Raw genomic sequence first — 285,841 nt, forward strand, 5'->3', positions numbered from 1 at the left:
TGATGGAAATGGGGATTGTTAGAATGCCTTCATAGATATTTTGGCAATATCTGTTCAAATAAAAGAGTGCATATGTGCACAATGAAATTTGTATAGGCATATTTACTGCAGTATTCTAAAAGCAAATTCATGGGCACTAAATACCCATTAAGGGGATCAGCTGAATGACACATGCGTGTCATTGAAGACTACATCCATTAAGAAGAATGAGACAGATGTATATACTGATAAATTATTTTTGTGTGTACCATAGAAAACCAGTTATGTAAGGAAGGCTACCATTTTTTCTGGGGATGGAGTGGTGGTGTAGGAAGGATATACACAGACCTATCTACCTCTCCAAAGGTGCTTTAAACATTTAAACTATCTCTGGAAGACCACACAAAATAGTTAATAATATTTTTCAGAAGGTAAATTTGGGGACACAGGAGGTAAACTTACTTTTCACTCTATTCCCCTTTGTACTTTTTACATTTGTTACCCAACTGCTCATATTACCTTAAAAAATATATATATTTTTTAAGTAGGCTTCACACCTAGCATGGAGCCCAGCGAGGGGCTTAAATTCAAGACCTTAAGATCAAGACCTGAGCTGAGATCAAAAGTTGGATGCTTAACTGACTGAGCCACCCAGGTGCTCCCCGCAAAATTTGTTTTTCCAGCCACCTGCTTATCACCAAAACCCTGCCCCAGCCCACAGTCCTTCTCCAGGGCCTTGGTTGGCGTTGGCAGCTCATCAGTGATTTCTTCAGCAAGAAACTGCTGTACTTGTGGTTTAAGGTAGGCATGAGAAGGATATGAATAACCCAAGGAGAGGGGTCACACAGGTGGACATTTACTTTTTACTCTGTATCTTTTATGTTTTTGCATATCTGATCATGTGCTTGTAGTGTTGTGGGATCATTGAGCATGATGGTCAAGAAAGAATTCTTGAGACGTTTTACGGTGCAAATTAGTAAGTTTATTTAAATGGCATGGGGAATAGGGCCTGTGGGCTGAGAGATCTGCACTTTTGCTGTATGAAGCTGGTGGTTATATGCTTAGTGATCAAGGGGGTCAGGATGTGCAGGGAGTTTTAGATCATTAAGGTTTTCTTCAAATTTCTACTCATAAAACTATTTTCAAAAGATTTCTCTGGTGCTTATCATTCAGCTTGATATTTAACTATTGGTGAGCTATACAGGCAGTCATGAGACCTTTTAAGAATATAGCAACCAGTTCGCATTTCATCCTTATTGAAACTCTGCAGGCTGTAGATCAGCCTTCTGGACTAAAGGTGAACATTTTTCTGCTTCTGTCCCTCATCAATACCATTTAAAAACCGGAGAATTTGTTTATTTAAAGACATCCCCAAACCCCTTCTCAATCCCTCCCCTCCCCTCTCTGGACCCCGACAAACCTCTAGTTGAACAGCCGGTCCTTCTCCAGCGGGAGAGTCCAGGGCCTTCTGCTCTAAGGGAGGGGACTGAGAGGTGGAGATCGCCCTGGAAAAAAACGTGTTTTGTTGATGGGGAATTGAGGTTTGGAAGGATAGCGTTGGCTTTTTTTTTTTTTTTTAAGATTTTATTTATTTGACAGAGATAGAGACAGCCAGCGAGAGAGGGAACACAAGCAGGGGGAGTGGGAGAGGAAGAAGCAGGCTCATAGCAGAGGAGCCTTCTGTGGGGCTCGATGCCATAACGCTGGGATCACGCCCTGAGCCGAAGGCAGACGTTCAACCGCTGTGCCACCCAGGCGCCCCGGCTTTCCTTTTAATTGAACAGGGATACAAATACATTTACCGGGCAGTAGGTAAGGGGGAAATAGGCCTTAAAAACCCCAGAATCATTGACTGTGAAAGAAACTTAAATTGTAATCGTTCTCGTTTGAATAGGGAGCGCGCGCGCTGCATGCCGGGATTTGTAGTCCCCTCCCGGTTGGCCCGTATTGCGGCTGTGCAGAGCAGAGCCGCTCTTCCAGGCGCATGCGTGCGGCGGCGGCGGCAGGACTGACTGTGCCGAAGTGGGGGTAACAACGCGGGCCAGCGGGAGCTCGCAATGGCGGTGGCTGCGGCGGCCATGGGGCCCTCGGCGCTGGGCCAGAGCGGTCCTGGCTCAATGGCTCCCTGGTGCTCAGTGACCAGCGGCCCAACACGCTACGTGCTAGGAATGCAGGAGCTGTTCCGCGGCCACAGCAAGACGCGCGAGTTTCCTGCGCACAGCGCCAAGGTGCACTCAGTGGCCTGGAGCTGCGACGGTCGTCGCCTAGCTTCGGGGTCTTTCGACAAGACGGCCAGCGTATTCCTGCTGGAGAAAGACCGTTTGGTAAGCTGTCAGGGACCGGCCCAGGCCAGAGGGGCTGTGATAAAGCGAGGTGTGGTAATGAGGGAGAGAATGGGGGTGGGAGGGGGGGTGGAGGCGAGGAGCAGGGAGCGTTGTGGGGATAAGGGAGTTGTGTAGTGCATGCTAGAGGAGTGCGGGAGTAACAAGGGTGGTGGTTAGGGATCTGGTGGGGGTGTGGTGGAGAGGAAGATGGTGGTGGTAAGAGGGAGGTGGGGGTGCGAGGGAGTGTAGCAGTAAGGAGGTGTAAAGATGAGCGGGGAGTGGAGGCGAGGAGAGGATGAAGACTGGTGGCGAGGAGGATAGATGGGACTGGAGTGAGGTGGAGGTGTATGAGAGTGGTAGGAAGGAGTTGTGTGGTGGTGAGGAGTGGCTAGGGGCTGTGGTGGTGGGGTCCCTATGGTGTGAGGAGGGCCCCTTTGAAAATGATAGGGCTTCCTGTGGGAGTGAGCAAGAAGATTGGGAACCTTGGCGGTAGAGTAAGTGTGGAGAACCAGAAAGGAGGAGGAAGGCTACAGAGGGCAAAAGAGTAAGGGCATTGATGTGGAATCCAAACCTCAGAACAATTCAGAGTGATTGGAGAGGAAGGGAGGGGGTATTGGGAAGAGTTTCGGGGAAGGGGTGTTGAAGGATTTTTTTTTAATTGTCTGGATCTTTGTTGGCCACAAGGTACCTTGGTGTTTGAATAAGGTTAAGAAGTTACGCGTGGAGGCAGGTACTTATGTGTGAAGTGACATTTGGATTCTGTTCTTTCAGGTAAAAGAAAACAATTATCGGGGACATGGGGATAGTGTGGACCAGCTTTGTTGGCATCCAAGTAATCCTGACCTCTTTGTCACAGCATCTGGAGACAAAACTATTCGCATCTGGGATGTGAGGACTACAAAATGCATTGCCACTGTGAACACTAAAGGTGACTCTTCAGAGAGAGGGCAATAGGAAGATGAACTACTTATAGTCATTCAACAAGCATTTCCAAATATCTTCTCTAAGTGTGGCCTTGTGTTAGGTATGGGACATCCTGGGCTGAATAAGACAATCTCCAGCTCCCAGGACCTGTACTAGGTTTAGTGTAGGGAGAGAGACGTGTGTTAAAAAAAAAACCAAACCAAAAAACCTAACATAATATGATAGGGTTTATCTTTAGTAGAGAGGTCTATCAGATGGATACCTAGAATGGAAATGCTCAAGTCTGCCTTGGGGACAGGCAAGACCTCACAGAATTTGAGCACAGGGAGAGAGACGTGTGTTTAAAAAAAAAACCAAACCAAAAAACCTCACATAATATGATAGGGTTTATCTTTAGTGGAGAGGTCTATCAGATGGATACCTAGAATGGAAATGCTTAAGTCTGCCTTGGGGCCAGGCAAGAGCTCACAGAATTTGAGCACAGGGAGAGGGATGTGTGTTTAAAAAAAAAAACGAAACCAAAAAACCTAACATATATGATAGGGTTTATCTGTAGTGGAGAGGTCTATAAGATGGATACCTAGAATGGAAATGCTTAAGTCTGCCTTGGGGACAGGCAAGACCTCACAGAATTTGAGCACACACTTAAAATAGCTAATAGGGATTTAGTGGTCAGGGTATAGTGGGTGCATGAGGGGTCGGGAGCAGCTCTAGGAGGGAGCTGCATGTGCAGATATATGGAGAATTTGGGAAACTGCTGATAGGCTGAATGGCTGTCTTGGGAATGGATGGTCTTGGTGGTCTGGGAGAAAATGACCTGGAAGTTGTGCATTACATTTGTAGAATCTGTTCTTCACCAGGTATTGTCCTGTAAACCTTGAGGCCATTTATTATATTTTATTGACTAACGTGTCATGATTATAAGATGCACCAATATTTTATGTGTTGCTAGGAAAGAAAATAAAGTTTCTAGACAGCCATGATACACCAAAAATTTTGAGATGCATCCTGATGCATTTTAAGATACATTGTAGAGAATAAAGTGTGAAAATATATGCATCATAGAATTGATAAAGTTGATGAAATTTTTAATCGATGTGTTCACTGTGGGTCACTGGACTTTGCTGACAAGACTTGTCCCTAGAGGTGGAATGTTGTAGTGCTTTCTCCAAGTAGACAACTGGTGATGTGTGAGTGATTTAGGCGGTAAGGGGATAAACATTTAAAACTGGCTGTGTATATATTTTAATGCCTACCTGAAAAAAAGAACTAGCCCATAGAATTTATTGCTAAATGGGAAACTAAATTTATTTAACTAAAATTTTTTGAGTCAATTGTAAGAAAAATCTTGAGTAAAGAAATACAGCTATTAACATGGATAGGACAAAAATTGTGAAAGTAGCATGTGAATGACTGGAGTTTGGGAAATGCCGGTATAAGACTAAGAGGCTTTGGAGTCAAGTCTGGTTTAGATCTTGGCTCTATTACTTCATGACTTTGACACTTTGGCTCATCACTCATCTCTTCCATATCTTCATATGTAAAATGGGGATAATAAAGTGTCCCTTAGAGAATTGTGAGGACCCACAGGGGGAAATTTGTAGATGAAAGTACTGGACTCATAATCGGCGAGTAAGTAGTCATTCCCTTCTATTGACTAGGACCTTAGTGAATGAGGTTTGGAGATAGCTCTGGTCTTTGTAGGATTAAAAAAAAATAAACTTCTGCAGGATTATGGGCAAACAGTATCTTGCTGATTATATCTGGGTTTCCAGGGGAAAACATTAATATTTGCTGGAGTCCTGATGGGCAGACCATTGCTGTAGGCAACAAGGATGATGTGGTGACCTTTATTGATGCCAAGACACACCGTTCCAAAGCAGAGGAGCAGTTCAAGTTTGAAGTCAATGAAATCTCCTGGAATAATGACAACAACATGTTCTTCCTGACAAATGGCAATGGTTGTATCAACATCCTCAGGTGAGGGGGTTCTAGCTTAGGGACACTCATACCTTTCTTTGGGTGCTGTGGATACAGAGATGAATTAGATGTGAGTCTGTCCTGAAGGACCTTGAAGAAAAATGGGAATAAAGAGTCCTAACTTCTGTTGAACACCTTTGAGCCAGGCACCTTATATTTACGGAGTCCTCACAGAAATTCTGTGGGGTTGTTATTTGAGTCTTAGTTGACAGATGAGGATCTGGGGTTCAGAGAGGTTTAATCACTAGTCAGCTGGTGAGCACAAGAGCTGGATGCACCTTGAATTATGGCTTAATTTGTACCCGTAAAGTCTCTGCTTAAATTTCCCTCCAGGGAAGCCATCTTCATTACTTTCCTACCTCCCCAGGTTAGAAGCTTATTTTATGTACTTCCTGTTGGAAGCATTTCTCATTCTATATTATAATTACATGGTTTTTTTTTTTTTTAAGATTTTATTTATTTACTTGCCAGAGAGAGTATTTATGTACAAGCAGGGGGAGCAGCAGAAGTAGAGGGAGAAGCAGGCTCCCCACTGAGCAGGGAGCCCAGTGCAGGGCTTGTTCCCAGGACCCGGGATCATAACCTGAGCCAAAGGCAGACGCTTAACTGACTGAGCCACCCAGGCGCCCCTATAATAAATGTTTACCTATCTATATCTTCTAAACTACAAATTCAGTGAAGGTAGGGACCACGTGTAACTTGTTTACTGTTGAATCTCTAGTGCCTACCTTAATACTTACTACACAGAGTTAGGATCTCTGTAAATATTTATTCTTTCTGTGAATGAATGAAATGTTGGGATTGAAATTCGGATCTATCGACTCCGTTTCTGCTATTCTGGGTGGGCAATGCAGGGCAGTGTGAAATAGGTTGTTTTAGAGAGGCTCTGAGTTTGCTCTGGAATCCCAGGGAAAGAAACTTATATTGACTGTAGGAGTAGGGGATTGAAGGAGGCAGCTTCTGAGCTTGACCTTGAAAGCTGAGTAGAATTTTAAGAATCAGCAAAAGGGAACCATACAATGGACAAAACCGGTGTGAATGAACATGGCCTATATGGAGAGTAGTTGGTAGGTCAGGGTTGCTGGGAATGGTGGCAGATAAGGTATCTGAAGAGAGGGCCTGAAAATGGGAAGATAAAGTTGAAACACAATCTGGGACCAGATTATATAAAAGGCTGGAAATCTGTGCTTAGCAACTTGAATTTTATTCAAGTTGGGATTCTATAGCTTTTTTTTTAAGCCTTTATATTAGAAAATAAAACATATATAGAAAACTGCTTAAAACAACATATAGCTTAATGAACTGTTGTCTGTGTAACCCCACCCAGGTCAAGAGCTAGCAATTTGCTGGCCATCCCAGAAGTCCATCCATGTACTTTGTCTTAGTCATAACTCCCTCTCCTCAAGAGGAAACACTATCTTGATTTTTATAGCATTTCTTTATAGTTTTAGCTACCAAGTGTGCTTTTCTAGATACTCTAGTTTTGTCTGTTTAAAAAAAATTTGTTGTCTTGTAAGTGTGTTAAACTACCAAGGTACTCTTCATCCTTCTTTTACTTACAGTATAGCTGTTGGAAAACTAGACTGTAAATCTACAGAGATTCACCTAGTCTGGATTTTGCTGATTTTGAATGCTTACTTCGTTGTTGGAATACAAGATGCTTCCTCTCATTTCCTAATTGGTTACTTAAGAATGTAGTTGACTTAGAAAAGGAAGGATAAGTGCTTCTTTCCCTTTGTCATCAGATAATGAATTAGTTCTCTATCACCTCCAAAGATGATCAGCTAGGTTTTATTTTTAAGGCTTATTATACACTCGTATTTAAGCATGGTAGATGTGTTTCAGTCTGTTGGAGTAATTATCCTTATGGAAGCTCAAATTATCCCATCTTTAGCTAATGGGAGCCTTTTCAAGTTGATTCCTGAGTCATTTTTTTTTTTTTTTTTTTTTTTACATAATCCTAGTGGTCTTCAGTTTGTTGCTGTCTGGTACAACAAGATATCCCAAGTTCATCTTGTATGTTTCCTGCCTCAGACCTTTAATCAGAAAATTCTCTAAGAATCCCTAGATTCTTTTTCTGAGAAATGATATTGGAGCTACGGATGTCCATATTGCTGGTTTGGTCATATTTCTAGACCTTTCCAGTGGACAGAGCGAGGACATATATGTGTATATTTTTAAAGATAAAATATGTGAATTGTGAATTTATATTGATAATTTCCAAAATCCAGGACTAGTGGAATTTTACTAAACATCTTCTATATTATAAATAACTCTTTCTTTCCAAACTGAGTATTTGAGTATTCTGGTTCTCAAGGATACAAAGAATTACAGAATTAGAATATTCCAGTTATTTACTACCTTTTTCCATGTTACATGTAGGGATATCTCAGAATAACAGTATTACCACTACCACCACCAGTGTGATTACTAAAATAGTAAATTTTGCTTTTTGTGTTGCTTTCCTCATTTTTCTTCCATTAAAAAAATAGTTAATACTATATATATTATCAGAGTATAGAGCTACTACGTACAATGCCTTTCTTTTCCATCTACAGTTTCTACAAGAAGCTGTATATGTAATACTCATCACGAGTCCCATGCTAATAAGTCTGTGGTCATTTTGATTGTCAAAGTTCATTCTTTAGATTCCTCAGGAAGGGTTCATGGAACAGTATTCTCTAAGTTCATACTTATTATAACTTACATACTTATAAAACTTACAGATATTTAATTGTGCTTAGTATTTGAGCCCTTTATAATTGATAGTCAATTTTGCTAGATATAAAAATTCTTGATTCCTATTTTCTTGCTTGTATATCTTAAATATATTACCCCATTTTCTTTTGGCATAAAGTCTTAATGTCAGAAAGGTCTGATGATAATCTAATTTTGTTTTTTTTTTTAAGTCCAGGAAAGTTTGTTTGAATTACAGTCTGATATTTGTTTTGTTGTCTTCGATTTTCTTCTTCAGTGTCTCCTGTTGCCGTCTTAGTACCATAGCCCTCTTCCCATAGTTTAATTGCTGTCTGTCTTGTTTCTCAGCTACCCAGAGCTGAAACCTGTGCAGTCCATCAATGCCCATCCTTCCAACTGCATCTGTATCAAGTTTGACCCCATGGGGAAGTACTTTGCCACAGGAAGTGCGGATGCTTTGGTCAGCCTCTGGGATGTGGATGAGTTGGTTTGTGTTCGGTGCTTTTCCAGGTAAGCAGCTCTGCCAGCACTTTCCTTGTTGAAGAAATTAATTTGATTTTATTTTGGGTGAAATTGTGCTCTACTCTTACTGGGTTATTTCTAACGTGTCCTCCGTCCACTCTGTTATAGGCTGGATTGGCCTGTGAGGACCCTCAGTTTTAGCCACGATGGAAAAATGCTGGCATCAGCCTCGGAAGATCATTTTATTGACATTGCTGAAGTAGAGACAGGTAACAGAAACCCTCACTATCGTAATGAGTCTTCTGTCTGTCATCTTTGGCCATCAGGACTTTTCCTGTCATGTGTTTTCATCTTCACATTACTACTTCACCTGCATTAGCATAAGTGAATTTTCTTCCTAAGACATCTTTGTTTATTATGACTGTTACAGTCAGGTCATGAGGGGGCAAAGAGTTCGGAAAGGGGCAGATCTGAAAGAAAGTGATTTAGGAAAATATTTTACATTATATTAATTTTTAATTCTTCTATTATGATGAAATTTTTAAAATACGGAAAATAGGAGAAAGAAAAAAGTGTTACCTGTGGTCCCACCTCTAAATACAATCTCTTTTTGTGTTGTGGTATACTTTTTTCCCTATATTTTGCCTGTATGTGAACTTAAAAAATACCTATTTTTTAAATAATCTTAGGAATTATCAAAATACATGTGATTTGCTTTAAAAACAACCAATAGAATTTGAAAATAGAAAAATGGGAGAAGAATATTCATTTCACAGAAGAATTTCCTCAGCTTTACTTATTTATTTTTAATTAATAATTTTTTATTATTGAAGTGTAGTTGACATATAATGTGGTGCTAGTTTCATGTATGACATAGTGATTTGCATTAGTCATTGATCACAATAAACGTTATCACCATCTGTCACCATACAACATTATTACAATATTATTGACTATATTCCCTTTGCTGTACTTTATATCTTCATGACATGTTTTTTTATAATTGGAAGTTTGTACCTCTTAATCTCTTCACCTATTTCACCCATCATCCCAGCCCTCTCCCCTCTGGCACCCAGCAGTTTTCTGTATTTATGAATCTGTTTCTGTTGTTTGTTTACTTGTTTCGTTTTTCAGATTTCATGTATAAGTGAAATCATATGGTATTTATCTTTTCTGATTCATTTCACTTAGCTTAATACCACTTAGGTCCACCCATATTCTCGCAAATGGCAAGATCTCATTCTTTTTTTATGACTGATTAATATTCCATTGTGTGTGTGTGTGTGTGTGTGTGTGTGTGTGTGTGTATGTATATATACACACACATCTCACATCTTTTTATCCATTCATCTATCCGTGGAGACTTAGGTTGCTTCCATATCTTGGCTCTTGTAAATAATGCTGCAATAAACAGGGATGCACAGATGTTTTCAGATTAGTGTTTTTGTTTTCTTTGGGTAATTACCCTGTAGTGGAATTACTGGATCATATAGTATTTCTATTTTTAATTTCTTGAGAAAGCTCCATACTATTTTCTGCGGTGGCTACACCAATTTACACTCCCACCAACAGTGTATGAGGATTCCTTCTTTATATCCTCACCAACATTTGTTTTTTATTATCTTTTTGATACTAGCTATTCTGATGGGTGTGAGGTGGTATCTCATTGTAGTTTTGATGTGCATTTCCTGATGGTCGGTGATGTGAGCGTGAGCACCTTTTCATGTTTCTTGGTCATCTATATGTCTCCTTTGGAAAAATGCCTATTCAGGTTTTCTGTCTCTCTTTTTTTTAAATTTAAAGATTCATTCACCCATTAGAGAGAGAGCACAAGCGAGCGTAGAGGGGCTGAGGGACAGAATCTCTAGCAGACTCTCTGCTGAGCACGGAGCCTGACTTGGGGCTCAATCCCAGGACCCTGAGCTGAAATCTAAGAGTTGGATGCTCACCTGACTAAGCCATCCAGAAGCCCCATTCTTTAATCAGGTTTTTTTAATTTTTTTAATTTATTTTTTTTATTTTTTGGTGTTGAGTGTATAAGACACTTACTGGATATTAACCCCTTATTGGATTTGTTATTTGAAAGTATCTTCTCCCATTCAGTAGGTTGCCTTTTTGTTTTGTTGATGGTTTCCTTTGCTATGTAAAAGCTTTTTATTTTGGTGTAGTCCCAGTGGTTTATTTTTGCTTTTGTTTCTCTTTGCTTGAGGAGACATATCCATAAATATGTTGCTGAGGCTGATGTCCAAGAGATTGCTGCCTATGTTTTCTTTTAGGAATTTTATGGTTTCATATCTCACATTTAGGTCTTTAATCCATTTTGAGTTTATTTTTGTGTATGGTATAAGAAAGTAGTCCAATTTCATTTTTTTGCATGTAGCTGCCCTGTTTTCCCAGCACCGTTGAAGAGACTTTTTTTCCATTGCATGTTCTTGCCTCCTTTGTTGTAGGTTAATTGATCATGTAAGTGTGGGTTTATTTCTGGGCTCTCTATACTGTTCCATTGATCTGTCATCTGTTTTTGTGCTGGTGCCATGCTGTTTTGATTACTATAGCTTTGTAATATATATTGAAATCAGGGATTGTGATACCTCCAGCTTTGTTCTCCTTTCTCAAGATTGCTTTGGCTGTTCAGTCTTTGGTGGTTCCATACAAATTTTAGGATTATTTGTTCCAGTTTTATGAAAAATGTTGGTATATTGATAGGGATTGCTTTGAATCTGTAGATTGCTTTGGGTGGTGTGGACATTTTAATAATATTAATTCTTCCAGTCCATGAACATGGTATATTTTTCTATTTGTGTCATCTTCAATTTCTTTCTTCAGTGTCTGATAGTTTTTAGAGTATAGGTCTTTTCCCTCCGTGGTTAAATGTATTCCCAGGTATTTTATTCTTTTAGGTACAGTTGTAAATGGAATTCTTTTCTTAATTTTTCTTTCTACTACATCATTATTAGTGTATAGAAATGCAACAGATTTCTGTATATTAATTTTGTTTCCTACAACTTCACTAAATTCATTTATTCCAATAGTTTTTTGTGGAGTCTTTACAGTTTTCTATATATAGTATCATGTCATCTGCAAATACTGACAGTTTTACTTCTTCCTTACCAATTTGGATGCTTTTCTTTTTTCTTTTTTCTTTTTTTTCCTTTTTCTTTTTCTTGTCTGGTTGCTGTAGCCAGGACTTCCAGGACTGTGTTGAATAAAAATGGTGAGAGTAGACATCCTTGTCTTGTTCCTGATCTTAGGGGAGAAGCTTACAATTTTTCACTATTGGATATGATGTTGTTTGTGGGTTTTTCATATATGATCTTTGTTATGTTGAAGTCTGTTTCCTCTAAATCCATTTTTTTGAGAGTTTTTATCAAGATTGGATGTTTATTTTGTCAAATGCTTTTTCTGTGTCTTTTGAAATGATCATATAGTTTTTGTCCTTCCTCTTATTGATACGATGTATCACATTGATTTATTTGCAAATATTGAACCATCCTTGCATCCCTGCAATAAATCCCACTTGATCATGGTGTATGATCTTTTTAATGTATTGTTGAATTTGGTTTGCTAATATATTTTGTTGAGGATTCTTGCGTCTATGTTCATCAGGGATATTGGCCTGCATTTTTTTTGTTTTGTTTTTGTTTTGTTTTTGTTTTGTTTTTGGTAGTGTCTTTGCCTGGTTTTTGGTATCAGGGTAATGCTGGCCTCATAGAATGAATTTGGAAGTTTTTTTTCCTCACCTATTTTTTGGAATAGTTTGAGAAGAATAGGTATTAACTCTTCTTTAAATGTTTGATAGAATTCACCTGTGAATCTATCTGGTTCTGGACTTTTGTTTATTGGGAGTTTTTTGATTACCAGTTTAATTTCATTACTAGTAATTTGTTCAAATTTTCTCTTTCTTTGTGATTCAGTTTTGGAATGTTGTATGTTTATAGGAATTTATCCATTCTTTTAGGTTGTCCAATTTGTTGGCATATAATTTTTCATAGTATTCTCATAGAACCCTTTGTATTTTTGTGATATCAGTTATTATTTCTTCTTGTTCATTTCTGAATTCATTTATTTGAGTTCTCGCTCTTCTTAATGAGTCTGGTAAAGGTTTATCAAATTTGTTTATATTTTCAAAGAACCAGCTCTTGCTTTCATGGATCTTTTCTGATGTTTTTTAGTATCTGTTTCATTTATTTCTGCTCTAATCTTTTTTTTTTTTTTCAAATTTCCTTCCTTCTACTAACTTTGGGCTTTGTTCTTTTTGTAGCTCCTTTAGATATAAGGTTACTTTGTTTATTTGGGATTTTTCTTGTTTTTTGAGGTAGGCCTATATTGCTATAAAGTTTCCCATTAGAACTGCTTTCGCTGCATCCCAAAGATTTTGAATTGTTGTGTTTCCATTTTCATTTGTCTCCATGTATTTTTTTATTTCCTCTTTGATTTATTCATTGATGTGTTGGTTGTTTAGTGGCATGCTGTTTAGCTTCTGTATCTTTGTGTTTTTTCCAGTTTTTTTTTTCTTGTAATCGATTTCTAGTTTCATACAATTGTGGGTCAAGAAAGAGGCTTGATAAAATTTCAGTCTTCTTAAATTCATTGAAACTTGTTTTGTGGCCTACCACATATATGATCCATTCTGGAGACTCTTCCATGTGCACTTGAAAATGATGTGTATTCTGTTGTTTTTGGATGGATTGTTCTGTGTGTATCTGTCAAGTCTGCCTGGTCTAATGTGTCATTCAGAGCTACTGTTTCTTCATTGATTTTGTCTGGATGACCTATCATTTGATATAAGTGTGGTGTCAAAGTCCCCTGCTCTTGTTGTATTACTGTCAATTTCTCTTTTTATGTTTGTTAATATTTATTTTATGTATTTAGGTGCCCCTATCCTATGTTAGGTACATAAATTATAATTGTTACATCCTTTTGTTGGATTGATCCCTTTATCATTATTTAATGCCTTTCTTTGTCTCTTACTACACTCTTTGTTGTAGAGTATATTTTGTCTGAGAATTTTTTCTTTTTCTTTTTTTTTTTTTGGCGAGCAGCAAAGCAAAGTTTATTGAGTGATAGCAAAGTGATTGTACAAAGCTCCCGTGGAGGGAGGGGACCTGAGAGGGTTGCCCTTGTCTGATAAAAATACTGCTATCCCAGCTTTTTTTTCCCACTTCCATCTGCATGGAATATCTTTTACTGTCCCCTCGCTTTCAGTCTGTGTGCGTCTTTAGGTTTGAAGTGAGTCTTGTAGGCAGCATATAGTTGGGTCTCGTTTTTTCAGCCATTCAGTCACCCTGTGTCACTTGATTGGACCATTTAGTCAATTTTAATATAAGTAGTTATTCATAGGTATATATTTGTTGTCATTTTGTTCATTGTTTTCTGTTTTGTAGTTCTCTGTTCCTTTCTTCTCTTGCTTTCTTCCCTTGTGGTTTGATGGCTTTCTTTAATGTTATGTTTGGATTACTTTCTCTTTATTTTTTATATGTCTATTACAGATTTTTGATTTGTGGTTACCATGGGGTTCATATATAACATCCTATGTGTGTAGCAGTCTATATTGTTAGTTGCTTAAGCTTAACACATTGTAAAAAGCACTGAATTTTTACTACCCCTCTACATTTTATGTGTATGTCATATCTTTTTATTTTGTGTATCCCTTGAGTAATTTTTGTAGATGTAATTGATTTTACTGCTTTTGTGTTTCAACCTTCATAATGACTTTATAAGTGATTAGTCCACTACCTTTAATCATGTTTGCTTTTGCCAGTGAAGTTTTTTTCCTTTCATAATTTTCTTCTAATCATGGCCTTTTCTTTTCACTTAAAGAATTCCCTTAAATATTTCTTGTAAGGCTGGTTTAGTGGTGATGAACTCCCTTTTGTTTGGGAAACTCTATCTCCTTCAATTCTGAATGATAGCCTTGCCTGGTAGAGTATTCTAGGTTTTTTTCTTTCAGCCCTTTGAATATAAATGCCACTCCCTTGTGGCCTGTAAAGTTTTTGCTGAGATCAGCCTATAGCTTTATGGGTTTTCCCTTGTATGTGACTGCTTTTCTCTTGCTGCTTTTAAGATTCTCTCTTTATTTTGAATTTTTGTCATTTTAATTATTATGTGTCTTAGTGTGAACATTTTTGGGTTCATCTTGTTTGGCTTTCTTTGTTTCCTGAATCTGGATGTGTGTTTTCTTCCTCAGATTCAGGAAGTTTTCAGCTATGATCTCTTCAAATAAATTTTCTGCCCCCTGGGGCGCCTGGGTGGCACAGCGGTTAAGCGTCTGCCTTCGGCTCAGGGCGTGATCCCGGCGGTCTGGGATCGAGCCCCACATCAGGCTCCTCTGCTGGGAGCCTGCTTCTTCCTCTCCCACTCCCCCTGCTTGTGTTCCCTCTCTCGTTGGCTGTCTCTATCTCTGTCGAATAAATAAATAAAGTCTTAAAAAAAAATAATACATTTTCTGCCCCCTTTCCTCTCTCTTCTTCTGGGACTCCTGTAATGCAAATGTTATCATGCTTGATGATGTTGCAGAGGTTCCTTCACCTATTCTTACTTTTATTATTCTTTTGTCTTTTGCTGTTCATCTTAGTTGCTGTTATCCTGTCTTCAAGATCTCTGATCCGTTCCTCTGCATCCCCTAATCTGTTATTGATTTCCTCTACTGTATTTTTCATTTCAGTTACTGTATTCAGCTCTGACTGGCTCTTTTTTACATTTTCTATCTCTTTGTTGAAATTCTCACAGAGTTCATGCCCTGTTTTTTCAAGTCCAGTTGAGTATCTTTAGGACCATTTCTTTGAACTCTTCATCAGGCATATCATTTATCTCCATTTCGTTTAGTCCTTTCTCTGTGATTTTATCTTGTTTTTTCATTTGGGACATATCCCTAAGCCTCCTCATTTTGTCTAACTCTCTGTGTTTGTTTCTGTGTGTTAGGTACTAGGTCAGCTACATCTCCTGACCTTGAAAGTAGTGACTTTATGTAGATGAGGTCCTCTGGTGTCCTGTATGCTGTCTGCCCTGGTCACCAGAATCAGGCACACTAGGGCTGTCCCCTGTATGGGCTGTGTGCACCTTCCTGCTGTGGTTGAGCTATGATTGCTATGGGCATGCTGATGGGTGGGGCTGGCCCTCAGCCCAGCTGGCTGCAGTGACCCGCTTTCCCTGCTGCAGGCGCACTGGGCGGGGTTTGCTTTCCGTGCTGTTGAGAGGCCTGGCTGCAGCTGCCATGGGCTCAGTGGTCGGTGGGGCTGGCACTCAGTCTAGCTGTGTGTAATTAGCCTGTATGACAGCTGCAGGTACACGGAAGGGCAGGGCATGTTCTTTGTGCAGCCAGCCAAGAGGCCCAGCTGTAGGAACTGTGGGCAAGCTGGTGTGTAGGGTTATCTCCCGTACCCCAGGGCAGGAGTCACTTTGGATGGGTGCTGGATATGGCAGGGGAGGAGCTACTTTGGAGGGGTGCCTGCGGAGGCCAGTGGCTTGGGTAGGGTGGGTGGTAGGGTAATGCCGGGGTGGGGCATGTGTGCTAACAAGGTAGATGGAGAGTGTTAGAATTGGCTTCTGCAAGCATCTAGCTATCTAGGCTCATGGAGGGCAAGAAAAATGGCACCTGCCAGCGCTTTTTTATTCCTGGAGAAATCTGCAGATGTTTGCCTTTCCTACACACACCCTAAAATTAGTAAATCTCTTTCATGTATACCCTAGGCGCTTTTCAAGCTGCTGCTTCTGCTTAGTAGTGTGCTGGCTCTTTTGCCCTTCAGTTCAATTGGAGTTAAGCCCTGCTGATTTCTAAAGCTCCTGGAGTTAAGCCCTGCTGATTTTCAAAGCCAGACATTACGGGAACTTGTCTTCCCAGTGTAGGTCCTTAGGGCCAGGATTGCCCTGTGTGGGATCTGATCCCCTCAATCCTCCATGCTTGTGATGGCTCTCCTGTTCGTGGTTATATGCACCAGGGGTTTGGTTCCTGGCCATGTCTCCACCCCTTTTACCCTTTCAATGTGTCTTTCTCTCTATGATTAGCTGTGGAAGGTCTCTTCTGATCGTTTTCTGAGTTAATTGCAGTAGATATACTTGTGGCCTCTGTGTGTCTGTGGGAGGAGGTGAGCTCAGGATTGTCCTTCTCTGCCATCTTCTCTCATCACCCTCAGATTTATTTTGTAATGTAGCTTTACTGTTTTTGGAAATACATGATACTTGAGTAAAAGAATTTAAACTGTATAGAAGACTTCAAAGAATAAAATAAAAAATTGCAATTCCACAATTTAAAAATGGCCGCTGTTGCTGACATTGTGCTAAGTGTTGTCTAGCCATTCAGATGCGCAGCTCCTTTATGGACCCTTGTTTGTGTGATGTATGGGTACTGTCCTGCTCCAGGCCGTGCCTGCCTCACCTGAGGATGTTACAGCTTCTTAACATGGCGATGGCTCCTGTGCTCTCCTGCCACTTCTAATGCAGTCTGGAATTCCACTGAATATGTCAGTGTATTCTTCAACTGCCAGCGTATACGTATATATGCCTGTACGTACCTCAGTTGCCCAGCTGTTTGGTGGTTTCTCATCTTTGTACCGTTATAAATGATAGTATGAGAAATATTCCTTATGGACTTCAGTTTAGGTCATCCTTTTGGGTAAACCAGTGAAGTGGGATTGCTGACTGAGTCCAGGGGGCTCACATTTTGTGAAGGACCACACCACTTACAGAAAGATTACCATAGTGTTTGTTCTTTTTTTTTTTTTTTTAAGATTTTATTTATTTATTTGACACAGAGAGAGATAGCCAGCAAGAGAGGGAACACAAGCAGGGGGAGTGGGAGAGGAAGAAGCAGGCTCCCAGCGGAGGAGTCTGATGTGGGGCTCGATCCCATAACACCGGGATCACGCCCTGAGCCGAAGGCAGACGCCCAACGACTGCACCACCCAGGCACCCCCGTAGTGTTTGTTCTTAACAGTGCATGTGTGTGCATGTGTGTGCATGTTTTTTCTGTGTCATCTTTGCGCAGATTTGTCTACCTCACCTAATACATATAAAATATGATTTATTTTATTCTTTTATTTTTATTTTTTAAAAGATTTATTTATTCATTAGAGAGTGTGAGCAAGAGAGAGCACGAGCAGGGGGCGGGAGCAGCAGAGGGAGTGGGAGAAGCAGACTTCCTGCTGAGCAGGGAGCCTGACATGGGGCTTGATCCCCGCACCCCAGGATCATGACCTGAGCCGAAGGTAGATGCTTAACCAACTGAGCCAGCTAAGCATCCCTGATTTTTTTATTTGTTAAGATTTATTTATTTACTTTAGAGAGAAGGTGCAGAAGCAAGGGGGCGGGTAGAGGGGCAGAGGGACAGAGAGAGAGAGAATCCTCAAGCAGACTGCCGGCTGAGTGCGGAGCCCACCACGGGGCTTGATTCCAGGATCCTGAGATCATGACCTGAGCTGAAATCGAGAGCTGGCTGCTTAATTGTCGGAGCCACCCTGGTGCCCCTAAAATATGATTTAGTTCACATACAATCTTTCAGGAATATATCAAATATGGCTGTATTAATTTTTCTAAGTGGTTCAGACAAATACTTCTAACATGTTTTCTAAAATTTTCTCTATAACCCAGGCTAAAAATTAAAAGAGATTATCAGAGGGAAGCACAATTATATTTATAGCATTGTTTTATACATAAAAGGGAAATAATCTAAATTTTCATTATGAATGACTAATTGAATAAGTTGTGATACATCCATATTACAGTGTGCCAAGAGAAAAACATAGCTCTATATGTGTTGAAATGCAAGATTGGCAAGGCATTTTACTGAATGAGCAAAGCAGATAGCCAATTAATGCACATGATGTGTTCCCATTTAGGTAAAGAAACTAAAGCTAACTTAGTAGAAAGACTTTTGAAAGAATTTATTTTAGACTTAGAAGATTGGGAGAAGATAAATTTTACTTTAAATTATAATTTAAATATTATTACTGAAACCAATTAAATGAAATGAAAAATTCAGTTCCTCAGTTACCCTAGGCTCATTTTACGGACTATAGTAGCCACACGTGGCTGGCGGTTTCTGTATTGCATAGCGCGGATGTAAAATGTTTCCATCACAGAAGTTTCTGTTTCCCAGTACTGCTCTGTACCCTGGTACTGTTTGAATTTTATGCAGTAAGCATGTCTTGTATGTTAGTTTGTAAAATAAGAGTATATGCGCAGTATAGAATATTTGGAAAATGCTGACAAATATAAAGAAGAAATTAACAGTCACACATAGGTCCATAATTTGGAGATAGCCAGTTCCTAACATATTAGTGTATTTCCTTCCAATCTTTTTTTCATATGTAGATACATATATATTTATAAAGATATTTATATATCTGTATAGATGTTTTATATGTGGACATCTATTCATCTGTGTGTGTGTATACACACACTATATTATGTATAGTTGGAATCATATATTAAGATTTTGTGTTTTACATATTTTTAATGGTTAGATGTAAAACAAAGTAAGAATCCATTTTATTTCTGATAATCCACTTACTTCAGCTTTTTTAGACACACCATACATATTGCACCAGGTCTTTTAGAACTTCAGTGGTCTGGAGTAGTGATGTCAGTCTCACCCAGACAGCACCTTATTTATCATTCAGAGATTAAACTTTCCAATAAAACGGTCAAGGTGTTAAAGTTTATGAAGCCGCGTGGTTATTTAGGAAATGTTTTAGAAGGCCTCTTCATATCTACTCAGGTTTTCTTGAATTGTATAAATTTCTTTATCTTAACTAATCCCAAATGACTGACAAATGATGGAGTAAAGGCCTAAAGAGAAGTAGAAGGGGGGTAGCAGCCTCTGAAACTATTCTTTATGTTTGTTTAATATAGAAATTTGCTCAGACATTTAGCCAGACTGCCAGGTACTAGCATCATGGAGAGTGGTTAACTCTTCCTGAAATAGGATCACTTAACAAAAAGAATACCTCTTTCTTTCTCTCGCCACACACACATGTGTGCATATGTATATAAATATATATATTTTTTAAATAAGTTCATCGAAATGTAATTTACTTACTGTATAGTTAACAACTTTGAAGTATATACTTTAATGTATCCTGCATCTTTAAAATTAACACCACATTGTTAATATTATATTACATTAATCTTAACACTAAGGTTGAAAAAAAGTAAGTGGGACTAAAGGAATAATGGCTTTAGAAAAATCATGTTTAATTTCAAGTAGGAAGAATGACATTTTTGGGGAAAAAGAATCTATTTGCAAAGCATTGTGATTTCGCAGAAAGACCTGTGGCTTTGGCAGTAGACTCACTTCATGTGCTGACTCTGCTGCTTCCTTGAGGTGTGACTTAACTGTCCAGTCACCTGTTCCTTTATAAAATGGGGTTTAAAATCATTACTTACCTTGCTGCATTGTCATTATACTTTTATACTTTATTAAGATAAAGTATAATCCATCTGATTCCTAAGGGGTGCTCAACAAATATTAACTGCTTTTACTGTTTTCCTAGGGAGTACAGAATAGGTTTAGATCATAGGCTCTGCGTACAGATCTTTTTCTGTCACCTACCGGCTTGTGCTCTCTCTGTGCCTCGGTGTTCTCTGTAAAATGGGGTAATGATTGTACCTGTCCTGTAGGGTTAATAAGTGATTAAATGAGGGGTGCCTGGATGGCTCAGTCAGTTAAGTGTCTGCCTTCAGCTCAGGTCATGATCTCGGTCCCGGGATTGAGCTCCATGTTGGGCTCCCTGCTCGGTGGGGAGTCTGCTTCACCGTCTCCCTCTGCCCCTTCCTCACCCCCCACCCCAGTCTCATGCTCTCTCTCTCTCAAATAAATAAATAAAATCTTTTTTTTAAAAATGGATTAAATGAGTAGTACTTAATGAATGTGGCTTCTTCGTATTAACATATTGACTGGTTTCTCTATATTGATTTTTATAGGAGACAAGCTATGGGAGGTGCAGTGTGAGTCCCCGACTTTCACCGTGGCTTGGCACCCCAAAAGGCCTCTGCTGGCATTTGCCTGTGATGACAAAGATGGCAAATATGACAGCAGTCGGGAAGCGGGAACTGTGAAGCTGTTTGGGCTTCCTAATGACTCCTGATAGGAGGACCTCAGGGAGAGGAGACGCTGGCAGAGGCCTTCCTTTGTGTATTAGTTTGGTCTCTTCTTGGAGTTTGTGGGCACCTAAAGTATTTGTAAATTGGTATAAATTATACAAGTCTTTGTCGGTCTGCCTATTCCAGTTCCCTTCTTGTTATGTGAGCTCTTCCCATTCTCCCCCCCCCCCCCCTTGCAGGAGGGCTCTGTGCGATAACACCAGCATATCTTGTGCTCTGGGGACCTCCTGTCTTCCCTGCTTTTGGATGTGTGGTAGACTTTGTTGGGGTTGCTTCTGCTTGGACAGTACCTACCTTGGGGGGGGGGTGAGTGAAGAAGGGTGAGATGGGGGTGGAGATTTTTTATAGTAAAAAGAAATGTATATAATTTTGAGAATTGAGCATTTAATAAAACTGACTTTAATTATGGGACTGCTAAGACTTCAAAAGTTATGGTATTTTTGTTATTGTTGCAGGTATTGGGAGATGTTGCAGTTTTACATTAAAAAAAAATTTCAGATTGGATTTAGAGGTGGTAATTCTATCATTTAATGTCCTAACCGGAATTCTGTGAAATGCAGGGACCCAGCATGAAGTGTATGGGCAATAGCAATCAAAGTCTTCAGCTTAAGTGTATGTATACCTTGCCTTAATCTACAAAGGATTTGTAGACAGTAAATTTATGATAAACATTGAGAAAAGCAGTAAAATATAAAGAAATCCAAGATCAGGATAAGACATATAGATTAGAATAGAAGGTTGAAATTGGGGAAATTAAAATAGAAATATGCAAAGAATGAGGACCTGACTGAATGATTGAACTAAAATTTTGGCTGTGCCCCCTGGTGGCAAAGTGAAGAAGGGAGAAGTCAGTTAATTCTTAATGAAAAGCAGAGTACATGCCAGTTTATGAGGGAAAGCAGAACTTTTGTTAGTTCTTACCTCCAAAAGAATTGGCTTATATAGGAGATTACCTGTGAGCAATGTCTTGATTTTCATTGTATTTTAATGTATTTTGGCATTAAAAATACAGAAATATACCTCAATAAATGATATTTGTAGAAAATTTTGGAAAAAGCAAGTAAGTGAAAAGAAAAAAATTGTGTTTTTCTTCCCAAGAAATACTCACTGTTAGCATTTTTGTGTGTATCCTTTTAGGAGTTTTGCTATGCTCATATTTATGTATAGAAACATGTTTATGCAGTCTTGCAGAGTAGACAAACCAAGTATGACAAGGTAGAGCATGCGTAGTGCTCAACACCGTGTTAGGCAGTATTATAAACACTCAGTAAGTCTTAATAGAAATTTTTAGTAATTAGGCATTCCTTAGGCTTGGTACTGTAATGAGCACTTTACTCAATTCTCGCAACAGCCTTCTGCAGTTGGTGTTGTTATCATTTTACTACTTCAGGGAGTTTAACTCAGTGTTACTCATGAAGTGACCGTATTCAGATCTAGGTTCGCTTAGAGATCCATATGCCTTCTGTTTGTAGTGACTATTTTCTCTCTACTTGCCATTCCCATTTTACAGAGGAGTAAACTTTGGCTCTGGGAAGTTGACTTTTGGCTCAAGTTAATGAGTGATTGGTTGAGTCCAATCTTCAGTCTCAGTAGTGTTTCCTTCAGCCTCCAGAATAGCCTCTGCCTGCATCCTTCCCTGAAGATGGTCTTTTTAGTTGCAAACCAGCATGCCACCTCATTCTGTCAGAAGTTCAGTGTTGTTCATGTCACTGAGAGTAAACTGTGGCACACTGATTCTTATTTTTATGGTTATCTGTCATTCCTGTGGTTGCTGCTATGTTTTTCTATATATCCTCCTTAGTATTGGAATCAGACACCAAGGTTTAGTCTAGATCTTAGTATTTGATCAGTTCCTTCCTCTTTAATCCATGTGGATTTTTTTCCTCTGGGTGTGTGTAGTGATCCACTCAACTTTTCACTGAGAGATTTGTTGCTTTCAGCTAGGTTTCACCTTTAGCAATAGGAAAACCTTTATTATCTGTGAGGAAAGAGCTCAGGCTTGTGGCAGCTTTTGCTGACTGTCAAGGTCTTGCTGATAACATTTCTGTGCATTGACTTCAGAGTCCTGGCGAGGCTTAGAAGTTGGGTCCCTCTTGGAGAAATGCGTAATTTGTCCCAGAACTGATGTTCCTATGGTTTGAGTGAGTTGTCTAATTCAGAGCAGGAAGGGACCTATTCACAGTCACCCAGCAATTGATGTATTCAGTCAGTCCAGCCATGTCCTACAGTTACTGCTCCAAATACTAGCAAGTCAGAAGAGGGTGGTGAGTTCTGCTCTGAGCTAGGCTGTAGTTGGTAAAGAAAGTTTGGGATTTGCTATGCCAATGACCCGTTGCTGTGTAGACTTGAGTTACAAGTCAGGCTAAGAAGTAGGTAGTGAAGATTATAGTATGTTTTGTGCTAGGATTCTGGTTTGTCTATGGCTCAAGATATAGGGAAGGATGAAACGTGCCAAATGTTAAGCTTGTGTAAGGTGTATGTGTGTGCCTTGAGGATTATTCCCCCCGCCCTAAGCTGTGTCCTGATGGAGTGGAATAGGAGGCTAGTGCAGGGATTTTTGACCAGAGGCAATTAGATCCAAAAGAGGGAATCAGGAAGAGGCCAATTCTGTGAGGTCCACTGTGAAGACTCTGTGTGTGTGTGTGTGTGTGTGTGTGTGTGTGTGTGCGTGCAATGAGCTGGTTGGGTGTGATGTGTCAGTGGTCTTTTATTTTAGAATGTCCAGGAATGGGTAGATAAACCCTTACTCTTCCTGTTCCAAAGATGTATTTTACTCCCTAAGGGTTTTAATCACAAAAGGGACCACGGAATGTCTTCTTTCTTTGGAAGGGAGAAAGCCCACGAACAGGGTTAAAAGGTAAGTCCTATCTTCCAGAAGGGGAGTAGAGATCGTACCCCTAGAGGTGCCTTGCCCACGCAGAAACACCTCTGTGTGGGCAAGTATTGCCGCCTTTGCTCCCTCTGAGCCTGCGATGCAGTGAAAAGAAGGCGGGCTTCATAGGTGAGCGTACTGGGCTTTGAATTCCAGCTCCAGCCGTGATGGATCTGAGCCCCCTTTCCTCATCCATAAAGTGCAGGTGATAAATCCTCCTTTCCTTGGGTTGTTTGGAGACTCAGAGGACGTAACATGTTTGGAAAGGGTCCAGCACAGCACCTGGCGCGGGAGACGCTTAGCATGTCCGTTCTCCTGGAGGAGCAGCTTCTAAGGAGAACACAGAGGCTGGCCGCAGGGACGCGTCAGCGGTCTGTCAGCTTTCTTGGCTCTGAATGCTGGAGCTGAGCGAGCCCCGTTCATCACGGACTCTGCAATGAAGAGAATGAAGAGAGGAGACTTACCTGTCACCCTCGGGCGTGGTGGGGGTGGAGAGGAGAAACACGGCATCTGCTTTCTGTGGCAGTCCATTGGGGGCCGTGATGGGTATGTGTGCATGTGGACAAGGGGGGCCTCAGTCAGAGCCGTGCACACCAGCGGGGGAAGTAAGAGGAGGAGGGTAAGGCTCCTGTTAGCGGAGAAGGCTGGGAAAGGACCGGAGGGAGAGGAGGTGGACTCGGTGCGAGTCCTGAATACAGAGGGTGTGACTGTGGGGGGAGTACAGGTGGGGGGAGGACAGGTGCTGCAGCTTGGAACAAAGCAGAGGAGGCGGCCGTGTTCTGGGCTGTGGAGAAGGTGGTCAGGTGGAATGTGGGGTGGGGTTGGAGAGAAAATGAGAAAGGGTGTTGGGCTCTGGTATGTCAGTTTGTACTGGTTAGTAGTGCGGCCTGCTGAGTAGGCCAGACTTGGATAGACCTGGGTTCAAATCCTTGTTCTGCTGTCACTGGGAGACTTAGGCCAAATCACTTCCCTTCCATGAGCTGCCATTTGTTTATAATGTCCATAGTAACAATAACCTTATGAGGGTTAGATGACTTGCTGCATGTCAAATGCCTGGCACATCATGGATGTTGAATAAATAGCTATTATTGTTATGTAGGTGTTAAATCTGTGTGCAATATACAGCTTCACTATCTCCTAAGCTCATCACATTTTGTACATTAAAAGGTGGGGAGTGCGATGGGGTGGGGTTTAGAGACGATGAATATTTAGCAGTTATTTATTATTATTATTATTATTTTAAGCAGGCTCCACGCCCAGTGTGGAGCCCAGGGTGGGCCTTAAACTCACGACCCTGAGATCAAGACTTGAGCTGAGATCAAGAGTCAGATGCTTAACCGACTGAGCCATCGAGGTGCCCCTTAATAGTTATTTTTAAATACCCATTTATAGAGCTAAGGACCTGTGGCATTTAGGGATATTAAATTGAGAACTATTCAACCAATTATTGCAAATTTACCAGCAGTTTACATGTTTGAAATTGTTGTCACACGGAGCCCCGAACTGATGAACTTCAATGCATCCAGCTTCTCCCTTTGGCAAAGTAGGCAGAGTGAAAACATGCCTGTCCAGCCAGCAGTGTCATAGCACACTGGGTGTAACTTACCATGGCTGGAATGCCGTTGGGGACCATTGGGGCCACCATGGAGTTGCCAAGAACAAGTTACTAAGCTCACCTTGTTTCCTTTTACCTTCTTGGTAAGGCTGCTAGGATACAGATCAGGCAATGGCACAGGTAGGGCAAGGAATCTGTCAGAACATCTCAGGATGTCCTTGAGGATCAAAGGAGATCTGGGCTAGGTACAAGCCCATTTGTAACTGGTCATCAGCTGTACCCAAAATGGGGATTAAAGTCAACTTGGAGAAAAGTTTGTCTCCTGAAATGAGATAACACCATGGAGTTCGGGTTGAAGGTGATCAGGCCTATGCTTATTTATTGAACATTTATGATGGGCTGCATCTCCATGATGGTGGCTGAAGTGCTTTGTTCAACACATGGTAGAGTTCTTGCCCTCTCACCCTGTTTGTAGAAAGAAATCTTTGTTGGATTGACCAAACATCTGAGCTTCCTGTGAGTGCTGGGCATTGTACAAGAGAGAGAGGGGGAAATCACACTACTATACCTTGGACCCATTTTACAGATGAAAGCTGAGGTTCAGGGAGGTTAGGGAACTTGCCCAGGGTCACCTGGTGAGTACATTCATTTGAAGCCCTGCACATGGGTCCAAAATTCCAACTGTTTAAGTTCCGTCCAATCTAGATGTCACTTACCAACCACACATAGAAAGGCTTGGGAGTCTTAGAAGATTGTCCACCATCAACATTGGATTTCATGTGGTTCTTTGTGGCAAAGCTGCCATGATACTGATAGGCAGAAACTAGATGAAAGGTTTGGCTTGGTGAACCAAAAGAAAATAACATATGAGGGGCAAGGAGGTTCATTTAACCAGCCACTCAGCACCTATCCTGTGGTAGGCCTAGGCTGAGTGCTGAGGGTACAGATGTGAAGATCAGCCAGTCTCTGCCCCCAGGAACCCACAGCCTGGTGTGGAGATGGTGACAATTCAGTGTGGTTTTGTAGAAGAGTAAGTCAGATCGTGCCTCTCCCTTGCTGAAAACAGTGCAGTGCCTTCTCTTTGAACTTTACCCAGATCCAGTCATTTCAGGCTGTGTTCCCTTCTGTGTCTAGGTCTTACTTTCCCTCTTCTTTTAGGTAGCCTTGCTTTGTCCCATTGCTCGATCTGTTCTCACTTGTTTTACTTTCATTCAGAGTACTTTTTATTATACAGAAGTCATTCATTTGCTTGTTTTGTGACTATCACCTCAGCTAATCTGTCAGTGTCTTGGGACCTTTTCTGACACATTCATTGCTGAATCCTCAATCTCTAGCATGGTGCCAGGTACTACCAAGCAGATGCTCAGTAAATTTTTATTAAATAACCACTGATGGGAAAGTAGTTTGGGCAGATGCCAACCAGGCTGTTAATACTTGCTTTTTTGAAGGGCGGAGTCTGTGGGGAGAGCAGAGGAGGGAAAGGAGCAGGGTCATGGGGAGCTAAGAAAGTTAAGTCCTCATTTAACCCTCACAGTGACCTGGAGAGGTGGGTGGTGTAACCCCCAATTCACAGCATATGAAACAGGTTTGGAAAGGTTAGTTTCTTTGCTCAAATGGTATAGCTCTGAGGTGGCGGAGCAGGATTAAAACCTCTGTGTGAGACTCTGAAGCTCGGGTCCTGCCCATTTAGGTCAGTTTTTCTGGTCCCTGGCTATACACTAGAACCAGCTGATGTTCAGGCCACACCCCCAGCCAGACTCCCCAAGGAACTCTAACATCCTGCTTGGTTGAGAACCACTGCCCTAGGTCCTGTGGTTTCTTCGGACTACAGGAAGGTGGGTGGTGTCAGAGGAATGGCATAGGCGTGCCTGAAAGTGTGGACGAAGAAGGCTTCCTGAAAAAGGTACTTGAGTTTGGTCCTAGAGGAGTGGGTAGCATTGGCCAGGCGGCCCTTGAACAAGGTTTGAGGCATGGAGACATGGACCATTCTGGCCTGGTGTGGCTGAGAAGGAGCCTGGGCAGCAGTGGGGGACTGTGGTGGGATGGGCTTTCCTTTAAAAGTCCTTGCGCTGAGGAGAAAAGGCTCACCTAACCTTTGGGCTGTTGTGCTTTGTCTGTCATGATCTAACTCCTCTCTTCTGAGTCTGGTTACGTGAGGGTCCTGTCAGGGCTTTGGCCTTTTCAAGCTCCTGTCCCACAGTTATTAGAGTCACAGAGAAGGAGGTCAAGACTGGGGTTTGCCCATGAAGTGTTTTTGGGTAGAATGAGATAGACTTTGGCCTCGTAGCCCCATTAAGTGAAGACCAGAACCTGTATGGGAAGCCTATACCCATTCAGACATCAGAGCCTCCAGCATGTGGCCACAGCCCGGCTCCCTAACCACTTTGGTGCCATCTGACTTGGAAGTGCCGGGTCTGTGGTGTCAGGTAGCCCCGGGCTCTTATCTGCGCCTTGCTACTTGCTGGCGGCATGAACAGAGGCACGTCTTGACACTTCTCTGAGCTTGTTTCCCCGTTTTGGGCACTTTGATTTTCCTACAGGCGAGGAGTAAGTATCATCCTGTATGCTCAGTACTAGGGGAGAGCTTGCACATAACACAGAGGGTGCTTGATCAGAGTTAGGCCTCTGCCTTGCTCCCCTTCTTTGTATTTAAGGAAAGGGTGACAAGAATGGGGCTAGAAAGGTAGATTGGGGCCAGCTGTGAAGGGGCCTAACTGCTGTCTAAGGAGAGACCAAAGACCTGCCAGTGCGGTTTTAAGGGCTTAAAGCAGCTGAGAGTTGTGTTTTAGGAAGACGTCCTTGGGTGGTGTGGAGACTTGATTGAGGGAGAGTTCCTTGAAGCAGCATGGTGTAATGCAGAGGAGTCCCCTGGAGGATCTGTTAAAGCAAATGTTGCTAGGTCCCACCTCCAGAGTCTTAGTTCCCTGCAGTTGGGGACCTGAGAACTTGAAGCTCTAAGATTCCTGGGGCCTGCTGCTACTGCTGGTGAAGCTGTAAGTTACCTGGGCCCAGCCCAGGGTGCTGCTGGGTTTGAAGCCCAGGTCTTCCCCTTTGTACAGCCATATGGCCTGGGTCAAGTCCTCAAACTTGTGTGAGCCTCTGGGTGTTTCCTCATCTCTAGGCGGGACACTGCCCGCTTCCAAAGGGTGTTGTAAGAATTCAACGAGATAATGTGTGTAAGTGCTCAGCACAGTGCCTGCAGTCAGCATTCCCTAGGCTGGTTATTACTTTTGTTAATACCAGTGAGGAGGTTGTCTCAGAGGTGCTAGGGAGAGGTGAAGGAGAGCCTGAACGAGGCCAGTGGCTGAGGGATGGAGAGGGGGGGATCTGGTTTGTCTGAGAGGCTCCAAGCCCTGTGATGCTCCCTCCCTGCAGCCCAGTTTTACCTCCTTCCAGCCCTGGGAACTCCGTTGAAACCCGCGGGTGTGTCCCGCTCTGGCCACTAGAGGGCAGTGGAGGCAAGGCCGCACGGAGGGAGGTGGGCACCCAGAAGGTTGGCGCTGGTCTGTGTGTTCAGCCTTTATTCGTGCTCTGAAGCCTAATTGTGTGTTTGCATTGTGCTGTCCCCTCCCTCCTTGCTCTGTGTGTTTGCTGACGTTTTTGGAAAACACTTCGCATCGCAGGGCACCTCTGAGTTCCTGCTTGTCTTGTGGCTGAGCATTAGCCACAGCTGAAGCGTCCTGTTCCCTGGCAGCTGTGTTTATTTCTCAAGGGCACAAGCAGAACAGAACATGGGGGCCTGGGCCCTGCAGCTCAGGAGAGCCTAGGATGAACCACAGTTGTTCTTCTGCCAGTTCAAAACTTGGCCTGTTCCATCTTGCATTCCTCCCCCGCTCCCCAGCCCTTGCCTGCACCCTTTGATCCTGTGGGTGGAGAAATAAAGGGAATTCCAAATCCTTAATCAGTTTTGAAGGCTGGCTGGAAGCAGGGCTTTCTAGGGGCCTGGTAAACAGCACTGGTTGAATCATTTCAGAGAAGTGTGGGTGCTCTTTCAAGGTCATAGAGTGTGATGAGGGAAGGAAAAAACTAGAAGCACATTTATAGTATTTGATGGTATAGCTTGTGCCAAACCCTATACATTGATGAGTTGCTTTATTCTACAAGAATAATAAAAGGTACCAGTGACAGCAGTCTGCTCTTACTGATTGTGCTAAGTGATATTCACATATTTGCTCTCTTAACCCAGAGAGCTGCCCATGAGGTAATCCTGAAGACACAGACTTAAAGAGGCTACAGTGGGGTACATTGGGCCAAAGAATGGTGCTATTAGAAATTCAGACTGGTGTGTCTCACTCCAGAATTCAACTCTTTCTGTCAGCAGTGTTGGGTATGGTCAGTTCTACTTTTAGCTCTTCCCAGAAGTGGGGTATATAGGCATTAGGAAGGAGAAGGCCAGGCTTATGACAAAACAGCCTACTAAGTACTCATGATCCCACAGCATAATGGACCAGCAAAAGTAGGGATTTGGACCTGGGTTCAAATCCTGGCTCTGCCACTTATTATTCTATGACCTTAAGCAAATTCTTTGACAGCTGAGCCTTACTTTCCTCACTTGTAAAATGAGGGATAATAATAGTAGCTAACTCACTAGTGTGCTCTGAGGGTTAAATGAGTTAGTACATGCAAGATGCTCAGATCAGTGCCTGGCACAAAGTAATAAATAACTCAGTAAATGTTAGCTCTTGTTATTGCCATTACTTTTAACCATCATGCTGTATTCACCTCTGTATTCTTGGTGCCTGGCATATCCTAGGGTTTGGTGTATGTTTATTGAGTGAGATGAGCCCTTGGATTCAGGAAATATTTTCTGAGCTCTGGAGGGTGCCAAGTACTAGCTTGATATATAAATGATTCCATTTTAGACCCTGTACTCAGGACTTCTCAGTTGGGTGAAGAGGTCAGTCATGGGCACTCATTACTGCACAAGGTAGAAACATTCCATGGAGGTTCTGATGTGGGTAAGAGCACTTTTGAAGTGGGATAGGGCTGTGGGCCAATTTCAGAGGAGACAGCCTTTGGATTAGACCTTAAAAGATGGGTGGAGGAGGAGGGAAGAATGGGCCAGGCCAGAGAAATCAGTCTTCTTGGGCCCAGAATGCCTCCAGTTTCACAAAGGATCATCAAGCCAAGCTGGGTTTTTATTCATTCAACAAATATTCATTAGGCATGCTTGGAGTCAGGCACTGAGACACAGTGGTGGCCTTGACCCAGTCTCTGCCCTCAAGTGACATGGGTCTAACCAGTCAACAGCCAAGGACACAAGTGCTGATAGTTCAGTGTGATGAAGGGGCTGTACTGACTCAGGGCCTCTTAGCTGCACGTGAGAGACACTTGACCCCAACTGGTTTAAGTAGAAAGGCGCCTCATTGGACTCATTGTACCTGGAATATATTCAGGTGTGGCTGGATCCAGGTATCAAAATAAGTCCTTAGAAAATTGTGTCTCCCCATCTCTTGTCCCTGTTTTTCTCTGTGTTGGCTTCACTCTCTGGTGGGCTGTCCCTTTGTGATGTCTCAGGTGGCCCTTGGCAGCTTCTGGCTTCCCTTTTACCAACTCAGAAATCTCCATGGAAAGAGGGTGCCACTTTCTCAATGGTTTGCTCTAATGTCATGGGACTTAGTCTCCTTGGACATCTTTGGTCGTATTCATTGGGACCAAGAGGATCATCTGCCCACCCTGCATGGGGTTGGAAAAGTACAGGGCATATAGTTCTGCCCAAGTAACAGGGACTGTGTTGGTAGCTGCTGGGGTATGGGTGTGAATCCCCAGAGAAATTCAGATGCTGTTACCAGAGGTAGGTAGAGTGGATGTTTAGGGAAAATCCCCAGATGTCCATTCCAGCTACCACATGGGACTAGATTAATTGACTAGTTAGGAGCCCTGGCCCACGACTCCAGTTCCCCAAGAGGGAATCCCGGATTCACCCGTACAAGTTGTGCGATCGTGGCTGGCTCACTCACCTGTCATTCTGGGTCTCAGTGTCCCCACCTACACAATGGGAGTGATGGATCATCACCGTAGGCTTGAATCCATGTCTACACACATGGAAGCACATGGCAAAGGGATCAGGCAAGCGCCAGCAGGTGTCACTGCAATTTGGGGTGGCATGAAGTCTGAAGTCTCTGCCTCGTTACCTGACCAGTTCCAGGGCAGCTGTCCACAGACAGGCAGCCAAAGTCCTCTGGGTTCAAGTTCTCAATCTGCCACTCACTGGCTACAATCTGCCACCTCCCTGAAGTGAGGACCATCGCTCTTGCCTCCCCGGCTTGTTGGGAGAAGTGATGAGGGGATGCATAGACAGTCCTGGCACATACCAGTCTGTAACTAATGATAGATGTGCTCTCGGCACAGTTAGTACTCCAGAGCATGTTAGGAGTCCAGGTGTGACTCTGGCAGGACAGGCCACGTGCTCTGTGACCAAACAGCCATCCTTCTGGATAGAGTGCATTTGGCCATCAGCCAAGGGCCTTGGGAGGCCTTGTGTAGCCTGGCCCTTCCCTCCTTCCTTTCAGCTTGGGGAGGGTACACCCTCACAGAGGCTCACGTTTCTCTCTTAATTACCCCTCAGGCTCTATTATCAGCCTGTCTTCATTTCCACCACAAGGCTGTCAGCCAGACAGTTTGAACAGAATCTAATCTGGAGTGTGCTAACTTTTCTCTGCCATCGTTGGCAGGGATCTGGAATCGGCTGTGCATTAGGACAAGTTGTAAATAAACACATTTGCTTAACTGTGGCTCCTCCTCCTATCCCATAGCCTTGTCTTAGATTTGGGCAGCTTCAAGTCGGGGAACACAGAGTGTTTGGAAAAGACCTTGGAAGTCCTTTAGTCCAGTCTACCCATTTTACAGAAGAGTAAATTGAAGGTATTTAGTTAAGTTGCTCATGTTCATACGAATAACTTGATACAGGTAGAGCTAGAGATCAGGTCTTCTGACTCATAGTCCAAAACTTTACCACAATAACCTGGTGCTTCAATCATTTACTCACTCCTTCAGCAACACAAATTGAGCATCTGGCCCTATTCTAGGCACTGTGCAAATGAATTGAATAAAAAACAATCTCTGCCCTTGAAATGCTTATGATCTCATCTATCCATCCGTCCAGCCATCCATTATCTGTTCATCTTTCTGTCAGTCTCCGTTTCTCTCCACCCAGCCACGAATAATACATCTGCTTATCTCTTTATCCATTCGTGTAGCCATCAATGTGTCTATACGGTCTCCAGTCCTGTGCTGGTGCTAGGGATCGAGATAAGTAGAAATTGGATAAGTAAAAATCTGTAGGCTTTCACATATTGTGGAGGAGGACACAGAAAGCTGCCTCAAAAGTATGTGTGATGGGCTCGGGTTGTATACAAAAGGGAACTTGCAGTTCTTCCTGTTACTTCGGAGAAGGCTCATTCTGAGGGTAAAAATAGGGCTGCACCTTGGGTTGGAGTTTCCTAGTAGGGAAGATGGGAAAAAACCTTCTAGGCTGAGGGAACAACAGGGGTAAAAGCATGAGGGATGCCTGGTGGGCTTTGGACAGGGAGGACTTCCATTTCATTTGATGCCTCCTTCAAGGAGTGAACTGGCTGGCTAATAGTCAAGAGAGGATGTTGAAGGCTGTTTCAAAAGGACCGTGAATATCATACCTGAAGCCACAATGTCACCCTGTGGGCATTTGGGAACCACTGCAGTTTTTAGGAAGGAAGAAGTAACTTAGGGCACTGGGCACCCGAGGCAGTAGGGTCAGGGGGTGAGACTGGAAGTACAGGACTGGTTAAGGCCTGTTCTGACAGCCCTAGGAGAGTTGGCATCAGGGCCTGAATAAAGATGTGGACAGCGGAGATGGGACCTAAGGGGTGGGGTTTGAAAGACACAAGGAGGAAGAGTTACCAGAGCTTGAATGGTCTCTTACTGTTTGTGGACGCTAAGAGAGGGAGGAGTCAGAGAAGACTCTGAGATGTCTGATGTGTGATAGGTGACAATGCCGTTTGCCAAATTCAAGAGGATTTTTTGGGGGTGCAGGGACAATTATGCATTCATTTTTAGTCATGCTGCTTTTGAGGCATCTGTGAGATAGCGGGGGAGACATGTCGGATGCAGTTAGCTGTAGGATCTAGAGCTAATGAGAGATGGAGCTGGGGGTAGAACCATGGTGAGCTGTCTGGAATGTGGAATATTGATTGCATACAGAGCAGCATAGAGCTGGGGGCTGGGGCCTAGACCTTCTTACCAGGGAGGACTGGTCTGTTGGACTGAAGCGGGTTGCCCAGAGAGGAAGAGGGAGTGACGAAGTTGTGTGCATTTTGATAACTGTACCATGCTTATGTAAGTCGTTGACATCAGGGGGGCTGCGTGAATGATATTTGGAAACTATCTGTGCCATTTTTGCAACTCTTCTGTAAGTGTAAAATTATTTAAAAATAAAAGTTAAAATGAAAAAGACCTGAAGTGAATTGTACTGAATGTAGCAGTGATCCGTTATATATGCATTATCTTTTTTTTAAGCAGCTTTTTTGATGTACATATTGCTATACAATAAGCTACACACATTTGAAGTGTGTAGTTTGCTAAATTTCGGCATATGCGTTCTCTGATGAAACCCATCACCACAATCAAAGTAGTGAACATACTCTTCACCCACAAACAGTTCTTCATGTCACTTTATCTCTGTTCTCCAACTCCCTACCAAGGGACCACTGATCAACTTTGTGGCATTATAGATAAGTTTGCATTTTCTTTTTCTTTTCTTTTCTTTTCTTTTCTTTTCTTTTCTTTTCTTTTCTTTTCTTTTCTTTTCTTTCCTTTTCTTTCTTTCTTTCTTTCTTTCTTTCTTTCTTTCTTTCTTTCTTTCTTTCTTTCTTTCTTTCTTTCTTTCTTGATTTTTCTTTCAATTATTTGAGAGAGAGAGACAGAGAGAGAGGGGGAGAATGAGTGCACAAGCAGTGGGGAGGGGCAGAAGAGAGTGACAAGCAAACTCCCAGGGAGCCTGATGCGGGGCTCTATCCCAGGACCCTGGGATCATGACCTGAGCTGAAATCAAGACACTTAACTGACTGAGCCACCCAGGTGCCCCATAGTTTGCATTTTCTAAAGTTGTATGTAAATAGCATTATATAGCTCTTTTGTTTTGCTTCACTCAAGCAACATAGTTACTTTGAGATTTAGCCATGGTGTTCCTTGTATAAACAACATCCCTTTTTGTGGCTAAATAGTATTCCATTGGATAGATGTAGCACACTTTGTTTATTCATTCACTTATTGATGGCCATTTGCTTTGTTCCCAGTTTTTGGCTATTCCAAGCAAAGCTGCTATGAACATTTGTGTATAACTCTTTGTATGGATATATATTTCCTTTTCTCTTGGGTAAATGCTTAAGAGTGGAACGACTGGATCATAGGGTAGGTATATGTTTAACTTCACCAGCATGAGAGTTCTGGTTCCTCCACCTCTCCACCAGCACTTGCCGTGGTCAGTCTTTTTAATTTAAGGCATTCTAATGGGCATGCAGTAATATCTCGTTGTGATTTTAATTAGCATTTCTCTAATGACTAATGATGTAGATCATCTCTTCAAGTGCCTATTTGCCATCTGTGTATCTTCTTTAGTTAAGAGTCTGTTCAAATGTTTTGCTCATATTTTTAAAGATTGGGTTGTTTGTTTTCTTACTGTTGAGTTTTGAGAGTTCTTTATTTATTCTGGATAACAGACATATGCTTCACAAGTATTTTCTCCCGGTGTGTGGTTTGTTTTATTTTCTTAAAAGTGTCTTTCAAAGAACAGAAGTGTTTAATTTTGATGGAGTCCAATTTATCTTTGATCTTAATGGTCATGCTTCTGGTGTTAGATCTAAGAACTCTTTGATATGCACGTTACCCAGCGCCATGATTTCCCCCATGCTTTCTTCTAGATACTGTGTAGCTTTAGGTTTTAACGTTTAGATCTGTGATCCATTTTTTAAAAATTGAGATATAACTGACATACAACATTACATTAGCCCCATGTGTACAACATAATGACTTGATACCTGTATGTATTATGAAATGTTCACCACAATAAGTCTAGTTAACATCCCTCACCAGACGTAGTTACAAAAATATTTTCTTGTGATGAAAACTTTTAAGATTTGGTCTCTTAGCAACTTTCGCATATACAGTACAAAATTATTGACTGTGGTCACCATGCTGTACATTACATTCCCATGACTTATGTATCTTACAACTGGAAGTTTGTATCTTTTGACTCCCTTTTCCCATTTTGCCCACCCAGGCCTGTCTCTGGCAACCACCAATTTGTTCTCTGTATCTGTGAGCTTTGGGGTGTGTGTGTGTGTGTGTGTGTGTGTGTGTGTGTTTTAAATTTTTTTTTAAGGTTTTATTTATTTGGGGGAGAGAGAGAGAGCACAAGAGGAGGAGGGGTAGAGAGAGAGGGAGAAGCAGACGCCTCGCTGAGCACAGAGCCCAACGTGGGGCTTGATCCCAGGGATCCCTGGGATTATGACCTGAGCAGAAGACAGACGCTTAACCAACTGAGCTACCCAGGCACCCCTGTTTTTTTTTTTTTTTCTAGATTCCACATACAAGCGAGATCATACAGTATTTGTTTTTCTCTGTGTGATCCATTTATGAGCTATTTTGTAGATGGTAACAAGAATGGATTGACAATTGTGTTTTTTTTGTATATGGATATCCAGTTGTTCCAGTATCATTTGTTGAGAAGGCTATCTCTACTGCATTCCCTTTGCACCTTTGTCAAAAACCCATAGATGTGTGGGTCTATTTCTTGACTCTTTTCTGTTCCACTCATCTATGTGGCTACTTTGATGCCAATACCATGCTATCCTGATTAATGTAATAATTCTTGAAATCAGGTGGTCTTAGCCCTTCAACTTTCTTCTTTTTTTTTTTTTTTGATTTTTATTTATTTATTTGACAGAGATAGAGACAGCCAGCGAGAGAGGGAACACAAGCAGGGGGAGTGGGAGAGGGAGAAGCAGGCTCATAGCAGAGGAGCCTGATGTGGGGCTCGATCCCATAACGCCGGGATCATACCCTGAGCCAAAGGCAGACGCTTAACCGCTGTGCCACCCAGGCGCCCCTCAACTTTCTTCTTTTTCAGTTTTGTGTGTGTGTGTGTGTGTGTAAATTCTAGTTCCTTTACAATTCCATATGAATTTTGGAATTAGCTTGTCAGTTTATACAAAAACTTCCTGATATTTTGATTTGGATTGTGTTGACTATATGCATCCATTTGGGGAGAATTGACAGTTAATAATATTGAGTATTCCAACCCAGTAACAAGGTGGTATATCCCTAGGTTTACAGTTTTTTCCTTTAGTACTTTAAATATGTTGTCCATTGTCTGTCTTCTTGATTGTATTGTTTCTGATGAGAAGTCTGTGTTCTTCTTATCTTTGTTTTCCTATATGTGATGTGCTTTTTTCTCTGCATTCAGATTTTTTCACTTTACTGGTTTTGACCAATTTTATTATGATGTGTCCTCATATGGTTTTCTTGATGTTTCTTGTACTTGGAGTTTGTTGAGCTTCTTGAATCTGTGTTTTCATCAAATTTAGAATATTTTGATTGTCATTTCTTCAAATAGTTTTCTGTCCATCCCTGTCTTCTTCAGGAATTCCAGTTGCACATATAAATATAAATATGTATATATACATATATGTATTTATGTATATAGTCATTTATTTACTTATCTATCTATCTATTTATTTATTTAGAGATTTTATTTATTTGACAGAGAGACACAGCAGAAGAGGTCGGAACACAAGCAGGGGGAGTGGGAGAGGGAGGAGCAGGCTTCCTGCTGAGCAGGGAGGCTGATGTGGGGCTTGATCCCAGGACCCTGGGATCATGACCTGAGCCGAAGACAGAGGCTTAACGACTGAGCCACCCAGGCGCCCCTATATATATAGTCATTTAAAGTTGTTCCAGAGTTTGCTGACACTCTTTTCATTATTTAAAATTAGTTCTTTGGGGTGCCTGGCTGGCTGAGTTGGAGGAGCATACAACTCCTGATCTTGATGTGAGTTCGAGCCCCATGTTGGGTGCAGAGATTTTTTTTTTTAAAGATTTTTATTTATTTGACAGAGAGAGAGACAGCCAGTGAGAGAGGGAACACAGGCAGGGGGAGTGGGAGAGGAAGAAGCAGGCTCCCAGCGGAGGAGTCTGATGTGGGGCTCGATCCCAGGACCCCAGGATCACGCCCCGGACCAAAGGCAGACGCTTAACGACTGAGCCACTGAGGCGCCCCGGGTGTAGAGATTACTTAAAAACAAAATCTTTTAAAAAATTATTTTTTCTTTGTGTGTTTGATTTTGGATAGTTTCTATTGCTGTGTCCTTAAATTCACTAATATTTGCTTCTGTAATGACTGAGTTGCTGTTAATCCCATTCAGCATATTTTTCATTAGATACTGTAGTTTCCATTTTTAAAAATTAAGGTCTTTTAAAAATATATTTAAAAAATTTATTTTCCATGTCTCTAGTTAACTTTTTGAAAATATGGACTATTAAAAATATATATATATATATTATATCAAATACATTATGTTAAATATATTTTATATTTATGTTACATATAAATATATAAGTATAAATTATGTATAAAATATAATATATATTTTAACATAATATTGAATATTATAAAGTATTAATATACATAATGTTATGACATATTAAAATATAATAATTGTTTTAATGTCCTTCTTTGCTTCTTCTAACATTTTTGTCAGTTCTAGATTGACTTTGATTGATTTTTCTCTTCATTGTGGGTCATATTTTCCTGCTTCTTTCCATGCCTATAAATCTTTTATTGGATGCCAAACATTGTGAATTTTGCTTTGTTGGTTGCTGGCTATTTTAATATTTCTACAAAAACTCTTGAGCTTTACTTTGGAAAGCAGTTGAGTTACTTGAAAACAGTTCATTTTTTGTATCTTGCTTTCAAGATGACTGCATGGGACCAGAGTGCGTATTATGAAGGGCTAATCGTTTCTCATTAGGAAGGCAGGACTGTGAGTGTTCTACCCAAACTCTGCGAAACTTGAGGCTTTACAGACTGGAAGGTAGGAACCCGCGCTGTTCCCAGCCCGAGCAAGGACCCGCAGCTGTCCCTCTAACACCATCCCAAGACGAGTCTTTCCCGTCCTCAGCTAGTTTCCTCACACACTCATGTGCACTGCTCAGTGCTCTGCTAAAGCTCCAGGGGCCTCCAGAGTTTTCCCCACATGCTCACTCCTCTCTGGCATTCTGCTTTCATCCTGTGGACACCTAGTGTCTCCCAGCTCTCAGCTTTGTCTCCTCAACTTGAGCTGTCTGCCAGCCTTTGTCTCCCTGCTCCCTGTACCACAGCCTGGACTCTCCCTCCAGGCAGTAAGGTAAGGCAACTGTAGGGCTCATTTCATTGGTTTTCTCTTTCACACGGGTCATTATCTTTTGTTGCTTTATGTCCATTGTGTTGAAAATGGTTATTTCATATTTCATATATTCACTGTTTTGTTGTTGTTGTCAGATGGGAGGTTAAATCTGTTCCATTATTCCAGCTTGCTGGAAGCAGAAGTGTTCATTACCTTTTTATTCCATTATTTTGTTTTTAGAATCCATCTTAGAAGAAGCCTTCCTCTGTGATAACCGACAGCTTGACAAAGTGTGTTCCTATCTTCCTGTGATTGTTTTCCTTCTCAGAGCAAGCCTGTGAGGCGGGTGTCAGATCATTCCATCAGATGAAGGCATCTTGTTGCAGAGGGGCAAAGAGACTTGTCCAACATCACACAGTCTAGAAGGATTAAGTCTCATCCCCACTCACTGTGCTGCCCTCGTAGTTCCCAGGAAGGGAAACAGAGTCACATGAATTAAGGGTTGGTATTATTGTTTTTTTTAGAAATATTTATTAGGGGAGGGGGGCTAAATAGGTGGGCTCAGAGAGTATTATTTCCAAGGTCACAGAGCCAGTGAGCCTAGAGCTTGCAGAAGGTCAGGAATCTCAGTGAGTGGTCTTCCTACACCTCCCCTCAACCCACTTCAGAATGTCTTCTAGCTAACGAATCCTGCCAGACAGAAGAATTGGGCTTTTTGCCAGAGCTGTGGACCGGGGGTCTGAAACTTGGCCTGGCTTTGTGAGCCATCTCGGGCAGAGGGGAGGGGAAAGAGGTGGGGACTGGGAAGCACTGGTTGCTCAGTGTAGGAGTGATGGGGGGGGAGGCAAAGGGGGGTACCAGAAGGCCAGAGGTGGGCTTGTGGGAGCTGTGGGTAGGGGCATGGCACCAGGAGGCTGGGGCTGCGTCCGCCTGGCTGTCAGGGTCTCCTGCCTTGTGTGATTATCCTTGCTCCCACCTTTCTCTGAGTGGGAAAAGTGGGGAAATAAAATAATGAAGTAGTGAGGCGTTAGAGAGACAGCTTGACGGTCTGGGCAGCACAGATGACTGGAGGGTGGGGAGGGAGGTGTGGGAGGGGAATGTGCAGATCTGAACTCTCAGAAACTGGGGTGGAGGGGACTCAGCCTGGGTGTGCAGAGTTGTAGGTGGGGTGCTGGAGGGTGATTACCAAGGGACAGGTGCTCCCTGGGAAGAAGGTGATGTGGTCTTTTCTTGGCCATTGGGAGGCTTTGAAATGTTCTTGGACAATTATTTTTAGTGAGATTGCCTTTTGACTGGGCTTTTAAAAGTATAGAATGGAATGGAACGTAATAGTTACCATTTACTAAGTGGCTACTGTATGTTCAGAGCTCATTTCACATGTGTCAGTTCAGTTCCTGTCACAAGGACTTTCTGAGGTGGGGACTATTCACTAACTGCACCTGACAGCTCAAGAATCTGAGTCTCAGGGACATGGTGGCTCACTCCAGCACCTTCTGCTTTGATTCACTTATTTTACATGAGAGAGATGTGCATGGGGGAGCCAGAGCCTACTTAGACAGAACTCACCTGCGGGGTTTTTGTTTTGTTTTGTTTTCCCTGGACCTGCTCTTCAGCTTGACAAATTTGGAGCTGGAGGGCTAGGTGAGGGTGGGAATGGGTTGGGGAAGGAACTGATGACACGTTGGATGCCAAAGAAAAAAGAAAACTTCACGTACGTTCTTGCAACAACCCTGCCTTGTAGATATGATTGAGAGGATTCCTCTTACTTTGTCTACACAACCCAGCACCTGCCATAAGCCAAGGGGAGTGTGTGTTTGGCCCTAGCTGTGCCAGGCAGGTATTCTGTCCCCCTGGCCATGGTGATTGGGCCGTGGGGGAGCCTGTGACCGAAACCAGGCCAATCACATCCTATCGTCGGGTTTTGTTTTATTTTTTTTGAGTAGCACTGACAACCCTGTTGTTTACCCCCATAGCACAGCACAGCATAGCACAGCTATCACTTGACAGACACATTCTTTACCCTGTGGAGACACTGACTTGAAAGAATTAAGCAGACATGCAGATAGAAGCAAAGGAAAAGAGGAAGTTCTAACGACATTCCTCTTTCCCCCTTCTGAAAGCCTCATTTCTGCTTAGAAGACTGTGTGGCTGTGAACACATCGACTCCACTCAGCCCTCTGACACTGGAGGGGCCACTTGGCCTGAGCAAGGCCCGGCAGCATGTTCCCCTCCCCCCCCACAGAAATTGCCAGAGACGGGCAGTTGGTCTAGTCATTTTTACCTTAATCACCTCTTTAAAGGCCCTGTCTCCAAATACAGTCCCATTTCGAGGTCCTGGGGGTTAGGGCTTCAACATATGAATTTTGGGAGCCCACAATTCAGCTCATAACAACCTCCCAGATGGAATTTTTGGATACTATCTAAAGCACTTCATATGATTCTCCATGGCTTACTGTGTAATTCTAGGAAAGGGGAGACCTCAGATGCAGACATCAGCCTTCCAGTCAGTGTAGAGGGCTACTACTTCTCACCCCTGTTAGACAAAATGTATTCACTTCTGATTTTTGTCAGACCCCCATTTGTACATGTTTGGCCACCAGGATTCACCTCCTCCAAAATTTATTAACTTTTGATCAACTAAAAGGTCTTCTTGCTAGATACAGTAGGACTGGGCGAAGAGAAGGAGAAGGTCTTGGGGAAGAACACTGGCTGTCGAGTCAGGCAGACATGAGATCCAGTCTTGACATCACTCCCAATGCCAGCTGTGTGACTTTGGGCATACAAATTGCCTTCTCTGGGTCTCAGATTCTTCATTTGCAGAGGGAAATAATAATTGCATTGGTCACAGCTCTAGTTACAAGTGACAAAATCCTGAACTAACGAACTTGAGCAAAGATGAACTTCTGGTCTGACATGGTGGGTTGATCAGGTGCACATTCCTCTGCTCCCTCACCAAGGGCCCCTGAAGAAAGCTTTAAGGGGTATTCACTCACACTGACTAAAAGAATGGGAGAGGATATAACAGCAATAAAATTATGGATGCTGGAAAGAAACTGGTTGGATGGTAACTACCTTAGCAGACCAGAAGGAACAGAGAGCTAGGCCATCTGTGGGGGAAACCCAGAAGCTGGCCAGTTAGCACCGTCCATTTCCAGAGAGGCTCTGGGATTAAAGGCACCGAGTACCTCCATGCCTTCATCTTGTCGGCCAGCTCTGCAGCTAGCTGGGTAGTGGACGCCGCGTGCCTTTCTCGAATCCAGCTCTTCTTCCCGCTTTCTAACTGGAACTTCAGCCTCTAGGTGGGCATCAGGGGCTGGCTGAGCTGCCCACAGCAGAGGCCAGTCCACTGCAGCAGCCATGTGTCCCCTCTTTGTCACTGTGTGCTCTGCGCAGTTCCTCAGACAAGCGCATTACAGCAGCTGGCACTTTCGGAGCATCCTGGTACACACGTGGGGGTCTCCACGCTTCTGACATATGGGCCACCCCTCAGGACTTCCCTGTGGACACCTCTTTCTCCAAACCCATTTCTTGGGATTGTGGATGAAAGTTTTCGGTCATGGAGTGCCTACAGTGTGCCAGGCTCTGTGCTAGGCCAGTGGGAGGCAGAGGCAAGTCCGCCTGGCTGTAATCCCATGGTGAGAGGAGCTTTCTACACAGGAAAGTGGCACTATGAGAGGATTTGGCATAATGGGATTCGACCCGAATTATCCTTGAACTCCTTAGGCCTGGGTCTGTAGAGTGCTTTTTGTAGCTGAAATTGAAACAGTAAAACAATTTGTGGCACTCGGTGGGGATGTCTTGGGAAATGTTTCCAGGACTTTAGTGTTTCCTGAGGGCTTTCACTATTTCATTTGATCCAGTCTGTTAAATGAGCAATAATCTCATTTTCCTGGTGGGCGCAACCAAGACTCATAGAAAATAAGGATCTCAGAGTTACACAGGCTGGGACAAGGTCTCTTGAGTCCGTTTCCCCTGCTTGTCACACAGTGGCCCAGGTAGGCTGGGGCAGTGCAGATGGACAGTACGTGATCACCACATGATCATGCCGATATCCTCGAATCTGTCGTCAATCCTGTGAGGTCAGTCTCACTGTCCCCGCCTCAGTACAGTGACTGAAGCTCAGAGGGCTAAGGGGACTTGTCCAGAGACACAAACTAGGAAGCTCGGGAAGGCTACCAAAGAGTATCCAAGAGCTCCTTGTGGTCATCTGCAAAATGGTTTACGTTTGCACTTCTGTCCCATTTTCAGAGTGAAGGGCCTAAAACTTCCAAAAGATTCTCAAAGATCAGTGGTTCCAAAATGGTAAAGAAGCACTAACTAAACGTGAGGTCTTTCTGATTCCAAAGCCTGTGCTCCAAGGCCCCCTGTACTTGATCCTGGTGAAAAGAACATCCTTAGAAGTCAAACTGATGAGCTCTGGGACTATATCCTGGCTTTGCCCCCTACTACTTGTGGGACTTCATTTCCTTGTTTGTAAAATTGGGATTCATTTATTCAACAAAAATTTTATCAAGGCCTTGCTTTGACTCAGATACTGTTGTGGGCATCAGGGACACAATAGTGCATAAGAAACAATGTCCCTGCTGTCACTGATCTATTGTAGTGAACAAAGAAATACTTGGGAGGACTGCTCAGTGGGAAGCCTGCTTCTCCATCTCCCACTCCCTCTGCTTGTGTTCCCTCGCTTGCTGTCTCTCTCTCTCTCTCAAATAAATAAATAAAATCTTAAAAAAAAAAAAAAGAAATACTTCGGAGGAGGTGGTAAGTGCTATGGAGAAAAAGGAAGTGGGGTGTGGGGCAGGTGTGCTGGGGGTGGGGGGAGTGGAGCTACTATTTTATATAGGAGGTTCAGGGAAGCTCCTCTGATGACCGTTAAGCTGAGACCTGAATGGAGGGGAGCATCACATGGCCGTCAGGAGGGAGAGCCTTACAGGAAAAGGTGGAAAAAGTGTATGCCAGAAATTCACTCGTTTAAACTATACAATTCAGTGATTTTTAGTATATTCAAAGAGTTATGCAACCATCTCCACAGTCAAGTTTAAAACATTTTCATCACCTCAAACTCTGTATACCCTTTAGCTATCACCCCACAACTCCCCGTAATACCCCTCTTCCCCCTGGCCTAAGCAACCACTAATTTACTTTCTGTCTGTATGGGTTTACCTATTCTGGACTTTTCATATAAATGGAATTATGTAATATGTGGCCTTAAAGACCTCAGAGTTCTCTAGATGGTCTGAATACAAATTGTTCAAAGTCAGATGCATGATTTGCAAAGATACTCTCCCAAGTAGGTGGTCTTTATATTCTCTTAACAGTGTCTTTTGAAGAGCAGAAATTCTTAATTTTCATCATGTCCAAGTTACCAACTTTACTTGAGTCATTGTTTTAGTGTTATATCTAAGAAATCTTTGCCTAACCTATGATTGTGAAGATTTTCTCCTATGTTTGCTCATAGATGTTTTTTTTTTTTTTCCTAAAGGGAGACCAGAAATCTGTTTTTCATGTGAAAAATCTCAGTTTGTAAGTGTTTTTAAAATAAAACATGTCTATGGGCTAGAAAAGGACCACAGGCTACCAGTGTTCATACATTAGTTTATATTAGATGCAAAATTCTATTCCAAATATGTGCTTATATTTGGCTGTTTTTGATCTGTTAAAACAGGATTTTCATGTTTCAACTGAATGCTTTTTGCACATTGCTAAATTATAGGCAGCCAGTGGAGTCCCAGATGTTTGTGTGGTACAGTGGCACACCTTGATCTGTCCTTTTCTCCCTTCCTTCCTTCCTTCCTTCCTTCCTTCCTTCCTTCCTTCCTTCCTTCCTTCCTTCCTTCCTTCCTTTCATTTTATTTATTTGACAGAGAGTGAGAGAGAGGGCACAGGCCGGGGAGAGAGGCAGAGAAGCAGACTCCCTTCTGAGCAGGGAGCCCGATGCAGGATTTGCTCCCAGGACCCTGAGATCACGACCTGAGCTGAAGGCAGACACTTAACCGACTGAGCCACCCAGGTGTCCCTGTCCTTTTTTTTTTTTTTTTAAATTTTTATTTCTCTGGTCAAGTCCGTTGAGTTTGCTAAGCCATCCCTTTGAGATGAGGGAACCAGCAGCACCTGATGAAGTAGAGCATCTTGCCTGAGGACACTGAGCAGGGCTCCACTCAGGCAGACTGACTGTGAAGCTCAGAGGTCACCCATCGCTGTGCTCTTCAAAGCAAGGGCCTCCACAAACACACTTGAGCTTCACATTTTAAATATGTTTAACTGTTTAAACATTGTAATAAATGCAACAAGAACCTCAGATGTGTGGCATGCTAAATATTAACATTTCAGAGACGACCAGCATAGTTTCTTAAGCTATCTGTCTGTGTAGGCTTGACACTAAAGTTTCTACCTTTATTTCTGTTTGTGTAATTGAAAAGAATACTGAAATTGTAAAGCAAACTTTTAAATACCACTATTATGTCCAACTCCTATGCATTGCAGCCAGGGATTATCTTCATATTTACCATTTTAAAGAAAAGGCTTTCAAAAAGTCATTGCTGAGGTTGAAACATGACTGCATCTGTCATCATAATACCTAATTTCCTACTCTTTTTTTTAAACTTCTTTTTGATCCATTAAAAATATTATTGTTCTCAGAGACTGACCTTATAATAAGTAAATGTTATAGAGTTTGTGGCAGAGATACCAAAACTTGTGTCTTTTACTGGCAGAGGAAGACTACATTTCCCAGAGTCCCTTGCATTTGAATGGAGGCACATGACTGGGTGCCGAGGGCCACCAGGATGTGGGCGGAAGTGGTGTATACTCCTTTTCTTTTCCTTCTATAGAGGTCAGGGCTTTATCATGGCAGAATCACAGGACAGTGGGATGGTGGGTCACTGACGGAGGGAGCTGGGGGGATCTGCCACGAAGAGTTTCCTGAACTTCATGGAACTGTGACATGAGTAAGAAGCAAGCAAACCTTTGTGTGTTAAGCCGCTGAGGTGTTGGAGGTTGTTATTACAACAAATCCTGGTCTACCCTAGTGCAGGGTTAAACAAAGTTTCTAAGAAAACATAGCTCTTATCTCTTTTATATTGGGTTCTGTGTATTATTAATTGAAAAGTAAAAATTTCTGATGCTATAACAGATATACAAGTCAGTGATTGAGTCTGATGTCTGAATCTTACAGATGAGTCAGAGAGGAGCAGTGACTTGTCCAACATCACATAGATGAGGTAGGGCTAGAATCCAGTGTAGGGATATCTGTAATTTTAGCCTGCCCTTTCTTTTAGTGATGGCTGTTGAATTTCCCCATCCTCATACTCAGGTCATCTGCTTATGCAGGACTCATCCACGTCTCTCATGCTAATCTACTCAAGCCTCATTGATTAGCTTGATGATGGACATATGACCCAGTTGGGATCAATCAAAACTAATCCCTGGATTTTTGCTGATGCTACTGGAAAATAGTCACTCTTCATGGGTTGTTGAACCAATAGGATATGTCTTGAGTTGCTGAGGGCCATCTTAGCACATCAAGGTTGAGAATGAACCTAATACAGGGGAAAGCAGAGTTGAAAGATGGAGAGAGACAGATGATATTTGATAACGTTGTTTGAACACCTGGATCTAGCCATGCCCGAAGCCTGAGCTTTTAGTCACATGAGCCAATACATTTCCTTTTTTCTGTTTATGCCACTTTTGATTGATTTTCTGTCACTTGCACCTGAAATTACTCTGATTTATACAAAAATGTTTTGTGCTTTTTTTCATTAACAGACAGTAATTACTGTTTTTTTCTATTTTAATGGTAAGGAGGATTCAAGGCTTGGTGACTGTCTTTTGTCTTGGGAATGCCCCATATGGGAACTCTTCGTTGCCTCCAGTGCCCGCTTGAGTGTGGACAGACTTTATCCTAAGTCCCATGAAGTGTTGTTGAGCACAATATCCACCACAGCGTAGGTGTGCAAACATTGTTGAAATGAAGCAAAGACAGAACACCCCTACAAAAAAGTACCAAGTGTGAAGAGGCAGTTCACAGAAAAAGACGTACACACAACAAACACACACCTGAAAGATGTACAACCTCACTAATAATGAAGAAACACAAATAAACAGACACTTATTTGTGGGGGATGGGGAAACAGACACTCTCATGAGCTGGCACATGCCTCTCTGGAGGGTAATTTGGCGATGTCTGTTGAATGTGAAAATGCACGTGCTTCCTGCTTGAAACTTATTCTACAGGTAAACACCAGCAAATATGCAAAGATGCCAGGAAAAGACTGTTCTGTATGGTATTGTAACAGCAAAAACTGAAAACAAATGCCCATTAAAAAGGGGACTGTCTAGGGGTGCCTGGGTGGCTCAGTTGGTTAAGCATCTGACTCTTGGTTTCCACTCAGGTTATGATCTCAGTGTTGTGGGATTGAGCCCCACTGAGCACAGAGTGTGCCTGAGGTTCTCTGTCTCCCTCGCCCTCTGCCCCTGCCCCGCTAGCATGTACTCTCTCTACATAAATAAATAAAATCTTAAAAAACGGGGGACTGTCTAAATGAATCACAGTACATCCAAACTATGGAATAAATTTCAGCTGCTGCTAAGAAGAATGAGGTGGCCCTGGATGTGTGGGTGTGGAAAGGTGTCTGGGGTGTACCATATTGGTTGGGGAGAGCAGGATGTGTGGCACGATGCTGTTTGTGTTGAAACAAAACTGAAATCTTACCAAAATTGAGATGAAGTTCAGTTGGAAAGTAGGAATGAAGGATCAGGGGACTTTTATTTTCAACATATTCACTCTTCTTTACAATTAGATTTTTTAAAATTATGAACATATATTACTTTACAATTTTGTTTGACTACCTTTAATTTGACTACTGTTAATAATAATGCATGTGGAGGAAACATTCAAAAGGCACAAAGGGAGGTGTACAGTTACCCTCTCCAGCTACCTGATACAGAAGTAATGTGTTCTTAGCATGTATTTATTGTATTTGGAAGAGGGATGGAGGGCATTGGCTGCTACTCTGTGGCCAGGTCTAGGGGTGCCCTTCTCAGGGTCACTCACTTTCTTTGGCTTCCAGGCATCAGGCCCCCTGAAATCCCACTGACATGCTAGTGAAGACCTTCAGGGATGCCTTGGCTGTGGGCCTTCCGGGTCTGGGTCCTGCACTGCAGGGCCTGAGGGAGTGAGGTGCTGGGGTCCCCCAGGGCTGGCCCCCTCCCTGCCAGGTCCCCTTGGGCCAGCCCTGCCTAGCGGGTGCCCAAACACTCATTAGGCGAGATGGGGCTGTTGGCAAATATTTATCCCTGTGCAGCTGCGGGCTGAGTGGAGGCCGCAGGTGCTGGGCAGAGTCCTGTTTACCCAGCACTGAGCCAGGCAGGCACTGCCTATTTGCTGAGCTCTATTCCTGGCCTGGCTCAGGTGCCCCAGAGGAAGCTGGGGCAGCAGAGGATGTGGTAGGTGGTGAGTCAGGAGTGCCTCCTTGGCAGCCAAGCCCTGCACAGGCCTCAGTATAAAGTCCTGACTGGGCCCCAGGGTTGTGTGAGACCTGCTTCTTCCTCTCTCCTCTTGCAGACTTCCCATGTGCTGCTCACTGGGGTTCGGGGGGTGAGTCATTCTTTTCCACACTCTGCCCTGGGCTGACTCCTGGTCATTCTTGGGTCTCCCTGACCACCTCCTCCTCCAAGCTGGGTAGGTGTCTTGTTAGCTGTATCCATGGCCCCACAGCTCGTGAAAATCACCTACTCATTCCCCCACACTTTCCTGGTTGATGTTTGTCTTCTCTGATAGATGCCAGAGGAACAAGGACAGAGGCAGGTCTGTTCCCCATGGTTTTCCCAGTGCCTGCATAGCGCCCGGCACCTGGTAGGTACTCACTGGGTATTTAAGTGTTGGCCTGAGTGAAGCTGGGGTGGGGGGTCTCCATGGGCAAAGGCACAGAGGTGTGATGGTGGGTTGAGAGGTGGGGCAGGGGGGGAAGAGACTGGAAGCTGGGAAGTTATGTGGGGGCTGGGACTCTGAAAGGCCTTGAATGCCATGCCAAGGAGTTTGGTTTTATCTAGTCAGAAATGAAAAATGTTGGAAGGTAAAGGACATGCAGATAATACAAGGAAGAAAGTTGTATTAGTTGAACAGTATAAATTCTGAAGTTCTTATGATGGCCTGCAAGGCCCCCATCATCTGCTGTCTCAACTGTACCCCCTTTCCTGTCACCTTCTTCTCACTTACCCCAGCCACACTGGCCTTGCTGTTTCTTGAACACCAAAGGGCTACTCCAGCCCCAGGGCCCTTGCACTTGCTGTTTCCCTTGTCTGGAAAGCTTTCCCCTTGGAGTCATGATTTACCTCCTTACTTTGTTTAAATCTCAGCCTCCAATGCCACCTCATCAGAGAGACCTTCTATGATACTGTAGACAGAAGAGCCTCATTCCCCTGTGTCCTTCTGCTTCATTTTCTTCTGTAATACTTGTTTCTGTTTGCCTACTGTCTGTTTCCTCCATGGTGATGTCAGCTGCAGGAAGGCAGGGTATTATCTCTTTTGTTCACTGCTGTGTCTTCTAAAGCTAGAACTTGTACCTTTAGGCTGTGGAATGCTGAGTGAATGAATGAATGAATGTTTAATGTTAAGCCAAGCCACCCAAGTCCCATAATACTCCCATGGGCCAGCACTTTCCTGTTCCCAAAGCCCTCATGCAGCTGTTATTCCTTTGATCTGCCCATCAGCCATGTGGGGAGCACAGGACAGGCGTTAATATCTGTCCTAAAAAGTGGTTATCTATGGCAGAAGAATATCATGATCACACGGACAGAAATCAGAGAGAAATGCCTGCAGGCTCAAGACTTTAATAAATCAATGTTTTAAATTCAATGTGCAGGAATTGTAGCAAAGAGGAAAGAGTGCATTCTGAGGCCGGTCTTCCTTGCATTCAGTTCCCAGCATGGCTGTTTACTTCCTCTGCAACCTGGGACAAATCCAGCCCCTTCTCGGAGGCTTGGCTGCCCCTTCTGTAAATTGGAGATAAGATTCCCTCAAGGAGGTATGGTGCAGAGGTGTTTTAACACTGGCATTTCCTGGGCCACGCCGTCTTGTATGCATCCTTTTTGGAGGCTGTGTGGTATTCCACAGGCTTAGCCAGTTGACTGTTGCTGGACATGGTGATAGTATCTACCATTTATTGAGCGCTTGCTCCTGCTGGGGGCCGGGCCAAGCAGTGCATCTTCATTAGCTCGTGCAATCCTTCCTGCTACTCAGGTAGCTGTGTTCACTCTCCTGTTTTGCAGCTGAGGTTAAGTGGCTTGCCAAAGGCCACATAGCCTCTAAATGGAGGAGTTGGAATTGGAAGCCAAGTAATCAAACCTGAGAACTTTAAACTCTCTGTGCTCTAGTGGGGTTTTTGTCTCCATTTTATGGACGAGGAAAGTGAGGCTTGGGGAGGTCAACAACTTGCCCTGGGCAGAGCTGGGGTGAGACAGAAGCTCAGTCTTCCAATTCCTGACCTGTGTTCTCCAGCCCACCCCTCTGCACCCTGGGGCAGTGTCCATGTGTCTCATTCCTCCTGAACTGGGGACTAAGTGACTGATGAAAGAGTAGCCTTCTGGGGCGCCTGGGTGGCACAGCAGTTGAGCGTCTGCCTTCGGCTCAGGGCGTGATCTCAGCGTTATGGGATCGAGCCCCACATCAGGCTCCTCTGCTGTGAGCCTGCTTCTTCCTCTCCCACTCCCCCTGCTTGTGTTCCCTCTCTCGCTGGCTGTCTCTATCTCTGTCAAATAAATAAATAAAATCTTAAAAAAAAAAAAAAAAGAAAGAAAGAGTAGCCTTCTAGTTTCTGCCCCCATAATCAGCTGAAAACTTAAGGACGGGGTGGGCTTGAGAGGAGGACTCACTGGTAAGCCGAGGAAACTTGTTTCTACACTGAAGACCACTCTTCTCTCCCTTGCCCCCTCCTACTCCCCTCGCCTCCCTCCAAGAGCTCTCTACCAATTAATCAGCAGACATCCGAGGCTCCAGCTGGGACCAAGTGGGCTGGACTCATTAGTGCAGAATGACATTAATATCCAAAAAATTTTGAGACAAATGCAATGATTCAGGGCAGGCGCCTGTGTAGGGATGGCTCAGAAGTTGGTGTGGGCAAGGGAATTGTGGTAAGAGGCAGAGGGGGAAGAGTGCCGACGTGGTGGGAGGAGAGCCAGGCCAGGTCCTCAAGATGCCCGGTGGGAAGGGAGGAGCAAAGCAGCTCTAACTTGGGCAGGGTCTGTGCTCTTGTGCAATCTGACTTCTCCCTCCCTGGACTGTCCAACAAAGAATCCAGGGACTATAATGCCTCTTCCCTGATGGGCCATCGTAACTGCAGGCCAGTTGGAGAGGCAGCACTGCATGGTGGCTGGGTTCCAGCTGCATCTTCTCTCACTTCTCATGATGTGGCCTTCTGTACATTGTTCCATCTTTTTGGGTCCGTTTCCTCATCTGAACCAGGGGGTAGTGACAGCAGTCCCTCAGGGCTGGTGAGAGGCTCGTGGATGTGGGCGTGCTTTGTGGAGTGTGAACCAGAGGGAGGGGTTGGCGTATTCACCTTCTCCTTTTGCTTCTCTTTAGAGATTGTTCTTTAGTGGTGCTAAACAGCAATACCCTGTGCCTTTGGGGACAATGGGATCAAACCAGCCTCTGCAGGGAACCTTAGATATAGAACTGTGTTTCCTAAGTTATTCATTCCTTCTCTCAAATATTCACTCCATTCGTTCACTCACTCACACATTTACTGAGCGTTTCCCATGGGCCACCATTGACTAGGCACTGGGAGTAAAATGGTGAGTGGGACACGATTGCCACCTCGGCAGGGCGACCCCCGGTTGAGTGGGGATGCCAGTAAAGGGAGAGACCATTGCCATGAATTTGGGTAAGGAGGGTTGTTGATTTCAGGGACTCTGCAGGCTGGATTCTGTCCAAATATTCTGATTTCAAATCTACTGTCTCATGGTCCTTATTAACACATTGCTAATCTCCATCACTGTGGGTTTTGTGTGTGTGTGTGTGTGTGTGTGTGTGTGTGTGTTAAACACATTCTTTTTATTTAGGAAATGTGGCAACACACTGCAGTTCTTCGGTGCTGTGGGAGTAGTATCAGCCGGGACAGGCTAGGTTATGCTGTGGCAATGGGCAATCCAACCCCTGGGAGCTCCGGCGAGGGGTGACATCCTCTGCCTGGGGCACATGTGAGTCGTCAAGGAGAGCCTTTCAGAGGAGGGGACCTGGAGCTGTCCCTGCAGTTAGAGGAGAAATTGCCAGATAGCCTAGGGGTGGGACAACGGGGACATCATTAATTGAAACAATATTTATTGACACCTACTATGTGCCAGGCAGTGTTCTAAGCGTGGGGATACAGTTGTGCACAAAACAGACACACCTCTGCTTTCAAGGAAATGACTTTCTGGTGGGGGGTGACAGTGCTGTGGGGAAAGGCAAAGCAGAGCAGGGACGGCACTTGCTGTTTTGTGTGGAGTGCTCAGGCTAGGGATTGGTGACGGGTGCCGCTTGAGTAGAAGCCTGGAGGAGGCAAGGGAGTGAGCCAGATGGAGGTCTGGGGGAGACTGTAGGCAGAGGGAACACAGCGCACAGTCCCTGAGGTGGAAGAACCTTGCCGGGACCTGGGAGAAGCCTGGAGACCAGAGCTGCAGGGAGGGTGGTGGGCGTGCAGGTAGGGGGGAGCAGGGGCGGGCCTGTGGGTTTGGCTCCTGGACAAATGCAGAATGCCCAATTAAATTTGAATTTCATATAAACAAATAATTTTTCAGTAGAAGTATGAACCATGCAAAACTGCCTTTCTCCGAAATTCAAATTTAACTGGGTGTCCTGTATTTTCATTTGCTAAATTTAGCCACCCTCATGTTGGGCTTTCTCTGTAAGACTTTGGCTTGACTCTGAGATGGAAGCCGCTGGAGGATTTGGAGCAGAGGAGGGACAGGATGTGACCAGTTTTAAAGGGATCCTCCGGGTGCTGGGTTGTGATCAGACTGCAGTAGGCAGGGGCAGAAACTGGGGGGCCCACAGGAGGTGAGAGATGGGGGCCAGGGTGGAAGTGCTGAGGGGGTGCCAGACATGTTTGGAAGATGGAGGGGACCCCACTTGCTAATAGGTTGGTTGCAGGGTGACAGAGAAAGAGAGGAGTCAAAGAAGACTCAATGGCTTGGCAACTGGAAATAGTGCAGGAGATGTGTGTGCATGCCTGTGTGTGTGTGTGTGTGCGTGTGGGTGTGTGCATGTGTGTGTCCATGCATGTGTGTGTGTGTGTGTGTGTGTGTGTGTTTGGATACATTGTTAAGATGCCTACTTTGCAACTAGGAGGAGACATCCAGTACGTGGTTGGACACATGGGCAGGGCTTCTAAGAGAAGACCCTTGCTTGTCACTGTATAGATGTCATTGAAAGCTTTGTGCCTGGCTGGGAGTACTGAGGTGGAGTGTGGATGGAAGTCGCATCTGCAAAGGCCTGAGGCTTGAGAGTTTGGGGTGTGCTCAGGGTGCCGGGACGGTTGAGTGCCGATGGCCAGGCCAAGTTGGTGTGGAGAATGAGGTTGGCCCAGCCTTGAGGACCGGAAGCCACAGAGGGTTCTAAGCAGGGGAGCTCTGTGCCAGGGCTGTGAGTTGAATTTGGGGCAGGTCAGAGCTGGGAGGGCAGTGAGGACACTGAGGTGCCTATCTCGGCGAGAAGTAGGGAGGCCTGATCCCAGGACGGCAGCTAGGGGCCGGAGCCAGGGCCACAGAAGAGAGGGCAGGCTTGTGTGGGACTGATGTGGCCGGGTGACAGGCTGGATATGGAGAGTCAGAAGATGCATGTCCAGAGCCTCCGGGCTCTCACAGGGCTGTGGGGGCAGGGAAAGGAGTGCAGAGCTTGCTCCCCCACCCCCAGCACCCCACGGCCGCTGTGCTTGTTAGCAAGGAACACTCCTTAGAGGGAACATATGTGCTGTTATTTTTAGGTGATTAGCCACACGTCGTGGAGCGTTTGTTTGCCAGTCGTGGGTAAACAAAAGCCATTTGTCAAAATGAGATGTTCTAGCCTCGTCCTCCCCTCACAGGCCAGTTGCCGGCTGTGAATTCCTGTTGCATCAGCAGTGAAGCTAATTAGCTCTTCTGCTCCTGAGTAATAATGGCCGCATTTGCCGAGAGGTGTCTGCGTGCCAGGGGCCTTGCAAACGTGCGAACTTCGAACCTGCCTGGCAGGTAGAAAGACCCCTGTCGTCCATCACTGTTGTACCAACACACGTGCATCTTTATCGGCCCCATTTCAGAGCTGGGGAAACTGAGGCTGAACATCTGCCCTCCCCCTTTCCAGGAGGGGGGACTGGGCCATGCCACCAGTCACTCTGGGGCAGTTTAGGTAATTGGACTAGTGCTGGGAATTCCATCAGGACGCTTGCTCTGTGTCTGCCCTTCTGGGTGCTGAGTTTTGGGCCCTCTTGGTAAAAGAGCCAGAGGAGCTCTAGAGGAAGGAGCATGGCTGGGCTTTGGATGAGGACAGCCGTGGGTTTTTGGCTTGTCTCTGCCACTCAAGGGCCATGTATATCTTGGGCTGGTCTCTGCGATACAATATGTAGGGAATTTATTATAGGAAATGATCTTGAGATCAATATCTTTGGAAGGGAGGGGACAGATATAGGATGGGGCAGAGGAGGAAGCCAGCGTCTGGTGCTGTCTTCATGGAAGCTCGGCTGGCCCTGCACGGAGTTCTGAGGACGGGATGGCCCTTCAGGGCTGTTCTGAGCTGAGGCAAAAGGGCTGGACCTTTGCACCCCATGTTGATCTGTCATTGTATGTAGGCCACTCCGGGGATGGAGTGTGAGGGGCTGGCAACCATCTGCTATCAGCACACCCTGCAGTGGGGGGAATAAGTCCTTTATTCCTTCAGGGGGACCTGGGCGGTGCCTCACAGAGCCTACCACGGGCTACTCCTTGGGCTTCTTCTGGGAGAGGTTCCTCTTGGGGGAACTTGAAAAAGAAGGCTAGCGACTGAACTACAGCACCCCTTCCCCTTCCCGCTGCAGCTTTTGTGGTATCAGAGCTGCAACCAACATTCTTCAGCTCCCTTCTCCATTAGCCATGAGAGAGCCCTGTCACTCTCGTGATGTCACAGAGGTGACATCTCTGTGGGGACTGAGACTCTGGTCACCATGCCTGTTTTAGGCCCGGTGGCTGTACTTGTCAATTTATCATCAAAATGAGCAAGGAAGCACCAAGAGGCACCCAAGGGGATCACCTATGTGTCACCATATTCTTCCCTGTCCCCAAGTGTGGCTTCCTCCTGATGAACAGGGTCAATTGCTCTGACCAAGATGGTGACTCTTCCTGTTTGCTGGTTCCCTGACACAAGGAACCCGAAGTGCCTGGGAGGCAGCTGTAGCCTAGAATTTAAGGGACTTTTCCTGTGTCCACTGGCAAAAGTACTCTCCCTTTGGGAACAAGATGCCCACAGATCCCAGAGTTGAGAGATGGAGAGTATAAATTCCTACGTGGGTCACTGGGAGTGATGGTAAGCTGGGCCACTTCAGCTTCCTCCCCTTGTTTCTTAGGCCCATGTATCCTACCCACTGGGGACATGGTGCCATATAAGGTATTTGATTTAAACTGATACTGCCTCTTAGACAATGATACCCAAACATCATGATGTATTGTTTCTGAGGTGGCTTTTCAACTGTGTCTCGGCAGGCTGTTACACGGCTCCATCGGGCCAGCAGCTTTTGGGTAGTGGGTGCATGATGGCAGCCCACTCCCCCACCTCCTGCGTTATTGCTGTAAGATGGGTTGTCTGGTCTGACATGATGTTATATGAGTTCAAGTGTCTGTGGATCCAGCTCTTTGTATGCCTTTGGGTAGAAAGCTGTGGGCAAGGAAGGGCAATCTCTGTTTGGAACACGTCTCTATTCCTGGTCTTTCCAGGGCGGAAGGGTCCAGCATAGTCATCTGCCACATAATGACCCAAACCAATCTAAGTAAGGTTTTGTCCCCCTCTGTGCTGGGGGTCCAGGATTGCTGGTGGGGCCATTTGTGTGAGCTGAGGGTGCAGTACAACAGTGGTGGATGACAGGGTTCTTTCGCCCTGCTGTATGGCTTGCTGGTGAACTCATCATGATCGGGCACTCTGTCTCTGCCAGAGCCAGGAGCATGCCACAACCTGTTTTTCACAAGATGTATAATTCTTCACTACACGTGATATGCACTTGCTCCAGAATTCCCAGGGTCTCCACCGTGGTTCTCTCCCCGGAGCTTGCCCCACTTCACAGGGCACTTTTTCCTATCACTGTCCTACACGTCTAACACCGTACAGCCTGCTGAGCCGGATGGCCCAAGCGATAGGGCTGATGGTGCCGGCAGCCTGAACCTTCAGCGGAGTTCTTCCTTGCTCTGGGCCTTGGCAGCCCTTCATGTCACAGTACTCCCAGGTATGAAATATTTTGCTTCCAAATCTACGTATCAGGTAGGTACTGTGCTTTCTTCTTTACAAAGGGAGGTGAGAGATGAAATAATTTGTCTTTACTTTGAGGGTATGTGCCAGTCTTTATGAGACCGCAGGATTCCTAGAAATGTTGCTGACATAGTGGGCCCCTGAATCTTCATTAGTTTTCTCTCTCACCCTCTGGCCTCCAGCAAGCGAGGTACCTCTTGTTCATCAGCTCCATCAGCACGACGTCGTCCGTGTAATGGATTGGTGTGATGTTCTGCAGCGTGTCCGAATGGTCCTGATCTCCTTGGACTCCCGTGACAGAGCCCTGGTAAAAATGGTGAATGTGTGTTGTCGTCGGTTCCTTGTATATGTGTGCTGTCTCTTGATTGGGATGGAAGAGTATGCATTGAGCACATCTGTGGCTTCGTAACACGTCCCTGAGATCACAGCGATCTGCTCCCTGGCAAGACCACGGTTGGCAAGGGGGCTGCACTTGGGACTGCTATGGGTTTTTTCTGGTCATCTACGGTCCTTCTTTAGGATTCACCTGGTTTCCATGGGGGCCAGACCGGCGGATTACATGGAGCTTGGATAAGAATTACCAGCCCCTGCATCCTTTAGCTAAGAGCAGTGCTCGTGGTTGCCATCCTCCCAGGTTGTGATACTGGTTTTGATTGGCTAGCTTAGCCAGAGGGGGCAGTTTCAGAGGCTTGCATGTGCTCTTCCCCACCGTGACAGCACTTACCTCACAGGGTAACGGGAGCGGTGCCTGTTACTACGTATGTCTATTTCGAAACATTTGGAAACCACTGGGTGGGATGCAGTGGGCCTGCTGTGACCAGGGTCTGGGGTAGAACTCCATTTATCAGCTGGCCCCCTTAGCAGGGACCATGATGATGCTTCGAGGTTCCAGGGAACAAAGTGATCTTCAGTTCTCTAGCTGTCCTAGACACGCTTGAGTATTTCCCTTTCCTCAGTATTCAGTTACCTGAGTTACTCGGGGGAAGGACTGGGGAAATCATTGCTGTGTATTATTGCAGGGTCTTTCCTCCCGGGGACACGGGCTTTCCTTCAACCAATGGTTCCAGGTCCAAAAACCTTCTCAGGTATGAAACTGGGGAAGGGATTGTTACTTCTTATTGGGGTGACTATCTTCAGTCACCTGTGCTAGACTTCAAGACTTCACCTTCAGACTATCCTAGATTTTTTTAAAATTATGCAGAGTAGTACCCAGGTTTGCTGCCCATCTGTGTTGCTCCTAGGGATGCCATGTTCTAGTAACTCCATGACCCTCTGCAGTTCAGGCTCTCCTGACTGTCCCTCCACCTGCCCACTCATCACAAAATTGCATCTTCCTGCCTTCAGGAGGCTCCTGTGTTTTCAGCGCCCTATCATCCCCACTGCTATGAGTGAGCTGGTTTGCAATGGCGTCTCCTACCGCCAGCCCCAGCCTAGACAGAAGAGCCATCCTTGAACCCCCCAAGTGATGCTGGGACCATTCACCAGTGCACTCCTGACAGCCCTGTAAATGATATGTCGTCTGGGTCCTGTGTGCAACGTGGGCCTCTGGAGGGGGTTCTGGCCTTACATAGTATAGGACATCTCTCTGCCAGGCCCCCTTCTCTGAGCCTTTCAGTCCCTTCTTCCAACATGTGCTGGGGCGCTTCTCACTCCATGTCAACCACTGTTTTCTCCATGCTTCTGGGGGCCTTTGCAGTAGTGAGTTTGCACTATCTCCTGGGATACTTGGGAGGGTGTTAAATCCTGTGTCCTGAGCGGGTGCTCCCATGCTGAGAAACACTCCCTTTATCTGGCTTTGTGCTCTGGCCCTGTTGATCACTCACCCCCCATCCCAATCCAGTCCCGTGTTGACTAGGTGCTGCAGCCCCTTTGGGGTATTGCCCCCATCTTTCCGCATTGAGCCCAACGTGCCCACAGCTAGTTCATGTTGTGACTTCACCCCAGGTATTGGCCCAATGGCATCAGGAGAAGTGCGGCAGATCCTGAGCGTGGACATGTCTTGACAGGGAGAGGCCTCTGCAGTCCTCAGTGAGGAGAGAGTACTGGCCCCCTAGGCATAGCAGACATGTCTTGGTTGGAGTTGAGCCTGAGACAAGTTTTCATGTTTTCTGCCCTTCTGTGGCAGGAGATGACAACCTCTCTAAACACCGGCAGAATTGCTTTCACACTTAGCTTTAAATTGCTGATTAATGATGCTCAGCAGTTTGTTATCTTTTTCTGGTTCAATGAGGCTTAGCAATAGCTACCCAATTCGGTTGTCCTTATAGTTACTGATTCCTCTATATTTCTTAAACACATCACACCAGTTAATGGATTCCCTGTCCCGTCTTCCATCCTAGTTCATCGCTCAGCCAGCTGGGCGGCAGGTGATTCAGCTCCAAACTCCTATCCTGGTGTCTGCTTTCCTGACCCACTTTTGGTACCAAATGTATGGAACAAGTTGGGTTCTCAGAAAGCAGACTCTGCGACAGAATTCAGCATGTGAGGTATTTATTAAGAATTATTCTTAGGATCAACACCTGTGGAGGGGAAGAGACAGAAACAGGATTGAGCAGAGAGGGAGAAGTCAGGATGCCACATCCTGCTGATTGAAGCCTCAGCTTCAGCCCTGCAGTGAGGCCTTAAGGTGGCTGTGATCATTTAGAGGGCAGAAGGGGTTGGGGCAGAAGGCCCCGGAAGCCCTGGGAACAGGGCATCAGCTCAGGTGAGGTGGTCTTCTGCTGCTGAGGCAGTCCCTGAAGGTACTGATGGCTGAGGGCTGGCTGGCCGACGGATGTACTTTCTGCCGTGCGGGTGATAGGGTCTTTATTCCTATCACAGTATCTACCACAAAACCTGTGAGTTCACTTGTCTGTAAGACAGGGATAAAAAAGTCCTACTTACTGCTTGGCTAATTAATAAGGACTCCATAAATGGTAGCTCTTGCATACTTCATAGGTAGTTATTTGAAGGTATTTATAAGTGATAAAACTTCAACTCAAAGTAATTCAAGTAATGAAAGGAATTTACATGTTCCCATAATTGGCAACATACAATTAACTTCAGGAATGGATGGATTCAGAGGCTCAAAGGATTTCACACACACACATCTGTCTTTCCATCTGTAAGTCCTGAATTCCTCTGTGTTGGCTTTACTTTTGGGCAGTCTGCCCTTGTGGAGCTAAAGATGGTCCCCAACAGCTCCAGGCCCACATCCTGCCAGCTCAGGAATACTGGCAGAAAGAGGGGGCCAAACCACCCCTCCCTGTTGCCGGTGATGACTAGTTAGGATAAATCCCAGGGCTGACACTTACTGGCCAGACCTGGGTCATGTGGCCATCTCGAGAACTGGGAGGATGGGGTCAGCCCCTCTTGATGGGAGGCTGGGGATAGGAGGTATCTCAAAGGAAAACTGAGATGCTATGAGAAAATAAAAGGCAGCAGGTGCTGGTAAAAGAAGAGATATCTGCACCCTCTCCACCTTGGAAGACCTCTTTTATTCCATCTAGCAGTTGGAAGGGTTTCAGACCGATCTTGCCTATGTGGGGTCCTGTGCTAAGTTCAGGAATATGTCTCCCATGTGTACATGTGGCTGCCTGGAAATGCTGCGTGGCCCGCTAGCCGTGATTCTGAGGGGCACCAGGTGGTTTGAGAGGCAGCTTTCAACTCCAGTTTGTCTTCTCGATCATTCCCTCTGCCAGTCTTGCATCCATTCAATACACATTTATTAGCATCTACTTTTGCCAGCCCCAGTGCTGGGCCCTGGTGGTAGTGTCTGACAGCCTCTCCCCAGTGAGGACCCGGGGTGGCTGAGGACCCGGCCACAGTGTGTGCTGGGGACACGGCAGCAGGGAGCTAGATGGCTGAGGGGGGCCAGGCCCTGCAACCCCTGAACCTATCAGGCCCTCAACTATATTCTCTTTGGCCGACAAACGTTTTCAAACATTTATTTATATTAATATTACTGTATTGTCTCATCAGCTCTACTATGAGACTTATTGCGAAGTATGCCTCCATTTTATGTACCGTTAAGGGGAAAATGCTCATAAACTCTGACATGCCAATGATTGTAAGATGAACCCCAAAACCTTAATGATGTTAACATATGAAAAAAATGTGCTGCTGAGTAATGATGAAATATGGTAATTGCCAACATTTAGAAATGGGGCTGTTTCACATTAGACTCCTATATTCTGGTTTCTTCTGAATAATTGCAAATTCCCGCAACCCAGGGCCTGAACCTTTGCATGGCAACAGACAGCTGGAGATGAGTGGGACTTTCCCCTTTTGTTTTACATTTTTTAAATCTGTTTTAAATAGACAATAATACATTCTTAGGGTTCAATAATTAAAACAATACAGGACAGTATAGAATGAAAATTCTGACTTCCACACCTGTCGTCATCCACTCTGTTCTCAGCCCCTCACCACAAATAAAGCCCTGCATTGAATTCTCCTGTATCCTTCCATTTTTAAAAATGCAAATGCAAACAAATATGAATAGATATACCTTCAACTCTCTTTCATTTATAATAGGTTCTGCCTTTGTTTTGATCACTTAATGACGTGTCTAGCAGATATTTCCAAATCTGCAGAGAGATGCTGGCGCTCCAGAGGGGACAGGTTCCCCATTAACGGAAGTCTCCCTCTACCACCTTTCTTCCTTGTGGACCTAGTGGGCCCCTGGAGGCATTAGATTTCAGTCTTCCTTGTCTATCCTGCAGACACTCAGCAAATGCCAAGGCCTAAGACTGGGGCGGGGGGCGGGGTGCAAGCAGGTTGGGGGTAAGGGGGGCGAGATGAACAGGAGGTAGTACTTGTGGGTTTGGTGGTCAGCATGTGCATGGATGCTTTGGTCTGGCTGAAAGGTTCTCAGGTGAATGGATAGGGATGCAGGGTGAATAAGGTCCAGGAGTTCAGAGTCTTACTGGTGGCAGCAGGAGGTAAAAATGAAGCAAATGGATAATTATAAGAGCAAAGTGGAGGGTGTGATCTTGGTTGTTGGGTAAATGAAATTCTTTGGGTTTCTGATCTCTCATATGCAAAAACAGGCATATTTTAGTTCCTGTCTCTTAGGATTATTGTGCAGGTTAAATGCAAGAGCACCATGCCTGGCATACAGTAAACACCCAATCTGTATTATCTCTGTGGAGGCATCGTGGAAGGGATAAGACCGCTGGGAGGTGACTGTCAGTGGGGCTTTGAAGGCTAATAAGTAGAGTTCCCAAGATAGAAAGTGGGAATAGTACATTCTAACACAGGAAATAGTATGGGGTCTCCCAGCTTGCCTTCAGGTGTGAACTCCATTTCAAGGAGGTTGTAACTGAAACTCCTACGGGAGATGTGGCCTGCCCAAAATCAAGCATGCAGGAATGCAGAGCTCCATACCCAGTTCTGTCTGACTCTGAGCCCAGTGGTTAATGCTCACCTCAGAATGTGAATCCTGGCAGTCTCAGGACCCATTTGTGTTGCAGCTCAGGGCGGATAAGCTGGGTTGCTGTGGCATGCGGGGGAGCCTTGGCATTTGAAGGAAGAAAAACTGCCTGGTGCTCAGGGGCACAAACTGGGGAGCCATCACGCAGCTCTGCTTTCCTCTCTGAGCTCCCCTCCTGGGTGGGTTTTCCCGATGAGGTGGCAAGATAGCTGCTGGCAGCTCCACGCCCTCACTGGGCCAGGAGAGCCATTGCAAAGGAGAGAGGGAGTCTCTTTCCCAGTGGTTCCATCGAAAGTCCTAGGGAGGGCTCTCACTGGTCAGGCTGGGGTCACAAGGCCATCACCAGGCCATTCGATGGTTAGGAGAATGTGGTCTTCTCATTAATCTCACCTGGGTTATGTGACCATCCCTGAACCAATCAAGTGTCTAGGAGGATGTGGCCCTCTCCTTGGTCACACCTGGGTCACATGACCATCCATGAACAATTGAGTGGCTAGGGGAATGTGGTCCTCTCACAGATCAGGCGTCTCACATGACCACACCTGTAGCCAGGGTAGCCGGAGTTCCAGGAGCCTAGAGTGGAGGAAGGGTGGTCCCGAAAGTGATACTGGGGTCCTGCACCCAGAAAAGGGGGAGATGGCTGGCTGGCAAACTCTGGGTGTTCCTCACAGAGCGCAAGAGGATCCCCACAGCCTGGGCTGTGGAGAAAGACCCATCCCTTGGTCTCTTATGACCTGGGGCTGAGGGAAGTCTGGGGCACCTGAGCTGAGGGTCAGGAAAGCCTTTCTGGAGCCCTTTAGGGAAAGGCGTCTGGCCCCAGGCAGCAGCATGCATGGCAGTAGGATAGTCTCTGACAGTGGAGGAGCTGTGTCGGTGAACTGGTTTGGTCATGGTCAACTCCTTGGGTGGGGCGGGCAGTGTCCTATGCCCTCCTCACACTGTTCTGATTGCTGTTTGGAGTAAGGAGTTGTGATGGAAGCATCTGAGTCTCCACGATTCATGGGGCAGCCACCAACTCCCCCTGATGGGGCCCTCCAGGGCTTCTCAGTGGTTAAGCAAGAGGAGGAAAAGAGTTTTAACAAAGTACTACCACCCAACCCCTGGAGGGACAGAACCAGCCCAGAGGAACCCAGAGAGGGGAGTCCTGTCCCCACAGTGGCCACTAACCCTTTGTACAGAGAAACCTCGGTTTCCGGGGCAACCACCACATCCTGATTGGACACCTCACCTTGCCGAGGAGGGCAATTTGAAACATTCTGGCATATAATTGATTGTAAACATTCTGTACCTCGGTCCCTGTGTCAGGTGCTTTACGTATATGACCTCCTTTCATCTTCCCTGCGTGAGGTGGTATCATTGTCCCCATTTTACAGACAAAGGAACCAAGGCTCCAGGAAGTTAGGAAACTTCTCCCAAGGTCACATACTAGGAGGAAGTGATGCCCATTTGACGTCCAAGCCCTGGTTCTTCTGAGCTTGGGCTCCTTTGATGCTAGGGGCCAGAGACCCAGTTGCAACCCAACACCCCCAGAAACATGGCGGGTGGGCTGAGCTGCCTGTGTCCCACAGCTGTGCAGATGTTCCAAGGATGCTCAAAAAATGAGGCATAGGAAGGGGCTTCTCTTTCTGGCCCCAGACAGTTCCCTTGTGGCCTCTCCCAGAGCCCAGACCTCTCCCTTTCTCATCGAAAGCCCGGCAATTTGGGGCCCAGGTGGAGACCCTTAGGCCTGAGAGCTTTGGTGGGGAGGATGGGAGGTTTCAGAGAAGGACAGGAGGGATGGGAGTAGGTGGGGAGGGGTGGGGCTCAGAGCCAAGGCCTCAGAGGAGGCGGGAAGCAGGGAGGCAGCTTCATTAGTCTGTCCCCAGGGGACTTGGCAGCCAGTTATTAGGCGCTCCCTAGGATGGTGAGCTTGGCGGGTGAGGGAAGAAAACAACTGTGGGGGTTGTGGGGGGGGTGGGGTTGGTTCTGCCTCTTCTGGACCAGGGGACCCCTTCCTTTCACCATATGAAGGGAGGGCTGAGGTTGGGGGTTCTCCAGGGCCTAAACCTGTCACCATGGTGCAAGCCCCTCTTTGGCAGCAGGGATAGCATCATGGGCATCCTTGGATGCAGGCAGGGAGCTGGATTGACCGCAGCGCTGGTCCCTAGGGCCCCTCAAAGGTACACCCCCACCCTAGGGGCTTCTTGGCTACTATGGTGGCTGGGCCGGGGCTGTGGTGTCTATTGGACCCTCTCCCTCTGTCCTGTTTCTGAGAATCCCACCAGTTCTTCTTGTAGTCTTGAGGATGCATACTGCTGTTCCCATACTGTAGACCCATCTGCCATATCACTTTTCCTTTTCTCATGTAGAGAGAAATCTGTTAAGTTTCCCCCAGACTTCTTTTCTCCTTTCCCATCAGCCCCTTGGGCCATCAGCTTGTAGGGCCTTGAAGGTCAGCAGTGATGACCCAAAGCCTACCTCCAGCTCAGACTCCCTGCTGAGCAGCTCCCTTCGGGACGTCTCTTGGGGGGCCTCCAAGCTCCACAGACTCCACCTCTTCCCATCCCCCTGCCCTGCCTCTGTGGCATCCCATCTTGGAGAAGGGCTCCACTGTCTGCCCACTGGTGCAGACCAGAGCACAGAGTCACTGCTAACTCCATTCCTCCCCTGACTTGCCACAGGCAAGCCAAACCTTTGCTAGCTTTCCATTGTTTCCTTCTACTCCCTTCTCATGGCTGTACTCTGGCTCACACAGCTTTCCTTCTTTCCTGGAGTCTCCTTGTTGGTCTCCAAGCTCTTGGTTGACCCTCCAGGCTGCCTGTCCATATCTCTTTCAGCTTGAAATTCTCGGTAGCTCCCCAGCACCTGTGGATGAAGTCTGGGCTCCACGTGGCCTGGCCTCTACCGCGGCCTCTGCTTCCACACCCCCTCCAACCCTTTGCATGCTCCAGTTCCCACAATGTGTCATGTTCCCTTCCACTCAGAGCCTTTGCTCATGCTGTTCCCTCTCCCAGGAATGCCTCTCCCCACTTTTGGTTGTAAGCTCAGCTTTTGATTCCTCCAGGAGATGCTCCCTGAACACGTGCCCACCTTCAGGAAGTCTAGGTGTCTCTACTGTGGGCTCTCATAGCATCCCACATGCTTAGCGCTCTTCGTCAGAGTTGACTGCAGATCTGTTTCCTGCCCTCAGCTAGCTGTGGGAGCCTGGAGGGCCAGGGATGGGTGTCTTGTTGGTCTTGCTCTTTGTAGCGTCCAGCCCAGAGTCAGGCATATGATAAATGCTTAAACAGGGCTGCAGAAGAAATGAAATGTCAACCAGTCTCTCAAATGCCAACATCAGGGTCTTTCGATGTGTATATTAGTTTCCTATCTGTGCTGTAACAAATTGCTACAAATTCAGTAACAATGCAAATTTAGTTTCCTACAATTCTAAAGGTCAGAAATCTGATGGGGCTTAGTCTCACTGTGCCATCGTCAAAGTGTGGACAGGTCTGTGTTCCTTCTGGAGGCTCTAGGGGAGAATCTGTTTCTTTGCCTTTTCCAGTTCCTGGAGCCTTTTCTGCTTTCTTTGGCTTGTGGGTACTTTCTTCATCTTCAAAACCAGCAGTGTTGGGCTGAGTCCTTCTCATGCTACCATGTCTCTGGTTCTTTCTTCTGCCTCCCTCCTGCACTTTTAAGGACCCTGGTGATTACATTGACCCCAACTGGGAAATCCAGCATAATCTCCCTATTTTAAGGTCAGCTGATTAGCAACCTTAATTTCATTTGCAGTCTTAATTCCTCTTTGCCATGTAAGGTAACAACACATTCACGGGTTCCAGGGATTAGGACATGGACATCTTTGGGTGGCCACTGTCCTGCCCAGCACAATAAGAAAGAAGCTGGAGAAGCCAGTGCCATGTGGAGAGAGGCACCCCTCTGTGAGGCTGTACGAATGGAGGAGGACCAAGGGCACAAGGACAGTCGGGGTCAGAGAGGAAGATGATTTGATGCAGGTAAGAGAGTTTCGGGGAGAGCCAGAAAGGGATTCCTGTCTGTAACGGTTAGACCTGCAAGTGACAGAAGCCCAACAAAACTGGCTGTGAGCGCCAGGTGATTTACTGACCCATGAGACTAAAGTGCCACAGGTGAGAATTCCTCCAGGTACGGCTGGGTTGAGGGTCAAAGATGTCCCACAGCTCCATTTCCCTCCACCTCTCAAATCTCGCCTCCATCCTGGCTTGGCTTCATCCTCTGCCCACACGAGATGGCAACATGGCAGCAGCCACGGCCAGCCCTGGTCCCCAGGTTTAGGTGAACCAGAGCACCTGGCACATCTCAGCAGGCCTCCCTGCCCCGCCTTGCCTTGCCTAGGTCTTGGGTCTACCCTCCAACCAATCATGGGGCCCGGGGATCAGATTTCACCCAAATCATGGATAGAGAACAGAGGAAGAGTGGGTTCCTAGAGGAAATTCTAGGGGCTGTTTTCCCAGATGGGTAATGCTCCCTGTGTTCTCTGAGGGAGGCGGGATGGGGTAGCAGGGAGAGCGCTGGATTAAGAAGAGACCTGGGTCCTGATTCTGGTTCCACTGCTAACTTGCTGCTGTGTGACTTTGAGGCAAGTTACATATTAACCTCTCTGGGCCTGGCTGTAAAATGAAGGGGTGAGGTGGGATTCCCTCCAAGGGTCCTTACCACTCGGAGGCCTTTCCCATCTGTTTAGCCCATCTGTTTTCTTGTGCGTCTCGACACTAGTAGTAAAGATCCTTAGAAAACCCGGTGGTTTTTCTGTAGGGGAAGTTGCGCATAGTAAAGCCAAGTTTGGGATCTGAGGCAGGGCCAGGGAGGTGGGCGAGAGCACATGAAGTGCTGGCTTCTTGGGAGAATTGGGGGCCTGAGCAAATGGCAGGGCTATCGAGATTTAGGGCTTGTCTCTGACCGGGGTCAAACCTCACTCTGCTTGTGTCGGGCTTAGCGTGTGGCCACAGTTGGGGTTATTGTGTGAGTTGGCATCACTGTGTGGTTGTAATGAAGACTCGGTCTGGGTCCAGGCTGGGGATCAGAAGCTGGTAAGCAGTAAACAGGGCAGATGCTATCAGCTAGTGTATGGGGGACTGGCCACACGTGTGACTTCTCAGTTATTCTTGTCTAACATATGATATATTTCACGTATTCTTTTGTTTCTTGTCTACTTCCTCTGACTAGAATGTCAATTCCATGAGGACAAGCACTTTGTTCTCTGTGTTATCTCTAGTTCCTAGAACAGTGCCTGGCACATTGTAGGTGCTCAATAAACAATTGTCTGATGGATGCAGAGATATGTGCGTGCAGGTGAGGCTGATGCTGTGTGCATTGGATTACCAGTTCGCCAACCTTGCTGCCCATTCAAACCACCTGGAGAGCTTGAAAGAACTCCGATCCCCAGGATACAGCCCTTACCAATTGAGTCAGAAAGTCTGGGGGCCCAAGCCAGGCACCAGTATTCCTAAAAAATCCCCACTTGCTGCAAAGTTTGAGAGGCATTCACTGTATTAGACTGCGTGAAGTGTGGGGTGTGGGGGGCACGCTGCCTCGTGAGGACACACACAGCGGTTCTGGGTGGTAGGATGGAGACTTTTTGTCCTAGATCTCTATCACATTCTCCGGACACCCGCCACGGAGGTGATTACTTTGCTCTCAAAATGGATTTTGGCCGCGAGTCAAGAAGAGCTCTCGCTTCCCAGCTAAACGATGGCAAATCAGTTTGAGATCTCGGCTGGAGCTGCTGATTAGGGCTGGCAGCCAGGGAGCCCTCTGGCTGTCAGAGCCACAGCAGGACTCAGTCAGGGCTTTGAGAGGACGTGGCAGGCAGGAGCTGGGGGCCAGTCTTGGGGCCCAAGAGCCTAGCTTTCTCTTGGGGGGCACGGGAAACCAAGATGGGGCTGCTGCCCAGTTTGGAAGTGCAATCTCCATTTATTAGGGCAGCAGTATTAATGTAATAGTATTAGTCAGCATTTACTGAGAATTTGCTATGTGCTGGGTGCTTCAGTACATTTGTCGCAAAGCTGGGCAGTGCAAGTACTATTATCCCTTTGTATGGAGGCCCTGAGGGGTAAAATAATGTGCTCAAGGTCAAATGGCTTCAACATAACAAGTCAGGCTTGTAGCCAGGTCTGTTTGGGGGAAATCCCAGTGTTTTCTCATGATGCTCTGTTGTATGTTGGTGTACGTGCCTGGACTTTGAGCTTCCATGACCATATCAGATTCAGGTTTACAAGGCAGCCCCCAGGCTGGTGTTTGGCCATGGAGAGGTCCCCTGGGAAGAGTTTGCTGAAGAAAAGAATGAGGACGTGTTTGTTGAGTGGATGGATGAATGAAGGAGTATTTGCTGACTAGGGAGGGGCTGAAGGCGGGCTGAGGTATGCATTGTGAGGCAGGCAGCCTCCAAGATGGCCCCCAGCCCCCAGTGATCTTCCCTCCTGCTGTTCGTGCCCTGTGTAGTATCCTCCCACATTGAATCAGAGCTGGTCTGTGTGACCAACAGAATACTGCAAAAGTGACGGTGTGGCTTTTGAGGCTAGGTCATAGAAGACATTGCATCTTCCACTTTGCTCTCTTGGATTAGTCACTCTGGGAGAAGATTAGCTGCCGTATTGTGAGGACACTTAAAAAGCCCTTTGGAGAGGGAGCCTCCTGCCAATGTGACTGAGCCATCTTGGAGGTGGGCCTTGCAGCCCCAGTCTTCAGATGAGACTGCAGCCCCAGCTGACGTCTTAATTGCAACTTCATGAGAGACCCCAATCCAGAACCACCCAGTGAAGCCACTCCAGAATTTTTGACTCTCAGAAACTGTGAGAGAAAAATAAATGTATATTTTTCTGAGCCACTAAGTTTTGGGATAATTTGTTATACAGCAACAGGTAACTAATACACATTGCTAAGTCTCTTTTGAGCTGATGAGAGCTTCCTAGAAGAGGCAGTTGTTCCCTCCTGTCTCCCTTCTCACTTGCGACCCCTGCCTCTCAGCTTGTTTTGTATGTAATATGTGTAAAGACATGAGAGTTGGTTTTAAATCTACATTACCAGTTTACTATTTGGATGACTTGAGGATTTTTAAAAAAGATATATTTTAGAGAGAGAGAGAGAGCAGGAGTGGGGCAGAGGGAGAGGGATAGAGAGAATCTCAAGCGGACTCCTTGCTGAGCGTGGAGCCTGACTTGGGGCTTGATCTCATGACCCTGAGATCATGACTTGAGCTAAAATCAAGAGCTGGACGCTCAACCGACTGAGCCACCCAGGTGCCCCTGGAGGACTTGAGGATTTTTATTGAAATTAATTCATCTCCTTATCCTTTTCTGTCCTTCTCTCTCCTTTCCTATTCTCCTCTTCTTATTTGTCTTCATCACTCTTGACATAGTGATAGTAGCATTTTGTAACAATGGCTGTCATTGTTTAAGTGCCTGTTATGAGCCAGGCACTGTGCTAGGAGATCTACAGACATTATTTTATTTAGTTCCCTTAATGCTCCTGGTGGTGATGGTGGGGGGCAGTTAGGTATTATTATAGTCTTTTATTTTTATTTTTATTCCAGTATAGATAACATATAGTATATACTCATTTGTTTTAAATAGATAAGGAAACCAAGAGAGTCATATGCCCAAGACCAGACAGAAGGAATCAAGATTCCCAGCCAGGTTTGTCTGAAAACCAAAGCCTATACTCATGCCTATTATATGCCTCTACTTCTGAGCCCCAGTGTTGTCTTATGTAAAGTGGGCATAATCCTGACCTCACAGATTCCTGTAGGATGAGCAGAGATGGTTCCTTTCGGGCAACAACCCTGTTATGGTGTGGCGTGGGGGCTTAGTAAGTGGAGGCTTCCTTGTTCTTCTTCCCTTTTCTTCCTCCCCCCTTATGTATTGTAAGATGGGCTACCTTAACCTTCTTGTAGACAGGGTCATGGTCATTGTCTGTCACTGTAAGAGGAGCAGGGAGTTGGTGAGACCAGTGGGCCTGCCCCAGGATGGGGTGGATATCAGAACTTGGAGTCCAAGGAGATGGTAATACCAGCAGCTGTGGGTCTACCCACTGAGCCTCACCTCGTGCTAGCCCTGTGCCTGGGGCAGAGAAGAGCTTACCCCAGCTCACACAGAGATGAAGGAAGGGCTGGAACCTGCATTCAAACCCAGGTCAGTGCCTGAGAAGAGGCTGTTGTTTAGAGATGGCTCCAGCTGGAGAATCCCAGCTGAGAAAACATTGTCTGAGGGGTATCGAAACTTCTCTTAGATCAGGCAAGAAGCCCCAGTTAATTACAAGTGCTAAGTGAGTGGTCTGGAAGCAGAGTTTTGCAGTCAATTAAAGGAATGCTGGAGGAAGCTTCATTAACCCCTGCCTCCTGGCAACTTTTGGTTTAGGAGAAAGAAGGCCCTTGTCCGACTGTAATGAGCTCTCCCACACTGTGGGGAATGCAAGCAGAGAGTACCCTCTACCAAAGATGGCGCAAGGCGGACTCCTGGGTTGCATAAGAGGATAGATTCTTGACTTCCTCTGCTTTGATCCTTGTGGTAAAGAAAGTAAATGGTCAAGACATTGCTCCATTTGGGGGCCAGCCCATGCAAAGTACACTTAGTGCTTTTCCTGTCTTTTTATGGCGTGGACAGCAGACTGGCCACTAGACTGTCCCCAGGTGCCTCAAATCCAGAAGCCCCAAAGCAAACTCATTATCATCCCCCAAACTGGTCTCCACTAGCCTTCTAGATCTTGGAGAATAGAGCCACCCAAGATGGAGACACAGGCTTTTGCCTCGACCTCTTCCTCCTCCATGCCTCACACATCCAATCCTCAAGTCCTGCCAATTTGCCCTCTTGGGTAGCCCCCCAGTTTGTCCGCTTCTCCCACCCTTTGCCATTGCCTAAGGCCAGACCTCACCATCTCCAACCTTGACACTGTACCAGCTCCTTCCTGGAACCCAGTTCCTCCTCCTCACAGCCCTAATGATCTTCCTCAATCTGCACATCTGATCATGTCACAAGACCCTTCAGTGGCTCCCCATGGCCTGCAGGGAGAGCCCAAGCTCCACCTCCTGGCACCCTGTTGATGTTCTCAGGCTTTCAACTTTTCACCAAGAATGTAATAAGATCCTGCAGACGTCCCCTGCTTCTCCCTCCCTGACACCCACCACCCGTGTTGGACTACTTTTGTCTCCTCCCTGCCTTTGCTTGTGCCAGCGCCTCTGCCTAGAGTGCCCTCCTCTCCCACCAGGTTGACTTCTCATTTAAGTCGCATTTCAGGGGCGCCTGGGTGACTCAGTCGTTAAGCCTCTGCCTTCGGCTCAGGTCATGATCCCAGGGTCCTGGGATCGAGCCCCACATTGGGCTCTCTGCTCAGTGGGGACCCTGCTTCTCCCTCTCCCACTCCCCCTGCTTGTGTTCCCTCTCTCCCTGTGTCTCTCTCTGTCAAATAAATAAAATCTATATATAAAAAAAAGACCCATTTCAGATCTTGCCTCCTCCAGGGAGCCTTCCCCAAGCACCCTGATTTGCCTGTATCACCGCACATGTTATGGTGGCTAATTGGACTGTTTATCTGCCCGTTTCTTCCATTAGCAGGTAGATTCTTGGTGGAAGGGGCCGTGTGATTGGTGTTTTTGGTACTTAGTACAGTGCCTAGCAAGTGGTGGGAGCTCAGTAAGTACTGTTTAAGAGACGGTTAGGACTCTAAGGAGAAGACCTTCAGGACTGAAAGTAAGAAGATGCTGTCATTTCCCGACCAGGGCACAGGGCACTGTGGGGTGCCACTGAGTGGAAAGGAGCGGCAAGGCAGGCAGAGGAAAAGCATCCGAGTGTCTGGGTCTGGATTATTTACTGAGGGACCTGGGTCTTGGGAAGACAGTGTCTGGCCTGCTGAAAGAACACACATGGACTTTCAGGGAAGCCCAAATCCCTCATGTTCCATTGCTCTCCAATCTCCAGCCTTGGAAGGCCCTCAGAGCCCAGCCCCTGGCTCTGGGAATGGCTTCGGTCTTGCAGAAGCCCAGGGGGAGCCCACTGTTGGCCCTTATTCTGCTCTGACACACTTCCTCCACTACTTGGGACCCTGTGGTAGATGAGGTTTGGTTCTGGCTCCTCTGAGGCCCTGCTCAACTCTTGCTTCTTTGTAGAGAAGGGAGAAGTTGCCTCAGCCTCTGTTGGGGCAGACCCTAAGATGTCCCCCAGTGATCCCTGCCCTGCTAGTCACATCCTTGTGTAACCCTCTCCTTGTGTAGGCATGGGCAGGGCCTATGACTTCTAACCAATAGAATATGGCAAAAGTGATGGGATGTCACTTCCCCAATCAGTTTACATAACATTGAGCCTTCCATCTTACCAGCCGATGCTCTCTGTTGCCTTCTTGGCTTGTGTACTTTGATGAAGAAAGTTCCCATGTTGTGTGCTGCCCTAATGGAGGGTCCTACATAGTGAGATACAAAAGACAGCCACTGGCCAATAGTCAGCCAGGGATTGAGGCCCTTCAACAGGAACTAAATCTTGGCAGCAATCACATGACCTTGGAAGATGTCCTTACTGTCAGTTGAGACACCAGCCCTGGCCTGCACCTTGACTGCAGCTTGGCAAGAGACACTGAAGCAGAGGGGCCAGCTCAGTTGTGCCTGGCCTCCCAGGAGAAATTGTGAGATGATCAACATGTGTTGCTTTAAGCCCCCAAGTTTGTGGTGGCTTGTTATGTAGCAGTGGATAACTAATGCAGCCTCCCATCGCACACTGGGCTCCCGACTCCAAGAGTCTAGGAGACTACCTTTAGTGTGCTAGTCCAGAATGATGGGCAGATCTGGGAGAAAGGCAGGATGGGTGATGTTAGGGCATAGGACAGAGAGGGGTCAGGTTCTGCCTCCCCTCCCTCTACTACCCAGTAGGTGCAGAAAGCTAAAGGAAAAGTGACTGTGGCCACCAAGTAAAAGGGACGGACGTTGACCACTTGGACCCTGAGTCAGCATTGGGATTCCTGAGGACCCGCTGCTGGCTAGACTCTGCAGTGGGGGCTGGGAGGCATTGGGGCACCAGCCAGCATGGCACCTATAGAGACTCCCAAGTTAGAGGGAGACATTGCAGCAACATAAATTACCATAGAATTTGCAAGGTGCCATTCATTGAATGCTTGGCATGCAGCACTAAGAGTGTGAGTGCTCGACCTCATTTACTCCTCACAACTGTGAAGGTCAGAACAATTATTATCCCATTCTACTTGCGAGCAAACACTCAGAGGGGTTAAGTGGCTTGTTCAAGATCACTCTGCTGGGTGACGGAACCCACCAGCCATCCCAGTGCTGTCTGAGCACGCAGCTGTGAGGCTCTGTGTTGTGAGCACAGCAACAGAGTCTGCTGTGGGCGTGGGGAAGGGGCTTGTGTCAGGGTGGGCTTCACACAGGAGATGACGTCTTAGCTAGATCTTGAGAAGTTGAAGACGTATACCAGAGAGGGGGAGGGTACCATTCATTTCAGGCAGAGGGGACAGAGTCTGTAAACACAAAACAGCATGGTATGTGTGTGTGTGTGTGGGGGGGGAGGCTTGGCTCAGAGTTGGGTGTGGGTCTGACCTGGCAGGTTGGGGTCGAATCACAGAGGGCCATTTTGACGATTTCGATGTTATCCTATAGGCAGGTGCTTTCCTATGGACCATTGAATGGTGTTGGGCAAGGGAATGACATGGTTAAGTTTGTGTTTTGATGAGTCTCTTCTAGGTGGGGTGGGGTGGTGGGGAGAGGATGCACAAAGGGAAAATGTAGAAGCTGGGAGACCAGTGTGTGAGGAATGGGAGGTGCCTAGCCGAGTAGAGAAAAAAATGAGGCCCAGTTTAAGGCAGAGCAACGGTGGGGGCAGCCAAGGGTGAAAGGGGCTCTGGTTTTGTCCTGACTCAAGGTCTGGGAAGTGTCTGTGTCCAGCAGCAATGCTGAGTGGTATCCTGTCGGTGTGTCCCCAGCTCCCACACATGGGCTGGCAGACATTAGGAACTCCCTCAGGGTTGGTGGGATGACCAGTGACAGACCTCTGCCCACCCGTGGGACCTGGCTTCGTGTTGCTCTGCCACATCCCGAGGAGCTTTCAGAGAAGGATGGCCAGGGATGGGGTGTGGGTACTGCGACCAGGCTGGGACACCAGCTCCACGGGTTCATTGCACAGTTGACTTTGAAGGGCAGGAGGTGAGTGGCCCTGAATCTCTGGGGCCAGCCCTGACTCTGGCCTCAGTTGATTTCTGGAGTCATTTCCAGGGTCCCGGCCAGCAGTGAGGGTAAAGTGGAAGGTTTTCTGGGGCCTCTTGAGCACTGCAGCTCAGCTACCTCTCACCTCAGCTGATGCCCCATGTCGCCCTGGCGATGCCAACAGACAGAAGAGGACAGACAGACCAAGAGTTGCTGTACAAGGTCTTTTCTTTGTTGTCATGGTTGATTTGGTACATCTTAGCATCTGCGTCATACAAAGGGGGGAGCAACAGCCATGGCTTTTGGTCAGGTTCAGGGGGCATGAGGGGGTGCCCCTCCCCTCCCCCCAGGCACTGACACATTTAAAGAAAGCAGAGCAACAAGGACACAGCACAGATGTGGGAAAGGGGTTCCCCCGCAAGAGCAGGATGGTCGTCCTCACCTGGGTCTCACTAGGACCCCCACCCCAGGGCCAGCACAAGCACCTCCCAGTCTCTCCCCAGTGAAGGAGGAGGGCAGCAGGAGCAGCAAGGGGAGTAGGGACATATGGGAGGAGGCATGTTCTCAGGCCCAGGAGACATACCTCACCTGAGCCATCTGATCCCCAGCTGCCTGTCCAGTCAAGGGTGTGCAGGACCCTAGGACGGAGCAGCCGGGCGGTGGGGCTCTCAGGGCTGGGGGTCTGCCCATTCTACTCTAGCCAGAGCCTGTAGGGCAGCTTCATCGCCCACTAGCTGTCCCACCTGAGTGGGGCCTGGGCTGCTGAGATACTTCTGTTCTCTCTCTCTCCCTCTTCCCCTGCTACTTCCCTCCCTCTCTCTTTCCCTCTCTGTCTCTGTCTCTCTCTCACACACACACCCTATTTAAGAGGGTCTCTTGACTTCCTGCTTGCCTTTGGAGGGGACCCCACACAGTATTGCAGGTAAGGACACCTTCTAGGAGCTGAGGCTGTCTCTGTGTGCAGGTCCTGGCTCACGGCCAGCACCCAGCATGGGTGATCCAGAGAAGCCTTCTCCCTCCTCTCTGCTGGTGAGTTCCCAGGCATGCAAGTCTGGCCGTGGCCTTCCCTGGCAACCACGCATGCCCACATCAGGTGGTGCCCACTCCCTTGCATCTCATTGTTTTCACCATATACAAATGATTGCTCCTTCTTATTACCCTGGCTGGAGAGTGTCTCCCTGATATGTTGTAAGTGTGCGCTGAATGCTGGGACTGCTCCCCCCCATCCCAGCCTCCTAAGTATATCACATGCACACTGCCCCATTTATGTGTGGCACACCCATCCCCCTCCCATCCAGTGGGCCGCACACACTTCCCACCCCAGGTACGTCGTGTGAACATCCTTTCCCTGCTAGAGCATACCCCACACATATTTTGTTCCCTCTCTCCCTCCACATGAGTGTGTTGCACACAACATCTTCACTGGGTCACACGTTAGCTTCTTTCCACAGTCAGGTCTGTATCAGGAATGACAGTTATCATGTCCCCCCGGACCTGACAGTGATTACCTGGCAGTGGTTGGAGGCAGGTATGCCCCATGCTGAAATTCTCCCTTGCTCCCACCTCCAGGAAGACTTCTAGTCCTGCTTCTCAGGAGTAGGCCTGAGGAGTCTGGAGGAGTCTAGGCCATGCACCAGACTAATCCAGCCAGCTGGGAGGGTAACTCCTATGGGGAAAACCCTGAGCCCACTCTGGGGGTGCAGAGGGGCTGTGGAGACCACCAGGGACATCCTCTGAGGGTCTGGTATCCCTCACGACCACCTGGGATATCTTGCATGGCTGGGTTCCCCTGCTCATCTGAAGCTTCCTGAGGCTCACTCTGTACTGCCCATCTGGCATTCTCTATGCCCTGGCACTAGCTTTGAGATCTGTGGGCCCCTGTCAAGGGGGAGACCTTTTTGAACGCTTGGGATCCACATCTGTGTCTGGGTGGGGCTCACACACACGGTTTGGGGAGGCCTGGGGCCCCTGGACTGGGCCCTGCCTGTCTCTATCCCAGGACCCCAGGGCTCTAGAGAATGACCATCCTGCCCGGGAAAAGAGACACAGACAAACAGACAATAGGGGTGCGAGGTGGCTCCCCATCACAGACACAGGCACAGACACAGGCCCCCTGGGTGGGGGGCAGGACACGGAGGCACAGGGGAGGGGGCGGGGGCGGGGGAGAAGGGCAAATCCAGGGAGCTGGAGCTGCTGAAGCCCTGCTCCCTAGAGAAGGGACAGACCAGGGGATTTTTCTGGTTCCCTAAACATATGGATTGTTTTGTCTCGTCTTTAAAGTATTGCAGTCTAACTGATATGGCTTTAACTATTGGAAACGGACAGAGAAGACACATGTCTCTCTCTGAACTGAAAGCATAAATCCACTAAAATGGAAAACCTGCAGAATGCAAACTGGGGTCAGTGGGGCAGGAGCTTCAGGGACAGGCAAGTCGCCCCCTCCCTGGGCCCTGCTTTTGGGGTAGGCCCTGGTGGGGGCCCAGCATGGCTTCTTGGGGCACTGCCAGGGTCAGTCCCAGTGGGCTTCTGAGGACCTCAGGCAGGAACCCCCCAAGGGCGGGAGGACTCTAGGCCAAGGACAAGGTCTCCTGTTGGATGTGGCCACCCATGACCAATGGTTTTGGGGCCACAAGGGGGCATCTTACCTATGTTCATTTTCCCTAAGCACACATTCTGCACACAACTGCCTATTCAGAGCCACACACATGCGCACAACAGTCTCAGCACATCTGACATTCTCTCAAACACATACTTCCTCCACATCTAACACGTACCTTCTCTCCAGACACACATGCCATTTTGAAAACACATGCAGACACAAGCCGACATGTGCAAACTCTACCACAAGATGGCTAGAAAACAGAAACGACACAATCTCAATTCATACACACCTCCTCAAACAAGCACACATACACAAGGCTACCTACCATACCCGGTCTCTACCTAACACGGGGACGTGATTACACATGCAATCTCAAGACATGTACACTCTAATGACACACCTACAGGTACAGTCTTTGGACACACAATTGCTGGTGCAGTCTCTGCAACACACACTTTCCTCTCTCATTTGCTCCATGGCCCCCCAGTTCTTACACAACTGACTGAGCAGGAGGCCTTGACAGTTTGGGGTGTGTGTGGGGGGGAAGAAATGTCATTTTCACACATCCCAGAGGAGAGTTTGTTCTTGGCCAATGAGATGAATGGACAGATGCCTTCTGTCAAGTGGAAACTGGCTTCTCCCCAAAGCCTTGGGGCTTTGGCCAGGAAGGGTCCTCCTGGGGACCATGGGGCCCTGGAAGCACATGGACAGGATGGGGTGGGGAAGTGGGGTGGATAAGAATGGGGCAGCTTGGCTGTACCAATGGTGGGGTCCCATGGCATGGGCCATCGCTGCCCAATGGCTCCAAGTATTTTCTGGGGGTCCTGGGCAGCCCCTTGGCTGGGCAAACTGGGCCCAGCCTGGCAGTGGGGCCCTAGGACCCAAGTGGAGGAGGGGAAACAAGGGGTTGCTCTACCCTGGGGACTCTCCACAGATGAGTTAAAGTCCAAAGAGGATCCATTTGGAGGGACTGGCTTGGCAGGGGCTATACCTCTTCAGGTGGGGGTTGGGAGAGGAGTGATCCTGGGCTGGGTGTAATCTCGGGGAGGGAAGAAGGAGAGCCCCAGACTCCTGCCCAGACCTAGGCCTGGCCAGAATACAGCGGGGCCTCTCAGTGGGCCCTCACAGGGCAGGCTTACCCTGACTCCCTTCCTCAGAGCCAGGCCACTCAACGCCCCTGCCCTGACCTGGAAGCCCCCTGGGGGTCAGAGGCCAAAGGTCAGCATGCTGGGCAGGGCTGGAATGTGTCTTACTTTGGCTGGCTGGGGACAATGGTCCTCCTGGCAGTGGGGTGCATGAAGGAATGTATGGGGGTTACCACACTAGCATAGACCTTAGGCTTCTGGAGGGGGCCCTCAGTGCCTCTGGCACTGGGTTCAATGCCCCCTCCTGGGGGAAAGCTGCCTTCCCTTTTTCAAGCAACTTGGAAGTGAGGTGGGGGCTGGATACCCTGGGATGAAGGGGGTGTGAGGGAGTGCTGAGAGGGAGGAGTCCCTGGCCGGGGAAGGGGGGCAGAGGTCAACTGAGGTTTTCCCCTTCAGAATTGAGACTTAACTGAATAAAAAGAAAAGAAAGAATTAAAAAAAAAAAAAAAGGAAAAAGTGGAGTGGGAACAGGGCAGGAGGGCCGGTTACTTCTTGAACATGTCCTGCAGTGGCCCCGGGAGGTATTTGAGCACCGTGTCCAGGATGCTCTCCTCCTCTTCCTCCTCCTCATCCCCGCAGCCTGCAGGGATAGCCTTCTTGGGCCGGGTCAGGCTCCCCTCGCAGGGCTGCTCCAGGGCTGCCTTTTCCTCTGCCTCCTTCTCTTCCTTCTTCTTCAGCCCGTACTGGGGAAGAGGAGGGCAGACATGAGCATGAATGGGGCAAGGAGAGATCTGGGTGGGTCTCAAGGTCATGCAGGCTCAGCTGGGGCCGCTCATGGAAACTCCCCAAGCCTCAGCCCTCTCATCTATAAAATAGGGATAAGGATGCCTTCCTTATGGGATTGTGCCTGTCCTTAACAGGTGCCCCAGAAGAGTCCGTGCATAGGGTTTCCTTTAAAATTACTACCTGCCCGTAATAACGTCTCTGCTCTTCTGAAACCCCCCAGGATTTGACATCTCAAAGTCTTCCCCTATGATTTGAGCTAATGGGAGGCTACTTATAGCCTTGGTTTTTGGCAGTGGTGAGACTAGACATGTACTGAATTGTTTGGCAGAGGGCGGGAGCTGCAGACCCATTGAAAGTGACATGTAAGTGTAACAGGTGCTCCGGGCACTATGGAACTTTCCTAAAAATCCCAAATTCTGGATTGCAAACGTTTGGTCTCCAGTGTCTTCGGTACAAGACTGTGGGCCATAGCAGCAAACATTAGGGAAAACCTCTCATGAGCATTATCTTATTTAACCCCCATAGCGCTCCTTTGAGGGAGCTGTTCTGTGACACTCATTTTACCCTATGAGGAGAGTGGTGCTCAGAGCCAGGTCTAAAGTGAGAGCAGGGACTCAGGCGCTGACCTTATCTCGGATCTGCTGCCGGACCTTCTCGCGCTCTGCCTCCATGCGCGCATGCTTGGCCTTACGCTCCTCCTCCTGCTGCCGCAGAGCCTCCTGTCGCTCCTCCTCCTTCTTCTGCGCGTCTGGGTCCTTCTCCTCCTCTCCCCCCAGCATCTTCCCCATATCCTTGGTGGCCCCTACAGTGGGTGGTTTGGGGAGGGAGAAGGAGGGGGTAAGAGGGGGACAGAGCTGGGGATAGAGGGGCGTGGCGCTCTGCGGACCCCTCCCACCTAGGTTGGGACCCAGGTCGGGGAGTGAGGGGTGCTGGGCTCGGGCCTCACCTCCAAGGGCCTGCTTCATGACGAAGTCCATGACGCCAGCTCCAGTTAGCGTGCCCTAGCCCACAGCCGAGTTTGCATGCAGCGCTCCTGGCAAGGCCTGGCTCAGGGAGATGTGTCAACCTGCAAGAGTGGAGTCGGGGATCAAACGGGAGAGGCCTCTGCACAGACAGATGGCAGCCTCACCCTGGTTCAGGCCCCAGGCTCCACCAGCTGAAGCTAGGACCCAATGCCCTGGCACCCATGGAAAGGAGATGGAAAGGGGCTATTTCCTGAGTACTTGCTGCATGCCACACACATTTGCGTGGCCACATATCTTTGGATTCTGATTTTAAAACCTTCATCTTGACCTTATTGCTTTAATTTGGTTGAAGCCAGGAGTGGAGAAAGAACCTAGGAGTGCTCGACAAAACCTGGAATTCAGAGTCAGGCAGACAGAGCTGGGTTCTCATGCCTCCCTCATTCCTTATTTGCCATGTGACATTCAGCCAGTTACTGAACCCCCTTGAGCACCCAGTTTCCTTGACTATATGAAAGAATGGCAATGCCTCTTTTCCCAGGACTACTGTGGAGACTGGAGAAAATTTCAGCCTGGATCAATCCCTGGATGGAATGAGCACACTTAGGACCCCAGCAAATCAGAGGCCAGGTAAAAAGAGAACAGTCAGCTTGGATGAGCATATCTAGACTTATGAAATTAGACAAATGGAGAAATAAGTCACTTTTATTGCAACAAACATGTAAGTTTTTATGTTTTATAGCTTAATATTGATTTTTATTTTGAATTACACATGGGGGTTGGAGACATGATAATCTTCTTGGGACTTAGGTCCTTTAAATACCAAGCACGGGCCTTATAAGCACTCAGCTTATGTTAGTCCTCCCCTTCTCTTTAAATTACCTTCAGTTTTTATTGTATTTTTTATTCTTTTTTTTTTTTTTTTTGGCCTCCAAAGGTTTTCTCCAAATAAAATCTTAATGGAAATCTCCATATGCAAAATATGTAGAAATGGAACTATTCCAATGTCAGTGGGGAGGGGTAGAGAGCTTGGAGCTTCCCTCTACTGTTGACCTCCTTCTACCTTGTTCCCTCCACATCCCTGAGAATTTGAACCCTGATATAACTCTTAGATTTCCTTTCTATTTCCACCATTCAATTTCACTGATTTTTTCATAGACAAAGCCACCATATATCCCCCTTTGGGTGTGAATGGGAACATGCATGAACTATCCAAAGTGTGATGTAGTCACCTGGGGCCAGGCCTCCTTCCCCCAGGCCTGTCAGCCCACACAGCCTTGGGTTCTTTATGATTTGCTAGGAGGAAAAAGGGAAATGTTGGCAGAGAAGCAGGCTGGATATCACAACCAGGTTGAGTTCAAGGTCACTGGCTGTTTGTTGATGATGGATTTTCCTCATTTCTTTCAAAATGAGAAATCATATCAACAGACTGAGATCTTTCCATCAAATGGGGCCCAAGAGTTTATTTGAGGACTTCTATGTGATCATACCACCTGACAGGTTGTTTGGAGGAGGGCAAATCATGATGGAGTAGAAAAACATCGCCAGGGACTTTAGCATCAGACATACCTGCTTAGAAGTCTGGGCTCCAATACTCCCTGGCTGTGGTCCACTGGGAAAGCAGTGTGCTCCCTGCCAGTGAGCGGAGTATTAAGCCCACCCTTGTACTGGTGTTTGAAGAGGAGATACTGGTCAAGTGCCTGGCGTGTAGCAGCTGCTAGTTAATGTTGACTGTTGCTGACTGTGTATTTGTAAGGACATGCAAAAAAGGAGCAGGATTTCCAGGAAATGCAAGAGAGCCCACCCTGACCCGGAATTCTGAGTTTGAAGGCAGCTCAGCTCAGTCAATTAAGATGTTTTCACTTGATTCAAAAGCATTGCGAAGAGACTACATTTCTAAGAACAGGAAATGAACAATTTAATAATCATATGATTTCAGGAAACTATTGGGTTCCTCCTCTGTGTTTCCATGCAGCTCAAGGAATTGTCAGGTGGTGCTGGAGGATGCAGGACTCTAATGTGAGATGTCTCCAATTGGTCCACAGGGCTTTAGGTCCAGCCTCATCCCTAACTTGCTGCTCTGGCAAGTCTCTCTCTTGGACCAGATAATCTTCTGGGCCCTCTTCCCAGTGATTCTGTTGGAGCAGTCCTGCAGCATTTGAACCCCCGGCCACCCCATTGTATCCTCAAGTCCTTCTCCTGTCTTGGTTCTGTGACTCAGTTCTTTCCTCTCTCCCGTCTCCCACTGTACTCTCTCCTCTCCTACTGCTCCATCTCCCCTCCCCACCCCAGTTTTGCTGCCTCCTCTTGTTCCTTTCCTTTCTTCAGTAAGTGTGTTCCGTAGGACTCTGACTTCAGCCTGTTCCTCTTTCTCCTCTCTAATGTTTCCCTAGGGGAACTCATCCTTTCTTGGGCTTTAATGGTACCTAGGCATCTTCTGCGGTCTCTCAGACCCCTATATTCATTTATCCAACAATTTACAATTGAGCACCTACTATGTACCAGGCAGTGTGTTAGGCACTGGGGGTGTAACCGTGAACAAGACAGACAAAATCCTGCCCTCATGAAGATTACATTGTGGAGTGTGTGTGGTGTGAGTGAGTGTGTGTGTGTGTGTGTGTGTGTGTGCGTGCGCTTGTGTGTGTGTAGGGAAATAGGCAATAAATGAGTCAAGAAATACACTTGCCTTCCTCTTGAACATCTCCCTCTGGATAACCCATGGCACCATTCAGAGTCAACATGCCATCTCGCTGTCACCACACCATCTCCTTCTCCGGACTCTCCTGCTTCTAAGGATTCTTTCAGCAAACATTGATTACCACCCCTCCCCACCCCCCAATATGCAAAGTACATCTACTCAGTTGAGGGCTGAGTCTTCTGGATACTTACATCCCTGTCACTCTAGGTGCCCCCCCTTACTGAAGCCTGCTGGGATTATTTAGCAGCTTCTTGGGTCCACCCCAGAGTCCTGCTGCCCACTCCCAGCGTGGCTCTCTCAGCTCTCAAGTAACTTCCTGTTCATCCTGTTGAGGCTTCCCTAACCAATTTCTCACGGCCCAGTGTCGTCCTACCCTATCGCCTTGAACAGGTGACTTTCCTCCCACTTCATGTGGCGCATTGGAAGGCTTGTGGGCTCTGGATCAGGCATACTTGACTCTGATCCTGAACCTGCTACTTTTTAGCTCTGTGATGGTAATTGACTTAACTTCTCTCCCTTGTACAGTGAGGATTACAATACCACGTTGAAAGGTTAGAAATAATGTATGCAGTGCGTTTGACGCCTGAAAGGGGGGGGAGCTCAGTAAATGGTGACTGTTACCATTATCAAAATGATTGATGCCAGCTGGTATGAGCTCCTGCTACCTGTCTTCCCAGCTTCTGAAGATGAGGTCCCCCTCCTTCCTCCTGAAGTTAATCTATCTGCCTGTGCTGCAGATCTTCTCTCCTTACACCTCCTCTTTGAGCCTTTCATGCTCCCTCTTCCTCACATCCTCAGTCTCTTCTCTAGAAGTCTCTTTATCCCCTTCCTTCTCCAGCTCCTGCTCTGACCACCTTTCCCTTAATCTCTGCCTTCTACCTTTGTGATGAAGTGGTCTCCACTTGGTGTCTCCACTCCTTCACCTCTGGGTCAGCCCTGTGGCTCTGTGAGATCAGAGATGTGCTGCTTCTGCACTACCACCGGAATTGCCCTCGTCAGAGTCACCAGAGGCCTCCCGGATGCCAGACCCTGGAGTGTTTTCACAGCTTTCCAGCTCTCCCATCCCTCTGTGGCATCAGATGTCAACGATGACTCCTATTCTCTCCCCATCCCTCTATTTTTCAGCCCTCTTCTTGGATCTCCTGAATTCTATGACAGAGCACTCCTGTGGTCTTCAGACTCCTTCTCAGACAAGTCTTCTCTCTCCTTTGCTGACTTCTTTCCTTTAAAATGGAGATGTTCCCCCAAGCAATCTCTCTCCCTCTTCCCCTCCTGCTGTCCTTCCTTCCCCCACTGTCTCCCTTGGGACTATCACCTAATGCTATTGATTTATGCCCTTTATTCACAGACACCCCCCCCCCCAACTTGCACATTTAGTTTTCTGCTGGATATTGTCACATGGATAATCTCAGATTCAATCTGTCCGAAGATCAATCTCATCCTTGTTTCCCTCACCCAACCATCTTTTCTTCTAGTGTGCCTTGTTCCGACTGCCTGAGCTGAAAACTCTGGAGTCAGTGATTTCTTTATTCATTCACTCACTTACTCACTCACACTACCAATATTCTTTGAGCATCTACTCTGACAGGTACTGTTCTGGATGCTGGGCTGTGGCAGGAAACAAGGGAGTCACATTTGCTCTCAGAGCATTCAGTTAGGTGGGGAGATAGACACTGGACAAAAGACCACACGAGGAATTGGTGAGTTAAAACTGGAATGGGGTACTGAGAGAGAAGTCCGGAGACTGTAGCTTCATGATGCATCCTGCCTCCACACCCTCTTCTTCTACAGCTGCTAATGTCTTGGTTCAGGGCCTCGAGGTTCTGGATTTGTGTATAACCTCTACGTCTGTCCCTCCCTCAGTTCTCATCCATCCTCTACGTGGCTGTCCAATTAATCTTCATAAAGGGCAGATCTGCTCATCAAACACACTCTGCAATGGCTCCCCATGGCCTTGTTAAACTGACCACAGTCCTTGTGCTGACCTTCAAGTCCTGCACAGTCTAGCACCTGCCTGCCTTGCCATTTCTTTCCCATCCCTCACATGTGCCTCTGCTTCATCTATACCCCAACACATATTCTATTCAACATCCACTAGGCATTTGTTTGTGCTGTTTTTACAGCCTGGGAGCCTCTTAACCTCCTCTCTGCCAGTTCAGATCCTAGCTTCACTACTTACTAAGTGACCCTGAGCAAGTGGCTTAATCTTTTCTCATCTGTAAAATGGAGACAATAACACCCATGCTCAAGGCACGTTGTGAGCATTAAACGAGATAATGCAAATGAAGTGCTTAGCCTAGTGTTTGGCACATAGTAGGTGCTCAGTACATATTAGCTGTCATCATCACTGTTAGCAGCAGCAGCAGCAATATTAATTTTCAAAGCTCCCTTTCAAACATTGCTCCCTCTATGAAATACCCTGTATCTCTTAGGTGGATGTGATGGTGTCTTCCTCTTCTGAGATCCACGGTACTTTCTAGGGCAGCCTTGCTTGCCTCCAGCTCATGCGCTCTGTCCAGCTATGTGTCTTTCCCTTCACTCTGAGTTCCTTTCAGGGCAGGGCCTATATCTTGCTCATTTCCCTTATCCCAGAGTCCATAACATCTCCTGGTTCATGGTAGAGCCCCATGGCATATTTGCTGGATTGAATTTAATGTGTGTCAGTGAGTATGTGAGTATACGCATTCAGAGTATGATCCTGCGTGTCTGACTCTGAACTTAGGTATCGTGTGAGTCTGCGTGAGCGTGTGTGCAGGCGTGTGTGTAGATATTTTGCCATATGCCTGTAGGAGTGCTGAGGTCGGGCAGGTTGCATGCAGTTGAGGATTTTGGCCAGACCGCCAGGAGGCGCTCTTCAGCGGTTCTGCGGGAAACCTTGGTCTATCCCTGCGCGGGAAGGGTGGTGGTGGTTGTGGGGTGGTGGTGGTGGTGGTGGTTGTGATGCTGGGCTGGGGGAGGGGAGACAAAAAGGGGGAGAGGGAGGGGTGCTGCTGCAGCACATTTCCGTGCCTTTAGCGCATCCAGGACCTAGGACACATTTTCAGCTTTCCCTCCCGACTTCCTCCAGCCTGTCCCAGCCCGAAGGCAGCAGAGGTACCTCCACAGGCTTGGCCTTCTGAGCCCCAAGCGTTTTCGAGACTGGGCCCCACCATCCGACAAGCAGATTCGGGCACCTGCAGTGTTTGTCCTTGTGACTGTTTTTCTGTTCTTATGGCTTAAGTCCAGGCTGTATTCACCGCAACTCAATCCAATACTAATTTGCTTTTCACAGGGGACCCTAACGCTAATGGCGGTGGCAGAGAAGGGGGATGTCCCTTTATCCCCCACCCCACACCCACTCTACGCTCCTGGAAAGGAGAAGCACTGGGGGAGGGGAAGGGGCAGTGGAGGATGGGAGGGGGTAGGGAACCGGCTCCCTCAGAAAAGCGGAAGTGGCGGGGGCTTCTCTGTCCCCCTGCAGAAGAGGATAAGAATCCAGGCGCCCCTCTCCCGGTCCCCTGCGGAGACCAGCACAGCCAGCAGCTCTGCCCTGGAGCTCCCGGTTAGCCACTGAGAGCGCCCCTCCCCCAACGCACAAAGCTCCAATCCCAAGACCCAGCCAGGTATCAAACTTTGATGGGGGAGGGGGCAGAGTGGGGCCCGCGAGGGCCTTAGATGGGACGGTAACTAACGACCCTAGGCAGAGAACGTGCGCTGGCCAAACCTCGGCTTCTCCTCCTGCGAGGGCAAATAGTCCCCTTGGCCCCTCACCTCCAATCGACGTTTTAGGCTTTTCTCCCCTCCACCTTCGGCCTGTCCTCCCCCCTCCCGGCGCCCTCTGACTCACTCCGGGAGCCGAAACCCCTTCGGGGGAGGCTCCCTCCTCCCGGACGAAGGGGGCTCTGGAGGGTTCTAGGTTAACCACAGCCTGAAGTAGCTTAGATCGACGTCCCCCCATCCCTAACCCCGTCAGCTCGAAGTTGTTCTCTAGGTTCAGACTTGAGTCTCCCGACGCCCTCGAGGGCGGTCCTGGCTCCCCAGGAGCCGGACTGTTTCGGGCTTCTGCCCGGAGGTCTCCAGGTCAGGGGCCCACTCCCCAGTTTGCTCAGGCTTCACTCCCTTCCCTCCGCCTGCTCCCTTCACCCTCGCGGGGAGCTGTCCTTTCAGTACCACGGCGAGCGCGCCGAGGAAGGTCCCCGCTGCTGCCGCGCAGCCGCCCTTTCCGGCTGCCGGCCAGTCTTGGGGAGCTGTCCCCTAGAAAGCCGTACTCCCCAGCCTCCCAGGCTGCCCTGCAGCCTCACAGCGAGAGCCGGGACCCTGTTGCCCACAGCCCGGCTCCGCCCTCCCGGCCCGTGGTCAGCACCGACCTGGCGGTCCACGAAACCGTCTGAGCCACTGCAGGGCTCCGCGTACTCAGCGAGGCGGTTCCTTCTGCTATTCCAGCTCCCGCCGCCGCCTCGTGCAACTCCACCAGGAGAGCTGGGGCCGCTGCTGCTGCCGCGGGCGGCTGCCGGAGGCGCCCTCCAATCACGCCCCTCAGCCAGGCCCTGACGTGCTACAGCTCCCCTTCCAGATGGGAAATTCAAATCTCTCTCTCTCTCTCTCTCTCTCTCTCTCTCTCTCTCTCCCTCCCTCTCTCTCTCGCTCCCCCTCTCCCTCTGCATCTCCCTCTCCTTCTCCCTCTTCTTTTCCTCTCCCCCCATCTCCTCCCTCTCTCCTCTCTCTTCCTCCTCCCTCTTCCTCTTCCTTTCCCATTCTTCCTCCTTCTCCCCTCTTTTCTCTCTCCAGTCCCTTTCCCCCTCCACCTTTCGCTGTCCCCTCGCCCCCAGACCCCCCCCCCACCAATTTCCCCTGCAGCCACCTGTCCTGGCCAGAGCTCTTAAGACCACAAGCTTGTTGCCTCAGTGCACTGAGGGGAGGATGGAAGGTTCTTTAAAGCAAAACTCAAAGAATACCTGCCCAGGAAAGCCCTTCTGATTCCTCCAGGAAGAACTGGTCACACTCTTCTCAGGATTTCTGCCACCCCCTAGACACACCCCTGTTTCAGAGGCTCTTGTTCCTCTATTTGCTTGTCTCTTGCCTGTGAGCTCCTGTAGGACAGGGCCACCATCAGATCATCTTTACAGTCCCTCAGCATCATGTCCTGGCACAGGAATACTTAAGAAACACTGATGGATCATGTGGGTAAGGCCCCAACAGGGGGTAAGGAATCCTTCATGTGGACCCAGAGGAAGAAGACTGCTGCAAAATTCAGTGTAAAATTCACTTGCCAATCCCTTGTAGATCTGATATCCTGTGAAGAATAAGGGATTGTTTGGCAAACTTTATTCTAGAAGACTATTTCTTTCTCTTGTATGCCCAGGGAAGAAAAGGGACCTCCAAGAGGCAGGGCAACATCTGCCCCCACCCCTGGGACTTTCCTCCCCCTCTCACACTCATTTCTCATTTTATTACTGTCTCCTAATGAGGCTCTTCATTCTGCCTGCTGTCTTTTGGCTCTACAATGCTTTCTTTAATCCAGCCCAATGTGTAAGAAAATGGCTTAGGAGAGGAGGGGCCTTTCATCAGGTCTTTGAAGATTTGCAGGAGTTTATGCATCAATCAGGGTTATGTCAGAGGGAAGATGACTTCTGCTTCTGTAAGGGGATGGCTTCCTTCCAAGGAGGGAGCAGCAAGAGCTGCAGAAGGACAGGACTGGGAGAGGAAGGAGGTATGATTTTGTTCCAAAAGGAGGGGACTGTTCCTTTGCACAAGTTCAGAGCAGAGACCTCAAAGCAAGGGACCTCCACAGGTCAGAGGCCATTGGCAGAACCACTGTCCTTGCCTACAGAGTCCCTCTTCTGCGACCCATCTCTGTTCTCCCCTTACAGGCTATGGCTTGGTATAGGGAAGGCCCTTTCTTTATGGCTGAGTTCTGTTTAACACTGTGTTGGGCCATCAGCATGCTTATTTTTAATTTTTCTTCCTTTCCTGAGGCAGACACTAATGGAGGAGGGGCAGAGGGGAGGCTGTTTGATTAGAATGACTTAGACTTGCCACTAATGCCTGAGGGGAGTTCTGGGCAGGGAGATCTGACATCATGCCATTTCAAGACTCACAGGCCTCCTCTCTCCCCTTCCCCCTCCTTTCTCACTGTTCCTCTAGAACAGCAGCTCAGTGAATGGGACCCGGCTGGCAGCACTCTAGCTACAGTTGGGGTTTTTCCACAACGGGCATTATCTTTAACATGAACATTATCCAAGCTGGGCTAAAAATCCAACTATCCTTCAGAAAAATATGGAGTTCAGTTCTGGACACTGTACTTTAAGATGGATTTAATAAGCCTGTGTATGTTTAGAAGAGAAAGGGTGGGTTGGTGGTGGGTGCCTGGAAATCAGATCAAATGAGGGAGAGTTGAAGGATTTGAAGATGTTTCACCTGGAGGAGAAGATGCTGAAGGGCAAGGCTTGCTCAGTTTGTAATTCTAGCACTTAGCATGGTGTCTGGCAGAGTCGGTGCTAAGGAAATGCTTGTTGCATGAATGAATGACCACTGCAAGGAAAGAGGAGTTCTATTGTTTTTTTTATCAGCCCTGAAGACAGAATTAGGGCAATGGGGGAAAGGTAAAGGGAGGCCGACAGAAGCTCCACGAGGAAGAATCTTCTATCAATTGGAGCTGTCCAGCCATAGAATGGACTGCCTCATATTAGGTAGTGAGTTCCCCATTCCCTGGAAAATGACAGTTGGATGGCAGGTGACAGCTAATGCCCCCTTTGAACTCAAGCTTCTGTGAGTCTATAAAAAATTATATGAGCTGACATGAATCATGTCTAGCTGCAGAAAATCTTATTGGTGAATAAAAGGACAGCTCAGTCAAGCTTTGTTGGCTTCATCCCGTTGACTGATTAGGGGTAAATCAGGGCACTGTAGCCACTGATGCTTTCTGTTGAAGAAAGATGGTGGAGAGCTGAGTACTTGCTCCCTGTTCACTCTTGCCAGCCTAGACATGGTTCCTAAATACTGTCCATGTAGAAAAGTCACTAAATATTTTAGCCATTTCCTAATGATTATAATACTACTAATCATAGCAACCATCAGGCCCCCATTATGTCTCAGGTGCTTAGTTTGGTGCTTTGCATAAATTACATTCTCTCCTTTAGTTCACACAAACCTCTTTCCAAGGTGGGGAAGTCAATCCCCTGGGAGATACAGTGAGTCTTTGGCATAGCCAGAATTCCAGCCCAGGCCTGCCTGACGTTGAGCTCTGGGGTCCTTTCACCCCCCTGGGCTGCTTCTCTTCTGACACATCCCACAGCCTATGGAAATGTAACTTTTGCTCTGCAGATTTTTTTTTTTACATTGACATTTATCATCTTCCCTGTTCTCCAGTTTCTCACTTAAAAAAAAAAAAAAAAAAAGAACCTGCCTTGAATTCATACCCAGATTGGGGTCCTCATGTCATGTGGGTTGTCAGCATCTCCTTCATCTCCTGCATCTCTAATCCAGCCCGCTGTGAGTCCCCCCTCCCCCAGCCAGCCTCAGGTCCTTGCTGAGCCTGCTCTGTAGACAGCTTCTAAGAGTCACCTGGTAAAATATGGATGTGGCTCTGCTAAAGGTGTCTTACCCTGGCTCATGCTGAGTCTCCACTTCTATTTATAAGCCCTGTGGTCTGGGGCAGGGGGCCAGATTTGAACAGATTTTTAAAATTATACATACATGCCTTGAATATTCACTAGGAAACCAATCAAGAGAGCTAATGTCAGTACTTTGTGTGAGGATCGAGGAACAGTGTGTGAAGAATGACAACTGTCACAGCCCCTGAATGCGGTGATCAGTGAGAATGGCGTTTGTCCAAAGGTCAGCCCCTGCCTTCCCTGCAGTTGCCTCGGTGCAGAGGGCACTCTGGACGCAATGCGGGATGTGAGGAAGAGCTTGCTGGCTGGGCTGGCCTCAGCTGGGAGTTGAGCTGGTGGGTGCAGGGAGGCATCTGAAAGCTCCAGTCGCTGATTCCACAACCTGCCATTCTAACTCGAGCCTGGAGGGGCAGAGTTGGTCCTAGTTTGAGGGGGTGGCCCGTGTGCCAGAGGCAGAAACAGAACTGTGGGGGTGATGCACAGGGAAGGGCTCCAGGCCACCTTGCTCATCTGATGAGCACCTCCCTTCTTGCCACTGATAATGGCTAGGGTGCCATGGTCTGGATGTGAGGCCAGGGGCCCAGTCTGTCTCCTTCAGTGTGGAGTGGCAATGTGAAGGTAAATCCATTGGTGTGCAGTGGTGCCTATGTGCATGTGCCCGCCAGTGTGGGGCCATGCGAGCGGCAGGGAAGCATCCATGTGGAGGGACACAGGTGCCAGTAGCGCAGGTGGAGGTCTGTTGCCGCATGATTCACAGCATGTGGTGGTGTCTCCCTCCTGTTGTGGAGGGTCTCCGGTGTGAGTGTATCACCAGGTGTAAAGTCAAGTGAGCTGTTGTTACAGTGGAATATGTTAATGGCCTTGTGGGATGGGATTGGATGTAAGGCAAAGTTACCACCTGCAGCTAGGCAGGTTATGCAGGGTACAAGCACAGAGGGTGCCATTTACTGTGGCAGCTGCAAAGGCTTGGGACATGTCACCAATTCTGTGTAATGGTCTAAGTGTCATTGTCAATGAGAGATGACACCGCGGATAGGGTGTTACCATCAGTATGAAATGCAGCCATCATCGGTGGCAAGGGGGCAGGTGTAAGTGTGTCACAGTGGACTGGCACATGTGTCACTGTCATTGTAGGGACAGAAGGAATGTGTATGTGCAGCCAGGAGTGTGTCATCACCACTGTGCAGTCATAAATGTGTCACTGAGTGTGATTGATTCCTCCTTTTCCATTTTTTTCCCCACCAGAGAGGCCCTGGGCAATCCAAACTGCTAGCTCCTGCTCCACCTGGGAAGCTGTATAAACCTTTGGACTCTCCGTTATCCACTTTGTTTCGCAGAAAGAGGGTTCCTGGCTCCCCATCTGAACCCTGACTCATTGGTGTTGCACAGAGTGTGTCTGTGTGTGTGGGAATCCCCCTGAGAAGCCCCTCTCTATCCCAGAGCCCTGCCCCCAACTCAGAGCCCCTCCCCAGCCCATCGTCCTCCTACCAGCTCCTCAGAAGTCCTCTGCCAGCCTTCATCCCATCCCCACCCTCCCAGATCCAGGCACTCATTAGCATGTCAAAGCAGTCCTCTTTCAGCCCACACGGCGTACCCTGGGATATCCCCACACAGTTAGCTCACTCTCATCTTGAGCTTTCCTGAAACCTTACATTTTCATGTCTGCCACACCAGTCTGTAGTTCCCCTACCATCCGGCATAGGGAGGATGTTTTGGTGATAAATCCTTCCTCCCTTGCCTGGTTGTTTCTCAAGCTCTCTGCTGGGACTTCTGCCTCCCCTCCTCCAATCTAAGCCCTTCCAACTCTCCAGGATGTGGTTGGACCACCCTTTCCATCAGGAGTTCTTCCTGATAACCCTAGATGCTCGTGTCAACCCAGAGCCAGACAGGGAACCCCGCCAGCCTCCTTATCTGAGTCCTAGCCCTGGACCAGCTCAGGCACTAGGTGGAGCATCCGAGTTCCCTCCATGTCCTCAGGAGGACCCCCTTCCAGAATGTCCCTCCATGCTTGTGACACTTGGTCCCCTTTCCCCTCCCCCATGTGAAGCCCAGGCTCAGAAAGATAGTTTCTACATCTTAGAATCTTCTTCTTAGGCACATGGAAACAGAATAACAGGGTTCCAGCATACAGGAATCATAAGCAAAGGCCTTTTTAGGATAACATTTAGAATCACAGAATCTAGAAGGACAGGTTCTCTAAACACTATGTGCAAGAGTGGCCCACTCTTCCTCAGAGCCTCCAGGGTGGGAGACTTGTTAAAAAAGATTTTGGGACCTCTTCCCATGTGGACTGAACCAAAATCTCTGCAATGGGATCCCAGGAATTTGCATCAGTATCAAGCCCCCCACTGGTTTGGAGATGCCAGCTAGTTGAAAAACCCTTACCTCGGGCCACTAAAATCTGAGACTCATGTGATTCTGGGCTGTGGTCTTATAGAAAAAAACTACTGAATCATGAAATCATAGAATATTTTAGGATTCACAGAAGCTTAGATTCAACTAATTACACACATTCACTCACAACTCTAGGATCTTAAATTCCATGAATCTTAACGCTTAGAATTAGGGAGTTGGAAGTGACCCTGGAGTGCGATTTTGTTCCTGTTCTAGGAGGAACTTTTCTTTTCAGCCTCATCACTCCTTTTGGAATGGAAGGCTTTTTCCCCTGTCCCTTGCAGGGCTGCCTCCACGGTGTCGCCTACATTTGTGAAGATAAATGTTCTTTCCATCTTGGTGCAAAGGCAGCTGGCAGAACCCCTGCATTATGGAGCGAGTGAGTTGGAAATGACTTCTGCTTTCCATTTAGGACCAGCACACCCTGGCCCACAAAACAGATCTTGCTCTTCGATAAAATGAATGTGAGGGGACATTATTGCTGTTTCATATTTGAGGAACGTGGACAAGACAACAGAGGTTAATAAGCTTATGGAGCTTCTGGTCAAGGAAATGAAAGAGAGAGAGAACACTGAGGGATAGCAGAATGCTGTTTTGGAGACTGATGGGCGTGTGTGTGTGTGTGTGTGTGTGTGTGTGTGTGTGTGTGTGTATTTGGAGGGGAGTGGAGTGAAGGGAGGAGATGAAACATGCATAAGAAATCAGCAATGAAAGGGTAACTTTCTGGTCATCTAACCCAGTGTTCCTAACTTACAAGTGGGGAAACAGGGGCCCAGAAAAGGGAGGGGCCTTTTTTTAAATGCCACAGCTGGTTCAGGAAACTCCTAACTCAGGTAAGTATTCCTTCTTAGTCACAACTCAGCATTTAGCTCCACACTTCTTAAAACATGTGCGGCATGCCAAGCATTGTTGTAGGGATGTTACGATGTCAGCCTTCTCAGCTGTGCGACAGTCCTGCCGGGCAGGTATTTTTCAGTCATTCATCAGACATGTGTGGAGGGCCTGTGCCACGCCAGGCACTCTCCTAGGCGGACAAAGATGTCTAGGAAGTTTCAGAGTTTCTCTTCGGCTACAGTGAGAGATGCGTATACTCCATAGAGGGATAGCGCACGGACCGGTTCACGCACTCAAGATCCTTTGAGAGTGGAGCCTCCGATGTGAAGCGCTCAGAAGCAGGCGGGGGAGACATGGCTGCAAACAGTTGACGATAATACTACATGCTAAGTGCTGTCTTAGTGAAGAGGCAGCTCTGGGGTGCAGAATGAAATACACACAGCCTGCAAGCCAGATGGGACTGGAAGCCCAAAGCAGGGAAAGGACAAGGTGGCTGCCTCCCGGGTGGCCAAGTCATCTCGGGCTCCAGCCACATAGCGATGGGGTTCAAGCTCAGCAGCCTTCTGCCTTGCCCCCATGCCCCAAGCCAGATGGTATGATTTTTCTTTGAGACTCAGTTTCCTCCTCAGTGAAAGTGGTGGGATGACCCCGTTCTCCCATGGTGATTGTGAAGGTCACATAATGACACTGATTAGGAAACAGTAGCCAAGCCTCAGCAAGCATCGACTGTGTTTCCCTCCAACACCTGAGCAAGGTGGGGGTTTCCTCGACGTTTGGGGCAGTGGGACCATTCAATAAAACCTCCCTTTTCTGATCTTGGTCAGAGAACTCTGCCTCACGATTTCCTTGAGTTTAAGTTGAAATGAGAAAGAACAGAATTTGAAGCTTAGAGGAAAATAGGGGAGATGTTTCTTCTACCTCTTCACCCCTTCTCTGGGGTTCTTCCCCTCCTGTGCGGCACACAAGGGACCGGGATATGGTGTTCCCAAATGGGAACCTCCTGAAGGAAGTCCAGAGGGGGCTTAGACTTCAGGCCTAAGAACGGGAGGAATTTTCCACCCACAAATCTAACAACGGCTGTTCTGTGCCACTCAACCTCCAGTTGTTTCTTTCTGGCAGGAAAACAAAATAAAACCAAACCACCTTTTATTTGCCAAACAAACAAAGGGTTGGAGAGGTCTTGGGCAGATGAAGCCAGGGAAAAGTGGAAAGGGCTTAAAAGAAAGAAATTTTCATTCACCAAGCCTCTCACCGCAGTAGGTGATTCATAATCTTTATCTGATTTAATCCCCACACCAGAGCCTCCATTACCTTAAATGTCATCACCTCCACTTCATATTCATATCGAGATATTCAGACTCAGAGAGGCTAAGCACTTTGTTCAGGGTAACACAGCCGAGAAGTAGTGGCATCAGCATTTGAGCTTGGTATGTCTCTGCAGCTGGACACGTTTCCAGAGGGAGATTAAATGGGTTTCTGGAAGATGAGCCTGGGTCTGCAGCTTCCGGGCAACTGGTCCCAGAGTTTGGATGACCCTGCTAGGACACCTATCTGGGGACCTTAGCACAGGCTGGTCCTTAATGGCACTGAGTGTTCCAGGTCTGAAGGTGATCAAAAGTGATGGGGGCTGTATAGCTCAGGACCCTGAAATTATGCTCTGTGGATTTATATAAGAAATCTCCTTCTGTGGCAGCCCTTTGCTCACTTCTGCTCAGGTTGGCGCAGTCTAGCTCTTAATACTGGCCATGTAACCACTGCTCCTGCCCCTGCTCCAGCCTTCAGACTGACTTTCTGATTGGCTTCCAGATCTGGAGGAGAGCCATAGCTGTCTAAAACATGGGTCTGACCCTGTTATTCCCATTCTTAAAACACATGATGGTCACAGCTTATTTTGCCACCTAGCACCCACTCCTCCCTCATGTGGCACCAGCTTTGGAAGAGCCAAGGTGTGTATTTCATTTGAACCCATGGGCGGATCACATGACCTGGACTGAGCCAATCAGCACAGATGGTCTCCCTGATCCCCCAAATCAGTTTAGCAATAGGCGCAGGACCAAAGTCAGATCAGTCAGGGCCAGAGGGACTCAATTCTGGGACTTTGCTTGAGCTAAGGGAAATGGACTGTCCTTTGAGGTCCACTGTAATGTGAACTGAGGTTCTCAGGAGCCACCATATGGAGCCTCAGAATGGGGACCAGCTTAGAGCCAGCAGAGTCCAGAAAAGGAGAGCAGGGAACCTGAGCCTGGTGACATAGTTTACACCTCGGATCAAGCTGTGCCTGCCGCTCTCCTAGGTCTTGTCATTTTTATTAGCCAATAACTACCGCTTCCTCTTTGTTCTTGTTAAAGCTACTTTGTTTTTTTCTTTACATGCAACCAAAAAGATCTTAACTCTTTTTGATGCAAAAATCTTTTGATGTCTTCCCGTTGCCTTCAGGAGAAAGTTCAAATCCTTTAAGTTGGCTTTTAAGGTCCTCCATGATCCGACCCAGACCTCTCTCTGTCTCCAGCCACCTGTGTTCCACGTTGCTCCTGGACATGCTGTCACCTGGTGTTTCTGAGCGTTTGCCCACGCTGCTTGCTCCTGGAGGAATGGCCTTGTCTGCTCTGTTCACTTGGTAAGCCTCTGTGTTGACCGTCTTGGCTCAGCTAAAACATTAAGAAATCCCTCCTGGGATGCAGGATTGAAACAGAGGTTTCCTGTGTGCTCCCACGTGGACCTTTACCTTGTAGCCCCAACGGAACTCAGCTTGACACTTAAGGTTGGTTTCCTTGTCTTACTTCCTCCCTAGATTATGAACTCTTTGAGGATGGAGACTCCTTGAGGACGAGGGGTGCATTCACTCAGCAGATATGTAGTGAGCACCTACTACATGCCAGAGACCCCTCTAGGTGCTGGGGATACAACAGTGAAAAAATACACAAATTTCCCTCTCTTGTCTGGCAGGGGGAGCAGACGCTGATTGAGGAAACCGCACGGGGTCTGGGTCATTTCAGAGAGTGGTAGGCCTGTGACATAATAAGACAAGGGGATGCCTGCTTCCTGTCTCTGGGCCTGGAGCCTCGAGGAGGGCCAGGCTCAAAGCAGGCCGTCAGAAAGTGACCATTTAATGAATGCATAAGGAACATCCCTGGATACCCCTGGTGCCCCTCAGCCTTTCTTTATGACTCTACCAGTAACTCCGGACTCTATCAGAACCTCTTTGATAGTCATTTATTCCCCTTTTGCAGCCTACACCCCCTGTTGGGGTATAGTTATATAAATGACATTTTTTTAATGTGTACAACACTCACCTTTCCTGACGGGAGTTGAACAAGAGCCACGTTCTCTCGGACTTCACGGTGCGGCTCCAGTCCTGCGGGCCCAGCATCGGGCAGCATGCTCCTCTGCCCGACTTTGATCAAAGCTCCCACCGGCCCTCATCGTTCCAGTCCTCACTCATCTGTCTCCTCCACAGGCCTGTTGCCAGTCCTTTGATCATCCCTGTGACTCTCTTCTGGGCTTTATCTGGCTCCATTAAGACGATGAAGCTTCCTCTTGCTTGTGTCACTCCCATGCTCAAAAGCTCTCGATGACTCACCATTGCCTACGGCAACAAGTCCAGAGCCTCGAGGGCTCCCCTGGATCTGACTTCTGCCTCCTCGGCAGCCTGTTTACCACGACTGCTCTCCCATGTAGCGCTCTTTGCTACAGAGCACTCAGCACCTCTGATGTTCATTTCATTCCTCTATTAATGTGCACATCCTTGGTTGTCTCCTCACACTGGATCGTAAGCTGTTTGAGGGCAAGGATCGTGTCTTGCTCATCCCCGAGTCACCAACATCACACCCAAAGTCTTCTCTATTGTGAACGCTCCACAGATCTCACCAGAGGTGAAATTTGTGCTTGGCATGGCCCTACTTGCTTGCGCTTGAAATGGCTTGTCCTGCCCATCAGTCTTGAGGTCCCCTTCTCAGGGGCAGACTCAGTCCCCTTATTGGGCTGTAGACCACATAGTAATTCTGGCATCCTTGTTTAAATCTTGTACTTGTCCCCCCCCCCCCTTTTTTGCATTCTTAGTCCATACACTTAGCCCCATGATTTTCTTCTGTGCTTTGGCCTCATCACTGTGGCATTTTGTCATTGGGGTGTTTTTGGTTTAATTTGCTGTGTTGACATACATTTTTGGCCCATTTGCTATCTCTTTGAAGTCCTTGTCCTCCCCTACTCTTAGGCTTTATGGTCTGGGTGGAGCTAACTCCATGGCCCACTTCCATGGATGAGCGTTAGACTTATAACAGCCGATTAGAACAGTATTAGCTGTGGCCACAGTGCTTGACTCAGGGATGGCAATGACACATCTAAGCCAATGAGAGCCAGCCCTGGGATTTTAGCTAGGACCAGTGGGAAAGACACTTTCTATTTCTACGGGATTTGCAGAGCTGGCAGAATGTGGGCCTGAGCAGCTGGGCTGTGTTGCCATCACCCAGGGACAGCCTGCCAGAGGGTGACGCCAACACAGACAAGCGGAGCCAAGGGGAGGGGGGGGGAGACCGATTTCTGATGACAGCGTGTGAGTGCCCAGTTCCTGATGTGCCTTTAAGCATCATCTGCTCCTGTGCTTTTCCATTGCGTGATCAATAAAGGTTGCCTTTCTACTTAAGTTGTTTTGAATGAGGTTTCTGTCTCTGCCGCCACCTAGGAGAAACCTGCTAGAGTCTGTAACGTTGGAGCTGTGTGTCCCTTCCTACAGAAAACTTCTGAACAAGCAGGACCTGACTCTGGAAGGACCCTGCATTTAATATTCTCATGTTCCAAGAAGGAGCTGATCACCCTGGTCCCGGTTCTCTGTCTCAAAGCCTCGTCCTCACTTGGACAGCATAGTCCCATGGTGCTGCTGATTTAAGGGGGAGAAGGGGCTCACACTGTGGGTCCCTACTCGAAGCTTTGCCAAAGCTCAAATTTCATATCCACAGATCCCAGTTCATGTATCCATAGCCCCTCAAAAATGCACGCTTTTTTTCTTTTTTTTTTTTTTGCCAGCAGTTCTGCAGTTTCACCCTTGAGTGGCATCAGCGTTCTTGGGCGGGTGCCATCCGTTCCTGGCAATTTGTCTGCATCTTGTTTGTCAATTGGAGTTGGAACATTTGCCCGCCAGAGCAGTGACTTTGGCGCCCCTACTTCCAAAAGACAGTTTGGGAACAGGAACTGCCCTGAGGTCCTCCTCAGTCGCGGCGGAGGCTGAGGCTCTCAGATGTTCCGGATATCTTTTTTTCATCTCGGAGCAGTCTCCCAGAGCTGCGATCACCAAGCCTCTCACTGGTCCTTTATCTGACCTGCTTTCCATTGGGTGGAGTTGAAAGACCTCTGATCCTAGGCCCTGCAGTCCATCTCAAGGTGACTTTCGGGGTGTCTTTGGACCGCATCAATTCAAGGCTCCACGGCTGCAGGCAGGCTTTCTGATTCTGAGTCATCAGTTTTTAAACATTTCCCAAAAGATTCCTCTCTCTTTGCAATGGCCTCTCCTTAACTCGTTGTTTTGTTTCTCACTGTTATGGTCAGACTCTGCTGGGCTGAGGTTGGAGGGAGGAGGTTCTGTGCTCTCTTGGGATGCCACCATCTCCACATGGAGATTCTAGGATCACTGTGGTAGGAAGAGACAGCTGGAGTGTCACGGAGTTCCCCGCCACCCCAGCTGGGAGGTGATCTTGCAGGCTCGCTTCTGTTTGACCCCTCCAGATCCATTCCCCCTACCGTGTCTGTGCCCCGGAGGCTGGCCTGTACGGACCAGTCAACAGGTTCCCTTTGTCCTCTGGTTGGCTTCTGGTTGAGTTCTATCAGTGGGAGGTCCTGGCAGGATTTGGAGGCAGGAGGACAAGATCAGAGTGTTCCTCGGCCGAAGGCCACTGCTCCTGGCAGCGGTCCTTCCTACACATGTCCCCTCTGCAGGCTTGGCAACCACTCCCTCCTTGTCCTACAGGCTTAGAGGTGGTAATGGGTCTGCACTGGTGCTGGCCCTGGGGAACTGTACTATCCTTTGTGAACTCTGCCTGTTCTGCCCACCCCTTCATGAAGCTCTGCTCAAATGGCCCACGTGGAATGTTCCATGTTTCCTGCCAGGATTCTCACCAATATTGACACTTCTGCTCACCATTCATTGGCCAGATCTAGTGCCTTGATCCAGCTGATTGCAAGGGGCTAGGCAGGTGTGGAGCAGCTTGTGCTCAGGGAGCAAGTTAAGACAGGTGTGGGTGTGCCCTGGCCATCTCCAGCACAGGCAGACATCTCCCAGTCATCGGCATGGTGTGCTCTGGGGGCCCGCTGCGTTCTTTCCAAATGAGTTCCCACACCTCCTGTGGCACCGTGCTCTTCAAAGCTCCTCTCTCGGGGCATGGCAGAATGCAAGGAGCTCTTGCACTGACTTGGCTGGATTTTTACTGTGTGACTTTGGGCAAGCCAGCCTCCCTCTCTGGGCCTACGTTTCCTCATTTGCAAAAGGATATTGCACTTCCGTGGCAGGCACCCCACAGGGCTTAGATAGTGCATACACAGGCCCTGGCACATGGGAGGCTTGCAGGAAATGGCAGCTAGAATTAACCATCACAGCCATGCCTTGGACAGAACAGAATCTATACACTCATTTAACACAGTTCCCTGAGCACCTGCTCTGGGCTGGGCATGTCTCGGTGCTGGAAGACAGAGTGAACAAGACAGAGGAGGTTCCTGCCTTGCGTGGTGTTTCTGGTGGGAATGGACAGGCGATGAACAAATAAATAGAAAGATAATTCAGAGAGTGGTGAGTGCTCTGAAGAAATAAAACTGAGTGATGTGAGAAAGAAAGATGGAGCAGGTGTCTGGGAAAACCTCCTGGAGATGACGTTTGAGCTTGACATGAAAGAGTGGAAGAGGCCTGTGTGAAGATCTGGGGCAGAAGGTTGGGCCTCAAGGAGGCTCCCCCAAGCTGGGTGAGAACTTGGCCCGTTCCTGGGACAGAATGGAGCCCACGGTGGGGGAGTGTGGGTAATGAGGGGGAGAGTGGTAGTGGTAGGACCCGAGAACAGAGAGGTGGGCTGTTCAGGTTCTGTGGGTCCTTGTCAGACAGGGGGAGGGGACTGGATGTTACCAAACTGGAATGGGGACCATCCATTGTGAGGTTTTAAGAAGCAGCTGCAACCTGCAGCGAGTCAGTGTCTGGTTGAATTCTCCTATCTCCAGTCCAAAGCCCTCTTCCTCTAACCTCATTTGCCTAGACAATTTTCCCTTTTTTTCTTTTTTCTTTTCCCTTCTCTTTTCTCTTTTCTTTTTCTTTCTTTCTTTCTTCTTTCTTTCTTTCTTTCTTTCTTTCTTTCTTTCTCTCTCTCTCTCTCTCTCTCTCTCTCTCTCTCTCTCTCCCTCTCTCTCTCTCTCTCTCCCTCCCTCCCTCCCTCCCTCCCTCCCTCCCTCCCTCCCTCCCTTCCTTCCTTCCTTCCTTCCTTCCTTCCTTCCTTCCTTCCTTCCTTCCTTTCAAGTAGGCTCCACACTGGAGCCCAACATGGGGCCTGAACTCACCACCCTGTGATCATGACCTGAGCTGAGATCAAGAGTTGGGCACTTAACTGACTGAGCCCCCCAGGCACCCCAACAATTGCTTTAACAAATTGCCATTTTTGGAGAACTAAGAGCCTCTGTCAAAGACCCAAGCAGGTCCCTCCCTCAATTCTAAGGAAGCTGGGGCCCCACCGCCCCAGGGGTCCCATGTTGACCCACCTGAGGGAGACTACAGCCGCTCCCTCCCACCCTGAGAACCTGTTGTGCTCCAGATGCCACGGGCCCTGCGCATGCGCAGCCACTCCCTCCCACCCTGAGAACCTGTTGTGCTCCAGATGCCACGGGCCCTGCGCATGCGCTATCTTCTTTCCTGGGCTCCATCTCCCCGGAGGCTGGTGTTATCATCCTGGTTCTGTAGATGAGGAAACTGAGGACCCAGCATCTCCCACTCCCTGCTCACCTCAGGACGTGGCTCCCTCCTCCCGCAGCAGCCCACACGGCACCCTGTAAATAACTGCATGTTCCCAACACCTCTCCTCCTTCTCCTTGGAAACCTGCTTTCTCTTTGGACTCGGGCTGCAGGGCTGTGAGATTCCCTGCTTGGCTCAGTGTGGAGCCTGGCGGCAACGTGCATCTGAAGGCCTTGGGCAGGCGGGCGCCTTTGTTCACTAGCTGGGTGACCTTAGGTAGGTCACTTCACCTCTCTGAGCCTCAGTTTCCTCACCGGAAGTGCGGAGGGGATAGTAGCTCACTTCTGTGATGGAAATTAGATGAGGACTTCTACACAGGTGCCTGGCTGAGTGTGGAACATACTTCAGTGCCTAATGAAAAAGTTTCTTTTCTTCTTTCTCTCATTCTCCTTTTCCTCTTTTCCTTCCCTAATCCGTTCTGCCTCCTAGATGTTTTGGGGGTCCATATACTCGGATGCCTGCAGAATCAGGCAGGTGACAGAGAGAGGTCGCTGCTGGACTCCTTGGTTAGGGCATGGGAAGAAGCCAGCTTCTGAAGCAGGCCCGCACAGAGCCTGTAACCTGGGGGAGGCCGTTCCCGGGGAGGATGTGGCTTGAGTTGTCCAGGGATCTCTGATGCCTCCTCCTAAAGGTTTCCCCAGATTGCAGGACCCACTTACTTAGATATCCTGCTGAACCAGACTTTCATATTTACATTTCATCTCACCAAGTAGAAGGGAGAGATCAAATGTGGCCTTTTCCTGGCTTTTGGTAGATCTTCTGGAAGGAATGAGAAGGAACTTTACCTGTGGGGAGGGGTGAATCAACATGGCCCCTGATGTCCAGAGCCTGTGGAATGATGATAATAACAGGAGCTCACTTCACCGAGCTACTTTGTGCTATGTGCTCTGTATATACTACCTTGTTTAAGCTGCCCAACAACCTTATGAGATGAGGGATTAGTATTATGCCCATTTCACAGATGAGGAAGGAGGCAGAGAAAGGACAAGGTATCTTGCCAAGGTCATACAGCTAGAAGGTGCCATTGAGGATTTGCATCCAGGCTGTCTGGCCCTGGGGTCTTCACTTGCCTCTCTGCTCTTCAGGGATCAGGAGGTCAGAATGGGAGATGCGGCTCACTCCTTGGCTGGGAGTGTGGTGAGGAGACCCTAAGTGGTCATTCAGCACTCTCAGTGTGTCCCTGACTGCTGTGGTGTGGTCACCCTGTGTCTCTGCGTACTTGCTATGGTGGACATAGGCTGTCTTAGTTTGCCCTATGGTCTCTCTTCTGTATGGCAGCTTAATATTCCTTTGGCGATCCACCCTTCCCTGTTTCTCTGGCCATGTGGTTTGGATGGAGTCCTCCAATCCTCTTTCATTTGAGCTGTAGGAACTGGTGCATAACCCAGGCCTAGGATGAAGGTATTGTATGGACATGTGACTTGAGACAGTCCAGTAAGACTCAGTCATGGAAATTGTTCTGGAGATGTTAGAAAAATTCTTCTCCTGTTGGAGTTATTGAACTAAGAAAGTGTGAGCATGGAGCTGCAAGGTCACGGTGTGAAAGGAGCCTGTGTAACGGGGAAGCCAAGCCAGAGAGAAACAGAACTGACAGAAAGAGACTGAGCCTTGAAAATATTGCATGACTCCTGGATCAAGCTCTTCCTGAAATCCAGAATCTGCCCTTGAATTTTTTAGTTACACTAACTTTTACAACCCCTTTTTACCCTTCAGGCACTTTGATTGCTTTTTCTATCACCTCTATCAACCCTAAAATAGGGTTGGCCGGCATCGTGTGAAAGATTCCACGTATGTTACTACGTTTAATCCAGTGAGGTAGTTGATATGGTGCCCATTAGGCAGATGAGGGAACTGAGGTTAAGAGAGACTTATGTTGGTTAAGGTGTCGCAGCTAGTACATGACAGAGCTAGGATTAGACCGCAGGCATTTTGACTCTAGACTGCAGCTTGATCACTCCGCTGCATGGTAGGAGGCTGGTTTTACCACCCCCCGCCCCCCGAGTACCTCTTGTAATGTCTCCTCTCCAGGTCACATCCAGCTGCTCTCCTCCCTGCTTCTGCTCTCATCCCCTTTAATCTCCTCTTCCTCGGAAGCCTTCCCTGGCTACACCCTCAGACTAAGCTTCCTGGTAGACATTTTTATGGCACAAGGTACTTTTCTTCTTAGCTCGACTGAACTTCAATAATGATTTGTTCTGGGTTTATCTCTTCCGCTGGGTGGGAGTCCCACAGGGGCAAAGATGATGTCTGTTTGCCCATTGGTGCAGCGTCGAAGCCTGGCACAGTGCCTGGACCGTGGTGGGCACCTGGTAAATGTTTGCTGAATAAATGAAGTGTGCAGTTTCCTCACTCCCACTGCGGCCCTGGATCATTGTACACCTGTTCGACTGCACTGTTGTGTCATTCTGACACTGCAGAATTCGCTTGTGCTCGGCTGTGTTGTAGGGTACCTGTGATCTTGGATGCTTCCTTATCTTCGTGGAAATATGGAAAGATGGTTTTCCCGACTAGGCAGTGAGTTCCTTGGAGGCTGGGGCACGGCCTCCAGCCCTCATCCCTTGAGAGTAGTTAATACTAACAACAGTGATACAAGGAATATTACTAATTAGGAGCACTTACCATCTGCCAGGCATGGCCCTGAGGGCTTTACGTGCATTACCTTATTGAATCTTTATCTCAACTGTGCGCAAATGTACTGTTATGACCCCGTTATACTTATGGGCAAACTAAGGCTCAGAGAGGTTATGTGGCTTCTTTTGCTTCAAAAAGGGGTCTGCCTCATGCAATCAAAAGAGAACTTGTTTCTCCAGTGACTTAGATGGGGGACTGCCAGGCTGGGTTGGAATGCAGCAAGAATAGCATAAAGGCTGAAGCTAAAAGTTGGCCCAGCTGGTGGAGGCCTGGCTGTGCTTTGCTGAAAGGAAGAGAATCTTCGTTGTGAGGGTCCAAGGAGGGACAAGCAGTCAGGAGAGAGGGGAACCCTCAGAGTGAGGGAGCAAGGGTGGGGGGAGGGGAGAGCGCAGGGGTATTGGAGAAAGGGCACCAGGCATGAAGCTGGGGAGTCTGGGCTCCTACCCTGGCTTTAGCACTTCCTGGCTGTGCGACCTGTGGCCGGCACTGCACCTCTCTGAGCCCACCGTGGTACTGAGGCGAGGCTTGACACAGCACCTGGCGACTGTCTGGCCAGTGCCTGACAGAGAGTAACAGGTACCGTGTATGTGGTGGAGGCCACGCGCCGAGGCCGCTGCCGTGCTTCCACCCGAGGGAGAGGGCCCTTGCTGATGCTGTTCTGCAGAGGAGGAGACTGGAGAGCGCAGGGCAACCATTTGCTTAGGGTCACTCAGCACGTGCAAGGCCGCTGGATCTGAGCTCTGGCCATGTGGTTCCAGAACTTCCGCCTTATCATTCTAGTCTTCTCAAGGTTTGAACTTGGATCTCAGAGAAGGGGCTGGGGGAGGCAGTTGCTCACTTCGTACTCTTGCCTCTTGCAGGTCTCTGTACTCATGGTTTTACCTTCGAGGGACAGTTCCCCTTTGCCCTAGCGTATCTTAGGGGGCAGTGGACAGACATTTGTCAGCAAGCCTGTGGTGGCCCTTGCTGGCAGCGGGGCGCAGCCTGTCCGGCAGGAGACGACACGAGGGGTGTCGGCACCAGGTTTCACCGTGGTGGTGCGGTGCGGGGCTGGTGCCAGGCCTGGCCAAGAGGGCAGGAGCCCGCAGGTGCCTGCTTCGTGCACCAAAGTTGCTCCTCTGCCGTTTTTGCCACATCTACACACCACCTCTGCTATTTACTTAACATTGCCCTCTAATTTCACTCACTTGCAAAATAAAACCCTTCATTGCGTTTACTTAAAAAGGAAACCTCATCTTGCCGCTTCGCACCGGAAAACCAGTGTCACTTGCTAGAACGGAGGGTGACAATGCCCATAAACGTGGTGGAAAGGAGACGCGGCTGATGTGCAGCTCAGTGCCCTGGGGGCCTGGCTCCCGCCCTGAGTCCGAGGCTAGCCCTCCGGCTGTTGAAAGGGAGGAGGCTAATATTAGAGAGGGGGGAAGGGCGCCCTGGCACCAGCCTGAGACTTCCTCATGGGTACCCCTGAAGCGCTGTACAAGGACTGGGAAAGAGGGCTACGTTTGTCAGTGTTGGACTTGCCATTGAAAGTGGCACCTGTCAAACCACCTCCGGTCAGTCGCTGAGGTACTGGGGCTTCTGTGCTGTGGAAGATGCCGGCAGACCCCTGGCCTGCCCACCCTGCTCTCTCCGGGGCCAGCCTCACTTCCCCTCCCACCTGAGCTCTTCTTGGCCTCAGCTGCACCAGCAGCACCTTTGTCTCTCTGATCCTTAGTTTCCCCATCTAGAAAACAGGGATAATGAGTCCTCTTGCCAGGGCTGTTTGGAAGATTAGAATGAGATGCTATGTGTCAAGGGGACTTTGCATGGTGTCTGGTACAGGGAGCAGGGACTCGGGCAGCGAGCCTTCCTGCCCTTTGATCCTGATCTGCTCAAATTTAGAAATTCTGCTCGCAGCCACATTCACCTCAGTTCCTCTCTTGCAGGCTCTTTCTTTTCACCTAGGGAGTCTGAAGACAGCCTTGGACTCAAATCTTCTCTCCTCCATCCCCTCCAGGGTCAGATCACATCTCTGAGCCTCAGTTTTCTCATCTTTAAAATGGGAACAATAGCAGCCACCTCCCCAAGTTCCCGTAGGGACAAGGAAATACTTTGTCATCGCTAAGGTTTTGTACACGTGTAAGGACTTATTTTTATGATTTGCAATCCGCTGGGATGGGAGGGTTATCGGAGTGTTCCTTGGGGTGGACCGCCTATGCCCTCAGGCGAAATTATCTGAGTTTGAGTCCACAAGAAAGGCTTCCCGAGTTCGCAACAGGCTGCGTGCTGATGTCTCTGTCGTTGAGGGGAATGTCGTGGGCTCCAGCTGAGGCAGCTTCTGTTTTTAGCTGGAATCATCGTGGCTCAGCCCCCCTGTGGAAAAAAGGGACGTGGTGCAGAAATAGCCCGTCCCAGGGGCTGCCCAAGAGAAGGGCTTATTTTGACTCAGGATGCTGCAGAAGCTGTGGCAGCCTTGTCAAAATACATCTGCTTCTTCCTGAGCGGCCCACGGATCCTGAGACTCTCGCCAGGACCAGAGGACGGCTGCCAGATGTGCACATCTGGAGCCCGGCCCCTGGGAGCTGAGGACAGCCCTGGGTTGGATTCCAACAATAAGCACCTTCCAAGCACTAGAGGGCGAAAGAAGAGATGTCTTATGTCAGTGGCCAGAAGGAGCCCAGCTTGGTCTCCAGGCTTATTCATCTGTGTGGTCCCCATGGCTGGCACAGGGCCTGGCAGGGTCTGGCAAGTGGAAGGGGGAGTGTCTGCAGCCCTTCCTCTATGGAACTTGCAAAGGAGCCTGCAGTGGGGCTTCTTATACCCATTTCACAGGTGGGAAAGCTGAGGTTCAGTCCACGAAGTGACTTTTGGTGATGAGATGTTATCCCAGCCACCTGTTCCTCTTCTCCGAGCCTTCCTCTGCATCTTTGAGCTGCTGTGGCCTCTGCCTAGGATGTTCTTCCTCCCTCTTATAATTATTCCCAACCCCGGACACATGTCTCTTCCTCTGGGCAGAGTCGGTCCCTGCCTTATCGGGACTTTGTGCAGGCTTCATCATGGCCCTGATTTGCCTGCCCAGTAACTTGGCACAGCTGCTGGTCAGAGAGGGCAGAATCATCTCTTGGTGCAGGGTCAAGTGCAGGCCTGCCCGGCGTGAACCCGATGAATGTTTCCTGAAGGAGTGAGTGACGTTAGAGCGTTTCATGGAGGGGCTCCCCAGCTCAAACCACAGGGACTGATACAGCGCTCAGTCAGGGAAGAGAGGAAATAGGACCTCTTTCAGGCACCCTAACTGAAGGGAGAGCCAGAAAACAGGCTCATTTCTCTGGAGTGGTATAGCCGCCTGCTCCCAGGCTTCTTTCGTACAAGGTGCCCTGAAGTCGACTCATTCATCTCCCACCAGAGCTGTCGCAGGTGGGCTCTGCCGTCGACCTGGTTCCTCGAGTCCAAAGCCCTGGTCAGTGTGGATGTCCAGGTCCAAGTTCAGACTACTTGCTCTGAGCCATCTCCTGCCTCCCTCCCCACTGCCTGTGGGTTCCTCGGGCCTTACCAGCTCCTCCCTGCATCACTGGCCAGGCCTCCTCATTGTGTCTCCCCACCTCCACCTGGCGCCCTGGGCCCCACTCCATTCACATGCCTCGTATGGGGCTGACTCAGATTCTTTGTGAGCTCAGCTCTGACCACGCGGCTCTGACCCTGCTCGAAACGGTCGACCACTACCCCTTTCTCTGCTGGCATTGTTCAAAGCAGACTGTGTAGCTATAACGGGGGCTCTGTGAAGAGGGGGCCCTTGGTCAGGTGCGTGGGGATTGCTGGGCTAAATGAAGTCAAATGGATTTTTCTCTTCAGGGATTTTCGGGGCCTTTAATGTGCTATTGTGGATGATGATTCTCAGAGAGGTGACACAGCGTGCGGCGTTTCTAGAACTTATCTGATCAGGGAACCTTTCACTGTGGAGCATCAAGGGAAGGGGTGTTCTGAAGAATGCACTTTGGGAAATGCTGGCATGTTAGCCTGAGCCTACCTTTCCAATGGCTGGTCTGGCCAGTCCACTAACATCCAGGAAGTTCCAGCCAAAAAGAACTTCCGGATGTTCCCTGTGCCTGCTGTGGCTTTCCTGCCTCTGTCTGCCGCCCACTCATCCTCCTGCCAGACTCACTCTTTCCCTCCATCCAAAGCCGCCTTTCCTTCCAGGCCCAGCCCAAATGTAACCCTTCCTCAAGCCTTAAGTGATGGTCGCATGGGGGACCTCTTGCCTTCCTCTTGCCCTTTGGTTCCCAGTCTGGCCAATGTTAGGTCATTCTGAATGTGACATTATTATACAGAAATCTTTGGATCCACTCTAGTTTGCTTTAAAAAAAAAAGTCATTTGCAAACCTGAATATCTTCATTGGCATCAGTGCAAGTCCCTCCCTCATGAGGCATCTTAGCACTGACATATCCTGATGCAGTGATTGTAGCCTGCTGCATGGACTGCATTCCCCAAGGAACCCCCAATCAGTGGCAAATGGACAGCACCCAAAGCTAAAATAGATGAACATCCTCAGTCACATGTTTGTTGCCCCCAAAGGGACAATTGCATTCATGTCACAGGAGGGGACTAATGTTTACTGGGCGCCCGCTAGGTGCAGAGTGCTACATTTGATGCTTTATTCCTCTCAAGTCCCCTGACGGCCAGAGCCCTGCCAGGTGGGAGCCCCCGGGAGGAGCTGGCATTTTGGAGGGCTTGAGGGACCGGCTCGAACTCACACAGCTAGAAAGCGGTAGCACCAAGACGGGAACTCAGCTGAGTGCAGTGCCAAGCCCGCCTCTCCTGTTGGACCCCAGTCAGGACTCAGGTCAGAGGAATTCTCCCCTGGGAGTCTTCCTCACCTCTGCGCAGGGCTGCCCATGCGGGGCATTCCCCCCACCCAGCAAGGCACTCCCACGCTGGGGCAGAGCCTCCGTTGTGAGTTATCCCCATCAGGTTGGGAGCCCCTCAAGGTCAAGTCTTGTTTGTCTTTGCACCTCCAATACCTAGCATGGAGTTTGGCGGCATGAGGTGAGGCATAAATGTTTCTTGGTGTGAGGAGGATTCTAGGTCTTCGTGGGAGCAGCTCTAGGAAGATATGGACTGAGATCCAGTGCTTTGAAACCCACCGTCATGCATTCCTATGGAGTCAATCCTTCTCTCTTTCTCTTCTCGTTCAAGGATGAATGGCCTTTTAGATGACTAAGCATCATTTTGAGCCACAAACAACCAACAGGAGGTGGCTGGTGACAATGGACGGGTCAGCACTATCCAAACAAGCAAACTGACTAACTGTTGAAATGTGTACGTCATTACAGCCACACAGCAATACGAGTTGGCGTTCAAACACACACCAACACAGTCTCCCTGCGGTATGCAGAGGAATCCTGAAAAAATGCAAAGTAGATCATGTCACACCCCTGTTCAAAACCCCCCATTAGCTTAGAATAAAACCACCACACTTAGAATGAAATCCAAAGTCATTTCCTGGGTCTCTAAGGCTCCATATGAGCTGAGCCCTCTTTTCCCTTTGCCCTCCTTTCTCCCCTTCCTTGCTCCACTCCAGCCACAAGGACTCTTTGTCCTTCTCAAGCTGCCAACCTTCTTCCTGCCTCAGGACCTTTGCACTTGCTGTTGCCTCCATCTAGAACACTTTCCCCCCACATCCTTACTTGGCTGGTGCCTTCTTGGTGTTCACTTGTGAGCTTGAATGTCCCCTCCTCGAAGAGACTGTCCCTCTTTTATCTAAATTCTTTTTAAATGAGGATGTCACCGCCTATCTCATTACTGTGTTTAATGGCCTTTATAAGACTTGCACTGTCTGAAATTATTTTATTTGTTTAAATATATTTGCTTATGTGTTTATTGCTTGTCTGCCTCTCCCAACTAGAATAAAATCTCCATGAGGAGAAGAACCTCATCTGCCCCGTTTACTGCTGTGTCCTGCTGCTGTAACACCCACTGTGGCACAAAGAGGACAGTCAGGAGACTTGCTCTCTGAGTAGGAAGACAAGGGGGTGCTTTAGAGTGCAGACTCGGGCTGATGGCCGGGGTTCAGATCCCAGCCCTTCCACTTATTGGTGGATGCCATCCCCCCTTTACGGATGAGGAAACTGAGGCACCAGGAGGTTTACTCACCTGTCCAAGGTCACCCAAGGGCACATAAAGCACTCACAAACCCTACGTCCTCAACACAGTGGACAAGGGTCTTGTGACCGCCTCCAAGCCGCCTGCCAGCCCTTTCCTTTAGGCATACTGAACCACCTGCAGTTTCCTGGTAGTAGCTTGTTATTTCTTGTCTCTGCTTGTGCGCCTGCCCCTCCCTTTGCCTAGAGCACCGTGACTTCCTCTTGTCACCTGGCTAACTCTTACATCGCCGGCAAGACTCAGCTCGGCACCACTTGGTTCATGCGTTTCCCGACCCCAGCAGCTGTGTCGGCCCCGTTGGTAGCTATCTGTCCGCCCTGTCATTGTCTCGTCCTTGCCTGCCTTCGTACCTGGCTGAGCACCCCCCACCCCTCGGTCTCCTGCATCTGGCTTTGTTTGCCCACATCACATGCAGTGCTTACTGCCCTGCAGCCTGTGGGCTGTTTGACGACAGGGCCGTGTCTGCATGTCCAGGGCCTGGCAAAAAGCAAGCATGGAAGAGGATCTGTTGAAGGAAGGGGAAGCGATGATCAACCCTGCGAGGTAGCCGCCAGGTGGGGACTAGAGTGCTGGTGCTAGTACCAGTGGCCAGAAAGCCCTCCACCAGTGAGACGCCTTGAGCCTCGCAGGGCAACCGCAGGGACCAGGGGCCAGGTGGGGCCAGTGGCATCCTCTCCTCCATGGTGGTTGCCTGTGGCCTTCTTTTCCCTCTGCCGTCTCGTGGGGCCTGGTGAAGCTGGGGTGGACTCCTTTGTGACTGGTACCAAGTACCGGGCCCTGTCTGTGTCTGGGAAGTTCTGCAGCCGCAGAACTCCTCCTCTCAGGCCCCTCACGGGGTAGAGGACTCAGGCTAAGTAAGGCTGAGTCCTTCTCTGATCTTGCCCTGGACCAGGTGGGGCAGAGGGTGCCCATCTGAGGCTCAGACAGGGTTCCTGGGGACAGCCTGTTTCTTCCCGGAGTATCTCTGACTCCGAGTGGAGGGGCATTGGACTTGGCATCCCTGCAGATCTGGTTCAAGTCCCAGCTTCCTGTTCTCGCTGCCACTCCGAGCTGGACAGGTGTGACAAAATGGGACATGCAAGAAAGCACTTTCTAACAGCAAAGGTGCTACGCAGCTCGGGGAGGAAGCAAGTTTGCGTTGCTCTGGAGAGTGCTGATGGCCCTGGGGTCGTGGATGCCATGGATGCTGTGTGGGTGGGGTGGGATGGCCCTCCCAATGCAGCTCCTGCTTCTCAGATTGCCTCAGATGCTGGAGGGCTGGGAGAGGGGGCCTCATTTGCAAGTGTTTTCCAGGCATAAATGCTGCCCACACTTCTCCACACAGCTCCTCCCAGCCAACCTGTACTGCATTGCCAGAAGAATCTTCCTAAAATACTCCTCACATCATATCACTCCCCTGCTCAGAAACTTCCTGCAGTGACCTCACATTGCCTGGAATGAGCCTGGCTCCTTTGCAGGCACCCCAAGCCCGCCCCAGCCCCACATCTGTCTGTTTACGTGCTCAGGGTCCAGTCTGGAGCGTCCCTTTTGTCTCGTCAGCACCAGCACCTCACTGAGTCATCTCAGTGTCACCCAAAGATAAGAAGTATGCTTTGCGTGTTATGTATGATGAAGATGGGGCTCGGAGAGGTTGACCGACTTGCCCAAGGTCACCCAGGTGGGGTCTAACCACACCCAGAGACCCCTGAACTTTGGGGGCCCTGAGCTCAGCTAGGCCTGCAAGGGTGGAGCTCACCTTGCCGCTCTGAGGACCCCCGGCAGCCCTGCAGGGATTCAGCACAGAAGCAAACCTTTCAGAGGGAGAAGGCAGAAGGCCCAACCTACAAGCATCGAGGGGGACCCGAGGCAGTGAAGGCTCTTAGAGCAGCTGGTGAAGGGGAATGTGGGTCCACAAACCCCAGCTGCACCACCCACGTGTTGTGAGGGCAGGCCTCTGGCCCCCTGCGTCCCCGAGGGTAGCTGTCAGCTTGTGTGAGAATAAAACATGGTGGTATATAGCAGGTGTTTAATAAATGCCTAGCATCTGAAAAGTCATTTTCTTTCTCTTCAGCTATCATTAAATCCACCCTGCTTTCCTTTTGCAGATGAGGGAGCTGCACCCCAGAGGGGGAGTGCTGTGCCCAAGGTCACACAGCTGGAGGGAGGTGGACAGGCCTGGGGCCTGTGTCTCCAGCTTCCACATCCTGCCCTTGGGGTCTTCACCCCGCTGCAGGCCCGCTGACCACGTGTGCCCTCGAGCTCCTAGGAACTAACAGGCGTGGCCAACTGGTGTGTTGTGCTTATCCTGAAGACTCATGGGTTGGGATTCTGGTGGCCCTGTGCCTACCCCCAAGGAGGACTGGCCAGGTACCAGTGCAGGTGTGTGTGTGTGTGTGTGTGTGTGTGTGTGTGTGCATGGTCAGTAGTGAATGGCTGCAAGTCGAGCCTCAGTATGAGGAAAGGAGAGAGCCATGAGGGCCACGTGGCAGGAGTGATTGTCTCAGGTCTGGCCCCCTGATTTCAGGAGGGGGAGGGGTGGGTGAGGAGACAGGCTATCCTACCAGTCAGACTGCTGAGCATGAGCTCACAAGTGACTCCCTTCTCCTGATGCCAGGACCACCGTCCTGGTTCCCTCACAGTACTCTAGAAGGCCGAAGGCCTGGGTGGAATTCGTGGCTCTGCTATCTAACATGACCTTGGGCATCTCACCCGTCCATTCATTCCACAAATATCCCCCAGGCTCTTACTCTGTGCCAAGCAGTGTGCCAGGCCCTAGGGACCAGTGTTAATGAGATCCCTGTCCTTAGGAGGCTTACAGTCTAGAACAGGCTACAGATAATACTTAAGCAAATAAAAGACAAAATAATTTCAGGTGTCAGTAAACATGCTGAAGAAAATAACACAGGGTGAGGTATTCAGGGGAGGATATGTGGGGAGGGGTTACTCTAGAGGGAGCAGCCCTCATGGGGACGTAGAGTTTGCATGATGGTACAATCTGCCAAGGAGAGGGAGAGGCAGATGCAAAGGCCCTGGGGTAGGAATGAGCTTGGTGCATTGGAGCAGTAGAGAGAAGGCCTGTGTGGCTGGAGCTGGGGGAGCAGGGGGAGAGCTGGGGAAATGAGCTGGGAGAGGCTAGCAGGGGCCAGGTCACCCAAGGTCTTGAGGTTCCCAGAGAGGACTGTGGTTTTTAGTTTAAGAATAATGGATCTCTGTAGAATTATAGGCAGCAGAAGAACAAGTTTGATTGCCTTTTAAGAAGACCCCTCCGGCTACTGTTACGAAGGTCAGATTAGGGGAGAGGGCTGAAAGTGGGGGATGGGCTAGAAGGCTGTAGCTGCTCCCCACAAGAGGTGATGGTGTGGACCAGACAGTCCACACCTCTTGGAGCTTAAGCTCTGTATTCTGGAAAAGGGGTCCGCCGTGGACTCTCACACAGGATGGTTGTGAGGATCAAGTGAGAAAACCTACAGGAGCATGGGCTGCTGTCTGTGGAACTGCAGACACGCTGTCAGGGGCGCTGGGAAGGCGTCCTGCAGGTGCTGTTTGGGTCTGCCTGGGGCATCCCTATCTATGAGCTAATCTTCATCAGGGGATGCCCTAGGCAGAGTAGTGGCTGGAAGCCCACCAACACGAATCTCTGGGGTTCTGTTCCTTCCTTCCCTCCTAGGGGGTCCTGACTGAAACATGCTTTCCTAAAGTACAATCCAGCCCCCAAACAGAGGCTCACCTTCCCAGCCCCTGCAGGTGACAAACATCCCATTCAGTCCCCTTTAAATGTCCTGTGTAATCTGGTCCCTTCTTCCCTCTGCAAAGGCACTTTTCTACTTCCCCCTTCTTTTTAATTCGTTCGTGTTCTTTCAGCTCTGAGGGATTTTGTTCTGTTCCTCGGAGGATGACAAGTTCATTCCTGTGTCAGGGCCTTTGCATTTGCTATGCCTGGGCTGTTCTTTTTCTTTACCTGGCTGGTGGCTTCGTGAGAAACCTGCAAACTGCTCCCTAGACAGCTTTGCATATAACCCCACACCTTCTTTTAGCAAGACTCATTAACCTTGTCCTGTAGATGAGCAAACCAAGGTCAAGAGAGATGCTGAGTGTGCCTGAGGTCAGGAGGCTGGTGAGGGTTGCTTCTAGGGTGGGCACCCAGGTCCTCTGGCCTCAAATCTATGCCACACAGGGAAGGCCTCAGAGTAAAACAGACGCAGTAGAACGGGGACCCCTGTGCAGGGAATGGTGAGGGGAGACCTCAGAGGTGGAAGAGGTCTCAGAGGGCAGGGAGATCCCCACAGCTCTGCGCTCCCAGAAAACCCTCCTCATTGCTGGTCTGCCCTAATGAGAGGAGCAGTATGCCTGATTTTGAAGGGTCACAGTTTAGCTCCCATAGAGTGTGACCCTGGGCCCCAAAGAACCAGCCACCTGCTCCTTCGTCATCCCCTTGCTAGTGAGGAATAATCCTCTCCCCTGAAGCCTTCCTTAGCCCTTTAGGTGACAGATTAGGCAGGGATTGGGGCGTTCCGTTGCTCAGGAGCCCCCCCTACAGGGGTAAACCTGAGTGCCTTCATTACGAAATGTGAGCTGGAAGGAGGCGGTAAGCGTGTGTGTGTATGTGTGTGTATGTATCTGCATGTGTGGACGTGCACCGCCCTGCGTATGTGTGTGCAATACACACACGTGTGTGTGTGATGGTGTGTGCATGTGTGGGTGTGCATGAGTCAGTGTGTGCATATGTGTGACATTATGCAATAAGCACACGTGTGTTTGTGTATGTGAGGGGGGGAACACGACGTGTGCTCCCAGGGGCTACTGTTTCACTGTTTACCTCTCAGGGCTTTCTGGCTGCTGCTTTGAGCCCCGTGTGTTGAGGAAGCGCAGGCCATCACAGTGATGCCTCTGAGCTGGGTGTGTTCCCCCAAGGCTCCCAGGGAGGCAGAGATGGGGGTGTGCGCCGGGGCCAGCTTGCTGTAGTCTGACCAACTGACCCTGCCTGGCTGATTCAGGCTGCCCGCTGGACACTGGGTGGCCGATGATATCTGCCCAGCTGGCTGACCCTCCCTGTCACTGGCCGGCTGACCCCGTGAGGATGGGTGACTCATCTCTCAGCAACCCGTTCTCTGGAAAGCCTGTCTAAATCCCAGCTCAGCCTGTGGGGTGTTAGCTGTTTGAAGCCATGACTCCTGATTCCCTGGATACAGTGAGAAGGATCTTTAGGCCTTCAGACTCACTGATTCCCAAGAGCCTCTGGCCCTCATCTCTGGAGCCTCTGGTCTTACTTTCTCAGTCCCTCCATGAAATGGTTGTCCCGGGGTGGATGCGTAGTGCAAGCTGAAGAAGGGCAGGGCTAGCAGATGGTTAGGCTCTGGAAGGGCTGCTTCAACACCTGGACACGCAAGCCTGTGGCCACTACGGAACCATCTGGCATTGCAGGAGGGCAAGCAGGGTCCCTGAGGCCAGGGAGGGCCAGAGGAGGAGGGCTGGGGAGCTGGGGAGCACTGACCCCATGGCCATCCCTCCCCAGGGCACTGAGAGTCTGAAGAGATGTCCTGGGGGGGGTACAGTGTGGCTTTTGGTGAACTGGGGGAGGAAGCACAGTCAGGTCGTGGGGGGCCGTTTGATGCCGTGGCTGAGAGAGGGGAACATGGGGAAAGAACATGGAGCTTGGAGTGGGCCTTGACTCCGATCTCTGTGACCTTGAGCAGGTCACGCCCCTTCTCTGAGCTCCCTTCCTTGTAAGATGAGATAGTACTAACTTCTTGGCTGTGTTGTTGGGAGCAGTGATTCATCAGACAGGGACGTGTATGTGAAGCGTCTGGCACATAGTGGGTGTTCAGTAAGCGTCAACATTGGGAGTGGCTGAGGAAGTGATTACAAAGGGCGCTAAGAGACCGCTGTTCTTGATGGAAGTGTGGCCTCGTGGCCCCATCCTGCAAGGCCAGCTCCAGCCCCCCATGCTCGGGCAGGCTGCTTTGCCACTTCTTGCTCTGGGCTCCCACAGTGTCCCTGTCCCTCTCTTTCACAGCACTGTCTTCTGGACAATCATTATCTGTCCTATCTCTGTCTTCTCCATAATTCTCAGAGTTTCGGGAGGGGAGGGACCTGGGGAGGAATGCTTTGGCTGATTGAATAGTATCAGTCTGTCCGTCTGCTGCACTGAGCCGTGAGCAGCGGAAGGGCAAGGGCAAGGGCAAGGGAAGGTACTTAACATTTATTCAGCTCTTACTAGATGTTCTCCGGACTATAGCTCAGGTTTCGCAAAACCTCGCGAGGTAGGCGTCATGCCCCCGTTTTGCTGATGAGAAAATTGAGGCTCAGAGAGAAGAGGGACTAGTTCATGCTCACTCACAGCTGGGCAGGAGTCCCACCCAGGCTGTGTTTCTAGTAACTGTTCCATTCTGGTCTGAGGCAAAGAAGGGAGACTGCCGCCCCAGCCCCCAGGCCTGAGCACCAAGGTGCTCCCACGTGTCTGGGAGCCACTTCAGAGGATGCCTTTGCCGTAGAGGTGCCCGTGTGTCCCTACTGGGCGGGACTTGATCCTCTAGAGCCTGCAGGCTGGAGGAGGCTGGCGGGGGGGGGGGGGGCCTGGAATCTAGGGATCAGAAATCGGATTTCTGTCAGCAGCAGAAGCCTGGGCCTCAGGAGCCTGGAGCATAGAGCAGGACCGTAGCTGCTCTCCGTTCAGGTCTTCCCCACCAGTAGGCTTAGCTCGTGGGCTCCTGCTACATCCCCCGTGTGCAGGTGCATGTGTGTAACTGCTCCCTGGGGGGCTCCGTGCGTCACTGTGTGTGTACCCACTTAGGCACGTGTGGAAGCCTACGCGTGCACCTGCTGGGGTTTCACGCAGCGTGCACCTGTGCAGCCATGAGTCCTGGCTGTGCATCTCAGTGTTTGTATCCACATACAAGTTCGCAGTTGGGGGGGGGCTGGGCGTGGCTGTGGGGGGGCTGGGGTGTAAGGTGAGAAGCTGCCAGAGGGGACGAATGGGGACAGGGGCCTCCAGCAGCCACTGAGCCTCACTGTCCCCCTTAAGATCTCTGCTTCTAGAATCATTCATGTAATGAAATTCAATGCTTTCCTTGTCTCTACCTTAAAACATTTCTGGCACAGACTTTGTAGTTAGAGAGTTCTCAGCTCAAATCCTAGCTCCACCATCTGCTGTGCGGGAGGCTGGTGAGTTACCCACTTTCCCGGGCCCTGGGTTCCTCTGTCAGACTATTGTAATGACCGGAGATGACACCTGTGTGCCCAGCGCACGGGAGGTTCTTAGAGCTGAACATGCTACAGAACGACTTCTTGTCAAACCATGGGGGGAAGCAGGGGACATCTCCTTGACATCACTGCGAGACGGTCTCCTTCCTTACTGGCCATGTGTATGCTCCTCTCTGGCACCAACTAATGCAGAAGAGGCGAGATCCTCTCAGACCTGCTGCATGACTCAGAACTGCACACCTTGGCATCGGGACAGCATGGCTTGTGTGGGCTTTCTAGACTTTGCCTTCAGATGAATTGTGCTGATTTTTCACCCTCTGTGGAAGGCTAGACATTAAGCTCTTAAACTAAAAAGGGAGGCATCTCCTATTTTAAAATGAATGGAATGCACAGAATTTTTGAAGCTGTAGGCTTTATCAAGGAAGGTGTGAGTTTGTTTTGCGGATCTTACGGTCTTCCTAAGCGGGGGCCACCTGGTGGTGAAGTTGGACATTGCAACCCAGCTTTATTTTGTTGAATTACCCGGGAGAGATTCAGGTTTAAAAATGCTCCAGTGCCTCCAGCCAGTCAAGAGTGGCGCTGGGTATTACTCAGCTATCAAAAAGAACGAGTTCTCAACATTTGCTGCAACATGGACGGCACTGGAGGAGATAATGCTAAGTGAAATAAGTCAAGCAGAGAAAGACAATTATCATATGGTTTCTCTCATCTATGGAACATAAGAACTAGGAAGATCGGTAGGAGAAAGGGATAAAGAAAGGGGGGTAATCAGAAGGGGGAATGAAGCATGAGAGACTATGGACTCTGAGAAACAAACTGAGGGCTTTGGGGGGAGGGGGGTGGGGGAATGGGATAGACTGGTGATGGGTAGTAAGGAGGGCACGTATTGCATGGTGCACTGGGTGTTATACGCAACTAATGAATCATCGAACTTTACATCAAAAAAAAAAAAAAAAAAGAGTGGCGCTGGGTTTGTCCCTGTGTGGACTCACTTCCTATGGTCAGATGGCAGCCCCATGTTACAGGCTAGGTGTCTGGCCGCTCAGGGCCACTCACTATTAAGCAAGAGAGGCGGATTTGAGTCTTGGCCTTCTAACCTCAGGTCACCTCCACCAAGACTGCTATCGGTCCACCTCTTTTAAAGACACGGAATCTAAGAAGGTTGGAATGAAGCTGTGCTGGCTGGGGTAGGGGTGCTGGGCCTGGAGACCCCTGTGTGGGGACCCTCTCACCCCCGAGATGGCACTGGGGGCCTGTTGTGGAATCTTGGGGCTTCACGGCACACGGCTGGAAAAGTGTGCAGCCCCAGCCTCTGACTCCACAGGAGAGGCCTGGCTCTGTCTGGCGGGGTTGGGGGCGGGTTGGGGTGGAGGGGGTTGGGGTATGTGTGGGGGAACAGCTGTGGGAAGCCGAAAGGTGACTGACAAGAGGGGGATGGGAAAGGGGCTAGAAATATCTCACTCCTGCGTGGGAGTGGGAGGGTGTCCCCTCCCCAACAAAATTCCTGGGCCCAGGATTCTGCTGGCTGCAGCCATTCGCTCCACTTTGGGAACATATCTCTGATTTCTAGATGAACATTGCAAGAAGGATAAGAGTCACTCTATTACCCAGAAGTATTTTTGACAGGTATTGTGGTTTAAAAAATATGTTTAGGGTGCCTGGTTGACTTAGTTGATTGAGCGACTGCCTTTGGCTCATGTCATGATCCCGGAATCCCAGGATTGAGTCTCTGCATGGGGCTCCCTGCTCAGCGGGGAGTGTGCTTCTCCCTCTGACCCTCTCCCCTCTCATGCTCTCTCTCACTCTTTCTCTCTCTCAAATAAATAAATAAAATCTTTAAAAAAATATGTTTACAAATTGTTTGCCAACAACCTCAGGATCACCAGCTGCAATTATCTTGTCTGATCTGTCTCCCCAACTAGACTGTGGGCCATGAGGGAGCAGGAATGTCGGATGTGGGTTCCCAAGGCCCGGCCCAGCGGCAGGCACAAGGTGGGCACTGAGTATACACTGGCGAATGACTGACCGCAACAAAAGGGAACATCATTCCCATTTTACAGATCAGGAAACCAAGGCTCACACTATTAAGCAGCTGGTAGACAGCCAAGCCATGATTCGGATCCAGCTTCTGGCTTTATCGTTAGCTGTGGAACAGCAATGAATTGGATGCATTTATTCACCCACCCCTATCCTGCTGAGTAGCGATGGAGATGGACAAGGCTCTGGCCCAGTAAGCCCCGAATCCACTCTCCAGCCTCCCCATCCAGGTCCCATCAGTCTGTCTGCAGAATGGGAACACAAAGACAGGATCTCTCTGGGGCCTGGGGAGGATTAATCAGCAATTAGTGTGCAAAACACTTTCCAGACAAATGTTAAGTATTATTAGTATTTAAATTTAGTTTCATCTTCCCCTGCATCCCAACAAAAGGGAACAGATGGCCCTGGCTCCAGGTGGAGAAGGGGAGGGCGGGGCCACTCAGCACCAGCAGGAAGTTTTCAGCGCTCTGGCTTCCAATTAGCCCCTGCCTGATGCGGGAGCCCAGGGCCAGCCGCTGTGGGGCTGTGCAGAGAGGTCTTTCTCCTAAAAGCCAAGTGAAGGTCAGGGGAAAGCACAGCTTGGGGGCTGAATTCCCCTTCCTAGCTGCATGACCTTGAGCAGGTCGTGGCTCCTCTCAAAGTCTCAGATCAAGGATCTGTGCCCTGCAGGGTTGGAGCGGGGAGTACACAAGACCCAACGAGAAAGCCCTGGCCCTGCTGCCTCGGCCATGGTCCGTGCTCAGTGAGCATGCACCCCTTCTCCCTGACTCCTTTATGACACCCAAGCTTGGGTCTAGTTTCCTCCAGAGAGGCCTTCTGAGAATTGAAAACACCCGAGAGGCGGAATCTTGCAGCTCTGAACACAAGCCATGGCTCCACCACGCCTCATGTTCCTTATCCGCAAAATGGGCATGACAGCGGTGGCGGCTGCTCTGCCCGCCTTGCGGGGTGGAGATCAGCTGAGATGATGGCTTTGGAAACTGTAGAGGGCAGTACACATGGAAATGACTGCTTCTGTTTCCTTCCTTTTTCTGCCCCATGGGGGGGTAGCATGAAGAAGGTAGGATTCTGGGACAAAATCCACATGTAACCCAACCTGGCTGTACCCCAATTCTGGGCTCCATCCATGCCTCTCCTCTGGCCCCCATTCAGTTAGGGCACCAGAATCCAGAACACGAATGTTCACGAGGGCGCTCTGGATTCTAAGAAACAGAGGAGCTACCCTGAGCAGGAGAGAGCAGTGCAGCCAACAAGGCTGTACCACTCAAACTCACCTCTGCGCTGGGAAAAGGCTTCATATGCCTGAAATACCAGGGGAGCAGAGGGACCAATGGGGCAGGAGGGTGATGTGCAGAGAATGAGCTTTGGAGTCAGGCCGACCTGGGCTCAGATCTGGAATCTGCCCCTTTTTAAATCTCTGGGACCCTGGGCACAGAGCTTTACCTCTCTAAGCCTCAGTTTTCTCATCTGTAAAATGGGAATGATAATACCCTTCTAGAAGGGCCAGAGCAAGAATCAAATTAAATGAGAGAAGATACTGAACCCAAAGCTGTAACTCCTATGCCTCCTGGGATGACTTTGAACTTTCTCAAAGGAGAATAGCAAGGGAAACGATTACCAGTTTGGTGGATCATCTATACCTCTCATTATCTTTACCTCCCACTTTATGTTTCCTCGTTCTATTGTTTGGGTAACAGCCCCTCGTTCTATTGTCTGGGGAACTACTGTCACTCCGTGGCCGCCGGGTCACGGCACTCCTCCAGTTTAGGGAGGCCACGTGACCTAAACCAAACCAACCTGAGTGAAACTTGGGACCTCTGGGGTGCTCCCAGGAGAGAGGTCCTGCCTTTCCAGGTGACTTGGAGCAGTTGGACAAACAAGTTCACGGCAACATCTTGCCACCTGGTGGGGAGCGCCTGCCTGAGAATGGGACGACCCGGAGGACAGCCGGGCTGAGAGAGAGGGGGAGAGAACGAGCTTCCTGATGAAGTTATGGAGAACCAGAACCAGTGGCACATGCGCTTTCCACCACGTGAAACACTACCTTTTTCTTTTTACCTGAGGTCAGTTTGAGCTTTTATTTATTTTTTTAAAAGATTTTATTTATTTATTTGTCAGAGCGAGAGACAGTCAGCGAAAGAGGGAACACAAGCAGGGGGAGTGGGAGAGGAAGAAGCAGGCTCCCAGCGGAGGAGCTGGATGCGGGGCTCGATCCCAGGACACCGGGATCACGCCCTGGGCCAAAGGCAGACGCTTAACGACTGAGCCACCCAGGCGCCCCCAGTTTGAGCTTTTAAAAACCAAAACCACTGGCAACTTTTCTTTCTTTCTTTCTTTCTTTCTTTCTTTCTTTCTTTCTTTCTTTCTTTCTTCTTTCTTTCTTTCTTTCTTTCTTTCTTTCTTTCTTTCTTTCTTTCTTTCTCTTTCTTTCTTTCTTTCTTTCTTTCTTTCTTTCTTTCTTTCTTTCTTTCTTTCTTTCTCTTTTTTAATGACTCACCTACAATAAATAATTTGATTCTAACAGAATCTTTGATTTTGACAATGGGGACATGGCGGACTTGAGCATCTGGGAATAAGGTGAAGATGTTTATTTAGATTTAATTTGCTAACATTTTGTGAAAATGTCTGTATTTTCATGAAGCCTATTGGTCTTGCGATGCCTTGTCTGGCTTTGGGATCAAGCTAGCGCTGGCCTTGTCAAATGACTTGGGAAGGTTCCTTCCTGTTTTTCGAAAGATTTAGTGCAGAGTTTGTATTATTTCTTCCTTAAATGTTTGGTGGGATTCACCAGGGAAGCATGACACAGATTTGTGATGCCATAAATTACCTTAAAAAACCGAGGATCTGTTTTGTTCACGATTTCTGTCTTATGTGTTGACTGGACTATTTCCCAACATTTTGTGACCTGAATTCTTGTTCTGAGCTGCTGCAGCCTGTGATAACTGTCATCTGATCTAAATTTATGTGTCGTGGTTTTGTAGTTTTTACTTTTAAAAAAAATCAACAAATTGTTTGCCATCCTTTTAAAAAACGGACATATACAGTTAATATTGCTCTCATCTTCAAGTTGATGTGCCCTGTTTAATTCTCAGCTTCGTCTCTCAGACTGGCCCCTCGATTCCGCCTCCCAGGCTTGTCCATGCTTTTGCTCTACCTGGAGCTCTCTTCCCTGGCCCTGCGCTGGCTTACTCCACTGGGCTACCTCTTCTACCAAACTTCCCTAGCTTCCCAGGCTGGCCTAGGTGACTTCCCTGGCTCTGCCCACTCTTCCAGCTTCCCCCCTACCCAAGCTCGAGGCATCCTATAGTGAACTTGTCTGTGTTTGCCTCTGTCCCAGACTGCGAAGCTCTCGAGGGCAGACCCCACCTTTACTCCGTTCATCACTAGATTCTAGCTCTGGGCACAGAGCCGCGCACGTGGGCCCTTGACAAACCCTCACTGAGTGAATGAACATCTATTGCTGTTCACGCCCACGACCATAGCAACAATAACCACCTACGTGCGCCCACCTCTGAATAGTTTACAAGCCTTGTCACGTGCTTCGTCTCATCTGGGCCTTCACAGTAATTCTGTGTAGTTGCCGTCAACACCTGATTATCTATTTGCGTGGACGCTGAGGCCCAGAGGAGCGTACTGGCTGACTTGCCAAGCTGTGTAAATGGCAGGGCTGGCACGCAAAGGCAGGTCTTCCTGACTCCAAATCCAGTGACTCCCCTCCTGCCCAGTTACATGCCAGGGTGCTATCTGAAAAAGGTTTTCAGATTTACCCCTCAGTGAAATCTGATGCCAAAACAGTGCTCCAGGGAGGACTGTTGGCCCCAGCCATGATGGGGGCTGGAGCTAAGGGCCCTGCCAGGTTAGATGGGTCCACAGCTTACCAGAAAAGGAGACAGGAGGCAGCAGAAGGCAGACAGCAGCACTGCCCAAGGTCTGGGTGGGGTTTCCAAAGCCGGAGCTGACAATGGCAGGCAGGGGTGAAGAGAGGCCCCCCCAGTCTGGGGACCAACTGACTTTGGATGTGGGTTCAGCTCTCCCCTCTCCAGCCTCCCATCCCCACCCCAAATCCTCGTTGCCAAACCTTTCCCGACCACACTGATCTAATGCATGTGTTAAACCATGGCTTCTAAGAAACCACAGAATGAGATTTGCGCTTTGGGCTCAAAGCTTTGTTCTATTGCTTTCCATTCCTTTCTCTATTTGTCTGCCCAACTTTGACTCATTCTCAGGTCTCAGCTTAGATGTCCCCTCCTCCATGAAGCCTTCCCTGTGTGTTCATATTTCTTGACTCTGACTCTTTGAAAGCAAGGACCGTTTCACTCATCTCCACATCTGTAGGAGGCAGTGCTTCTCATCTGTAAACTGGATGTGGCAATTCCTAATTACGGCATGGATTGTGAGGATTCCATCATAAGTGAGATTTCAAAACCTCTAAAATGTTACAGCTGATGTGCAATGTAGCCTAGTCAGTTTTTCTTAGCGAATGTTAAGGAGTGCTGAAGGTTTCCTGTGTGTGACCTCGTTGGATCCTCTCAGTACACACTTCCTTCTGTTGGTCTGAGCAGCGAGGAGTACTGGGCAGAGAGGCTTACCTGGAAGGTGTGGAAGACTAAGGGGTCCAGCCATGTCCTTGTAATCTGCCCCCCGCCCCCGGACTCAGACTCAAACCTGCTCGGTCCACACTGGCTCCTCTGAGAGGGGAGATTGGACCCTACTTTCTTTGAGACTTTCTGCTGCCTAGGGCCCCCCAGCTTAGTGGACATTTCCAGAAGGAGCATAACCGAAAGCTTAGGAGCCCAGGAAAAACACAGCTATGGGCAAAAGAACAGCAAAAATGGCAGCTTCCAAAGCCCATGGTTCTGATGGTGCACGTCCGCAGTTTCCCAGCAGAAAGAACCCAGACTCCGGAGTCCTACACACCTGGCTCAACTTGGAATAAGTTAGTCCATCTGTCTGAGCCTCAGCTTTCTGTCCCAGAAATGGGGCCATGAGGACCTACCTTTCTGCACTGTGAGGCCCGGGCCTGCACAGCAAGGTGCTGAAGAGCTCCCTCCTCTTCCCCACAGTCTCCTCATCCCTCACTGCACAGAGCACAGGGCCAGGCCCACAGGACATCGGGAGCCGTGGGTGGCTGCCTATGACCCACTACCCTCCCCGGCCCTCAGATGGAGCCAGTGCCTGACTGCCATCTCTACCTCCTGGACTACTTTTGGGACCAGGTGCCATTTTGGCCTCCAGGACACATTTGCTGAAGGAATGAATGAATTCCAGGTGGTGGAAAGAGCAGGAGCACAGACAACAGATATGAAAGGCAGACTAAGCAGAGTGTTATGGGAAGACCAGGGAGGAGCTGGATTTCTCTAGAACAAAGTATCAGGAAGTGGATAAGATGCCTTATGACTAAGCCGTGCCCCAGCTTGGAATTCCCTTTCGCTTCAATGTCTGACATACTTCCTTGTCTCTTAAATCTCAATTCAAATGTCACCTTCTCACTAGCTTTGTTCGACCCTTTGGGCAGAAGCAGGTGCCCTTCAGGATTCTGTCCGTGCCTCCATTGTGTACTTCTAACCCCATGTCATAGTTTTTGGTTTACCTGACTGACCTCCTGCCAGACTGTGGGTTCCCTGCGGGCAGGGGCCATGTCTGGCCTCTCTTGAGATCTCCATGGCTCTGGGACTCTGCAATTAGTAGGCTCGGCTCGTGCTCTTCCCCACAGCAAAGGCTTGTCGAACTAGTGAAAGTTCTACTCAGAGCCCAGAACAGATGCACTTGTGTCTGGATACTTCCTCCTTCTCAGCAGCCCATTCAAAGCCCACCGGAGATGATGGGCCCAGTTGGCCTTCCCGGCAGGGTGGCGGGGAGGCTGTAGCTGCTGACCCGGAAGTGGAGCTTGTGTGGGGTGACTGGGCAGACGGGGGCTCTATTAGCCAAGAAGCACACTAGCTTCCAGTTCGCTCCGCCACTGCCTGCCCTTGGGGAAGCGCTTCCCCTCTCTGAGCTTTGACTTCTCTCTTCTGTGACTCGAGGACTGGGGAGAGAAGAGACCGTCCCCTAGAGGCAGCTGCTCCTCCTACTTCTGCGTTCTCTTCATTACCTCCCAGGTTTCTTAGAGACGGATAGACACATGTAAACTCTCGTGTACACACACCCACACGCGGGAACAGACGCATCCTACCAAGATACACACACGCACACACAGATTCACATCCACATATGGGCTTTCAGAGACACAGAGACGCACACGTGCCTGCATGTCACACCTGCACGGGATATGGAGACACTTGGGCTACTGTGGGCACACATCCCCACAGATCCACAAGACTGGACTTTTCAGTACTCACGTAGGTACACAGTCTCACAGATACCTGCAGGCACGTGAGCACAAGCGCACGCGTTCCCTTTGGGGATCAAAGCTGCCGCTGTTGGGGGGATTTGAAGCCGATCTAGATCTCTGCTCTGGCAGGTGACCTGTCTCTCTGGCCTCTTTGGCTGGGCAGACCAGCTGCTTGGCCTGTTGGCTGAGAGCTGAACAGGGTGAAGCCCACCCTGGATCTGCAGGGGTGAGGATGGGGCTGGGGACTCATCTTCCAGCTTACTGCCCACAGATACTGCTTTTTAAAAATAGATTCCTGCTGCTTCCAGGAAAGCTCTGGGGAACGAGGACTCCAGAGATTGGGATTTACTTGTTCCTTGCCTGCCCATGGAGCTGTGTGCACGGGTCCCCCCAGGAGACCACCGGCGCCGCCCTGACTCCCTGGTTGTGCCATGTCACCTGCGGCTAGGGGGACGGTACCTAATGTGGCTGGATGGTTGAGGTGGGTGGCTGAACCTTCCCCTCCCAGAGGAAGGCTGCTGGCTCGGCCGTCCTGGGTGGGGGCATCACGCACCTCCTGGAGGCAGCGTGACCTACTTAGTGGTTTATACATGGGCTGTGCCACTCCCTGGCTTTGGAACCTGGGACAAGTTGCTTAATGTCTCTGAGCATCAGTGTTTTCAGTTGAAGAATGGGGCTAATCACCTCTCTCTTTCTCTCGAGTTGTGACAATTAAGCCACAGATGGTAGGTGCAGACATCCCTGTCCTGCTTGTCTGTGGGCCTCCACCCCCACTGGCCACCAAGTAAGGAGGGGCTTGGTTCATGTAGGCATCCCCTGTGCTCTGCCTTATTGTCCTTCTTTCCTGGCCTCCTCTGCCCACATTGCCTCCCTTCTGGACAACCAGGAACCATGGATTTCTGCATTCAGAACCCCAGAGAGCATAGTGCAGGATGCAGGTGCGTGCGCGCATGTGAGTGTGTGCGTGTGTGTGCATGTGTGTTTATGTGTGTGCATGCGTGTGCATGTGTGTGCGCGTGCGTGTGCATGTGTGTGGATGCGCATGCGCGTGTGCGTGTGTGCATGTGTGTGCGCGCGTGTGTGCATGTGTGTGCGCGTGTGTGCGCATGTGTGTGCATGCGCATGCATGTGCGAGTGCGCGTGTGTGTGCATGCACATGCGTGTGCGTGTGTGCGAGCGTGTGCGCGTGCGTGTGCATGTGTGTGCATGCACATGCGTGTGCGAGTGTGTGTGCGTGCGTGTGTGTGTGTGTGTGGCAGAAGGGAGGTCATAGGGACCACCAGGCAGTGACATGGTACTAGCTTAGCAGCTGTGATGGTGCAGAAATCAGGCTTCAGAACAGCTCTGGGATGAGGGAGCTGGCAGCTGGTGGGGTCAAGGGCTGATAAGCGCGTCACTGGCTAAACCTTACATTTGTGCAGCCTGTGGCCGCAGGCCCTGGGCTAAGTCTCCAGGAGTTCTGGGCAGTGCCCCTCAGGATGTTAAGGGTCTGGGCCTCATCCCTGACTCTGTGACTTTCTGACTGTGTACCTTTGGGCACAAGATGTGGCCTCTCGTTTCTTCCACTGTAGAGTTGGACCTCGGTTGTTCGTGTCTTGGGGTGGAGGGGGGGACAGGTGGTGGGAGGTGCTTTGTCAGCCTGTGTATGGCCTGAGGGCATCGTCCCTGCCCAGATGAAACTGGAGGTCCTGTGGTCTTTCCAAAAACCGCAGCGGGGTTCAGAGAGCAGGCAGAGCTCCAGGCCCACCTCCTTGTCCTTTGGCAAACACTGACGGAGGGACTTGAGGGTCTGCTCTGGCTCTGACCAACTGTCCTGGCAATAAGGCACCTTCCTAGAAGGAGTTGGTGCCTCTTTCCAGAAGGTAGGCTTCTGAGCATGGGGGGAGGGACCACGGTGGGGGCAGATGGGCCTGGTCCCATGCCCGCTCTGCTGTCTGTTTGCTGGCTGGCCTCAGGCCAGCACCAGCCTCTCTGAGCTTCAGATCCCTGACAAGCCGGGGATGGTAATGCCTCCCTTGCAGTGAAGTCTTAAGGCCACTTCTGAAGAGACCTGTGGGAAGCAAACTTTCCACTTCTTTGATGCTGGTATCTGCATCGCCTTTGCCGCCCTTCGCCTGACCCGGCGAGCAAGGTCAGTTCCCAAGATCATCTATGGACTGAGGGCCAATCCCGGGGCCAGGAGATGATGCAGTGCGAGAGGCCCCATCAGGTGCGTGTGGGTGCATCCTTCTTCGTGGCTGGTTTCTTTCCCTAGAACTCACTGTCTCCACCTGTCAGATGGGGGAGGCATCCCCATGTCTATGAATCACAGTGTCTCTAGGAACAGAAGGTGCCTCACACCTCAGGGTTTGCTGGGCTGCTTTACTCGGGCATGGGAGCCTTGCAGTGTGCACGGGACAGAAATCGTCTGAGTGTGCAGAGGCGGGCGTGAATGCTTGAGGAGAGGCATTTAGGAAAGGTGGGAGCTCTGGAGTTATCTAGGTCACTGAGGCTCAGAGAGGGACAAGGCTTACCCAAGCAAGACAATGACTTGTTCACACAGCAAGATAGTGACTGAATCAGAACGACAATCCATAGTTCAGGTAGCTCTTGGATGGAAGAGGCTGAAATCATTTGGTCCAACCTCGCACCCAAGAGTGCCTGCTTACATACCTGCAGGGACAAGGAGCTCACCACCTAATGTGGCAGCTTATTCATTTGTAATTGCTCTGGTCCTTGGATATTTCTTTTTCACACCGGACTGCAAATCTATTCCCAATCACTCCAAACCCAGCCCTCAGAATCAATATGCTTTGCTTCCCCTGGTAGATGGTCATCAACAGAGATCACATGCCCTGAGCCGTCCGTTGTCAGGACTCCCAATTTTGCAGCTCCCTGTACTAATAGGACAGATTCTAGACCCTCACCGTCTTCACTGGTGAAGGGACTACCATCCCTTCTCGGGACTCAGATCCCAATTTCTGAAGAAAAAATGAAAACACCAGAGGCTGCCTCACTGAGGACGTTCAATAACTGCAGTAACAATTAGGAATTTGTATTAGTGAAGGCGAAATTGACTCAGCGGTAAAGGGGATTTTTAAAGGCCTTTTCAATTTGTGATTTTCATGTGAGGCAGTTAATCTAAAAGCAAATAAAAGCGTCTGAGTGCCAGAAAAAAAGATACAGTGAAATGTATTTTTTTTTTTGGAGAGTAAGTCTGACTCTACTAAATTATCAGAGAATTATACCTAAAATAGCGTCTACTGACTGTGAACCCCTTGGGGCAGAGTCTGGGTCTTTCACCCACAGCAGCCAGAGCTGACCAGGACACGCAGGAGGCGAATGAGTGCAGAAATGAATTGGTTCAGCCGGTTGTTATTTTGAATGTGCAAAAAGGTCAAGTGCATCTCCCTGCTCATTCATCTCCTGGACCTTAGAGGTGTGTTGAGCAGTCCTGGGTTTAAGACCATGACAGGGATGCCTGACGCTGGAAGGAATAGCCGCTCTGGACTGCCGCAGGCTACTGTGGAAAGGAAGTTGAGAAGCTAGCTGGTGGTTTTGCATTCCAAGCATCCATTTCCCTTTCTTTTAACAATGGCACCCAGTTTCCTTTGGGGAGAACTGCTCCTCTCCCAGTCTCCTTCCACTTGCTTTAGGTGGTACTGAACCCCCAGCCCGGGGTGCCAATAGAGGGCTACAGTGATTGGCTCAGGGCTAGGCATGGGACCCAAGACAGGCCAATGAGACTCGTTCTGGAACTTGTGCATGCGGGAGCTGGGGGGATGCCTCCTTTTGTGGCAGGTTGCTAAGCGAGTAGGATCTAAGTCTGGCGCCTCAGGGGCCTCGGTGAGAAGGGAACTTGCCTGAACATGAAACCAACACGGGAAAGCAAAGCTAAGACGTGGCAAGAAACTGAGAGCTGCTCTCATCACTTGAGCTGTGGTGAAAACCTTGAGCTGCTCATCACATATGCCAATAAACTGGCCCTTTTGCTATGGACTCTTTGGGTCGAGTTTCTTTCACTTGCAACTGAAAGTATGTTGACCGGCAGGAGCGTATAAAAGGCAAAGTTCCTCTTCAGTTTTGAGACAAAGAGAGAGAGAGAGAGAGAGAGAGAAGTGAACTAATAGGAAGCCCTTCCTCTCCAAGCTTCTCTGGGAACCTGGGTGGGGTTGCACACCAGTGCCTTCTCTCTTCCCACCCACGCAGAGTAGAGGAGCCGGTGGGGCCCAAAAGCAGGGTGCCATCCTGGGAGATTCCTTCCCGTCTCTTATCCACACATCCAATCAGCCACCAAATTCAATCCATTCACCCTCCTTCAAATGCTATCACAGGGGCCCGTCTTTCCATCTGTCCCACTATCAGAAATGACCTTTTCTCACCAGGTCCAGCACAAAGGTCCATCTTCTATGAAGCTTCCTCATGCTTCTGTCCCCACTCAATCAGTCCCACCTGCCTCTGCGGCCCCATAGCACCCCGCACATCGCTCCATCACAGTCTCCACCTTGCCCAGGGGTCCTAGGCTGTCTTCGTGTCCATTGTTACCATCGGCGCTGGGAGCTGCTTGAGGCCAGAGCCAGGCCCCATTCATTCTGAGTCCCCGGCGCCTGGCACGAGGAGGCGCCTCACAGACCTCCGATACCTCATGCCTCCTGTCCAGGGACTTGCTTGGTGCTCCGCCCCACTTGCCATGGGGTTTTGCACTTATTCATTTAAAGCCACTTGCAGGGGAGAGGGGGCCCAGAGGGTCAGTTATTCAACCTCCATCTTGTGGCAAGTCCAAGGAGGTCACCCTCCCTAGCTGCTAGAACTGACATTTCTACTCCACTTTCATAGGCTGCCTTGAGGAAATCAGTGGGGTTTCCAGGAGGGTGGTGGGAAATTTCAAGGTATCCTGGTCCCAATGCCAACAAAAACAGATGTGGAAACAGATGGTGATGACCAAGAGTGCTTTCCTGCTGGAGGGAGAGAGCCTCATCCCACCCGTGGCTCTTGTCTTGGAATTACTGGACCAGAAGAGGACAGTCCCTTTAATTAATAACAGAGGGAGAACAGGGTAATGTTTTCCTGATCTCCAGCCCAGGAGATCCCCAAAGACATAAGCAATCAAATCTCTTACCCTGGCTTCTGTCAGCTATTTAACAAGGAAGTGGGCAAAGGGAGGAGGAGGATGCCATCGCCATGCTCTGGACTGGGGGCTTGAACCCCATCATCTCTTCTTATGCCCCACAACCACTCAAGGATCAAGGTGCTATCCCCATTCCCCAGGTGAGGGACTGGCGGCTCTGAGAGGTGAGATCATTGGCCGAATTCACACAGCTGGTAAGAGGTGAGCAGAACTTCAAATCTGGTCTGAATGACCACCTCCCTTTCATGCCAGCCAGACCAGTGCAGTGCAACAGTCCGTCTATGAGAACCTGCTGGAATCCTGACCATCCACTTCCTGGCCTAGTGGATTATGTAAACCACGAAGCCTCTCTGATGCTGTTCCTCATACGCTCAGTGGGAATGGCAGTCCCACCTATCATGGGCCTTGTGTGAGAACAAAGTAGGAGAACATATCTACTGCGTCTGGCTCATAGTAGGGGTGCAGTGAAGGTACTGGCTTCGATGGCTTTCCCTGCCCTGCTCTGGACTTTCACATCCCTTGCATGACCTATCACACTGTCAAGTTTTAAGTCAGTTGAAACCAGAGAGGTCAGATCTCCCCCTTCAGATCCCACTGATCCAGTGACCCCAGGCAAGTGCATTCACCTTTCTGGGTCTCAGTTTTCTTCTCTGTGAAATGAAAGTGCTGCGCAGGATCACTGTTCCTCAACCTGGGGTCTTCCGAAGACAGTAATGGTGGGGTGGGCGGGGGAGGGGGGGTAGGGAGAGAGGGCGTTTTCCAGTAGCAAGGTGGGCCTGGCTAATGGTGTTGTCATGTTTCTTAGCTTTGGGTTGGAGTGATATTACCTCATGGCTTACCTCTTGCTGATCAAAGCTCTGACTGGCAGTTAAGTGTCTTTGATTAATAAAAAATGGGGAAAATGAATTAATCATGACTTAAATGCAGTGTGTTTGGGAAACAGAATCTTTAAAAACTCAAATCCACTAGGGCCAGGAGGGGGAAAAAAAGGATGTCCTTGATGGAGAAAGGTTGGAGACCCCCGTGGTGAATGTCGTTGGAGCCTTCCGATTGTGGACAAAAGCCCTGTGTGGCCAGAGGCCTGTGGATGTTGCCACTAGGGATGGGAGGCTCGGTCCCTTTAAGGCTCTTCTCCTGCCACCAAGCCCCAGGCCTCTGCGGGGGAGGACGTGCATTATTGAAAGTGCATTTCAATACCTCTTCAGTCTCCTCCTCCTGTGGGTGGCAGTCACAGTTTACATAATCTGTCTCTCCGTCCTCCCAGGCAGCTGCTCCCTTCTGGCTGAGCGGTTTGAGGAGGGGGAGGGTGGGGAGAAGGGAGAGACATTAAGGGTGTACTGCCATCATGGGTGGTGGCCAGGTTGCCTCGGAATGAAGGAATGAGATCAGACTTTGGCACTGCACAGCCCTGGGTTCAAGTGTCACTTCCATGATGTGTGACCTTGGGTACACAACTTTGCCCCCTCTCCGGTGATCTTGATCCACTCCCCTGGCCTCCATTACAGTCTCCATGTTAACAGCTCCCAAACCTCTGTTTCCAGCACAGACCTCTCTCCTGACTCCAGGTCTACTTGTCCACGGCTTAGCTCTGTGTGCTCACAAACAGCCTAGGCTTAGCATGTCTCAAGCGGTTTCTCCCAAACCGTCATCCACCCATCCACCCATTATCTATCCATCCATCCATCTATCCACTTCTTCATTCACCCATCCATCTAGCCATCCAATCATCCATCCGTCATCCATACAGTGGTTACTCATCATCCATCCATCTATCCACCCACCATTTCCTAAGTGTCCAGCATTTGTCAACATGGAGGGTACAGCAACACGCAAAACAGACACTGTGTTTGCCCTGCCAATACTTTGCTGTGAGGGAGACAGACAGGTAAACAGAAGATGATAATAAAGGTGATGAGGATGATGATAAGGGAAGTGTAAGGTGCTGCAGGAGCACAGAAGAGGGTACCCGACGCAGCCTCGGGGGATCAGAGACTTTTTTGGAGGAGAAGTTGGAGATGTTTTTGGACCTGAAAGGTAAGAAAGAGTGAACCTTCTTTTCCTCTGTGTTCCTTGTCTCCGTTACCCAAGGGGATTGACACTCAGCACCCGTTCCATTTTCTTGTAACAGTGCAACAGTCACCCCTTTCCTACTCATGGTCCTTATGGATTGGGTGGGAGGGTCACGTTATGACCCTCTAGGAGTGAGCGTGTCACCCAGGCCTGGCTACAGGGATGGATTAGGGATCTGTCTACTGAAACCCCAGAACTTTGCTGGAACCACTGGGGAAGGGGTCTCCTATATCCACTGGACTTACTCAGCTTGTGGAAGGGTATTGCCTCCCTGAGAGCAATGCCAACGTTGAGGAGAGCAGAGTTGAGAGATGCAGAGAGTCCTGAGGTCATCACTAGAACACTTGGATCCAGGTGTGCCTGAGGCCAGCAAAGTCAGACGTTTCTTTTTATTTTAAGTCATTTTGTGTTAGGGTTCTGTCACTTGCAGTGAAAGAGCCCTCATTAACAGTAAAGAGTCTCGTTAACGGTAGGTAAGCATTTTCACATCCTTTGTCTTATTTGATTCTCACAACAGCCCTAGAAGTCTGTTTACAGATGGTGAAATGAAAGCTCAGAGAGTTGAGTCAGTGCGACGCAGCCCAGGTCTGTCAGACACAGAGTCCATGTTTCATTAAGGGTACTTTGGAGATTAAACAAGAAGGATGCTAGAGGGTAGGATTTTGCTTTGAGCAGAGAGGGCATTGAAGAACTGGTCCATAGGAGAGGACCTCCTCCCCACAGTCAGCTCACATTCCATTATATGACCATGTTTCAAGGTCTGACTGAAAAGTCACCTCCTCCATGAAGCCCCCAGGACTGCCCCTCCTTGATGCTCTTCAGCCCCTGTCAGCGTCTCTTTTATAGCGTCGGTCACTTTCAGCCTCCCCATTTCACTTATGTCAGTGCATGACTCATCTCCCTTTCAGGGAGGTCTGTGCTTTACTCATCTTTGATTAGACCCGAGCTCCTTGCCCCATGCCTGGTACCCAGTAGGGGTTCAATGCATTTTTTTAAAAATAAGTATTTGAAGTAAATTAATGTCCAGATAAGAAGTACATTTAGGGTGTGAATCAGAGTGACAGGGAGACAGAGAGAGGAAAGTTGATATGAGACATAGAGACAGAGAGAGACACACAGAGAAGGGAGAATGAGTCAGTGAGGAAGTGAAAGACAGAGGGACGGGGGAGGACTGGGAAGGAGAGTCAGAGAGGGTGTTCTGGGTGTGGAGATCTGGGAGGGCCTGCCAGCCTTGACTGGGGTGTAGATGACCTTACTCCTGGTGTTTTGTAAGGGAACCATTTGGAAAGGACTTGGTTGGCCCAGAACCCAGGAGGGTTGGAGGGATAAACCCTATGGGATGGGTGGAGAGTCGCTGGTCAGTCAAGGAAGAGTCCCTGTGACCCCTCTCACTGCCATAGGAGGTGGGAGAGACAAGCCAGTTGTGAGAGCTGTTGGACCTGAAGAAGCCAGCAGGGCTCCACAGTGAGGGAAAGGAGGGGACAAGATAGCTGATGGTCAGAGGCACCTAGAACCTTCTTGTGCCTCCTCCTGGGACCTCCCCACTAGGGGTGGCGGTGCTATGACCCTTCCCTCCAGGAGCTGACTTTGGACCTCAAACCAGAGAAGGACCCAGCCCTACAGGCAGCAGGCCTGTGAGTTGCTCCACTCTGTTCTGGAACTGGGTGGTCCTCCAGCTGCCCCTTTCTCCCTCACAGCTCTGGCTTTCACCATCCATGGCCCTGAGCCCCATCCAGAAGTGATCCCATCTATTGTATCCATCTGCTTGTTTCTCATCCATCTCTCCTCCTGAAGGGGAATCGCCAAGAGGACAGGGACTTTGTGGGTCTCCTGGCACAAAGCAGGGTGCCTGGAAGGCTCACCAAAGGCTGCATGGATTAGTGAATGGAAGAACGGGCAGGATGGCAGTGTGTGGGGTGTGTGAGGTGGGGTGGGGCTGGTGCTTGGACGTAGCCTTGACAAAGCACTTTAGCAGCCAAGACTCCCAAAATAAAGGCGTCTGGGCTCTGAGATGAGAGCTCTTGAGAAGAGAAAGGCCCTTCTGGGGCTAATTGGCTGGCAGCCAGCATGCGGGCAGCTGTGGGCAGGTCCTAGGGGAGGGGCGCTCTTCCTGCCCCTGCCACACCTGGTGTCTGCCAGGGAGGAAACCGCCAGGGCCAAAGCCTGCTGGCCCTGCGACTCAGGGAGGAGAGGGCTGAAGGACTGGGCTGGAGGCAGGACATGGAGCCACACCGGTCCCAGAAGTGGGCAGGGAAGGAAGGAGCACTTGCCCAGCTGAAGCAGGGGCTGCTTGGGGCCAGGCACCATGCTGGCTCGTGGGCTTCTCTCCATAAGGCTCTGAGGAAGGGGCTGGTGAAGCTGATGAAGAGTCTGAGGGCCCGGGAGGTGAAGAGATGGCTCTGGGCCGCAGAGTGAGTGGTGGCAAGGCCGGGCTACTCAGGTTGGCCCAGTTCCTCCCCTCACATCTCTGGGCAGGCTTCTGGTGGCTGCTCACCTCAGGTGGGGCTTTCTGTGAGATGCAGGGGGAGGGGAGGGAAGAGGGAGGAAGTGAGGAAAGGGAGGGAAAATTTCCTCTTGTGTAAAATCGTGAGGTAGATGTTCTTACAACTGTTTCTTTACCCTTCTTTCTTTGTTTTAAAGATTTATTTGAGAGACAGAGAGCATAAGCAGGGGGAGGGGCAGAGGGAGAAGGAGGGGGAGAGAGAATCTCGAGCAGACTTTGCACTGAGTGTGGAGCCTGATGTGGGGCTTGATCTCACAACCTTGAGATCGTGACCTGAGCCAAAATCAAGAGTCAGATGCTTCACCAACTGAGCCCCCCAGGCACCCCTCTACTTTCCTTTCTGTTCCATTCTCTTCTATTCCTTCCCAGGCTTCCTGCTCCTGCCTGAGATTGATGAGGAAGTGAACCCAGGGCTGCGGACCCCGTGTTGGGGCTCCACACTTAGCTCCAATGATGAGACCTTGGGCAAGTCATTTCCCCCTCTCAGCAGGAGCACCTCATCTTTGAGACGTTGATAACAATTTTGACCTCTCAAGGAGGCTGTAAGCATTTCAAGAGGAAGTAGCTGAAGCTTTGTGCCTAAGTGAGACGCCATTGGTGTTAGAGTTTCCAGAGAATCTGCTTCTATGTTCCCAGTCACCCTACCTGGCTGCCTGAGCGGACTTTCTACAGTGAAATGTAGACCTTGTTCCTCAACTTCCAGGGATGTGAACAAGCACTTCTGGAAAGACGATGTCCAAATGGCCAGTAAGCATATGAAAATGGGGTCAACCTCACTAGGCATCAGGGAAACGCACATTATAACTCTAACCACTATGTGTTCACCAGAATGGCTAAAATGGAATGGACAGAAAATGCCAAATATTGGTAGGCCAAGGAAGTACTAGAACTTCTGTACTGTACCAGAGAGAGTGTTAATCAGGACTCCCATTTTGGAAAAAAAACAGTCGACGGCATCTCCTAAAGATGAACCCGCATCCCCTCTAAAGCCCTGATTCTCCTCCTTTGCATAGACCCAACAGAAATGTGCACGCATGTACGTCCAAAGGCACTTACAAGCATTCGTAGCAGCATTTTTCATGAGCCCTAAGCTGGACACAATTCAAATGTCCATCACCAGTACAATGGATGCATACATTTTGGTATAGCTAAATATATTATGTATTAACATTATAATATATATAATTCCAAATATAATTATATTGGGAATATAATTTAGCAATGAGAAGGAATAACACGAGAGAGTGCCACAACATAACGCAACACCATGAAAGAATCCCAAACATAACGAGTGAAAGAAGTCAGATACTAAAGAATGCATGATTTCATTTATGTGACATTCAAATCTAAGCCAACTAATCAATGAGGTTAGAAGTCAGAAGGGTGGGTCCTTTTCCGGGAGGTGGTGATGAGAAAAGGAACACAGGGGGCTTTCAGAGAAGCTGCTAAGTTTGTTTCTAGCTCTGGGGCTGGTGACATGGGTATGTTCATTTTGTGAAAATTCACTGAGCTGTATATGTAGGATATGGGTGCCTCTATGAACGTAGGCTACGTTTCAATAACATTTTCCTGCAAAACCTCCACCCTGCCGTGGCCCCTCCCAGCCTCGGGCCAGGTCCCAGCTCCACGGCGTCATCCTCCTGCTGCCTGCTCTGGCCCCCTTGTCATCACTTCCTGCTTTAGTCATGCAACAGTGGATGGGTCTTCCCACACGCCAGGCTAGTTCTCACCTATGGGCCTTTGCCCATATTGCCCCTTGGCCAGGCCTCCCTTTCTCCCCATTTTGTCTGCCTCCTCATCCTTTCCTGAACACCCCATCCCCAGGTGGGCCAGGTACCCCTCCTCTGATCTCCCATGGTCCTCATCCCACACTTCCTTTATCTCGGCAATCCCCATATGGTTTTCATATTATTAGTACATGTCTGCCCATTCCCGCCAGATGAGGGCCTGTGGCTCATTAGTCCCTCTGTCCCCAGTGCTCGGCGTGGGGCCCGGCCTGTAGACAAACTGAATGTTTGCAAAATGAATGGAGGGACAGACATTCTTATTTGGGGATCTTATGTGCCCCTCCGGTGCTCCCCTCATTTAATCAGGCTGGACCTCTGTCATTGTCTTGTGACAGTCTCTCAGAGATTTCTCTTCTCCGGGATAAATGTCTCCACTTGTGATCCCATCTGCCCTGTGATGGATTTCTCTGTCTTCTGTCTGGGAACCAGAAATGGACACACATTCCCCTACCCTGAATGCCTCACTTCCTTCATTCTTACCGCACTCAGTTCCCCAGACAACTCCTGGGGGCCATGGCAGATCGGTCAGCCAGAGGGAAGAATTGGGCCAAGCAGCTTTCCCTCAAACCCTAGACCATAGGGATGTCAGCTCCTCTCACCACAAACACCATGAGAGTGGTCTGAAAGTGGAGTGGGACACTTCGGCGGGGGGGGGGAGGGGGGGTGGCATGGTGAGCATGAGATAGTGAGCTTCTTGTCACCAGAAGCATGCAAATGGAAACTGGCTGACTGCAGTTGGGGGTGCTATTGGTGGGAGGTTAGACTTAGTCCCACCAGCCCAATAGGGAAAAAGAAGGGAAAGGACATCAACTGAGGTTCCGTGCACCAGGCCCTTCACATATATAATCTCCTAGACTTTGCACAGTTAGTCTAGGAGGAAGGTGTTATCACTGTGCCTATTTTAGAGATGATGAAACTGAGGCTCAGAGAAGGGAAGGGTCTTGCTAGGAATTTGAGTTAGTAGGAGAGAGTTGAAATTTGAACCCAGGTCTTCCTGGCTCCCAAGCTGGCCCTCTTTGTAGAGCATCTCTAAGATCCTGTGATTCCATTCTGAGGCAACATCTGCTGTTGCATTGCCCCCCATGTGGCGAAGGCCTGGCAAGTGCCCTGGAGCCCCCCCCGGGGGCGCGGCCTGGACACACCATTGGCCGAGGCTCTGGGCAAGGCTGCTGGCAGAGGTCAGGACCCCTGAGTGCACTGGCATTGGATCACAGAGGAGAGGCCCTGTGAGCAGCTGCAGTCACTCCCAGGTCGTCACAGGCCTCAAATGAGATGCTAAGGGGCCAGGTGGTGATTTCACTCTAAATGATTTGCTCATTGGCATTTGACCTCTATTTTCCATCAACTTGATTTTCATTTCCTAATGTTTACTGATTGGAAAAATAAGGAGAGGTGGAACGCTCAAGCGAATGAACTTCTCTCCTCACTCGCTTCCCATTTTTCCAGATGTCTTGAGTTAAACGTACAAATTAAGAGGTGCTTCCATGCGCTGACCATGAAGAGTCCCACGGCTTCCCATGAACGGTGGGCCCTGGCTGCCTCTGCCCCCCCTCCCCCGGCAGCTGGAGTCGACCTGTTGGACCCCGGGCTCCTCCGCTCTGCCAGCTGCAGCCCAGAGTCTGTGCTGCAGACATGGACTCAGGGAATCCCGTGGGCTCCACCCATGTTTCCAGCCCCTTCTAGTGAGACAGCTCACGGGACTAGTTCTGGCCAAGGCCGTGAAGGGAGCCGACAAATGCCACTTGTAGGCTGAGGTGTTGGGGGGGGGGTTGTGAGGGTCTCCGCTCGTTCTCCTCCCCTGCCACCTAATGGTGGAGCCAGCGCTTGGAAGGAAGCTTCCTGGAGAACTGCTTGGCTTCACAGCAGACATCATGTGAGGGACAGGTTTCTGGATTAATCTGTGGCCATCTTGACCACTGCAGGCCCTACGGCTCTTTCTCCATCTATGCCGCAGTGCCTCGAAGGTGTCAGGCACTAGGTGGGGCATCCATGGAACTTGTGATGGGTACCCTCACTCTCTAGGAAGCACCCTTAAAGAGCAGCAGCTGAAAACAGCTGAGTTTTTATAATGCAGAGTGTCAGTGCTGTGATAGGAGGAAATATAGGGTCTGTGGGAATCCAAAGAAAGGGTGGCAAGGCAGAGGGAGGGGCAAGTCACAGAAGGCTTCCTGGAGGAAGCGACTTCTCAGTGGGTTGTAATGGATGAAGACAAGTTAGTTCAGTGGTCACCAGCTGGTGGTTTGTATTGTTTGGTCAGCACAATATTTAAACTTTTTCTGGTAGTTAACAGTACTTAAAATGGAGGAGTCTCACAAGAAATCTGGATTGGGGATTTACTTTTAAAAAATCAGGGTATCGATCAACACTGAGGCCACGAGTCTGTGTAGCAACAATTGTCTGGAGCTGGCAGTGGCTGCCCCCTTAGACAGGCGTGCATATTCCAGGCCACCATAGTTCCTTTCATGTACTTACTTCCTGCCAGCCCTGCAGACAGCCGGGTTTGCAGCTCTTGAGTGAGTAATCCTCATCAGACTTCCTCAACCCAGAGATCCTTTTCAGCGATGGGGCCAAGGAACAGGCTTATCCAGCTTTCTCCCTCCCTCAGCTCATGAGAGGCTCCAGGAGCCCCTCGCTGGAAGTCCGAGGGACTCCTGTCTCGACTGTGGCTGACTACTGGCCCCAGATCAGGACAGTGACCCTGGTCCAGCCAGTGTGGGAGAAAGGAAGCCCCAGGGACGCCTCCAAAGAGTCAGGCCCAGGGGACCACGTTGCCTTCTCCTCTCTTGGCTGCTTCTGGCTGCCCAGAAGCCATTTCTCCTCCTTTTAGTACCAGTCCCTTTCTAAGCATCATCCCTTCCTCAGTATTCAAACCTTGGAGGGAGTCTGATCAAGCTTCGTGCTCTCTGCTGGCCAAGGGGAGGACACAGGCCCTAAGCCAGGCCAGCTGGTGCCCCTCCTGGGGCTGCGGGTCACAAACAGAGTGATGCAAGGAGGAACAGATGCTGTGGCTGATACATCCCACAGGGGAATATCGGGAAAACTGGCCTCAGTTCCTGCTACCGGACCCCTGGTCTGCTTTGGTTCCTGCCCTTTCCTGGGCCTGATCGTTAGCCTTCCTGTTGCTTCCAGGTGCTGATAACCTCTCCGTAACCCCTGCTTCTGTTTGATTGGGGCAGATTTGGTTTCTGTTGTTTGCTCCCTATACCCAAACACAGCCCCTCTCAAAGGCAGGTGTGAACTGTTTGGGTTCACCCTGGATTTCTCGGAATGCCAGGCCAAGCTGGCATAGGCTGCAGAGACAGGCTTTGCCTTTTGCTCACCCTCAGCTCCTTCATCCCCTGCTTCCGGAGCCGTTGGGTCATCCCTTGCAGTCCCAGCCTCTCGAGAAACCAGAGGGCTGGAATCCCTTCCAGACACAGCCTCTGGGGGTAGTCCTGACCATCCTGACTGCTGCTGGGCCAGTCGTGATCCCTGGACTCCCAGCTTAGCCTCGAGGCTCGGGGTCACCTGTCCAAGCAATATGGCTCCTTAGGATGGGGCCTCTTTTGCCTCCCCAGGACAAGGCTTGCCCTAAGCCTGTGTGTGGATGAGTCTGGAGACATCTTGCCTGTGGGCCCAGCATGGGCTCTGGAGCTGTGGGAGTCCTTGTGGTGCTTCTGCCAGACTGGCTTTTCTCGAGGTCAAGACCACCTTTATCTTGTTTCCATTCATATATCTTCCTGTATTATTACTCAGTACTTTACACCAAACAAAAATAGCACACTCACTTTTTAACCTTTAATACATAAATTTCTAAAGGGAATGAGATCATTCTCATAAACAAGAAACCTGCACCATATTCTATAAATGGAAGGTAATGGTAAAAATAAGGACAGGGAAAATACAACATTGTTATTTAATTTCAGCTAGATCCTGTTGCTGGAAAGCTGGGCCTCTTGGTCCAAAAGGAAGATCAGTAAGTGTTACAGAGGCATTAAATAGATGCTAACCTCCAATTGAGACTTCCTCCTTGATGCAATCAGCTGAAAAGGGGGTAACTCTCTCCCAGTGCGACTTAACTTGTGCCTGAATTACTCTTAAAATGGCCTCATGGACCAGTGATGGTTGGTGCCCACTCTGTGGAAAGCATTGCTTCCGTAGCCTCTGCCTGTTCCGAGATCCTGTAGCTAGCTGCCTGTCCGGACTTGACCTCGGCTGCCCACCTGCTCTGGACCGTGGCTCCCTACTCGTACCGACCTCACTGTATTCCAGGCTGACCAGGCCTGGGTGCCTACCTTGCCCCAGTGGATGAGCTTGATTCTAGGTCCAGCCATCTCAGGGAATTGAGAGAAGAATTCAAGAATGAAGTCTTTAGAGCCCTTCCTAAGTGACAGACACTGATAGGTATTTTACTCAGATTATCTCAGTTTTCCCCACGTTTCAGGCATTCATCTACCAGCTTCATGATTTCTGCTGTATCAGGGCTATTCATTTACCTTGTAGTTTTCTTTAAATTGATTTGTATTTTAAAGAGCTCAGAATTTTATTTTAAAAGGAAATGCTATATTTTCCCCATAAATCAGAGAGTTTGGTGTGCCAGTTATATTTTTCTAACATGCATCGATTGTGAGCTATTAAAGTAATAAATGTTCATCCACCTACCACCTAAACTCATCGTGCACACACCATCAATCACCCATGTATCAGCCCTTGGGAAATACTGTAACTCCTTAGTTAATTCTCACATGTTTCTGGAACGATGGTTTATAGGTAAGAGCATGGAGGCTCAAAGGATTCCCTTCCTGAAGTGCCCCAGGCAGAGAGGCTTGGAGCTGAGATTTGAATCCAGACAGTCTAACTCCAAATGCCAAGGCTCTTTCAACAGCAGTGCTTTCCAAATGGATTTTTTTAAAATCCAAAGAATCCGTTAAAAATGAAAATGTGTTTGGAAATCCAATATATAAAACAGATAAAATTGGAGCTTTTAAAAATTATTTAAATGGGATTGTTGGGCAGATATTCTTTATCTGAAACTTCTCTTGCCCTAATCCATCCTACAATGACCCCTGAGAACCTGTCCCAGAAGCCCGGAACTCTGAGGAATGTTATTTTGAACCCATGTGGCACCACCCTATCTCTTGACTTCATTTAGTCCCATTTTCCCCATGAGCCAAACTCCTGAGGGGCAACTTCTGGGTCTATGTTATCTTTCCTGGCTGGGCATCTCTACCTTGGACCTTTGCCATTTTGAAATCTTAAAATTTTCCATCTTACTGTCTTGAAATCTTCCACTGGCATTGTAAGGCTTCCTCTGACCTAATTATTCACTTATCAAACGCTGATACCTAACCTGTATCCAGATTTTTAGATGACACAAGAGGAATGGATGTAGTGTCTTTGATGGGTTCCCAAGCCCGTGTGGGAGACAGGTAGACACAGCCAAATACAGTAAGGGTTGGACCAGCCTCTGTTCACCTGAGTCTCATTGTTGTCTCAATTCCTGCCTCATTTAGATGGCTTGTTGCATCCTGTATGAAGCATGGCCTGAGTTGGAGCCAGTGAAGGGACACCAGTGGGGCCAGAGGTCTTGTCTGATTCCCCACTCTGGTTCCTGGGTCACAGTGCCCTTCAGCAACCAAGCCTGATTTAAGTATGGACTTAGAATCATACCTTACTCAGAACCCCAAACCCTCATTCCAAAAGGAGGAGCAATTTACAGTTGTGCCAGCATCTGCAATATGGAGCTCTGACTGGCTCCTTGCCTCAGCCTGCCTTCTCCCTTCATGGCCATCTACGACTGCCCCCTGCCCCAACCTAGAGATCTCCCACTAAAGTGGGTGCCCCGAAAGGGCCCTTCTCTGACATGAAGAGAAGAATCTCTCACTCTAAAAATATGGAAAGATCCTGTCAGAGTTACAGTAAGTTTTAAAGATTTCTAAAGGACATTCAGCCTTGTGGTGCCCCTGACCAAGCCAAGATTTCTACCCTTTTTCCTCAGCCCTGGCTACAGCCCTGGTTCTCTCCAAGATGCCTCCATCTTTAGAAGGCGCCGAATGTCACCAGAACATCACCCCTGGGGTTTCCCCCATTCTGTGGGAGCTGGTCTAAGCTAAGCTTGAGTTCTAGGAAGCTTCTTCCAAGGTTGGTCCTAGAATTGGGTCTATTAGCAAACTCAAAACTAGTCAGTTCAAGCCAAGTCAACTCTACTCAGCTTAACTCAACTCAACTCAACTCAACTCATTTCAATTCAATCCATACTTACTGTGTATCTTTTTGCCTATCCATACTACCCTGAGCTAGGCTCTAGTTTTGGGAGAGGTAGAAGCCAACAGTTAATAAGACACAATGTTTACTCTCAAGGAGTTTTCTGTTTTGAACCTAGATTCCGACTCTGACTTTTCCTGGAGCTAAGGGAACTCCTTGCACAAGGGGTTGGAGAAAGAGCTTCCTTTTCTGGCCTGGAGACATCCCAACCAGCAGTGTAATTCCTGGGGTCCGCTCCCCCAGACTTCTCAAACTACCCTCCTGGGATCGTACGACTTCAAGGCTTCAGACTGTAGAGTCAGTTGGTCCCTTACCCTTTAGGATGTGGTTCGTATGGGTCCTGAGTCATTCATTTATTCACAAACTTGCACTGAGCACTTACTATGTGCTAGACACTTTACAGACATTATCTCATTTAATTCTCACAGCAACCAGTGTGGATACAGAACCAGTACATGGCCAGTTAAAATTTAACCCAGCCTTAATTTCAAAACCCATGTTCTTTCCATCTCATCCCCCTGTCTCTTAGAACAACTGGATAGAATCCATAATAAAGGATGTTTAAACAAACACTTACCAGATGGAGGGAAAGAGTGGATTAATGAATATTTTATGGAAAGCAAAATCTCACCTGACCAGTTTATTAGAATTCTTTGAGAAGCTAACTATATGGGGAGATAAAGGGTGACTTTCACAAAAAGCCTTTGTCAAATTTCCATCCCAAAGCCTATTAATAAAATTGATTCATTATAGAATTGGGCAGAGGTGGGTGGTGAGTGGGAGGGAGTCTATTTTTGCCTGGGTAGAGAACTGGCTTAGAGACAAGAAAGAGAGGGTGGGGATAAATGGGTGCTTTTTCAAATGAAGAACTAGGGTTCCCCAGGAATTGATGCTGAGTTTGGTCTTATATAACACCCAAAGCACATTGCATTGAGTGCCCAGTGTGTGCATTTCCTGCAGTAAGTAGGGGGGATACCCCCCAAAACCAGACTTAGCTCCCCTCCTGGAGAAGCCCAGAGAAAGAAGTACGCAGTGACATCTCCAAGTTTTCAGAGGACAGGCAGGTTTGGAGGGGCTGAAATGCCAAGACATTGGAGATCAAACAGAAGACGGTGGCCAGGAAAGGGGAAAGAGCCCCTGCAGCAACTGGAAGATCTGATCTCTAGGACCAGTGCTGTCACTGACTTGCTGTGTGACACTGGGCAAGGTCCTTCCCTCTCTGGGTCCCAGTTTCCCCTCCTATACAAGGAAGGAATTGGACTAGATGCTCTGTAAGGGTGTGGTGTTCTGGATGGAGGACAAGGATTTGAAATAGAACCTGATGATGAGAAAGTCTCTATTTCCTGTGACCAAAATGTCTCCTTCTGTGCCTGCACTGAGATGGGGGACCACTCTCCCTCTGTCTCTCTCATTTGCGAACAGTGGGGATGAGGCAGAGAGCCATGAGGTCTGTGATGCTGGGGCGCAGAGCCCAGCCTGGAATCCCTCAGTGGCATTCATTGCGAGTGACTCAGCATCATAAATAGCTCCCATCTGGGTGAGCAACGATATCTATAGCGATCGAGCGATCTCTATATCCACACACACTCTCTCTGTGCAAATATGTGGCTCACTGTATGCTAAATATGAGGTGGCCTGGAGACGTTCCTCCTCTTAAAAGACTATTTGGTATGAAACTCAAGACTGTTTATTTAAAGAAACAAGTTTACAACTATGCACATTGGATTCCTGGTAGTGGGTGGTGGGGAAGAGGCGATGTGGATGAAGGGATGCTGGGTGTGATCCAAGCTTGGGGGCCACCTGACAGAGGGGCTGAGGCCGACCACTCCACCTTCATCCTTCTGTCTGCAACGGGATGGGTAATGGACACTGCACATGAGATGCTTGAGATCCTGGGGTCGGGGTACAGGGAGGGGGGTAGTGCTGAGCTCATCAGCGCAGGAAGCCACAGTCAGCAGAAAGAACATAGGAACTGGGGGGACAGGAGAGCTAGGTTCCAGCCCTGCTCTGCCCTGCCATTGATCTTGCACAGTTCATTAAGGCACTCATTCCTTCACCAAGTATGTACCAAGCACAGACAATATGCACAGGCCACAGGGGGATACAGACAAGAAAATGTAGGTTGGAATTCAGGCGTAGCCACCTGCCAGCTACAGGTGCTTCCCCTCTCTGTGCTTCAGCTTCCTTATCTGTGAACTGGGGCTAATCCCCTCTAAGGTTTAACACACAAGAAAGTGCTTCTCTGTTGTAAGTGGCTCTGACGATGCAAGCTAGCACCATTCCACCACATTGCCCAGTTGCTCCAACTCCTTTCCACTTAGGAGTGTTCTTGGGGATCATGGAGGGGAAATGTCATCATGACCCCCTTCACCAGGGCCCCGGGAGTGGGGGCTCTGAACACCACCCATGGGAATGACCCTGGGCAGTACCCTTACCTTTGCTTCTTGGCTGAGGTGAGATGTAGGGGTTTCAGTCAACGAGCAGAGCGGGTAGCATGCCAGAGATGTGCAGCTTCCTGGAGGAGGAGAGAGGGTGTTGAGGGGTGCAGAGAGAGAACTTCTGGGGTAATTCACTGGGATGCCCTGAGCGGGCACTGAACCCCAGATTCCACTGAGGACATGCCTTGTTTCTCCAGAGGCCACCACTGATCCCTGGGTTTCCAGCAAGGGACTGGTCAGGATGGGACCCTACCTGGCCTCAGACCCAACCCCTGGCCCCCCCTCACCTACTCCCCTGATACCAGCTGCCCTTCTTGGCCGCTGGCTCGGGCAACGCTTGTATGGTACGACTGACCACATGGCCTTCTGCCTTAAATGCGATTTCTGACCCCTGTCAATGGGCGTGGTTTACCATCAGTCATATCTGGATTTGAATTCTGGCTTTGGGAAGACTCACGCCATCTCCCCAAGCCTCGGTTTCCTTATGCATAAAATGGGGCTACTAACAGCCCGATCTCACACATTAGGGGCCATATAAGTGCTTGCTGTAATCGTTGTCCATGTTGACTAAGAATATCTGTGAAGACGTCTATTACATTGTAGCCCCTCAAATGTTAGTTACCTTCCCCTGCTTTCTCCTAGGAGGCACCAGGTGTTCCTGAAAAGGCAAGGGCACGTTCCATGACTTTGTCTCTGGAGCCTTGCATGAGTCCTGACAGAAAGTGGGGGCCCAGTAAACATTTGTTGACTGAACAACACTCCCCAGGTTTGCTGGATTTGCCTTCACAAAGTTAGGGTTAGTGAGGTTGACGTTCTCCCACTTTACAGAGGAGAGCACAGGTTAAGAGAGGGGAGGTCATCTGCTCTGCTTCCCACGGGGGCGAGTGTGGATCCAGATGAGAACCCACAGTCCCCACTCTGCCTCCCCCTACAAGCCCTGCAGTCAGGGCCTCTCCGATCTGGACACCAAAGCCCAGCAACCACAGCCACCTGCGTCCAACCTGGGGCCACCTCCTCCACTGTTTTCCTTTCCTCCTGTAACCACAGTCCTGCTGGGACTCAAGAAAGGGGCATTCTGGCATTGTTTCCAGAGGTGGGGACTGAGGATGTGCCCTGGGTGATAGACACGGATTGGGTGAAGCAAGGATTCCAATCCATCAGCTGACTCAAGTGCCCTCCCAGGACTGGCAGTCTTCTGGGACCACCCCGGGAACAAGGCACCTAACCCCTCTGTCCCCACAGCTCCAAGGCACTCTTAGCTCCTCCTGCAATCTCCGCCGGCCCAGTCCCACCACTAGACTTGGTGCTGAGCGCAGCAGGCCCCGCTGCCGATTCCCCAGAGCCCGGCTCTTAGCAGGACTTGATAAATATCTGTTGGGTGAGTGAATGAACGAGTAAATAGTGGCTGAATGACTGTGTCGGGCCGTGTTCTAAATGCTGGGGACACCGCAGGGAAAAGGGCAAGCATGCTCCGGCTCTCAGGGAGCTGACAGTATTTGAATTTAAAACTAGCAACTGGATTGGAAACAGGACAGATGTTCTTGTTCTCTGACTGGCTGGGTGGGGACACGGGGAGGGGGGGAAGTGTTTGCGAGCCCGCTGACTGCCCTGGGAGCACCTTGGAGCCAAAGGTGGCCTCCCTGGTCTCAGGCAGGGCCATCTGTGCCCCGAGTGGGGAGGCTGACCTTTAAGAAGGCCAGGAAAGAAAGGTGGTGCAATTATGTATTTAGTGTCTGCCTGCTGCCCAGAGCCCGACCGCAAGCACACTGCCTGGCACAGCGTAGATACTTAACCTTTTGTTCAGTGAATGAAGCCATTTGCTCAATGGGTGGGCAGAGTGTGTCAGGATGACTCAGGTCTAGGGGCTGGTGGGAATCAAGAGCGCTAACTCTCAAAATTATCATCATGTCCACTCGAACGGGGCTTCACTGTTCTCGGAGCCCATTCACAGGGCAGTTACTATTCTCCCTGCGCAGGTGAGGAGGACACGGAGCGCATGTGTATTAGTGAGCACGCTGGGCTGGGCGCTAGTGGGATTCACAGAAACAACAGGGCCACAGCAGTGCATTCAGTGTATCTGTGATGTGCCAGGCCCTTCCCATCCACCATCTCTACTACTCCCGTTAGCCTGGCAAGGCCAAGGCCACAACGCCCATCACACAGAGGAGGGCAGAGGCTCAGAGTACACTTGATCTTGCACAGCTGGAACCTGGGTCTCCTTCTAGGAGTGAGATGTAAAAAGCCCACAGTCTAATGGGGACCCAAACAGGAAAGAGAATAGTTAAAATCCAGTGTGACATCCCCACAAATGCATTTGTCAGAGATGCTTCACTGCTGGGAGAAATCGGGGAGGGCTTTCCCAAGAAGGTGAGTCTTGAACTGAGGCTTAGAAGACAGAGGAGCAGGAAGGGCTTTCCAGGCAGAGGGAGCAGCATCTGCAAAGCGGTGGAGGGAGCATGGTCCCACTTGGAGGAATTTGGCCAGATCCTTGGGGAGAAAGATGAAGCTGAGAGGTTGTTGGGGCCAGTTATAAGGAGCTTTATTGAGGCTGGAGGATGATGGGGGGCCACTGCAGGGCTTGACTTTGTGCTCTAGAGGGCTCCTTCCAGGGTCAGGGGCAGGAGTTGGGGAGGGGGGATGGGAGGCTAGGTAGCAGGACTTATGCTTGATGAGGTCTGGGGTAGAGGGAGAATCGGACTCTGCCTCCTGATTTGGGTGGTGCATGGAGATGGAAGGTCTGTGAAAGTCAACTCTCCCATTGGCTGAGCCACCCTGTGGAGTTGGAGGTCTTCCCCCAGCAAGAAGATCACTGTGGCAGGTCCTAGTCTCTGCCCAGTCCCAGCCAAGCCCTCCTCTGCCACCTGACTGCTCCCAAACTGTGTCCTAGCAACCTCACAGCCCTCGCCTTGGCAACGCCAGCTTCTGTACTCTCTTCCTGATTGGGCTGAAAAGGAAGGTGGAGCTAGAATGCCTCCCGTCTACTAGACCTACTCAGGGAGCCAGGCTGGGCTGCCCACAGCCCGCACCACTGGGTTCTTCAGGTGGAGGCTGGCCAATCAGGTGCAGGACATGGGTCTGGACACAGGACAGGAGTCTGGACTCTCAGCCTTGTAAGCTGCGTTCTGACCCCTGGGCTGATGTCTGAGTGACCTTGGACAAGTCTCTTCCCCTCCCTGGACCTCAGGTTTCCCTTTCGTAAAATAAGGAGGTTGAACAGCACCATCTCTAGAGTCTAATATTATCTTTTTCCATTTTTGAGCTTTTCCCATGGTTATTGGTTGGCTGCTCTGCTGCTGCCACTGACTCTAGTGTCAGACTCTAGGGGTTTAAATCCTACTTTGCAGGGCGCCTGGGTGGCACAGTCAGTTAAGCATCTGACTCTTGGTTTCTGCTCAGGTCGTGATCTCAGGGTCAGGAGATCCAGCCCCACATGGGGCTCTGTACTCAATGGGGAGTCAGCTTTTCTCCCTTTCCCTCCCTCTCCTTCTCCTCCCCCCACCACTCGCGTTTTCTTTCTCTAAAATAAATTAATTAATTTAAGAAAAAATCCTGGTCTGCTTGGCCAGATCACTCTACCTCTCTGAGCCTAGATTTCTTCCCTCTGTAAAATGAATGTGTTTCATGCTCTCTTACCCAGGGGGTTATGAGAAGAGTCAACTGAAATGGTAGAAAGGAAAGTGCTTTGTAAGTGGCAAAGAGCTATTGCAGGCACGACCTATTTCTTCACATGGGCTGTGCTCAGTAACCACTTACTGAACGCGCTCCGCCCCTCCCCCCACCAGCAGCAACAGCAAGCATTTATTGAACACTTGCTAAGTGCCAAGCGTTGTGCCGAGGTTTTACTCATGTTATTTCATCTTCACCACAGCCATGTAAGGTATTTGCTATTATTATTCCCATTTTCCAGATGAACAAAGGAGGCTGATATGGTTTTGTATAGAAGGAGCTCAGCCAGATTCCCTGGCTTTGAAACTTGACCGTTTAAAATTTAATGAGCTGGCCACCTCAGATCTCTTCTCCCCATCTCGAGTTTTCCTCTTGCCTGAATTCAGGATCTCACTCAGGGTTTGGTGGGCAAAGGGGCAGCACTCTCATTTATGGAACATTTCTTCAAAGTGCCAAGAATTGATCAGCTTCTCAGGCTTTTCCCTGCGTGCCAATCCCTTGGGGGGTCTCATTAAAATGCAGATTCTGACGCAGTGGGTCTGAGATGCAGCTGAGATTCTGCATTTCTAATGCATTCCTAGGAGATGCTGATGTTGCTGGCCCGGGGATGCGCTTGGAGTAGCCAGGGGCTAGAGGACTTCAAATATTCTCTTACTGAATCCTGGGGACTAAGTCTTTTTAGCCCAGGGTCACAGATGGGGCAACTGAGGCTTGAGAGGCAATGTACCTGCCTCAGGATCCCACAGCATACAAGGAGTGAGTTCGAACTTCGGTCCGCTTGGGAGTACGCAGTGGCAGGGGTTCCGTGCCAAGCCTCACCTCCTGGCTGTGTGGTCCCTGCTTGGGTTTCTGTCTCCACAGCCAAGGCAGAGCGTGGTCTCTGAGGCGCCTTACTAAGACCTGTTTCTTACTTTCAGTTTGTCACGAGCAGACCGGTTTTGGGTGCTGGCTTCCAGTGGGAACAGGGCCCTGGCCCAGGAAGTATTCCTGCAGTGGAGTGGACATCTCAGGATCAAGATTAGATCCTGCACGTGTATGACTCACCCCGTTTGTCTTACCCCCAGCCTGGCTCTTTTTGGAATCCTGTCCTTATTTGAACATTTTAATGTTCCATTCATCATGGATTTTTGGGGCACTAGTTTTGTTTTTAAAAAATATTGCACAAAATGTTATTGATTTTGATGACTGAGCTTTTTAGCATCCCTGTACGTTTTGCACCTGAGGCACGTGCCTCTCGCCCTCGCCTCATGCCAGCCCTGGCCAGCCCTGTGTCTCCTCCCGCCCTCCTCCTGCCTCATGGCATTAGGATGCTGCCTGCAAGGCGCTGTGGTGCCCACCCAGCAGCTGGGCAGCCCATGCACTTATATCCCAGCAGGGGAATCCATCACTTGGCTTGCCTTTTGGCTGACCCGCTCTAGCAATGGCAGCAGGAACTGTGGGCCTGACGGGGGTCCGGGTGATCACTCTGATGTGGGCTTTACCCCATCAGGCCTCTTACCAGTGAGGAGAGGGAGAGAAGTGACATCACTACAATTTAGATTATGCCACCCCTCTGCTTCACCCAGTCTTCAAGGCCCTGTCTGCTCTGGCTCCTGTTAACCAATCTGTCCTTATCTCTATCCCTCCCTCCCTCCCTCCCTCCCTCCCTCCCTCCCTCCCTCCCTCCCTCCCTCGGCTCCTGTCATGCAGCTTTGTCAGGCTTCTTCCTACCTCAGGACCTTTGCACTTTCTGCCTGGATACTTGTCCCATGGCCAGCTGCCTCTCCCTGTCCAGATGTCAGCTTCAATGCTGGTTCCTTCAAGCCCTACCTGCCTTATACAAACAGCCCCAGCCTCCTTGACACACTCCTTTTTTATTTCCTTCCTAGCACTTATACAACTTGGTGAAATTATTTTTTTGTTTACTTGCTTGCTTTCCTCTCCCCACTAGAATGTGAGCTCAGGGAGAGCATGGACTTTATCTCGTCTGTCTTATTCTTCATTGTCTTTCCAGCTCTCAAATAGTTATTGGCCCATCGTAGGTGTTCAGTGAGTACTGAGGAATCAGTGAACCCTACCCTGGGCCTGAATTTCCACATTTGCGAAATGGGATTGCAACATGGTCAGAATCAAAAGCAAAATCCCCGAGTTTGGGGGCCGGTGAGTATTATCCCTATTGTTTAGCTAATGACCTTGAAACTTAGAGAAAGATGGGACTGGCCTGAAGTCACTGGCCAGGAAATGTGTGGGCTGGTGCCCTCTCCAGTTTGGAGAAATGCCTGGCCCCACGCCCTGCCCGGAGCAGGAGTTTGGGAACGAGATAGCTGCATCTGAGTTCCTCTGAGTCTCTTGCCATCTGCTGCTTGAACTGCAAGACCCTCCTTGCCCACCAGGCTGTCACAGCTGCCTGACATGTCAGAGACAGGAATTCTAATGGCTGTTTTCTTGTGGAACACAAAGGCCTGCCTCTTGCAAATGTAGAGATCCATTTTCTCTGCATTGGCAATTACTACGCTGGCTGTCTGGGGAACGTTTGTCATCTTCCAGGCACTTCACCGAGATTAACTTCTGAACCCATGCAGCAACGCTTGTTGCAGCTTGAGTGTGAGTCTGGACAGTGGGCGTGGCAGTGTCTTCTCTTACAAGAAGAGCTGGGGTTTAGAGGGCTTGAGGCCCCCAAGTCAACATCTCTAGGAGTTTGGTCGATTTTCCTGAGAGCATTTTCTCCGCTGTCGGAAATGCGCTGACCTTCTTGAGGATTCAAGGTTTCTGACTTTCCCTGCGTGATTTGGCTGTTGATTTAGCAGTGTGTTCCCCAAATACTTCCTGAGTTTCCTAGGCATCCTTCTCCCCCTGAGCATGCAATGGGGGAACAAAATATATACTGCCCTTACCTTCCTACAATACTGAATCTGTAGGGGAGACCGATGACTGTGTCCCACCCGTAATTGGCTGTGTGACTGTGGGGAGGTCCCTTTCCCTCTCGAGGCCTTTGGTTTAGCTTACTCTCTTCTCCTGGTCTCCCCGCTTAAAGGCCTTCAATGGCCCACTGTTGCTTACAGAGAAGATGGGCGTCTCTGGCCCAGCCTTCGAGGTCCCTCAGAGCTGGCTGTACTTGACCTTTTCCACCACAGGCTCCTGCCCTCCCACTCCCATTTGCTCCGTTTTTATTTAACCAACACTCATACAACACTTTCTAGGCGCTTTCCAGGCACTGTCTAAATGCTTCACAACATTTAACTTGCTTGATCCTCATAGAACTCCCTTGAAATAAGTATTGTGATTCTCGCCATCTCCATTTTCAAGATGAGGACACTGGGACACAGAGAAGTGAGTAACTTGTGTGGGTCCACACAGCTACTAAATGGTGTGGCTGGGATTTGAACCCGGGCAGCCAGACTTCCAGCTCGTGCCCTCCACTGCTGTCCTCGGCACCAGCCCTACTCTCTCCTTTCCTAGGTGCACTCCAACAGCCATTGCCCACTTCTGCAAAGCCCTCCCTGATGCCTCCCAGGCTGAAAGGGTTCTTCTTAGCTCTGTGTTCCCACAATGCCTTGCACATCCCTTCCTTCCCACAGGGTTCTGCTATTCTGGTTTGTGTCCTGTCTCCTCTGCTGGATGCTGAACACCTCAAGGGCCGAAGCCATGTGTCACCTTCCCTGCTTGCTCTGTGCCCGGCCCAGCGTGTTCATATTATCCATTCTCCATGCAGTAACCAGAGGCATCTTTTTAAAGCAAATTCAGTTTATATCACTCTCCTGCTTAAAATCATCCAGTGACAGTCCGTTGCATTTAGGATAAAATCCCAAATCTTGACCATGGCTTAGAAGGCTCTGCATGAGGGACTGGTCCCTGCCCCCTCTCTGCCCTCCTCTGCTGCCACTTTTCCCCTTGCTCCCTGCTCCAGCCACACCGGCCTCCTGCCTGTCCCCAAAGAGACCAGGCTCACATTTAGGGCCTCTTCCCGAGCTGTTTCCTTCGTCTGGAATGTGTGGCCCCACATCCTCCCGTGCCTGACTGTTTGTTATTGGGGCCTGAGTGTCATGTTGCCATTTCAGACAGACCCTCCTTATCGGTCCGTCTTTCTGCTTAAATGTTGTCATATTTACTTTTTAATTGTTATTAATGACTGTGTCTACTGCAAGTCTGTAAGCCCCATGGGAGCAGGGATCTGAGGTGTCTTGTTCCATACCTGGAACCATGCCTGACGCCAAACAGCCACTCAGTGAGTAAATGTTAGAGGGAGAATAAATGCTCGCCAAGGTCCCTTTGGAATCAATCCCACCTATTGCAATTCAACTAGGCCCAGATAATATAATATAATACAGCTTTCCCCTTCTATTTGAAAGTAGAGCGTTCTTATGAAACCCTTTGTAAACCAAAATGGAGCACAGCAAAGAAGCAATTACCATTTTGTAACAGTGAAATCCTCTTCAAACTTCTTTTGGTTAGTGAAGTGACCTACTGATGTAGGTCTTCCGTAAAAGTGATGTGACATAAAGCGAACATTCAGATAGTGGGGAAAACCTATCATCATAATAAAATCTAATCTAATCTAATAATGTAACGTATGTGTTATAATATATCTGAATTGGTCTCATCTCAGGCTAAAAGCTGGGATAATTTCACAAGCTGAAATTCACTATCTTTATCACCATCCTATGTCTCACTTGTAGTCATACTCCCAGAAGAGGGGCAATTTTATTGACCATTCTCTGCTGACTTCTCTTCATCAGGGATGCTTAGAACTCCTTACATGTACTTTAATTTGTCCACCTAAGACTCAGAGAAACTTGTGAGATACTGCCTTCCCCATTTTGCAGGCAGGGACATCCCTGAAAAGCAAAATGGTGACTTCACAGCCATCGCATTTCATCAGTGACAGGAGAGACTTCATGCTCCAGAAAGGCAAGAAAGAGCTCTGAGTCCTGCCAGGACTGGGCCAAACACTACTCGCACCTCAGAGGAACAGTGGTCTGTAGCTGAGAGGGATGTGCAGCCCAATTTGGGGCAGATGGAAAAAGCGAGGCTTCACATGCATCTGGTTAAGACAGTCAGGGTGGGCAAAAACGTGCAGAAATGAGGTCTGGGTGTCTGACCGCAGAAATTTGTTAATGAGAACCAAGGGATGGGGCAGGAGACACAACTGTGGCCAGAATGTAGGTATCACCGTCATAGATTTCCTTCAGAAGGATATGGAAGGGAAACATGTCAAGGTGTCTCAAAGACCGACTGCTATACGTTTTCATCCTCTTGAGAACCAGAAAGGACGTTTCTTGCCCCACTTCCCCATTCTCCTTCCAGCTCTTTGAGCTTGGGAAGGAAATGGCATCCCAGGTTTATGGGCTGAGAAACACTAAGACCTAATCTTTCAGGCAGAATGGTGAACTGACAAGAACTCTTAATTATGAGCTTAAAGGTCTTGCCTCTGGTCTCAGCACTGTGGAACTTTGGGTAAATTCCTCCCTGTTTCTGACCCTTGTCTTCCTCATCTCTAAAATGTGGCTGTTGGGTATGGCGATTTCCAAATCAAGGATTTCTGTGACTTCAAGCTTTCTGTCCTCATAAGCTTATGGTTCAGATTCATTGGAAAGGGAAGCTCTTACTTTTGTCTTTTTCTTGATGGGGCTCAATTTGTCTTTTGGTCACCCTTGCAAATAGTTACTGGCCTCTGGCCACAGGGTAGGTAGTGAAGGTAAACAATTCTGGCTTGGTAAAATCTGTTGAGGCTGATATACCCTCCATTTTTTTCTGAAATAGTTTCTCTAAGAATGCACATGGCTCATCACCATAGGGTAAAACTCTCTCACAACTTTCCTCTAAGGACAGGAATGTTCAGAACAGATTGTGGAAGGAAGTCATAGTTTGAGTTACAGACTTCCAAGGTAGAACGACATTTGAATGGCAGGGTGTTGTTGTTGATGTTAAAATCTTTCTGCACGAAACGATATGATGTCTTGGGTTTGCTTCAAAATAAGTGTGTGTGTGTGTGTGTGTGTGTGTGAGTGTGATGAGAGTGGGTGTGGGTATAGATGAAACAAGATCGGCCAACTGTTGAAGCTTGATGATGGGTACGTGGGGGGTTATTATAGTATTCTTTCTATTTTTTAAAAATAAGGTTGAAATATTTCATCACAGAAGGCCCTTTGGAGACTGGCTCCAGCTTTTCTCTTGACTCTCATCTCACAATCCTCATCTCGAGGACTCTCCAGCACAGTGACGTCACCCTGATCTCACCCCTTTTGGCCTTTCCACACAGTTCCATCTGTTTGAGGTACCTTTCCCCTTCTCTCGCCACAGCTCATCACTTCTGCCTCTGAGATCCCATAGCCTTGTGTACTCACCTTGATTATAGCACTTATGGCATCATACTGCAACTGATTTCTTTTCTGCTTCCTCTGCTGGCCTGTGCCCTCCCCAGGACACTTCTCTGTCTCCCCAGTGCAGAACCAGTGCACATAAGAGATCTTCAGCACATGTTTACAGAGGGAATAATAGCAGAAACGATAGCTCGTTTTTTGAGTACTTATTATGTGCCAGACACTGCCCTAAGCTCATTATATAGGTATTTCATTAAATCCTCACCACAAGTGGGTACTATTAACCTGTCTTCTCATCACTCTCCCAAGGTCCTGTGCTAGTAAGTGACAGAGCTGAGATTTCGACTCAGAATGGAAACAACTCTGCTCTTCTCCCTGCATCTGGGGTTTCAAAACACTTCTCTGAATGCTATACAACAGGCCCAGGATTTTGAGGAGCCTGAGCTTTAGGCCCATTTCTGCTACTAAATTGCTGAGTGACCTTGGGCAAATCACCTCTGCCCCCTACGCTGACTCCCCGGTAGAGACTACCAGTGATTGAGAGGGTCACGTGAAGCAAGGGCCCTCCACGCTTCTGCTCCAAGAGAAAAGGTTTCCTCTTACACATTTGGTTTTCTGCCTTGGAGCTGGCTTCCCAGTTTGGGAGCCTCCCAGCTTCTCATGCTCCTTCAACCTCTTTTCTTACTAATTGCAGCCTCCCCAAGCCAAGCTGCGGTTCACAGCCTGCTGCCGGGGTCCCTCCCTTCCCCCTTCCTTCCTCTCGGGCTACGCTCCGGAGGTGGGGGCGGAACCCTGGGAAGGAGGGAGGGGAAAGCAAGTAGCTGCCCGGTTCCGGAGGTTTCCCCGCGGTTTCTCGGCCCCCCTCCCCCACGGAAACTCAGCCTCACACTTTCTAGGGATGTTCCAGGGACAGCCTGAGTCAGTGATTGCAGCTGTCAGCCTCGGGCATCTGTGTTAGGCTTTCCGAAGGAAGTCCGTGGTCCTGAGCTAGGGTGGAAGTGGGGGTCTGGAAGGAAGAGGGGGCAGCGCACTCCTCCCTTCTAGCCTAGGCCCAGCCCGCCCCACTGGACTCTAGGACCCTTCTGTGCCTCTCTCCCCTTCCACCCTCTTTCCGACTTCCAGCTGGGACCCGCCATTGCACGGCCAGGCCTTAGCGAACTGCAGACCCAAGCCAGAGACGCGCGATTGTGACTGGGCTCCCCTCCCCAGCTCGCCCGAGACACTGCTCTGGGGGAAGCCGAAATCCCCGATCGATGCAACCACCCACCCCCGAGAAACGCGGGAGGCCCCAGCCCCTCTGCTTTGTTCGCGGCTCGCCAGGAAGCAGGCGGCCGGTAAGAGCTGCCTGCCGCCGCGTTGTTGACGCTGGGAGCGGAGTCCACGGGGACGAGGGACTGTCCTCGGAGGCCGTGGCACTGAACCCGGACCCAAGGAGAAGAGCCGGCGGAGAGCGGTTGTCTGCCGGTGCAGTGCTGACCGGGCGAGAGGACCCCGCCGGGGGCGGGAGCTGTCCCCGAGGTGGTGCTGAAGCGAGAAGGAGCCCGTGGCGCCCTCCGCCTCTCCCCGGAAGAGCCGGTGGCGGCTGAGAGCTACCGGGAGAAGGAAGGAGGGCCGGAGGAAGCCACCCTTAGGGAGCTCAGCGGCGCGGGGCCTATGGCTAGGGTCTCTCCGGCGAACCTGCTCCAGCGGAGGAGGTGGCGGCTCAGCAACAGAGAGCGAGCGTGCGTTCTACGAACCTGTTGGAGGCTGCAGCTCCTCCGCGGCCGACCAGGGAGCCCGGGACCGAGATTCTGGCGCGCGTCTCCTTCCCCTTTCTGCACTCCTCCGCGGAGGCGCTCCCTCCTGCCTGGGCTAGCACATGTGCACGCGGGGGGCGCCCAGCCCCTCTTCGGTCCGCCCAGAGTGTCAGCCAAGCTGCAGGGCACAAAGCCGAGAGGCCTCCCCCAAGGGCAGACCCGCTCCCAGGGAGACCCAAGCTTCCTGAGATAGGAGGCGGGGGCTGGCGACGGGGACGAGAGAGGGCGCCAGCAGTGAAACCAAGAGGAGACATGGGGGGAGCTCCCCATAGAGTCAGTTCTGCCCCGAAGTTTGGGAACATAAGGTCCTGTTACTTAGACGACAAAGGGCAGCCTGCCTTGGAAGCCTACTCCACGCCCCCCACCCCCGCCCATTTCCGTGACCAACAACCACATGCAGGTGTTGTACTTGCTCTGTTGCAGTACCTCTAATCAGTGCCTCTAATATCTCATTCCAGTCCATTACCTACAATGTCCTAGAGAGAGCGTTCTAAACCTTCCATATATACAGTGCATCCATAATAAAATGCAAGCTCTCTGGTGTGGCACTGAAGGTCCTTCATCAGCAAGATCCACGGCCTCCTTTCCAGGTGTGTTGCTACCTGAACAGAAACCACTCACTATGAACAGGTTCACCCCAGTGCCTTAGCATCTGCTGCTCCCTTTGGCTGGAACATTCTTTCCCCTTACTACTTACACTTTATTTGCAAGTTAAAGTGTCCTCATTCTCAAAGAGAACTTCCTGATCCCTAAGGCACAATCACTCCCTCCTTAAGCTCCCTCAGCCTTCACATCCTTCTAGGAGACCTCTTCTCATGTTGTACTGTAATCACCTATGCATCTATATTCTTGGTTACCAGGCTCATGCAAACTGGCTCCATATTTTATTTTTCTTTGTATCTCCATCTTCTAACACGATGACTGACACAGAAGAGATTTAAAAAAAAAAAGATTTTATTTATTCATTTGTCAGAGAGAGAGTGCACAACCAGGGGAAGCAGCAGGCACAGGGAGAAGCAGACTCCCCACTGAGCAAGGAGCCTGATATGGGACTTGATTCCAGGATCCTGGGATCATGACTTGAGCTGAAAGTGAACGCTTAACTGACTGAAACACCCAGGTGTCCCCACACGAGAGATGTTGAATTGTGTCTGCTGAATGTATGCACATATGAGAAGCAGAGGTCAAAGTAACTTTCTTTCCCTTGGTTGTTCATTTGATTTCTCTCTCTCTCTCTCTCTCTCTCTCTATTTTAATCATAGCCTGTAAAGCCTCACATGGTGGCCTCCCTGTCTACCCCTCCTGCCTCATTACCACCAACTCTCTCCTGACTCAGTAATTCCACCTACAGTAACCTCCATTTTGTACCAAATTGCTTTAAACAATTTTTTTTTCTGTTTCTGTTTGGAACCCTTTTAACCTTGATCTTCACACGGCTGAATCCTTCCTGTCTTTTGGATTTGGGCTCAAATATCACCTTCTCAAAAGACCTTTGGCCACTCCATATAATTTTCACTCCCCCAATTACTCTATAACATTTTCTACTTCATTTTTCTTAGTAATTATTACTCTCTGAAATGATTTTATTTGTAGATTTACTTGTTTATCTTCAGCTTTCCCTCAACTAGCATTACAACTCTACTCGGAGGGGGCGGGGGGAGGATATTATGTCTGTCTGGCTTGCTTCAGTATTTTCAGTGGCTGACATTCTGAGAGAAACTTACCTCACACCAGGGCATCCATAGTCCCTGTCTCCCTGGAAAGGCTGGAGCTACTGTGCTAGTCATTGTGGGATCTTTTGTTTGGTATAAATTGAGTAGAATGTTTGAGGAGAAAGGATCACACTGATATTCCACGGGATGAGAAAGAGGAGGAAATGGAGGGCCACAGACACGTGGCTGTGAGATGACAACCCCTTCTTTCCCTGGATGGCATAACCATAACTACAACTCACCTCACAACACACGAAACACTTTCACATCCATAATCTCATTTGGTATTCATATCAGCCTTATCTGGTAAGCATTATCTCCCAACATTGAAAATCTCTGAGGCCACAAGAGGCAGACGGACTTGACCAAGATCTCACAGGTTGCAAATGGTGATGCTCTTTCCAGAACTGTGCTATGTGCGGGGCATCTAGAACTAAGACATGCCTTCTGCCCCCTAGGGTTTCACATTAGTAAGAGACACAGGCCCATAAACAATAGATTATAATACAATTTGATCCTCAAACTTGGAGATGGGTGGGGTGGGGAAGAAATGGATAGGCTGCCTGGGGCAGAATAAACCAAAATTCTTTCAGTAACCATTACAATTTTTTCAGCACTTCCTAGGTGTCTGGTACTGTACTGTTTTTTTTTTAAGATTTTATTTATTTATTTGAGAGAAAGAGAGAGAGAGGGAAAACACAGAGGGAGAAGCAGACTCCCTGTTGAGCAGAGAGCCCGATGCGGGGCTTGATCCCAAGACTCTGAGATCATGACCTGAGCCCAAGGCAGACACTTAACCAAGTGAGCCACCCAGGCACCCCTGTACTGTTTTATGTACTTTGTCGCAACGAATCATTCCTGCCTATCACTATGCCTGCTTTATGGAGTTAATAGAACCTTAAGGAGGTTAAGTAACCCAGCCAAGGTTACGAGGCTGGTAAAGAGTGTAGCTTGGACTTAACCTGAGTTTGTTTGACTTGAGCCCTGAGTTCTTAGCCATTACGCGCCCCAGACGTGCTGAATCCCAATGACTACTAAGCAGGGTTGTCCCAAGATTGAAGATGATTCTTAGGCTATTCTGTTATATCTTAAAGCCTACTGAGAAACAACCATGTAGAGAATGCTGCAAAAGGAGACAGGGGAGAGATGAACCTACCTGTGGGGCGGAGTTATGGGAGGTTGGGATTGGCTCTTGAAGGAATAAGTGGGAGTTTCCAGGCAGACCGTAGGTGAAGAGTATTTCAGACAGAAGAATATTCAAGGGTCTTGGGGTGTGGAAATAAAGGGACTACTAGTGTTTTGGTGTGGGTGGATTGTAAGGCTGGGAGAAGGGATAGGGGCTGGGAAGTGCGGCTGAATCCAGGTTGGACTTGGCTTTATGCCTTAATCCTGCAGGCAGCAGACAGCCACATTGAAAGGCGAGAGCTCTGCTTTAACACTTGCCATCATTACCTTGATCATCCTACAGTAGCACCATTGGATCGGTACTTTACAATTGGTAAAGTGCTTTCCACTCACAGAAATATCACTCTGGAGTGATGTGGACTCAAAGCTCCATGAAGGCATCATACCTGTGGGTTCATTGGTATTGTTCCCTAGCACCTAGCAATGACCCCTGGAACAATGTGGGTGCTCAGGAAGTGTTTGTTGACAGGGAAGAAATTGGAAGAATCTAGTTTAGAAGCTGCTACAATAATTCAAATAAGAGAGAAGTGATGAGAAACATCTCTTAAACCAAGGGTGCAGAATTCTTGGACTCCTGACTCTGGAAAGTAAACACCTATGTCTCTCTACCTTGGAGCACCTTAGGGAAGCTGGAATTTAGCCCTCCAAAATGGTTCAGAATAACTGTGACACTTTTCCTCTCCAATATACAGAAAAGCATTTTGGCACCCAGGTGGCCAACACCCAGCCAAACCAGGATTTCCTCTGTTGTATGCACTTTATGTCTTCTGGCTCCTGGATTTTTGTCCTGACCGTCTCTATTATGTGGCAATAACATTATATGCCATCATTTGTTTCAGTGTTTTTGGGGCAATCACCATGCTAATGAAACTCAGTCTTGGCTCAAGAACTAAAATCCACCTTCTGTTTCTCCACCCCTATGGGAAGTCCACTTGGACCCTGATATGGCTAACTTACAGACGGCTGACTTGCATCAGGCTCCTTTAAAGCTCTTGACATATATTAACCGGTTCTATGAAGAGGGTATGACCCTTAACCCCGCTTTACAGATAAAGACAAAAGAAGAAACTTGCCCAGGGTTGCATGCTGACAGAGGCAGGTTTAAACCTTGGCTGTTTGACCTGAGGCTGCAGTCTCCAACACTATCCCTGTCTGCCTCCTGGATAAAATCTTCCCATTCTGCTTCCTCCCAGACCTGTGTAAGCCTGGATAAATAATTTAATCTCTGAGAGCCTCAGTTTCTTTTTCTGTAAAATGGGGTTAAAATTGCTACCAAGGAAGGTTGCTGGGGGAGATAGATGAGGTCATATATGAAGGCATCTAACTGGTGCTGCTTCCTTTTCTGGTCTTCCTCATCTGGACCCGTGGTTCCACACCTGCCCAGACACTTCGGCCATAAACCCAGGGGCCACTGTAGAATTCTTCCTTTCTCTCAGCATCCAATCCATCAGCAAATCATTTAAGCTCTTCCACCAAAATACATCCTAACTTAGTCTATTTCTCTCCCTCTCCACCACATCCCTCTCTTCCATACCACCCAATCTCCTGCCTGGACTACTAGAAGTTTCTTAGAAGGTCTCTCTGGTTCCATTCTTGCTACCCGAAGTGATTTTTAAAATATATATCTTACACAGAAAAGAACACGAATCATGTAAACAGTTTAGTTAATGATCACAAAGTAGACACAGCTGTGCAGTCATCACCCAGACAGTGAATGGAACATTACGAGTCCCCCATCGTGGCACCCCAGTTGTTAGCCCCTTACTCCTCCTCAGTAAGTGCAGTTCTGTCTTCTGCCTCTATAGATCAGTGCTACTGGCTGACAAAATAGTATGGTATGTATTCTTCTGTGTTTGGATTCTTTTGCTTGATACCATGTTTGTGAGATTCATTCATGTTGTTGCCTATGTCGGCAATGGCTTACTTTTCATTGCCGTGTAATATTCCACTATACGACTATCTCTCAATTTATTGATGGATTTTTGGGTTGCTTCCAAATTTTGTATAGATCTTTTGATACATATATGTAAGGATTTTTGTTGGTATGTATTCCCGGAAGTAGAATAAACAGGTGAGGTATGCATATAAGTCAGCTTTAGTAGACACTTTCAAATAGCTCTCCTAAGTGGGGAGTACGAATTTACACTCCCATAAGATGGGTATGAGAGTTCTCATTACTCCACATCCTCACCAGCACTTGGTATTGGCAATCTATTTTTACTTTTAGCCGTTCTATGTGTGTAGTATGTAGTGGTTTTAATTTGAATTTATCTGATGGTTAAGGAACTATTTTCCACAGGTTTAATGACTATTTGGAAAACTCCTTTTGTGAAGTGCCTGTTGATGTCTTATCAATTCTTTTATTGTGATATCTACTAATTTCTTATTGATTTGTAGGAGTCCTTTGTGTATTCTGAGTAAGAATCCTTTGAAACCATATATATATATATAAATATACATATATATTTATATATGTATATATATGCATATATATTTATATATTTAAAGATTTATTTATTAATTTGAGAGAGAGAGCACAGATGGGTGAGCATGGGGAGAGGCAGAGGGAGAGAATCTCAAGCAGACTCTTTGCTGAGTGGGGAGCCCAATGCAGGGCTCGATTCCATGACCCTGAGATCATGACCTGAGCTGAAACCAAGAGTGGGACACTCAGCCGACTGAGCCACCCAGGCGCTGTGAAACCATATATATTGTAAATATCTTCTCCCAGGCTGTAGCTTGCCCTTTTCCTTTGTTGTTAGTGTCATTTGACAAACAAAAGCTGCTGATTTTATCATAGTTCAATTTATCATTTTTTTTGCTTTACATAAAGTTAGTGCTTTTTGTGTTCCGTTTAAGAAATCTTTGTCCATCTAGGGTCAAGAGAACATTTTTCTTGTTATCTTTCAGAATCCTCATTGTTTTACCTTTTACATTTAGATTTGCAATCCATATAGAATTGATTTTAGTGTATGTTGTGAAATAGGGGTTAAGATTAAATATTTTTTGATCATATGGCTTCTCTATTGACACAACACCATTTACTGAAAGAGAAGCCACCCCCCCCGCACTGTTCTGCCCGCTATCTTTGTTATAAACTGAATGTCCATATTTGTTTGGGTCCAATGTGACTTTTCAAAGTATAAAACAGATCAAGTTATGAGTCTGCTAAATCTCTCATGGCATCTTTCCTGTTGAACTCAGAATAAAACTCAAACTTCCTCGAAGGTTTCCCTGGTCTAGTGCCCACCTATCTATTGGATGGTATTATTCCATCACTTAACCTGTTGCTCATTCCACACCAGCCACAAAGTTTCTTTTCATTCCTTAAATATGCACCTTTTATTCCCAGCCAGAGGCCTCAGCTCTCTGCTTTCAGGCTTTCCTACAAATGTGTTCTCACAGAAGGCTGATCTGCCCACATTCCCTAAAATAGCCCCTTCTCTTCCCAAGTTACACTCTAGATGATTACCTTGCTTTATTTTTGATAACACTTGCTGCTCTTCAAATATCGTATTTTTTTTTGTTATTCTCTGCTTCTCTCACCAGAATGTGATCTCCATGAAAGCAAAGACTATGTCGATTGTGTTTTTCTCTGAAACTGCAGGGCTGGGAAAAGAAAGTGAATCAGTGACAGTGACACCTTCTCCACCCTGTTTTCCGTGTCATTTGCTCTCATGTCAGCCTGCACCCCATCTCAGAAGTTGTGGCATTATGTGACATGCTGGATAGGTAGGCAGACAATTCCAACATTATCAATTTCAGACCCGACTTATTTTCCTGTTTCTGTTGATGAGGTTCTTAAAATCCCAGCTGTCATTATTTCAGCAAACCAATTTATATTAATTTTTGAGGGGAAAAGAAGGAAAACTGATAGTTCTTGAACTTTTATGATATCTCATTCAATCCTCAAAACAGCCATTTGGAAGGAAGTGTTATCATCTCCAGTTTACAGATGAGAAAACAGGGACACAGAGAGGCAAATATGGATGGACTCATGCAAGCAGTTCAATCAGATTGCGTAAAGATCACTCTCATGAAGCCATTTCAAGCCTCTAGCAGAACAGTCTACAGAAATCATGGCATGTGCAATTGAGGCATTTAGCAGAGGGTTTAAATATTGGCCTTGGGGAATAGAACTTGGGTTCTAGGACTGGTCTTACCCCTCACCAACTTTGTGACACAGGGCAAGCCACATGAGGCCAATTTACTCCTCTGTAAAGTGAGAAGGAAGTAGAATTTATTTTTTAGGATTCTTGAGAGGATTAAATAGTCACATGCCAGTGAGGTGCTTGCGTAGAAGCAGCTCGGCAAATGTTGGCTACTAGGATTAGTGTTGTTTTAGATGGCAATTCAGTTTGCTCCTTCAAGATATTGCTGCGGAGATGCGATAGGAGACAAGGTGCTTAGAGGGAATTGACCTAGAGCTTTGCGGTTTTGCGTAGAATCCTTCAAACCAGAACTTTGGGGAGTGACCCTCTTCTGATGTGGAGGAACATTCTTAGCATGTCTTCAATTCCTTGTTCAGAGAGAGGTAACAGGTTCAGAGAGGTGAAGTGACTTGTCCAAGTTTACAGAGCGCAGATCCAAACCAGAACCCATTTGACTCTTGAGATTTGGTATGATTCAAGTCCTGAATGTGCTTGGTCCCTTTCCAAAGTACTGAAATCATAGCCCCTCCCCTCTCCATTGTGTCTGCCACAGGGATAGAGAAAATCCACAGATAATCCCTAAACCTCATTTGAGGCTAATCATCACATCCATTTATCTCCCCACCAAGCTGCTTATCGCAGCAGTGGACCAGAGGTCCAGCTGATCGGGGTCAGCAGCTTCTCTGGGTGCTCCCTGGTTGGGGTAGAGCGTGTTCTCACACTGGGTGGGAAGCAGAGTCCTACAGAGCAAACAGCACATGACCAGACCCTGACTCACTATCTAGGGGTGGCATCCAGGGGCGGGGAACAGTAATACCCATAGCTCTCTGGGGCACCTGAGAGACAAGTACTCTGTGAGCATTTCTCCAGGCTCAGAGGCCAGAGAGGAAGGACTCTCTGAGACTTAGTTTCCCTATCTGCACAATGGAGATAAAGACATCTGTGTTGCTGGGGCACCAGGAACATCCAGTGATATGACGTATGTGTAGCAGGGTGTTCATATGGATTGTTTCTGTCTCAGTGTCGGCTAAGGCCATAGAAACCAGAAATAAAATAAAGGTGCCAAGTACCCTTAAGTAAAGTGAGGCTCCATTCCACCCAAGAAGGATATACTAATCAAGTTTGACCAGCCCCGCGGGCCTAAAAAATTGACCTTAAAGAGAAGGAGAAAGGGTTTCTTTGAAGTTACTGGTGTTCTGGTTATCACTCCAGCCACCCACTGTCATGGTGGGTCAGGGGGAGAGGAACACCTTAAGAATGAGAAGGGCTCTGAGGACATTCCCCTGGAAAACCTCATCTTAGCCTTCTGATGTTAGGGGGCACTTAGGCTGCTGTCACCCATGTCTGGAAAACTCTAAAGGCAAGAGAGTGTGGCTAGTTGGCTGTGTTGCTAGCGTTCTTTATTTCACAAATATTTATTGAGCACCTGCTATGTGCCAAGAACAGTTTCAGATACTTAGGATTCATCAATGAACAAAACCAGATAGGACTGAGGTGCTCACCTTCTCGTGGAAAGGGAGACACACAATACCCCATGTAAATGTGTAAGATATTTGTTGTGATAATTATTATGGAAACAGTTGAAACAGATGGAACTGACAAGTGCTGGAGACATTGATATTTTTTCTGAAGGGTCAGCAAAAACTTCACGATAAGGTGATATTTAAGCAGAAACTTGAAGGAAGTGGAGTGAGTGAGGGGAAAGTGGTTGGAGGGGAGGTCAGAGGAACGGGTAGGGGGGTTTGACTGCTATGGCGAGGACTTTGGGCTTTAGTGGATATTTGATACACATTGGATGAAGAGAGTCCAAGTGGAAGGGACTTTGAGTCCCATGGAGCTGGCTTGGATACAACCCAGGAATCTGCCTGATGGGAAACAATAGTGCTGTCACAGGGCCTGAGGGTGGGCTATGTCCCCTAGGTTCACAGATGGTAGAATTCAGGATTTCTAGAACCAGGAATGTCAAACGACAGGCTGTCCTGTGGGCCTATTTGTGTACTGAGTCGGGGATCAAGAACTGAGTATCAGACCATGTTTTGTCACTTGGGAGCAGCTTTGAATGTGGTTTTCTAGAAACTCATCTCCTAAGAAGTCAGTGGCATTATCATGAAGAAATACAGAATTTAGGAGTTCCAAGTCTCATCTCTGCCACTGACCAGTTATGTGTTCTTGGCCTGAATCTCAGTTTGCTTATCTGGACGTCAGGGTTACTAGTATTTACCTTTCAGAGAAAATAGGAGGCTCGAAGGAGGTAATGGGTGGAAAAGAACTTGGCAAATTGGGCAAAGGCGTGCAGACACATACTGTTATTGCCAGCTTGGGGACAGTTAAGTCCCTTAACATGCCCTCCATCCAGGAAGGAGGTGAGACTTGTGGTCTGGAGTTAATTTTTAGCCTTCCAACATCCATGTCTGCCTTCCTAAGAGTAGCCTGCTTTTCTCATCCATGCGGCTTAGTTGGCATTGACTCCAACCCCAAAGAGCTTAAGCCAGATAGTGTCTCTCATCTCTCCGGTTACAGAGATAACATGAGGATCATGTAATGACATAATCCAAGTCAGCTAATCAGGGCCCGTTAGACTCAGTTTTGTTTTGTTTTTTTAAGTTTTTATTTTTAAGTAATCTCCACACCCGATGTGGGGCTTGAATTCACAACCCCAAGATCAAGAGTAGCACACTTCACCGACTGAGCCAGCCAGGTGCCACTCCTAGACTCAATTCTTTTTTGTTTTTCTTATTCAGCAATCATACCCCTGCTCCCCACTTCTATTTATTCCTGGGATATTTTATTTTATATTAAAGATTTTTTATTTATTTTAATTTATTTATTTGACAGAGAGAGACAGAGAGCACAAGCAGGGGGAGGGGTAGTGGAAGAGGGAGAAGCAGGCTCTCTGCTGAGCAGGGAGCCCAATGGGGGGCTCAATCCCAGGACCCTGGAATCATGACCTGAGCCAAAGGCCGACGCTTAACTGACTGAGCCACCTGGGTGCCCCTATATTATTTTATTTAAAAAAATATTTTATTTATTTATTTGAGAGAGAGAAAGAGGGAGAGAGCGAGAGAGAGAAAGAGAGCACGAGTGGGGAGGAAGGGCAGAGGGAGAGGAAGAAGCAGGTTCCCCTCTCAACAGGAAGCCCAAAGAGGGACTCGATCCCAGGACCCCAGGATCATGACCTGAGCGCAAGGCAGACACTTAACTGACTGAGCCACCCAGGGGCTCCTATTCCTGGAATATTTTAAAGCAAGTCCCAAATATCTTCACATTTGGCTTGTCAGTAAGTACATTTTAACCAATAAAGACTTTTTCCTCCTTTTAAATATAACCATAATGCCATTATTACAACTGATTAGATTAACAAAAATTTTATAAAGTTTTTTCTTTCTCTTTCTTTCTTCCTTTCTTTCTTTCTTTCTTTCTTTCTTTCTTTCTTTCTTTCTTTCTTTCTTTCTTTCTTCTTTCTTTCTTTTTTACAGTAGCAGACTGAAGCATTGACTAGGAATTCCAAATAAAAACACTGGCGGTTGGGAAGCCGTAAAGAAATGCTGATGTAGCGTGAGGTTGTTCTTAGATGCTACCATTAGAAACTATATTGTAAAAGAGTATTATTAGTTCACATGGGGAACAGTTCAAAGTGAGTGTGTGTGGTCAACATTTTGTCAAGTGTAAACTATGTATACACTTGAAACTAATGTAACATTGTGTGTCAACTGCACTTCAATTAAAAAAGTATAAACTGCATATGGCATTTTTATGTATAACATATACACATGTAATCAATCTTTCTCCATATCTAGCACATATAGATATAAACATATAGATACTTTTTAAAAGGCTGAAAGAAACACTAATATATCAGGATTGTCTGAAGGGTGGGACAGATGTTTATATTTTGCTTTTCAGGGAATGTGTGCACATACGCTGAGGGCCAGGGCCAGGGTGGGGGCAGAGTACTGGGGGAAGAATCATGGCCCTTCTGATAAGGCTGAATTAATATAATGATAATGACTCATTGCTGAGACTTGTATTGAGCTGTTGGTGAGTGGACTTCAGTAACCTTTGGAGATTCTGACAGATGTCCTGAGACCAAGGGAGGAGCCAGCTTTAAAATGAGAAGAGGTAGGCAGAGAGGAGGGATGGAGTGAAACTGGATTCTTGGTGGCATCAGTTGAATGTCTGGACCAAGCCTTACCTGCCTCTGCCCTTTTCAGTTATATGAGGTAACAAATTCCCTTTAGTGCTTAAACCGGTTTGAGTTGGATGTTTTGATATTTTCGACATAAGGGATTCTAACCACCATATAGTGGTTTCTGAGCCCCAAAGTTTGATGGAAAAAAGGTTGGATTTGAAATTTCCTGATGTGAAGTACCATCCCCAAGCTTCCTGCCCTGAGACCCAGGCCCAAAGCTGTGTGAAGTGTGTCAACCTCAGTTTTCCTTGAGAATGGATGGTTAACTGCAGCTTCTTTCTCTTGGTGACAAATGAGGCCAGTCTGGCAGAATTGTCAGCATTATGAGCTGGTGTCAGGGACTGAATAGAATTGGTCTGCGTTATTTCCCGGAAGAGGCTGAGATAATCCAAGTATTCATCTGGAATGAAGAGCTGAGGACAGCAAAGGGAAGAAGATGAAGTTGAAAAGCAAAGAGGTGGAGAGACTGGAAAAACACAGTGGGAGGGAGAATGAGGTAGTTCAGGCCTGCTGGGACGGTGGAAAGAGGCAGTAGCCCTTGATGCCCTTTCTCAGTGGGTGTAAGGAGGCTGGGAATTTACTGCCGGAGGGGCAGGATGGGGCAGGGGGAGATTCGTGTAGATTGGGGCATTCCTTTATTCTGGTGCTAAGAAGAAAGCAAGACAGGCAGCCGGAGGTTACAACATTGACATGTTATGGTCCAAACATACAGAAGAGAATCTTAGTTTCCTAAGACTAACTGGGGATCAGGAAAAAAATCACTCAATATGAACCACTTCAAGGAGGGACTATAATTTTGTCATAAATGCAAGTTAATAGCTTTGATTTGGACTTTGTCAAGAGTTTTAAAATGAAATAAAATCTATGATAACCAATATTTAACAAAACATAGGTCATAATTGAAACTATGTACTGATTTTAAGGACAAATAGGAATTGAATGAAGTATTTAATTTTTTAAGGGTGTATTTTTTTCCAGTAAAATTGGACAGCTCATTACAACATTTGTTATTTTTCATTTGACTTTTGCAGTACATTTATCAAGAAGCTTCTTTTGAACAGATATTCATGGATTGAAAAATTTTCCCCAAGGGTGTCTCTTAATACTTTGATATCAAAATTATTCTCTTTTGAAGTGCCTTTGCATCCATTTGCATGGTGTTCCAGTTACTTTTGATACATAACAGACCACTCAAAACTTAAGCTGGTTCAATCAGAATTAATCTATTAGAATTATGCTAGGAATTCTGGGACAAAGAGCTATTCTTTCTTGCTGGCTATAAAAGTGGAAACATATAGCCTGGGAGCTACTTGAATCTCTCTTGGGAACACGAGGGAAACAGCCTCCGGAGGAGGTCAACACTGAGAAGACAGAGTTAACAGGGGGAAGAAACCAGATCCTTGGAGATGTCATTGAGCTACTAGATCTAGCTTTGCCTGAAGCCTGAACTACTTCTGGATTTTTTTTCTGTGCCCATCAGCCAATACATGCCTTTTGTTTTGTTTTTAAAAGTCAATTTGAGTGAGGTTCTCCGTTCTTTGCAACCAAAAGGTTGCTGATAGACTCATCCAATGCAGATAGCCAGATAGGAACTCAAGATGCAGGGCCAAGGATAAATTCCGGAGACGAAAACAGGTCTTGATGTCAGGCGCAGAAGTGTGGTACTCTGCGTCATGGGCTTTAAAGAAGGGTCTGGAGTTCTTTCAGACTTCCTGATTTTGTCCAGAATTGCAGCAGAACTGGGCCCAAAGAGTGGTGGTCAGGGGGCCTCAGCTATGAAGGATGAGGAGAATAAAGGCTGGGGTCTGGTGCTGGGTGAGAGCAGAGACTGGGGCAGGTCCATCTCAGGACGTAGAGAGAGGGTGAAGGCAGGGGCTGGACAATTTCTGGGGGCAGGCAAATGGAGGAGCCTTGGGCTCTCGGAGACCCCGCCAGAGTGCCAAGAGTCCTCTCCTAGGCACAGAATGGTTGTGGAAGGGGCCACATGGGGAGCAGTGACTCACAGGAACGCACAGGAGAGATTTATTCTTTGCCTGTAAGGATGACGGTGATGACAGTGGTGTTGATAACGCTTAGGATGTTGTTTTGACATGCTCACTATCCAGTCCCCTTTTTATCTGTAATAGCATCTGGATTTTCCTTTGGATACGTTTTTCTCCACACTGAATCCTTGTTATCTGGGTTGGGGATGGGCCAAAGTGGAATCCAGGATTCTAAACATGGACACGTGGTCCAACTGCGCCAGTGGAATAGGGTCTCTCCCTGACCGCAGTGATTGGCTGAGGAGTGGACATTTAACCTAAAGGTGGCCAAGCAGAGTCCACTTTGAGGCAGACTTCGAGGTAGACCGTGGGTAAAGAAGCCCTCTCTTTCTACTGAGGTAGAAGATAAGCCGAAGCCTGCCGCGAAAGAAAGCAATTCTGGAAGACAGTGGGAGAGAGTGGGACAGCGGGAGAGGGAGAGGGAAGGGGAGCAGATTTCTGATGACGTTTGAGTCCCTGGTTTCTGGTTAGATCCACTCACAAATTTTCAGTCACACCTTGAACCAATAACTGCCCCCTTATTTTTTTCCCCTTAAGCTGGCGTTCAATGAATGTCTGTCATTTTCAACCCAAAGGGTCCTAATTGTGCATCTCCTACACAATCCTTACAATAAACCCTTGAGGTAGACATTTATTATTGCCCTTGTACAGATCAGGAAACTGAGGTTCAGAGTGAAAAGTGGCTGCTGCAAACCTGCACAGCTGGCAGAGGGCCAAGCTCGCGGGAAATCAAGCTTTGCTCTGGTTCCAGGTTCAGCGAGTTGCACATTCCCTGCCCTGGATGAGGGCCATGTTCCTTCCCAGCTCTCAGATCCTCTCTGTCCTCCCTGCCTCGCAGTTGGACAGGTGCCGGGTCGGGGGCAGTGGGTAGTGGACCAGCTGCTGCCTGGGTCAGGAGCCCAGCATGTTCTCAAGGACACAGATGGGCTGGCAGCCTTGGGCCTGGGCAGGGAGCCTGAGGCGGGGGTGGACACTGGTTCCTGGAGAAAAAGCTCATTCAAGACTCACTGATGCCCAGCACTGGGCTCTAAGCCCCCAGGGTGCAGGATTGGCGCGACTCTTCTCTGTGTGCCCAGTGCCCAGCGTGGAATGTCTGTTTAAGTCAGCTCTTTAGAGCTCCTATGCAACTGGGGGGAACCCCCCTTGGTGATCGTGACTGTCTGCTTGGGGTGGGGGAGGGGGGCGAGGCACAGTAAACTCTGGAAGCTCCTCCTAAATTCCCAGCCCTTATCACAGGCCTGGGCACCCAGGAGAGCCCAGGAAAGTCTTGTCGGTGTGAGATCAAGAAATACCTGTCTCTCAAATGCCCTGGAGTCATGAGACCTTCTGCTCTAGAATTATCGTTCTTTGATTTCTGTAGGATTGATAAAATACTAGCTGGTATTGTATAAATTACACATCAGATACCATGGCTAGTTCCAGTTAGCGCCGTTTACTGAGCACCTACTATGTGTCAGGCGCTAGCTTGCCCTTCCCTCTCCTGCCTCATCGGATTCTCAGTATAGTGCACGAAGAACGTGTTTTTATGTATTTCTACTTCGCAGGTAAAGAAACAGAGGCTCCTAGACATTAAATCACACATCCAGAGCCTCACAGAACGCATCCCAGCAGAGTTAGGAATTTCTGCCCAGATCGGGATGATCTCAAAGCCCTGGATTTTTCCACCCAATCTGCTCAGCTGCCAGTTACTGAATCGAGCGAGAACCCTCAGACACCCTCGGGACAGAGGGTGTTCTTCACCCAATTCAAGCGGTTAGAACAGCTCCGTTTCCAACATGCCATCCCCTCAGTAGGTCTGCATGTCTCCGGGCTCCTGGAATTCTCCTTCTGACTGCCCATCTAACGACACAAAACTCAAATGGCCAACACCGAGGACTTCAGCTTCCTGGCTCCCGGCCTGTCTGCACTCCTGTCTTCCCTGGCTCTTAGGCACAAAGCTCAGCATCACCAGAGACCCCTTCTTCCTCACTCCTCATGTCTACTCCACTGTGAGGTCTGGTTCCCCACCCCTTCCCCCTCGGCCCCCAGGTGACTGCCGCAGCCTCCTCCGTCGTCTCCCCGTAGACAGCTGTCTACGTCGACTGTCCAAGTGAGCTTTCTCTAGCACAGGTTCAAGTCCGAGTGCCTCAGCCCGGTGCCCGGGATCTTCACACACTGACGCATGCCCCCTGCACAGCCACGTCATCGACGGGGCCCTCCTCTCTTGCCATCCCCTCGCAGCGAATGTTCTTACAACTTCCTGCGCTGGTACAAGACTCGAGACAAGAGCTGAGAGCACTGGGCACGGGAGAAGAGAGCCAGGGACTGTGACCACGAGCTGTCCCCTCCTGGCACAGGGACCCTGCCCACTAGTGAAAACAGTCTGTTCCATGTCGTAGGATCTTGCTAGTTAGTCCCTTCTTTCCTTTTGGGAGAATGAGAAGGGGCTAGAACACGGACAGCTCCCCACCCCTCGTGGACACTGGGAGGGGGTCAGAAATACAAAATTGTCTCTGTGTGGCCTCCACTCACCTGCCTGTCCCCCTAAATGACTGTTTCCTCATTCCTTGCTGCTGGTAGCCAGAGGAAGCCAAAGGCCGGCAGGTTATCTCCAGTAGAGGTGACAGTGTTTATGCCCTGTCACCTGTGCTGCTGTTGACAGCTATCAGTTATGTTTGTTACCTTGCAAGAACTCATTTGTATGGAGTATTTCCAAAGCACTCGATTGAGCTTTCAGCAGAACAACCACCTTCTCTTTTTTATGCTCATGTTTCATCAGTTCTCATCAGATTTAACTAAATAATGTAATTACAATAATGAGTTCAACACAAGTGAAATACAGGAAAGAAAGTTCTATTTCTATGAGAACTGAGTTGAATGCTTTGAAGACACTCCATAAAGGTCAGTGTTAGAAAGAGATTCTGTCCAATTATGTGCAGATGAAAGACCTGTAAAGTATTAGGAAAATGAGCATAAAAATCCAGAAGGATTCTGCACTCGGGCTGCATTTTCTTTCTGTACTTTGAGGATGCCCGAAGTGTAAATGTTAGACGTCTTAGGGCTATGGTTTATGGAAAAAAGAGAATGCAGAATTCCATCCACAGACCCATTCTTAAAAGCCTCGGAGGCTTCTGTCTAAATATTGCTCACATGCATGACCATTTAGATGCTTTATGTTACAGTACAAGGTTTAGGCAATACGACGTTCTGAATATCTTGTGTCCCCACCAAATTCATATGTTGAAATCCTCATACCCAAGGTTGATGGCGTTAGAAGATGGGGCCTTTGGGGGAATGTTAGGTCACGGAGGTGGAACCCTCATGAATGGGATTTGTGTTCTTATAAAAGAGATCCCAGAGAGCTCTTTTGCCCCCTTGCACCGTGTGAGGACACAGCAAGAAGGGGCTGGCTATGAATCAGGAAGTGGGCCCTCACCGGGATGTGACTTTGCAGACCTTGCTGGCACCCTGATCTCGGGCTTTCCAGCTTCCAGACTGCGAGAAATCAATTTCTGTTCTTTATAAGCCCCCAGTCTGTGGTGTTTTGTATAGCAGCCTGGAGGGACGGAGACGGCCTACATATATTTCATTACTGAAATCACTTCCTACTTTAACTGACTTCTTTTTTTTTTTAAGACTCTATTTATTTATTTGAGAGAGAGAGCAAGAGCACAAGCAGGATGGAGCTGCGGAGGGAGAGGGAGAAGCAGACGTCCTGCTGAGCAAGGACCCAGATGTAGGGCTCGAGCCCAGAACCCTGAGATCATGACCTGAGCCAAAGGCAGACGCTTAACCAACTGAGCCACCCAGGAGCCCCCTGGCTTTTTAAATTGACCAGTCAACCCCAACAGTATGCATTCAGTTATAATCACTGTACATAGTGCAGAGTAGGGCGACAGTTTTGTTCAGGGAGTTTGGGAGTGGGGAGACCAGGTGATGGCTACAGATGTAGGTATGCAGAGACAGAGAGAGTAGAATAGACGTATGGATCTGTACCTACATAAACACCATCCTTCCATATCCAGCTCGCGAGAATTCTCTGTGAATTTTTCCTGCCCCTTCCCCAGGCGAAGTCATTCACTCTGACATTTGTGTTTTTTTATTTCACTTTTCACATTCCATAGTAACTTTTTTTTTTTTTTAAGTTTTGGACTTTCCCAACAGAGGTAAACTTGATGAGGTGGAAGGAGCCCAAGTTTTGAGACCAGATAGCGTTGGGTTTGAATCTCAGCTATATCCCGTTTTGACTGTGTGACCTTGGCCAAGACTCATGACTTCTCTGAACCTGAGCTATGACCTTCGACAGGAGCACATAGGAAGCGCCTAACAAATAAATGGCAGCTGTTGCAATTCTTATTTACTATGACACTTCCTATTATTTTGTACATTTCTGTTGATGCTTCGTTTTTCTCTGGAGATCCTCCAGGGCAGAACTGTGTCTTGTTCAACTTCGTATTCTCCGGGCCCCTGGATTGGAGTAAGAATGTCGAAGAGTTTGTAGAATTAAATCATCTTGTACTTTTTTGATGTTAGTACGTTTTGGATCATGGTCAGAGGCCTTGGGGCTGCTTCCTTGAAAGTGTCAGGGGTGATCAGGGAAGGAGAGAGAAGAGAGGAGTCAGAGTTGGAAGAAGGATGGGGGAGAGCAAGAGACAAAGACAGGAGCTGGCGGGAGTGGCCTGGGCCTGTCCCACCCCCCAGTGGCTTTATTAGCTCTCTGTATCAGGTGCCTGGGAGTCTGGGGCAGGCTGATGGACACAAAGCCACTCGGTCAGCCAGAATGCCAGGGGCCGTCAGTCACTCAGCTCTCTCTGTCTGGGAATGAAGCTGGTGCCAGGATCCCTAGGGGAGGCAATGACAGATACACTGACGGGGCAGGGGAGGGGACAGTGGTATTTTCTGAGCACTTGCCCTGTTTTGGGCTGGGTGCTGGGCACTTTCACACCCACCCTCATTTCCTGCTCATGATGACCCGAGCAGGAAGGCAGTGATTGTACTGCTAGGTTACGTATGGGAACTGAAGCCCAGAGAGACTGAATTCCAGCCAGGGTCACACAGCTAGGAAGAGAGTTGGAAACCAGATCAGCCTGAAGCTTTTTCGTATGTCCTCCAGTCCCTTCTGTTTGGGCAGAGCTGGCAAGACCAGAGGGTCCTGTTGAATGAACAACCTTAGGATTCTTGGACAGAGCCCTGACTTAGAGTCAGGAGCCCAGTGCAGAGGTCCCAGCCCTGCCAATGCTTGGCTGAGTGACCATGTTCAAGTCATTTTACTTCCCCAAGCCTCACTTCCATCATCTGTAAAACCAGGCAGTGACACATACCCTGATTGCCAAGGAGGCATGTTGGAAAGATGGCAAATATTAATAATGACAATTAGGGAGCACTTGTCCTGTGTCAGTTAACTGTGATAGGTCCCTGCATGTAGTACCCCATTTAAACTTCACTCGCACCTAGGGGTACGGGTTATGGTTAGCCCCCTCTGAAAGGCATGGAAATAAGGCTTTAAGATATTCTACAACTCTCTCCCCAATCACAGGTGGTCACAGTTGGAGCCGGGCTGTGTCGCCAACGGTCTACTCTGGAGTCCGGATGCTCACCCTACCATATAATGTATGTAAAAGGGCTTTTTAGAATGTCATGGAAAAGCAAAAATCTATTGCTTATTAGGACTCTAAGGTGCCAGGTCTTCCGCTGCGGCTTCACATACACCATTCTGTATACTCCCCAGCTGCCCTGGGAACCAGAGCCCAGCACACTGTAGCCCAGAGAGGCTAGTTACCTGTCCAAGGTCACACAGCCAGCACTCGCAGAGCGGGGATGTAGACCAGGTATGCCTGACCCCCAGACTCTAGGGATGATGCTTCTACTGTCAATAATGATGGCAAATGGGCTGGTCCTGGGGTACCTGGGAAACAGGAGGGCCCACGAGGAAGCTGTTGCCGCCTGGGCACCGGGATGAGTTTGTGTCCTCAGCGGCACTCCTGCGCTCCCGCCTGGATGTCCCTGTTGATGCTGTTGCTTTGTTTTCCGTTCTGTATTTTCACGAATGTTTCAGCTCGGCTTTTCTGTCCCCAGGCGCTTTAATCACCCAGGGCCCTGTTCCAAACGTGCTGTGCATAAATAACAGAAGGAACTAAATAACGCCTACAGCTTCCACAACAAAGCCGGAGCCCGGGCCAGTGCGGTGGTGGACAGGGGACGGGGGAGGGGCGCAGGGGATGCAGGGCTGGGAAGAGGCAGAGATTTCCCAGGGTTTGAGCCCAGCCCTGCTACTGTCCTGCTGCGTGACCTCCGGAAGGCCTCTTAAGGGCTCTGTGCTCTGATTTCCTAATTTGCCGGAGGAGGAGGAGAATGGTTGACAAACGTCATGGCGATGGCCAAAGCCAATGTTTGGGAGAATGTGAGAAGGTGAAGCAGGCAGGTGGAGGACGTGCCGTGGGGACCCGTGACTACCTGCAGCTTCGCTAGGTGACATCGCAGCCGCTCCTCGCCTGAACGCAGAAGCACGAGTCCAGCCACTGAGGCTCCGAGGGGACCTGGCCCGGGAATACCCCAGAGCTGGGATTGTGGGCCTCACCTCAGGTCTCTAAAGCTGCTGCTGTTCCTGTGCAGGAGGAACCCATGGGTGCTGGTCCCGAGGCTGCTCTTCCCAAGCCCAGCTACTGCCCCGGGGAGGAGATTTTTCTGTGAGCAGAAACCTGCAGACCTGCAAAGCTCCTGCCAGCTCCCGAGATAAACAAGGGTTTGTGGATTCGGAGCTGGAGGAGCCTGGTGGCTCCCCGGGCCCCACACGTGTAAAGCAGACATCCTCAGAGACACTTGGGGTGCGTGGAGGGGGGGTGGCCTTGGGGGGAAGTGTGCAGAAGCTAGGCCCACTGTGAAAAGAGCAAAGGCCACCCAGGACCTGGGGTCAGGGGTGGACTGGGTGGGGGACAGGAGATTCCCCAGGAAAGCATCCTTGGTGGCAGTGTGGATCTTGGGGTCCTGGAGTCATCCAGCCACACCCCAGGTTACCAGGATGGCAAGCTCTAGAGGCCGGTAGCCTTGGATTGAGTCCTGGCCTGCACCCCCCCCCGCCCCCGAACTGTGGCCTTGAGCAAGTGAGTTAGCCCTTCCGAGCTTCTCTTTCCTCATAATGACATTCCTGCCTCGTGGACTGGTCATGGAGGTTGGGTGAATATACGAACGAAGGGCTTGGTGGCGTGCCCAACAAGCCGACAGCACTCAAACAATTTCAGTTGTTATTAATCTTTGCAAATCAGAGTCTGTACGTCTACCCATCCTCTAACCATCCACGTGTTCATCCATCTGTCCATCTACCATCTGTCCTTCCATCTATTTATTCTTTATTCATTTATCATGTACTCAGTGAGATCTCACTCAACCCTGCACATCCGTGCTCTAGGTCCTAGCAGCACTGACCCCCGGGGTTCTGAGATTAAAAACAAAACCAAACAAAATAAAAACACATGGCTCTGGCGCTCAAGGACCTCATATGTGAGTGGCAGGGGCAGATCTGCATATCAGACCAGGGCCCTGTCAGGGAGCACTCAGGAAGGGCAGCTGTGGAGGGCTTGGCTAACGCAGCGCTTCCAAGGCAGGGCCCAGGGCAAGACTGGTGTAACAGCAGGGAAGCTCCACTACCCTCTGGGGACAAAGAACACGCTGTTACTGGAGCCCTCCCAGAGCTGTGGTTGAGGAGAGAGGCTGCCCACAGCAGCTGTGGCCTTAGGAAGAGGAAGTGAGGCGCTGCCTAAGGAGGGCCCAGCAGGGCGGGAGCCAGGACTCTGCACCCACCTTGCTCTCCCCCATGTTCCATCCTTTGCTGGTGCCTGACATTCGCTGAGCCAACCAAATTCAGAGGGCGAACGAGTGCAGCTGAGAGCAAGGGAGAAAGGGGTGGGGGAGGGAGGTGGGAAATGCGGAGTATCCACTATGCCCTGTAGACAGGCAACTGTGGTGTCCGCGTGCAGGACCGAGGGACCATTCTGTGGAATTACAGCCGAGGGCCCTTTAAATGCTGGTGGCGGATGGTGAGGGCTTCCTGGAGGATGGGACATTGGTGGCCAGGGATGAGTAAGAGTTTTCCAGGCAGAGGAGACGCAGACAGTGTTCCTGACAGAAAGCTGCTTGAGCACAAAGGTTTGGGAGCAAAGTGTGGAAAATGGAGGCGATGGTGGAGTGTGGGTGTGGGGATATGGGTACAAGAGGAAGGGGAAAAACAGAAGCCCACTGAGCAGTGGAGGGGGCTTGCTGCTGGTCCGAGAGCAGACAGGGGACAGGGAAAGGGCTGGGATTAGATCCTAGCCCCTGGGGCCAGCCAGGTCTCTTCCCCATTCTAGTGGGTACTGAATTTCCCTGCTAGAGCAATTTTTGAAAAATTAATTTTTAATGACACAAGTAAGCCCTGAATATATTCTCCTTGTCAAAAATGAAAGCACTAGGGATCCATCACTCCCACTGTGCAGCCCATCCCATGACGGGGGGCGGGGGGGTTGGTGTATTACTTCTAGTCCTTTGTCTGGCAGTTTGCAACTGGGAGTGAGTTTGCCTTCCAGGGACATTTGGCAATGACTGGAGACATTTTTGATGGTAACACAATTGGGAGCTGGTGCTGCTGGCATCCAGAGGCAGAGACCAGAGATGCTGCTGAAAATCCTACACTGCACAGGACAACCCCCTCCCTGCCCCCCTGCAAAGAGTTATCTAGCCCAAAATGCTAATGGTACAGAAATGGAGAAATTTTGGTCGAGGCTAAAGAGTCTTTCTGATAATTTTTTCCGAAACACACTCCTCCTGAGGTATTTTAATACTATAGATATATTGTTTATTTGCTTATGCACTCTGTGTATATCTGTGCTTTATACACAAGAAGGGCAAGATTTCTTAGGCCTGGAAGAATCAATTTTCGACCACTTAGAGGCCATATCACCACCACTGAGGCCGCGGGCCCTTACCCAGGGACCACGCTGTGTGTGTGTGCATTTTAACATCCATGGTACCACTTTGTATGAAGGGTTCTGCAACATGGCTTTGCAGGTCAGAGGTGGTTTTTTTCTTTTTTTCTTTTGGTTCTACACACTATTCCATTTTAAGGAGCTGACATTATAATCAACCATTCCCCTACTTAAGAACATGTAGGCTGTTTCCAAGTTTTTCCCCTGAATATGAGCAATGCTGCAAACAATTACATTATTTTTTAAATTAAACTATTTATTTTGAGATAATTGTAGATTCACATGCACTTTAAGAAACAATACAGAGAGATATCATGCATCCTTTACCCAGGTCCCCCAGTGATAACAATCTTACAAAACTACAGTACAGTATTTTTTTAAAAGATTTTATTCATTTATTTGACAGAGAGAGACAGTGAGAGAGGGAACACAAGCAAGGGGAGTGTGAGAAGCAGTCTTCCCGCTGAGCAGGGAGCTTGATGTGGGCTCGGTGCGGGGCTCGATCCCAGAACCCTGGGATCATGACCTGAGCTGAAGGCAGACGCTTAACAACTGAGCCGCCCAGGTGCCCCTACAGTACAGTATTAAAACCAGGATGTTGACATTGATAGAGTCAAGATACAGGACATTCTATCACCACCAGTTCCCTCCCGTTGTCCTTTCATGGCTATACCCACTTCCTTACCACCTCCACTCTACCTTAACCCTTGGCAATCAAGAAACTGTTCCCTGTTTATAACATTTCTCATTCCAAAGATGTGATATGAATGGGAGCTTACAGGGTGAAGTCTTTTGGGATTGACCTTTTGCACTCTGCAAAATACTCTGGAGATTCATCAGTGTACGGGTAGTGTAGCTGGTTCCTTTTTATTGCTGATAGTTTTGCAGGGACTGCGTGGACCACAGTTTGTTTAACCAGTCATCACCTATGGAAGGGTATCTGGGTTGTTTTCAAGTTTTGACTCTTATGAGCAAAGCTGCTATAAACATTCATGTACAGGTTTGTGTGCAAGCAAGCGTAAGTTTTCATTTCTGCAGGGCAAATGCCTAGGAGCGTGATTGTTGAGTCATAGGATAGTTGTACATTTAATTTATTAAAAGAAATTGCCCAACTATTTTCCAGAGTGGCTGAGCCATCTTACATTGATGCTAGCAGTGAATGAGTGATCCAATTTCTCTGTGTCCTCATCAGCGTTTGATAGCGTCACCACTTTTAGTTTAGCCGTTCTGATAGGTGTCTAGTGGTATCTCGTTGCGGGTTTCATTCGTATTTCCCTGATGGCTAATGTCAAACGTTGTTTTATTGTTTCATGTGCTTGTTGGCTATCTGTATGTCCTCTTTGGTGAAACCATTCTTCATGTCTTTTGTCTATTTTCTAGTTGTATTGTTTATTATTTTACTGGTAAGTTAGTGTTTTTTGTTTTGTTTTGTTTTTTACCGGTAAGTTCTGAGAGGTTTTTTGGGTTAGGTTTACTGAGGTTAAATTCACAGATTATAAAAATTCTCTTTTTAGGTGTGCGGTTGATGAACTTTGACAAATGCATACAATCACATAACCATCACTACCACAGTCAATATATAAAACAGTTGCATCACCCCCCAAAATTCCCTTAAGTTAACCCCACTCCCAGCAACCACTGATCCATTTTCTACCCATACGATTTTGCTTTTGCCTTTTCCAGATAGTCCTATCAGTGGAATCATAGGGTATGCTACCTTTTGAGTCTGGTTTCTTTCACTTAACACAATGAATTTGAGAAGTTCTAAGAACACACACACACACACACACACACACACACACACGCTAGAATGTATATATACCATGTGTACATTGTTGGATACATGGTTTGCAATATTTACTCCTAGTCTGTACTTGTCTTTTCATCCTAGTAACAGGGTCTTTCATGGAGAAGAACTTTTTAAATTTTAATGAGGTCCAATTTATCAAATTTCCCTTTTATGGATTGGACTTTGGTATTAAGTCTAAGAGCGCTTGGTTAGCTCTAGACTCTGAAGATTTTCTTCTATGTTTTTTCCAAACAGTGTTAGTTTTACATTTTATATTTAAGTCCATGATCTTTCTTCCTCCCCCCTCCATCTCTCCTCTCTTTCGTTGCCTACGGATGCTCAATTGCTTCAGCACCACATGTTGAAATTCATTGAATTGCGTTTGCCCCTTTGTCAAAATTCACCTGGGTTGATTTGTGTGGGTCTACTTCTGGGTGCTTTATTCTGCTCCACAGATCCATGTATCTATCCCTCCACCGATGCCACACAGCCTTGATTACTGTAGCTCTATGATAATTCTTGAAATCGGGTAGACTGATTCGTCTCACTTCCTTCTTTTTTTCAAAATTGCATCATCTCTTCTAGTTCTTTTGCCCTTCCATATAAAATTTAGGATAATTTTGTCAATATTTACAAAAAGCATTGCTTGGATTTTGAGGGTAATCATGTTAAATCTATATATTAATTTGGGAACAAATTGACCTCTTTACTAGGCTGAGTCTTCCAATCCATGAAGAGAGTATGTCTTTCCATTTATTTAGATCGTCTTTGATTTCTATGATCAGTATTTTGCAGTTTTCGGCATGCAAATCCCATACATGTTTTGTTAGATTTATATCTAAGTATTTCTCTCTCTTTTTTTAATTGAGTGCTTTTAAATACTATATTTTCAATTTCATCATCCAGGTGTGCATCGCTAGTATATAAAAATACAATTAAATTCTGCATGTGTATGTTTCCCTTGTGTCCTACGATCTTGCTGAACTCACGTACTAGGTCTAGGTTTTTCTGTTTGTTTTGTTTTTGCAGGTTACTTGGAATTTTTTGCAGATGCAATCATATCATCTACAAACACTGGCACTGTTATTTATTCCTTTCTGCTCTGTACGGCTTTTATTTCCTTTTTTCCCCTTTGTTGCACTGGCTGGAACCTCCAGCACTATGTTGAATAAGAGTGATGAGGTGACACATCCTTGCTCTTTTCCTGATCTTAGGGGGAAAACATTCAATGGCCTTTTGCCGTTAATTATACTGTTAGCTGTCGATTTTGTGTTGATGTTTTTATCAAGTTGAAGATACTCCTCATTCCTATTTTTCTGGGAGTTTTGGCCACAAATGGGTGTTGAATTTTGTCAAATACCTATTTTTTTTTTTGCATCAATTGGTACATCATGTGATTTTTCTTCTTTAGTCTATTAATATGGTGGGTTTCACTGATTGATTTTTCAAATATTAGACTAGTATGTGGTCATGGTGTTTAATTCTTTGCATATATTACAGATTCTACTTGCTAATATTTTATTCAAATTTTTGTGTCTATATTCATAATAGATATTGGTCTGTACTTTTTTGTTTTTGTTTTTGTACTGTCTTTCTCTGATGTTGGTATCAGGGTAATACTGACTTTGTAAAACAAATTGTAGAGTCTTTTCCCCTTTTTCTATTTTCTGGAGGACATTATGTAGGATTGATGTTTATTCTTTAAACGTTTGGTGGCTATCCGTGTGTGGAGGCTCAGTTTTTGGAAGTTTCAAAATTATGAATTAAATGTCCTTAGGGTAGTTTTAGGGCTATTTAAATGACCTATTTCATATTTGGTGAGTTGAGGGGAGTTTGTGTTTTTTTAAGGAGTTGATCCATTTTATCTAAGTTGTCAAATGTAGGTGTGTAACCTTGTCGTCTTCTCTTATTATCCTTTTGATATGCGCAGAGTCTGGGATATCCCTGGTTTCATTCCTGTTGTTAGTAATTTGTGTCTTCTTTCATTTTCCTTTGTCAATCTTGCCAGAAGTTTGTCAATTTTATTGATCTTTCCAAGGAACCTATTCTTTGTTTCACTGATTTTTATTTATTGTTTTACTGTTTTCAATTTCATTGATTCCTGCTCTTAGGCTTATTATTATTTTTTATTTCCTTGCTTGCTTTGGGTTTGTTTTGCACTCCTTTTTCTAAGTTCTTGAAGTAGGAGCTTCGATGATTGATTTAAGACTTTTCTTCTTTGCTAATGTATGCATTTAGTGCTATAAATTTCTCTCTTAACACTGCCTTCGTTGTGCCCCCAAAATTGATATATTCTATTTCCAACTTCACTCAGCTCAGTGCATTTTTTAAAAAAAGATTTTCTTTATTTATTTGACAGAGAGAGAGAGAGAGCAGAAGCAGGGGGAACAGCAGAGGGAGAAGGAGAAACAGACTCCCCGCCGAGCAGGGACCCCCCAATGCGGGGCTCAATTCCAGGACACGGGGATCATGACCTGAGCCGAAAGCAGCCGTTTAACCACCTGAGCCACCCAGGCGCCCCTCAGTGCATTGTTTTGGTAACCCTCGAGACTATCTCTTTGACCCATGGATTATTTAGAAGTGTGCTGCTTAGTTTCCAAATGTTTAGAGATTTTTCTTCTATCTTTCTGTTATTGATTTCTAGTTTTACTCCATTATGTTCAGAGAGCATACTCTGTATGATTTCAATTATTTAAAATCTGTTGGCTTTTTTTTTAACGGCCCAGAATATGGGCTACATTGGTATATGTTTTGTGGGCACTTGAATGCATATCCTGCTGTCACTGAGTAGAGTGTTCTCTAAATGCTGATTAGATCTTGTCGGTGGTGATACTCTTTAATGTCCTTGCTGCTTTTCTGTCTAGTTGTTCCATCAGTTATTGAGAAGGTATGTTAAAGTCTCCAAATATAATTGTGGATTTATTGTTTTTCCCTTCAGTTCTATTATGTTTCACTTTATATACTTTGCAGTTGTGTTTTTTGGTGCGTCCCACTTAAAATTGCTGTCTTCTCGGTGGACTTAGTCTTTTATCATCATAGACTAGCCTTCTCCATCTCTGGTAATTTTCTTGGTTGCAAAGTCACTTTGTCGGTTATTACTACCACCACTCTTGCTTAACTTAGAAAACTTGACAGGAGAAGGAAAATATATTGTATTTAGCCATATTTTTGCTTACCCCGTTCTTCCTTCCTGATACTTCAAGATTTCTTTTATCATTTCCTATCTGTTTAGGGAACACACTTTAGCCATTCTTTTGGGGTAGTTTTGCTGGAGGCAATTTCCCTTGGTTTTTCTTTATCTGAGAATGTCTTGATTTCCCTTTCATTCCTATAGACTATTTTTGATGTAGATAGTTTTTTTTCTTTCAGCACTGTTGTGCTGCTTCTTTCTGGAACTCATGGTTTCTGATGAGAAATATACCGTCTTTAAATTGCTTTTCCTCTATAGGTAAAGTGATATCCCTGATTTCATTCCTGTGTCTTATTTGGGGTTTGGTCAGCTTCTTGAAATTGTAGGGGTCTTGCCAAGTTTGCATAGTTTTTAGCTGTTATTTCTTCTAGGACTTTTTCAGCCCTGCCCTCTTTTTCTTCACCTTCTGGGACACTGATGATATAAATATTTAATCTTTGTGTATAGTCCTGTATGTCCCTGAGGTTCCATTAATTATTTTTCAATCTATTTTTTCTCTGTTGTTCAGATTGGGTAATTTATATTCTATTTTCAAGTTCTCTGACTCCTCTGTATTTTAAATTCTGTTAACCCATTCACTGAGATTTAAAATTTCAGTTATTGTGTTTTTTAGTTCTAAAATTTCCACTTGATTGGGTTTTTTTTTTTTTTGTACTTTTAATCTCTTTGCTAAGGCTTTCTCTTTCTTTGCTCAACTTTCTATTTTTTCATTTGCTTCAAGCATGTTCATGATTGCTTATTGAAGCATTTTTAGGATAGCTGCTTTAAAATCCTTGCCATGTGATTTTAACGTCTATGCCATGTTAGTGTTGGCATCTGCTGATGCCTTTCCTCTCAATTTTAGATCTTCCTGGTTTTTGGTGTGACAAATAATTTGATTGAAACCTAGAAATTTCGGGTATCATGTTATGAGACTCCACATCTTATTTAAACCTTCTATTTTAGCTGACTTCTTCTGAAGATTCTCTGGCAAGGGACGTGGGGCTGCCTTGTTATTGTCAGATGGGAGTAGAAATTCAGATTCCCCATCCAGCTTCCTTTGATACCCAAGGTGGGGGGAACTCCCATTACCGCTAGGTGGGCATGGGATTTCTGGCTCCCGATGTGGTCTCCACTGACATCTCTGCTGAACTGCGGGCAAACCGGGGGCTCCTATCTGCTCCCTGTGTGGCCTTCTTTGTCATCAAGTGGGGTTGTTGGGGGGGAGGGTTGGATACCTTCTTCTAAACCGGCTCCCCATTTGGCCTTTGCTGGTGTGGGGGAGGGTAGGACTACCGTGTTTATGGCACAGACTGGTTATTATCTAAAAGTTCTCTTTCTATGTTGCCCGTTTCCTGATCCTTTGGCTAGAAAAAGCAAGCTTTCATTGTACCTTTTTTTGTTTTTGGTTGGTGGGTTCTTCAGCTCCAAGTCTGGGATATATGAGGCTAAAAGAAAACCTGGGAACTCACCACTCTGTTGTTCCTTGGATCCTGAGGTCTCTCACCAGTCTGCCTTCTTCTCTCCACCTTTCAGAATCTTTTCATGTATGTTATATGTAATGTATGTTATATATGTGAGATACACACACACACACACACACACATATACACACATACATATATACGTTATATATAATGTATGTTATCTCACATATCGATATGACACCAAGGGAACAGTGCTTGTTTTCCATCTTCCTGGAGATGCAAATCCTCTTTTGATTTATTTACCATCCCTCCTTGTGCAGACCTGGAGATGAATTTCTAGGGCAGATCCTGAACAGTGAAACTTCTAAAGTCACAGGCTATGTGTGCTTTAAGTTTCGAATTACCCTCCAAAATGCCAACTTATACCCCCACTGGCAGTGTATGAGTGTGCCCCCCCCCTTGAACATGTACCATTGTCAAATTTTAAAATTTTTACTAACTTTGTGAAAGAAATAACATTTCATTGCTTACATTTCTCTGGTTACTAGTGAGGACAAATATTCTTTCCATGGACTTATTGACTGATTACATAGATTTTACATTTTAATGAGGAAGAGAGGCAAAAAGCAAGCAACCAATTTACCAGGTACTTTTAAAGAATGGTAAGTATAATGAAGAAAATACAACAAAGTGGTGGGTAAGAGTATAGGGGGATCAAGGGATACGGGGCTCATCAAAGGGAAAAATGTGACCACGAGAGGTAGTAACACATGTTTTATTGGGCGGTGTCAGGGCTGGGTAAGGGGGAGGTCCCTCACAGTGGGAGTCTGCCCACAGACCTATGGAGAGGGGGCTGCATCCAGAAGTGGGGGGTGTGGGGGGCCAGAGATGATGCTTCCGTGTCCAGGTGGTGTCACACTGCAGCACAGAAGGGAGACTTTGGGTCAGACCTCTGAAGGGCAATAGTAGCTTGGGGTTTTATAACCACAGGCTTCTATCACCCACTGCCAGCAAATGTCGCATGTGGTTTCATGGGGTGTGCAAAGCAGGCAGGCCCTAACTGACTAAAAATCTGCCTGTCTGGACTACTGTAAAATTTGAGTTTGACTCTGGCAGGCTTTTGGGCTAATGAGTCTCAGCCTGCCGTGAAGAAATGACCTAGGGGCCAATATACAGGGGCATCTTTGGGTCATTTATATAACAAAGAATTATGGGGGGTGGGGAGAGGATGACTTTAGATGGAGCAGTCAGGGAGAGCTTCTCTGCAGAGGTGACATTTGAGCTGACACCTGAGGAATGACAAGGGGGCAGCCGTGGGAAGGTACAAAGGCTTTGGAAGTAGGAAAAGCTTAGCATGTGTGTTCATGGGACAGAAGGAGGCCAGAGGGGCTGGAACTGGGTGAGCAGAGCTGGGACCGCATTGGTGAGACGTGGTGGGTGCTGGGACCGCATGATGCCGCCATGCCAAAAGAAGGAGTGGGTTTCTATTCTCAGCCCAGTACAGAGCCATTGGAGGATTTTGATTAATATTTTAAATATTCTGGTTTATATTTGGAAAAACTCAGGCTGTCATGTGGAGAGAGGAGGAGTGGGGGGCAAGGAGAGCAGGGAGACCAGTGAGAAGCTCTGGGTAAGAGAGAATGGCGCTCTGAATTGGGAGGTCATGTGGAGGTGGAGGGAGTGGGCAGAGGGCGGAGGGGAACGGAACCGGCAGCCTCGGTGATGCCTGGGCTGGGACGTGTGAGGAATGGAGACAATGAAGGATAGTCCAGGGGGTGGGGTTCCATTCCTTGAGTCGGAGTAGACCAGGAGAGGAGCGAGCTTGGAGGAAATCAAGAATTGCCAGTGGGAGTCTCTCCCTCTATGCAGGGTGGGGGCTGGCGGGCCAGACAATCATGTACTGGGTCGTCTGCTCTAGAGACGACCCACTCCTGCTTGTGGGCTTACTGTGGGCCGCCTCGCCACGTGCAGAAGATGCTGGGGGACTCTGTGTAGCCGACCAAGAAAATAAGAAACCAGACTTGAAAATGTCATTTAATCAAGGAGCAAAAAGAAATTCTTAATTAGCCTCTGCTGATTGCATATCAATTATGGTTCTATTTAAACAGCTTTTTCCTAAAAGCAGGGTGGTGGTGGGTGGGTCAGATGGAGAGTGGCGGAAGGGCCACTCGCCGTGCAGGACAGTCCCTCGTACAGTTCCTCGTCTCGCTCTCCCAGAGAATCCTTCACATTGGTTCTGTCATCCTCACCTGACAAATGGAACAGCTGGGCCTGAGGAGATGAAATGACATGTCCAGGGTCTCACAGCTTGTAAGTAGCAAAACCAGGACCCGGATGTGGCTCTTTGGACACAAGAGGCTCTCTTTGGAGCCTCCTACATCATCATTTTGCCATCCCTGTCATGTGGCCACTGGTACATATTTCTTCCTTTTCTTTAAATTGGCTTAAATTCAAGTCCAGACCTGACAGACCAGAAGGGCAGCATCAGCCATGAGGGAAGTCACCTGCCCTCTGCTTTAAGGCAAAGGACGCACATTCTCAGGCCTCGCCAAAGCCTCGGAGAGGTCCTGTCGGCACTGGGTGTGGACAGTGCCTACTGGTCGCCACAGAGATGCTCCCAGTCCCGGCTCCAGCCCAACTGCTGATTTCCATACTGCTCTCAGCAATCCCGGCTCTTCACTGGAGACTTTGAGCATCTTGGCCTTCCTGCCCTGCCTCGGCCTTCCTGCAAGTCAGGGAGCATGAAGTTGCCACCTGGTTTGAGATGCAGGAAGAGAAAAAACACAAGTGCAAAGCTCACATGATTATCTCCGTCAATTATCCTGGAACACTTCACCCCCCGGGGCCGAGACCGTCCCAGGCTCTGGGTGCAGCACATTGAAACGTGTCAGAACAGCCCACACTGATAGCAAACCGGGGTCTTGTTTTCCTGTTTTAACATTTTGTGATGGAAATTTCAAACTTATACAGAAGTAGAGAAATAGTATAATAAACCCTCTGGTGTCCATCACCCCTGTCCCAACAGCTCCCAACCAATTCCGTTTAATGCATACCTCCACATACTCTCTCCCTTCCGATTATCTTGAAGCAAATCCCAGGCATCGTAGCACCCCCTCCATAAATATTTCAGTGTGTGTCTTTACGAAGTAAGGAGAGACAGATTTTTGAATGGAGAAAACCTTCCCAACTGGAAACATTTGCTTATTTGAAAATGGGGACCTGTGGCCTTACAGCATGGAATGAGAGACTCCAAGCTCCTCCTGCCCCTTCCACGGTGAGTGTCAAGTAAGTCTTGTCCCTCACCGCTTCCCTTTCCTCATGGCTAATGCAAACGGGATCCCCACTTCAGAGACGAGGAAACTGAGGCCCAGAGAGGAGCAGGAGTTGTCCAAAGTTATGAGGTTTTATAGTACACGGGCTAGCTGGAGACAAGTGGGTCACTTAAGCAGGCTAACAGTCTGGGTCCTTTCGAGTCAATATTTTCTGAATAGTTGGTCCACATTTATTTAGAGGCAAGGCCGGCTACTGCAGGGGGGAGAATGGAGAGAAGAGGCTGCTGTGGCAGCCTCAGCCTGGCCGCTATTCTTGAGGTTCTGCTCTGATCCCAACTTGCACAACCCAGCCAGCAGAACCAAACCCTGCAGTTGAGCCGCCCACTCTGCTTTGAGGGCAGGTCAGCAACTATCTGTTGTTATTCACTTTGCCCTCGTGTGTGGGGGTGTGTTTCGCTTTTAACCAGGCATCTTCTTCCGTGATTCCGCCGAACCCCATAGGGTTCTTTTGCTGAGATGAGTTGGGGTGAACCAACCAGGACTGTTTCAAGTGGCACTGACAGAAAATTCAATTACCTCAGCAAAAAGGGAAATGTATTGGTTGCTGTGAGTCCAATAGATTCTCCTTCAGGATTGGCTGGATCCAGGGGGAAATGTGTTTTTCTCCCCTTCCTGGCCTTGCCTTCCCTGACGCCAGCTCCCCTCTCAGGCAGGCTGTGCCCTCACGGTGCAAGATGGTGGCCGAGTTCTGGCCTGTATTTTCTCCTTTTATGAGCCTAGCAGGAGAGATTCTTTGTCCTTTTTTTTTTTTAAATTTTTTAATTTGAGAAGTGAGAGAGAAAGAGAACAAGAGAGTGGCAGAGGGAGAGGCAGAAGCAGGGAGAAGCAGTGGGGCTCGATCCCAGGACCCTGGGACCATGATCTGAGACACTTAACCGACTGAGCCACCCAGGTATCCCCCGAGATTCTCTTCCCTGACTCGTTGGCTCCTTTTGGGTCATGTGCCCTTTCCTGAGCCAATCGTCATGGCTGGGAGTTGAGGTACACTGGTTGGATTAGATCCAGGTCATCTGGGGGTGACCAATGGATGACTGGTCATTGGGTGACTCCAATCCCCTGTGGAGTAAGGCTAGAGGGGTTTTGGCTCCCCGGGGGAGAATCCGTAGGCTCTTACTGAAAAAGGGAATGGATGCTAAGCCGGCAAGTAATAGATTTCCATCCTCCAGTGATAGTTCCAGGGATATTTAAGTGTCCCCTAGTTGTGCCTTGGCCGTGGCAAACACCAGCTGCTTGTCCCTTCTTGCAGCAGTGTTTGTATCAGAGCTGCAATTTAGAACCCGCAGCTCCCGGCTCTCAGCCCAGCGCTCTTCACGTCCTTTCCCTCCCACTTTCTGTGGGTCGGGTCAGCAGGCAAATTGCCCTGTGCTGGCATTTCTGGGCAGAGCCACCGGGGCACACCCGCCTCCCATCCTGGCCAAAAGCAGCTCCCTGCCTCCTTGCCTGAGGACCAGGCACTGTTTCCTACAGGACCTGCTATCCTGTTTGCCTATGACTTTGAGCAGGCTCTTCATGTTTCTGAGCCTCAGTTTTGCAGGTTGGAACATCTGTAAAATGGAGCTAATGGTGATGCTGACCTTCCAGGCTGCGAGAGGCTGAAATGAGCTTGTGAGTTGTAAATGATGATAAAAATGAGAAAAATAATACTATTACTATTGCCACCTGCTTCTTCCTCTCAGGAGGTATTCTTTTCTCAATCCCCCTTCTCCGTTCCTCCCAGGGGAGCAGCGACTTGCTCAGGCTTTGATCGAGATGAGTGTTGATGGCTTGGAAGCTTTCAGAGCCGCCCACTCTTCCTCCTCCCATCCTGCTGAGCTGACAATTTCACATGACATCAATTCCTCTGACAGCCGTGTAAACAGATGGTGGTCCCTGCTGCCCGGGGTGCTGGGGAGCGATACCATGGTAACCTGCTAAACTGCGACAGGTGCCAGGACGGTGGGAAATCCAGGACCTTCAGACAGGCACACACATGGTGCAGGCAGCAGGCCCTGAGTTGTGGGTTTATCTCAGACACAGTGGCCCAAGGCTGGGTATGGACGCTACTCCTTCTTAGCTATGTGACCAGGGCTGAATTTCTTCCTTTCTCCTGGCCCATGGTGGGGGAGTCATTGGCCCCAGCCCAGAGTAGCAAGGATATGGGCCTGAAAGTGCCTAGCTCTGGGATGGGACATTGCTGGAGCCCAATAAATGTTTGTTGAGTGAATAAATGAATGAATGAAGGAGACCTATAGGATCAGCTCCCTGGAAGCTGGCTGGAGACAGGTGCCTTGCAGGTCCTAATTGGAAGAGGGAAAGGGTGTGAATGGGATTTGAGAGTATAAGACGCTGGGATGGCAGCTGCCAAGGGCCACCCCCGCTTTTTCTCCAAATAGTGGAAATCTAATAATTTTTGAGTGGTGGGATCTCCATTCTCAACTCCCCCCAGAATGGGGAGAGTAAATGAAAACTCCCAGCTGGGAAACTGGTAGGTAGGCCTGCAATGTCTGGGCTTATGGAATCATAGCTTTAACTAACTCTGTCTGCTTGCCTCAGTTTCCCCAACTGTCCTCTCATCCCTGCTGGACTTGGAGCTCTGCTTTAAGCCGTGGTCTATCCTAAGCTCAGAGAGGGGCAGTGACTTGACTAAGACCATACAGCCATCCATACAAACCACCTGGGTTTGGAGCAGCCTCCCTCATCTGCCATCAGGCCCCTTTGCTGGAAGGGTCCTCCCCAGGTTCCCGTCAGCGCTGAACATGCTGCTCTTTCACAGGGCTGCCCTAGACACCACATCCCTCTTCTTTCTCATTGTCCTCTTCTCCCACATGCCTTGAGGCTGGGTCTGCCCCCTGCTGACAGTAAATACCTCAAAGAAACAAGGGCGCTTGCCCCGCCTCTGACTGTGCCCTTGGGCAGGTGACTTCACCTTTGCAGGTCAGTTTCTTCATCCAGGGAAGGGGAAAGTTGCTCTGGGTGGATTAAATTCGGTAGTATCTGCAAAAAAGTGCATAAAAGAGTGCCTGGCACATAGCAGACTTTCAGTAAATGGTGGTTTTTGGTATTATGCAGAGGAGGTCCTCATCCCTGCTGGGAAGATTGCTTTCCACAAATCAGATTGACTTCAGGCAAGATTCGGAGTGGCAAAAGCACAGGTGTGGGAGCAGCTGGATATGGGTCAAGCTGTGTGAACCTGGATAAGCCACTGACCTTCTCTGAGCATCTGGAAAATGGGACTAATGATACCCACCTGCAGAACTGTTGGGGTTGGGTGGGCACCTGGAGTGGGGCCTTGGTGCATGCTAACATGATGTCAGTTGTGATAAGAGCTCCTGGAATAAAGAGTATTTCCATGCCATTGAGCGCCAGCACCACCCAAGGCAGGGATTCCTCACACCGCATTCCTGGAAGGTGGAGGTTTGGCTTCGGCTTGCATACCTCTAGTGACAGGAAACTCATTCCTGTTAAGTTGGGACCTCTGCTAGCAGCCGATCTTCTGTGGAGTTCACACTTGGCTCTCTCGGTGTGGGCTTCCTCCCTGGAGTCCAGTTCAGCCTCAGGGCCACCAGGAGCAGCTTCCCTTCCACTTTCTTGCTTAGTGGCCTGCTCCTCTGAGCCAAGGAGAACCAGAATGGAGGAGGTGGCCCAAGCAGCGTCCCCTTCTCCTGCCCCCCAAAGAGCTTTCTGACCTTGTAGGCCAGGCTGGAAGGTTTGAGAGCTGGCAGGCAAGCATGAGAGGTTGTCCTTGGGTAGGCTAAGTGGGCCATCTGTCCTGGCAGAGTCCCAGGGTGGACCTCGGTGGAGGATCAGAGTGTGGCCGTGCCCAGCATGGAGACCAGGGTGTGAGCTGCTACAGTCTCACAGGCCAGCTCCCCTGGTTGTGGCTGGTGGCGGACGTGACACCAATGTCTGCACCTCGGGGTTCTTCTAAGGATTAAATGGTCAGAGATATTTTAATATCTAACATGGTTCTTGAAATCTGCTAATAATCTTTTTTTTTTTTTTTGGAAGCTGTAATCAGTGAATGGGTTAATCTGCTCAAGAGAGAAACTTCAAATGAGCCAAGCTTTTAAAACATTCATTACTCTTTCAGCTTCAAGGTTGTTTTTTTTTTTAATTTTTTTATGCTTCTTTCAAAATTCATCAGCTTAGGGCAAGTTGGCTGTCTTAATAACAGCACTATGAAAATGTTGATAAGGTTCTTCCAATAACAGATACTTCTCTGGCAGGGAGGCAGCATCTAAACAGCTTTTGGAGACTTCCAGTCTTCCCTTTTGGTCTTCCAGCGAGGTCAGACAGCTCTAGACCCTCTTCCATGGCTGTGTTAGCTACCCTGATGTCTTATGGCTCCCACCTTCCCTAGAGGAGACAGGGCAGCTGAAAGGACTGCAAACAAAGACCCTTAAGAAGGAAGGAGGCTGTAAAACCCCCTACTTGTGTTCCAGGTTTGAACACAGTTTAGAGGTTCAGACTATCTCCTTTCCCCACTTTTGTCCTCATTTCTATTATACATTATTATACTTGCAGACATCACAGGAACAGAGACAGGGGGACACACAGATGGAAGAGGACAGGACTCCTAATCCTTTCCCTTCATTCTGGTCCTGAACAAGTTAGGGAATCCTGACCTTGGAAGAGAACTGAGAGATTGTTCAACTGAGCTGCCTGCCCAGGAAAGGGATGCTGTGGTTTGGAGGTGTGTGTCCACCCTAAAGTCACAGGTGGAAATCCCAATCCCCAAGGTGGTTGTATTGGAAGGTGGGGTCTCTGGGAAGCAGTTTGGTCAGTGAGGGCTGAATTGCCATGATTGGGATTCGTGCTCTTACAGAAGAGACCCCAGAGAGTTCCCTCCTCCTCTTCTGCCATGTGAGGACACAGAACACTGTGACCCAGAAGAGGGCCCTCACTGGACCATGCTGGCACCCTGAAATTGGACTTGCAGGCTCCAGAACTGTGAGAAATAAATTTTTGTTGTTTAGAAGCCACCTAGTCTGTGGTATTTGGTTACAGCTGCCCAGATGGACTAAGACAAAGGATCGCTGCCAGGGGGCCTCCTGGAGGGGGTGTGGTCAGCCAGAGCCTCCTGACCCCATCCTCACTGCCTTGCAGAAGGGATCAGGAGATGGGAAAGATCTGAGGCAAAAGCGAAGAAATGAGAGTTCTAGTCTTGCCCGTACTGCTGAGTGGCTACATGACTTCTCCTCTCTGGACTTCCATTTCTACACATGTCAGATCACAGGGTTGGACTAATTGATCTGAATAATCTAGAAGTCATTGTTATTTGGGTGCTTCGCACAGACTAGATTCCGAGTTAAGCTATCATTTAAATGATCTGTTTTTATTCTCCCACCAACTCAAAGTTTCTTCTGAGAATCCAAGTGTCAATAAAGGTCATATTAAATCTTAGGTCTTTTGTGTGTCTGAAAGTTATTCTAGGCACACTTTTATATATTTGCAGACATCAGCCTCTTGATAAAGAACAAGGAATTTCCAATGAGATACACTATCGGTTAGGGTTGGATGTTGCTGTGTGTAATGGAAATCCCAAAGTAACAGAGGCTTCAACACACAGGGTTTACTTTATTGCATGAAAGTAGCGCCGTGCTGGTGTGGATGCTCCAGGAATTCATTAAGGACCCGGGCTCCTTCTATCTTTATGCTCTGCTGCATGAAGCTTCTGTCCTCAAGGTCACCACATGGCCCAAGAAGACCCCTGGAGCGCCAATTCTCTTATATTACTGTTGGCTTCATCCCAGGCAACTGGCTACAGTGTCCAGGAATCACATCCGGACTCAACAACTCCACTGAGGCCCAAGAGGAAGAGAGGAAGGGCGGAAAGGAGTGTACTTTGGCTGAGTCAACGCCCTTTAGGCAATCTTCCTGGAATGCTTACAATTTGCTTCCCGTTGCACATCATTGACCAGAACTTAGTCATGTGGTTGCACCTACCTGCAAGGGGAGGATGGGAAAGGTAGCATTTTAGCTGGGCACATTGCTACCCTGCATAAAGCGTGGGTTTTGTTTGCAAGGAAGAATGGGGGAAGGAACACTCGCTGGCAAACGAGAGTGTCTCTTGCAGATGTTTATGTGCAAAGGATTGTATGCGTAATCACTAACCAAGTAGACCTTTTCGCAGATGTATTAATGTAGCTATTTAACATAAAATACCAATGTCTGTATCAGTTAGGATTCTCTTGATTGCACGTGACAGAAACCACATCTCTAACTGGCTTAAACAATAAGGACATTTATAATCCTACATATTTCACTTACGGAGGTAGGGTTAGCTTATGGGGGTGGTTGATTCAGCAGCTAGCCAACATCATCAAGCCTGGGGTCTGTCCGTCTATCATTTCTCTTTTATTAGTGTTGGTTTCATCAGGACAACTGGCTACAGTGGTTCCAGGAACCACATCTGGACTCACTAATATTCAGGCAAATACAGGGGCGATTATTTCTAGTGACTCTCTCTCAAAGTCACAAAATGTCCTGAAAAGTCTCTCCTGCCTTAGTGGCCAGCACCGGTTTATCATCTACTCCTGGACAACTCATTGGTAAGGGAGAAGGACAATTAGGCCACCTCTGGAGCTGGGATCAGCTTCCATGAAGCTCGTGGCTACCTAGGGGAGTAGTAGATACCTGAATAAATTGGGGCTCTGTTAGTAGGGACCACAGAGGAAGCATGCTGGTAGGCAGGTGAACCAGGGAGGGTGAACCCCTGTTTAACAGGCTTAGCCTCCCGCTCTGCAACCACAGAAGGAAGGGGTTCCAGAAATCAGCTGTGTCGGTGCTCCCCAAACTTCAGCCATTTGTCCACTATAGCCATTTGTGGTTTTCCCCTCAGACTGACTTATACCTGCATGATGATTTACTCAAAACTTTTTTATTTCGCTAAGATCACCTTTATAATTTTTGTTAAAATAAACCCATGATTTTGGCATCAACAATTGCATTTAAGGACAAAAACATTGACATAAATGGGAAACTAGTCTTGCTTGACAGAAGTAGAAGATAAATCATCAAAAGAAGTACAATGCAGACAACGCTCTTCTCCTTTCTGGAGGGATGCCGTTACCCGACAGAATTCCTGAATCCCAAGTGTGCTCCATCTCTGCTACGAAGAGTGGCCAGCAGAGTGGAAAACCTTAGAGACTTACCAGCACCAAGTTGCCTCCTTGGTGAAGTAAGGACTTACAGAGAAGGGGGAAAGCAGCCAGGCTTTCTTATGATGCACTTCGCTGCCATGTAAGTCCCCACCACGTACACCTGAAATCACCCCATATATCGTTCTTGGAGAAACCTTAACTTCGATCAAAGCCCGAATGGTTTGTGACTGCTGCATTCATGTAACAACACAATCTTGGCGGGGGGGCTGCATACAGCAGAGAGCAGGCATCCCAGAGATCTGTGGTTTAATTGGCATTCAGCCGATCTGGGGGAGGATTGACTAGGTGACCCTTCTGTCTATTCGGGAACGGGGTTGGCAAACTCTTTCTGTAACAAGTCAGGAAGTGAATGTTGTGGGCTTTGTGGACCACACAGTGTTGCTGCAGTGACTCAATGCTACTGTTGTGGTGTGACAGCAGCTCAGACAAGATGTAAGTGCATAAGCAGGGCTGTGTTTCATAAACTTTAGGAATGCTGAAATTTCAATTTCGTGTAATTTTCACACATCACAAAATAGCATTCTTTTGATTTTCTCAACCATTTAAAAATCTTTTCAAGATTTATTTATTTATTTGAGAGAGAGAGAGAGATACAGAGTGAGCGAGCAGGGGGGAAGGGCAGGAGGAGAGGGGGAGAAGAGAATCTTAAGCAGACTCTGTGCTGAGCACGGAGCCTGATGTGGGGCTCGATCTCACGACCCCAAGATCACCATTGGAGCCTAAACCCAGAGTCGGACGCTTAACTAACAATGCCACTCAGATGCCCCCTTTTCAACCATTTAAAAATGTAAAAACATTCTTACTCTAGGGCCATACAAAAACAAGTGATAGACCAGATTTGACCTAAGAACCATAGTTTGCTCACCCCAGCTTAAAACAAATGCTATCCCTGCTTCTGCCAGAGCTGGCTTCCTAGGTGTGGGACCTGCTAGATTGCACGTGGTCCTGCACAAAGAAGGGAACCCCACTTGGTTGAATGCTCTGCTACAACCATCTTGAAAGTATTTATAATTTTTGGATAAGAGACCCTGCATTTTCATTTTGCAGTGGGACCTGCAAATGGCACAGCTAGTCCTGGTGTCTTTCAGAAGCTGTGCAGAGACCTGGGGAATTATCCGCCAACCGTGGTCTCACTGGAGCGTGTTCTCACAGTGATGGCAGAAGTGTCAGAAGCTGTATGGAACACCTAGGTCTCTTAAGGCCTGTGCCTGAAACAGGCTGATTGTCACTTCTTCTCGCCTCCTGTTGGCCAAAGCAGGTCATATGGCTGAGCCCAAAGTCAGGAAAATGGGAAGCATACTCTGTTCTTTTAATGAGAGTGACTCTAATGTCACATGACAAAGGGCTTGATACGGGGAGAGGTGATGAATTGGGGCCAATAATGCCATCTACCACCAACTCTATTATGATGTGTGAATCATTCTGGCTGTTTGCACACCTCTCGTGTCAAAGAACTCATTATCTGGTCCTCTTGTCTGTAAGCTTTAATAGTCCCTTGTTCCATCAGCCCAGGCAGCGGCAAGGACAAAAGACTTTTGTGTGTCCTGAGGTGGATTTCCGGGGGCAGCAATACACAAATAGTTCTCCTTCCCCCTCTACGGGATCAGAGAGACTGACAGCGCGGAGACGAGAACTAGTTGGCATTTTGAATGGGCAAGCCAGCAGCCAGTCTCCTCCCAGACAGTCAGCCAGCTCCCTTTCCTGCAAGAGTCCTCTTGGGGATCTCAGTAGCTTGAACAGCACCTTTGTGCCGGAAAACTGGGGAAAAAAGATGTCTGGCTCACGTGCTGCTTGGTGAATTCTTTCTAGGTTTTAAACACATTTGAATAAGCAGAGTGAGTCCACAAACATAGATCTGACTCTATCATTTCCCTGCTTGAAGTCCTTTCCTGGCACCCCCAGCCCGGCCTGGCTCACGTCCGGCTCTTTGTGAGGTGGCCACAGCTGCCCACACAACTGCATTTCCTGCCACATTCTGCTCACGATAAGCATCTAGACTCTCTGGACATCTTCCACCGCTAGGCCTTTGCACCCACAGTCACAACCTTGGAGGTCCCCAGTGTGATAAGCCATCTCGACTACTTTCAAACAAGAAAAGGGAAGTGGTGCACACATATAATCGAATACCCAGTGCTGGAGGGAGCTCCAGGCATGCAGAGGTGCTCAAACCATGCTGTTTAGAAAACGCTTTCCTCTGATTTACTCCATTCTCGTCCAGGCGCTCCCCTCATGGTGAGCAATAGTAGTAGCTTTAGGAGAAAAGAAGAGGCTCTTTTCTAGCTATTCCAGCAAAGGTCCCAGGGCTGACTCTCATTGACTGATGGGGGTCACGTGGCCATCATGAAACCAATGGCTGTGGGAGCTGGAGTGTACTGATTGGCCAGGCCTAGATCCTAAGCCCATTCCCGCATCTAGGAGAGTGGCATTAGCTCCACTTAAACCACAGGGACCCAGAGTGGGGATTTCCCAGGGGAACATCAGGGGACAGTTACCAAAGAAGTGCTTGACAGAGGCGGGGAAGCCAAGACAACAGAGGTCCCCACCCTCTGGTTCTTCTGTCTGAAAAGCTGCCCTCTTTTCTGCATGGCAAACTCCCACTCATCCTCCCAGCTCCACCTCTGGGGTCATCCCTCTTGTAGACCCCCTCAGCCCACCTAGAATAAGCCACTCCTTTCTCTGGGGTCTCTCCCATCATTCAATGCTATGCTGCCAGGCGTCTCTTGGGGCCACCGGCTTCTGGAAAATGTTGGGGAACTTGGCCAAGCTCCCCAGTTTCAGAGCCTGGGCCAGTTCACACCTTCCGTGATTTCCGTGCACCCTTGGCTTTCCTCCACATGACACTCGGCTTCCACATCTGTGTGTGTCACCTCAGGCTGGCCACTGGTGTGCAGACCTCGACACCCTCCCCTTCTCAACAACAACAAAATCTCATCACACGTGTCATTGTGTGAGTGTTATAGCCTGACTGGAGTCTTGAGGGCGACAGAGGAATCCCATGGCTCTGGCAGAGCCTTCCGCCATTAGGTTGGCTCCCCACTTAGCCCCGCTCCTGTCTAAGAACATCCTTCTCCCCAGGGTGGCTTCCCACTGGGCCCAGCCTCCACTCCTCCTGTTCCCCCCTGCAAAGCACAGACCTGCCAGTCTGGTCTGCACTTACCTACCACCCTTCCACTTGTCCCTGCTCCCCACTCTTGCTAATTCTGGAGAATTAGCAATTCCAGTGGTCTGTCCAGTCTCTCCCTTCTCAACAGGATCTGAGCTCCTTGAGAGCCCAGGTCCAGGTCATCTCTGCGTCTGCAGTGCCCAAGACAGGGCATGGCACTGAGTAGGGGCTCAGTGGAGGCGAAATTCAAAAACTGGTTTCAGTAAAAGGCTGCATTTTAAAAAAAATCAGCAAGAATATTCTTTGGCCTCTGCAGGAAGCACAGAGAGTGTGGGTGAGCGATGATTTCAGCAGAAATGCCACAGGACTCTCGGGTTCTCAATTATTTATGGACCGGAGGAGACACGTTCCCAGAGCACTGCGATATATTCTGAAGATGTCGGGGCAGAATGTGAGGGACTGTGTTCCTTGGAGCCCCTGCAGCCCTACTCCGCGGCTCCCAGGGAGGGGGGCTTTTAGCTTCTTTTTGCAGCAATAAAGAACTGTTTTGGAACTCAGTTCTGCTCCTGCCCAGTACTCTTTCTCAATGTGCTGGCAAGGATGGCGAGATGAGAGCAGGACAGCCTCTGGGAACAGAGGGGTCTGGGTTCAAGTCTTGTTCTGCCCTGGGCCACTCTATGCTCCTCCCTCTCTGGGAGGCTGTTTTCTCCTCTGTGCTATGGAGGCCAGCACTACTTCCCTGCCAGGGGCCTGGGGGCACACAGTAGGTGCTCATCCGATGGCAGTCCCATCCTCTGTCCTGGCTAACCTAGGTCCAGCTTGACCCTGTGTGCCTCTGAGTTCCTGGAGTCTTCCATCATGACCTGAGATGAAGGCAGTCACTTAACCAACTGAGCCACCCAGGCCCCCCTGTAGATGGAACTTTAAAAAAGATTTACAAAGCATATGGGGGTAGAGGTGGTAGAATTATCTGTAAGAGATTTCTTATTTGTAGAAGGACGAGTCGAAGGGTTATGAGGCCAGACTATTAGTGCTTTTCTCAAGAGCAGAGGGTAAGCGAGTTCCAAGCACAGGGGGTGTGCTGGTCCTGGAGACAGAGGATGGGCTGGTCTTAGGGCCAAGGGTGTGCTTGTCTTATGGGGCACATGCTGGCTTTACAGTCAGACGGTCCTGAATTGTCACCTTGTGTTTGGTGATCCAGAAGTGGGTGGGGAGGGAGACAGCCTCTGGGGCCTCATCCCCATTGGTGCTGGCCCTGATTTTCACGATGGATTTCCACTTCCGGCTACCTTCTCTAATGTTCATATGGTGACCAACAGAGACTGTGATCACAGAGCTTTCCTAGGGTCTGGTATTCCACAGGTGCTTAATAGTGACTGCTGAATGAACTATTTGATGAGCAAATAGCCTCAGACTTGGGGTGAGATGGAGCCTGATGCAAATGTTATATGTCCCTGGCTAAGTGTCTGTTTCCTCTGAGCATCCGTGTCTTCATGGGTGAAAGTGGGTATAAAACCACCAGCTAGGCTGGGTTTTTGACGATGGAAAGGACCACAGCTGCAGAAGCACCCAGCGCCCAGTTAGCGCTCAGTCCATGATGGAGTCTCCCTCTGAGTGCCCAGCTGCTTGCCTTAGAATTTCAGAAGTCTCCATTTTTCCCCCCTTATTCTTCTCTAAATAAATAATTCTCTCCTTAAGTACTGCCTTCTAGATAAAGAAAACTCTCTTATTTAATTTGATTGTTTTCCTGTTTGTTTAATTACTACCATTAAAACGTTAATGCTTTCTTGTATTTTTTCATGGCAAATGTGATATTTTAGCTCCACTCCGGGTTATTTTATTTGTCAAGTTTCTGCTGTTGCAAGGATCAGAAACCTGATTCGAAGGGGGACTTAAGAAAAGGGGGACATTTAGTGGTTTCCGTAATTAAATATCGTAGGGGGTTGCTTTAGCCGGAACAAGGCTGCGTGCAGACAATCAGACGGCGGGTCAGGACACGGGGTCTGGTTCTTGGCTCTGCTCTCCTGCGTTGCCCTCACTCTGGGGCAGCCTTTGCTTCTGTCCTCTCCTGTCACTGGCGTCATTGAAAGAGCTTTCCCTTCCCAGTGGACACACCAAGCGTCTTGGGACTCCGGTCCAAATGCTGCAGCTGGGGGACTGGCCAGCCCAACTGGGCTCTGCGCCTGGAGCCGGGGGTGTGGGCTTGGTCCCCTCCAAGCTTCCTGAGCTGCGAGCGGCAGGGGGTGGGTCCTGCAGGGAAACCAGGGTGGTTTCCGCTCTCTGAGGCAGGGGACATCAGTAAAGATTATTCTCATTTCTATTTTACAGGTGAAGAAACAATCTATGTCCGCCACTGTTCCATCAGCAGCTAACTCAACCCCCTCTAATAAACTCGGTTCCTCCGAAAAATAGGACCTGGCTATCACATAGTCAACTTAAAAGACCCTTGTGGAAGCGGGGTGCTTGTGACGACTTCTAGAGATGCCCGGGGCCACATGTGGGGCCTAGGGGCAGAGGAGCTCACGCAGTGCCGGAGAAGGTTGAGGTCAGCCTTTGTCACGGCACCTTGTTGAGGGTGCCCCCTGACCATCTTGCGCAGGTCCCCATGCTGGATCTTCATTCCTTCATCTGTGAAATGGAAACAACGCTCTCCACTCAGAGAGGTTTGGAGGGTGCGCTGGGATGATGAGCACTTAGTAAGCGCTCAGTGAATGCAGAGTTGGCTGTGAACCTGTGTCACCTTAGGCAAGTCCCTCCGCCGTTGGGGCCCGAACACCTCTGTCTGCAGAATGGGATGATGATGAACTCGCATCCAGGTCTGGGCAGGCAGGAGGCACTCGGTGAGAGTTTGGAGACCGTGACGAGAGAGGACTTTGTGAACTCTAAATTCCTACCAGGTGCCAAGCATCTTTACCAACACGACCTTGCTGTACAAAGTCCCCTTTTATTCAGATAAGGAGACCCAGGCTCAGGGAGGTGAACTTCCTCCTCACACAGCTGAGGGACAGCGCCAGGCTTTGGTTTTTGTTTTTTGTTTTTTGTTTTTTTAAAGATTTATTTATTTGACAGAGTCTGAGAGCACAAGCAGGGGGAGTGGCAGGCAGAGGGAGAAGCAGGCTCCCCGCTGAGCAAGGAGCTGGATGCAGGACTTGATTCCAGGACCCTGGGATCATGACCTGAGCCGAAGGCAGATGCTTAACCGACTGAGCCACCCAGGCGTGCCCGGAGCCAGGCTTTGAACCCGTGTTCTTACCACTGTTCCAGCTGCTTTCTGAAGAACCGGGGAGCTGCTTCCACATATAGCCCTCATCCCTCAGGGCCTAGCTAAGATGTCACCTCTCATGAGTTTCCCCAGGTCTCCCCTGTCTAGGTTAGGACCCTCCGTGTGTTCCCCCAGCTCCCTAGGTCCCCATCACAGCTCTTGCTCCGTGGAAGTGCTACTGTCTGTGTGTCTGTCTTCCTCCACTGGACCAGGGACCAGGCCTGAGTTGCCTCGGAGCCCCTGACCCCTGGTGTGCTGCTGGGAGTGACTGTGGAGCCCCTAGGCTTGGACACAGTGGCGTGGCGGAGAGCAGGGCAGAGAACCTCCCTGAGCCTCGGGCTTCTCCTCTGTGAAATGGGAACAATTTCTAGCTGTGTGGTTGTCAGGCTAGAAATAGTGCGACAACAGTAGCTAACGTTCCTTGAGGACTTCGTCATTACATTCATTTCTTCCAACACTCTTAAGGCAGAGACTAGAATTGGGCACATTTTACAGACAGGAAAAAGACTGAGAGACAAGCACTGGTTTGCCCAGAGTTGCACGGCTGGAACGACACATGGTGGGAACTCAGAAGTGGCGTCTGTAGGAATAATAAACATTCGTGGAACGATGGGATGGGGCGCCCCTGACCACACTGCCCCCTGCAGGCCCTGCCGGCCTGGGCCTCTTGGCCCCTGGAAAATCCCAAGCAGGGCCGGGCTGTGTACCCACACAGCTTGCCGGGCGTGCCTGGCTGGGGAGGAGAGCCGGGCTCTACACACCAGGTCTGGGGGCAGCTTCTGGAAGCTGGGTGGTTTGGGGCCGAACAGAGGCCTCGCCTAGCCTCCCCAAGAAGCAACTGGCCTCGTGAAGTCTGACGTTCTGATCTGGAAACAGGGCGGCACCCCCCCGCCACCCCACGCGTTCCTCACGTCTTCCTCCTAGCGGCAAAATCTTCCTTCTGCGGGAATTGCTGTAGGGGCCGCCCGTGTTCTCTGTAGGGGCGGCCCCCCCAGAGCGTGTGGGGCCGAGAGGGGCGCGGCGAGGGGGCACAGGACCCGATGTCAGAGACCCCTCCGGAAACAGCTAGAGATACTTGGAGTAAAGGGAGGGGCCTGTGGAAATGTGGGTGGGGCGTCAGTGGTGGGGGACCCGAGAGACTGCCCTAGGGCATAGTCAGTGAGTGTTGAGGCTGGGACCAGCCCTGGAAAGTGGAGGGTCAAGGCCAGGTGGAGAGGTGCTCTGCCAGCTTTCCCAGAGGGCTGGAGTGAAATAGGTTTAGAGGGCAGACTTGGACCCACTGGTCAGCAAGAGAATCATTTGCTAGAGAAGTGGTGAGCTTCCTGTCTCTGGAGGTATTCAAATAGATACTCAAGCAGAGATATGGAAGGATTAGGGCACCGGGATCTCCAAGGACCCTTCCTGATTCTCTGTATCTGGGGGGAGATGACAGATGATCTGAGTGCTCCTCTGTTGGGGATGACCTTGGCCTTGCAGAGAAGACCTCAGGGTGAGAAGCTCTGAGCCGGCTTTTGGGTCCCTGTCAAGGACAGGGCGCAGCAGCCCTTGGCGAGGGACCAATAATGCTTTTCTTTCCCTGCTCTCAAGGGCGGCAGCTGTTGACTCCTGCAGCTTAGCATCTGGCTCTTCCAGATCGGTGGAAGGTCATGTTCCAGTAGATGTAAGTGACCGGAGGGCAGACAGGCAGCTCATCCCTGAGGCTGAAAGGACAGGGAAGGTCAAGAAGGCTTCAGGAAGGCACCTGGATGAGGTGACTATCTGGAGAGGCTGGGATCCTAGGGGAAGCATTCTAGGTAGGGGCAGGTGAGCTGGGAGTGTAGAGAATCAGGGATGACTTCCTTGTAGAGGTGGTGTGAAACAGTCTTGAAAGATGGGGAAGACTGGGGACAGGGGGAGAGGCATTGCAGGCAGAACCTAAACCTGAGACTAGAGCCAGAAGCTGGGTTCGTCAATACCTATTTGGTTGCAATTGCTAGAAATGGAATTAAACCCAAATGGATTTTTTTGGGGGGGTTCATGTAATTGAGAAGTCCAGAGGTGGCTTCAGGCATGGCTAGATCCAGATTCCCAAACAACATCGTCATCTCTTTCCATTACTCAAATCTGCTTTCCCCACATATTGTGTCAGAGGGGTTCTCGCAAAGGTGGTCCCTGGCGACACTTCTTCTCTGCTAGCTCTGTGGTAAGTCCCAAGAACAGTCTCATTGCTCTGGCTTGGGCCATGCCCAGCCCTGTGCCAGGCATGGAAGGCTGTGGTGGGCTTCGACTGGGTCATGGCCCAACTCCTGGGTTAAGAAGGTGCAGAAATAGTTCCATAAGGAAAACTGGGGCCCCAGAAGAGGGACAGTGGATGAAGGTGAGGCGAGACGTGTCTGTGGCTGGAGCCTGATCCTGCCGATGGTCTTCCTGCCGCCGGCTGCTACCGCCTTGCCTTCTGACTCCTGAGCACTCCTGGCTTCCTTGTCACGATGCTTGGACCCTCTGCCCAGATGCTTTCTTTCTTGTCTGAGCACCCTTTTGGTGACTGCCAGATGACCACATCCTAACTCCCGGAGCCTGTGACTACGTGCGCTTCTGTGGCAAAGGGGACTTGGCGGATGTGATGAAGTTAGGAGCCCTGAGACGAGGAGAAGGTCCTGGATTACCCAGGAGGGCTCTGCGTCATCACAAGCATCCTTGTGCATGAGGGGGAGGCAGGAGAGGCAGGAGGAGGGGATGTGAGGGCAGAAGAGGAGATCGGAGGGATGCCGTCGCTGGCTGGGGGCCATGAGCCACAGGACGCAGCCGGCCTCAAGACGATGGGCAAGCAAGGAAGTGATTCTCCTCTGGAGCTTTCTTGAGACCCATGCTGGACTTCGGACCTCCAGAATGGTCAGTAATACATTTGTGTTGTCATAAGCCATGAAGTTTGTGGCAATTTGTTACAGTGGCCAGACAAAACTAACACACCCCTTACTACTTGATATCTCACCTTCTGGATGTCTTGCTCCCTCCGTCACCCAGAGAAAGAGTCATCTCCCAGAGGTCCCTGCTGAAGGAGGGCTGGGAGTCAGGTCTGCTCCTCTCAACAAGCCCCACCCCGCCAGGCAGCTTGCGTGGGGCTCACGGATTGGCCACTGCCTGCGACTTACTCTGAGTCTTCCTCCTCCATGGGGTCAATGCAGCCTCAGTCCCAGGCAGCCTCAGTTTACACATCACTCCCACCCCGAGAAGTCTTCCATGTACTTCAGCACCTCATTAGCCCCTTGCTTGCACGTTCTCCATCAGCTTGAATCACACTGGGGGGTAATTGTGTTTCTCTGCCCCTCCATTAGTCTGTGAGCTCACTGAGGACACGGATAGCGTCTGATTCCCCAATCACTGTTCCCCTCACAGGGCCTGCGCATAGTAGGTGCTAAGTACATATTTGTTGAATGAATGAATGACAATAGGTGCGCACTAGGCATGTGGACTGGGTCAGGGAGAACCCCCTCAAAGATGGAATTGGACTTGACTCCTGGCTGTTCCCCCAAATCCGTTTTCTCTTCTTCCTGGTTCCTGCCTCACTTGTAGTTACATGTGGCCATGGGCCGAGACTGAGTTCTGGCCCAGGAGACGCAGCCAGAAGCAATGGGCTCCCTTCTGGGCCTGAGGCTTTATTATTTTTTTTTAAGATTTTATTTATTTGACAGAGAGAGACAGCCAGTGAGAGAGGGAACACGAGCAGGGGGAGTGGGAGAGGAAGAAGCAGGCTCCCAGCAGAGCAGGGAGCCCGATGCGGGGATCGATCCCAGGTCTCTGGGATCATGACCTGAGCTGAAGGCAGACACTTCACGACTGAGCCACCCAGGCGCCCCTGGGCCTGAGGCTTTAAAGGAGCAGATGTGACCCTCCATATTTTCTCCCCTTGCTAAGGCTGACAGGAGATGGGGGCAAGGCCACAAGCGGCGGAGGCCTCACCCTCCTGATGAAGGGGAAGAGGTCCCACTGACTGGAATACGGGCTCAGGACTGTCACAGGACGAACCAATTCAGACGTGTGGAGCCCTTATTCGCTGTGGAGCTACATTTCCGCAGCTTGTAGGACTCAAATGGATACAGAAATTGGTACCTTGAAGTGATGGTGTTGCCATCACAACGTTCATGGCGTGGCCTGGGGCTGGGCCGCGGGTGGGGAGGTCCCTGCAGTCTAGGCAGCAAAGCTGGGCACTCTTGTTACGCGGGTGAGAACATCTAGTGAACCGTTGCCTGCAGCGGGCCACGGAAGCAGACGTTTCCGGAAGAGGGAAGGAGCCTGAAAGCGAGTGTGCATTTGGTCCTTTTTCCTGCCCACAGCAAGACAGGACGAGAAAGACACGTGCGCCGGTGAGAACTGTCTGGTCTGCAGGCTGCGATGAGAGGCAACAGAGCTCAGAAATGCAGGGCCTCTCTGGATGGATGGGTTTTCCTGATTCAGACTATTGCTTGGGCAAGAAATGAACTTCTACTGGGTTCCTAGGCCTCTGGGGTGAGTTCTGCAGCAGCTAGCATGACCCTAACTTCACAGATGGCTTTGGTAACTACCACCTTTGGGTGCAAACATACACTTTGGCTGAGTCTCTGCTGGCAGGAATGGGCTGCGTTGAGCCCCCCTCTCCCAGGTGGCTCATGCGGGAATCCGTGGCCTGGGTCTGCAGCAGAAGGCCACACACGGGCGGCTACAGGATTCCCAACGAGCCAGTTCGCAAAATGCAGACAGAGACAGAATGGGCTATGCTACCCCCTATGAAAGACCCTGGGCTTTTGCCCCTGAAAGCTAGAATTCGTTCCTGGGTCACCAAAGGCAAGGGCAGAATCAACAACGTGGAAAGAATCTCTTGTATTTGCTTAGTTCCACAATTTACAAAGTTCTTCCCCATCTGTGATCTCATAGGATGCACCAACCTAATGAGGAAGGTGTTACATTTTTCAGATGAAGGACACTGACACTTCGAAATTAATGACTTGCCCCGGGTCACAGAGCTAATGAGCGAGGGAGCTAATTCAAGGCCAGCTTCCCATCTCTAGAAATGTGCTGTTGGATGACTGAGATGTGGAGGGGCCTTTTTATCACTGGGGTCTGGTGAGCGTGTGTGTGTGTGTGTGTGTGTGTGTGTGTGTGTGTGTGTGTGGTGGAAGACAGGGGAGTCTTTGTACTTCTGTGGGCCTCAGTGACCCCCAGTACTGGGAATCTGCTGGACAGAGGGACTATGGAGGGCAGGTATGCTTGCCCAGAAAAATCTTTCCTGACGATACACCTGAGCCCCCGAGAAGCCAGACGAACTGTGATGAGCAGCCAGGACTTGTGTCTGCACGGAAGGCCTCTCTCTGTCACTCACTCACTCTGCCCCGCCCTCCGTGGGCCTTGCCTCCTTGGCTGGCTCTCCCACACCCTGAAGGAGGCATCTCACCTGCTCCCCCCACATCTTTCCATGACCTGGGCCGCAAGGCTGGGCTCTGGGAACTGAGGGGGTGTTCCGGGGGCTGGAGTCCCAGCCTGGTCTCGCTGTATTGGATTGGGTGGTGGACCTTTGCTGGTCTCTGGTTCCCCAGCCTCCCCGCCCCCACTGGGGCATTTGCCCCTCGGCACTGGGCACTGTCGGTGGGGGTTGTCCTGGGACTGTCTATTAAGGTGGCTGTGTTCTTCAGACCAGCCAGGGGCGTGGCCTTAACGCCAGGGGTTTTGAATCATGGGGAGAGACCACCAGAGGTCATTCATCACAGTGGAGGCAACCAGGCAGAGAGAAGAGTGTTCCCCCCTCCCCACCCCGAGCTGCTCTGGCATTCACTGAGCTCAATCCTCTGGCTTTCCCTTCCCATTTTGGGAGCTACCTGACATCCTTCCAGTAGATAAAGTTCCCTCATACCAGGGTTTAGGGCTTGCAGCCAAGGACTCTTGATGATGCAGACAGAAGCCCAAGTGGATAGTAGGAAAGGAAATATTTTCTAAAGCCTTCTTTAGAGCAATGCAGTGCACATTTATTGGGCACCAACTGTGTGCTAGTCCCTGTGCTGGGCACCGGAGCTCCAGAGTGGTACGGATCTCCTTCACAGCCTGGAGGAGCTCACGGTTTGTGGCAGGGGATGGTGAAGGGACAGAAGCCAATGTCAGCGCACTGCTGGGCCTTGTCTCCCATGTAATAAACTCCCAACTGCTAACTCAATTGGCACCCAGAAGGGTTTGCTCCTGCTTCCTCTCATTTCCCTTAAAAAAATCAATAAACTGCTCATAATGTCTTTAATAAAGACGAAATCAGAGCTTTTTATAACCTTATTGTAGGGTTGGCATTCTCAGTGTTTTTCCCCAAAGCTGAAATCAAGTTAATGTGGCATCATTTGGGAATCAGACAGTGGACTGAGACAATTGTTTATGATAAATTAACCAGTAACCAACCTGAGTTTGGCAGTTTACCATTTTCAGAGGCTTCCCTGGGCATCCCAACAGCCCTGCAGGTTAGAAGACTAGCTCAGAGACGGGAAGGAGCCTGCCAAAATTCACACAGCGAGGTTGAAATGGTAGAGCTGGGGTTTGAGCCGGGATCAGTCCCTGTTTTCCTCTGCCAGCAGTGGGGATGGCTAGGGGGACCTCTGCGAGCTGCAGGGGGGTGGGGCTGGGTGGAGCGGCTTCCTGCAGGGAGAAGGCTTCGGGAAGGGCAGTTGCCTCCGGGGCTGCCGGGTGAGCATCCGCGTTCCCGCACTGCCCCCTGGTGGACTCCCTGAGCCTGGCCTCTGGGCTGTGGCAGGGTTGAGCTGGGAGTTTGAGGCTGATCGGAGCTACGGGTGGTTTGGGGAAACCTTCCTGGTGGAATAACCTCTGCGTTTGGACAGCTGAAGGTTTATGCCTTCCAGAAGAGATAACAGATATTCATGTGTTGGCTTGTTTGTGTGCAAAGTGTTTATTCATGAATGCATGCAACCTGTCTCCAGAGACCCCTGCACACCCCTGCCCAAAAGTTGATGACTTGACACTGCCCTTGCCCTCAGGGAGGCCCCAACCTCATGGAAAGGTCAGGCCCGCAGGTAAAGGCCCATGATGCGGGGTGATGCGGCCACCGTGAGGCCATGCCCAGGGCATTCTGGGAACCCTAGCCTGGGCAAGAATGGGGCGCAGTGGGAGGGGCGAGGGAAATGTTGATCAAAGAAGGTGACAGGTCCGGTGTGTGTGGAGGGAAGGTGAGGTCAAACGGGTACAGAGGGAGCAGTGTGTCCGCTGTGCGGGGAATGGCTCTGACTTCGTGCTGCAGCCATCACTCTGTGTTCTCTTCCTTCGGGAGACCCAGCTCAGACCGGCTGAGCTTTGGGGCTGTCCCCAGGCAAAGGAGGAGCCAAAGCAGGGTACACTAGACCGTGGGAGCCGGCCACGCTGGCGCTGTGGCCAGAGCCCTGGGGAGGGCCTTGGGGCAGCAGGGGGACAGTGGGGGATAAAACAATAAGAGGCAGAGAGTAGCCTGTTGGCTCGCTTAAGAGATTCAGCTCTGTCCTGAGGACAGCGGGGTCCTATCAAAAGGTTCTGAGCAGGAGCGTGGCCAGGCTACCCTCGAGTTAGGAAGTTTTTGAACAGAGAATAGAGAGCTCTCCCAGAGCAACCCCCAGACCCTGGCAGAGGGAGCCCGGCCCTCGTCCCGTGCTTCGGCAGACCCAGACCAGGGTATGCCCACCTGGAGCCCACCACCAGCCCTTCTTCCAGAACACACCTTAGGCAGCTGGGACCTGACTCCAGGGTCTGTGCAGGACTTGCCCCAGCTCCAGCCTCCGGGGGGGGGGGGGCGCAGATGGTGTGTGCATGGCTAGGCCCAAAGACAGCCGTGTTGGGGGTGTGGAGAGGGAGCTCGAGGGTGCCTGATGAGGGGAGCAGGCAGCTGGAGCTGCTGTAAGGTCGGGGAGGGCATGCGCATGCGGTCTCTTTTCGTTGCCCTTTGTTCCTTCCACGAGACTTCTGAGCACCTGTGTTGTGGTGTGCACTGGGCTGGCCAGGCCAGGCCCAGTGGTTTCCAGATGTGCTCTCCAGGCCTGGCTGCTGCTGGCACGAGGGGCCAGGGAGGGCTTCTGTACGTGGGAATCCAGAGGTTGGCGGGTGCACACAGGCATGAGTGTGTTCTTTGAGGAGCCAGAATGAGGACAAATGCCAGGCCAAACAGGGGAGACCGTCCCAGGGCCGATGTGTGCCTGACGTAGTGACACACGGGGGAGGAAAGGGCAAGAGAGAGGGCTGAGACCCAGATGCCAGTGCGAGGAGCCCTCCTATTTCTTGGCTCTTGGTGTGTAGCTGAGGAGTAGATCAAGTGGCTTAAGAGTTCAGGGCTGGGGCAAAAACGCAAGGGGAGAGGCCACTGGTGGGGCTGGGGAGCCTCATCTGGGAGTTGGGGGCAGATGGGGCCTATCTCTGGCAATCTGCTCTCTGGGACACAGGCCAGACCTCCTGTTCCCTCCAGAACAGAATTCCCACCATGTCTGCAGCCCCCAGGAGGCAGCAGGAGGCTCCCCAAAGGCGGGGAGGAGGTACTAGTCTGGCCCAGCCTGGTAATTAGACCTTTCAATGGCAATTACTTTGGCAATTAGCTTAGCTGGTAATTGGAACAGGAGGTGGTAATTTCTGTCCTTCATGGAAGCTCCCTCTGAATTGAGCTTTGCTCGTCTGTCCAGGCTGCAGGGTAGAGCTCTGGGGAGCGCTGGGCTCTTGGGCGGGAGCAGTGTACGCACAGCCTGGGGTTGGTGGGCTCAAAGAGAAGCATTTGGGTTCTATCCGCCCCCTGGGGTGGGACAAGCAGAGCACAGCAAGTGGGTGCTTGGTGCTCTGCCCTTGAATGTGGGCTGGCCTAGTGACTTGCTTCTAACTAGTAGAATATGACGGAGGTGATGGGCGTCACTTCTACAGAAGAGCGTGACTTCTGGTTTGCTAGCAGACTCTCTTTACTGCCTCTGGCTTGCAGGCTTTGAGGAAGTCAGCTGCCATGTGGGGGAGGCCTGGGCAGGAAGGAACCGAATGCTGCCAACAGCAAGCGAGTGAGCCTGGCAGTCAGTCCTTCCCTAGCTGAGCCTCCGGATGAGACCATAGACCTCGGCTGACACACCTGGATCACAACCTTTTGAGAGACTGTGAAAAAGAAAACCCAGCTAGGCAGACCCCAGGTTCCTGACCCCAGAAACTGTGAGACAATAAATGTGTGTTGCTCTAAGCAGCTGATGTTTGGTCTACGTTGCTATTCAGCAACAGGTAACTAGTACATGGACAGACTATTGAATTAAATATGTTCTATCATTTGACCTTGACAAATTATATTTAAAAACTGCCTGGAGGTCAGGTTCAAATCTAGAATCTTTGGACTCTTTGGAGTTCTACACCAGAACGTGGTGGGAGAGAGGGAGCTGGACCATGGCAAGAGGCCACCCCCCCTTCTCTTCACACGCTGGCTCCATCCCATACACCCCAGGGCTCCTACATGCTTGAGGGCTAAAACTCCACACACTGGCAACCCCCCCCCCCCAACAAATGGCCACTTGTGGGCCCAGCCATGCTCCCACCATTGGCACAGTCTGCCTCAAGAGGTTGGATCTAGGGAAAAGGGCCATGCAGGCCCTAGAACTGGGCTCTTACATGCCAGGAGCTGGGTATTAAGCAGGACGGCTTTATTAGCATAGGGGTTACGAGGAATCTCACAGATCCTTGCCAGAACCGGCCGCCCTCTGAAGCTGGTCCTGCCCACCAGCCTGACGCGCTGCTGCCTGAAGCCCACCGCTTTCTGCGATGAGCTTATTTTTCAATTGAAAGTGCTTGTTGCCTTTGATCAGGAAATTCTAAGTCACATGTTTCTACCCCAAGGAGGCCGGGAAATGCAGATGTTTGCGTTCTACGTTGGGCAGGAGGAATTCGCACTAGAGGAAACCCTGGGCAGGTGGGAGGGCGCTCGCAGGTGTGGGCAGCCATGATTGACAGCTGCCTGTCTGGCACCCCTAGCTGAGTGCGCAGACCGGCCAGGGGAAATCCCGGGGCGTTAACTTAGGGCCCCGGCGAAGCCCTTCCGTTTCCAGCTAATAAAGTGCCCCTTGCTTTTGGAGACCACTGGTGTGAGGAAGAAGAGTGGATCTGATCTTGCCAAATAAAGTATTTTCAATTCCTTCCAATTTTTTTTTGCAAGTCACATGCTATTTCGGTTTGGGGTAAATATTTAAAGAACCCCACGAATGAATGAATGCGCCCTCAGGCAGTTGTCGTTTATAGCCTCCAGCGCGGGACTCCCTCCCCTTTCTCACGGGCTTGTCACCATTCCCCCTGTTTAGCTGTTGCCTGCATATTGCCAAAAAAAAAAAAAAAAGTTGGGTTTCAGAGTATACAAATAAAAAAATAAGACTGCAAAATCAAAACCAATCACTGTTTATATTTAAACATATTCTGCAAGCCGTAATATTATGCCAGCTGGTGAACTGCAGTTGAATTCAACGCCAATAGAGTCATTTAAGGTGGGATCTGAAAACATTTTAATACGTTAAGATACGGGATAAATCCTCCCAGATTAGCATATCTGTACAGGAAGGACCTTCATCAAACTTCAAACTACATGATTTTTTTAAAACTTGGAACCTTAACTGTCTTCATCTGGTGACATGTATTAACAGTTATTACTTTAAAATTGTGGGGCTTTTAAAGCAAATATTTACTAGGTATCGAATAGGTGCTGGGCACTTCGTATACATTGTCTCATTCAGTCCTGATCTGATCCTTATCCTAATGGGCACTCCCAATTTACAGATGGGGAAACCAAGGTACACATGAATGAGCTCCAGGCTTCCTTAGAACTGGAGCCAGAATTCAGATCTTAGGGTTCTGAGATCAAGAGAGGAGTGAGGGTCTTTCTCAGTAAAGGTCTCAAAACCTTGAGACCTGCAGTGTGCCTCTTTGGTTTCTCCTCTTATCTTGGGTCAAAATAGAACCCAGCTTTGTCAGCGATGATAGGGTGGGCCTGACCACAGTTTCAGAGGAGTGAGGACAGGCGCTTAATCCCCACCCCATGGCTGTTCAGAGTGAGTTTCTTGGGCTTGAAACAGGTGGTAATGCCATCTTGTAACCTCTCTTGCCTTCCCTGGTGGATGAAAATCGATATTTCTAGATTATCGAAATCGAAATCAGGATAGTTAAAAAGATCATTTGTACCTTGTGGACATGGAGATATGAAATCCCTGTTGAGACCTCTTCTATTGTCCGGAGGGGTTACCATGGATACAAACTGTTGAATTGATTATCCGGAAGACAGTACAAAACCAGAATATTCTTAGTATTTCTTAGTGCCAGGTCCTCGCAGCATGCAGCAAGGAGTCCATGAAACCAGAGTGGATGGGTGGCTGTTGTCACCCCATTAGTGTGCCTTCCTATGAAGTTCGGTGGATTGTGCCAAAGGGGTGATGGGTCTCTAGCTGCCCAGATCAATAGCTGACTTGCATCAAGGCCCAAACCCACCTACTGGTCCTAAAGCATGACAAGGGACCACAGGGCCATAGAGTCTTGGGAATTTAGGGCCGGAATTTTGCCCACCCTTCCACCAGATCCTAGGGAGCCAGCGTGGGCTTCGCAGGTGGATCTGGGTTTCTGTAACAGAGAACTCATCCCATCTCAGAAATACGGCAGGTGGAAGAGGCCCCCCTTCCAAGAGAATGGGGAGGTACCTAACTATCTTTATTTCCATTTTACACTTGGTGAAACTGACACATAGAATATACTTTCCTCTTTGTCTTGAGGGATTCCCAACATCAGAAATTGTGACCACTGAGAATATACCATAGCAAAAATCATTTTTATATAATCATGAATTGAGCTGAACTACGGTTGACAAGGTGTACTTCGTAGACATCTAAAATGTTTTATTTTGTACTTATTTAACCGAGCCTTTGTTCATTTTTTTTTTAAGTTTACATTTTCTTATATTTTGGAAGCTCTGAGTTTTTTTTCAGGTCCCCAGTACCTCTGGAGGGTCTGGGCAAAAGTGAGTGTTTACTGTGAGCAACCAATAGAGTAACCCTACCAGCAGGGGGCACCCCTGCCCACGGCCATGGTTAGAAAAACAAGATTTTTGTCAAAGCGTAAGTTTCAAAAGATTAAAAACATAATTCATACGAATGTATAGTCAACACGTGACAGAGTTGAATTTAGCCCATTCGTGGGGGAGCAAGCAAGACGGTAGAGCTGGCGCAGGAAGTATCTGGGAGGCAGCTACGCGTCTGGAAAGGAAGAATCTTGAAATAAGACTGCCAAGACATAAAACTGTTCAGCGTCCTACAGGACAATAAACCATAACCTTTGGCATTATCTTTTCTACCGAACAGACATCATTTGCATTTCTACTGGGCCACAAGAAAATCATTTGCAACTCATCAATCTTGTACAAATTAACATGTAACTGCAGAGTCCGGTCCCTGATCAATAATAAATAGTCAACAAAAGGACTTTTCCCTAGAGAATCGTATAATACTGGTCTGGCCTGCTGGCTCCACTCCCGTCTGACACTCAGAGGACATGCCATCACCTTTAGCCCTTTTTTCAAGTCTTGGATAAATTTTCTTAAGAACAGACAAGGGTTTTTCGGGGTGCAAGCCCTTGCCGGGGTCAAGGCTAGATGTAGCTGTCTGGGTCCCTGGGCAGGTAAATAGTTTGGCACCCCTCCAGGTCTATGTCTTTCAATCTGTTCAACGCTTACTCAGTAGAACCAAGGGAAAACTGATTTTTCTGTAACAAATCTAGATACAGAAAGTCATGCATTCATGTCTATGGTCCCAGCGAGTCAGTTCTGAAAATACTCAGCAAAACATTTCCTGTTTTTTGGTGGTTATTTTTCCTTCCTTAGCTTGCCTTTGGGACCATCCAAATCAAATAACTAGTGGGAGGCATAGTAAAGAGTTTTAATTTTAGATAATACTTTTTTTTTTTTTTATTGGTGAGCAGCAGGAACGACTGGGTTTTGGAATTTCAGCAGCTGTCACTGTGGACGCCAGGCTTGCTCTGATGGCACGTGCATACAGCAAAACATCCAGAATAGGCAAATGCACAGAGAGAGAAAGGAGATTGGTGGTTGTCAGGGGCTGGGGGAGTGACTGCCAATGGGTCTGAAGTTTCTTTCTGGGATGATGGAAATGTTCTGGAATCAGAGATGAGGGTTGCATGGCTTGGTGGATATACTAAAAAGTGCTGAATTGTGTACTTTAAAGGATGAATTTTATGGTCTGTGAATTACACCTTAATAAAAAAAAATACCCAGAGAAGGATCAGCACAGCAAGGTATTTTTAAAAATTCCACAATAGGGAGCCATTTACTTTGTTGGAAGTGTAGGGGTCAATGCACAATTTGCCAGCTACGATAGAAGAATGGTTCTGGCACCTGAGTTAACGTGTGTGTGGTGATGTTCCGGGGCTCCTACTCTGGCTGGCTGGCTCAAACCGCAGTTCAGCTTGGGCTGGGTCTATCTGTAGTGACAGGTTTCAGGGGAGATGTACGTAAGCTCCGAGAACTGAGAAGATACCCCTCCTCCTCTTTCCATTTGTGATATGAGTCGAAACTGTTTCAGACTGTTGGAACGCCTGCCGAGACCCACCCCGTGTTTAGCATTTTCTTACGCTGTATGAGACATGATCTTCGAACTGGAGACTCCTATCACGTTGTGTGTGGCATTTGTGAGACAGCCATTTTCGGAGGATGTAACCATGAGGAAAATCCACCTCAAATAATTGTTGTCTCTATGTATTCATCAGATGCCTTTATTGATCAGGTCCCTTAATCCTTAAACTTTAATCCTTAATCTTAAACTTCAACCTGCAAGTAGATTTTTATTATCCCTTATAACCAAAACGACATCTGGGGCCTCCTGACCCCTTGAGATCTAGACAAGTTTGGTTTGATCCCCTCCCCAACGCACAACCCTCCAGGAAGTCTACAGCCCTCCTGAAGACTCTGGTGCCTTCCCACAGGGCTCAGAGTCTCAGATTCTCCTCTGCTCCGGGCACCTGCTTCCTCTGGGACCCCTTCCGTTATGTTCTTTGTGGACCCAGATGTGAAACTCCTCCCCCTTCCTAAATCCCCCCCAAAAGCCACTCACACAAAATATGCATGAGTGCAGTGAACTTTCCTGGAGATTTTTTTTTTTTTTTGTAGGAGGAGAGATGGAGATGGGTCTGCATCACATCAGTGTGCACAGCTATAAGATGAACACTGGGCACTCCCCTGGCCTCAAAGTGTTATTTGGGAAGTTGTCCCAGTGACATCACCCTGTCTCCATCTTAGTGGCTCTTGTTTTTTTCCTCTTTTCCCGTAGCTTCTCTTCACCATCTGCAACCCCAGACTGTCCCCACCGTTATGCAGATGAACGCATTTTCAGATTCAACTAGGTGCTCAACAGAACAAAGAGGACCCAGTTATCAACGAGAGGATCTTCTCTTGAAAAAGCAGTTAGGTTATAAATAGCATAAAGAGAAAGGTCCGCGGTACCACCATTTCATGGATGAGAAAGTGAGGGTCAGAGAGGACTGTGTCTGTCACTCCCATTGTCCTGTCTGGCTCGGCCCCCCCGGATCAGATGCACACTGCTTCCCTGGGAGAAGAGTCTGGAGGAAACTCAAAATGGACTCTGTCCCTAAATCTCCATGAGATGTTGGGTGCCCAGGGCAGCCCTGACTTGACCTTGCATCCTAGATTGAGCTCGGGGTATGACAGGCTTCCCTCTCTCTTCCCTGTTGGGACGTGACTTTTGGAGGGCAGTGCCGGGGCCCAGATCTGAGTCTTAGACATAGTGCTGCTGGCCAGGGTAGAGAATGAACATAGGGTGTGTAAGAGACTGGAAGCAACTTATTACTGGGGAGTGGGAAAGCTTAGAGAGCTCCCAGCAATTGCCAGGCACTAGGGGACCCACGTCTCCTCCGTCCGAAGGGCCCTGGCTCTGCAGAGCTCAGAGTTGGGTGGATTTCAGTTCCTATCCAGGTTCTGTCACTGTGGTGGATGAGATGGTCATCCAGTAACATTCACCCCCACCTCTACCTCACTTCCATGGGAGGAGTAGATTTACTCGCTCTATCCATCACTTGGCCATGGGCCTTGCTTTGGCTAATGTGTTTGTAGGCAAGATGCTTGGGAACTTGAAATGCGCTCGTGCTGCTGGGCTTGCTGTCTTGTGTAGTCCCTGCCATTTCCATGACAAGAACATGCCTAGGTAGGCCTACTGGTCCTGAGAGAGGATGGGAGGCCTGTGGAGCAAATCTAAACAACCCAACAGAGCCCATCCTAGATTAGCCAGCCTACAGATTCATGAGCTAAATAAATGTTCACTGGCATTTTCTGGGAGAGTTTGGGCATGCTTGTTATGCAGCACTACTGTGGCCATCGTGAGCTAATACAGTCTCTCACCAGCTGTGTGGCTTGGGCAGGCTGACTTCCTCCACCGAGACCCACAGGAGGAAGGCAAGACCTGGTAGAGCTCGTGGAAAGCCTGGGGTGAGGCCAAGGAAAGTTCTGGGGATTTCTTCTAGTTAAATGTCCTGTCCTGCACTCACTAGAGGTAGGGCATCTCTAGGGGGAATACTCTAAATTCTAGGGGATGGAAGAAGCCACAGTGCGTGATAGAAAAGACACAGGTGGGATGGTGGGGCTGTAGGGAGCCAGGCCTTTTACCTCCAAGGGTTGTTGCTGGGAGCTTGGATGGTGTGCCTCTCTAAAGGGCTACTGGGCAAAATGTATACTCTGTTTCCAGAATGACACTATTCGGTATGCTAAACACATTCACACACCACCACCACCACCACCAAAACCCACTTGCGTATGCGCACAAGGAAATATTGTCAGACGATCAACACAGTATTGTCTCAACAGCTAAAAATTGGAAATGACTCAAATGTTCGTGGCTAGGGGGACATCACGGAACACCCTCTGATGATTAACAATAATGGAGAGCCCTTTATGGGCTAACGGGGTTGAACCTTGAGGACACACTGCTGAATTCAGTTCGTAAGGTAGAGCATAACGTTTGTGTTGAAAAGCAAACCGAACTGAACCAAACACATGCAGCCACTGGGTAGCGATGGTTGCCTCAGGGGGACGTGCTGGGGAAGGCGGGGGCGCTGGTCAAAGGGACTCTGGCTTTCTCTGTAATGTTACAGTTCTGAAGACAAGTGGGTCTGGATTGGAACCTCAGCTGTGCCACATACTTAGGTTTTTAACTCTGGGCACTTTGTGTCCCTCTTCAGGCGCCCGCTGGTGGGGATGTGAAGTGCTACCTGCCAGGGCTGATTGGTGGAAGAAATGAGCCGGTGTCTGTGGAGGGGCTGACATCGTGTCTGGGCACAGGAAAGGGCTCATAAATGTCAGCTGAAAGCAAAGGATACGGTCGTCTGGGAGGCATGTAGCCCAGGTGGCAGGTCCTGCTGGGGCTCTATTTCCTTGGGCGTCCTGCCAGGACTGCTGGGCACATAGAGCCCTGACGAGGCCCCAGGAAGTGAGGGCTGTGGTCCAGCTGGGCCAGTGCTCAGACTTGCGCAGTGGCTTCTTAGGGTATGAGAAGCATGTTGTGTTCTGTGACCCCGAGTGGCAAGGTTGAGGACATGGCACCAACATCGGCAACGATCTCCAAAAATAACAAATTATGAACACCTTAGAGCTGCTGGCTGGGTGTGGGAGAGCTTCTCCCAGTCACCTTCCAGGCTGTGAGTGACCATTGAAGTCTCCCCAGTTACCACTGGAATGCTTGGAATTCTGAGAGAAGTATGTCCTTGGCTACCATTTCCTACTAGGGTGGCTTGGAAAGAGCTCCCTCAAATGGACAATGAAGATGGTAAATTTGCCCTCAAAGCTCCAGATGAAGTTGGGTCGGCAAAGGTGAGCTGCTGGCTACTTAGCTGAGATGGGATTCCGAATGGATTCCCTCAGTCTGGGCTACTGAGCACTCCCTCCAACCCACCACACTTCTAACCGAGTTTCAGCACAGTCCCAGCATGGCCCCAGGAACGTACACCTTCAGAAGGTCACGGCTTCCATGGCCATGTCCTCCCACACTCCGCACCCTGCACCTTCCATCAGGCCTTGGCCACCCCAGCACTGGCCCCCGTATCCCATTCTTTGCATGACTGCCTGGTCATTTTAGGTACGAGCCAGTCTCTCTGGAGGGTTTGTGCCTTTGGGCTCCCAGCATGGCACCCACAGTCTGCAGTAAAGCCTGTAGTAGATCCTCCAGTCTACCCTCCCCAGCAGTGGGGCCGCTCCCTCAATCGGAGTCTGAATGGTAGTTCCATAGCAGACCTTATCTTTCTTGAATTTTCCAAGCTGGAGTCTGAATGGTAGTTCCATAGCAGACCTCATCATTCTTGAATTTTCCAAACTGGAGTCTGAATGATCTTCCCACACAGACCTCCTCATTTTAGCCTCCTGATGAAGACCCTTCCAAGCCATTCCATGACCCACGTACCCAATGCAGCTGCCTCGGAGGTCTGCTCTCACTCTGAGGTAAGCCCTTCTAGACTCCCTGGTCTCCTTCCTCTCTCCCTCCCCTCCCCCCTTTGCCCATTTAGCAAGAATGATTTTGCTTCTCTTCGGCTTCCTATTGGTAGAATGTACACCTGTTGGAATAGAATTCTGGAAATTGTGATCCCAAGCTTCCAGCCCTGGCTGGTTGCCTCTATAGCCCCCACTATTCATCACACCCACCGCTATGGTTCAGGAGACACTTCCCAGTCATTGTCTTCCATCTGTGTAGAACTGCTTAATACCGTCTATTGATTCCATCTGCTACTCTCATCTTTCCCAAGTTCCCTTAGCACAGCTTTGTCTTTTCTCCCCTGAAAAAACCCATAATAAAATCCACTTTGAGAGGTACCTGGGTGGCTCAGTCAGTTAAGCGTCTGCCTTCGGCCCAGGTCATGATCCCGGTGTCCCAGGATCGAGCCCTGCATTGGGTTCCCTGCTCAGTGGGGAGCCTGCTTCTCCCTCTGCCCTTCACCCCATTCATGTTCTCTTTCTCTGTCTCAAATAAATAAATAAATAAAATCTTTTAAAAAAATCCACTTTGAGCCAATCAGTTCCCATAAGCTTTGGCTGAGATGACTCGTCACCTCTTCTCTGCCTCCTGTAGACACTCACCGAGGTGCGTCTTCTTGCATTCGCTGCAAGGCCCAAAGTTCAGTATTCCACAGCCTCCTCTGGCCTCCTCCCTCCCCTCCCAGGGAACACTGTCAGTGCTCACCTCTACTCTGGTCAGCTCCCTCTCTTCATCTTCCAAACCCTTCCGCTGGTGCCTTTGGGGTTCCTTCCCGGCCCCAAGTCCATGAGCCTCTTCTTGATCTGGTGGCTTCTTTCTTGCTCCTCAACCAGGAAGTCAGACTTCCTCGACTGACAAGTTTGCCATTTTAAAGATGTCTTTTTCTCTTCCTTCACAAAAGCATCTCTGCAGCTGAAAACTGCGGAAGCGTGGCCTTCCGCAAACCCTTACCGAGCGCCCACCACGTACCTGGCTCACCAGGCGAGCAGGACAAAGGCCTGATCCTTCCGACCAGCCCGTCCTTCGTTGCCAGTGTGGTGTTTCTCTAGTTCCCTGAGAACTCCTTGACTTTTTAAGGCAACTGCCAAGTTGGCCTTTACTCCAGTATTTTACCATAACTCCTTTTCTAAATCAAGACACACTGTGTGATGAAGTTTGGGGAGTATTCCTCACCAGGAAGTTAAAAAATAAAACCGCAAGGCAGCATCTGTTTCGATAGCTTTATTGGAACATGATGGTAACACAGAACATGGATTTGGGGGCCCACCGCAGATGCTCCCCTCCTCTAGACAGCATGTGCCCCACTTCTGCAGCCAGCAGAGAGGCTCCAGGGAGCGGCCAGAAGGGCGGGGCAGCTCAGACACAGACCCAAAGGAGGCCCCTGCCATGCCAGGTGGTATGTGGGCACACGGGGTCGGAGCCCTGGCCAGCTGAGGCTACTTGGCCATGACTTAGAGACCCACCTGCCTCAGACTCCTGGGAAAACATTGGAGGAGGGGATTCTGGGGCTTTTAGAAGGAATCCGGCCAAGAGACAGAGCACCTCTGAGGGTCACTGGGGGCAAATCATGCCTTCAGGTGTTTGGGCAGATAAACTGCTTAAAGCCCTTACTATGTGCCAAACACCCTTCTAGGAGCTAGTTATACAGAGGTCAGCAGAAATCGGCAGGGCCCGTGACCTCCTGAGTGGGGGAGACAGACAAGGGTGAGGGAACCACATGGATGACAGTGAATTACAAACACGCAGTGGCTTCTGGAGACGGTTGTGGTGTGGGGGGGAGGCCTGACCTAATGGGCTGGGTCAAGGAAGACTTCCTCAAGAAGTGATATTTCAGCTGAGCTCTCAGGGCCAGAGGGGCGGGAAGAGCGCTCCACGTCATGGAAACAGCGTTGTGCATGGCCCTGTAGCGGCCAGGAGCAGGAGGATAAACAGACAGAAAGGAGAAGCCGGGCGGTTGGGCTGAAGAGACAGAGGGGAGCGTGGCGGGGGGGGGGGGGGGGGGGGCGGAGGCCGGGGCAGGCCTGAGCACGCGGGCCGATGGGCCAGGACAACGACGGCGGCCTGCGTGTGCCACGTGGCCACGGCAGCATTTTGCACAGCCCGCGGCGGCTGCTGGGTGGGGGCGGGCTGGACGGAGGGCGAGCTGTGCGGTTGTCCTGACCGCGGGATGGCAGTGCGGCTGAGCGCGGACAGGGCAGGTGCGGAGAATCGAGCAGAGGGCTGTGTATGCAGCCGGGGCTCGAGAACGCTGACCCTGAGGGGCGGACCCTTGGGCTGCGGAGCCGGTGGCAGACCTCTGTGCGGGACGGGGAGCCCGGCAGCCGAGCAGGGGTAGGGAGTGGGTCAAGAGCGTGGCCGCAGACGTGCCCAAACGGAGGTGCCTTCGAAACACCAGGCGGGGGGCTCGGGCGTGCAGCCATGGGGGGAAGCCCCCAGAGGAAGCCCGGGCTCCAGGCACAAACCCGGGAGGAATTTCCTCGCAGAGAAGTCTCCGGTGACTTCGGTTGCGAGGGTGCAGACGAGGCCACAGAGGGAGAGAAATTGCGGCGAGAAGAGAAGGCTTATGGGGCGGGCAGCCCTGACGGCCCGGGAGAGGACAGTGAGCCGCCGGCCGGCCTCGAAGGCATGGGTGCGCGCGGAGGGGGACGCCACCGGGGGCTTTGGAACCAAGGCAGGAGTGGGCTCGGGGAGGGGCCGTGGTTAGCAGGCAGAGTCCATGCACACCCTCGTTTCTCCAGGTGTCACCGCCCCCACCTCCCTGGGTCTCCTCAACAGCCCTGTGAATAGCAAAGGGGATCTTAGCCCCTTGTGTGGAGGAGTCCCGAGCAGCTCAGAGAGATCACTACTGATGCCCCCAAGGTCACCATCCGGCAGAGGGCGCTGTGGGGTCAATCCCCTCCCCCGCCCCCCAACGCCACCTCTCCCTGACTCTGGCGCACCGCTGCCCCCCACCCGCCCCGCTGTGGGCTCTGCTCCGCACCACTTCTTGTTGACGAAAAGCACCAGAGAGGGGCAGTACTGCAGCATGAAGGGACCCCCTCGGGCTCCGGGGGGGAGCCCCTCTAAGAGAAGGGTGGGCTGAGGCAAGTGAACACCTTGATCTCTCTCCTGAGCAGCAGTGCAATGCCATGTCAAGGACGTGGGCTCGAGGCCTGGCTTTTGGCCCGTGCTCCTGGTCCTGCATTCCCTCAACAACTATTTTTCCAGGGCCTCCCAGGACCCAGGCACACGTGCTAGCTGAGTGCCCTGGGGCGGGCCCCCGTCTCCCTAAGCCTCAGTTTCTACATCTGTAAAGTAGGTTGGTGATTCTTACCACGTTAAGGATTACGCGAGCTCATGCTGACCTGGCACACGGCAGGTGCTCCTTAAAGGCCAATTTCCTTCCTTTCTTTCCCTTCCCTCGCCCCTTCCTTTCCTTCACCTTGCAGAACCCGTGACCGAGTGAGAGGCTAACCATATCTCCGAGGGCCTGCGCGTCCCTGCGTGTACAAATCCATGCACTCACCTGCACACACACACGCACACACACACACACCCGTGTCCAGCCCCCTCTGCTCATGACTAAGGGCCAGCACCCACGCGAGCTCTGAACCCATGGGACTGAGCGGACCCAGGCCCAGGAGAGTTCTGAGCATCGGCTGGGAATGCTGAGCACCGCCCAGGCTGCTCTGCGCTAGATCCAGGACCCCAGCACCCCGCTGTGTGCTCTGGGAGACCCTAGACTCAGGCTAGGGTGCATCTTCGGTGGCTTTGGGGGCTTCTGGGTCCTTAATGGCCCCAGGAGTCAAATCTTGGTGACCAGAAGCAGTATCTTCTGTGTCCTGGGCCGGGTCTAGACAGCCTCGGAGGGCAGAGTCCTCACCGCTTCCTGGGGTGGTGTCCTCAGTGGCTCCTCGGACAGCGGCTCGCCTGGCTGCTCCTCTGAGGGGCCTCGCGTGTGTCTCTGGAGGAACCCAAGCCCCCACAGACTCTTGCAGCAGATTAGAAGGTTGCCGGAGCACACAGTGCAGGGCAGCGCTGGCTTCCTGGGGAGACACAAGCACAGGTCAGGGCGGAGGTGGCCATGGGACAAGGCCAGCGGGCCCAGGGCCCACCCTCTGGCCTCTGCTTCTCCTAAGCCAGCCTTGGGAAGGGTGGGGTGGGATGAGGTGGGGGCCCTTCCTTGGCCACCGGGGCAGCGCACGAGGGGCAGGGACTTCTTCCCTCGACGCGCAGAGGGGAGCGTTCGGGAGACCTGCTTTCAGATCTCAGGCCTGCTTCCAACATGCCGTGAGCCCCTTCACTCCTCTCAACCCCAAAATGGAGGAGAAAACAACCACCTTTCCAACTCTTGGAAGGATTGAGTATTATAAAATATATACAAAAGTATCTCACACCTTGCCTGGCTCCCAGGAGGAGCCCAATTAATGTTTGCTGTTTCTCACTCTCAGCGAAATGCTTCCTGGCCTCGACAGTATGCCTTGCGTGGGTCGAAGGGAGGCTGGGAGAAGACTTTAACTGCATTAAAACCAGTTGTGAGAACATCTGTCTCCATGTGAATGCGTGTTCCCCAAAGCTAAGGCGCTAGCCCCCCACAATTACGGCTGGTATATAGTAGTTCCTCCGTTAACGTCTTCTGAGTCGATCTGATCACTTTCCTTTAGAATAGATCACCGAAGACTGAGTTAGCCAAAAGCTTGGTAGGGAAGTTTTTAACAAAGTCTTTGGCATACATTTTTAGGAAGAAGAGGATTTCCCTCACTTCTGGGCATACAGAGGTCATTTGCGCTGTTGCCTGCTAGGGTGCGGATGGCAGACCTGCTTTTCTCTTTAGCTACTTTCAGTGAGTAAGAATTCCTTTATCTCTTTTATTTCAAGTCAGAGGGAAAGGCTCAGGGAGGCGCTCTTGTGTTTTCCGCACCCCAACACCTGCAGATCTCCCTTCAGAACAGAGAACAGGAGGCAGGTCAGAGCTTTCATCAGGCAACTGGGTCTGGTCAAACTTTGGTGACAGTGTTTTGTGTCACTGTATCTATGCTCATGGGTTCTTTTTGTTTTCCGCAAGTGAAACTGCATTTCCATTTACGGTGACAATGTAAAGTTTCCTGGTCTATTTCAGTGAAAACAGCAAGTTGGTGTAGAGCTTCAAGTGCATATAATGCAAGTGGGAGAAGACTATGGGCTGGACCGGATGGGAAGGGAATGCGCGAGGGGTTTGGGCAGTGCCGTTCTGAGTCCCTGACACATCCCAGGTTCCCCGTAGCCCAAACACAGGAGAAGCTGACTAGTGCATGGTGTCCCTAGAGACTCTGGGGTCTCTGCAGCCCCAGGGCAGGACAAAATCTGGCTTCAGCTCTGTCTAAAGCCACCAACGCTACCCACTTTCTGGCTTCCCTGCCTAGGCTGGAGTGGTCAATTTCCTCATCAGTTTCAAGCTGGGTGCCACCAGCTTGGCCCTGGGACCCACTGCGGTTCCTTGGGATGTCCCGAGACGACCACACCTGGTCTCAGCTCTCGCCATCATCTGCTAAGTAATCTGGCTGCCAGAGGCGTCAAACTCCTTGCTCCTCTGCCTCTCTCCGTAGAGAGAGGGAAGAACATTGAGCTTCCCTTTAGCATCTGTTAGCTAGATGGGGGTTGCGGATTTGGACACCTGACTTTGTAAGACACAGTTGACAACTGCCCCCAACACCCAAGCTTCCCTCAGCCCATAGTTATGGTCCAGCTTAGCCACTGCTGAAGGCCACGAGTGGTCCAAGCTCTCCCTGGAGGTTTGGCCAGCCCTTCCCTCCCCAGAACACGTGCCCTCACCTGGGCCTCAAGGTTATAGCCCTGGCACTTCCCAGGCCCCAGTCCTCCATGCTGGCGGTGTGCATATTTGACCAAGCAGGCAGGTATCTACCCTTGGGTTAACATTCCAGACGCAGCTCTGGTCAAGCGACTTTCACTGAAAGTAGCAAAGAAAAGTGAGCTTTGGCTAGGAAATAACCAGCTCCCTTCTCAAGAGCTTACAGATGACTTAAAATAATATTATTATGGAAATATCACATGTTCCTTGTAAAAAATTCAGCACAGACAGATGAACAAAACAAAGAAGATAAACATCTCAAATAATTCCTCTACTCAGACATATCTTTTTGTTACATGTTGATTCTGTCATTAAGTATTTTTAAATGAAATACATCATACATCCAAAGAGACTATATAAAAAACAAATACGTGTGGTTCAAAGAATATTAAGGAATACTAAAATGGATACCACCATCTTAGAGGTATAACCACCTCTCAGGTTAAGGGATAGAATTTACCAGTACCTGACTTGTTTCAGTACATGCCTTGGTATCCTGAAACATCGTACTGTGGTGTTCTCTCTGCACTTTATTTATTTATTTATTTTATTATTTATTTATTTATTTATTTATTTATTTATTTATTTATTTTTATTTATTGTTTTTTGGCAGAGGTGGGGGGGCTGCAAACTACAGCTTTATTCTTTTTACAAAATAACGATTAATTCGGCAATATTGTCATTTTCCAAATGGGGGCTAAATCTGGATTGTCTGTCTGGAACATGGCTGTTCATGGATGACAAGCATCTTGAAATGAACCCTGTTATATAAATGTGATGTCTCTGCCCCACACGCCTTCCTTTGGCAACCATGCCGTCCCCACAGCGTGTGGTCCGGGTGGGAGTGCAATTATTGGACCCCATCCCTTAGAGGACGCTTTTGGATTCGCTTCTCCATGTGGCAACGGCGACTGCTTGAGAGGTGAGTTCAAAACTCAACTCGGGAGAAAGAGAGTCCTTCCCATGACGACTGCATCTTCCTTATGAGCCAGAGAAGCTGGGGGCACAGGAAATAAGGCAGTCAGCGGCTCTCCACCTGAATTACTTTCACTTGCAACCAAATGACTTTTGTCCGGGGCGCCTGGGTGGTGCAGTCGGTTAAGCGTCTGACTCTTGGTTTCCGCTCAGGTCATGATCTCAGGGTCTTGGGATTCTCTCTCCCATTCTCCCTCTGCCCCTCCCCTATTGCTCTCTCTCTCTTTAAAAAGGAAAAAAAAAAAGACTTTTGTCTAATATAACAACACAGAGTATTATTTGAGGCAGACTATTTCCAATAATAATATAGTTAGTGAAAGATCCTCCTACAACATTTTATAACCATAAACACAACAACCTTCTGTACTTTACGATCATAACAACCCCCTACAACACTTCATGCTTGAAAACAAAATAACTTTTATAGTATTTTATAACTGCAGACACAAGTTGAACATGACTGGAAGGACCTGCCCCCTATTTGCCATTTTGTGTTCATATAAAGGCTTGAAAAATACTGGCTTATTGGGGCGCTTTAGTGGCTCAGTTAGTTAAGTGTCTGACTCTTGGTTTGGGCTCAGGTCCTCATCTCAGGGTCCCAAGATCCAGCCCCAAGATGGGCTCCATGCTCAGTAGGGAGTCTGCTTGAAGATTCTCTCCCCCTCTCCCTTTTTCCCTCCCCCTGCTTGCGCTCTCTCTCTCTCTCTCTAAAATAAATAAATCTTTTTAAAAAGAAAAATACTGGCTTATTTATCAGTTAATACACAGTTTCAGATACTAAAATTTTGATTATTTAAAGCAGTTAGTGGTTTTTGGCATACATAACCTCTCAGCATACATCTCAATCATTATCACTTAAGTAATAAGCATAAATTTCTGTAATAACTATAATTTACTCTGAAGTTGAAAAAAAATTCACCACTTATTAAAAAAAAAACCAGAAAAATCCAAAGAAGGATTAAAACTACAAATTGAAAGTATTTACAATTCAGTATTTTCCTTTTAGATAAATGAAATCATGTTTTATGATTGTTTGTCTGCAGCTACCTTTCGTTGTTGTTGAATGCTGTATTTCTGAGATTAAGCTGTGCTGATGCATGAACCTGTGGTTCATTTTCAGTGCTGTCAAGTATTCCATTATGTGAAAATACTCCAGTTTATTTATTCATTCACCTGTTGATGGACATCTGAGTTGTTTTCCATTTTTTAAAATCATTTCCCTTCTCATACTTGTTTTTGAATTTACACTATAATGGCCTCATCAAATGAATTGGAGAGTTTCCCTTTTTTCTCCCCTAGTTTGTGCAGAATTGGAATGACCATTCCTAGAGTATTTGGTAGAACTCCTTTGCAAGACTAAGTACAACTAGTGTTTCATTCATTTTATTTATTTTTAATGGTTACAGGACCAGTCCAGTTTTCTATTTCATTGTGAGTCAGTTTTGGCAAGTTCTGCTTTGCTAGAAATTTTTCCCTTTATCTGAGTTTTCCCTTGTTTGGGGCATAGAATTGACTATAGTATTCTTATTACCTTTCTTAATCTCTGTAACATCTAAAATAATATCGTCTCTAAACTCTTAATATTGTTTATTTATGACGTTTGTGATGAATCTCTCTTTGTAGTTCTGTCAATTTTACTTTACATATTTTTGAAGCTAGATTTCCTTTGGTTAATATTTGTCTAGCATATTATATTTTTCTTTCCTTATACTTTCAACAGTTTTGTTTCCTTAAGTCTATTTCTTATAACAACATTTGTTTGGGTTTTTAAAAAATCAAATCTGACAACCTTTGTTTTTCTTACTTGGACAGTTTATTCCATTCACATGGGTTGTGATTACTGATGTATTTTGACTAATTTCTTCAATGGGGTTTTGTGTTTTATATTTGCCCCACCTTTTCTAAATTTTCCTATCTTTTCTTGCTCTGCTTTAGATTGCCCTTTCCGTCCTCATTCTCTTTCCTTCTTACCTTGCAGAATTTCTAGCCTCTTATAAAATAAGTTTAACATGCATGTTTAACATAGTAAAATCTAGTGGCATGGAGCCCTCCTCCTTTACTTAGCTTGCCATCCCTGCCAAAGGTAAGTTAGGATGAGACACTAAGCTAAATTCCAATTCTGTGTAGACTCTATTACATTACAGAGTCTAGAAATACCAGTAGGTTTAATAATCCTTGACCCCCTTCATAGCCCCATGGCCCATCCTGCCCTGAGCCCTAAATCTTGAAGCTAGGGGATGTTAACGCGGTTCTGAAGAGCACATAATACAGTGTCTGCCACACAGTAAGTGCTTATGGTAAACACCTGTCATTGTCACCTTCCTCTCATCTGTTTCCCTTCTCTTGGTAATAGCACTTTGATTCTCTGGGATCCAGCCTTCCTCACTCTTTGCCCATGTGAGTGAGGTGGGGCTGACCTCTTATTCTTTGCCCTGGCTCCAGGTGTGGGTACAGAGGTAGACACATGACCCACCAGCCAATGAAAGCCTGAAACTTTTTGTGGACTTTTTCCACTGGAGTTGCCAAGGTGGGGTGATGTAAGCTTGGAGCTGCTCGTGGCACCACAGGGAGACTCTGAGAACGAAGTCAACACGGTGTCAAACTGAGTTGAAAGCTGGAGAAAGAGAATTTTCTGATGACATTTGCTCCTTTGGATCCAGCCACGCTTGAAGCTACCCTTGTTTTCTTCAGTTTCGTGAGCCAGTTCCCCACCTCCACCAATCCCAGCCTCTTTTATTTACTTTATTTGTGTATTTTTTGAGAGAGAGAGAGTGGGAGCACACACACATGGGTGCGCATGAGTTGGGGGGAGGGGCAGAGGGAGAGAGAGAGAATCTTAAGTAGGTTCCACGCCCAGTGCTGAGCCTGATGTGGGGCTCGATCTCATGATCCTGAGATCATGATCTGAGCCGAAATCAAGAGTCGGACGCTTCACTGACTGAGCCACCCAGGCGCCCCTCCCCCCCAGACTCTTTTAACTGGGTTTCTGCTCCTGGCAGTCAACAGTATCCTGATTCATCATAGTCCTAGAATCTGAATTTGAATCAGAATCCCATCTTTCCACATTGAGGGTGTTAGAATATAGTCAGCCATCCGCGGTCCAGATCCAGATTCAGCGCTGCTCTCTCTACAGGAGCCTTGCTCGGGCCTTCTCTGAACCTCGCTTTTCTCATCTGTGAAGTTAAGTCGGCAACGGCAACCTCACGGGACTGCTGTGCGCACTGCCGGTGTGAGTGTCAGTGCTCACGGGACTGCTGTGCGCACTGCCGGTGTGAGTGTCAGTGCTCACGGGACTGCTGTGCGGACTGCCGGTGTGAGTGTCAGTGCTCACGGGACTGCTGTGCGCACTGCCGGTGTGAGTGTCAGTGCTCACGGGACTGCTGTGCGCACTGCCGGTGTGAGTGTCAGTGCTCACGGGACTGCTGTGCGCACTGCCGGTGTGAGTGTCAGTGCTCACGGGACTGCTGTGCGGACTGCCGGTGTGAGTGTCAGTGCTCACGGGACTGCTGTGCGCACTGCCGGTGTGAGTGTCAGTGCTCACGGGACTGCTGTGCGCACTGCCGGTGTGAGTGTCAGTGCTCACGGGACTGCTGTGCGCACTGCCGGTGTGAGTGTCAGTGCTCACGGGACTGCTGTGCGCACTGCCGGTGTGAGTGTCAGTGCTCACGGGACTGCTGTGCGCACTGCCGGTGTGAGTGTCAGTGCTCACGGGACTGCTGTGCGCACTGCCGGTGTGAGTGTCAGTGCTCACGGGACTGCTGTGCGCACTGCCGGTGTGAGTGTCAGTGCTCACGGGACTGCTGTGCGCACTGCCGGTGTGAGTGTCAGTGCTCACGGGACTGCTGTGCGCACTGCCGGTGTGAGTGTCAGTGCTCACGGGACTGCTGTGCGCACTGCCGGTGTGAGTGTCAGTGCTCACGGGACTGCTGTGCGGACTGCCGGTGTGAGTGTCAGTACTCTTCACCACTGCCGTCTACTGTGCACAGTACAGACGACCGCACAGGACCACCACCTGCGTGCGGCACCTGCCGGCCCTCCCGTCTGTGCCTTGGCACATGTCCCACTGCTGGGGCTGCCTTTATGTTCTTTGCTGCTCAACTTCTACTTCTGGTTCAAGGTTCTGCTCAGGCCTCACCTCCGGTAGGAGGTTGTCTCTGAGGCTTCCCAGGATTGCTGATCCCCTCCCAGCTCCTGGAGCCCCTCCACGGAGGCACTGACCTCCTTGAGTAAGCTATCAGTTTGCTTGTCTATCTCCCAGGCTAAAGGCAGGCCCTGGATCTTTCATCCTCCACCCCGCCGTCCAAGTTCAGAGTCGGTGTTCAGTCACATGTGTGAAAACGAAAAGCCCAATCCATCTCAGTTTCAATAGTGATTCTCCCAGGTTCTGACTTCCCCAATTCACAGATCATCAGAAACGAAGCACTTCCCCTGCCGCTCTGACGGCCCTTCCGCTGTGTGTGGTGACTCACGCTGGCTTTATTTCTCTATCCACCTCCCTGCTGCTGGCCGGGAAGGGCCTTGTGGACAGGAACTCCAGGAGGGACGGTGAGGCACGCTGGTCATCTCAGCCAGCACCTCTGAGACTAGCCATGTTGGGGGGGGGGGATGGAGAAAGTGGGAGGTTTGGGACCAGGAGTCCTGAGTGTGGTCTGAGCCTTCCTCATTCTCCTGCTGTTGGGTCTCAGACCATTCCCTCTCTCCCTCAAGTCCCCCTCCTCCTCTGTGAAACAGGATGATCCCAGAGAAAGCGCTGGGAGAGGAAGCCTCCCCTTCCTCCTCCCTTGTTTCCTGCAATGGGTATGGCCATTGGCTGCTTTGTTCCTCAGGGTCCCCAAGAACTGGAGGGTGAGGGACTGTGTGTTGAGGGTCTGGTCTGAACTTTGAACCCAGGGTTCTTATTCTCCTGTGCTCAACCGCACAGCAGAACCGTCACGGCCTCATGTCAGCTTCGCCTGCCTCCTGGGAACTGGGTCACCGAAACTCCTTTACGAGGAAAAGGAAGTGGAGGAGCCGAGAAAGGAGAAGAGGCTCTCTGTGCCCCAGGAGCTGGCAATAGCCCCTCAGGGCTCTTTCTTGGGCCTTAAGCTTTTGTCAAACTCAGAGGTGACCCTCTTCTCCAGGCCAGGCCTCATTTCTGGTTGTTCTGAATAAGCTACGAGGTGGGCATTTCAGGACACCAGTCTACCCAGCAGCCAATCAGAGCGTCGTGTTCAAATACCTTTGTTTTCTGCCACAAATCATACTGCCCGATATGCTGGCATGACCAAACTTCAGGCCCCTGCTCTTGAAAGAAATTATTTTTTCATGCCCTTCTCAGAATTTTCTGGAAGCAAACATAGAGGGTTTGCCTCCACCAGCATCTACTTTGAAGGGATGGTGGTGAGGTCTTTTGTCTTTCAGCAGCGAGCATCACAGCGAACTGGGCAGAGGCTTCCTGCAGGAGTTGTGCACGCACACGGTGTTCATTTCAATGCCAGAGAAGGTGAAATTGATCCCAGAAAGGCACCCCAGAACTCCCTGGGACTTAGCTGAGATCTAGAGGTAATTGTCATAAACCACTGGCCCCTTTAAATTTTTCCCTGGTGACATAGGAGCTGGTGAGGGTCTGAAAGCTTTCGGCTCACCAAAGCAATCTTGATTAGGGACTCCCAGGGCACGCACCCCTGACTGCTTGGCGGGGCACTGCCCGGGCCGCACTGGGAGCTCAGTGAGGAGTCACTGGCTACGACTCTAGCAGCCCCGAGCGGCCGCGCACAGAGCAGGCGTCGTGAATTGTACCAGTGAATGAGTAAATGATTGACAAGAAGCAGCACTTACTGAGTGCCCACATGCTAGGTCCTGAGTGGGCTGCTTAGCACCCTTTTTCTAGTTAACCCTCCCAGCGGTGCTATCAGGCAAGCACGGGTGTCCCACTTCACAGACCAGGAAACTGAGGCTCTGGGTGGTTAAGTGATGTCCCTAGGTCACTCAATAACAAAACTCAAACAGGAAACAACAGCCGTTGGCATGCTCCCTCCTGAGGACCAGACGAAATGAATTTGACAGAACAGGACTGAGCGTAAAATGAGAGATGTGGCGATGGTCAGGGCAGTGTCACTTGTCTCAAGTAACTCACAGGTGTGAGCGGCTGGGAATGTGAACACACGTGTGTATGTGTGGGTATGTGAGTGTGTGCCAGGGCCTGAGTGTGCGTGGGTGTGCCATCTCTGGCGCCGAGGATCAGGGGAAGCTCTGCGGAGCAGGTGGCCTTTGAGGTGGGCCTGGAGCAATGAGTGGGAATCGAACGGGGATGTCGGCAGGAAGGGTGTCTCTTCGGGCAGCGGGGCAGCCTGAGCTGTGGACTGTGCTCTGAGAGCAGGGCTGTCTAGTTGGTCTAGTTCACCTGCACCCCGTAAGGATGCAGTGGGCGAGGAGACAGGGAGGGGTTCCAGAGCCAGAACATGGGGGCCCGCTGGACGAGTCTGCAAGTAACCTGGCAGGCCCCGGAGCAAGGCTGGCCGCGAAGGAGCCGAGGACTGTCAGGAACTGGCCAAGGAACAGTCTCAGCTCGTGGCCTGGACTGGCCCTTCTCCATGATCTTACACCTCTGCGGTTGGTGAGATTGTACCTGAGGGAGTGCCTGGCATAGGGGGGTGGCCGGTGGGGAGGGAGAGTGACCCTTTGTCACATCTGCTCCCGCTGACGGGGACGGCCGATGCTGCAGGGTACGGGTCCGGGCAGGTTTCCCCGGTGTTGTCTTTAAGACACTCAGTCTCCAGTCATGTTGAGCATTTCCTGTGTGCTTGGCCTGCCATGTGGGCACTGCCCACATCTTTACGGACCAGGGGAGGGGCCCTTCGTGGAATAAAGTGACCTGACCAAGGTCGCAGAGTTGGTGGGTAGAGGAACGGGGTTCTTGCCATTGTCTCCTTGGTGCAAAGCCTGGACTCTAAGCCTTGAGAGCAACCGCATGATAGCCACTGTCCACGGAGCGCCTCCTGCACTCTGGGTCTAAGCCTTTTGTGAGTCTGAGCTCAGTTCATCGACACGCAACCCTCATGGGGTAAGTGCTACGATTCTCCCCATTTGATGGAGGGGACACTGAGGCACGGAGAGGTTAGAAACCTGCTTGAGGTCGCGCAGGGGTGAGGGGAGCTGGGGATGTTACAGCACGCTGGGCTTGTTGCTTGAAGAAGTGAAGGCACAGGGAGGCCTGCTTCCACTCAACTCCTCCCTGACCTCCACGTCCTCCGTCTCCTGCAGCTGCACCAGGATTGCCAAATGAAAGAGTGACGACTGTGCTCATGCATTGGGCACCCCATACTGAGCTCTCCCAGCACCCGTGTGACACATGCGGTACAGCTGTTATCTCCTTAGCACTAACAGACGAAGTCTGGGCCCAGAGAACTTGAGCCACTTGCCTGGTGACTCACAGCAGGTAAGCGGTGGAGCTTTGAGAGAGCCCCGTGTGGCCCAGCGGCAAAGCTGGAGATGCCCTGCCCACCCTGATCCCTTCCAACACACAAAGAGGCTCTCGGGGAGGCCAGGCGTCACCCACACAGTTTGGATCACACTCAGGTCGCCCCAGTCCTAACCTTAGGCTTCCCCTGCCCTGCTGCTCGAACCCTCCAGTAATCCCCAGGAGGCTGGCTGCCTCGCCCAATCCTCTCCCTGAAACTATAGAATGTTTGGGACACCTGAAGAAAACCCCTAGGCCCTGCTCACTTACACCAGTGGGTGTTTATGGGAAAAGAACCCGTGGCACCCGAGTCAATCCTCAAGGTCATTTCCGATCACTCACGCCATCCCACTTCCGTGAGGTAGGCGAAGTGTCATGCCCACCTTACAGATGGGGAAACTGAGGCTTAGGCAATGCCCATGGTCAGGTGCTGTCAGTGCTGCATCCTGGGCTCAGCTCCCTGTCTCACAATGCTGGCCTCTTCAGGTCGAGACTCATGTGCTCTGAACGTGTGACAGGCTCTCCCCTCTCTGATGGCTCCTTCTTAGTCCTTTTAAAGACTCTCGCTCTTCTCCGTCCCCTCTGCCCATTCTAAAATGCAGGTGGCCCCTTCTCCTTGCACCCATGCCCTGCCCTAGCCAGCGGCGCCCCTTACAGCCCTTCCGAATTGCTCCCCCAGCTTGGCTTTGAGGAAGTGATACCTTCCAGTGTAACTGGTGGCAGGGAAGCCCGGCAGCTTGTCTAGAAAACAACTAGGCAAAGAGTGATGAAAGGCTTAAAATATCCCTCCCCTTCTACCAGTAATTCTGTTCCCAGAAATTCAGTTTCTAGGGAAATAATCTGAAAGGAACAAAGTGTTTTCTGCACGGAGATGTTCATCATAGGGTTGTTTATAATAGCAAAAAAAATCTGGAGACCACAGCAAAGTGCAATAGGGAAATATTTCTCTCACTCATGAGGCTCCCCCTGCACTCCCTCCCCCCCGAAAACTCTTAAAGGCCCGTGGTCATTGGGGGACCCCCCAAGTGCCAGGCACTGTTCTCAGGCCTTTATATTTATTCTCTCCTTTTTAATCCTTACAACGTTTTGAAGTGGGTCCTGGCAACACCCCCATTTTACAGACAAAGAAACTGAGGCATGGAGAGGATAGGTAATGTGCCCAAGGTCAGCAGCTTCCAGGCAGTGTGACTCCACCAGGCTCAACCACTCCCAGGGCAGTGGTGGTGACTAGTTACTGTCACCAGGTAGTTAGTTGTTAAATGCAGGCCAGTGTGCCCGGTGTGTGAGGGGTCTCAGGTGGGGCAGGGTGGGATACTATTCTGAGATGTCGAGGGCTTGCTGTGGCTTCTCACTCCTGCAGCCCCCCCCCCCCCCGCCAGGCAGCAACGGCGGGTGTGGGCAGGGATGATTTCTTAGACCCCAAACAGAAACAGGAGTGAGAGAGTCCTAGGGTGTTTGGTGTTTAAGAGCCCATGAGAGCAGTTCCCCTACTGCCCAGAGAGGAGGAGGAATGACCTGGGGGCTGGGGCAGGAGGCCTAGGGTTAGGTGGTAGAGTGGGGCCCACCCATCATCCTCCTTTGGGGTCAGACCCCAGACCCTGAGCAGAATGAAACACAGGATCTTACACCTGCGCGGGCTCAGGCTGCTGTCCCAGGCACATGCATTAACAGCCTTGCTCCTTTCTCCAGCCTAGCATGGAGGTGCTGTAAGGACCAGCCCCACTTTGCAGATGGGGACAGAGTTTTAGAGAGGAAAGGACTTGCTCAGATCAACCAGCCAGCAAAAATGGGGAGGTTGGCCTTCAGAACTCTCTCAACAGACCACAGTACTAAACGGCACCTCATTGCCTGTGAGGGTACCCCTCTCCCCATGCTGTTCCTTCGTCCAGAATGGCCCCTCTGCTCCTCAGCTTAGAAACTTCCTACTGTCCTTCAGGAGTCAGCTGAGACACCACCCCTTCCAGGAGGCTTTCTCTGCACTCCCAGCTTGGCCCCCACAGCAACAGGGTCTGGGCACTCATCACACGTGTCCCTACTCTTCTAGGGCCTCCGTCAGTGTCCCCCTCCCTCCCACCCAAGCCTCTGCAGGGGAGTGGGACCTCGGTAAAAGGTAAGGGAATCAACGACTCAGGAAGGCTCAGCAGCCCCTAAAACGGGAGACGTGCGGCCCTGGGGTCACTGTTCTCTAGATTCTGCCTGGTACACCTCGTACTTCAGTCTGCTGAGGAGCTCAAGTGCGGCACCTCTCTTTCACCATGATATTGAGGCCACATCTGCTCGTGAAGAACATGCAGGGGAACAGAGCCATGATTTCGGGGATTGCGTAAGGCGGCAACAGGAATGGGGTTTTTCCTCCACTTTCAGTTCTAGTGTTCCCCTTCCACAATAATTAAGTATTTATAAATACTGTGTTCCAAAGTCGGTATGGAAAGGGGAAGTTCCCTGAACCCTCTGGGCATTGGGACCGCCTTGCCTTGCCAAGGCCCCCCCCCCCCCCCAATGCCTGTCCCTGGGTGACAATGGCACGTTGCTCAGTCCTGCAATGAGGAAGGCCGGAGTCTCACCCACGGGCCCGTGCTGCCCAAGCCTATGGCCCTCCCCGCACGCTGCAACCTTCTGCATGATCGGTACAGAGCCGCAGCCCCGCCAAGGCGCCGGAGCGCCACCCGCCACTTACGCCAGGTGGGACAAAGTCCCCTGCCCTCCTCCTTCCCAGCTCCGGGCAGACAGTAAGTGATCCACAAGCCCCAGGAGAGCCTCAGGGGCTACGGACACCCTGCAATGCACAGCGGGTCTCAGGTGTACCCTATTTCTGGCCACCAACATGCCGCAAACAGCTCCTATATGGGTCCAATGAACACCCCAGAACACAGAGCCCTGTGTTCTCTGCTGTTTCTTCAGGAGCCATGGCAGCCTCCAGAAGCCGTAGCTCTCTTTGACAGATGAGGAAACTGGGACTCAGCAGCAGAGGCTGTGAAGCATCTGGCCCCTCACCTGCCGGGGGGGCGGGGGGAGGCTCGCGGCAGCCCTGTCGCGCACCTGCTTTACACCCCCATCTGCACTCACAGCTTGGGTCGTGACAAGGACACGTTTTACTGAATTTGCCTCCACACTCAGAATGATTTGTTAGTATGAAAAATATGTTCTTTGCTGCCCTTGCCAGAAGATTCTTGACACAAACACATTGGGGGTTTGGCATAAAATCTCTCCCTTGTTAAGCATTTATATATAATTTGGGTTGAAATTGTCTCTTGAGACTGATCCAAGTCCCTCATTTTCAGAGGACAGATGTGAGACTCAGGGGTCAGGGCTTGACTTGAACAATTCAAGGGCACAGCTGCAACACGAGTCCACAAAGCCTGCCTTGAACTTCCCAGCTACTCTTGTACAGAGGGGAGGAAGGAAGGAAGGAGGGAAGGAAGGGGGGAGGAAGGGAGAGAGAGAGAGAGGAAGGAAGAAAGGAAGGGAGGAAGAAAGAAAGAAAGAAAGAAAGAAAGAAAGAAAGAAAGAAAGAGAAAGACTACCACTTACTGAGCATCAACTCTCTGCTAGGTGCTTTCTATAAATTGATGCTGAGCCTAATTGCTATCCTCACAGAGAGACATTTCTATCCCCATTTTGCACATGAGGCTCAGAGAGCACAAGCCACCCGCCCAAAGTCACAGAGCCAGCCAGTGCTGGGGCTGAAACTGACACCCATTTCTTTCCCCTACATCAAGGATTGGCAAACGATAGCCTGCAGGCCAAATCCAGCCTACCACCTACTTCTGTTGAAATGGTGGAGGAAAAAATAAATAGAAGAATAACATTTCATGACCGATAAAATGATATGGAATTCACATTTCAGCATCCATAATAAAGTTTTATTAGAACACAGCCACCCCCATTCATTTATGTACTGTCTATGGCTGCTTTCGCACTCTAAGGGCAGAGTTGTGTAGTTGCAAGAAAGAACATATGGGTTGCAAAGCCCAAACTATTTACTATCTGGCTCTTTGCAGATAAGATTGGCTAACTCCTGCCTGATGCCGTGCAATTTCCCAGGGGGCCTGGGAAGTCTGCAGGGCCTCCCTGTCCTTGCACAAGGGCATCAGGGCTGAAACCCAGGTCTCCTTCTGCTTGCCAAGCCGTGTGCCCTGGGGCTGGATCCCCTGGAGAAGGGCCCTTCTCTAATTTGTTCACCTGGAGTGTTCACCACCCCCCCTTTTTTGTGAGCACAAAGCGACTAGCAGTGGCCCCAAATGCACAGTTCCCATCCCGTCCCCATCACAGCCTCTGGGAAGGCAGCCCCAAAGTATGTCCCATCAGATCTGCAGCAGAAGGAGTGGATGGTGAAGGTGGGGAACAAGCAGGGGAGGGGGTCTGCATGAAGCCAGAGGGAGGGAGGAGGGACGGCCTGGGCAGAAGCTGGGGCCTCTCGCTGGCTTCAAAGGCGCAATCCCCAGGGAGTTGGAAGACGAGTTCTCTACCTTTCAAGTGACTCCTGGGAGGCACTATTTATTCTCCGTGACTTTTAAGGCTGTAAAAGTCTTCCCACCTCCTCTGTCTCTGCTGTCCTTCCCCTGAGTTCTCCTCTGGGGGTGGGAAGGAATCTCATTCCCCAAACTCTCAGAAGAGACAGAAGATGAAAAGGATTAACTCTTGGCTGTAGCCAGTCTGCTCTGGCTGGCAACTGAGCAGAGGTGTGAGGCCCGCAGGCCCGAGCACAGTGTTCTGGGCATCTCCGGGGCAGGATGTAAGGACGTGGGCTCCTGGGGAGTCCATGCCATAGTCTCATGCCTAGAGCTCCCCACCCAGGGCCTACAAATGGCCAAAAGCTTCCATAAAGCCCAAGTGCTTGGGGAAGGAGAACTCAGACCATGGATGAAGGAGGGGAGGAAGGAAGAAACAGAAGGAAGAAAAGAAAACACAAAATAGAATGGAAGAAAGGAAGGAAGAAAAAGCAGAAATAAAGAATCTGGACAACATTATGCTAAATGAAAAAGCAGAGCACAAAAGACCACATATTATATGAAATGTCCAGAATAGCAAATCTGTAGAGTTAGAAAATAGATTAGTGGTTGCTTGGTGGAGGGCAGGCAGGAATCAGGGATCGTGTGGCGATCGCAGAAGGCTACAGGGTTTCTTTTGAGGGTGATGAAAATATTCTAAGATTGGTTGTGGTGATGGTGGCACAACTCTGTGACTATACTAAAAACAAGTGAATTATACACTGAAATGGTTAAATTGCATGGTACGTGAAGGATATCTCAATAAAACTGTTACATGGAAGGAAGAAAGATTGAAGACAGTCCAAGATGGCGGCACAGGAAGACCCTGAAATCACCTCCTCCCAGGGACATACTCAGTCTCTAGCTACACAGGGAACAATTCCTGCTGAAAAAGAATAGAAAAGTAGTGGAACATTTCCCTCCACAACAAGGGATAAAAGGGCCGCATCAAGACAGGTAGGAGAGGTGGAGACGCAATCTCACCAAAAACCTCAACCCTGGTGGGATAATTCATAATATGGAGAGATCTTGTGGGTCTGGAATCTCTCTCTGAGGAGAGAGGGGTTTGTGCCCCACACTGGACACCCCAACCCTTGGTACCCTCACTGAAGAGATGAGGCCCCCAGAACATCTGGCTTTGGAAACCAATGGGGCGTCTGTCCAGGAAACCCGGGGGTCTGGAAATCTGAGATATTCCTTTTGGGGGGCTCGTGCACAGACTCACCCATCCTGGGACCGGCGGGGAGCAGCAGTTTGAGAGGTGACTGGGTTATACGTAGAGGAGATGCATTTAGCAGAAGGGTGGAGGTCAGCTGGGACTCCCTTTGGGGACAGAGGTGCCAGTGAGCAGCATTTTGTATTTTCCGTCTCCCTTGCTAGCACAGGTAGGTGTGCACAGACACCGCTTTGCTAAAGCCTTGGGTGTGCCTGGCCCCCGGCACTCTTTCTCTGCCTCCTCAGAGCCGTAGGCAGGCCCTGGCCTCAACACTCTCCAGCAGCCTCGCTGAAGCTGGTAGGGGAAGGCCGTCCACACAGGCAACACCCGTGAGCACCTGGCCCTTGTGGCCAGAATTGCCTGTGTTTATGGGCCCCATGGGACCATAGCAATTGGAAAGACAGTTCTGGGCAAGCTACCACGCCCAGGGCACTGCACAGACAGCAGACTGAAACCCAGCTCCAGTCTGTCTCTGAAAAAGCCCCACTACTTGTCCTGGAGCTTCAACCTACGGGACAGGCTTCAGGTCTGCAGACATCTAGAGGCTATAGCGGCACTCGGAGGGAACGCAGGCAAGGAAATAACACCTTTGAGCCTTCCCTTGGCCTTCACGCAGCTCACTGGTATCACTTAGAAAAGAGCTTATACATCTGCCTGAAGCCCTGATTTTTCCAACAGCTGCCCACAGGCCACCTCCAGATTTCCTGGTCTGGAGGCCGGCAAGGTTTACAACTGCAGCTTCACGGGACTATATACATTTGCATACTTGAAAAGCTGCTACCTGAGGGTGTGGCTTCCAGTCAGCACAGGTGCTGCCTGTGATTACTCCCTTTAGAGCACTGGCAGGTGTTGGCACACCTTCAACCACGGCGGCCTATCAAGAATAAATCAGGCTGCTCAGACAGTCACAAAGGTTTGAGGGCGAGAAGAGCTAGGGCAAGGCTGAACGATAAGGTTCATCTCCTACACAAGTCCACTCTTTCAAGACTGGGGGAGGTGGTTCTTTAGACTAATACATAGAAACAAACACAGAGTGGCAAGCAAAATGAGAAAACAGAGGAATATGTTCCAAATAAAAGAACAAGACAAAACCTCAGAAAAAGATCTTAATGAAACAGAAATAGTAATCTACCTATTAAAAAGTTCAAGGTAATGGTCATGAAGATTCTCACTGTACTTAGGAGAAGGATGGATGAACACAGTGAGAACTTCAACAAAGAAACAGAAAATGTAAGAAAGTACCAAACAGAAGTCACAGAGCTGAAGAATACAATAATGGAACTGAAAAATACACTTGAGGGGCCCAACAGCAGACCAGATGAAGCAGACGAATGGATCAGTGACCTGGAAGACAGGGCAGTGGAACTCACCCAGAGCAGCAAAAAGAAAAAAGAATTTTAAAAAGCGAAGATGGTTTAAGGGACTTATGGAAGAACATGAAGCAGAATAACATTTGCTTTATAGGGTCACAGAAGGAAAAGAGAGGAAGGGGCAGAAAACTTATTTGACGAAATAATGGCTGAAAGCTTCTCTAACCTGGGGACAGAAACAAACACCCAGTCCAGGAAGCCCAGGGAATTTTTTTTTTGTTTTTTTAAAGATTTTATTTGACACAGAGAGAGAGACAGAGTACAAGCAGGGGGAGGGGCAGGCAGGGGGAGAAGCAGGCTCCCTGCTGAGCAGAGAACCTGATGTGGGGCTCAATTCCGGGACCCTGAGATCATGACCTGAGCCGAAGGCAGATGCTTAACCAACTGAGCCACCCAGGTGCCCCGCCTCTTGAGAGTTCTAAATAAGATGAAACCAAAGAGAATAACACTAAGACACATTATAATTAAAATGTCAAAAGTTAAACAGAGAATCTTAAGAGCACTAAAAGAAAAAAACAACTTCTTGCAAACAAGGGAACCCCCATAAGACCATAAGCTGATTTTTCAGCAGAAAATTTGCAGGCCAGAAAAGAGTGGCATGATATATTCAAAGTGCTGAAAGGAAAAAAAAAAAAAAACTTCTGATCAAGAATACTTGGCAAGGTTATCATTTGGAATTGAAGGAGAGATAAAGAGTTTTCCAGACAAGCAAAAGCTAAAGGAATTCATCACCCCTAAACTGGCCTTACACGAAATGTTAAAGGAATTTCTTCAAGCTGAAAAGGCACTAACTAATAACGAGAAAACATATGAGAGTAAAAATCTCACCAGTAAAAGTAGATTAACCACTTATAAAGCCAGTATAAAGGTTAGAAAATAAAAACAGTAAAATTAATTAAGACTATTAATGATTAGTTAAGAGATAAACAAAATAAAATAATGTTAATGTAATACAAAAATCATAAAACATGGGGGGGAATATAGTTTTTAGAACGCATTCAAACTTTTGTGTATAGTAGATACACAAAACATAATGATACAGGAATCTAAACATAACCCTAAAGAAATGCATCAAACCACAAAGGAAGAGAACAAGGGGAAAAAAAAAACCCAGAGAAACTATGTTCTAGAAAACATTTGACAAAATGGCAGTAAGTACATATTTATCAATAATTAAGTGTAAATGGACTACATTTTCCAAGCAAAAAACACAGAGTGGCAGAAAGGATAAAAATAAGACAACTATATATATTGCCTACAAGAGACTCACTTCAGATATAAGGACACACACAGACTGCAAGAGAAGGAGTGAACAAAGATATTCCATGGGAATGGAAAGAAAGCTGGTTTAGCTATATCAGACAAATTGATTTTATTTTATTTTTATTTTAGAGAGAGAGCACACATGCATGAGTTGGGGGGGTTGAGGGGCAAAGGGAGAGAGAAAAATTTTAAGCAGGCCACACACCCAGCATGGAGCCTGATGTGGGGCTTGATCTCAAGGCCCTGAGATCATGACCTAAGCTGACATCAGGAGTTGGATGCTTACCTGATTGAGCCACCCAGGCATCCCAGACAAAACAGACTTTAAAGCAAAGACTGTAATAAAAGACAAAGAAGAGTATTACATCATGATAAAGGGGTCAACCCAAAAAGATGATAACATTTATAAATATTTATATGCCAACACAGGAGCACCTAAATATATAAAGCAAATACTAACAGACCTACAGGGAGAAATTGACAGTAACACAATAATAGTAAGGGACGTTAATACTTCACTTTCATCAATGGATAGATCATCCAGACAAAAAACCAATAAGAAAACATTGGCCTTAAATGACACATCAGACCAGATGGACTTAAAAGATATATATGGAATATTTTATCCTCAAACAGCACAATATACATCCTCTTCAAGTGCATATGGAACATTCTCCAGGTTAGATTACATGTTAAGCCACAAAACAAGTCTCAATAAATTTAAGAAGACTGAAATCACTCTTAACGAGAGAGAACAAACTGAAGGTTGAAGGCGAGGAGGTGGATGGGGGATGGGCTAAATGGGTGATGGGTATTAGGGAGGGTGCTTGTGGTATGAGCCCAGGGTGCTGCAGGTAAGTGACAAATCACTAAATTCTACTCCTGAAATGATTATTACACTACATGTTAACTAACTAGAATTAAAACAAAAATTTGAAGGAAAAAGAAAAAGATTGAAATCACATCAAGCATCTTTTCTGACCATAGTGGTATGAAACTAGAAATTAATTACAAAGAAGAAAACTGGGAAAATCACAAATAAGTGAAGATTAAACAACATGTTACTAAACAGCCAATGGGTCAATGAAAAAAATCAAAGGGGAAATTAAAAAAAGAAATACCTTGAGACAAATGGAAATGGAAACACAATAGTCCAAAATCTAGGAGATGCAGCAAAAGCAGTTCTAAGAGGGAAATTCATAGGGATACACAACTACCTCAAGAAACAAGAAAAATCCCAAATACATAATCCAAACTTACACCTAACGAAACTAGAAAAAGAAGAATAAATGAAGCCCAAAGTTATTAGAAGGAAGGAAATAATAAAGATCAGAACAGAAATAAATGAAATAGAGACTAAAAAAAATAGAAAAGATCAATGAAAATAAGAGCTGGTTCTTTGAAAAGATAAACAAAATGGACAAGCCTTTAGCTAGACTAATCAAGAGAAAAAGGGAAAACGCTCAAATAAGTGAAATGAAAAATGTAAGAAGAGAAGTTACAACCAATAGCGTAGAAATACAAAGGAATATAAGAGATTGCCAAGAACGATTATATACCTACAAATTGGATAAACTGGAAGAAATGGCTATATTCCTAGGAACATACAATCTTCCAAAACTGAATCATGAAGAAACAGAAAAATCTGAATAGATCAATTCCTTTACCAATTATTAAAGAGATTGAATCAGTAATCAAAAAACTACCCCCCACGCCCAAAAAAACTCCCAACAAACAAAAGTCCAAAATCACACAGCTTCACTGGTGAAGTCTACCAAACATTCAGAGATTTAATACTTATCCTTCTCAAACTCTTCCAAAAATTGAAGAGGTGGGAATACTTCCAAACCCGTGTTAAGGCCAACATTACCCTGACCCAAAGCAAGACGAGAACGCTGCACAGAAAAAGAGAATTACAGGCCAATGTCCCTGATAGACACAGATGCAAAAATCATCAACATAATATTAGCAAATCAGTTCAACAATACATTAAAAGGACCATGATCAAATGGGACTTACTCCAGGGAAGCAAGCACGGTTCAACACCTGCAAATCAATCGATGATGATACACCACTTTAACAAAAAAAAGTTTGAAAATCATATGATCATCTCAATAGATACAGGAAAGCATGTGACAAAAGTCAATATCCATTTATGATTAAAAGAACTCTCAACAAAGTGGGTACGCAAGGAACATACCTCAACATATTAAAGGCCACAAAAGGCCATATACGACAACCGCACAGCTTACATCATACTCAACAGTGAAAAGCTGGAAGCTCTTCCTTTAGGACCGAGAACAAGACAAGGATGCCCGCTCTTGCCATTTCTATTCAACATCATACTGGAAGTCCTCGCCACAGCAGATAGGCAAGAAAAAGAAATTAAAGACATTCAAATTGGAAAGGAAGAGTAAAATTGTCACTTTTTGCAGATGACAGGATATGATATACAGAAAACCCTAAAGACTCCACCAAAAAACTGATATAAATGTGTTCAGTAAGGTCACAGGATATAAAATCAACATACAGAAATCTGTTGCATTTCTATACAGTACTAATGAAGTAGCAGAAAGAAAAATTCAGAAAATAATCTCTTTAGGGGCACCTGGGTGGCTCAGTCAGCTAAGCATCTGACTCTTGGTTTCAGCTCAGGTCATGATCTCGTGGGTCGTGAGATCCAGCCCTGAGTTGGGCTTCGCGCTCAGCATGGCCTCTGCTTGGTATTCTCTGCCTCTCCCTCTGCCCCTCCCCCTACTTGCATGCACGCTCTCTCTCTCTCAAATAAATAAATAAATAAAATATTAAAATCTAAAAAATCTTAAAAAATCTCTTAAACAACTGCATCAAAAAAGAATAAAATACCCAGAAATAAATTTAAGTAAGATGGTGAAAAGACCTGTACACTGAAAACTATAAAACACTGACAAAAGAAATTGAAGAATACACAAATACATGGACAGATATTCCATGCTCATGGATTGGTAGAATTAATAGTTAAAATGTCCATACTACAGTGAAACGCAATGCAATCTGTATCAGAATTCCAATGGTTTTTTTCACAGAACTAGAACAAATAATCCTAAAATTTGTATGGAGCCACATAAGACTTTCTCTAGCCAAAGCAATCTTGAGAAAGAAAAATAAGGCTGGAGATATGACACCCCCTGATTTCAAACTATACTACTAAGCTGTAGTAATTGAAACAATATGGCATTGGCATAAAATTAGACACATAGATCAATGGATCCAGAATAGAGAGCCCAGACATAAACCCACACCAACCCCGATGCAGTGGTGGGGCAGGCCTCATACTGGAGCTCTCTAGTTCCACCCCAGAAGCAGGAGAACACCCCAACAGCCTTCTTCTGTGATGGCCAGGCACAGAGGGTAGAGGTGACAAAGCGGCCAGTGGGATTCCAGCATGCAGGGGGGTGTCCAGGGCCCTTCGTTGGGGGTGAGCTGTTCCCGGCACCCTTGCAAAGAACACCGTAAAGGCTGTTAAGAAATGCTAGAATCAGTGTGCCCAAAGGTTAGACGACTTTAGAGCCGGGATGATACAGGTAAGCAAATTTTGGCTCTTAGCAGGGTAAGCTACGGGAAGCTTCAGGCCCGAGCAACCCTCCTTCTTAGGAAGCGCGTGTGCATGGCTCACGGGGCTCCTCCACTCCTGTGGCTCCGCAGCCTCATGGGCAGAGCCTGGGCTTGGAGCAGCAGGTGAAGTCAGCCTCGCACGCCCCTGGGCCCCCAAACTCTGGCCAAACCGTGATGTGCTGTGGAGACGGAAGGGGCAGCGCCAGGTTGTCAGGCACTGTGGACTCCCACCCCACTCGGAGGCTCCCTTTCTGCATCCTTGGCACAAGTCCCCTCTCCGCTCTGGGCTGGCTTGTGACACAGTCAGGGGGAGGGGCGGGGTTCCTGTTCGGGGCCTCTTCCCGCTTCCAGGACTGATTCAGAGCCTGCGGTGGGATTCTGCTGTGAGGCCCGCCCTGACACCACTATTTGGAGGGAAGCCTGTTGTGACGTCCGAATTAGAAAAGGGAACCAGGGATTTCTGAGCTCCCGCTAGTTCCTGGAACTTCCCTCATTGAGTTTTGGTTTCCTGATCTCTGAAGAGGCAGTTTTATTTACCTCTTCTGGCTCTTGGGGAAGTAAAACTAGATATTCACCCATTCGTTCCTTCAACAGTATTACTGTGCCCATCCTATTAGGGATACAGCAGTGAACAACACAGACATGGGCCTGCCCTTGGGGAGCGCACCCTCGTGGGGTGCAGACCTGAAACACAGAGAACGCATCAAGAGGAGTAAGACAGTCTGGGCTGAGGCGAGGGGGTGTGGAGTCCAAAGCCTGGGAGGTCAGGATAAGAACTTGCTACTTTATTCCAGGAGGGGGGTTTCTAGTCCCACTTCCGTGTGGAAACCTGCTCCCTGGCTGCAGAGGGAAGGAGAGCAGATAGGAGGGGTTGGGGGACAGCTGCCATGGCACCTCTGGGGGGAAAGCGGGCTGGAGGGGTGGGGGCACCTTGCCTCCCTTTGCACCTCTTCTCCCAGGGCCTTTCCAGATCTCTGGCTGCAGCCTCCAGGCGCTCTGCAGGAATGAGGATGTGCCACGCCCAGGAGAGGCTCTGATACTCCAGGTGCCTATGAATATTATCTCCCTGCCCTGGGAGATTACCCAGAGCAAGCCAGTGCGTGGAGAAAGGACCCAAGAGCCCCGGGCAGGGGTCCAAAGTACCGGGTCTATCCCTGGCCCCTCCTGAGCTTGCGTTGGGCCTCAGATAAGTCACCTGCTTCCCAGTGATCTTAGTTCCCTCATCTGGTGTCCATGGGACTAGCACGGAGTCTGGGCTAAATTTAAATCCAGACAGTGTTTTGCTGTAGAAAGACCCCAAGCTCTAGGGTCAGACAGGCTTGGGCTGGAATCCTCGCTTAGCCATGTTTGAGGCTATGTGGCTCAATGCCAGCCACTTTGCTTCTGGAAGCCTGCAGCTGGCTGAGGGCCCACACTTTGAGAACCACTGCCCTACAATAACATCCCTCAGGGAGGATGGCCTCTGATCCACTCACTGCTATGCCCCAGGCAGGGCTGGCCATATAGCAAATGCTTGCTGTGTGCCTGGGGATCCTGGGCTCTGAGCGGGCTGCTTTGGCTGTGACAGAGGAGCGTGGAGGGCGGGTGTGGGCCAGGGGATGTTGGCAAGAGACAGATCAGGAGGAGGGTAGGGCTTCTAATGCCAGGTGAGGAGCTGGGACTTGTGGCACGGTCCCCAGAGATGTCCACATCCTCATTGCTGGAACCTGAGCATGTTACCTTCTGTGGCAAAAAAAGAGAAAAAAAAAAAAGTACTTAGCAGATGTGATGAAGTTAAGGAAGGTGGGATGGGGAGATGATCCTGGATTATCCTGGTGGTCCCAGATATAGTCACAAGAGCCCTCCTAAGAGAGCGGCAGGAGATCTGGCTGCAGATCTGGCTGCAGAAGGAGTTGTCACAAAGGAAGCAAGAGGGACAAGTTGTGAGAGAGGACTCATGAGCCAAGGGGAGCTGGCAGCCCCCAGGAGCTGGAAGAGGCACGGAAATGGATTCTCTTCTGAAACCTCCAGAGCAACCTTGATCTCAGACTCCTGACCTCCCGAAGCAGAAGACAACCCATCTGCCTTGTTTTCAGCCACCAAGTGTTACAGTGGCCCTAGGAAACGAACGCAGACTGATACCAGCAGGAGCGGTGGAGGTCACTGGGCAGGGCGGGGGAGCACGTGGCTGCAGAGGTGACGAGGGCCACCCTCTCCTGGAGTCTCCCCTTGGCTGGCGCCACCACGCCCCTGACTGGGCCCCGCCCTGCCCCAAGGGCAGGCCCAGTAAGGCCCTCAGAATTCCCCACTCCAGAGCAATGCCTCCACCCGCTCAGCCTTGATAAGGGCCTTCGGTGGGGCCAATGCTGACTTTTGTCCCCAGAGAGCGGAAAGGACATGCTATCGGTCATCAGGGAAGCTGGGAGCCAACTCATGGAGGGCCACATGAGGCCCTGATGCCCTGGCAGTGTCAGTGTGAAAATCAGCCTCCGGCTGGTCGTGGCCTCCTTCACCCCCTAGCCCCCACCGCGGTGTGAAGCCCTCCGACAAGTTCACCACATTCCTCTGCCAACCCCCTCTGCCCACTGTTTCCAGGGCCTGGAGGACAGAGCATGGCCACGGCCACACAGAACGTGTGCTCGGAAGGCCCTGGCTCTGTGGCTACTGTGTGTGACCCAGGCAGGCACAGCCTCTCAGCTGGCCTCAGCCTCCTAGCCCCTCTCCCAGGGTGGCTGTGAAGATCGGAAGAAAAGGTGGGAATTCATGGTCCACGGTGTGCCCAGCACCCAGAGGACAGCCAATCGGGGCGCTGCTATTTCTGCTGTTGCTCAGAACATGGCTTTGGTGGACTCACTAGCTTGTGTCACTGGGGCAGTCAACTTACGTTTTCTGAGCCTCAGTTTTGCCATCTGTGAAGTGGAACTTACACAAGCATAGGGTTGTGGGGAAAGTGAAATGAGGTCACAAGTCCAAAGGGTCCAGTACCACCCTGGCTGAATAAGGTCTCTCCTGCCTGCCCGGAAGGCTCAGCTCGGAGGTCTGCTCCCGGGTTGGGCTCCCTGGGCCACGCACGGCCTCCTCTGGGCACCCAGCACACTGGGTTTCAATCCTCGGCACGTGCTGCTCTGAACTGCTGCCCATCTACTCTTCAACTACGCCATGAGCAATGACAGGTGGTGAGACCCGGGCTGGGGGGCTTGTTTTATTTCCCTTTGCACCCTTAGCACCCAGCACAAGGGCGGGGATAAGGTGCCCACAGAATGATTATACATAGAAACAAGGGCGAACGTGTCCAATGGGCACCTGGTGGGTGCCCGAGGACTGTCGGCTGTTGTTGCTAAGTACTTATTGAATACAGTTCCCCATGGATTAGGGGTGAAGGCAACCTCTTCACCAGGGGGGTCACACGGGTAAGAGCCGCGGGAAGTGGCACTCATGACTAGACCGGATCATGTCACCGGCCTTCTACAGGGTCTAGTCCCTGTGCTTTGTTCTTTGCTTCATGATCTAACTCAGCTTTGTGCTCTGGGCTGCGTCCTGGATGAGGGAGGGAGTGGGGAAAGACACGGTCAGAGGGGGCCTTACCCATCAGGGCCGGATGTGGAAGGCTCCAGATCTCCATTTCGGAGAGACACTGCTGGGCGGTTTGGAGGATGGATTTGAGAGGGAGAGTCTCCAGGTTAGGAGGCTGGAGGCAGGAGCAATGAGGCTTGTTCCAGAAGGCTGGCAGTGGAGGGGTGGAGGGCCCGGGACCCAAGTCTATGGCAGGACACTCCACACCTGGCTGCTGCAAGGACCAGAGGGGACATGAGGCCCAGGGGTCTCTCATGGGCAGTTTTGCTCCCACAACGCTCCACAGGCACCAGAACCCAGAGGCTGTGGGGCTGCGGCACCCGCCGAAGCTTTTCTTGAGCGTGGTGCTCAGTTATTGAGAGGAGACAAGTGTCCCATGGGGGCTGGAGAGCCCGTTCACCTCCATTGGCTCCCAGGGACATCGGGCGACCCTGGGAGGTGAGCAGGGCAGGCTGCGTGAGGACGGACCCCACACCCTAGGAGATGAGGGAACAAAAGCCCGACAGGGGCAGGGACTTGCTCACACCACAGACTGAGACAGAGCCGAGAGCGGGGCTATGCAGTGCACTTTCCATGCCTGGGCATCAGAGCAAATGCCCCAAATGCCATTTCTGCACCCCTGGGGCTCAGCACAGTTCCCAGCCTGCCGTGGGAGTCAATAAATGTTTGCAAATGAATGGCTGGATGGACGGACGGACCGACAGACGGACAGACGGACGAACGGATGGGTGGGTGGGTCAGTCACACAGACCTGCACTCTGGGAGGCAAAGGCATGGTCTGTGGGAAGAGTGAGGAAAGCAACGTTTGGTGAGCACTTCCACGTGCCAGATGTTCCACCACTGCCCTCTCTGCAGCTAGCGTGCCCGCAGGCCGGTCGGCGTCCTCCCCCTGCTGAGGTGAGCGTCCTCAGCGCTGCTCAGGTCTCTGGCGGGGTTTCCCTGAATACCCGGCACTGGCTTTGCCGTCAGTGCACTCATCTACATCTCGTTCCGATCTGTTTATCTTTTCCGCCTGGATACCTCTTGGGGGTAGAATCCTGGGGCATTCTCTCTCTTGCATCTCCTGTACCCCAAACATCCAATGCTCTCCAAGCCTATTTCTTTTAATAGCCTCCTAGATTTTGCTCGATTCCCTTCTCCTCTCTCATGGGCCAGTGCACACCCCCCTTCACCGATGGCCCCGTCTCATCCTTCTGGTCCATGTCTTACAGGGAACCAGGGCGCTCTTTCCAAAGCACAGAGCTGCCTGGCTTACCCCCACCCTTGCTTCTAATCCTTCCGTTTTCCCCTAAGACCAACGGTACAAGGTTCAAGCCCCTAGCCTGACCTGCAAGGCTCTGCCTTCCCAATTTGGCCAGCCCTCTTTCTCTTCTCACCAGAGCACCCTTAGCATAAGAATGGGTGCATCATAAGTGCTCAACGAATGTGGACCGAGCTGGGTTTGCGGGTGCCCCCCAGGCGGCGGCATCAGTGCCTGGCTATTTGAGGGCTATCCTGGAGAGCTAGGGAGAACACCTCAGATGACTAACCAAGTGACAGAGTGGGGCCTGGAACTTAGGACTCCCGACTATGAGGACAATGCAGCTAGAATAAAGGGCCCACAAGGTCTGGAGGCAGGGATCTCTGTCCAGGTCCCAGCTGTGTGGCCCCGGTCACGTTCTCCAAGAATTAATGTGGTCCTTTAAAAATGGAAGTCAAAGCTTCTATCTCGGGAGGCCGTTGGGAGGATGGAACAACATGAGGTTTGCAAAGTGCTCAGGAAGACTTCCCAGCACAGAATGTTCGACCAGCACCTGGGGAACAGCCGCCACCTTCGTGGTCATCGTGACTGGGACCCCCTCCCCAGGTGCTTGTCGCGTACACACACACACACACACACACACACACACACACACACACATTCTTGGCAGTTACCTGTCTGCTGCTCCCCGCAGGGCTGTGACCTCTGTCCCACTCCACACCTGGAGCTTCAGGGGCTTCTCTTCCTGCTGCATGGCTTCTCGGCTTTGATTCCTGGCCAGCTGAGAGCCGCCAGACCTCTGCGTGGTCTCCTGGGCCCCGTGGCTGGCAGGCCTGCAGCGGAAGAGCTGCTGGTAGGCCGTGCGGAAGTCCCTGTTCAGCGTGGCGTACAGGATAGGGTTCAGGGCCGAGTTGGCATAGCCCAGCCACAGAACAACGGCTTCGATGGCCTCGTTGATGGCATCGTCCCCTATCAGCCCCCGGTAAACAAACACGGTAAAGTAGGGGAACCAGCAGATGATGAAGGCCCCCATCACGGCAGCCAGTGTCACTGTGGCTTTGTGCTCCCCAATGGTAGCTGCCTTCCAGGAGCCGATGTGATGGATCCTCTTGGCCTGCTCCCGGGCGATCTTGAAGATGCGGTAGTAGGTGACACACATGACCAGCAGCGGCAGGTAGAAGGTGACCAGCCCGTCCACCAAGCCGTACACCAAGTTGACCTGCACTTTGCACTTGGGGATGGTGTGATTGGAACTGCTGCTCTCACTCCTGCTGTTCCACCCCAGATGGATGGACAGGAAGGACAGAGTGATGGAGATGACCCAAATTAAGACAAGGGAGACAGCGACCCGGACGGGGGTGACCAGCACGGGGTAGCGCAGGGGGTCCGTGACGGCGCAGTAGCGGTCGAGGCTGATCATGAAGAGGTTGAGGATGGAGGCCGTGCACAGCATCACATCCAAGCTGGTGTAGATGTTGCAGAAGACCTTGCCGAAGCTCCACTTGCAGGAGAGCTGGTAGAAGGCCGAGAAGGGCAGCACCAGGAGGCCAAGGAGCAGGTCGGTGATAGCCAAAGACACAATGAAGCAGTTGGTGAGACTGCGGAGCCGCCGGGTCAGGCCCACGGCCAGGCAGACCACCACATTGCCAGCGATGGTGATGAGGATGAGGACGGTGAGGACCACACTCACGGTGATCTTGCACGGGGGCGAGTCCAGACAAAAGGAAGAGGCTGTGCTGTTTGGTACCATCCTGGGACCCTACGGCTCTGTCCTCTGCCCGCGGCCCCTGGCCGCTTCTCGCCCAGCTCCCAGGGTGTCAATTATGTAAACCCCTGGGCTCTAAGCTCCCAACGGAGCCAAGAGAAAATGTCCAAATGTGGGGAGGTGACAATGACTGCCCAAGTACTGTTTTTCTAGAAATAAATAAAGCAGTCTCCTGGGAGGTATTGGGCATGAGTAGGAATGAAGAAGAGCAAAAGGAGAAAGTTCCTGGTTCAAATTCCCGTCCTCGATTCACCCCGTGCAAAGCCAGCTTCCTCCAGGGATTGGAGCAGGTCTCTACTCTCCGGGTTCTGCATGGAGACTGAGGCCCTGGAGCAGGTGTCTGGACGGGGCTTTGGTTTTATGTGGGAGGGATCATGTGGACGTGTGGCCACATCCTTCTCCATAGCTGGCGGATGCTCCCACCCATGTGACGGGGGTCGAGGGCTGCTGCATCTGCCTCCTAGGGCCGCTGGTGAACAGGAGCTGAAAATGCAAGCGTCAAGGGTTGGACACTTTGAAATCAGACCAAGAGCATGACCGATTCGAGAGGAATCCTTCTGGACCTTGACCTCCCTGGGAGACACCAGGAGGCATAGAGCCAATCGGATACCTCTCTTTAGGAGGGACTGAGGCAACCGGGATGTGCAGTGGGAGGAGGAAGGAGGCAGGATACAAGGGTCTGGACCGCTGTGTCACCCTGCGAGATACGGTTAGAGGGATAGGACTATTATACTGGAGAAAGAAAGAACTAGACACAGACTCTAAACACCCCAAGAACAGGGGCTGTGTCTACTTGTTCCCACAGGTAGGCATTAAGCATCTGATGGACAAATGATCAAATGAGTGAATAAATAAGCAAATGTAATGAATTTGCTCTGATCAGGCATCGAGAACAGTGTCTGACACTGTTGGTTTTACAAAATGTCATCATACTGTAAAGCAGGAGCTGACCAGCTTTCTCAGGAGAGAGCCAGGTAGTAAATACTTTCTTCTTTGCATCCCCCCAAGGTCTCTGCTGGAATGACTCAACTCTGTCACTGTAGCCTGAAAGCACCTACACGGACAACGTGCGAATGAATGAGTGTGTCTGTGCTCCCATGAGACTGTACTATGGACACTGAAATTTGAATTTCACATAGTTTCCACGTGTCACAAAATGGGATCCTGCTTTTGATTTTTTCCAACTCTTTAAAACTATTTCCAAACTCTTTAAAAATGTAAAAGCCATTCTTAGCTCACAGGCTGCACAGAACCAGGCAGAGGGCCAGATATAGTCTGCTGTCATGGTTTGCCAGCGGCAGCCCTGCCCACACCTGCTCCAAACATCGCTCTCAGTCTTCCTTTTCTTACTTAGCAGCACATGTGGTCGGCTCAGCCAGCACCGAATTCACTCCATCTCTCCAATGGCTGCCTGGCAGCCCGTAGGGTGGCTGGCCACAGTTGATCCTATTATGCCTTTATCACGAGTATTTTGGTGGTTTCCAGCTCCTCCTTCCCTCCTGTCCTTCCTACCTTCCTTCCACCTGTCCCAGGGCAAACCTCACTTCAACAGAAAGGCTCCACACACAATGCTTCTTGGTTAAATCCCAGAGACCCCCTCCTACTGGTGATACACTATGATTCCAGTCGATGAAAAACAAGCAAAGAACCTGCCGATTCCCTTTCACGCAAGCCGATCCTGGTTTTCCGGAGAGCAGCTAGCAGGCACTCTACTGGGATCTGGGAGCCTGCAGACATCAGGATGACGGTGGAATCCCTCTCAGAAGCAAACTAATCGCCATGTGACATAAATTAAGCCTCTCCTAGGCTCTGGCCTGGAGCGGTTTTGCAACCTGAATATGAGAATCATCATTTAATCGTAACCACTGTGTCAGTGCCGGGGTCACGGCTCCTGGTCACCTTCTGCCACTCCAGCTGGTTCAGCCACCGGGCTTTGCGAGCTGGGCCGCTGGGTATTATTTTTAGAAGATCTTTTCATGACATAAATAGCGCAAGCAGCAGGCCTCTCACTGGTACATTTAATTAACTGGGGAGGAGACAGCAGCAAGGCTATCTTTTCTGAGAATCCCTATTTCTGATATCAATTTTTTCTGAGTTTCTTAACAGCCAGGTGTAGGTATTTTGGCCCCGGACCAATGTTTTAGTTAATGTTTGGAGTTTTCAAATTTGAACGAAGCAGCCTCTCACATAATTCGAAATTCATCCTCCCCTCCCTTCTTCTTTCCTTCTCTTCCTTCCCTCTGTTCTTTTCAGCGAGTGTTTCTGTCAGAACTTACAATGTGGCAAATGCTGGTCTAGGTGCTGGGGGCACAATGATGAACAGAGCCGCGGTGGTCGCTTTTTTCATGGAGTTTCAAGGAAGAATCACTTCTGTCGTGTTTCTATTTTACAGCCCAGGTCCCAGAGTTTCCGGTGACCTTTCGTGAAGGCAGGAACTTTCAGATGAAACTTCATACACCCTGTACGTGGTGGGTAGAGGGACCGCCCCAGAGGCCATGGAACCACGAGGTCACTGTCACTGTTTTCATCATCACAGATAACATAGAAACACATTCTCGAATCTTCCTTTCAAACTTCCAAGGCGATGCCATACTTACTGCAGTAAACCCGGTATCCTGAGGGAGACGGAAAAGGCCGACTGTTGGCACTGTCACACGGGAGGCCCTCATGCCTGGAAGGTGACTGTTGCTGGCGGTTCGGTGTGATGGGGGCCTTCCCGCTTGCTCTGGGCTTCTGTGTGTACGCAGGCAGACACGCTGTCCACCTTACTGAGCAATGCTGTTTCCCTAATTCCTTTGTTGTATAAGGACACCCCTCTGGGTCACTTAGACCGCACTGCTTCTTTATGAGGACCTGTGCTGTGGCAGTACAGCCTCTGTGGGCTATGAAGGGCGTCTGTGACAGCAGGTTTGCAAGCAGCGGAAGGCGGAAACCACCGGAGCGCCCAGCAGCGGGGGCTGGTTTGAGACATCACGGAGCATCCTTACTGTAGAATCTTCCTGGGCAGGGTGAGATCACATATTATGTGAAACATCATTTCATCCTCACAATAACCCACGAGTGAGGGCAATCATTGCTCCATTTAACGTCTGAAAGAGTGAGGTTCAGAGAGGCCAAGTGATGTCCCAAATGGCCACGGAGCCTGGATTCAAACTCAGCTTACACCCCTTCAGCCTGTCTTAATGGCTGTGCTTGGATCAGACTTCGTCCCATCCTTCTAGCTGGATCTCAACAAACACCCCTGTACTTGTCCCTTAACTTCACCATTCAGTTAACCCAGCCTTTCCCCCCAAACGTATCACACCTCCTCACTCCCGCCTTTGCTGTCTCCCTGACCCGCAGCCCCGCTCTTCCCTGTGTTCACTTTGACTACTGTCCTTTCAAGGCCCTGCTCAAATACCTCCATCTCCCTGGAGCCTTACTGAATGCCTGGAGGCAGAAGCATTCTCCCCTGTACTTCGGCACCTGCTGCCTTGCAGTGTTAATATGGCTCTGTGCTTGCCCTCCCTGCAGGGCCTGGATCTTGCCCACCTCTCTCCACCCCATCTATCCATCCACCCATCCATTCATCCATCCATCCACCCATCCAGCCAACATTTTCTGTTGTCTATATAACAGGAGAAAGGGTACATGGAGTGTGAGTGAGCGTGTGTGTGTGTGTGTGTGTGTGTGTGTGTGTGGTTTCCCCATCTTGGAAATATATGGGTACTCACTTTGGGATTCAGTGAGTCTGGTTAGAATCTGAATGGATATATGAAAATGGGCCTATTTCCCCCAGCATTTTACGGTGAAAATTTTCACACACAAAAAGTTGAAAAAGCAACACAATATACAATAGATCTTATCCAACTGTCCCTGAAGATTAGATAATTGTCTGTTCACCTCCGTTCTGTGTGTGTGTGTGAAAATCACATGAAATTCATTAAAACAGGCTTCAGCCACTTCCTGCCCCTCTTGCAGGCTGACCGCGGATCCACAGCTGCACGCGTCCCACTGCTTCTCTTCTCATCTTTGTCTTAATACCCTTGCAAAAGGCACCTTCTGGAGAACTGGCTCACGGTTGCCGTACTCCCCGCGGCCTCCTGGGGAGGCTTCTGACCTTTACCTGCGGTTTCACCTGGCAGATGCAGCCATAACAAAGAGCAGGGGCCGGCTCAGAGTCTGCCCCACCGTGTGCCTCCTCGAGGCCATGCTGGCCAATTAGCCCTCAAGAGCTTCCCCAGCGCAGCGTGAGCAGGGCACTCACTGCACTCTCGGATGTGTTTTAGACCCGCCGTGCTGGGCTCTGTGCAGGGGAGGTCTGATCCGCTTTCCATTACTAGCTTTGGTTGGTCTCTAAGTTTAGATCCTTGATGTGGCATTCAAGGTTCTTCGTGACCCGGTTCTGTCTTCTTTCTTTCATCTCAGCTCCTGCCTGCCATGTGCACTTTCGTGTCCTAGGCTAACACTTGGAGAAACACGGCACTGCGGACATTTCATTCCTCTGGTTTTGAAAGCGCCAGGCCCATTCTGACTCTGTGCCTTTGCATATGCTGTTCCGCCTGTCTGGAATGCCCCTCCTCCCTTCTATTGCCTGGCAAAGCCTTCATTCTTCCTGTAAGACCTGGCCTCCTCTGTTATCCCAGCTAGGAAGGCTTCCGGGGGTACTGGCTCCGTCCTCTCACTTCTACCTCCCCCTTGTACCCCCTCTGGTACTGGCTCCAGCTTTCTGGGGTGCACCGGGTAGAATCCTGGGTTTTCGGTGCCCCAGGAAAACTCTCCTCCCGGGGGGTCCTTGGTGATTCTTATCAGAATGCGTGTCCCCAGGAACTGAGCTGTGGTGGCTGGGGTCCAGAATATTATTTCCCTCATTCCTCCCACGCAGCACAAAGAGCACGGGGGCTTGGAGGGTCAAGGGTCGCCCCACCAGCATAGGTGTAGCCCAGACCAAACCCAGGCCTGCCTCGTGCCTCAACTTCCCTCTCACTATTCCTTACACACAAAATCCCAGAAGAAATGCCACTGGTGGTAGATTGTTTGCTAACTAGAGGGCTGAGGCTTTCTAGAAAAGCCACGAGTCTAGGGGCTCCGATCTCCTCCCTTTCAGGTTTTATCAAACTGAGTCCAGCATTTTCTTTCCCCTTTTCACTGGGAAGTGAAATGAAGTTCCCCTTTCAAGGTTTAAGTAGCTAGGCTCCAGGCACAGGGAGCTGGCATTGTGCAAGCAGCCAGCAATCTGGGGGGTCAGTTAAGGCTTGTCTGATTGGGGCGCTCACCTGGCCTGACAGATGAGTCTGGTTTTCCAAGCAATACTTGACACTAGGATAAGAAAACGGGATTCATCAGACGACCCCTGTATGCCAGGTACCTGCTGGGTGATCCAGTAGGCAATCCTGTGAAGGAGGTGATTTGATCCTTATTCTGCAAACGTCGGCACCCAGAGAAGTGAAGGGGAGCCCCGGGGCTGAAAGCAAGGACTCTGGACAGATCTGGGTTCTAATTCCAGGGCTGCCATTTAATAGCTTTGTCAGCCTGGGCACTTTACTGCCACCTCCCTGAGCCTCAGTTTCCTCATTTGTAAAATTTGGAAATAATATGCCCTCCCTCGCTTGGTGGATGTGAAAATGCAGAGTAAAGGTCTGTAAAACCCTTACGGCCTGGCACACGGTAGGTTCTCCCCAAATGTTATCTGTACTATTGTCTAAGCTATACAGCCAGGAAATAGCATTCATGAGCACTCCATATATTTACTGAGTGCCTTCCAGGTACAGACACTGTGCTGGGCTCTTGCAAAGCAGCAGTGAGCATGACAGACACAGCCAGAAATTTCTAGTACAGTGGGGGAGACAAACATTAAGTAACTCACTGTAGAATTGCTCATTTAATTACAGTTGTATTATGAGTTTTATATATAAATGGAAAGTATAGGGAGCCGAAAGATTATCTAATGGCGGCGGGGGCGGGGGGGTGGCGGGCTGAGCTGGTCCAGGGATTACTGAAGGCTTCTCAGGGAAGGGCTATGTGAGTTGAGACACCAGAACAGATGGAAACTCAATGAAAATGGGGGACAAGCAGGTTCCAGACACTGGAAGAGCTCCGCACAAAAGCTCCACCAGGAGGGAGATGGTGGATTTTAACCGCAGAGCCATGGGAAGCCTCAGGGGTAGAGGGGGAGCGTAAGCGAAGGGTGATGTGACTGGAGGCAGGAAGAGGCCCCTGCCCTGCTGTCCTGCGGTCTCTCCCAGGAGGCAGGCTGTGGCAGTGGGGGTGGGCCTGAGCTGGGCCCTGCTGACCACCCCCAGGAATCACCATAGGTTATGAGACAGAAGTCACTGGGTTCTGGAAAGGTAGTTCGGTCTCTTTATGAGCCATAATTTCTTAGAACCTCCCTATAATTGGCCGTTCCAAATGTCCTAGGCACCTGGTGTTGAGGGCATTAGAAAGCCACCCCAGCAACAGACCCTCAGGAACTCTGTCCCTGTCAGCAGTCCCAGAGGGGCCCGAGAAGCAGGACTTCTGTCAGTGGGGCAACTTCCGTTCCTTAAGGAAGGCAGACAAGCCTTTGCAAGCTCCAGATTGGCCCTACCCCCATGGGGTGCTGAGCAAACATGACCGAGGCTCAGTGGTCTGTCAGAATGGAAATGACCTTGGTCTTCCCCGGGAGTCCTTTGTTCCCACTTACAGATGCCAGCTGAGGGGCAGCTCCGCTTAAGAAATGCTGACTGCCTGTTAGGTGCTCGGAGCTCTGGGGCTCCCCGTTACCATCACCCGGGAGCCTGGTGCGAGCTGTGAGGCCGGGGCCGGGGACGGAAACCAAGTGGCCATGGCAGGTCCCAGCCCCCGCAGTTCAGACATAGCCAAGGGATGGGTAGCAGGGGCCATGGTGGAGACAAGACAGGGCTGTGGGAACTTGGAGAAATGAAGTTGGGCTCTGTGGCTGGTGGCAGGTGACAGCTGTGTGTGTGTGCGCACGTGTGCTTTACTGAGCCTGGAAAATCCCATTAATGCTAAGAACACTCAGACTCCTGACCCAGCAGTTGTGTTTCTAGGAACTTGTCCTGTGACTCCCCACAGCACTGACTGTGTTAGCAAAAGCTGGAAATGGTGTAAAAGGGCAGAGGACACAAAGCAACAAAGCCATCAGAAAGACTGAGTAGGTTGTCTGGGCCCATGTGGGACGGTCTCCGAACATGTGCCCAGTAGGCTAGGAAAAGGGGAATGTGTGTGTGCCCACGCATCCACCTGGGGCTGCCTCGGAAAGGGTACTGGGACTTGCCAGAAGGGGGCTGTTTCCTCTGCGGACCTGGGGGTTGAGCCAAGGGTGGGAGAAAGACTTTTTTTCCTTAAGATTTATTTATTTTAGAGAGAAAAAGAGAGAGAGAGAGAGACGCGAACACGAGCAGGAGAGGGAGAGAGAATCTCATGCAGGCTCCACGCTGAGCGCAGAGCCCAACGTGCGGCCTGATCTCAGAACCTGAGCTGAAACCAAGAGTCGGACACTCAACCAACTCAGCCAGCTCAGGTGTCCCATGAGACTTCTTTTACTCTATGCCCTTTGGGTCCTTTTGAGTCTTTTTCCCTTGGGAATGTGTCACCAATTCAAAACCTACAGCCACACAGTTGGGCAGGTGGAGAACGGAAGGGGCAGAGCATGCCTGGCAGAGGGAACACCACAGAGAGGGATGGAAGCTGGGTGATCCGATCACGCGGAGAGCAGGACCAGCTGTGTGGTTGGTCAGGGCTCCAGGTCAGGGCTGGAGCTCAGTCTGCTTAGTCCAGGAGCCCCCTTATAATTAATCCTCCACTCTGAACTCGTTTTCTCAGGGACCATCCTCTCCGCACAATCAGTGCACAGGGTTGGGAGTCAGCCTGCTCGTGCCATGCCCCTCCAACGCTTCCCTGCTGTTCGCATAAGGTGACCGTGCCTGCCACACCCTGTAGGATCTGGCCTCCGCCAATCTCTCTGGCTGATTCTCCAGGGGAAGCTGGAGCTGGGGATGGAGCTAAAGGGTTTGGACTTAGCAGTCAGAGAAAGACAAATACCATATGATTTCACTCGTGTGTGGAATTTAAGAAACAAAACCGTGGAACATAGGGGAAGGGAGGGAAAGATAAAATAAGACGGAAACAGAAAGGGAGGCAAACCATAGGGAACAAAGGGAGGGTTGCTGGAGGGGAGGTGGGGGGGTGGGGTAACTAACTGGGGGACGGGCATTAAGGAGAGCACGTGATGGAACGAGCCCTGGGTGTTCTATGCAACTGATGAATCAACGAATTCTACCCCTGAAACTAATAATGCAGTATAGGTTAACTAAATTGAATTTACATAAAATTAAAAAAAAAAGAGTTTAGACTTAGTTTTGAAGGCAATGGAAAGCCACTGAAACTTTAACCACCAGGTCCAAGATTATCCAGTCAGCCAACCATCAGTGAGGACCACGTTACTCGTCAGCATGTCTAGACTCTTACTTCAGCAGACCTCAGGCTCTCTCCATAAACATCATCTCTTTTACGCTTTACCACCACATCTTGAGGCAAGAAACTGCTTCTGCACTTTACGAATGCAGGAACCAAGGCTCAGACAAGCTCAGGAACTTGCCCAAAGTCTCAACGCCGGTAAGTGGAAAAGTCAGGCTTTGAACCCACGTGTGCCGGACTCCGGAGCCCCTGTAGCGGGCCACTGCCTATTTACTTTCCCTGTAGAGAAAGAAATGACCGTTTGGGCTTTTCGAAGAGGTGGTGTGATTCCTTCTTTGCAATAGCACTAATGTTAGTCTCTCATCTTTGTGGTTGTAGACTTCTAACACCTTCCCGGCAGTGGGCTAGACCTTTGGTCAAAGCCCTGTGGGCAGGAAAAGGCTGAAGGTCGAGGCTGTTCTTTAGAGAGAAAGGTCCTGGATTCCAGTCATCTGAGCTTTGGTCTCCTCTTCCATTTCCTCCAGGGGCCCAAAGCCAGGGATTGTGTTTCCTTCTGTCCTCAAGTGCGTCTTGTTCCAGCATTGCAGCCCCCTTGGTGGGGCCCCTCTGTACGGGCTGAGAGGTGAACAGATCCGAAGGTTCTGGAATTTGGGGCCACTTGGCACAGGTTGGGGAGGGTCCCACTGACTCCTTAGCCCAGAGTGGGGCAGTGGGATCAAAGTGGACATTCTATTACGATGAATGCTATCACCTTGGCATCGCACTGAGGGGGACACTGAGGTCCGCACCCGGGACCACAAGCCGGGGCAGTGGTCACTTCCATCTGCTGGTAACCTACAGATAGCTGACCATCTCTGTGAGGCCAAGATTATTATTATCTGTGCTTGACAGATGGTGAAAGTCAGGTTGAGAGGTTAAGGTCACTTGTAGGGCACACAGCTGTAAAGACACAGGCAGGGCACGGAAGCAGGCCTGGGGCCGTAGCCTCTGAGTGTCCAAGACACGCATCTGGTCCAGCTCATCCCTGACTGTTTGTGCGACCTGCTCTCGTTGACGTGTTTCCTTATCAGTGAGAGACCCCACGCTGTTTGCCTGGCCCCTGCTAACGGTTGATGTGGGGACCTGAAGGACAGCTGGTGACAACAAATTCCCTTAGTTAGTGTTTGTCTGAGACAGTCTTTATCTCTCCTTCCTTTCTTGTTTCAATTAAGGCGAGGATCACATAACAGAGAATTAACATTTCAAAGTGTGTAATTCAGCAGCATCTGGTCTATTCACAACGTCGTGGTTCCAAAGCAGGTCCGTCTCCCCGAGAGGAGACTCCACGCTCCTCAGGCAGTCAGTCGCCGTCGCCTCTTGTCCCTCCCAACGGCCAACCTGCCTTCTGGCTCTTTGGATTTGCCTATCCTGGATGTCGTAGGCACAGAGTGCGTGTAAAATTGGCAAGTGTGGGGCTGGGGGAGACCCCTGATTCTCTTTTCCACCCCCTGCCTCCCTCTCATCCACCTAGGTGCTCAGCTAAATACCGAGACAACACCCTGGATGTCCAACCTGCCAGCAAGCCCGGGGACTCTGAAATGCGTGTGTCCAGAATGTGGCTGCTTTCCTTGGCCTCTGCCGCCATCCCAGGGCCAGTTCAAGCCAGCATCATCTCTTGCCTGGACTTTTGTGACCGCTCTCGACTGGCCTCCCTTCTCTCTTGCCAGCGCTGTACCATGACACCTCCCCTGGGCTCCCAAGGCCTCGTGGGCTCTGCGCCCTGCCTCTCTGGTCTACATCATGCCTGAGGCCTCAGTGGACACCTGGCCAGGCTGACCTCGCTCCAGTGCCGAAGGCATGCCCCTCACTCCTGCTCGTGGCGTGCTGTTCACCCGCACGTTCCAATCTTGGCACAAATGTCAGTTCCACAGAGGGGCCATCCCTGACCCCCCAAAGCAGCTCTCTTCACCTCTATCATATCCCTCCATTCGGCTTTCCACAGAGCACATTTTTTTCCTGGCCTTTTTCTTACTTACCTATACTTGTTCACTACACTATTTCTCTCTCCCCACTGGAACGTGGGTGCCATGAGGGCCAGGATCCACTGTGTCTTGTTCCCTGACATGCACTTAATGAGGGCTCAGTTAATACTTACTGGATTGACTAAATGCATGTTGAAAACAACCATCGTAACAATAAAATATCCCATTTACTGGGCACTTTGAAGGTGCCAAGCGATGTTCTAAGTACCTCGTATGCTTTATCCCATTTAATCTCTGCAATAACCCATCATGTGGATTCCATTATTCACCTCCATCTTCTAGATAAGGAAATTGAGGTTTATGGTGTTATTGTGACTTGGCCAAAGTCCACGGCCAGCAGTGGCTTGGCAAGTGTGGGCAAGGCCGGGGAAAGGGCTTTTCAGGGCCGGAGTTGGACTGGACCAAATGAAAATTCTGCCTTGGATCTTCTGAGGGGTGAGACCTGAATTGCCAATGTTTGCAGGGGGGCCCAGACCTCTGCCATCCAGGGGGGGCAGGGATGGTGTGGAGAGGGCACAGGGTTGGGAATTTGGACCCTGAGTTTGAGTCCCCGGTATGACTCTGACTGACTGTGTTACCTCCAACAATTTCCGTACCCTCAGTTTCCTCAGCAGACAAGTGAGGAGATGGGCTTAGAATATCTCAAAGGTTTCTTCCAACAACTTTATGCATGCATGTGTAGAGGGGGTGGAAAGGATGGAATCATGAACTCCCAAAATAACAACATAGGAGTGTTCTGGGTGGAAACAACATTCAGTGGTCACCCCGTGGTCAAGAAGCCCTTCTACAGCATCCCGGAAAGGTAGTCAGCCCCAATTGCCTTGCATACCTCCAATGATGGGGGACTTACTATCTCAGAAATTATTTGCCAACCAGTCATAGCCATTTAAAGACATTATAGAGCCCTACACACTCTTTGTTTTGGGGGCATACACCATTGCATAATAAATGCCTTATAATAAATGCATATTCCAAAGAAAAGAAAAGAGAATGTGTACTTAGCTATTTGGTATAATGAGCTGCCACTGACCAGCTGTCATAGTGGCACAATTGTAGATGGGCAATTAAACATTTATTACTTGCAATTTTGTGGTTTTCTTTTTGTATTTTAGATCTGGGGTGTGTGTGTGTGTGTGTGTGTGCGCCTGTATGAGTTTGCAGACATTTTTGTAGGTTCCTTAGAGCTCTGAAGCCCCATAGAACAAAGTCCCCTTTTCCAGGCAGCTCGACAGAGCTCCTTGTTCTCCTGAGTTTCTGCTTCTTTATGATCAAACAGCCCTCGGGCCCTCCAACTGGACTCCTCACCATCATCAGGGCCACCACCGCCCTGCCTGTCACCGCTGCCATCAGCACCCTCGCCACCGTCATCTCCATCGCCGTATCACCTCCCCCTACCTCCGGCCACCGCCGCCACGAGAGCTGGGCACCGGAGCTGCCCCTGCCAACACGGGATCTCCATCCGTCTCTGTGCTGCTTTCCCCCAGGCTCACTCCAGGTGCTGCCCTTCCGACAAGGTGCAGCTTGCTCCTGCGGCCGCCGGCTTTAACGATGGCGGCAGCAAATGACATTTGTTGGGAGCATGCATACACACTGGCTATCTTACATAATCCTCTCTGTCCTCTCCCACTTTCCATGGCCCCCCCACAGGCCCATGGCCTCATTTCGGGTCCCGCAGGAGAGCGCTGCAGAGCAGTCGGGCAGTCACTAACTACTATGCTGTTTTGCAAATGCGGCACAGAGAGGCCAACCGCCGAGGCAAGGCCACACAGCTGGTCAAAGTCAGGAAGAGCCATCTCCGGTTCCCATTCCCGACAACTTACCCCCATCCCACACCTCCTGTGTTTTTTCTTTTCTTTTCTTTTCTTTTCTTTTCTTTTCTTTTCTTTTCTTTTCTTTTCTTTTCTTTTCTTTTAAGATTTTATTTATATATTTATTTGAGAGAGAGAGGCAGAGATAGTGGAGAGCACGAGCGGGGGGGTGGGGGGAGGAGAAGCAGGTTCCCCACCAGCGAGGAGCCTGATGCGGGTTCAATCCCAGGACCCTGGGATCATGACCTGAGCCGAAGGCAGAAGCTCAACCGACTGAGCCACCCAGGTGCCCCCACTTCCTCTATTTCTTAACCCTCATTCGCTCATGCGCCACCTCCAGGATTCTTGCCAAACCCACAAAATACCAGTCCTGTTTTTTCACTTAATATTTTTCTTTAAAGTGGTTGGATTTATTGCAAACGGAATTGTTTTATCATTGCAATAACCAGCAAGATCACTTTCCTTCAAATAGGTCACCCTGAAAATTAATGTGGCGATTAACTGATGTTACATCCCCCATGGCTAGTGCTGCCGAAGAACCAGCCTCTCTCCTTGTCAGAAAGGCCGACCGGCCCGCCTGGACAGGTGTTGAAGACGGACTGGCACCAAACGGATACTTTCCCTTGGACACAGGGAGGGACTGTTCCCTTGGACACTGAAAAGGGAATCCTCTCTCCGTAGGATGGGCTGCGTGCTGACATCTGTGCCGCTGACCACCCAAGTCCACCTCGGGATGCCGGGGCTGCCTGCCCCACCCTTGAGGAAACATCTGGCTCATGCAGGAAGCCACCACTGTGCAGTGGAGAGGAGCCAGAAACCTCTCCGAGGCTCGGTTTTCCATCTGTACATGGGCACGATACTGCAGCGTGCAGTGCTGGGAAGACGAGATGGGACACAAAGAGATGGTACCAGAAGTGAGGTGGCGCCCAAGCAAGTGTCACTCCCTTCCCCATGGCCATTCTCTGCTCTTCTCTCAGAAACCCTGCACACGGGAGTCCTGCCTTTTCTGGGAGGCAAGGCACCCCAGGTGGCCAGACGGGGAGAAGAAATGAGCATTGCAAGGCCACGCGGGTCTCCACGGGGACAGTGTGGGTGCAGGGGCGGCTCCTGGTGAGCGCAGGGCAGCCTGCCAGGCCAGTGGGGACGGTGTTTCGGTTAGCAGGCTTTACCTCCCGGCCTGCCCCTCAGCCCACCCTCACCTCGGCCTCCCGGCCCCAGGGAAACAAAGGGTCCCCCCAGCAGCTGCCGTGCGTTCTAACACCAGCTCTGCTACCTACCAGTGAGGCCACTCCGTCCAGGAGACTTGGCTTGGAGCCCCAATTTCCCTTCCTGTGAAATGGGGATAATAACCTCACCCACACAAGGGTGCCGAGAGGCTTGCAGGCTTAAGAGCAAGGCACTTCTAGAACCAGCACCCCCCACCGCTGCTCTCCGCAGCCACGGCAAGCAGTGGCATGGTGTTGTCTCGCTGCCTCGGACGCCCCAACAGGCAGAATGGAAATGATGGTAGTTTCTATATTATCTGGCTGTTGTCAGGAAGAAATGGGCAAAGGTGTGCAAAGCCCCAGTAGTCGGTGTTCAGTGGGTGTGAACGCAGCACAATGCCTGACCCAGAACCCGTCCTCCTCCAGCTGGGCTCTGTCCTGCCCTGTCCCTTCTCCTTCCCTGACCTCAGCATGTCCCCTTTCTTAGCTATGTTCCCCCAGCAGCACCCTCAGCTCCTAGCCCCTGCCCTGGGGGACCACCCCTGACCCTTCAGTGTCTGATCTGGGGGCGAGGCTTCCGGAGACGTCCACTCAGCCCAACCCAGATGCAGAACAGACTGCAGGTTTCACTGTATTATTTATGACAGTTGAATACTGGGAACGACTTCCAGGTGTTTCAAACTAGAGGACTGGTGGAGAAATTATGTCATAATGGCATCCTGATAGCTATTGCTATCCCATTTTGGAAACTATGAAAGAATAAGAGAAAATGTTTATCTTGAGTAATAAAATCGCAAGACTGAAATGGTATTTAGGAAATGATTATAATTAAGAACTCCTGCCCTGTTAACCTACGGGAGAGAAAAACAACTACCATTTCTGTCTAGAAGGGCAGACTGGATGGTAATAGTGGTTTTCTTTGGGCGCCGGTACGGTGACTTATTACTGTCTTCTTCCAAATTCCCTTACTCAAACTTTCCTACATTGAGAATTAATACTGCAGTGTCTAAAAAGAGCACAAAGATGCAGAATTGTGTATGCTGTACTCCTCTCATGTCAAAAATATGCATCTATATCTATATAATGCATGAAGAAAATTTGGAAGGATACATCACAGCAAACAAAAGTGACCCCCTCTTTTGGGCTGGGGGCTGGGCAGATGGGGGCCGGGGTGGAGTGAGGCCCTCCCTGTGCACCTTCGGATATTATATTTCTGACCACATGAATGTTTTCTCTAATCAGAAAGTGAAAAGAAAAAGAAAGCATAACTATCTAATAAATCTTTAGCAAAGGCAGTATTTTCCCAAATGGGCTCTGTGGGCATTCAAGTTGCTACTGAAAAAAACCCCGAATTTCGCTGTAAGTCCAGGGTCTTAATGGGGCACTTGACGGAGCCCATCAGCATGTGCTGGGACTGAGAGAGGCTGGGGACTGCAGGGCTCCCACCAAGCCAAAGAAAGTCCCAGGGCTCACACCCACCCTTATTTTCCCCACGGAGCCCACCTGAAGAATGATGCTCCCAGGACCAGTTGAGGGACCACTGGGTAAGGGAACACCAGGAAGCTGCTCATGCCTCCCGGAACCCGGTAAGCCGAGTATAAATGTCTACACCCACTGTGGGACTGCAGGGGTGTGGGCACGGCGACCCAGAAAGAGGAGGCATGTCCTGGCCAGAGGGGTGGTCACTGTGGTCACTACGGGCCTAGTGTTGCCAGATGGCCGCATTCTTCAAGAGAAGCTGGAAATCTGGATTTTAAATGAAATCTTCTGGCTATAAAATAAAATATCCAAGCTTTTCGATGCAATCTCTCTCCTCTCTCTCTCTCTCTTTTTCCCTAGTATCTTACGGTTCCCTGCAAAAGTCCTCCACCAGCTGCAGGCTAGGAGCTCAGCGTGTTGCTGGAGTCCTCAGAAAGCCAGGTCAGCCCCGAGGATTTACTTCCTTTTCTAGCCACCCACCCTCTTTCATGATTGCTTTGAGAATTTTGCCCAAGATCAGCATCAAACTCATTGGCCAATTGCTCAGGGGAGTTTGCCTTCCTTCTGGTTGAAAATCGGGCTGACATCCATCCATCTCTGCCCCGCACATGTGGGAAGGAGTCCAGGAGAGGCTGACTAACCCTAGCAACCAGCCTTCTCGTGCGGTGTGAACGCTCTGCGTCAGGCAGTGACAGTCGGTGGTGCTGCAGCTGGGCTCCTGCTCTGGGCTCTAGCAGCCCTCTGATGCCAGTGTCTCTGCCCCTCCCGCCCTCTTCGGCCTCAGTTTCCCTTCCTCTCCTGCCATCACACCCTCTGTGCACCGGCCAGCCAGAAAGCCTCATCCTTCCTGTAACTCTCCATATTCTCGCACCTCAGTGCCTTTGCACATCCCGATCCCTGGGTTGGGATCACCCTCTCCTGCTGCTGCCTCTACCGTCCATCCCTCAGGCAGCTGGACAGTGGCACGCCAGCTCCTTGTGCCGTCTCTGTTGTCGCCAGCACCCCAGGAGGCTGGCATCCGCTGTTCCTGCATTGTTCATTATTTAGACTCCGCTTTCTCCTTCAACCCACATCCCTCTCATGTGCTTTCACCTCCCAAACAGCTTTTAAATCGGTCTCCTTCTCTCCAGCTGCAGTGTTCCAGCCTTTATCCCAGCTCACCTGGGCGAGAGCAGGGCTGTCCTGACTATTCCAGGTCTCCGCTCTCTCGTCAGCCCCACCTGCCTTCACATTATCTGGGGAAAGGGCATTTTAGAAAACACAACCCGGTCACCTCTATCCTCTGCCTAAAATCCTTGTGTTGCTCTCCAGCCTACAGGACAAAGTCCAGACTCTTCAGTTTGGCATTGCGGGATCCTGCCCTGTCGATGCCTCTGTTACCACCTGCCACTGCCCCTCAGTCCTCCGGCAAAACCTAGCTGTCCTGCATGCCCTGAGCGCACCTGGAGGATCTGTGGCTCTGTGGCTCTGTGTCTTTGTATGCCTCTCTCTCTACCTGGAATGCTCTTCAGTCTACCTGCTGCCCTCCCCATTCACCTCTACCTCCAGCTCTGTGAATCCTGTTCTGATTCCCCCAGGGCAGCAGGTCTGGAGGTTAGAAGATTATTCTTGCAGCCAAGGTGGGTAATTTCCAAGTGGAAAGTGGCTGAGGCATCCAGTCCCGGCTGGAGCTGTTCACAATTCTTCCTGCTGTTCCTGGAGGTTGGGCACCAGGTCAAGGCCGCCACATGTTCCTGGAGACTGTCCCCACAGGGCTGGCGATAATCAGTCATGCCGCCTGCTCCAATCTGTGACCAACTTGGCTCCAGCCACCCTTTCCTCACTGCCAGCGTGCCAGGCCCGTGCCCTCCTGGCAGCACTGTCACTCAGAAGCTGGCATCAAAGAAGGACAGAGTCAGAAAGGCTCTATGAGATCAGCCAGTGTGCCCCTGCCTGGTTTTCAGATGGAGCAGCTGGGGCCCAGAGAGGGACAGTGGCTTGTCCAGGGTCACACAGTGATGAAAGGTGTAGTCATGCCTGGAGCCCAGCTCTTCCAGATCTTATCAGACAGTAAAAAAAAAAAAAAAAAAAAAAAAAAAGATCAAAGGAAAAGTTGAGAAGCGCTGGCAAGGGCCTGGGGAGGAGGGCCTTGAAATTGACGGGACAGGGCAGGCCTCCGTGATGCTGACCCCAGGGCTGCTATGTACATGGCGTCCGGCAGGGGAAAATAGCCCATGCGGAGGACTTTAGTGGGGACCAGCTTGCCATTCTGAGGGCAGCGTGGTCAGAGCAGGGTGAGTGAACGGAGATGCAGTCGAAGGCAGGGACCGATCACGATCATGTAGGGCCTTGTAGACCTCAGTAGGGTTTGCATTTTAGTCTGTGTAAGGGAACAACATCGCGGAGTTTCGACACTGATCTGAGCAGACAATTCTGCAAACAAGATATACGAATGGCCAACAGGCTCCTGAAAAGATGTTCTAATTCATTAGCCATCAGGGGAATGCAAATCAAAACCATAGTGAGACCTCGTCATACCACAGAATCCAAAAGTTGGGTAATGACGGTTGGTGAGGATGAGAAGAAACTGGAATCCTCACACACCGCTGGTGGGGATGTAAAAGGTTCAGCGGCTGGCACGCCTGGGTGGCGCCGTCGGTTAAGCATCCCACTTGATCGGCTCAGGTCGCGAACTCAGGGTCATGAGATCGAGCCCCACATCGGGCTCCAAGCTCAGCACAGAGTCTGCTTAAGACTCTCTCTCCCTCTCCCTCTGCCCCTCTACCCACACTTGTGTGCTCTTTCTCTCTCTCAAATCAATAAATCTTTTTTAAAAAAGTTTCAGCTGCTTTGGAAAACACTCTGGTAGTCCTTGGGAGGTTAAACATTGTATTATTATGTGGCTTAGTAATTCTACTCCTAGGTATATCCGCAGAAAAAATGAAAATATATGTCCTCAAAACTGGTGCACAAATACACACAGCAGCGCTATTCATAATAGCCACAAAAGTGGAAACAACCCAAACGCCCATCGACTGCTGAATGTGTGAACAAAATGTGGTGTACCGGTGAAGGGAGGATTATTTTGGCCACATAAAGGAATGAAGTATTGATACACGTTGCACACAACATGGATGAACTTTGAAAACATGCTAAGTGAACATAAGCCAGACACAAAAGGCCACGTATCATTCCACATAATCATATATGATTCCATGGATCTGAAATGTCCAGAACAGGGACATCTATAGACACAGAAAATAGATAAGCGGTTCTCAACCTTGGGTGGGAGTGGGGATGGATTGGGGAATGACAGTTAATGGGTACAAAATTTCTTTTGGGGGTGATGAAAATGTTCTGGAATTAGATTGTGGTGATGGTTGCACAACATGCTAAAAACCACGGACTTGGAGACTTTAAATGCGCAAGTTGTATGGCATGTGAATTACGTCTCTATAAAGCTTTAATTTTGTTTCGAAAGACCGCTCTGGTTGCTGGTGGGGGCAGAGTGGCAGCAAGTCGGCCAGGCAGCCAAGAGCGCCATCGCAGGCTCAGAGTGCCCAGCGCACAGTCTGGGGATGCCTCGCACAGGCTGATCCCTGTTCGGGAATGTCCTTCTCTTCCTATCCAGGCTTTCTTAACTCTGGACTGTTCACATTTTGCGCAGGATCATTCTTGGTTGCGGAGGCACCAGGATGTGCTTCACGGGATGTTTAGCGGCCCCCCGGCCTCTACTCGCTAGAAGTCAGCACATCGCCCCACCCCAGCTGCGACAATCAAAAATACCTCCTAGGGGACTACACCGACCCCAGTGGAGAACCACTGCTCTAACCTCTTTTGCTTAGCTGGTGAATTCTTGCTTATCCTTCCAGAATCATTTCCCATATCACCTCTTCTGGGGAGCCTTCATCCTTCATTCTCTAAAGTTTCCCAGTTTCTTAAACAAACCCCCATCATAGCCCTGGCGTGCTGTGTTCACACCACTCTACCCCGCAGCTGTGCAGAAATGGCACCTTATGTACCTTTGGGTCCCAAGCATAGAGTGGCCCTCTGGAGGTCGCTACCGAGCCTTTGCCTCACCTGCCAAGTGTAGAGATCCGATGCCTCCAGGGTTTTTGGGATTAGCGCTCAAATGGGAGCTTACTGATCTGTCCACCCCTCCTGACTCTGGGTAGGGGTGTAGGTTCCAGATCCAGATGGCCTGGGTCTGACTGCTGTGAGACACTGGGCAAGTGACTGAGTTATCTGACTCTTGGTTTCTTCTCTGTAAAATAGGAATATTGATAGGACCTACCTTGTAGGGTTATCATGAACACAGAGCAAAAACATAACAAGTGTCAGATACTATTGGTAATAATAATTTACTATTCTTTCTTTTTTCTGAGGGGACTCCCAGGATTCAACATAGAGGTGGCCTTGTCACTGGTAAGTTTCCCTGTGCAAAGCCCTGTCCTGGGTGCTGGCCAAGAGGAGGTGGGAGTGGTGGGTTATATTGTCCCTAGAAACCAGACAGTTCTATGTCCACTAATGAGAATATTACATAAAATATGAAAAGTTCAGAAATTATAGAGTCAGGGAACAAATCTCCCATAATCCTGCCACCCACAGGCAAATTTTTTTAACACTCTTTGGTCTATTCCCTTCCAGTCTTTTTTCTAAGTGCTTGCCACAAATTTGTGACCATGCCCTATATATGCTCACGCATAAGCAGGTCCTCATTCATTAAAAACTCTCCGTTTTTAGTAGCCACATGGCTGTCCCATAATTTACTTAATTGATCCCCTACCGGACATGTAGGCACTCTCTGATTGTTGATGAATATCTTTGCATTTGAAAAAGACTTCGTTCATATTCCCGTCATTTCACTTGGATGTCCTCCCTTCTGTTAAAATATCTCTGGCAAAGGAACCTCTCCAGCCTGCCGGGACACCCATTTTCCCACAGCGAGGCATCCATTTTCCCATCATCAGGGATTTCCTCCGCAAGGCTGAGCTAAATCCTTGGGACTGTGACTTAATCCTGTTTCCCCTTCTGTGGACATTGGGGGAGATGGACCACAGCTGGCCTTGTCTTCACCGTGGAGGCATCAGTGGGGAGAGTCAGTTTGGTTAGTCATCAGTGGATGGAGAACGAAAAGGAAAAGCAGCCTAGGCCAATGTTAATGGAGAGACGAGGTTAACTGGGACAAGGTGATAGGGGAAGAGAAGTTGGCTGGCTGGGGGGTGGGCAGCCTGATGTCTGTTTCCTACGCGATGTTGACTAAGTGACCTTCCTTCCCGATCCCTAGAGAAATCACTAGGCAAAGGTGCCCCAACTCAGATTCACCTCCTCGTGTTCATACAGCAGCTTCCAGTTACATGCGGAGCAAGAAACCAGTGCCGACTGGGCCTCAGCCAGGTGCCAGGTCCCATGCTCGACACCTTCTACAGTCAGATTTTGGAGCCGGTGTGGTACCATCAGAAGTGCTTGGAATCACGCAGATCTGGGACCAATCCCGGCACAGGCACGTCCTACCAGTGACCATGTGGAAACCATTTGCCCCTGTGAGACTTGGTTTCCTTGTCTGTAATTTTGGGGTTTAACGGCATCAGCTTCCCAGGATCCTTGTGGAGATGATAGCCCACACTGTATGCACAACGCACCAAGTCCCAGGCCAGCGCAGAGCAAGTGCAGGAGAAATGTTATTTTCTTGTTCCATTCAATTCCCATCATATCTCACAGTCAAAGATGTCAATAAACGTAATCTATCCCATTGCCTTTTATAACCTCCAGCGACAGGGAACTCCTTAGTTTGAATTTATAACTTCCCATTACAAATAAGATACTGAGGCTCAGACAGATTCCACCAGGAGTTCTTCAAGGCAGAAACTGTCATCTCACAGATTTCGTGTCTCAGAGAACCATCCGGATGCGTGTCTGGAGTGGAAGGGCCTCCTGCCCCCCCCACCCCAATTCCCTGGGCCCTGCTTCATGCCCAGCTGGGCCACTGGCCCCCTCTGGCAAAGGAGACCGGAGAGGACCTGCCACTACAAATGAGTTCCCAGGAGGCAAGGAGAACCAGGACTCTGGTCGTTGAAGTTAGGGGATGACAGCTGCCATGGGGGGACACCACAGCCAGCAGGTACGTTCCTGACCCACCTGCCTATCCTCAGAACCTTCTCAAAAGGCCATTAGCACCCCCACCCATCTTCACCAGGTTGGAAACTGAGGTTCACATGGTCAAGGTCAACTGCAATTACTTAAGTCAGCGAACTGGGATTCCCAGATGAGGCCACTTGCCTAGGTCATCCCAGAGGCAAATCGGTCCAGGCAAGCGCTGCCCGTCCTTGCTACTGGGCATAGGGCAGCAGCCCAGGAGGACGAAGGCCAGATGCCTGGGCTCCCTGAGGAACTCCCAGCCCCTTCCCGCCCACTCCCAGCGGGTGGCTTTCTTTAAGCAGAATGTCGCTCCACGCTCCCGCAGACACAACGCCCCTAGAAAATGCCACCACTCAGAGCCGGGGTCAAAACAGGGACTCTTTCGGTGCAAGTGGACTTGCCAAATCCACCCCCACGCGGGCAGAGGGGACAATACACCGGACCCCGCGCCCAAAGCACGGGCTTCGAACCGGGGCTGCATCCCGTCCTTGCAACGCCCCCTTGGCGCGCGCACGACCCCCGCGGGTCACAGAGAAGGAAACTGAGGCTCGCAGGCGGAGAGACTCGTCCAAGGTCAGGCACAGTCGGTGAGCCGCGGGGCCGAGCTCGCACTCGGGGTCAGGGTCACGACGGCGGCGGGGACCCCACCCGAGCCGAGGCCCCGCGGGGAGGCGGCGGCCGCGTTACCTTGAGCTGCTGCGTGCGCCGTGTGGCTCCGGCTTCGGCTCCGGACTCGCCGGCGTCCTGCGCCCGCGCCGGCTCCGCTCCTGGCAGGGATGGAGCGGCCGCCCCGCCTGCGCCCCGCGCCCACTTCCTCGTCTCCGCCTCCAGCTCGCTCCTCCTCGCTCTCCGCCGCCCCGCCCTCCTCCCTTCCCTCTCCAGGGCTCTCCTGCTCCCCTCTCTTTCTCAGCCTCTCTCCTCCCGCCTCCGTGCACAGCGCACTCTCTCCCCCTTCGCTCTGCTCCCTCCCCGCGGTCTCTGTCCCCCACGCTCCCCCACTTTCTCCTAGACCTTCTTTCCTTCTGTCTCTGGCTCTGACGCTACCCTTTCCTCTTTCTTTCCATCACACTACCCCTCTTCCTCTCATTTTCCGCCCTCACTTCCACCCACTCCATCCACCTCCAGTCCACCTCCACCCTGTCTGGGGCACAGTGTCCAGTGGTGAGGGGGTAGGAGTGGAAGGGGACTCCCAGCTGTGGCCCAGATCAGGTGGCCCCCTCAGCATGGGTGCCCAGCACCCCGCTCCTGGAATCAGGCTACAGGAGAAAAAGGACTCGTTTCCTGGGAAAAGCCTGGATAATTCTGGGATCAGTGGAACTTCAGAAAACTCCAGAGAGGGTTTGTTCTAGTTGGAGGAAGGGATAGAGAAAGAGAAGAGCTAGAGAGAAGGGTCTTGGCAAAAGGGCTCTTGGGTATGGAAAACGGGGGCTCAAATGGGAAAACCTATCTCTTAACTATCAAGACAGACGTCCAGGCTGCTGTGCTAACTAACCACGCAGACGTGGGTGGAGGGAGCCTGGGCGGGCAGGATGGCCAAGGGCGTTGTGCCAGGCCTGCGGTAGTCAGCCCAGGGTAGGAGAGGCAGGTGGTCAGATGGGCTGCCCCTAGTTGCTTGGGGAGCCCGATACGAGGAAGGGAGTTTGCGCAGAAGCTTGGCAAAGGAGAGCAGAAGGAGGCTGGCCCAGCTGGGCCTATGTGTTGAGGCGCGCTCATGATGCCTGACGTGCCCCCTAAGTCATTCGGACACTATGGGCCTGGCCCTGTGCCTACAGGCTGAGATGCAGACTAAGGCCACAGTCCTCTGGAGCTCTGAGGTCACAGTTTCTTGGGAAGGATGTGGTAGGCCATGCATCCAAGTCACCAGTATCTTGGAAGGACAGCAAGAGCCTCCAAGCCGGCTTGCTCACCCACAATTTACAAAGCCACATAGGTCATCTCTAAAAAAGTGTAAATCAGATCATGCCTCTGTATGTCCTGCTTCAAACCCTCCCATGACTTCCTGTTGGTTAGGATAAAATCCAAGCTCCTTATCACTGCCAGTGTGATCCGATCTTAGGTCTCACCGCATTCTGCCTCACTCCGTGTGGCAGCCCTGGCTGTTCCTACTTGTGCCCGGAATGGGCTGCCCCGGATCATACCACAGGCCATTTGCACTGGCGGTTCCTTCTTCTGAGATTGCTCTTCCCCCACATCTTGCTGGCTGCTCAAACCTCAGAGAGGCCATATGCCCTGATCATTTTACCTAAAGTAGTTACCTCCTCGCCACAGTGCTTTTCGGATCATCCCTTTTTATTATCATAAAAACACTTAACCGATATCTAGAATTTTTTGTTTTAATGCTTACTGTCTGCTTGACCTCACCAGAATGTAACCAGTGAAGGAGGAGGAATCTTGTTGGTCTCATTCCCTGTGTCTCCCTGGAGCCTCTAACAGTAGCTGGCACATACTAATAAATGCCCAACAAATGCTGGTTGAATAACTGAATGAATAAACACGATAATGAAAATGTTTCGAAAAAAGAAAAGGTGCTTGACCCCACCAAGGGGAAAAACGATTGTCTTGAGATAGGAGTGGAGAAGAGGGGAGGGCTGCAGGGCTGGTGGAAACAGCGTGAAGACAGGTGAAGAGCATCAGCTAGCCTGGGGCATCCAGGGAGCTGCTTGGTGGGCCAGCTGGCAGAAATCATATGGGTGGGGGGAGGGCTTTAAGGACATCTCAGGGATGCGAGTTTGGACTTGACCTTGTGAGCAATGGAAGCTGTGGCAGGTTTTGGGGCTGGGTGGCTGGAAAGGCGGGGGGGGGGGTGTCCTGGAGAAGAGAAGGCTCCGGCAACTTCTGTCTCTATGAAGGGCTCTCTGAGGGAGCAGATGAGACTCCAGCACTTGGACCAATGGTAGAAATAGAATGAGACAGATTTGGACTCTGTAACGAATTTTTTTAAGGATCTGAAAAGGGAAATCGGCTCTTCGTGGGTGAGATTACGGTACACTTATATTCAGTGCCCCTCCCAGAGAAAGGATGCTATGTCTGTGACCTGTTTGGCCATGGATGTGTTGGTGAGGGTGATTTATGTCCCTTCTATGCAGGAGGGTCTGGGACAGCAGGTGTCTGCTGTGTCCCTTTCTTCTGTCATGAGACTGGGTCTATTCAGGCCATGATTCAGGGAGAGGCTGCTCTATCACCTTGGGTCCCCGAGTGAAGTCCCAGACCCTTACCCCGCTCCCAGTGGGCACGTAATGTCATCGAGAGACAAATTCCTCGTAGGCCATTTGGATTTCTGGAGTCATTTGATGTTGCAGGGTAATCGTGGTGCCTCAGTGTCCTTCACTGAGTCAGAGGTCCATTCAAGCCTGTCGGCACTCCTTAGCTATGAGAGATTTTCAAAGACGGCCACAACAACGTGGCCCGAGGGCCTCTGCAATGTGGCAGCACCTCCCAGCAAGAGGTATCCGTTCCCCTAAACTGGGCCGGCCTCATGACTGGCTTTTTTTTTTTTTTAATTTTGTTTATTTATTTGACAGAGAGAGAGAGAGCACAAGCAGGGGGAGCAGCAGAGGGAGAGGGAGAAGCAGACTCCCCTGCTGAGCAGGAACCCCGATGCACGCTGGGTCCCAGGACCCTGGGGTCATGACGCTTAACCGACTGAGCCACCCCGGCGCCCCATGACTGGCTTTAACTGACAGAGCCCCGCGGAAGTGGCGCTGGGTGGCTCCTGAGGCTGGGCTGGTGCTTCAGCTCTCAGTGTCTTGGAATAATGCCTGAGACCACCAGGCCACAAAGACGTCTGGGATGAAGGCCCACACAGGAGAGACAGCCAGCTGTCCCAGCTGTCACAGCCAGGTGGTACGCACAGGCAAGGCCAGCAGAAGAACCACTCAGCTCACCCACAGAACTGAGAGAAATGATCCATCTTTGTTGTTTTAAGTCCGTAGATTTTGGGGTGGGTTTGGAACAAAGCAATGAATTAAGTAAGGGGCCTTGGGGAGAATCAGTTCCTATCTCTGAGCCCATTTCCTTGACCGTTAAATAAGAATGACAGCAATGTCTGCCTCAAAGAGTTGAGATGAGGCTCAGATGAAAAAAAGAAATGGGTATTAAATTCATTCATTCATTCAACATGTGTCGGTGGGACCTACTATGTTTCAGGCCCTCGGTTAACTCTGGGATACAGCAATGAACCAGATAGGCAAGGATCGGAAATGTGAGGAGGGAAAAGACAATGAACAAGGCAGATAATTTCAGCTAGAGATAATCGCCACCAGGAAGCAAAGCCAAGGTCATGGGGCTGGGAGTCCCCTGATGGATGCACTTGGTTCCTGCCCCACCACGGCTACTCCAGAGACCCCAGTCAGTGCTTTGTTCACGACGGTTGGAGAAGGAGTTTCTTAGCCCATGACACCTGAGCCCAGGCCGACATGACGACAGCAGGGAGCAGCATGCCATGGATGAGGGGCAGTGAGTGCAAATGCCCCAAGGCAGGGAGAAGTTCATCACGGCTGAGCGCGTGAGGGAGAGGGACGATGTTTGGAGGTGGTGTTCCTGCAAGGCCACGGTGAGGTGAGTGGATTGCATCCTAAATGAAAAGGAGCCAAGGAAGGATTTCAGCAGGGAAGTGATACCCTTATACACTATGAAGCAAGTTAGTACTGGATTGCTGGAGTCAATTCACGGTTGGTCCCCCCACAGACCGGGAGAACATTTGCAAACCCTTCCAGCTCTAAAAGTTTCCGGTTCTGTATTAGATCTGAAAAACCTTTGGACACTATTGACCACGATCGTATAGGAAGTCATCATTGTAACTAAGAGGCACCCCACCTTGCAAGAGGCTTTGGGATCTGATAGCCTAAATTTTCTCCTTGCTCTGAATACTTAATAAAAAACCATCTTTCAAAGGAAACGGAAGAAGCTTCTTATTCTGAGGAAACCCAAACCACAATTTGACCAAAATAGAAAAAAAAAACCAAAAACGTGCCTTCTTTGGATGAGTAATCTCTGCCAAGTCTGACAGCTTAACATTGAAAAAAAAATTGCAACAATTAAGATAACGAATGACATGGCATAACGATAACATTTACCGAAGTGGTCTGCGGAAAATTCCGGCGAAACCCACTGGGTTTTGTCATCAGTTATTTCTCATCTCTGTCCTGGGCTCTGGGGTGGCTCTAGGTTTGCGGTAGGGCAACTGAGACTGTGATTGGGATGTGTGGGGTGTAACGTTTCTTGGCCGTCACGTGCTCTGAGTCTTGAGAGAAGCTTTGGAAAGGTCACGGGGCTGGGAGTCCCCTGATGGATGCCCTTGGTCCCTGCCCCACCACGGCTACTCCAGAGACCCCGGACTTGGCTATTCGCGCAGTGTCTCCAACATTATAGATGTCCCAGCTAGGGGCATCTCCGAGCTAGGAAGGAGCACAGTTTGTTGAATATCCATACTCTTCTGTCTACTGTGCTGGATTTTTTGCATGTATCATCTCAACTAATTCTCGCCACAGCCCTGTGAGGTAGATACTATTATCTCATCACCCCTTTATAGATGAGGAAGCTGAAGCTCAGAAAGTCAGAGTTTTCGCGAAGGTCCCACAGCTGGCTGGGGAATTCATTTGACCGGTTCCAAAGCCCCATCTTTTAACCAGTCTACTCTCCTGGGGCACTCCACTAGCCAAAAGGAGAATGTTCTGTGGAACCCAGGGTTGGTAATGATGCATTTAGCCTGGGTCTCCAGCCAGCCAGCCCACCCGATGGATTTTGGGTTTCCCAGCCTCCATAATGGCATGAGCCAATTCCTTAAAATATATCTTTCTATATCCACATCCTATTGCTTCTGCTTCTCTGGGAACCCTGACTAGTGCATAGAATAGGACCTATTAGCCATTTCCTAAAGGAAGGGTTTCCTAAGAGCAGCTGGAGGATGTGCTGGCTGATGCAGGCAGCCCAGAACTGGGACTCAAGTAAGAGCACAAGGGCCCCGAATGAAGGGAAAGCTAGATTTCGGAATCATGCTCGGCTAAACCCTGGGAGCCTGGCTGGGTCATCAATCAGAGTCCCAAGAGGCAAGGAGTTTGGATGTGAAGGTCAGAAGGTGAGCCTGAGGCCCAGCCAAAGATGCTTGGGAAGCTCCTTTCTGATTCGTGGGGGTGGGGGGTGGAGGGTGGAGGGTGGTGGGCAGCGGGCCCTGCTGTTGTCTACAGCAGTGATTTCCACCATGCTGTCCCAGCCTCTGCTACGGATGGAGATTGTCATGTGACCTGGTTCAGCCAATGAGAAGAAGGGGAAACTTGGGGGGGGTACGGTGATAATTTTCCCTCCTATGACAGGAGAGACAGGCACACCTTCCCCTGCTTGTTCAGCTACTTCCCTCTTTTGATCCCACGGCAGAGGCAGCCATGTTGTGACCATGAGGGAAAAACTGTGAGAACTACAAAGAAATGGACTCAAAACCTAATGTTATAGGGCTTCTGGGCCAACTTTTTCACTTCTGAGAGAGTAAGCCCCCTCCCCCTTAAGTCAGGGTTTCTATGATTTACAGCTGAACACATTCCGAGTCAAGGAGGAAGTCCACGAACGTGCACGAATGTGACCCCATCCCCAATTTCTTGTCCTCTGAGAGTACGGCAGGCGGTTTCCTCTGCTGGCACGTTTTTCCTCTCTGTTCTCCACCTGTGCCGCACCTAGGTAGTAACTTCCTGTGCAAGTTCAACCTCAAGTTCCCAGCGGGGTCCCATGGCCTCTTCAGAGCCTTCTTTGCCCGGTGCATCTTCATGAGCCAGTGAACACGTCACAGAATGGGTGCTGGGTGGGGGTGGGGGCAGGAAGAATGGGAGAAGGGAGGGAGCCAGTGATACTTGTCTCCCTCAGCAGGCTTCCACACTGGCCTCACTCGCCCCGGTCAACCACGTGGCCACCGCTGGACCCTTCTAGCCTCCATAGTGGGAGGCAAGCAAGGAGAAGAGGGCTGGGAATGCAAGTGCTGGGCTGGCCATGAAGAGGCATCTGCCACAAATGAAGAAATATTTTATCAAGTTTTTAATGTTTGAACCATATATTATTTGTCTTTTTTTCCTAAATGGAAATACTTTTATTATTTTTTACCCATTCTAAAAGTAAGAAAGCTTGTAGTAAAATTTCAAACCATATGGGTGAAGTGAGTTTCCTGAAATCTTATTCCTCCAGAGATAAGCCTATGAATAATTTGATCTATAGCTCATTCCAGACTTCTTATCTATGCATAAAAATACTTTTTAGGCACTTATTTGTAAAAAAAAAAAAAAATGGAAGAGGGTGTTTTTTTTTGGTAAGAACACAAAGCAACTTCAGAAAAAGATCACCGCCTTGCCCTCTGGAAAGTGACGCCCTCCATCCTCGCTCTCTGCTCACTTCTTTCACTGCTCACTCCCTGGGGACCGAGGAAGGGATACTGCTTCTCTCTGCCCGTCTGCTCCACTCTCTTTCCTTCTTTACTGATCAGCTCCTCCACTTAGGAAAGAAGCTTCCTCATGGCTTTCTTCTAGTTTTCAAAAGAAAACCTCTCTATGACGAGAATGTGAATTAATGGGGCAGTGGAGGAAGTCACAGTCATACTGCCGTCTCCACCCCACCCCTTCTCTCAGAGTACTGGCAAGGAACTGTGTGATGTCTGTGCTTCTGGTTTTCTTGCTCTGTGGAGGATGCTGATGATGGAAGCTCCTAGTTACTGAGTACTTAGTATGTTCCTAACATGGCTATACGATAATACAGGTTTTCATCCTCGTTAAAACAACCATTTGAAGCTGATATGGTTATTTCTCACTTTAGAAATGAAGAAATTGAGGTTAAGTAATTTGCTCAAAGCCATGTGGCTAATAATGTCAGAGCCAGGATTCAAACCCAGGTAGTCTGACTCTGACACACGCAGACACACACACACTATAGACATAAATTTAAAAATAGAGTTTTGTATAATATAAAAACCAGATAATTTTCTGCATCTTTTCCTGTATATAAAGATTTACTTGACTCTTTTGAATTCCTAAATGATACTCCATTATATGGATGAACTATACTTTTTTTCAGTCCATCTCCTATTGATGGACATTTAGTTGTTCCCAATTTGTCACTTTGCTGCCTTCCTCGTGAGAATGTCTGACTTGAGGCTTCAGCTCTGTGGCAGTGACTCTGGCCTTGCCCTGAGGTGACCATTCAGCTCAACTTTCCCCCACCTGATTGCAAGCTCTGTAACTCATCTCTCCATTCAGATCTTCAAGAGAGAGGATCTGATGGGTCTCAGGCCAGCAAATGAGCACATAGGACTCAGGAGGCCAGAGGGAAAGCAGGTCCTTCAGAGGGGCCAGTGTGTGGGGCCAGCAACCTGCCCAGCACCCTTTGGTTCTTTTTCTGGTGTTGCTTGTTCATGGCCTTTGCATGTATTGTAAGCCCAAGAGTTCCTTGAATATCAAGCTTTGTCTGTGCTGTGAATATACTTTCTCACTTTGGTCTTTGTGTCCATGCCTTGTGCCATAAGAAAGTTTTAAACTGCAATGTGGTTAGATCCATCGATCTTTTCTTGTATCTTTATGGGCCCTCGTGTTCTGCTGAGAAAGGGCTTTCTCAACTCAACATTGTCAATCTTTCCCTCCCCTTCTTGTCTCTATTATTTTTATGGTTTTTGTCTCACATTTAAATATCTGATCTATTTCCCTTTATTTTGTCTATTGCTTTTATGGGTTTGCCTTACATTTAAATACCTAATCCATTTCAAATTTTGTTTTTAAAATCAAGTTAATAATCTCTCAATTTTCTCTGTACCATTGGTTGACTAAGCCACCTTTTCCCTACTGATCTGATGTCTTGATGTCCTATCCTATCACCTGTTGTAGTGCTTATGAGCAGAGACATAGGAGCTAGACAGACTTGGATTCAGAGCTTTGCTCCACCATTCATTGGCTTGTGACCTTGAACAGGTCACATATCTCTGGGCTTATGTTTCTTTATGTGTCAAGTAGGGACCATCAGCGTTCTGGATTCACAGGATTACTAGGGGATGCGATCAAGCAGCACATGCAAAACACTCAGTAAACATCCTGATGATTATTATTTCCTAAGCTCCCCCACCTTCAAGAGACTGTGCCTGGCTCCTCACTGCTTCCCTCTTGTCTGCTACATGGTCCTAGTTCTATGGAATATTTAATATCCATTAGACTGTAAACTTTTTTTTTTTTTACATTTTATTTATTTATTTGACAGAGTCAGAGACAGCCAGTGAGAGAGGGAACACAAGCAAGGGGAGTGGGAGAGGAAGAAGCAGGCTCCCAGCAGAGGAGCCTGATGTGGGGCTTGATCCCAGAACGCTGGGATCACGCCCTGAGCCGAAGGCAGACGCTTAACAACTGCGCCACCCAGGCGCCCCTAAACTGTAAACTTGTTGAGGATGGGGACCGTGTCTTTATTTTCAGCACCTGGTATATAACAGGTGCTCAATAAAAATCCACAAAAAAGAATGGGTGAGTAGTGTAAGCTCCTGTCCTTCTTCCATTTTTTGAGTATTTTCTTGGCTACTCTTGAGCATTTGTTCTTGCAAATTAATTTTAATTAATTTGCCAAGAAAGATCTCCTCTTAGGTACTAATGGGATTTTTATTGACTTTACAACACATTAATGGGTCAACGTGAGGAGCGTCACCCTTACACCCCCAGGGATGTGATCTGCAGTCCCCTCACCCAGCCCTCCTGCTTTGTTGGGCCCTGCAAAGCTCCATGGTATCCTTGCTATAGGCCTTGCCTGATTCCCGAAGTTTATTCCTGGGTATTTTGCTTTCACTCTTGCTCTTTGGAAAGGGTGTCTTTCTCTATTAGAATCTTGAGTTGGACTTCCTCTTGCTGGCTTCTGTGGTTCAGAGCACTGGCTTTGGAGCCTAGCAGATATGGGTGCTAAATCACTTAATAAGTGTGTGACCCTGACAAATCATCCAACTACCAGGAGTCCCAGTTTCCTGGTCTTTGACAGAGAAGAAGTAGTGTCTGCTCCATGGCTGCACTGTAAACGTTAAGATATTGTAGGTAAAGCTTTGAGGGTGTTTCCTGGTACTGTTGCAAATATGCTCTAAATGTCTGTTATAATGATTACTTAGTAATATTACTGACATAAATATTTTATAACTCTAAGCGATGTCCTACCATGCTGGGTGCTTTATTATTGCTATGTACAACAAATATTTCTAACTCCCTCCCCCTACCTCATCTCTTTGGCAGCTGGGGGACCTTTGTGTTCACACATGTATTTACATGTGTTCAGTACTCAGCCTAATGACTTTTCAGATTCTTGAGGGTGATACTGATGTTGGCTGTGGAGATGCTGGAGGAGAGAGACATTGCTCTAAGACCCCACAGAGACTGGAGATGGGAAACGGGGAATCTTGGGTGGGATGAGGAGGGTATGGGGGAAAGATTCTGAGAGGAGAGAGAGAGAAAGAAGAGAATGGGCGTGAGATATACCAGGTGATGGGAAAGCAGGGCAAAACCAAGTGTCAAATGTCATGCGGGTTTGGGAGGGAGATCTACCCCTTCCTAGCTCCCCCACCCCCACACACTCTCATGGCTATCAACCATGTGGTTGTATTCCAATGCCACCAAGCTGGGTATCCTCAATTCAACTCAGTTTGACACTATCTTCTAGAGATAGCACCAGATCCCACAAGTTAAGGGCTCAGCCCCACAAGACTGCCCCCGCCCACTTCAGATGCCAGTCACGAGACCAGATTGCCACCCGTGCTTCTGGACTGACCGGCTAGAGACTAGAGGTTTCTACCACCCCCTCCTTGGGTTTGTTAACATGCCAGAGCTCTCCGAATTCAGAGAAGTGTTTTACTTACTAGATTACCAGTTTTTTTATCAAAGGATGTAACTGAGGAACAGCCAGATGGAAGAGATGCGTAAAGCGAGGTATGTGGGAAGGGCTCAGAGCTTCCATGCCCTCTCCAAGTGTGCCGTTCACCCCAAGTGTCTGTGCGTTCTCCAACCTGGGAGCTCCCCCAGACCCTGTCCTTTTGGATTTTTACAGAAGTTTCATTACATAAGCGTGACTGAATCGATCATTGGCCGTTGGAGATTGATTCCACCTCCAGCCTCCCTCCTCTCCCCATAAGTGGGGGAATAAGTGGTGAGGGGGTGGGACCAAAAGTGCCAACCCTCCAATCACATGGACACAGACCCCACAGGACTGTCCCCTGCCCCCCTGGCAGCACTGAACACAATGAGAAGCCAGAGGCAAGGGAACTCTTTGATACAGTAGGTCTTTGGGGGTGAAGAGAGGGCCTGGAGGGAGGGAGAGGGGTTATCTGTCACAGGGGGGGAGCCACAGTCAGTCTCCAAGAGAGTAATGGCAGGGCACCATTTATACTACTTATTTGATCCCCTCCATAACCCTCTGAAGTAGATACTCCCTTTCTCCTTAGTGAACCAGAGACATAAAGAAAATAACAGACTTCCAAATGTATTCCCAACTGCTCCTTTTAATAAATTCCTACTAAATTTTCTCAAAACCTGAACCTGGTGCCCAGATCTCTCAAAATCTTTTTTTCCCATCCTGGCTTATTCTTGCCAGGTAAAGCATGAGCTCTCTGAGCTCATTCTACTTCAGCCCAGATCCAGAGAGAGGGGTTTTTCCTCCTGACCCTCAGCAGAATTCTCCAGTACAGAGGAATACCTCTCCCCAGAGGGCCTGTAGATTCAGCTGGAATCCTCAGAAAGACTACATGGGAGATGTCCTGTTTTAAATATTCACTATATACCCAACATTGAGGTAAGTATATATATATATACCTATGTAATAAGTTCATTTCACTCTTATGGTTACATAGGTAATCATCCCTGATTTACAGGTGAGGAAATTGGGGCTTGGAAGGAGAAGGCCCTAGATTAGAGTTACATACAAGACAACCTATACAGCTGCTCAGGCTGTGCACTGCACAACTCCAAGCAGTGACATTCATAAACTACGTGAACTGGCTGGTAAGAGCCAATGCCAAGATTTGAATTGATATTTCTGGCTACACAGTGCATGCTCTCAATCACAATGCTATGTGCCTTTTTAGAAAAGAAGAGCTGTGGGAACTCAGACACCACTAGTTGCAAACCACAGAGCCAAGAGTCATGTCCACCCTGTTTTGTTTGTCTGGCACATTGAAGTCGATGTTTACAAGTTAGATTTCACCTAAAAATCCAGTCTTTTGTCTTCTCGTAAAACATCAGACACTGGACTAATTCTCACAAGAGAGCATTGGATGGGAACTGAGGAGTGCCTCTCTCGACAGGGTGAGTTCTCTACTTCACTGGGGTCCCCACACTTCCCGTGGTCTTAGACACTTGTCCACCGCACGCATGTACCTCACCTCCTGGGCCCCGCAGTCACTGGGCTACAGAACTTTTGCTACAAATGTCCAGTATATATACAGGAGCCTTCTAGGTGCTCGCCAAACAAAACAGGCCTCCCTGCTCTGGCTCCTGTGGCCTCCTGCCCAGGGATGCCCTTTCTCTTTCCGCCGGGAGAAACTCCTACTCGGTCCTTGAGCTTTGGCTTGATGAGCCTCTGACTGCCCCTGAAGAACTACCATAAGCTATTTACTTGTCCCCTCTGGGGTGATGGGCTGATGAGCTTCCTGAGGGCCTGGAAGGTGTCTTTGATCTCTGCATTCCCCGTGCCCAGCATGATGCCTGGTCCAGAGTCAACAGGACACCAATCCAGGCTTATTCCTTATTCCGTCTGCCTCCCCTTCCCCCTCTTCTCCCTACA

At 49.2% G+C, this 285,841-nt stretch overlaps 3 protein-coding genes across 6 annotated transcripts; 1 reads left to right on the forward strand and 2 right to left on the reverse strand.

The window, feature by feature from the left end:
• Positions 1-1,975: 1,975 nt before the first annotated feature.
• THOC3 (THO complex subunit 3) lies at positions 1,976-96,812 on the forward strand. Of its 3 annotated transcripts, XM_045803180.2 has the most exons (7): positions 1,976-2,303; positions 3,075-3,231; positions 5,003-5,207; positions 8,253-8,414; positions 8,535-8,635; positions 94,702-94,809; positions 95,650-96,812. In XM_045803180.2, the coding sequence occupies exons 1-7, from the start codon at positions 2,037-2,039 to the stop codon at positions 95,667-95,669; spliced, it is 1,020 nt and encodes a 339-aa protein (XP_045659136.1). In that variant the 5' UTR covers positions 1,976-2,036; the 3' UTR covers positions 95,670-96,812. The 3 variants fall into 3 exon arrangements, with proteins under 3 accessions (XP_045659136.1, XP_045659037.1, XP_087723929.1); XM_045803081.2 differs by lacking the exons at positions 94,702-94,809; positions 95,650-96,812 and adding an exon at positions 20,286-20,876; XM_087867803.1 differs by lacking the exons at positions 94,702-94,809; positions 95,650-96,812 and adding an exon at positions 14,554-14,676.
• CPLX2 (complexin 2) lies at positions 73,450-156,535 on the reverse strand. Of its 2 annotated transcripts, XM_087867804.1 has the most exons (5): positions 156,332-156,535; positions 144,628-144,707; positions 78,659-78,778; positions 78,339-78,514; positions 73,450-77,669 (listed from the first exon to the last, which is right to left on the reverse strand). In XM_087867804.1, the coding sequence occupies exons 3-5, from the start codon at positions 78,687-78,689 to the stop codon at positions 77,472-77,474; spliced, it is 405 nt and encodes a 134-aa protein (XP_087723930.1). In that variant the 5' UTR covers positions 78,690-78,778; positions 144,628-144,707; positions 156,332-156,535; the 3' UTR covers positions 73,450-77,471. The 2 variants fall into 2 exon arrangements, with proteins under 2 accessions (XP_087723930.1, XP_045659263.1); XM_045803307.2 differs by lacking the exons at positions 144,628-144,707; positions 156,332-156,535 and adding an exon at positions 85,719-85,849.
• Positions 156,536-221,326: 64,791 nt separating this feature from the next.
• HRH2 (histamine receptor H2) lies at positions 221,327-273,885 on the reverse strand. Its single transcript, XM_045803496.2, has 3 exons — positions 273,770-273,885; positions 250,965-252,538; positions 221,327-223,350 (listed from the first exon to the last, which is right to left on the reverse strand). The coding sequence occupies exons 2-3, from the start codon at positions 252,038-252,040 to the stop codon at positions 223,158-223,160; spliced, it is 1,269 nt and encodes a 422-aa protein (XP_045659452.1). The 5' UTR covers positions 252,041-252,538; positions 273,770-273,885; the 3' UTR covers positions 221,327-223,157.
• Between the last annotated feature and the right edge of the window lie 11,956 nt (positions 273,886-285,841).

This window comes from Ursus americanus, chromosome 15 (assembly GCF_024610735.1).
Source record: "Ursus americanus isolate L20-20 chromosome 15, mUrsAme1.1.p, whole genome shotgun sequence".
Lineage (NCBI taxonomy): Eukaryota > Metazoa > Chordata > Mammalia > Carnivora > Ursidae > Ursus > Ursus americanus.

Coding starts and splice junctions, on each gene's coding strand:
- THOC3 (XM_045803081.2), top strand. CDS start 2,037: ATGGCGGTGGCTGCGGCGGCCATGGGGCCCTCGGCGCTGGGCCAGAGC. Junction 3,232..5,002: donor TGCCACTGTGAACACTAAAG/GTGACTCTTCAG, acceptor CTGGGTTTCCAG/GGGAAAACATTAATATTTGC. Junction 8,636..20,285: donor CATTGCTGAAGTAGAGACAG/GTAACAGAAACC, acceptor TGATTTTTATAG/GAGACAAGCTATGGGAGGTG.
- CPLX2 (XM_087867804.1), bottom strand. CDS start 78,689: ATGGACTTCGTCATGAAGCAGGCCCTTGGAG. Junction 78,515..78,658: donor CATGAAGCAGGCCCTTGGAG/GTGAGGCCCGAG, acceptor CACCCACTGTAG/GGGCCACCAAGGATATGGGG. Junction 77,670..78,338: donor GGCAGCAGATCCGAGATAAG/GTCAGCGCCTGA, acceptor CCTCTTCCCCAG/TACGGGCTGAAGAAGAAGGA.
- HRH2 (XM_045803496.2), bottom strand. CDS start 252,040: ATGGTACCAAACAGCACAGCCTCTTCCTTTTGTCTGGACTCGCCCCCG. Junction 223,351..250,964: donor CTGCGGGGAGCAGCAGACAG/GTAACTGCCAAG, acceptor GTGTCTCCCCAG/GAAGCCAGCGCTGCCCTGCA.